We start from the raw sequence: 287,027 nt of genomic DNA on the forward strand, positions 1-287,027 counted from the left end.
TAACTTTTTTTCTGGCTGAGAAAACACAGCGAGATAAATTTTCTCAATCAGTCAAACTCTGCCTTTAACGCACTTCATAGTTTTAGCGAATGTTTGTGCAAGAGTCTCAGTTTTTATTCCAGAAGCAATTTTGTTGATTGGCTGTCAGGCTCTGCTTGGCTGCGGCTGTGTGGTGAAGCTGTTGTCTGTAAACACAGCCCTGAGGGCACATGACTGGGCCAGCTACACACACACACAGCTCATCGGATCACACGCTTGTCAAGGTCTGGCGGTTGTGGGACGGAAGCACCTCCTGGCCTCTCAGATTCAGATAGACATCGCTCTCTCTGTCAGTCAGGTGACTCAGTCAGGTGTGCAATTACCCCCACCCCCTCAAATCACTGCCTCTCGCTGTCACCCGCCCCCCCTACCCCAGAGTCAGAGCTCCAGGATGCCAGACTCTGATAGCACTCGGTAACAATATCTGCACTTTCAACATAATGGCTGTGCTTAAAGGTAGCCTCTGTTCGAAAAGTTCAGAGCCGGGGGCAGTCCGGGCCCTGAGAGGCCCTCAGGTAATGCCCTGGGACACCTGATACAGGTAACCACTCACATACTTCCCCTTCATTGTCTTTATCTCTTCCCTTTCCTCTCTTTCTGTCTCCAGATGCCAATGGCATGTGAGGAAAAAAGTCAGCCAGGTTGGAAAGACACTTCATGTTCTTAAGAAACTACATTTACTGTGGAAAAGTACAGGATATTTCTTCTGTATTCAGCCCTGCAGTCCAAAGTGGAGTCCAGCTGTGTGCAGAGATAATCTCCACCAAATTCTCCCACAGCACACGTCCAGAGTGACTCCGCACCCTCCTGTCTCCACTTTGGGAAAATATGTAAATATTTCTGCATATCTCAAAACTAAATGAAGAGATCAGCTCGCTCTCTATAAAGCTGCAAAAGCTGCTTTCCCTTTAATCTCTTCACGTGGAAAAATGTTTTTTGTAACTGCTGCAGCTCTTTAATCTGAAAAAGTCAATCTTCTGTCTTAATTTTTCGGGTCATCATGCTGAAGGAAAGCAGCCGGAGAGGGAGGAATGACACAGAGAGCGTGAGAGACACACATACTTGTTTTGTCTCGTTGTGGGTTTTTTCCCCTTTTACCACGTCTGGGAACCTTGATAACAAATGGACCCTCAGATTACTTCTTGAAACGTCTTCTCTCTGATAGCTCACTACTGACCGACATTCTCGTCTTGGGGAAGAGCTTGAAAAAGTGCTTCCTGTCGATCAAGTTGTGAGTGTAGTGACAGACTTGTGATTAGGACCCAGGGCAGCATGGAGAGCACAGGGCTTTAAGTGAAAAGCAGGGCGTTTTGACTCACCGACCCATAGAGCTCTCCTTTCTCATTCATGCCGAGGTAGAGTCCAGCGTCCACCCCTCTGATGCTGACCAGTCCCACCGCCAGACTGATGAACTCCAGGATACCTGAGGTCAGACACGCACAACACAAAGCGGGTCAGGGAAGCCCCACAAACACAGTTTAGCTGGTTCCTACCTGGTGTTGGCAGGTACAGTAACTGCAGTTATTTTGGCTTTTACTGCTGAATTTGCTCTGCAAATTCTTGTCTTTTTTTTTTTTTTTTACTTTTTATTGTTTCTAACCTGTTCAAGGGCAACCCAACATCTTTTGTAATCAAAACATGGACGGAGCAAGAGAAACTGGGTCCCTGGGCACAGGCGTGTAAAAGGCCCCTAACCTCCTGCATTTGTAGGAGCAACCACGTGAATTGTCATCAGTTTGTGTGTTCTTGTGGTTCTTCTGTCTTTTTGTAGTTTGTTGTGCCCATTTTGACTCACTTATTATCTCTTCATAATCAATTTACACCTATATTTACTTCTTTTGTGTCTATTTTTAAGGTTTTTCATCTTTTGGTCATCACCTTGCAGCATTTGGACTTGTTCTCACCCTCTTTTTAGTCACTGACTTAGTGTTTTAGTGGTTTAGTATATCTTTGTAGCTATTTTTGCATCAGTTTTTCTTTTTTGTTGTTGTTGGTGTATTTTCCAATGTAGAGGTTAACAGTCCTTTAACAGTTCTCCCCCTGACCCTTTGTGACCTTGGACCTGTGCCCCATAGGGCCCAGTCAGCCACAAAAATCCCATTTTAAGGACATTAAATCTTTTTTTTTTTTTGTCTTGAGAATACACATGTAGAAACCAGATGAGAAGTGCATACACATTTCTTTGATTTCCTTTGTTTTCCTTTTTGATCTGCTCTGAGTCACATACATCAGTCTGGTCTATCATAATGAGCTTTGGGGGGTCTATAAATGTGTTCTTCCAACCAGCTAGCAATACTACTGACTGAGGAGTCACTTTTATGAAGCTGAAGATGTGGGTAAAGTTGCTCGGTGAGCTGCTGACTCACAGGAAGTTTCAGTGAAGTGAACATTCGTTACATCAAAGACGCGGAAACAGCCGGTAAAATTAAAAGCCATCGGCGGTATTGTGCAGAAGTTAGTCAGAAAGGATCCAGCTGGCTGCGCTGACCGACAGAGACCAGCTTACAGCCACCTGGTCCCCATCTCCTTCGACCTCATGATGCCAGAGGATGTCAGACAAGATCCCTCTAATTTTTGTGAGGCGAAGAGTGTGTTTCATATCCCTCTAATCAAAACCATCTCCTCCTTGCAGCTCAGACAAAAAAAAAAAAAAAAAAAAAAAAACTTGAATTTTAAAGTGAAGCCAGGAACAATCGCGCGGACCACCCATCCCTGTAAACCGGCTTGTTTTGGCTGAAGTCTGAACATTAAACTATCCCTGAATTCCGCAGTGGTCATGCTTTAATTTCGAGTTATTCCGCGAGCCGGCCCGCACCTGTGACACGACTGCACGGGCATGAGGCGCGAGACATGTGCGCGTCTTGCCCTCTGACCTCATTTATTTATCCTTCTCCCTCCGAGCCGCACCTCGCTCCGTTTACATTAATGGTACCAAATCTTCAGAGCTTGCGGCCGCGTGCGTCGCCCGTTGCTGTGCCGCGAGACGCGCACGCGCTGCTTGTTTTGCGGCTGAGCTGAGAGACACCTGCGCCCCACGCGCAGCGGGGATTGCCAGAAACAGTAGTGTGGCTGTGCGCTCCTGCGTGCCAGGTGACGGTGACGCACGAATGAGTTTTCACTGGAGACTTGGAGGAGAAAAAACAAAACAAAACAAAACAAAACAAAAAAACTCCCAATTAAACTGATTTCACTTGTTTTAGACTGACAGCGGAGAAAATGATCTAAATTCATAGACAGGACAGGAGATACACGACAGCATCAGTATTTCGTTTCGTAATATTGATGGTTAATTTGCTTCCTTTGTCATTTAGACCTCTCTTGGCTAAACAACAGGCCTATCAACTGAGAGACAAATTATATAACACGAGACTATCTTCATATTTTCCACTCTTCACTTGTCCACACCAAAATCAAAAAAAAAAAAAAAAGTTAAATGCTTAAGAAGTGTCCTCACCAAATCTACTGTGGTCCTGTCTGGTCCCATACACAGTCCCATTGGGGAATATCTCCAGCTGGAAGCCGGTCCTGCAATAGAGCTGCCGCCGCCTCAGGATCCCCTTCAGGTGCCCGAAATCTGTCGGCGACCCCCGCTGCAGCCTCCCTTCAATCTGGCCCAGCCGCTCATTCAGCCCCACTGGAGTCTCCGGTAGAGGCATATTCCCGAGCGCAGGAAAGCTTTGTAAATCCAAGTCCGTTGTCCCCAGAAGACTCCCAACCTCTGTCATTGTGTGCACAGCTGTCAAATTAAGCGAAGGCATTTGAAATGTTGTGTCGGTGACTCGAACAGGGAGAAAAGTTTGCACAAGTCCGGTCCATGCACGCACAAAGCGAACCCAGCGCGCCGTGCTCTCTCAGGATCAGAGTCCGCAGATTATTTGCTCGACCTTCGCTTTAATCGTCAGTTTGATATCTCAGTTTATCAGATAGAAAGACTCTATTATATACATACTCCCCACGCATTCTCACATTGGATATTCAAACATAAGCCACGCCTGGCTGGCATCCTTTTATACGCGCGCAAGTTTCCTTTAGTCTGTTGGACGTGTAGCCCACTTTCAGTCCAACTTGTGCTGCTGGTGATGCCGCGGTCCTGTCAGAAAGCTGGATCTACCTTCCCGAGCACACAAATCCAGAAGCGTCTTCTCATTGCTCCTGCGCTTCTCTTTACGTTCCGAGGCTTTCTGATAGGAACGCATGGCCAATCCAGGGTTCAGGAAACTTTGGCAACAATTTGTGGTGGATTAAAACGCGATGCAGATACAGAAGCAAAAATCATTAAAAAAAAAAAAAAAAGATACATTTATTCTAAAACTGTAACAACAACCTCACCACAGCAGCAATCCATAACTTACAGTGACTGCTTTGGGTCATAGTCCCTCCTGGAAACAACAACAAAAAAGGGGAAAACTAAAGTATCAGGCAAACGTTTTCCCCAAAACTGATCAAAATAACCTGTGCATAATCTCAGAGCAACCCGAACCTCCTGCACAAGCCTCAGTGCCAACCAGTGCAGTTGGACGTTTTCATGCGAGCATTTTCTCCACCTCCTTGTTGGAAGCAGGTGCTTCCTCGCCCCTCTGCACAACGTTTGCAATGAGCTCCAGCAAACCAGCAGCTCTACCACTTGTACTACTGGCAAGGAAGAAAAAAAAAAAAAGAAGAAAAAAAGAAAAATCCAAATGCTGATGACGTGTAGTATAAAAATCTCACTGCTGCAGATTCAGTGGAGCTTTTTTAACCTCTCAAACATTAATCTTCCAAAAATGCTCCCCCCCCACCCCAACACACACACACACACACACACACACACACACACACACACACAGTTTTTGTGCAATGTCTCAAACTCCCTGCTTCACCTCTAAATATTACTGTAAATATTACAGTATCATACATTATGGTATTATTAATGATGCATTTATGTGCACAGTCAGTAGCATTTAAAAAACAGTTTCCTGTGAAATATTGTGAAGTACATGAATGAAGTAGTGTAACACATGAATGCTTTTTAATGCATGTACTATCAAATAAGTATTTCAGTAAATGTTTCCACCATGAACACTTTCTGTCAGCTGAAGCACTGCACCAACACTGATGTGACACATTTTTGCTCAGGTGCCGTCATGCACATGAAAGTGAACACATCAAACGCCACAACAGGAATAATGAATAATAGGTGTAATTCATGATCGAACGGGGATTTTGCGTCTCCTCTGTGCACAATGGGGCAACAGGTCCCAGCTTGCATCTTGGCAGGAAAACAGAAAATAAAAAATGCAGCTGTTTAGTGAAGACTTTATTTCTGTGTGAGGATCGAAATCAAAACAAACTGCAGGAGTGCTTTAATTAGTTCACTGTTCTTGAGTTATTAGTGACAGTGGGACAGGGTGGGAGGGGAGGGCATGATTACATCAATAACACAGTTTAACTATTAGGCGTGTTATTTTAGACCTCCTTCACGCTGTTTTTGGAAACCCCCGTCCTGAGGGGGAGTTTTCACCTCAGAGCTGCTCATCACAAGCAGCAGCAGCAGCAGCAGCAGCTTCACTGCAGAGAAATGGATTTATGTCTGTGTCTAACAGTCCAATGAATGGTGACAAATAGTGTTGAAATTACCCAAAATGTGCATGACTGTTTTGATGTCACTCTCAGGATTTGATGAATTTCTTGGCTTCTTGTTTTTTGGCCAGTTTCTCGGCTTTTGTGGTGGCGGTGCAATCTATTTTTCAAGCAGATGTGACTGGCTTTGAGAACTCCTCTGAGTGGGCTACAGTATGATTGACCCTCCTAAGCATGCAGGCCTTTTTCGCTGCTACTAATTATGCCACTATAAATCTTACGGGCGTGTCATGGCTGCATTGAAGTCAGAGGAGGGACAGTGGCTTTGAGCTGATGTAGGATATGAAAGGTGGTGGGGGTGATGAATGCCCGTGGGCCTCAGCTTGATGAATTGGGCAAGGGGTTGACGAGGAGTCAGGGATGGTCAGGCTTTGTGCGAACAGACACCAGGGCCCTCGCTGCAGAAGAGAATGAAAGGAGGATTCGTTTCAGCTAAAGGGTGGAAGGAGAGGGATTAAAGAGAAGAGGAGAAAGAAAGAAAGAAAGAAAGAAATTGAGCAAGTGAAACAGAGTAATAGCAAATTTAAAGGAAACACCCAACCCCCTTTTCCTCCCTCCTCATGAGCATGTTCTGACTTTTGTTCACTGTCCATGTCCTCTACACAAAACTGAAATCAATCTTAATGGTTATTAACTGTTAGAATAAAAACCTAGAGGTGGTAAATTTTGATTTCATTTTTTTTTGGTAGCTATTAGAGCTACATCTGTTGCTGGTCAGCCATATTTTATAGTTGACATGGCAGATTTATGGCTGCAGACACACACACACACACACGCACGCACGCACGCACGCACGCACACACACACACACACACACACACACACACACACACACACACACACACACACACACACAAATCCAGTTAAAATGTTCCCATATGCTGAGGACCTGCAGAGGACATAGAAACGAAGATAATGAGGTGAAGTGCATGGCTGCAGCTTTGAAGTCGCTCTCCCGTGAGTCACAGCGAAAGAGTCGAAATTGAAAATGAAGCTACACTTGAAGTGGGAACTGGGGGCTAATAAGTGCCTCACCTGTTTATTTGGATTACACAAACTTCATACGGGTCTAGTGAAGTGAGCACTTTTATTTTGTTACCTGTGGACAGATCCAGACTAGCTGTTTCCCCCTGCTTCCTGCCTTTATAAAAGCTAAGATCACCAGACATCTGCCATAGCTTCAGACAAACATTAGAGGGATATTTATTTTCTCATCTAACTCTTGGCAAGAAAATTAATAAATCTATTTCCCCAAATGTCAAAAAATGTAGCCCTGTTCTGTGATGTTGCATATTATTTGTCTAAAACTTTCAACAAGATGACCAAACTTTTTCTTCCCTTTCTGCATGTAAAGAATGTCTTCAAACAGAGGTTCCTGCCTCCTTTCACACTGGTTATAGTGGAGGCAGAAGCAGCCTCCGTCTCCAGTGATGGATGCTCAGTTTAGAAAAAGGCCTCCCGCTGCTCCTGATAGCTCATATATAATCATCAGATCTGGGATCAGGTTCCTCGAACCCCTCTTAACCTCAGCCAAGTGAAGGCATGAAAAAATGGCTGACTCAATGTCAGCAGCTATTAGGAATGAGGGTTTGTATCTCATACCGCCCGGTTAACAAGGCTACTAAAGGGGTCAAACCCCTGTGTCTGCCTGCTAACAAAGCAGCACAACAATGTGTAAGGACTGCAGAGCAGAACTACAAACTCCCAGAGAGACAGGAGAGAAAAGATATCATCTGTTCTTATTTTACCTTTTGTCAAGCAGCATGTGGAAAATGATCTTAACTGTGAGTTATTTGCAGAGCTGGATTCCGTGTTATTTCATTCCCTAGCAGAGACATAACAGAGAGGGTCTCCTCTTTCACGCAGGTGGTCCTTCGGCCTTGTTCAAGGGCACCGTGTGCGCTGGGGCAGGGGTGGGAGGGGACACACAGACAGATGCATGCGAATTTAGGTAATGGTGTAACATTTCAGTGCCTGCTTTCTTTGGCCACCCCATGTAAAGATAGTGTTAATTAATTTGTTTGCTTTGCTTTCAAGCACTAACGAATGGAGCCTTCCAGGTTTTGAGAAGCCACTAGAATGCAAGGAACACAGTCTAAAACCAACATTTGTTGTACAAATTGCTTGCATATGTTCTTGGGAGAGGAAAAAAGATCCTTGTCATGACACACCAAGAGAGATGTCCCACTATTTTTTTTAATTTTTTTTTTTTATACTCCATGGGAAAACCTTGGTAGGAATATTTTAACTTTGTCTCCAACATTTTGGTTTAGCAGTTAATTATCCATACTCCAACTTGTGGTTTTGGTTTTCATCAGACAGTTTTCTCAAACATTAACTGGAACACAGCGCTAACTTCCTAGTTATCCATGATATAAGTACGATTTTAAGACTTTTTTTTTTTCTCCCCTTAATTGTCCCAGTCACTGATTTGTCAGCTTGTCTTTAGGACTGTACAGGCAGTGCTGCTGGCTAATGAGTCTAATTTATTACAACCTCACATTGCTGTGGCTACGTGAATGGAGCCCTCTCTATCAGAGCGACGTTCCACCTGTCCCGGCTGAGGTGCAGTAACACTTTGGTTTGTGTTTCTCAGCTCTGCAGGGCTGTGGTCTTATGTCGGAGAGGATATATGCATGATCATGATCCTGTCTGATGAGGGAACAGGCCCTCAGAGCGTGACTATTATTCTTACTACAACACAGAGCAGGAATCTACCCTCAAACAGATGTTAGGAGCCCTTTGTAGTGCCTTTGGCACCGAGCCCAAGCCTACCTATCTGCACAGCTATTTACATGGCAATCCAGCTGCTCAGGATCTCTCCTTTTCTTCTTCTCTTTTCTTTCACCCCTCTCTTGCTTTTGCCCTCTCACTCTGCCTCTTCCTGTGCACTCCCCATGTTTCTCTCCCACCCCCCACCCCTTCTCTCCCCTCACTGTTTGAAATTAAATACTTGCTCTCATATAAACTTTGATCAATCAAACATACTAATTTGTTTAGCTGAGGAGACAGTGACATACTGTTGCAGGTTTAGTTACACAGAGATGAAAAAGGCCAGGCGGCCCATATCTCGGAATATCTCAGTGCTGACGCAAACCTTTACCCTGCACTTTATATTTAGTCATTTTCTTTCACATAAAAGCCAAATATATCCCCAAAATTTCTACCTGCTACGCTGACTTATTGTCCCTTCTAGTCCAAGCAGATGTGGGAGGGAATGATTTATAATGATAACCATTCCTGGAATCAGAGTATAAATTTGCTTTCTCACTAATCTTGTGACTTGATAGAAAATGGTTTGCACTTCCATTTTAGCAATTGATGGCCTTTGATTTGTGCATAGCAAGAGTAACGTAATTTATAAAGTTAATTTTATTTAACTAATCTATCAAATCTAGAGTATTTAAATGACTATACAAAATGATGGAAATGTGAGAGGGGCTGAACTGCATGCTTCCCTTGATGAAAAATACAGGCCCTTCCCAGCGTGAGTGCATTATTCTTTGCACCCACTCCTTAGGCATGAGAAAAACTGTACCATAATATCAAAAAATAACACTGCATCCTCATTTTCATCATGGATAGCTAAAAGTAGATTAGGAATTTAAGGTGCTGTAGCCCAATTAAACCTCAACATTCCAGGTAGCCATCAAAAATATGCTAGGATTGCTGTTACATGGCCAGAAACACCTTCAAAGCTGTGGCACACAAAAACTATTTTTATGTGTCTTAGAAAATGCAATAAATCTCACCAGGGAAGAATAAGACAAAAGAATAAATTCTGGGATGAGAAACACTTCCAAGAATGTCCAAATTCCCAAAAAATCAGGTTATCATACTTCCACCAAAAGAAAGAAAGACAGAAAGAAAGAAAGAAAATCCAATACTTAACCATCGCTTTCTTCCCTCTATTAGATTTTGTGCAGTCCATAACAGCAGGAGATAAGTTGTGATTGCTAGAAGCTTTTAAAGAGTTAAAGATGTGTAACTAGATGCTACTGATTCACTTATTTAAGACCAAGCCAACGAATGTCTGATACTTAATTGCATTATTGTGATTTTCATAACCCTGGAGGTTTATTAACGGCCACAGTGACTTAAATGATGCAAAGCAGCGTGGAGTTGTCCAGCTCAGAGGAGGAATCTGGTCCTCATTAGCAGGCAGCTCAGTGGAAGCATTATCACAGGATGATAATTAGACAGGCAACCTTCATGGAAATGAAAGGAAGTGGAATCCAAGTCCGCTGAGGCCCTGAAGCTGGTCGGCCTGTCAGTAGAGGGTGCTGATGTTTTCCTCTTTCAGAGCCGGGCCAACATTTCAGAATCATGCAATGTCACGCTATGACAAATGGAGATACATTAGTTAATTAAAGTGGGGAGTTCAGTGTGGGGTGATGCAGGTTGTCCTTTGTTTTTTTACTTTATTCTTAGACATTCTGTGTCACGAGTCCAACTCCCCGGCTCTCCTGGCGTGAGTGGATGAGTTCTTTCTCAATTTCTGCAATCAAGGCCGCTTCAGTTTCTGACGTAGTTTTGCTGTTATTCTCCCCTCTGTTGTTGACTTAAGTGAACACTCAGATCTGGCATATTAGTGGAGGTAATTTACTGTCAAGAGTGATTTACAGTTTGCAGTGATTGTGTGGACCTGTGCATGAGAATGCCTGAAGTTTGTATACCAGATAGGATTAACAGAAAGCATGTCTTTCGTGTGCTCGGTGACATTGAACAGTTCCTCCGCCAAGGATGTTTTAATTGACTTTAAGTGATTTTTGGCAAATGAGAAAGCGACAAATTAACTAATGGGGGCAGCGGGTTCATTGTTGATGGTTTGTATTGGAGACTAAAAAGGAACAGAAAGCACAGAAAACCCACTGTTTTCATCTGAAGTCTTCACCGTCTCGTCTTTGATGTTCCGAGGGGTGAATAGTTGTTAGGTTGAGACAGCCTCCCCGCTGCCAGAAACTAGGCTGGGGGCTGAGGCAGGTGCACTGCGTTCATCACATCCTGATGGAGGAGACTGAGGGCCAAGATGTTGTTCTCTACATATTGGAAGTGTTTGTGAACAGATGGAGACGTGTGTTGGCAGTTGTTGCCTCACAGAGAGAAAACGGATGGGGTCGGAAGCAGCATTTTGCTTCCAGTGACATGAAGGACATCGGGATAGAAAGAGAGCAATGAGAACAATCAATCAAGATTTCATTTTTACTTTTGCCTACCCGACCGCTATAAGTACAAATAATATGTAGTAGTAATACAAAGCAAAAAAAAAAAAAAAAAAATTCTTTATGTGTCAATCTAGTCTAAGAAAATAGCTGAGGCTTTGTTTATTCCCAGGTTCTGACTATGATATCCAGCTGCAAATTGTGCAAAACCACAAGCAGGTTAAGGATTTTACCTCAGGAAATCTTTTTTTATCCGACGTCTGTCATACTTTTCAGCCACATATGTTCCTCCCCGTTCCACTCCTCTATCTGTGTTTGTATCACAGCTTTTTTTCTCTTGTAAGGTCATGCAGCTACAGCTGGCATCAATATGGTGGGATTTTTTTTTTTTTTTTTTTTTTCTGTCCGAGTCCAGCACTGGAAAGTTATATTCATAGGGCTAATCAGTTTAAAAGATAATGAAAACAGAGATTGTTTACAGAGATTAGGCTCTTGGAAATGGAGTAATCAGTGCTTTGAAAGGGCACTGACAGCAGTGGGCTGGATTACTGTCTGTAGAAACTGAACAAACGCCGCTCTAACTCTCCATCTCTAACAAGCTCTCAGAGCCCTGATGTCATCGCAGATAGAAGATAGAGTGCATTATCCTGCACTCCTCTCCATTTGCTCTTCTCTGCTGGAATGAAATTACTCAAACTTTAACGGCCGGGGCACCTGTCAGCCAGATGTGTTTGAGTAATGAACAAAACGTAGGATGAAGTAAGCGGTTTGACAAAAATGCCCAGAGAAAAATTAATCATGAGCTTAATTTTGTTTAATATGCTGTATGATTTATGTGGCAATGGATTGACTTGTTTCAGAGGAAGAATGTGGGATCGGCTCAGGAAAGTCACCAGTACAAGGCTCAGCTCAAGTTCTTGGAATACTTATAACATTTCATGCTTTCAAACATATAAGTATATATGTATTTACCTATTCTGACATAAACTATATTACCCACAGGCCAGTGATTGTTTTTTGTTCTTCTTAAGGTGAACTTTTAATTTGTGAGGCTTACATAGTGTTGTTTATTGGCCGAGATATTTGAGACGGTCCCTATTTTATTGATTGGGGAGACACATGGGGCCACAGCTTAATTGGGGGGGGGGGGGGGCTCCCTCATAAGAGCTCACCCAAAATGCCATGAAAGTTATTATCAGTATCTCAGATCTCATCTAGCATGGAGGGGTGGGGGGACATATGTTTAGGATTTGGACTTATAAGAGGTTGCCCCCTTCACCAGCCAAACACAATGTGTATCCTTTTGGTAACTGGGTGCACAGTATTAGTTTCTATGTAGAAACATGTCTAATGACAGAAAAAAAGATCTGGGAGAATGATAGATGGAGGGGTTGTGTCCAAAAGCAAGAAGATAGTGGGAATACGCCAAGACAAGAGTTTCATGAGCTCCAGAGCTCTTTTTGGCTCAAGATTTAACACAATTTCTGAATCTTTTTTCTTTTTTGTTAAGCAAAGAAGAGCAGGACACTAGAACCAAATTATGACCTTCCATCCTATTGTTTTACTCCAGTATATGTAATACGTTGCTGTAAATATAAAAATGTACAATATAATCTATGAAGAGGCAGAATACAGACATAAACCAAAAATGCCTTTTGACTTTGTTTTCCCTGTGACTGATGAGGAAGATTTTGGGGAAAGCGATCTTTCTGGAGAGGAGAGGATGGGTGTGAGTCCTTTGTCTCAGGCTGAGTCCACTCTTGGCCAGGACACACTGTCAGTTGAGCAGCCCGGCGAGGCTAACCCCCAGCTCTCCGCCTCTGACCAATGGCTCTGGCATCCTAGGCTCTGGCACTGCGATGTCCTGTGGGAATCTTTATTCTGATCAGAATACAAGGCCGAAACCTCCTATAAAGTCCCACAATAAAGTGAAACAGAGGAACCGCGGACTGCACTGGAGGGTCGAAGGGGACAGATCACCATAAAAATGTCTTTTTTTTTTTTTTTTGTTGGAGGATTTGACTTTTACTGATCACACTGTCCTATTTTTCCTACAAGATACCTTTCTGTACTTCAATAAAGAGCAGGGAATTAACTTTTTTCAGTCAGTGCTATTGCTGTTGAACCATTTTGAGAAAACCGATGTAAGGGTTTGTAAAGCACTGCAGGTATTCCAGTGGTATCCATTAGAGTAATGCCGGCTGTTTGACTGTGAAGGAGACTGTGACAGTGTTCTTGACAAACAGTCGGCTGATCCGTTTCCTTCCCAAAGGAGAGCGACAGGGGGCTGCCTTTGCTGTGAGCGGCCCCACTGTTCGCCTGTAAGAGCTGAGAGTTGGGTGGTCTGTCCATCAACGGCAGATTTGGGGTTAGGCCTGAGAAAAGCAGCTCACCCATATCACTTTCAAAGAGTGAAACCCTAAGCGCCGGCCGCTGTCTTCCCTCTGCAGCCTCGTATGAACAAAGACACCTGTTGTTTGATTCTCATACAAAGACCTAATCAGTCTAGGTGTTTGCCGCCAAACAAACACAAATGCCATCTTGTATTCAGTTTGTTACGTTTTATGTGATTTAAAAAAAAAAAAAAAAAGTACAAGTTTTCTGTTTTACAGTTGGCTGGTTGAAGTGACTGGATGCCAAAACTCTGATTACACACAGGCTTCGAAATGTTACGAAGCTATTTGAACCAGATATGATTTTATATTCGCTGTCAGCCTGCAAAATGAATAAGACGTTAATGCAGTACTGAGATGTAGGTGCTTGTAGCGGGGTGATAAATTCAGCCCTGCAGGACACCAGGATGTGATCTCTGTCTTTAAACACACACGAACTTTGTGCAACTCCCAAAGAAACAGACTCTTCCAACACTCCGTCCCTGTGGTCCGTGCAGAACAAGCCGAGCATGTGTCAAGTTATGAGTGATAGCAACTTTAAAATGCAGCCATTGCAGGCATGTTATTTCATGCTGAAAAGACCTCTTTGACCCCATATTCATCGAAAACGATTTTGATCCAACCTAGTTTTTTTTTTTTCTCTTTTTCTGGTAACAAAGTGAGAAATTTATTTCTGAGTCAGTAAGCCAGCTGAGATGATGTTTGCTTATTGCTAGGTGGTGAGAGAGCTTAGGTTCTGGCTTCTTTAAAAAAAAATCTAGTTGCACATGTCAGATGTCTTCTGAAGATACAAATCTATAATAGTTTGGTCAAATAGCCTGTTTGGAAACACTGTTATTAAGTTTGCATTAGCAGTTTCTTTCTACCTGCTTCAGACTCATTAAGTGGCACATTATCAGTTGTTACTGGAACATAGTTATGGCTCAGCAGGATCCTATTCAACTAGTAGGACGTTTAGTATGTTATCATCACATAATACACACAGAGCATACCAGCTTTATATACATGTTTATGTTAAGGAACTAAAACCATATTTATAGATTTTGGAAAAGACTGGGTTGAAAAATATCATGGGAACAAAACACCACATTTCACACTAGAATCCAACATCTCTCTGCTTTGGGAAAATTTCCCGACTTTCTCCTCCGTAGACTGGGTCACCGAATTCACTCCATGTCACCTACATCCCACTGGTGCACATCTGCACATGACTGATCACAACAACCTCTTGAGAGAGACAAAAGGTCCTCCTGAACCACGTTTATGGTCATGATAAGGACTGACAGTGGCCACTGAATGATGTGACAACACTTGAATCAAGGTCTTCTACTTCCATCGAGACGTTTGTCTCAGGGAGTAGGGGGGTTGTAAGACCCAAATCTGTTTTCTCCCCATTCTGACAAACAAAACTCCACCCAGCACAACTGAAAAATGTATAGAGAGATTAAGACAAAGAGACAAAATGTATACAAAGGTTTTTACATGATCTTTTAGAGAGAAGTAAAAAGAAAAATAACTGAGGCTTTAGCATGTTTGTATTATTTACATAGGAGTTAGTTTATATTAACAAAACCTAATCTCACTCCTTCTGGCTGTATATCTGATGCCATTTAATCTAGCAGATAAACAGTGGACAATTAAGAGAGACTGAAGCGTGTTGAGGAAACATGGGTTTGGTTTCTACCTAAATTTTTCCAGTACAGGGGAGGCAGATATGAATAGCTGTGGTAATTTGATGAGGTGCTGGCCCTCTTTGGGATCACACACTGAGAGGAGGCTTTGTTTACGTGCCAAATGGATTTATGGAATCAAATAGAAGTTTTCATTTCCTTGTTTGAGTCGATGAGCAGGGGATTAGATGAGGAAAAAAATGTGGGCAAAGATAAAAAAGTAGTTATCAGAGACACGGTGGTGGAACAAAAGCTCTTTGCTTTACCTGGTCATGTTCTGATTTTCCATTTTGCTTTGAACAAGGTTTTTATGGTGCACCTGATAGTTCAGTTAGACTTGTCATGGAATTTAGGCTCAAACTATGAGAAGTAGAAATGATGATTTTTCTACATTTTCAAATTAAAACATTAGTCTATTTATAGACTGAAAAAAAAGAGAAATAGGCTTTTATTTTTTTTTATTAGGATTATGAAAGGTTAAGCAAACAAGTAAAACATAGACTGTGACATTGTTATAAAGGCAGAAAGTAATTGAGGACATATTTTCTTGTTGTAACTTTAAATGTTATGAGTCTTCCCAGAAGTTAGATAAGCAGATTGTTACCACTTTAATATTTACCTATTAAATATGAACCTACAGCCAAGAGTCCAGTCTCTAAGTCTACTAAGCTAATCATTTGCTGACTGTACAGGCATGAGACTGGTAATAAACTTATCATCTTAGTCTTGACAAAAAAGCAAATAATTGTATTTCCCATTCGCTACTGTTTGACAGAGGTGGTCTGAGCCTTTTCTCCAACTGTCAGTAAAATGTATTTATTTCCCAAATATAACATTTTTGAAGTGTGACCTGATGTGATTCCAGCAGGCAAGTATCTAAGACTGTAAAATACTGAATAGCTGTTTTAAACAGCACTTTTGCCCCCCCCCCCCCCCTCCTGTGGTTAAATGGCTCTTGTTCACATCTTAAGTCTGTTGTACAATCCAGAGTTGGACTCAGACCCTCATTCTGGCTGCCCTGTGGTTTCAGGATACACAGGCTCAGAGATGTCAGTGGGAAAAGACAGCAGCCTGTTTCTTTGAACAGCACTCTTTGAACAACACTGTAATTTAAGGCTTAGCGATGAGGTACATGTGTATGGTTTTTGCTCTTTGTGTTTGTGTGTGTGTGCAAATTTGTTTTCCAATGTTCAAAAGGACACTCAGGTCCACAAGTGGTTTAGTCTCTCTCCACCCTTTTCATGTTATGAAAGTCTGACAACATACCTCTGAAATCATCCTCTGATATCATCGACTTTATTTTACGTTCCCAAAAACTCAGTATTGCAGTGTACACAACATCAGCTCACTGCCAGCCACACCAGATTGGACTCTGCTGGCCATCACAGACCAAAACAGTAACTTCATGGATGAAATATGGACGTATTTGTCATGCTGTTTTGTGTATTTTGACTTTAAACATGCTGTTATTGGCTTTTGCGTGTGAGCCACAAGTGAGGTTATTAATTATCATGGTCTCTGAGCTCTAGTAAAGACAACAGCTGCATTTCATAGAGGATTTGCAGGCAGTTTTGTATATAAAGCAAAGGACAGAAATAGCCCGTTGTGCTTTAGAGTGATGTGTTATTTACAAAAAGCCATTTCGTCACCGAACAGAAGTGACTGAAATAAAAGAGCGAAACGAATGTTGACACACCTGTTTCACTAACATTTACTGTACTCATCTCTCACACTTTGGCTGCTTAGCTTAAAAACTTCTTTTATCTAAAAAAGTAGGTACAGTTTTGAGATATTTCTACTTTAATACCTTTAACAGCTGCAACGCTAAAGTGATGAACACAGTAATGCATCATTCGGCATGATCCAATAATATAACATACATTAATGTGAAATCTGCCAAGTCTATTTCCTTGCTAATACTTTTGTGCATTTACTTAAAAGTAAAATTTGAGTACACTGTGGTATTTATACTGTCATGTAAAAGATCTCAGTACTTCTGCCACCGCTGGTTGGTGATTAGTTATCTCGGTTAACATTTAGCCTTTAAATGTCCCCAAACCCAATTAAGAGATTAAGACATTTGCCTAAACTCTGATAGCATTCAGGATCAGCTTCCACACAGCGTGGGCACACCGCACTGTGGATGTGTTGGCTGTGACCGGGGCACTTCTCTAACATAACCTCTAAACCCACAAAATGTCACTAGTAAATGATGTAGGCCTACTCCATAGCCTCGGAAATAATCATTTGTAGCATTTGTAAGACCGTAGTAATCCAGTTAGCTGGACATGTGAATGATTACATTCATGGAGATAAACACACCTGAATTAAATTCTTGGACTTCTTGCTCTGGAAGTGTTTGCTTTGGAATGACACCAAATTGCTTGTATTACAAATGTTTACATATTAGTTATGGGAACTGCTGGAAATGGGCCTAGTGGTTTCTCTTGGTGGTAACAAGTAAATTTCCTTTTGTTGAATTCAGTATTAGGATGATGGAGACAGAACACACACAGAGGCAACTTCTTTGGAAGATTTGAGCATAAACTTTGAAGTGACTTATGACACTAGTTCGTATATCTGCTGAAGGTTTTGTCAGGTGGACGGCTGTCCATAAACACATTCCAGAGGGCCAGACATGAGCCATTTTCCAGAGGAGGTGGAGAGCAGCAGTGTTGAAGTTATAGGCTTGTTTGGGTTTTGCAGCGTGATCACTGCATTATGAAACTTCACATCTCTGACCCCAGGGTCGGGAAATGCCCACGTGGACGCATGGATTTTTCATTGTCCTCACAAAGCTCGTCTACTGTCTGAATTCTCTCTCTGTGTGTCTCAATCAGAGACTCTGACGCTGCTGTGCGGATGCACCTGGCCCATAATGTTTCACTCACATGTCCTCCGCCTTGGAATATTAAAACAGTTAAACTGAGCGGTGCTGTTGTCTTTTAGTGGATTTCTCTGTGGTCTAATATTTAAGCGCTGCTGTCCAGACAGGATGACAAGTGAGAAAGATTTAAGTAGTGTGGTCTTTATTTGGGTTGGGGGGGGGGGGGGGGGGGGGGGTGTGTGTGTGTCATATTCTGTGGAGATAAATGCAGGATCATTTGTTAGTGGATGAGCTGGGATGAAGGGATGAAGTGTGGTAGAAGTTCTGACTTTTGCTTTTAGTCTTTGCTCCTGTGTAAGGGCACAGACTCAGAGTGGATCAGCCCAGTCATGAGCCTAACAGATGTGGCCTTCTCTCTGTTCCTTGTCCAGGCTGCCATGGCAGTTGTTCAGTTAATTTCTGTCAGGAGTTTCAGCCCAGGGAGTACAGGTTCGGGCCTTGCGTGAGCCCTCCCCAGTGTTTACTCTTCATCATGTCAGCATGGTTGGATACTGGCTAAAAACAGCCAGCAGCTGATGATGTCCAGGACTGATAGAGGTCTCTGCTTTCATTAAGGAAGACTCTATTAGCCAGTGGTGTGAATTTAACGTTTGGTCTTCGAGGCCAAGCCGCAAATAAATCGGTGGTTATCTATAGCTCTCTAATTGGAACCACCTTGACTCTTGTTTCTCTCTCTCTCTCTCCTCTCTCCCTCCCCACCTCTCTAGTGAGTGATTTCATGACTTTTGTCCGTTGCTGCCACAAGAAACAGATGTGAGCGAGATTCCTGCTGGTTTCTGTTTTTGATCGAAAAGCTGGTAGATGGTCAGACTGATGACATTTTGTTTGCCTGTGAACATGTTCTTCATTGGCTTTATGGAGTGTTTCTCATCTTTCAAAACACCTGCTGCACTGGGGTGAACGTCTTATCTAAGCCGATACTCTCACCTCTCCAACACCGCCACACAAAGGAGAGTCAATCTGAATAATAATGTGAAAGCACGAAAAAATGTTTTAGCTGACGTGTAATTTGTACAGTTTGTGAGTATGTTGTAAGGCTCATAAAACAGATTGTGTGCTACAGAGGCTACACTGTACCTGAAGAAGGAGCCGCATCCATCATTACTTTATGCCTTATAAGGAGCATTATCTTGACAAATTATGCTGTTTTGACCAGAGTGTACTCAAACATGAAATATCACTGACATATTTTGTTGCTTTATTATTGCAGCCTTATCCAAGAATGTTGCACTTTTATCTCCTTATGATTTAGCACTTCAAGTGTTAAAACTGCACAAAAAACATTTCAGGCTATACATTACAGACAAAAATGATTTGTTTTCACGTCGTAATTTTTATGACATAACTGCTATATTAGTATACAATAACGAAATGAGCAACGCCGTTCAAACGGTTGCAGTTGAACTCGTCAAAGTGGAAAAACAATTAATGTTGGGTTTAAGTGTTTTCTCTGATTTGTGTTTAACCTGTGTTTAACCTGATAACTCTCAGAGTGCTAAAGAAAGGAGAATGATCCTCTATTCTTTCCCCTGGCCTCAGATGCCCTGTCACTTTACATTAACGCTAACAGTCAGCTGCACCCTGGCCTGCTCTCTCTCTCTCTCTCTGGCAATCAGGCTTGAGAGTCTGAAACACCTGCTCATGTTAGGCAGTTTCCATGGAATAATGCAGTAATTTCATCAGGAATTGATTGGGATTGGGGGGAAAAAAAAAGAGGAGGGAAAGTGAAAACAAATATGCGCCTGCATATACAGTAGAGTCGATTGGAAAGAATGCCACTGTTAGTTTTTTCAAGCTAAGGAAAAACCTCTCCTCTTTTTACCATAGGACATCAGAAAGGTTTTGTGATATGAGAAAAAGTTATTCTCTGTTTTGCCATGTTTATCTGTCTGTGTGTATGTAAAATAAATAAAATCGTACGTTTTAGCTCTATATTTAGATGAAATGACACTTACTGCTTGAGATTCTGTACGTATCCAAGAACTTTAAATCAAAAGTTTAACATCAATAAGCTGAGCAAATTATACATGAAGGTTCTCAGCTCCTCACACAACTTTATGTCTTTGCGGTATTTGCTGGATCATAGTGTGAGCTGTTTTTGGAGAACATGATTCCCCTTTAATTCCTCCCAAAGAACGCCCTCCTTCTTTAGACACTTTTACAATCCATCTGGATTTGTTCTGACTTTTCACCAGACATAACTGTTTTTGGTATCTTTATTGACACACATGCCCAAACAGTTCAGTCATCCGCTCTGGTTTTAGCTGTTGCAGGAGTGTTTCATCAAGGTTGCACCTCAGATCTGTGGGAATCATTCTCTCTCTCTGGCTTCCATGTTTCCACCATTTTGACAAATACAAGTATTCCCACTCCTTCCAGAGGGGAGGATCCGTGTTGGTGTTCTTGCCAGGGTGGAACATGCTGCAGAGAAGACATGATATCAAAGGGCTGGGGAGGATATGGATAGTGAGGAAGCACACAGTCCTTCATACATCCATCATCCCACAAGAGGACCATTCTTCACCCAGTGAAGCAAAGAGCATCTTGCTCAAGCTTGTCTTTGCTCTGTGAACCTCCAGTCTGAATTCCTTCCTAACTTTTGGAGCATCTTTCTCATAACATCTTCCTTTGGCGTGTTATTTACATTCACAAATTTTACTTCAGAGCAAACTATGACCTCTGGTGGTTAACAGAAAACACACTTAGATATGTGATTGAAAAGATTAAACATTGCATTCAATTTGCTGCTGATTTTCCCAAGCTATGAGTTTTATATATCAAGTGTTGTGGTAATGATGAAAATGTGACTTTTTTTTTTAAGCAAAATGTAGCTCAAGAGTTGCAAAATGCTGTGTGTGTGTGGAAGAGGTTGTCTTGTTCTTGCTGTTCTCACTCACTGTTTACTTTTACCCCTCAACCTGCTAAGACATGAGATATTGTCTTTCTACTCACAGGTATTCTACAAGCTGACTGTCTTCAGCCTGCACACACACACACAAACACACACACGCACACACACACACACACACACACACACACAAAATCCTTCAGGGCACCTCCACCTCCTGACTGAGGAATGCATTTCTCACTCACCCATCAATATAAGGGGAAATTGTTTGTGCACGTGTGTGTGTGCGTGAGTGTGTGTGTGTGTGTGTGTGTGTGTATGTGTGTGTGTGTATGTGTGTATGAGAGAGGAGAAAAAGACAAAGGTGTCATTTCACAATACTTTCACACCGACAAGACAGTGGATGCAGTCAGCTGTATACCCTCCTGTTGCAGTGTGTATGGATGCATACACACACTTTCAGTGGCAGAAATAAGAAGACTGTTCTTCACACACACACGAATAGCAGAGACACGCTCGTGCTGCAGAGTGAGGCCAGCTGGATTACATCAGAAGTTGGGTATTACTTCAGGTGATGCCTTGTCATCTGCAGGGTGTTGCTGTTGTATATGGACTTATGCGGTGCAGGCATTTTGTCGAGGCAAAGGCAAAGAGCCAGGAAATAAACATGTTTTCAAGGGAATATCAAGCATGTTCCCTCACGCCTGCGACTGGCAGCGGGAGTATTTCCTAAGCCTTGCCGTGTTTCTGTATTTAAACACCTGTGACACATGATATGAGCAAAGCCTGGGAAAAGCATGGTGTGGGTACCTTGGGGATTTTCGGGGGACCAGGCTGGGCATGTGTGTGCGGCCTGAAGAAGTGTGTGCTCCTGGGGTGCCAGTGTGTGGAGCTGAGAGCTGCTGGGGACCCTAGTGTGTGTTCAGCTGGACCTGCAGGATGTTTTTATAAGGGAGGCGATCCCCTCCTGTAAAATGCACACTCACACACACGGGTGCTTACAGGCTTTAGCTCTGACGACACAGGGTTACATGGTCAGTGCACCGTGCGTCACTGAACAATATGTTCGGTATGCGGTGCAGAGGTCGGGCTCAGTGCAGTTGCAGGGCCTCTCCTCTGTCTGATGTCTGTTTCATGGCAGCCAGGCTTGTGCACCTTCCCCTCTTTGCTGTCAGTCTCACAGGAGGTTAGGTCTGCCCTGCCAGGCCTCAGAGGGACCTCCAGTCAAACGTTTCCCACAGGCAGCTGCGGGAAGAGGAGGAGGCCTGACACTCGCAGCCGGTTTTGTGTAGTTACAGTAACTGTCTGGCGATTCCCCCGCCAGGAGGAACAAATAAATAAATAAAGGGAACTCCACTTCATAACATTTTAATTGGCTTTGGAGGCTTAGCTGTGGCTCGCCTGTGGTTACTGCGGTCAGGCAAGTATTGAGTGCAGCAGCCACTGGATGTTTTAGGCTCTCAAAGAACGACACACACACTCAGCAGCTACTCTCTCTCTGCCTCTCACTCCCTGAAGACGAGGAGTGTGGTACCACAGAGGTTGGCATTTGCTTTGGAACCATCTGTCTAAATTCAACTCCTTCATTACACCGTGTTAGAATTACTGCAGGCTGCAGTGAAACATCCCTGCGAACCCACCAATAGCCCAAACTCATTTTCAAGTCAAATCCGACTGTAAACACACCAAGCTTGTTTTCTGTTCGACCTTTTGTTGCGCTGCCTGTGTGTGTGTGTGTGTGTGTGTGTGTGTGTGCTGAGTGTTTTGAATTGAGGCTTTTGCAGTGTGTGTGGTTCCCAAACCATTTGAAGCTGCACTGGATGGGATCCTGTCAGCGTGAAGCCTCACGGTGATGAAGCCTGCAAGTGGCATTGAGCTTAAGAGATGAGTGTTGGCGTGTTTTTGCGTACGGTATGTGCATGTGAATGTGTGCTTCTCATATATGGTTACAACAGAGAATAAACCGTATTTAACAGTAGCCGCTCAGTTCAGATGAGCTGATATGAATGGGGTCTATGTTTGTCCTGAATGTTAACTGGTCCCATGTACTTCTCAGTGGCAAAAATGTCCCCAATTAGAAACTGGGCCTATGTCACACATCTGCTGATCCCATCCACCCTGCTCTAGGATCTTTCTACCTATTCATGAGAAAGCCATCCATCCGCCTTCACGCCTTCTAATCCCCCAGCCTCCATTATTGCTGGGAAGGACACTGTCACCATAGAAATCAAGAGTGAGAAACAGAAAAACAAAACAACAGAGAGTAAGGAGAAAAAAAACTCTAATGGGGGGAAAATGTAGAGGAAGAAAACAGGGAGTGAGGCAGGAAACAATTGTGAAAAATCTCCAAAGGTCAAACCATTGGTAAAAAAAAAAAATCGTGAGAGAAAAATGAAGAGAAAAAAGAATCAGCCATGAAAGTGTCAATGTGGAGTTTGTGACGCATTGTCGGTGCGGGGTTTGCTTCGGCGAATGAGTCTCAGGGGCTCTTTATTTTTGAAGCTTGACTGCAATTTGGACAAGCGAGCCAGAGGTCCCAGGGAAAGAGCCGCCAACCCTGACAAGCTGCTGGAGGAGCCATGCACAGGGTCACCGAGCAAACCCATCTTCTACAACTGTGGAAGACAATAGAGGCATGCAACTTATGCACGTGCATGCACTCGCGCGTGCATTTTGGTGCAGATTATCACATGTACATCGCTCATCTTGTGCCATGGCTAATCACTGTGCTATTGTTTACCATGTCCTTTTTCCATCTTTGCTGCCAGCCTCTCCGCTTCTTTCTGTCTTTTTTCCCTCCTCCTTTACAGTAAAAGAAACCAATAAACTCACTGATATCCTTAATACTCCGACAAGAAGTGTTTCAAATAATCTGTGGCCATAGAAACAAACAAACAAAAAAAAAAATAGCACATGCAAAATGATGTGAGCAACTTGAGCCATGCAAGACAAAATCAAAAGCGATTTCCCAACTATTATCCTGTTCAGATAGACACATAAATGGTTCTTCACATGCTGGTCTATGCATGTGCTAATTTGTCAGACTGCTCTGCTTGATGTAATGTAATAAGGGCACTGAGTGTGAAAGGAGTGTGAGCAGAAGAGAGGAACCTGACATGTTTCTGTTTTGATCAGAAGATTCCATTATAGCTACAAAGGTTAAGCCTCCACAAGGCTGGCTGCTGACTGGTTGATGGGATTAGAGAATACATAATTGTTCACCAGTCACATGTGTCATAAAAAAGAGACGCCCAAACCCTTTGTAATGAGGATTATGTGTCTTTTCCATGGATTCATTTCTCCGCTCCGTGACATTATGGGGTGTTTGAGCATCTGTATCTCTCCCGTCCTGACAGTCTTTGTCTGGTTGCACACATGGGCCAACTACCTTGACTTTCCAGTGCGCACGCTGAGCTTTTTTACTGGTCAGTGTGGATATAGAACACCATTAGCCAAAACCCGTAAAGCTAGCACAAGCATGTTTCATTGCACCACAAGGTGTGAACTAATAGAGTCTTTGTATCTGGCAGCAGAAAAAAAACTGGAAGTGAATCCTTGGACCTTGACTAACCTCAGCAGAAATTTATTATTTTGAGTTGTTTATGAAACCTTCTATTCAGGTGTTTTATGTGCTGGACTGATGAAGGCCACTGGCGTTGTCCTCTTTTAAATGCCTGTGTGGAGCTGTTTATTGTTCAGTATATTAATTTACTTTAAGTGCCCCCACGGGCCCCGTAAAGTCAAACGAAGTAGCCACAGTTGTATAAATTCTCCATGGTAAGGTGAACACAGGGACAATAAGACACCGCAGATTCATGCGGTTTGCTTTTTGAATTTTGTGTGGGAAAAATGTGATAGAGAGAAAGAAAGACAGAGGAAGACAGAAAGTATTAGCGTCTGCCTATGAAAAGCTTTTATATGTTTACACTCACTTTCGTTTTATCAGAGATAGTTAAAAAAATAGTTTTTGACTAGTTCAAAGGCCTAGACTTCTAAGGGTTAAAATGCTTTGGTAGATACACAGCTACTTTTGGTACCACTTACTAATAAGAAACCCTTAATTTAATGACTTTATTAATGGTTATTAATTTGTTTATCATTAATGCTTTTAATGCTTCATATATTAGTTTTAAGTGATTATCAAGTTCAACATTTGGGTTGCCAGGTTGTGGAAAATCTTCCTCGAGCACCATGTTTTGATTTTTCAGCTAATTCTTCAAGTCCCCAGAAATCAAATCTATTATTTAACCACCAAATTTATTTACTAACCTATTCACACTGAACTATTTGGTTATTAAGTGAAATTAATATTTCTACTACCAGGATTTTCAGTCACGTTAAACATTAGCAATATTTTGAGCAAAAGACAGAACATCAGACAGAAAGACATGCAACACATTCAAAGAGCACTGAAAAATGCCAAACACAGTGAAGTAGAAGCAGAGATGTACTGGACCCCTGGGGGCCAGTCAGCAACTCTCTGCTGCTCTAACCTGGGCCCTTTTGTTTGAGGTTACTGTTAATTGATTTTCCCATTTCACTGCTTTCTTCCCTCTCTAAATTCACATTGTCAGTCTCCATCTGCTCACAAAATCACTCATGACACAGATGATTCTGAACGTGTCTGTGTTTGGAGCAAAGCACTGCTTAGATAAATGCAAAGTGATCAGTGGAGCATGCACTGAAATAAGGCTTGGCTGTGGGGAAAGGAAACATTAAGTCTTGCTCTGCACCAGCAGACATCAGAAACTGCGTTAAACATTAAAGTCACATTGTAATTTTACAGCCTGTTTTAGTATTGCTCCTGACTCCAACATATGAGTGAGGCAATCAGTGTGTGTGAGGCTCAGGAATCCAAATGAACTTTGAAGTGCACATTCAAGTAATGAGTTTTCTTGTACGCCAGGCAGTTAAACTGTGGGAACCAGTGGACGGAGTGAGTCCACGTGGCCTATCAAGCTGCCTGAGGTGTGAGCAGGCTGAGCTGTTAGAGGCCTGCTGCTGCTGCTTTGGAGCTACAGACACCAAAGAATGTCGTTGATCCCTCAACAGTGATGACAGTCAAAACATTTGGGTCCCTGAGTACGTCGTTCCTTATTGTTAACTGCAGCTTGATAAAATGTGTGGTTCATGTTATTTTTGACAGGATGACATAGAGAATTATCTGACTTTACAGTTCCCTCTTAGCTCTACACAGTGTTTCAGAATCTTTCACCTTGTTACTTTTGGTTTGGTCTTTGTATATAATAGGAAAGGAGTTAGTCCGGCTGACCTGGCTAGCCAGACACATGACTATAGATGAATCCTAAAGTAATCCTACAATATCTTTGTATAAATAGACAATTGTTTGCTGAAATGATCATATCAAATTGCATTTGTGTGAGAATCAAACAGAAAACCCTGTGTGTGTGTGTGTGTGTGTGTGTGTGTGTGTGTGCGGTCCTGTTAGTATACTTCTTCAACACCCTGAAAAGTATAAAATGGCCCTCTGTGGAGTGAGCCTCAACACTGCCTATCACTCCATTACCAGTCACGCTGCCTGACTCAGGCCAATGTGCAAAACAGCTGTGGAAAAGGCCTCATGCCTTTTTTTAATAGAGTGTCCCCTTAGAAATGTTTTTCCTGTTCTCCCCATTTTTATCAGAAGTATAGAAATACCCACCCACTTCTGTCATGTAATATTGGTTCCCCTCCAAGTATGACATGATGGAGCTCATCTGGATTGAGTTAGGGTGGGGCACCCTGTGGAGATAGAGTGGACGGGAATGTCGTTACTGAATCGATAAAGCCTCGTTAGCATGTTTGGGCTCACGGTGTGCGACAAACACTCGACTCTTAGGCCCAGTAGGACGCAGTGCCCGTGTTCAGGGAGCACCCCTGTACCATGACGGTGCACCATTTTGCTTTTAGTAAGCGCCCGTCTCCCCCCCTCCAGCCCACCCTGCTCCTGTTTCTGGTATGTTACTTGTGAACCACATGTTGCACAAATTTCAGCACCATTAAAGTGCTCTCTGGTGACGCTCAGGCTGTAAAGCACAGATCATTTTGGCAGGATGTAGCCGATTTGGTCATCTCCCATATTTACATAGATGTTGGATGAAAAAGACACACATGCATATAAATTAACATATGAAAATGTAAAAAAAAAGTCCCCCAAAAAATACATCTTTTATGCCTGTCCTTGAATATTTGGAGTTACTCTTCCCCTTCATACAGTCCCCCCTACGTTCACACACCAAACATGCTCCCCAATCTCCTTCAGCAAAGCCAGTAGAAACAGTTCATGAGCAGCTTGTGTGCTAAGGTAATTCGATTTAATTGGTTGCACATTACAGAAGCAAAATGTCTTATGAGAGTCTCTGTGAAGTTGTATCAGGTAATGGGAAGCAACAGAGATCAGTAAACAAAACATGAGCAGTGGAGAAACAAATAGAAGTGATCAAAAGAGAAAAAAAAAACTATCTGGTCGCAACATAACAGGTGACAGTGAGATTGAAATGCACTTTTCCATAAAATGTGACAAATATAATCATGTCAGAGTAGAAAAGATTTGGTAACCCTAAACCTAACTGAATTAGATGAAAAGCTGAAGATCAAGATAAGCACTCTGTATTTAGATATGTTTTTTGTTAACCTGCTAGAGATCAGGGTCAGATTTGTCCAGATTTTGCTCATAAAAATTAGAGATGTTTGATACATTCACGAAAGCTCCCATTGATCTGAAGCTCAGTCATGAGCCAAGAAGTTTGAATGCAAAACACCTGAGAAAGACTACAAGACAAAAGTCCACATCTGACCATTACCTGCCCTTTTTCCATAGTTACTGCACTTATATTGATTGAATGATGGCAGGCTGCCCACATCTATACTGACCAGAACTGGAATTGTGCTGACTTTGTTCAAGTGAGTTGAGGTATTTAACTCGACATTGGGGAATAAAAGCACAAAATCAGTTGGATTGATAATATGCCAAATCATGTGGAGTCTGTCTTGCCAGATTTTGTAATATTGTTTTTATAACATTCATGTTCGTGAATCATTTTGAACTGTAATAGGAAAATGTTGCATGGAGGAGAAGGTGTACCTGTATCAGGTGTCCTGAGGCACAGCCGGTGGCTCAGTACAATTTGAAAGCTGTAGGTGTTTGAGTGTTTCCATTTGTCCTTTTGGTGCTGCATCTGAAAATCCCCTGTTAAATGACATTTGCGTTTTGAATGCCATTTCCTCATGAGTGATTGAATTATGAAAAGATATGAAGATCCATTTTCCATTTAATCGCTCCAGCTATGTGATAATGTCTGCCAATCAATCACGGTACATTTGAATTTGCGTCACAAAGGGTGACTTGTGAGGACACCTGCATTAACAGTCCTCTCATTCCTCTACTTCTGCACCTCTGCATCATAGAGATCACTCATATCGCAACCCCCCTGGTGGGTTTAGTGCTTGTAACCATTTGTGCAAGCAGACGTAAAGGCATAGCTGAAATAGCTGAAATTTTCCCTAACTCTGGTTTGATTACATGAGAATGATTCTAATGAGAGACATCAGGCTTGTTTTCCAGTTCTTCTTGTGCATGTTGAACACTCAGCCTAAGACTGATCAGGCCCGTTTTCCCAGCCAGTCTTTGATGCCAGCGCAGAGCAATCAGACTAATTAGCCATGGCAACACTGATGAAACATTTCAGAAGGAGAGGAGGAGAAAAACACAGGCTTGGAAAACTGAATCAATATCATTAATCACAGGCAGGAATCTGCTATTAATGGTGTCTGTTTTCTATTAGGGGCCGAACACAACATGGGGATGGGGATAGTCTGACCGGAGCTGTGACCCCAGTTGCCCTCTGCATGAACAGACACAAAAGTTCACTGCTGAGTGTGAAGCAGAAAAAAAACAACAACAAAAAAAAAAAAAAACAGCCTCATCTCTACTTCCCAAGGTCTCGGTGGTTGGTACACGACATACCTGCAGGTGCAACCGCAAAACTCTGGCATATAAGATACAATTTATTTGCTGTATTGTACTGTATATATATCAAAAGGATGTGTGTGTATGTACATATCTTGCTATTATTTAGACACAGCAGAAGTGCTGTCTTTGAAGGGCAGACGATATGAATGTCTAGCACATCCAAAACATACGTAGTCATTGTTCCTTTGGGCAAGGCTGTCTGGACAGCTGCAAGTGTTGTTCTTTCTTTTTCGTCTTCCTTTTTTGCTTCATCAGTGTAATTAAAACTACTGATGTTACAGTTTGTAAAATGCCCCTGCATGGACTGTTTTTTGTCCGAAACACTGGAAAAAACGGATCAAAATGTATCACAAGAAGAGATTTCAAACTCCTTAATACACAAGTATTTTCCTAATTTAAATCACTGTCACTGAAATAATGTGTTCTGTTCAAGACCCGGACTGAGCATTGGGTTAATTTTCTCATAATCTCACCCACACTGCTGATTTTCATGCTTCTTACAACACATTTGTACTCTATTTGCTGGAAATTAGTAAAATCCTTAAAGAGCAAGTCCTCCATGCTGCTCCCACCATTACTGGCAGAAATGAGTCAACGGGTATTACACAATGACATCACTGATGCTTTTCAAAATGATTTCATTGCATCATGTGATATATTTGATAACATATCCATCTAATCACAAAATTACCCACATCCTTTCACATAATCAGAGGTTTATTATAAAGTCTCCTGGTGATAGACAATTGTGAGTCATATATGCTTTAGTTTCAGTGCTCCTGTTATTAGTGCATCACCTGTAGACATTTAACTTTGGGTAAAGTCAAAATGAAACACTGTTTAAGTGCTTCAGTTGCATAAAAAGTACATTTCGGCAGAGCAGTAAGCCTTTAGATTTGCTCATAGTGCAGTAAATGCTGCAGCTTCTGTTGTGGAAGACATTTTTAACTCACTTGATACTGTGCTTGTAGAGCCGTCCAAGACAGTGTCAGTGTCGATCACAACATTTTGTTAAACAAGCTGTTTTATGTGGGCTCTGACTTCTGCTTACAATTGGCTTAAATCATATTTTCTGTTAGACTTCAATTTGTTGTTGCCAACAGTTTGAAACGAAAGCCAACCGCACCTGAGTGAGAAAGGTGTTTGTACTCTTTGGATACATATTTATTTTCCAACACAGTAAAGTAATGTGCATTTTTATGCCAGTTATACAATCTTCCGTGGCATCAGACCCATCACAAATCAGTCCTTCCTCTGTTTATTGGTTATTTTCAGTGTCCTCTGTTTAATTTAAAACTAAACTTCAAAAAGAAAAAGGAGAGTTCAAACCATCCGTGTTTCCGATCCCATCCAGGCTCTAAACTGAGATGTAACTGATACATCATCATACCCATGTCTTTATTTATAAGGCCCTGCAATCTAGGCTGCAGATATATTTAACATCTGTAGTTGACTTTATGGCTTGTAATCATGACCTAATTATATATTTAATAATTATAAAAAATATTGATTGTGATGTATCATTTTACCAATGAAGAAAGCAAGAATCGTGCACGTGTAAGATTCACCTAGCGCTGCTCTGATCTTGGTAACATGAAAGGCCCTTTCACAAGGAGTTGGTACTTTATGAGTGCTCTCCAGACCAGAACGGCAGCCGGGCCTCTGGTGACACATACAGAGCGGCAGTCCCATCAGTGGCCATTCATCCACCAGAAAACAGACATTCCTCCTAGACCCTGTTTAACCAGAGAAAATGATGAGAGAACTACTTCAAGTGGAAAGTTTGTTATGCTAATGTGTTGAGGGACTGCAGGGAGAAGTGTCAAGCGTGACGGGTGTACGGCCATGGTGGATAAATAGTTAGGCGGCCGTCCCAGCTCAGAGCTTCAGCATTGGTTCGTTGAGGCAGTGCGTGCCTGCTACTTGCCAGAGGGCAGGAAGAGGGAGTGGGGTACACAGGAGCAATACGAACCGTACCCCTTCTCCTTCTCAATCACTTTCTCTTTCCTTCTCCTCCCTTTGCTTTCCCCGACTTTGATGTAGCACTGCTGGTTATGCCATATTTTTCTTGGCTGTTGAACCCAAATGGAAAATACAATGCAACAAAGTTCTCGTTGCTGCCCAAGTGCATAGATTTTACTTTTTATGTGACTTTAAAAGATGGAGGAACTATTTGAGGGTGACACTGGCACTCTAATTCCCCCCTAATCCCTAACTCAACACAGAGCTCTTTTGAGAATGAGAAGTCTCTTCCACACTGTATTTAACTCTCCTTTGTACGGAGCTAGTGACATCATCATTACAGGACGTGTCCATTATCAACCACCTGATGACATGTGGGCAAGTTGAATTTGTCGTCATGGAGACGGAAACACTGCAGTATATATAATGCATATTTTTGTCTGTGGAGCAATAATATGTGCTGGCAATGTGAGTTTACATTCGCACAAGTGTTTCAGTGTGTTTTTTTTTTTTTTTTTACAAATGCTTGTATTCTACAGCAGGTAGCTTCACTCTAACACTTTGACTCATGGCAAAGAGCAGGTGAACATTAGCTGAAGTTAAACAATATTTCCATTCATTTTAGCCTGAATTTAGTGCAAGACGTACAACAGTCGTTCATAATGTCGACCTTACATGACTATCCAAGAGAAACATGTTTCTACCAGTTTCCCATCAATGAATCACACACATATTAGTAAGTATTTGTGTTTGCACTTTCTCGACAGTGATTACTTACGTTGTCAAATTATTAATAGTCTCTGGAATGGCGTGCCGCAGTGGGCTCTGAGGTCACTGTAGAGGTGTAATCTGTGGGAGTGAGTGTATCTGTGTGTACTACGAACATTTGGGTTATCACAGACTGGATGAGGATTTACAGTCATAGACCCAAAGGATCCCAACTAAGGTTGTATTTGGACCCATGAGAACGTCTTTCCAGGCAGCTGTCGGTCTGGCTGGTGGGTCCTGACAGCAATGGGACTGTAACTCTGGATCCATTGCAGGAGAGACAAAGTCAGCTGCCAGGGTTTACATGACACTGCCAATGGAAAGATGGAGTGTTTAAAATACATCAGTGGAAAGACCTTTAATGAAACCAGCTTTCTCCTACTGATAAAAGGAGCTGTTGTCAAAAAAATGCACTTACTGACAAAAAATGGGATAAACTGACTTACTGTAATTTATAACATTTCTGGGGCCAATTAGAGACAAGTGGTATAGGCTTTTATTTCATAATATCATTATTTCTAAAAATAACAGTCATTAATGCTTTTTGTCTTCGTACATTTTAGCCATATAGCAGCATGTTTAAGTATTATATGCCTCTGTGTGCTTAGATGCACCTTTTTTTTTTTACAAAGTTCCAAAATTCACATATATATTCAGCTATATTAGCAACAGACAGGTTGTTCTTCACATTAATTTCTATCACAGCTGATTACACAGTATGAATCCTCAGGCGTGAGGATGAAATTTCTTTCAAATATGAGTAACAGCTTGCAAGACACATGGTTTATGTATTCTTTTCTATTTTTAAAAGCAGTGTCAGCTAATGAAGTGTTGCTACTGGCAGAGGATTTGAAATGATACATGTGGCCAGTTTGTACATTTGCCTGTCTGTCATTCTGTCAGCCTGCCCTTCAATGGCATGTGTGTATCAGGTACTGCGAAGGATCCAGGTTTCTTGGGGGTGCAGACAAGGTCAACAAAATGTGCTATGACTACCAACCAACACCCTGCATCTGTTACGATCCTTGCAAAAGAGAATAAAACACAGTGTCTCCGTTTGTTTTGGAAACCTGAAGCATGAAGACACATCAGTGCCTATGTCAGACGGCTTCAAATGCAAAGGTTGGCGTTCCTTCATGTGGTTTACCGTACAACTCTGATTGCGCCACCTTTGGCTGCCTTCTGTCACAGAGCTGTGTGACTGTATTACTAACACTGTGAGCTAGTTTGCACTCTCACACGCTATATGAGCCATATTCATATATCTTCTTAATCTCTTTTACCTATGCTTTGTTTACCCTCCTGTCTGCTCCTCGTTCTCATTAGTCTTCTACCATCTTTTCCTCCATTTCTCTTGCCCCCACATTCATCTCTTGCTGTTCTATTTATCCCACTCTCCCAGTCTCCCTGCCCCTGTGTTTTAATTCGCAGCGTGGAAATAGATTCCCTGAAGTACCTGCTCTGGAATCTCCTCCACAATGATAACTGCAGACGCTTTCCATGCAGAACCAGGAAAGCACTCAACTCAGAGATTCAGATGGGATAGAAAAAAACAAGAAATTATAAGTGTTTTTGCAACCTTTGAAATGTAAATGAGCATTGTAAACTTGGAAAGCATTCATTTGTGTATGGTTCAATTGGGTTGCTCAGAAATTACTGTAAGCCACACAAGCAGCAGACAGATGAGCTGTTGTCACCCTGATTTTCTTTATGCCGCATTACTGCTCTGTCAGGACTTGGGTCTTTGCATATTCTGGCTCTGATAGATTTGTGCACATCTGGTACCAGAGTGCTGACACTTGAGTTAACCTCTGTCCTCTCACCAACCAGAACTACATTCTCGTGTGAGTGCAAACTATGCCACATGGCAAGCAAGGGACAACCATCGAATTCAAGGACAGGCAGAAAATGATGAATATTTATTATGCTTAGATGCATTAAATGATTAATTCTGAGTGTGACTGACTGATGTGTAGAGGTCATTCTGTGTGTGTCTGTGTGTGTGTGTGTGTGTGTGTGTGTGTGTGTGTGTGTATAGGCACAGTAGTGTGTATTTGTAAGGTTGAGTGTTACCGATGCTGGAACAAAACTGATTTGGTCCCATGTGAAGCTGATGTTGTTACGTCGGTAGGCCTGGCTCATCAGAACCTAATGAGGCCTTCCACTGTCTACCTCAGTGTATTCCCTGCTGCACTATCAGTGAGTAATTTGTTTTCAGAGGCAATATGGGAAAAAAGGGATGTTCACATTTTCATATTCTCGCTATTGCTGTTACGTGTTTTCACTGCCTGCTCTGTCTTGACAGATTTTGATATAAGTAGGAGAAAATATATAAATATAATTTTCCTTCACCTACTTAAGTTCATATCCTGCAGCAAAACATCCAAAGAGGGGGTTGCTCTCTAGTAGTGCATTTTCCTTGGATATGGTATTGCACATGTTGTGACTGTGTCTGAGTTTGATGGAAAGAGTTCAAGCCACAGATAAGTGTCCTTGGAGGACACTGAGTCTGGCGTACAATACTAGACAAACAGCATCTAAACCTGTGAGATGATAGACTTTCCAGCTGCCATCTGTGTCCAGTGCAGAACTCTTTCTTTTCTCCAGCCTCTGTTTGTATCTCACCAGTGGCACTTAACAACCACTTCCCTTTCACTCACTAACACACAGTGATTCGACCAATTGTATTCGTGGAAAGTTAACGTGAGGTGATGAAATTGAGTTTAAGCTAGAGGATGCCTTTTGTTCTCATTATCTCCGAGAAGAAAAGGGTTATCTCCAGATCAGCTTTTCCATAAGATCGTTTCAGTGGCAATGAGGTGGTTAAGTTTAGACAGAGCACAGACTGTGTTTCAGTTTTCAAAAGGGCTCTTGAAAGCGACAGGGCTGCTAAAATTGCCCTTTGATGTTCTGCGCCAAATATTATCATGTGCTTAGACACAATGTAATATTATTTCACTTGGCAAAATGCAATTAATCAGTTTGATGACAAGCACAGAGATGAAGAACAATGATAGTGATGAAATACACTGAAAAGGATGAATGAAAAGAGCTCCATGCAGGATTTCAAGGCAACGTGTGATACAGAAATCGCCCACGACTGCAGGACACGCACGCGGCGTAATGAAATGCCTTCATTAAAACACATGTAGTCCTCCTTAGTGGCGTGGCCATTGAAATTTCCATGATTGTTGAAGACACACAGGTCTCCACCCTTGAGCAGATTTATTTTCACACATGCTGGGTGAGGTGTCTGCAGTTCCTCCCCACCCTGTCATTGTTTGTTCTGCTGTTATGTGTGAATATGAGCAGAGACCAGGCAGCCCTGTTTAAGGGCTTCTCCTGCTCTGCTGAGTGCTGTTTGCTGATGTCACACTAACCCAACGGCTTTCCAGACGTCTGTAGTTCGAAGTGTCCATCAGAGCAGTGAGAACCAGACCTTGAGGCTCTGCAGTGGTTGTCAGAATCAGAGCATTTGGCAGCATGATTTAAAAATGCAGAAATGACATAGATTATTCTCCAACATGACTGTTTTATACATGCATAATGCACTAAACCGAGTTTCTAGACATTTCTGAATGCATTGCTTTGGTATTAACAAGTTAATGGTAGAATGGATTAAGTTGTTTTCTGTGTTGTGTTAAGCTAAATTGCAAATGACGTGTGAGACTATGTTCTGTGAAGTCATAGTTGTATTTTCATGTACTGGTCTGTCTCTCTAATTACTCCTGTGCTCATGTCTGATTTTCTCACACATACCTTTTGTGTAAATGCAGGCAACTCAAAACAGCAGTTCTTTGATCACCTGGACACACACCAATGACAATATGTTAGGATGAATGCAAACTTTCCAATATGTGCTCCACTTTGACTTCAAACAGATGCACACATGATGAATTCCCTGTCCAGACACTGAAGCATGCAGAGAATGAAATGGAAATCCTATCAAACTCAATATTGCATTATTCTTCAAGGTGGCAAAAAATAGAGACAGACATACTGTCTGCAAACACACAAAACAAATAATACCTCCATTCCTCAAACACATCCATACAAGGGCCCAGTTGCTGGGAAATGCACACATGCACATGCACACAGACACACACACACACACACACACACACACACACACACACACACACACACACTCACACACACACACACTCACACACCACCCAAAATCAATCACCCTCCAAAGTGCTTAGCATCATCAGCGTTTTCTGAATCAGCCCTGACTGCAGAGCACAACTGAGAGTCATAAGAGTCTCAGGGGTCAAATGAAATACACACTCTAAGTGCCACTTCATCTTCAAGGCATAACAGTGAGCAGCAGCTCAAGAGCAAATTCAAATAACAGAGGATTGTGTCGCCCATTGTGCTCCTCTCCCCAGTTGTTAAGCCTACATGGTGGTACATTGTAAACCCAGGTCCTTTTGCACTTTTCTGCAGCCATGCTTGACTTCTCCCCAAATGGGCTCTCATCCAGCACCTACTGTCTGTTTATGTAGACTACCACCAGGGCGGCATGGAATGCACCTCCAACACGCTCTGCTCACACACATCTCCGAGACGAGGAGTCTGCCTCAACCTGCTGATAAGAGCTGTTTGTATTTTACACAGGGGTAAATGTTTTGATTAAAAGGCCGTTACTATTTTGCTAGTCACAATGGCTTTGTAGTGGAGGGGTTTGCTGCCGTGCTGATGGATGGACGGCCGCTCCCTGCCTCCAGTGAGCGGTTGAATGAGAGAGAAGCTGTCATCACCCGGCTGCCGACACTGTTGCCTGAAGAGAGGAAAGCAGAGGATGTCGGGGTCAAAGAGAGAAGGAACTGGTTGGAGAGCCAGCAACAGATGATGTGTTGAAGTGGGAGAATATGTCAGAGAGGGGAGAACATGTGTGATGGAAGAGAGTACTGGGTGCAGCTCACCTCATACTCCTATCCCTAAAGACACTGCAGGGAGGGAGTCAGCATTACGTAAAGAGGGAAGAGCAGGTGGTGCTGTGAAGCCTGTAATCAACAGTCTTGCTGGGCTGTTCAATTCTATGGTTAAATGCTCGAGTGACTCTGGGGTCCCATGACATGGTGAAAAGTTTCACAGCATTTAGTAATGGGGAGACTATTACGCTCACTGCTACGCATTGTGTTGGATCTCCACACAAGAGGATGATGGCATACTATAAATCTTCAAAACAAAAGGAGCAATCAGATGAAGCTATAATATCTTCCTAAGATCAGTTTGTTTCTATAAGGCTTTCTTGTTGCTATCCAGACTTGCACAGTGTGAAGAACTTGTCGATATTTTGAAACATGAAACACTTCAGTTTAACCACGATTTAGTTTGAGAGCAATCAGTAAAAAGATGATTGCAAACTACTCAGATGATGTGTGCGGCAGAGAGGCAGCAGCTCATGGGGCCTAAAGCAGTCTCACAGCGCCTCCCACTGGGGACTCCTGCAGAGTGCATTTGGTGTTAATGAATTTTGTTCTGTGTTAAAAGATCATTTAATGTGAACGCAATAATAATTCAAAGTAATTATAAAGACACTTGAGTATTAGCAGTTTTCCTTTCGAATGTGCAAAAATGGTTGAATAAAACACCTAAACTGACCCTGTGTTTGTCACGACATGGTACATATAAAATGCTAGAATGCAAATGCTAAAATGAGAGGAAAAAATCAAAAACAAAGGTGCAACATTAGAGCTGTTTTCTTAAACTATCTAGAACATGTTTACATCTTAAAGGTATTATTTTATCACTACATACCAGGCATTTTGTATGTATGTGTTTAGCTGTTCGTGGACTACTTAACACATCTTGCTTGTTAGATTCAGCCAAAAACAGTGTGCTGTATGTTTTGTAATAGTAGTGTGATAGCGCTGTGTGTGTGGGATGACAGTGACCCATCACTGAGACAAGATGACCTAATGGATTGGCTGTGTTTTTTTGGCTCCAGAGCACTGTAGATGCTGTTGAATTTCAATGAAATGCAGCTCAGCGTCGGAAAGAGGACATAGCTATAAATTTCCAATAGAGGGAGAGAACTGTCGTAAGCAGCTGGAAACACAACACTCCTGAACCTCATATACACAGCTAATCCCGATTATCCCTGTGTGATTAGCTGGTGAATTAAGCACCTAGAGAGGCTCCACCTCTTACCTCCACAGTGTGATGGAAAACCAATGTGCAAATATCAGCAGCCTCTAGTACTTTCTGATCAAACTATTGATGCAAACCTAGCAACATATGTTTTAGACTATACTACAGGAAAATATACTGTGAGTATAATGCAGACTGTACATGGCATCTTGTCACCAATGAATGTACAAAGTAATCAGGAGGACTTTTTATAGTATGTGCTGCACAGATTTCTTCTTCATTGATGTAAAATCATTTTTATTTGCTGGGCAAGTGCCACATACGATACTGTGCATAGGCCTAACATGTACGTTGCCAGTTGTGTAATAATTTTTTATATTTCTTTAATATATCTGGTTACTCTTTGTCTCTGCTATGCACATAACGACCCCATAGTATGATTTAATTTAATTCACTTAAGGTTTAGCGGGCTAGTTGTCTGAAATGAGGAGGACAGGGATGAAAGTAACTAAATACAAAATTATCACATTAAATTTAAATTTAAAACAAGCCAAGATGATGTAATTTACTGAGCATGTCGTGACGAGGCTGAACATTATTCTTTGTGTCTGAGGAATCAAACAGTCTAATTAACTGCAGCAGCATTCACAGCTTACACTCAAACAAAGCTAATCCAATTTAGCTCTTGGGAGGTCAAAACAGTTAGGTGATGTGTTGTTTGCATGTGTGTGGCCTGTTGTGATTTTGGCAGAAGTCCGTCAGGTTGTGTAACCCTCCAGTGAAGTACACAGACCTAAACTAGAGCGCATAATTGAAAAAACATTGCTAAAGTTTAATCACTGGTTCAGGTCCAGCTGGCGACCTACAGTATGTTGCTTGTCGCCCTCCCATCATTCCTTGCCAGCTCTCTACTGCCCTCTGTCTAATCATCACAGTCACACTAAAGTTATGCTTCTGGCATAGATGGTCCACCACAATAGGTCAGATACCACCCAAGCTGAGTAATACAAATACTGGGCAAATGTACTAGTGTAAGTGTAGTGACTCTAAGTGTAGTCTAAGTGTAAGTGTAGTCTACAGAAAATGAACCAATGCGACACTGTCCTTGCTTTATGGGCTGTTTTGTTGGCAAAAACACTTTTAAAAATAAAATTAAAGAAAAAAACAGTTAATTTATTAACAGTATATTGGCCTCCAAAATGTGTTGGTCCACAAGGAAAGTGTAGGGTATGCCAAGCTGACAGTCTACCTGGCTGTTTCACAGGAGCAACCATAGCATCGTGTGCCAAAGCATTAATAACGCGTGGGAATGAGATAGTATCTCGTGGATTGATGTAGGCCACAACTAAATGCACCATTTTTAATTTAATTTAATTTTTAAAATAACACATGTTTCCCTCACATCACGATATTCAAATGGGAGCAGCTAAATGGAAATGAACCATCCATCCATTGTCCACCGCGAGAGGGCGACAGTCGGGGGGTTCACCGTGGGCAGATCGCCAGTCTTGCAGGGCTGAGACAAAGAGACAGACACTCACACCCACAGCCTAAACCTCAGTCTGCGTGATTTTGGACCGTGGTCGACACAGAAAGGCCACTGGATCGAGTCTGAAGCCTAATCTTCTTGCTGTCAGGCCAAAGCATCATTGTTTAGCTGCACATGTGATTTCCCTCCTGTGTCAAAATATAACACGTGGGAAAGCCACATATTGTCACATAATTATTAATTTTAATAAATGTATCACCTTTTTTTTTCAATAAACCAAACTGATTTTTTTTTTTGGCTTACTAAACGTAAACATAATGTTATATTGTTTCTATTCCCATAAAAAGCTTTTAGCCAATCACTGTGCAGGACAGTGGGCTGGTTGTACCTCGTGCAGGGCAGCCAGTCGCTCCCCGATGTCACCGATGGATAGAGGCCAGGACCGGCAGCCGAGCACCGATACAGCAGGGGGTAACATTAGCTGGACTATGGCTCTGTCCAGAGGTTTGAGATGCTGTCAGAGGGTTTTTTCTTGGATACCGGTGCTTATCATAACCTCCGTGGTGTTGTGGTCGTATTATGCCTACGTGTTTGAGCTGTGTCTGTGTAAGTATGGCTGGTTGTGGTTGTGGCAGCAGTGTTGACAAAAATAACGTTACAGGATCCGGAGCTAGCAAAGTAGGCGGAAGTGGTTTGGGGAGTGTTTGCTTTTACTTGGTTAACGTAAGATTCAGCTTTAAAAATAAGACGCAAATTAAGTTAAAATCACCGATTAAAGAGCAGTGTTTGCTGTGTGCTCTGACCACAGCTGACTATTGTTGTACCCAGCCTGTCAGCGCGGCTAACTACTTCTGTTAGCCGGTAAATAGTTAAGTTTTCCTGAATAATCAGTGCAGTTTTAACAGAAACAGCTACTTCTAGTCTCGTTGTGTGTTTATTGTGCCCTGTTCTTGTTGCTTTACAGTTACACTCACCAACACATTGGAAAAAGGTGAGTTACCCACTCATGTTTCTGCTTTAACTGTCGTGTTGCCAAATAAGTTCAGGTCATTGTTTTTTTTTTTTTTTTTTTTTTTTTAACGCTGATGTGCCTGATGTTTTGTGCTTTCAGTGGTCTATCTACTAGTATTTCATGTTTGCTTTGTGATGTTTTCCTGGACCTATTGGAAATCCATCTTCACCCCTCCTGCATCACCGTGCAAAAAGGTGACAGACTTTACATGCGTTTGCTGATTTACTGTAGCACCAGTGGCATCAAATGTGGTGCTGATCGTTATGCTTGTTGCTCTAGTTTCAGCTGTCATACTCGGACAAGCAAAGATACGAGATGGAAGAGAGGCCAGATGCTCAGAAACAAATCCTGGTTGAGATTGCAAAGAAACTGCCCATATTCACTCGAGCTCAGTCAGGAGGTATATTGTACTTTCTAGTAATGTATGCTTTTTTCCTGCAAGGACAGAATTTGAGATACCATTACTCACTTATTTGATGTATGTTCAAACCACCGGGGTAACAAGACAGGTGCATTAGCCACAGTCCACTGTCTGTGTGCGTTGAAAGTAAATAGGCACGGGGCACTTACCTTTGTCTGTGTGTGCTCCTGAGCATCCCCATCTAGATTAATCAGCCAGTGTAACTCATTCATTAGTGTTGATTGCTAAGACTAAGTTTGAAGCTGCAGGAAGTAAGTGAAGGGTAAGCTGAGCTCAAATGTCATTCATTCTACTGGCTGTCTTCTTGTCTGCAGCTATCAGGTTCTGCGATCGCTGCCAGGTATTGAAGCCTGACCGCTGTCACCACTGCTCAGTTTGTGAAACGTAAGTCACCCTTTCCTCCTCAATCCATTCGTTTAGAGAGGTTGCCCTAGGCATGGAGATATTTGTTGGTCCAGGTCTGTTGTGATAATTAGATTGTGTTTGCTTTGTTGGCAAACTAGCTCTTAGAAGGAATAGCCTAATGATCTATTCAAACTGTGGTTTACTACAAAAGATAAGCAAACCATTTATCATTTTACAGAATGCATGTAAAAATGGATGTATTAAAAGCTGGAAGTCAACTAAATTACAAATTTTATGATATGAGAAATTGTATGAATGTATTTACTGCTTCAAAATAGCTGCCACACTATCACATTGATAAGTTATAGAACTAATTTTAATGTTTTTTTTTTTTTTAAAGATGTGTCTTGAAGATGGACCATCACTGTCCCTGGTAAGTTTAATTAAATCTAGACTTGATCTTGTTGTTAGAATGAATGAAGGTGTTTATTTTTGTGCTGACAGTAGATTTTCTTTTTTAGGGTGAACAACTGTGTGGGCTTTTCCAACTACAAGTTTTTCCTGCTTTTCCTCTCGTACTCCATGCTTTACTGTATATTCATTGCAGCTACAGTTTTTCAATATTTTCTCAAATTCTGGTCGGTGAGTATCATGGGTCTAAATTGTGACTCATGCTCAACGTCTGACAATGCAGCCATACCACAAGTTTGAATTGATATCAGAAGTGCTGCAAATTCACAACACCAGAGATCTTAGCGTCCTGTCCTGAGTTAAGAGCCCGTCATTTTTCTCAAGTTTCTAGTTCTCCTGTTTCTCTCTCCCAGGGGGACTTGCCAAATAGGCCTGCAAAGTTTCATGTCCTCTTCCTCATGTTTGTGGCGCTCATGTTCTTCGTCAGTCTCATGTTCCTCTTCGGCTATCACTGTTGGTTGGTGGCCAAGAACAGGTCCACTTTAGGTGAGGGTTTACATATTTTTTTGGAAAAATAGTTTAGGTTCTGTTCATTAAACTTCTCTCTCATAGCCTTTAATGACAAACATTATTTTCTGGAGGTTTCTTGTGAAACAATATAGAGGTTCGTTTTTTAAAGGTATATATGGAGAATTGATGAAAATGTATAAAAATCTATTTTGACACACAGCTGTTTTTCCATTTCTAGAGGCTTTCTCAGCTCCAGTTTTTCTTAGTGGACCAGACAGAAATGGTTTCAATGTTGGCATACGCAAAAACCTGCAGCAGGTATTTGGAGAGGAACGGCGACTGTGGTTCATCCCAGTCTTCACAAGGTTAGTTTTGATGCACAATTAACGGATTCTTCTCATCTTGCTGATGTTGCTTTTGTTGTGCACAAGAACACTCATATTTTAAAGTTACACCTCTAAAAGACATTCGATTTATAGTAGACACAGAATTACAAAACTGAACAATAATACCACATGGCATATATATAATCAAATGAAGGTGATATGGTTAAAGCTGACACTCTACTACCATTTTCTTTTGTCTAATGTACATGTCAGCCAAGGGAACGGCCACTATTTCCCCTTGAAGAATCGGAGTTCTGAGTCACAGAACCCCTTACTAGCTAATGAGGACATGTGGGAGGAGTCAGATGATGGCTCTGAGGAAGGAAGCTTGGGTGAGTTGTTTTAATTTCATTTCCCTGTAGAATACAAATAAAAAGAATACAAAGTAATACAAATGCTTTTGAGTTTTAGAAAACTAAGATCAATAACTTTGTGAATTTGCTAGAATCATGTATTTTTTTAAATTTCAGTCTAACAATTGGAATCCAGAGCTATAACAATTTTGGCAAATGAAAATTAATTAGCAACAATATAGATGTGTACATTTATAAAACCATTTAACAAGGAAAACATACCAAACATCCTGTGGTTGTAAGATTTGCCACTTTTCTTTGTTTATGTAAATGTAAATTACACGCTGTAGGGGTTTAGACTTGTTAATCAGAATATGTTAACTAAAGATGTGACCAGTCAACACTGGAAGTTGTGATGTGAGGTTTCCACTAACATCATAATCGTTATCTGCAGCCATACATGAATGTCAAATTGTCTGACACAAAATCCTTTAGTTCAAACATTAAATTAGAGAAAATAACACAATATGCACTTAGTGAATTTCAAGTAATTACAGTAAATTCTAAATATGTGCAAATTGTTAAAAGTCTTTTGAGTAGCATAATGACCAACCAAAATCTCTATAATGTTAACAGCATAACCACTCCTGCTGATGAGGTTAGACTTTAGGTATCTAGTTAACGCAGTTTTAAAAATTCACAATCACTTGCTTTATTGCAATATTAATTCCTTAGTTTTGTTACAGTAAAATGTTTTTTGAAATGTTTTCATTTCAGTTGAAGACCAGGACCCCTCTGTTACCATAGAGATGGAGGAATAATCATTTAAAAGGTACAGATGATGTAGATTAATATCATACACTGTGTACAACGATACAGATGCATTCCAAATCATATGGATGTTCCGACAAACTGAAAAAAAAAAAAAAAATTCTGAAGGAGGCCAAACGTGCGGATTAAAACCTGCATTTGGATCGTCATTGCCATTTTCTGTGGTGTTTAATGTAATGATGAATAGTGGAACTCACTGGATGACTGGCAGCAGCATTACCTCTCCTCTTGTGGACTGATAAACAACAGTATCAGTTTGATTTAGAAAATTTTACCTCACATACAAAAAGGCAATTTTGATTTACCCATGGGTGGTGTGTTTGCGTCTGATTGTTCATCTCAAGACACAGGCCTGTTTGGGATTATAAATTGTTGTCGATTGGAAAGCTTTTGTCTGGCACTGTGCTGTTTTGTATGCCTCGATTTCAGTGTTGGGCTGAATTTAGCGATGCACCTTAGAGCTTTTTCCTGTGCCGGGTGGTATCTTAAATTAACCTCACACCTGTAATGCTCCAGAGGTCTCATGTAGTGGTTCAGTTGTCTTGCATCAACCAGTTTGGGTCTTGCAGCATATTAGCATATTATTTTATTTCTCAGTGAACCTAAGCATATTAGAATACCTGACTTAACCTGCGCCTTATAAATATATTTATTCCTGTGTTTTGGGAGTTCATGCTCCCAAGAATGTATCTATTATCTTGCTTGTAGACTATACCAACGTTTTGGGCACCCAAAAGAATCTATTATATGTAGTCACCATAAAAAATGAGTTAAATGCCATTACCAAGGTCAGTGACAGTAATAAGAACTAAACTTGCATACATTTGTAGCTTTGGTTCATAGCTATAGCTCATTTAAAAATGAATGCTGACGTCAAGCAGAGTATTAAGGCAATATAATGTTGGGATTGTGCTGAAAATACTGTATCATACTCTCAATGACTTCAACGCTATTATCTATATTGCTGGATCAACACAAACATGCAGTTTTGACTATTAAGTATAGGATGAGCAAACAAGACATACTGTGATCTTTTTTTGTTGTTTTTTTTTTTTATATAAATATCACAATGTTTTACCACATCAGCCGTCCCCAGTCAGGTAACACTGCTGTCTGGATGCAAGTTGAAAAGAAAGTGAAGAAAAAATAGCTTTTAACATAGGCACAAAATCATGCATAGGAGAGGACATAAATTCTTCTATGTTAGTTTGTCATTTTTGATCTTTTTTAAACATGCAGTTAACTGTACAGAAATATATCTATCTATCTATCTATATATATATATATATCTATATATCTCTCTCTCTCTATATATGTATATATATATATATATGATGACTGATCCTCATCCACTGGTTGGTAGAGGCCAGGAGTCTTCTGCAATATAATGTTTTCAGATTTTTTTTTTTCTACCTGTGTTTATGTATTTTGAAATTTTTAATATCGGTGAAACAGATTTACTTGTCAAAGTTTATAGACTACATATGTATCAGAACTTTTCAGTAATTAAGCCTGCTCATTAATCCAGTATGAGGAAAAGGTTCGGCCTTTATCCAACCTTAATGATGTTTGGTCTTGACGCTTTAACCTGCTTCATCAGACCTGTTTTTCTACTACATTGGATAAGCCAAATAAAATGCTGCTCATGTTTGAGAAATCATTTAATCAAAAAAAGTATGTTGTTTTTATCAGAGGTGTTATAAGCTGTTTGGAACCATGTGTAAAACATTAGGAGACATGGATGTTGAATGTTTCATGTAGTCTTGTCTATTTATTGTTATAATGTTCAGCTTTTTTCTTGTGAGATTACCAATTCATAACTGCTGCAGGCGGTGTCTGTATATGTTGCTCCATCAAGTGACACTTAAAATAATAAAGCAGTGTGCTTTTATCAGACAGTAGAATATTTATAACATGAGAAGATGACAAATTATACCCAGTTTGCAGACAGGAGTTCAGTATAGCTAGAGCACATATTGGTCCCTTTTGAATTGTCTTTGGAGTATGTGATTGTGGTGCTTCCCTTTTTCAACACCAGAGGTGACCAAAACACTGACGCTGTTTCATTTGATGTTTTGTCCTTTAACAAATATAAATTCTTTATTGCTCCATTAGTTGTAACATGCATAATAAAATGATCCAAATTTTCAGTGTTTTCTTTCCATAGCATGAGTATACACAGCAAAGTAAAACAAAAAAACACAATCAGATGAATCATTTTGTAATCGTTTAGGAACTTTGGAGATAGTAGCAATATTTGGCACAACAGCAGGACCATAAGATACATTTTAATAAGAAAAAACATACTCAAAACAAATTGCAGATCATGTTCCTCAGGTTGGTTTAGTCAGTGCCAAAGTATCTCTGTCCGAAATGTGTCGGAGCCACTGGGTGAACCTCTGTGGTCAGAATGGTGATATCTGGAAATTCCTGGATTATAGATTTAGCTCCTAAGAGAAAACGAAAAAGGTGTTAACATACTGAATTAAGATTGCAAGGCATACGGATTATTAATGTTTCACAACTGGTGAAAACCAGCTGATCCTAAAATGCAGCTCTATTAATACAAATTCTCATAATGGACAGTGTGCTAATTCCTTATTAATTCCTTATTATTCTCTTGATATGCTGATGCTGCAGCAGCCACTAGGAGGGTTTAAATAGAAAAAGAAAAAAAAATTCAACATTTTCTGAGGAAAAATGTTTAATTATTAGAAATCAACAAGCCTCAAGGCTTAGAACATTTTATGGTAACATGCCCTTCAGATTTCAGTATTTCAGGTGTTAAAGTGGAAACGTACCCAGTGATGGCACTAGAAAGGGCACTGAGATTGAAAAAAGATGAAATCCTTCTCTGGATAATCATGAATATCCATATTAAATGTCAAGACAATCTGAATATAAGTTGGTGGAGGAAAGCCTCCAGTTACTAGTTGACACATTATTCCAAAACATCCAAAATTACATTTAAATCCAGGAAGTCCTGCTGGACGAGGCTAATCATCAGCAGTGGCACTGAGCAGAATTGTGATTACCAGCTGTAAATCGCATGAACACAATGATACAAGATCAGAAATGCAGAAATGATGAAATGTGTGATCAGATGAGTAAAAAAAAAAAAAAACTGGTGACGAGCTGCAGTTGCAGTGAACTGGCTGTGTTGGTTTACCATGAGGTGTGGAGAAGAGGCTGAGGAGGATAATATGTTTGGGCTGGACTCTGTGCTCTATCAGCACCCTCACTGCCTCAATCACGGTGTTCCCTGTACCTGCAGACACAGAAGATTTAGGGTTAGACCTTGAATTTGTGTCCTAGTGTTTACAATGTCACTTTATTTTACTGATATAAAAATAATGTGTTAAGTGAAAAGTTTTTGGCTTGACTTTTCAGTGGATTGGTTACATAAAATATATCATTAAATGCAAAACATTTTAAATTACAGTTTAACTGGTTGCATATCACTAATGCATTATGTTTGTATTGGATAAAGGTTACGGGCTGTGTGCTGAGTCTGACCATGAGAATGGGCACTTGGCAGGCTTTAATTTCTGACCCTGTTAGCATGCATCAGTGTTCCATCAATCGAACAAAACGAAACATACCTTTAACCTGGCTTGGTTGCCATCACGTATTTTTTCAAAATCTGAGAGCAGAAAAATGCTGCTTTGTGACATTGGGAAACCAGGGCTATTAAGATTCTATTTTTGTTAGCCCTCATTATGCTATTCAGCCGCTTGGTGGCTATCTCTCAGGCACTGTATAATTTCCCCCATGAGAGCTATAATTATCAGAACAGTGTGAATGAGCCTGTATGATGTGGAAATGCAGACTTGGTGGGGAAGGTCAAGTCAAGAGAGATTTCTCAGAATGAATAAATGGATGAAACTGTTTCCACATTTGCACCAAAATGGACATCTCTTAACATTACTGTGCTGCTGAAGGTGGTAAACTGGAGTCATCAGTGGGATAAACTGTTACCTCTGTTACTTACTAAGAATAGGGTACATGAGCAGCACTTTTCTTCTGTACACGTCTGGGGGGAACTTGGCGTAGTAGACCTTGGCTTTCTGTGTCTCCTCATCGCTTTGGATCAGGATCTTGCCTATGCGGATGGAGCGGCAGCAGTCCCGGAGACCCTGCTCCATAGCCTCACCTGTGAGATGCATAACACAACTGGGATTGAATTATTGTACATTTAAAGAAGTTTGTGGTTTGGAACGGAGTGTTCATTAGTGGTGAAATCACCCACCACAGGGCCTGTAATATATTTACACACCACTTCAGAGGTACACTTTATCACGATCCCATAATGGCTTGTAGCATATTGAGTATGATAACATGTTTTGCAATTTTTAACTTTTTTGCCTTTGATAAAACTGTTATGTCCAAATTTATTTTATACAACTTTATATAACTAACTAGTACTGCAGATTTCACTCTACTCCTTTCACCTCTGCAAACGTGATTGTTATGCATTCAGAATAAACATTCATGCCTCTGAGCGCAAAGTCTACACAACCCACCACTCTACAAACATGCACAGTGCAATGGACAACTTTACAATTGCCCTGGGAAACTTCTTCTGGGAGTTGAAGGGTAAATTCCTGAACATCAACCCCTGAGGACGTGTGTCAAGATGCTGCTGTTGTTTGGACTTGCATAGAAAACAATGCATGCAGGTGTTTTGATTATACTAGGATTATACTGGATTTGCATATGACTGCAATAACTTATTAAAGAGCAAGCTGAAGAACATGATCTGCAAAGTACAGAACTGAACATAACTTAGTATTCAAATGATCAATCAATTTCACTGAGAGGAAAAAACTGACTGCTGATAAAAAGGGCACAAAATAACCTGAGCTGATGAATAAGGGCAGATCACAATGTACAGCGTAAATGCACAGTCAGCACAAGTCACATATGCACAGAAGACATAATTCATACCCTTACAAAGCAGAGAGTCTAATTTGGTGGGTGAGCTCTCAGAGGTTTAACTTACCACTCCTCATAATGCTGACTCCACAGTTGCCTCTTTCAAACTTGACACCTTCGTACTTGTAACCTGAGGGAGAAAAAATGAAGCAGGAACATTCACAAATGCAGCTTTTCTGGAAAAGTCTACTGGAAAAGTCAGATATGTTATAGAAGTAAAATACAAAAAGATGGGGGCCTTGCATCTGTTTATATTTATTTGTAGATTGTAGCTAGTCTAGGAGTATTTTACATGCTGGTGTGCTGATTCTGCGTCTAAGCTTTAAATCTAAAGACTGTAATCAGAGGGAGATTCTCACCTGTTGGTGTGGTCACAGTGCACTCTGAATAGGGAAGCTGATTCAAACCCTCTTCAACTACTAGTCTGATCTGTTGTTGGACCAAAAAGGTGATTTGCATTTTAGAAATGTACATACACATGTTTACAGTATGTAAGCTAGTAATAAAGTCATAATCTTACCAGTCGGTCAGCACAAAACACAAAATCTCCTCTGCTGGTTGTCCTGAAAATATAAATATTGGCTTGATTAGATCAGTTTAGGGTATTGGTCAATACTTATCATTCATATTTGTGTATGTTATGGTAACCGGAGGTTTTAATAACACAAAACTTCTTTATAAGCAGCTCTGTTAATACAATAAAGGTGCAATGGAGGGTATGGTGCATGTCAAATGTTGTTTCCCTGTCTAGAACCAGTGTTTGGCTTGCCTGTTCTGGGCTACTGTAGAAACATGGCAGTGCAACATGGCTGCCTCCATGGAAGGAGACCCGCTCCCTATGTAGATTTAAAAGGCTCATTCTCAGGTTAAGAAATCACTGTTTTTTTCTAGTGATTACACAATAATGACAACATATTTCTGAACACTATGTTCCATTTCTGCTGATAGATCACTGTAAATATTGCACATTACACCTTTAAGATTATTTTGTGGCTTGTGCAAAATTATATTCAGTTATTTGTTAATTAGCAATAAATATATAATAATATAATATAATATTATAATATTAAGTGACCCCTCAGCATCCAGCAGGTAGCATCCCAGTAGCCTGCGATGCTACCTGCTGGATGCTGAAGGGTCACTTAATATTATAATATTATATTAAAACAACATAAACAACATTTCTCAAGAATTCAGCCTGATGTATTTAGAAACTAAATACAGTTTGTGGGTGAGCAGCATGAAGAGGGCAGTGTGACTGAAGAAGTCAGTGGATCAGTCATATATCCTCTATGACCAACACACATCATTCATTAGGTCATATGTCAAACATATGACAAGACACACTGATTATTTGAATATAGGTGTAGAAGCCCTACTAGTATACAGTATTTTACAAAGTTAAATGACATTTCATGGTACATTAGTTATGCTAATATTCTCTCAAATTCTCTGTTCTAGTTGAATCAATGAATCTTTTCTGTGGCCATCAAATTACTAATGACATTTTCCCACCATACCATTACACTAAAGGTTTAGATTTAGTACTCAATGACAGCACCTAAATGTCTGCCTTAAAACTGGAGATAATGATTCATAAAAATATATACTAGTCTAGTCTGTACCACAGCAATCAGGTCTGCTGCTGAGATTTATTGTAGCTATGTGCAGTGTGGGGACTCACTTGTCTCTGATTATAGTCTGTAATTCACGGATCTGGTCGTTCAGAGGGAGCAGTTTGAGCTGAGGTCCCAGGTGGTCCTGATCTGCAGGCTGGATGGAGGCATCACCTGGCTCAGGGTTGGACACCACCGCAGGGACACTGCTGCTGTTTGCGAACCGCACCTGCTTCATTGGGTGCTCCTGGCCACTGCTGACAGTGTTCAGTTGCTGATTGTGGCAGGGCATCCTGAATAGGCGAACAAGGGGATTTTTTTCTAAATCTGTGCCAAAGCCAGAGAGCCTTTCCTAACCGAGAGACCCCTTTACTGACGGTTTACCCGCCGCCTGACAAAGACAACGTGCTCTTCCTTTAGCCTCCACCCTAGTTTTAAACTGTAATTATCCGATTCAAGCAGCTGTCCCATAAAACCTACTCTTTAGGGCCACATTCAAAAGCATCTGGCTGCCCAACCCCGTCGTGTTGAAATGCGCCGATATTTCTTCAAAGTTGTGATAGTGTCAAGTGAAGCTGCTCGGTCGGTTAGCTTTGACACTGTCAGCGTAGACGAAGGCCGGATATGACGTAACCGGCGTGTCGACTAACCGCCTTCCTCCTTCGTAAACATGGCGCCGATGTTGGCACCGCTGAAATGCGGATTTCACTTTCAAAGACGAAAACTGGCGCTACTCCTTCGCCAGACAAGCTCGTATCACATCTGGAATAAAGGTCGCGGTGACAGCGGGACCGGCCATAAGCGCCAAAGTACATTCCTGGTGGGTAGAGAGGCGGGAGAGGACACGGTTGGTGGTGTGGCAGCCTCCAGGCAAGGACAGGGACCAAAAGTCTTTCTGACTAACTTCAGGGAAGTTCGCTTTGATATGCTCGTCCTCTTTTCTTGTTTGTTTGCAACAGTGCTGGTTGTCGTGTGAATATAAATTAACGCTCGTGATGATTCGGTGTTGAACGACACCTAGTTAGCTAACTGGCTGTTTTGTTAGTTAACTAGTTAGCTGCGTTATTTGCTACCGTCATGTCGTAATACTAGAGAGTTGTTATAATAAGTCTAAATTACGTTCTTACTTTTGACCGCATGACAAGTCCACAGATAATAAAATCATACCAAGCCCGACTATCTAGTTAACAATAAAGTCACAGTTTGACTGAGTGTTGTCAGTCAGTTGTCTGAGTCACGTGTTGTAGGTACAGACAGTCTGACAGTACATGTTAGATAAGACTTAATGTTTCTGCTAATGCAGCTGTCATTGCGTGTAAACGGCCTGTTTTAGTGATTATTGACAAACAAACAAGAACCAAAACTCAGTTTTTAAGTACATATTGTTAAAACTGAGGGGATCTAATTGAACAGTCAAGCCAAAAAAAAAGCTTAACTTAACCTTTCCTAAGATTATAATGTTCAGATTCTGCCAAATCTGTTTTATTGATGTGTTTGTTTACCTATAAGGTCATTTTGGATGTTGTAGTGTTCTGGGTGGCATTTAGAAATCCAATATTGTCAATATTGGTTTCCCCTTTTTTATCAATGTGATTATGAATTAGTTATAGCTAGGTGTATCTATCTATCTGGCAGATAAATTCTTTGCATCACTAGAATCTAGTTTAAATTTAGTGTCAGTTTTTTTTTACAAACAAACCTACACATTTGAAGGTAATGTTTGATGTAGCTTGTATGGCACTGGTACATAAATGAAATTATTGTCTCAAAACAGTTGATACTTGATGATTCTTTACTCAAAATGTGTTGTTTCTGCTGTATTTGTTTTTATAATATCAAAGCATGCTAAAAGGATAGATTTCTTATGGGTTGCTCACTTATATAGTGCCTTGATGGACATCACAGTATTAGTCCACTAATATCACCAGTGAAGACACTATATGTAAGAGTTTTGTAGAAATATATCTACAACACACGTTACTCTTAAGCTCAGTATGCTTATCTTAAACCACACCCAGTGTATCTTGGTGTTATCGACAAGCACTCAGCAAATGTAGACATGTTAGTTTTCATCTTTCATAAACAGAAACTGCTTGTTTGTTGAATCTGTTTCACAGTCTCCTAAAAGGTTATGTACTACTAGATGCTTTGAAAGGATTTCTGCAAATCCTTTTATCATCTCAGAAAAATCTGGAGTTGTATTGCTTTATTGATTTCATGTTGGTTAAAACAACTCAATTAGTGACAAATATTTATGAAAAAAAACAGTTGTCGCTAACCCACCAGCTATTACCAGCGTCTCCTCTGTCAATATCTTTGTTCAATATGTCCCCAACCATTGCATAATGTTGCATGAGTTTGACTTTGGTCACTTTGTACTGATCTTTCTTATTGAGCTTCAGTGTCTCTAAATAATAGTGTCTTTGCAGGAACATCATCAAATAAGTCATATCATGTGTTTCAGTTGAGTTCCCCCACACACTTAAGGACAACTACATGGAGCACAAACAAGAGCGAAAACAGTCGTCAGATTTTGGAAGCAGTAAAAGTAAGTGTTTTTGAGAATTGATTGTGAAACAGTGTCTGTGATCAAAATAAACATAGAATAACATTATTCACTGTTTCCTCAGTATTTGCAGGTGACAGACAAACGGACATGCTGGCATGGACATGCGGGAGGTGGACTAAGTGCAGATCCAAAGAATGTGGTGAGTACAGTACAGCCTTGGGTTACTGAAGATATTTGTGCTGCTTTTTTAAGACATCAATCTTGCATGTGTACACAAAACAAAGAGCACTTGTAACCTGCCAACATTGTGCCCTTCAGTATTGATTCACCAAACAGTTAAAAAAAAAAACAACTTAGAAATGTCATTCGAGTTACCAGAGCTAACCGATCTGTCTTTTCTGACAACTGTGTTGATCAAACCCAGTGTTTTTTAGTTTATGTTTTGGGATTCAGTCTGGGTTTTTGTGCTGATGGAATCATATAAAACAAACAATCTGCCATAAAGTTATTTTGACATTAATTATACATTAACAGATCTCCTTCACATTTTTACAGAGTAGTCTCTTCAACTATTTTTGTTAATCCTCTTTTCACACTGTCACATAAAGCCTGATTGTATTTGATTAAAGGCAGGTGTTGGGCACAGTTTCACTGTAATTTGCTTGGAGGTGCTGTAACATGGTGCCACCATATTGAGTGGATTAGAGGAATTACTGCATATTGTTTGGCCTGCAGAGAGTCCCTGTGGCAGGTGTGTGGTGGAGCGTGGGTAAACAGCCATGCTGGCACCAGTGGGCTCTCAGCTTCAACTGGGATGACAGCCCAGGGGTCTCCTGGGACTTGTAGTGTCAGGTGGGATCCCTAGGTCCACCTGGAAGCTCTGCTGTTGTTGCTTCTCCCAGGGCTCCCTTGGCATTTGATGTTCCATGTCTGTGCCCAGAGAGCCATCTTTAGGTTATCCTGATTGTCACACTGAATGTACAGTGCAAGTTAGTTGTCAGTATTGTTAGGTTAGAGAATTAGTCTTGTAGTAAATATTGTTATATCCATTTAGCCTCTGCTGTAGAGGTCAGACTTTTATTTATTAAACTATATGTAATGTGATCTAAACAGAAGCGTTGTTTTTGTTTTGTTCTTCTCCACAGCTGAAGGAGGTGAATACAGCCAAGATTCTGTCTGCTATGCTGTCTTATGTATGGCCAAAGGACAGACCAGACCTGCGGGCCCGTGTTGCTATCTCTCTGGGCCTGCTCGCTGGTGCCAAGGTATGTTTACAGACAGTGTCATGGCTATCACGGAGGTTTCCATTCATATATTGCTTCTTTGTAAATGTTTGTCATAAAAGCTGATTTAATCTGTTTGATCAGTGCTAAGCAGTGTTAATAAAGCATACTGCACAACCAAAGATATTTTCAGCTATTTAATGAGGCTTCTGTTTACATTTATCCTTTGTAGAGGGTCTTCCTTCTGCAAATTGATATTATGTGCGCTATTACTGGCTTAGTGATAATTTAAATACCATGCTCTGCAGACTTGTTCTTGCATGCTTCTGCATTTATAATCTGACATTGTCAGGGTGTTAAATAATCAACATAGACAATCAAAATAATAATAATAATACATCATGTGAGTGGCTTCTGAGACTCATAACCTCTCTCTGCTGGGCTTTACAGGAAAGACAGCAGCCCTACATTTTATGGTAAAGCCATTAAATGCAGTAAAAAAGACATGTAATATGTCAAGGTTGCCAGTGATGCCGATTAAACTCTCAATGTTTTGGTGTCTTTTTAAATTCATTGTTTGAAAATAAAAAATTCGAGAAAGAATGCCAATGTTCAGCCAAGACTTGTTTTACAGCAAAATGGTACACAGATAAAAGAGACAAGTGTAATTTCTGGTCATTTAATTAGTTTATCTTATTTCCTCTCTATATAAATTATTCTTTTTAGAAAGCAGAATGATCCACATTTGACAGTGTAATTCCTGTACCTACCCTTTTAATAAACTTTAGTCGGGGGTACTATTATATTCAGGACAAACACCACTGTTGCAATATTTGTGTTTATATCACCGTACAATATACCACATTTAAGGTTTTCTGTTGCCGTCTTCTTGATCTACTTGCCATCTGTTGATGGATGCTCTAATCACCTTGCTACACTTTGCTTATGTCAGCTTAGATGATAATTTTGAAAACTGCCGTTAAACATCGTGTTTTAAAAGTATAACTGTCTCAGTACAGTGTAGTAGTTTTCATGAAGATCATTTCTAAAAAACAATAAAATCTTGGGTATATATAGTTAAAATATTTTAATTGAAAATACACCACCTTTTTGTTCAGTATAAAAGAGTGGGCATTTAAAACAGTGTTTCTTTTTAATAATTATTTGGAAGCATCAATCAGTGTATTCTTTATTTGATCTTCCTTTGTTGTTGGTCTCTAATTTATACCCTGGAAAACAATCACAAATTCTCAGCTCCTAAATAAGGATGCCCTGCTGCTGCTTAGCATGGCTCCCTCTAGTGTGTGCCAAGGAGGAGAGAAAACACACGTACAATCTAGTCCCCTCCTCCTATTTTCCTGCTTGGCTGGAGTTAGCCTCAATTTCTCCTGTTTGTCTGTTTAAACTGAAACCACCAGCAGCGTGGAGGCAATTTTTAAATCAACTAAATAATTGTGTGGTTACAGTGCACCACACCTCTGCACTCCACACGATCGGTGACATTTCCATTCCAAATAACAAATTATATAGAAGCTGTTGTTTTTGTTGGCCTAAAATGAATCCCTCTGTCAGTGCGCCACTCTATGTGTCATGCTATTATATTAAGCTAATTCTTGATAGCATGGAGCCTCCACTACTTGACAAAATATCTTTATTATGAGGTGACATATCACCAGGTACAGATTGACATGGTGCCGTTTTATCTCCAGTGTTGGCCGTTAATGGATTAAAAGAACACATCCCACCTTATCAAGTATTAGTGGTGAAATTGAAGACATGTTCTTGCCCTGTGATAATAGGCTCAGACTATTTCTGTGTCATGTTCTGTTGTCTTGGTAGCAAAGTGGCAGATATTGTTTTTCCTTGAGGGTCTCAGAGGACGTCTATTGTCTGAGTATAATACCCAAGTGTATAAAGTGAGAACCCTGGAGATGTAGCTTTTGCACTATAAATGGTGCATTATTAGATGCCCTTTTGTATTAGCAGAGACTCCATGTGTTTTTATTTTTATTTTTATGTGTTTTTATATAATTGTTACTATTATTAATCAAAATGATATCATGCAAAATTTGAAACAAAGAGAAAAATAAAAAACAGCTATCGTCGGTTTTAGGGGTTGAGAGGTTGAAATGAAATGGGTTTCAAATGAAAAAGCTTTGCTGGGTGCTGCTGTGTTCTCTGGCTGTCCTAATGTGCCGTGGACCGCCTAGCCTGAGTCACACAGCTGTCCCTGTGCTTTTAATTAGCCGTAATAACCATTTCAATTCCATTAGCAGGAAGCACTAGCACCAGCACAGCCAGTCAAGAAGAATACACACATGCATGGCATGCACACTCACACAGCATACCATACATACACATCCTTGAATGCACCTGAACATGTTATTTTTGATTTCCTGCCTAACAGTGAAAATCCATGTTTTCAAGCACATTGGGTGCAAATATGTAGACAGTATAAAAAGACACTATAGAGGACTAGAAAAATGGCACTGATCTATACTGAGCATATGTCTGTCTAATAGGCCATTTGAAACTATTTCCCTTCTCTTTTTTTCTCTTCCTCTCTGAATGCTTCCTCCCTCCCTCTCTGCCTTCCCAGATCACCAATGTGATGGTGCCCTTCATGTTTAAGTATGCAGTGGACGAGCTTAACCAGATGTCGGGACACATGCTGAACCTGAATGACGCGCCAAGCACAGTGGCTACCATGGCAACGGCCGTGCTGATTGGCTGTGAGTCCCAGACTTGTATTGCACTGGCAGGTGCCGCGCTCATTGGAGGGGACTGTGGGACTGCCTATTATCTACAGGCTGACCTTTCCCAACACGTTCATATCAATGCCGCTTAGCATCCCCTGGCTCTCCCTCACGTTATTTACATTATGTGCTCCACACCGTATTGGAGTTCACTTCTATTAATCCACATGGCCCTCTCGTGAGTGCTGATGACTTTCCAGTATGATACCTGTGTGATGCCAAACAGTGCTGTATACATTTTTAAAGCAGCTTGGAAGAAAATGCTAATGTGCTTTGAAAGTAGTTGGGTATTTTTTTAAATGTTACAGAGGCCAGGCATGTTTCTTTCACTTCAGCCCTGGAGGTCGCCTTTCTTTTTTTTCTCCTTTTCATCCAAATGTGCCCTGTGAATACAAGAGGGGTCAGGGGTGAGATGTAGCGTGAATGCGAAGTTCTTCTTTATCAGAATACCTGCCTCCCAAGCTGCTGACAAAAAACAAAAATGAATAAATATTGTAAACCTGACACCCACTACAAGTCATTCTGGCTTCAAGTGAGATCAACTTGGATGAAATGTACACTTAGCCTTGTAGCCACTTATTTTAATGAGCCCACTTAGGTCTTCACACTAATGCTGCCTGTTGAGTAATGAACAGGACTCCAGACAAGATGATTTAGGATGACGAGGAAGAATGAAGGGCAAGCTCTTAAAGAAAAGAATTGTATTTTTTTCCCCTCTTTGCGACACTCTGGGGCCCGGTACTTGGAGCCAGTGATGACAGGTGTAATTTGTCTGAAAAGGTTGCGCAGTGCTCATCCTACCTTGTCAGATGTGGACACATTGTTCATTAGATGAGCATTCCTATTTAACGCCACATTACAGCCCCATGAAGACCAGCAGACAGAGCGATTATTGCCCTGACTTTGGTCTCAGCAGACGAATGATGTTCACACAACTCGGTGAAATCGCCACAGGAAGGCCACGTGTCATTCAAACACAGACTTATTAATTTGACAGTCATGCTAACCAACTGCTTGTATAATAGTTTCTGATAAGTGTAAGGGATCCAAAAACTGCTTTTCTTGGATTTAGAGAGATGAAACTCTAGGACATTGGTGCATATCAGGCAGATTCCTTCAAAAAAAAACTATGCAACAATAAAAATATCTGAAAGAAAACTATGTTGCTTGCATCCACCATGTCTTACAGAGCAGCAGAAAGTTTCCATTTAACAGGGGTGTTATTAACTCTTCATTGACATCTCCTAGTCATAGCTTTCCGTGGCTTCCATTTTTCTAGTATTCTGCTCACACATATTCCTCTCCACACCATACTCAAACTCAACACACTTGTGTACACTCAGGCACCCTCCCCTTCGTCAGTCTGCAGTGTGCTGGCCTGCCATAGTAGTGAGGCTTCAGACAGCATCCTGCTCTATAATTACAGAGGCTCATGGAGGCTGCTGCTGTAGCACTGCAGGACTTGCAGACCACAGATGATGTGAAAAACCTGCCCCCATCCTCTGATACATGCCTGTACTTTAGAACATTTGACAAGCATCAACCCTGTCTAGTCTCACCTGTCTAAATATACTGTATTCAGCTACATTTTGTAGGACAGAAAGGTATGGGTCAGATTCTTGTTTTGCTGCTTCATAACAATGCTGAGGCATGCTAAGTTGAGGAAAGATTCTCACTTGCCCAGCCCTGCTTTTCACAGCAGGTGTGCTAAACTCTCCATCTCCTCCGCTATCACAGATGGCGGGTCACGGGCTTGTGCAGCCTTCTTCAACGAGCTGAGGAACACTGTGTTCGGCAAGGTGGCCCAAAGCTCCATACGACGCATCGCCAAGAACGTCTTTCTCCACTTGCACAATCTGGATCTGGGTTTCCATCTCAGCCGCCAGACAGGAGCACTGTCCAAAGCCATCGACCGCGGCACACGGGGCATCTCCTTTGTCCTCAGTGCACTTGTCTTCAATTTAGGACCCACAGTCTTTGAGATGGGCCTCGTCAGTGCCATTTTGGTAGGTTTCTGTGTCAAATAAACGCATAAATGAGTAGCCGTTATCTTTGGCCATTAAGTTATTATAGGATACTACTAGAAACACTGCTTACAATTTTCTGGCTCTTATTTCTTGTTGCTGTTACCGTTACAGTTCTTAATGATAGTTCAGGATCTTCAATCACCTTGACACTCTTCACAGCAGATTGTCCGGAAATTAATTTCGGGGTTATTGTCTCATTTACATTCTAAATGGAATATGAATCCCCATGAACTTTTGGTGGCAACACAGAGACCATTAGTGTCAGTGATGAATCCCAAAGCTTTGTAGCTGCTTAATGTCCTCCTGCAGAGTGTGCCCTAACAGATGCCCCCCTCCTTGGCCACCACTGAAAGAATGGCTTGTCTATAGCTCAGTGCTATTATTCCACTATGGACGTAATGTCAGCTTGCCTGTAATGAGGGCAGACTCCATTGCCCAGATAGCTAAAGCATTAGCACGATTACTTCTTGTAGTTTCTCCACCATTTGTAACACACAATTTCATAGTGGAATGGTCAAAAGCAGTGCACTCTCTACACACCTTGTGACGCCAACGCTGGGGCCCAATGGTCTGATGATGTCTCTTGATTTATTTATTTTTTTATAGAAACCTGTTGAGCCACTGCTTTTAACAGATGCTTTGTCTTGACTGCTTTTCTCTTCTGCAGTATTACAAGTGTGGTGGACAGTTTGCAGCAGTGGCCTTGGGTACTTTATCAGCATACACCTTTTTTACCATTGCCGTCACTCAGTGGAGGTAACAGCAAAGATGTCTGTACTTTCTCTGTATTTATCTGCACTTCAGTTTTAGTGTTTAAGACTTGACTAATAATTCAGTGAATACATCTGCCACTGTCTGTGCTGCCAGTAAGTAGTCATAGGCTGGAATATGTACTTAAAAAGTGCTTGCATCATTGTGCATATGTCTTGTCAGGACTCGTTTCCGGATCGAAATGAACAGAGCAGATAATGAAGCAGGCAACGCAGCTATTGACTCCCTTCTTAACTATGAAACTGTTAAGGTGAGATCCAACCTCATGAACAACCACACATATCCAGACATACCCACATCTCCCATCCACCCTTTTTCAGCTTCTTTTCATCCCATCCTACATCAACCATTCCCTTTCTTTCTACTCTATTTCTTCTGTTCACTTAATCCAGGCACATTGATGTGAACAAATATTGACTTGTCTGTGATAATAGTGTTTCACTGGCATGATTACCACTGTCAGAATTTTCCTTTTAATCAAAGAAAAGCTCTGTCTCTCAACAGTTTCACACACAAACTCTGTCAAAACAAGTGCAAGATACATTTTAAAGTCAGTTTAAAACAACTTTTAGACAATTTAAATTTATGCCTGAAAGGATAGAAAGTCGCAGTCAGTCTCAGTTCACCTACACTGCAACTAATAAACTTACGAGCATTGAATCCTTATTTCCTCATCTTGTTTTAATAACCTACTATGCAAAAGCAGATTGAATAAGATTAAGAATATTTGTATATTCTTTTCAAATCCTTAAATTGATCATATTATATGCACATCAAACTAAATTAATCTTAAAGACATTTGTAGGACTTTTTTTTTTTTTTTTTTTTTTTTTAAAGACCACAAAGCAACAACTGTGTTTAATGACATTAATGTATTATTCCACATAGGTGGTCATATGCCCCACTAGTTATCACAGAGTAGCATTACACCAATGTAAGCACACATACTTGGATTGATAGTGTTGTTATGGAACCTGTTAAAATACAATGATTTAGTTATTGAGTCAATAAATATGTCTTACTAAGACCAGTAAAATGTTTGCAAACGTATCCCTTCTGCATACATGATTTCTATACAGGATCAATAATACCCCTGTAGTATCAAGCAAAATTACCTTTGGGAAGCAGTTCAGTGTTCTCTCTGTCGGTCTATTGTTATGAAAGTTCTCATTTCCAAATATGGTGGTTTGCAGTTGTCAGGTATAAAGACATGACGCATTTTATTTATGACACAAAAAGAATGAGATTTTAAACCTTTAGGAAAAATTAAAAGACATTGGATTGAACATGTGTTAGTGTTTTACATCATGATACTTGAATAGATTATTCTCACTTAACATGGAGATAATATCATGGTCATTATTGTGATAGTAATTTTGTATACATTGATGTCAGACCTCGACTAATGATTATTTTCAGGCCAACTGATTGATTTGTTGATCTCTAAAATGTCAAACAATACTGAAAAACATTCATTATAATTTTCTAAAGGCCAGGGGGACATATTCAAAGAGCTTCTTTTGTTGACTTGCACTCCAGAACCTAGTACCTACAGATATTGAGATTATCATGTCAGACAATGTAGGTGAACAAATAATCAAAACGAAGATGGAATTTGGGATTTCTTCTATAAAAATAAATCTCTGGACATACATTGGATAAAAAACACATTATTGCCTGGATTTGTGCATTGCTTGTGTATATTTTTCTTTCTCTCTCTTCCCCTCAATGTCTGTCCTGCTCTTCTTCTTTCTCAGTGTGAAATTGTCCAAAATGTCATTCCAGTCAGTACAAACGAGACATTTATCACTGGCCTCTCAGGACTATTTTAGTCAATGACCCAAATTGTGTCTCAATAATAGTTTTGGACTGAAAGTGTCTGCCACTGGAGGTTTTGTTTTGAATAGAAATGTCTGCTCAGGACCAGGGTGGATTATCAGTGAAAACCTGACTGTGATGTAGTGTGAATGTAAACATTATTTTATGCTTTCCTCACTGGCATTGTAATCCTAAATCTTCTTTTTTTTTTTTTTTTTTTTTGTAGTTTTAAGCCTTTTCCTAGGTACCCTCATTGTGCACAGCACACATACAAACATAATCACTATCCAGTTTCTGCTGCTTTCTTGGCTGTTCCAAATATATTTTGGTACCCATGTTATTTTCTTCGCTGTATTGTTTTGCGTCCTGTTTTTCTTAATGTTTTGTTCTGTGTTATTTTGTGTCATCTGTGTCAATGCGGCCGGATTTAGCATCACTCTGAGCTGTGAGTGTGCATATGTAATTAGATCTCCGCCCACTCAGAAATCCGTTCCACTTTCATAAAGGGCTGGATGAGAACCTGAACACAGTGCTGTGCTTTGGTTTGTCCTCTGTGCACTACTTTCCTCTCTCTGATTCCTTGCATTTCCCTATATGCAAATCAATAGCCAGTCGGTAGCTGCACAGCACCACTGCCGTTAGCTAGAGAAGCAAATCGCCCACTTAACCAGAGCAGAAAAACAGTAGTGCAAACTAAACAAACAGCAATATTAGGTAATTGGCAACAGAGTTGTGGAGGGTTGTTGTTATGATTATGCTGTAGTGTGCTTGTGGCTGATTCATTAGACTTTTTTTTTTCCTCTAAATGATAGCTGTATGTCTTAATCAAAATTAGTGCTGCTTGCGTGGCGTAACACTTAAGAGAGCTATTTGTGCTATGTTGGTAGGTGTGTATGTAAGCTGCTACAGATGTAAATACAGAGGCTGACGACATCTCCAATGATGAATACTCTGCAGCAATTCTTGTTTAACTTTCAAGTGTGGTTTAGGCTGCCTAATATAACTGCTTAATATATTCTTCACTGCGCCATAACCACTATCCTCTGCCAAAGGTTCAGATCAGATCCACAGCCTGCTCAGCCAAGCAGGGTCTGGATTCTGTTCTATTGCTTTCAACATCCTTAAAGATCAGTGGGGAGGATGTGAAGATGCAAAGACATGAAAAAGTGCTTTAGAAACCAACTGAGACTCAGACTACACCCAGATCGGTCACTGAGAACAAATGCAGCCTTGAGGCAGGCTGCACTAAAGTGTCTCTCTGCCTGACACTGCTCTCCATGCTTCCTTAACCTTTAACCTTAACCATATTTTGTGTCTCTCCCACTTTCTCTCTCAACTTACATTTTCTTTCCTTTTGTGAATCCTTTCTCCTCGTGCCCTGTGCCCTTCTCTTATCCTTCTCTTTTTTTCTTTTTTTTTTTTTTCTCATCTTGGCTCCAGTACTTCAACAATGAGAAGTACGAGGCTGAAAGGTATGATGGATTCCTAAAGATCTATGAGTCATCCTCTTTAAAAACCACATCCACGCTCGCCATGCTCAACTTTGGCCAGAGTACCATCTTCAGCTTCGGCCTCACTGCCATCATGTTGCTGGCCAGTAAGGGCATTGCAGCAGGTGAGTGATGGAGGAGTTTTGGGTTGTGGTTTGCAAGTGTGCGATTAGGTTACGGGTGTTTTCCAGCTTTTCAGAAAACAGTCAAGTTAGGTAAACCATGAAGAAATGTGAGAACATCCACCTGTAAAGGTGAAAAAAAAAAAAAAATCATCTGACCAGAATTTACCTCTTTGTGCTCGCAGTCTGTGCCCACAGCCCAGTGGAGAACAGTGTGCATTTAGAAATATAAAAGCTTAAAAAACATCACAGAACAAAATCAAATGGACAGATGAAAATGACAAGTGAAACCCTGACTGAACTGGATAATAGAAACTAAATGAGAACAAAGCACAGCAAGCATGAAAAAAGAGGCATGAATGGGAAATAAAGTAGACTTGATGCAGAAAATGAAATCACAGGGGGTGGAGATGGATTCAGACTGTAACAGGCTTTGTCTGTTTTCACAACTTGAAAGAAGAAATGGTTTGTGTGTTGCTTTTTTAAATTTTGTATCCAAAGATACATCCATGATACAATAGTACTGGATAATGTGTAGCTCTTTAAGTTGTTCTGTTACCGTCATGCAGGTACAATGACCGTGGGAGACCTGGTGATGGTGAACGGCCTACTCTTCCAGCTTTCCCTCCCTCTCAATTTCCTGGGCACAGTGTACAGAGAAACCAGACAGGCACTAATAGATATGAACACTCTTTTCACCCTGCTCAGCGTTGACACCAAGATCAAGGTAACTTATTGACCTAAGATGCACTTCTCTACACTGTAGCAGTATATCACAGAATCTTTTGTTCTTTTTTTTTTTTCTTCCTCTAACAAAAGGCAAGTAGAGATGAACTTGTACACAATAGAACAGAGTATAGAGTTCAGTAGAAAGCGGCGGATCCTGCGGATGCCCGATACCGTCAGATCTTGGAAGCTAGAGAGGGCTAGGCCAGGTTAGTACTTGGATGGCAGAGCACCTTGGAAGACCAGGGGTCATTAGCCTCAGCCACTAAGGCTGCAAAAGCTATTGCGCTCTCAGTGTCTGTCCTAAGCCTGAGTAAATGAGAGAGTTGCATCCAGAAGGGCAGCCGGTGTAAAACTGCCAAGTTAATTATGCGGATCAATTGATCCACTGTGGCGATCCCTAACGGGAACAGGTAAAAGAAAAAAAGTAAGAAAAGTAAGAGTTCAATGGAAAAATTGAAAACAAAGGTTAACTTGCCTTTAAACCAGACTTTTTGTCAAACAGCTGCACTTAATCAAGACAAGTAGACTTCTCTCCAAAGCCACTCTTCCAGAACACATGAACATGTTGCCCCGCCGTTAATTCTGGTTTTAGCTATTTCAGCCAACTTCTTTTTAGTTGTAGCTTTCTCAAATAAAGTCTTCTGTTGATGAATGAAAGCTGCTGTGGGTACCTTTTGTACCGCAACTGACTAGCTGTAGCTACAAAAACAGAAGTATAACATGTCTACCTGCAGTGCCTTATGGGAGACTCTTTACCCACACGTTGAGAGGAAGGGGAGAGTGAAAGTACGAAGTAGGTTGACAGGCAGGTCAGCCATCCAATGGTTTTGTTTGGATCGAATTAAATGATTGCTCAAACTTTTTTGAGCCCTTGTGCTCCCACAGACGATCATTCCTGTTGACAGTTCATGAATTATTCATTGGCATTGGGATGAAAAGATAAATTGAAGAAATGTAACAAAAATTATTCTGAACAAGTGTGTACATGTCCTCTAAAAACCTGACAGGTTGTAGTCAGTCATTACATGTGACACATGTCCTTCCTTTTTTGCTTCATTATATAAACAGCAGAAGACAAGCATGTTGGTATTTTTTGTTTTCTAGATTTACAATTGGTTAAAATTGTATATGTGATATGTTTTTTTTGTTGTTGTTTTGCTTGTGGGTTTGGTACAGATCATCAGCTCAATCAGCAATAGCTCCTCTAAACAATGACCATGATGTTTACTGTCAAAATGTGAAAAGAAGAGAGAAACAAGAACAAATGTTCCAAGTTGTTTTTGTTAACCTGTCTGTTTTTTTTTTTTTTTTGTTCATTTTTTTAGAATATGTGTCACCATGTTTTTTGCATGGTCTCCTGTCTACTGTGCTGCTTTTTCCCCTAAAGTTTTCCAGTGCCAGTAGGCTTGCATCTGAGGATTATTTCATTATTGATTAATCTGCCAATTTTTTCTTCACTTAATCATTTAATCGTTTCGTCTACAAAATGCCCAAGGTGACATATGCAGATTCATTTTTTCTAAACATCAGATCCTTACATTTTACCTGCTAAAAAATTGATAATTATAATAAATGCTGATCAGTGAATATGGCAACAAAGAAAATGATTATAATTGAATAATGATTTTAGCCCATGTACTGCAATTTATATGGTTTATAAGGGGTGACGGTTCTGTATAGTGTTGTTAGCGTTAAACTGTCTGTAAATTCACCTTATAAACACACTGAAATAGGGAGTCATATTCAAATATTTAAAACTAGAAACTGTTTTGCTAAAACCTGAACCATCAAAAATTGCTCTAATAGACTCTAAAATGTAAGCCTGTGTGTTTCATCAGCGTGAGACATTTCATTGCATTCATTTTTTTTTAAACAGCCCATCTTGCGTCAAAAGAGCACACTTAAGTGCAAATGTGCGCCTGCCATCTAACATTATGAATGCCATTCTCGTCTCCAGCCTGTAATTACAGTAGGAGACATGAATCTGTCCAGTTATTTTTCACTCATCAGTAACACTCCTCTCCATTGTGATTCCCTGTGGAATGGCACTCCCCAGCAACCCATTACTGTCTGAATGCATCTTTTTTTTTTTTTTGTGAAACACATCGGCCTATTATGTAGAAAAAAAATTATTGAAGTAGCTCCCCCTTACTTGAAACTGTTACACAAAATAAAAAATAAATGATTTTGGCTTTTTGTTTTGAGGGTGGTGTTGGAGGTGAAATTATCATCTGTTTATACTAATGGACTGTGAGTTATTTGTATTAATTGGCTGAGGTGGATTGTGGGTGATTATGTTGCTATTAGTTTGTATAGACATGAAGCAGAGCAGGCTTTTACTCTGAGGATAAGGACAGTGCTTCATTCACTGCTGACCTTGGCTGTGGCTCGGCTCAGTATGTACTGAAAGTTTTCACGCCTATTGATCCTTCAGTCACCATGAAGGGCAGCTTGTGAAAATTCAGAGTGTCTTTTGAAACGACCCGTTGAATTTGCTCTGAATGTCTCTGCTTAATGTGGTCCGTGTAAGCTCTGTGCTCGAGCATTATCCCTTTTTACAAGGTGCTGGAGTAACATTGCATCATGCCGGGCCTTTTCTGCCGGTGGGTGTTCTGTCTTCATCTCCTCTGTTTCTGTTTCGTCAGTTTCAACCGTCTAATGGTTTTTTATAGGAGAGGGATCTCGCCCCGCCATTAGCCATCACACCACAGGAGGCCACCATCCGTTTCGAGGATGTGTATTTTGAATACCTGGAGGGCCAGAAAGTCTTAAATGGAGTGTCCTTCGAAGTTCCTGCTGGGAAGAAGGTGGCTATCGTTGGTGGCAGTGGGTCAGGGTAGGTCAACTTTCACAGAAATATACTGAGTGTCAAACCTTTAGCTAGGAGTATGCAAACTCATTTGTATGTGCAGCCAGTCTTATCATCAGATATCATCAGTAGACAGTGGGGTTGCGGCTCACAGACAGAGTGATGCTGACGATTGGTTCCACGTCTGGTTGCAGGAAGAGCACCATTGTGCGGCTGTTGTTTCGCTTCTATGAGCCCCAGCGGGGGAACATCTTCATAGCAGGGCAGAATATCCGAGACGTCAGCCTTGACAGCCTGAGGAAGGCTTTGGGGGTTGTACCTCAGGTCTGAGACACACTAACACAAAAAAATAAGCAGAGAAAGAGAGAAAAAGTCATTTTATCAACACAATGTATATTCATTTTTTGTATTTGGAGCTTCTTCATCACAAATGTAATGTACATGTTGTTTATGTATTATATGTCTTCTTAATACAATAGGTAATATATTTGGTAATTATTGGTAGTTACATACAACAAGGGGGCAGCATAGAACAGTGCAACATTAATAGTTAACCACAGCCTTAGAAATAAGCTGAATTCAGTCGGGTTTTTACTGCAGTGAGCTCAGAGGCTGATCTGAACAGATGGTACATGAACAGTGTTTTGTCATTTGCGTTCTTTCTCTTTCTCCCTCCGTCCCTTCCTTTTGCATCTGCAGTCCTCTGTCTGTCTCTGCTACAGTAAAAACATTCTCTAAAGCCTAATTTTTTTTTTTCTAACTGTGTTGCTGTCAGGATGCCGTTCTGTTCCACAACACCATCTTCTACAACGTGCAGTACGGGAACATCCACGCTACACCGGAGGAGGTGTACAAAGTAGCGCGTTTAGCAGGCATCCATGATGCTATCCTCAAGATGCCCCATGGCTATGATACCCAAGTTGGGGAGCGGGGCCTCAAGCTGTCAGGTTTGCTGCACCATTATGACTACTGTTTAAATATGGTCTCTCTGCACAAGAAAGTGAATGAGCTGTGCTTTCTGTTGGTTCCCTGGATGGTATGCATACACAGAAAAAAAGATAAATGCCGCTATTACCTCAATAACTGGCTGCTAATAGGTTAATTTTTTGTTTTATTATCATAAAAGTAATGGCAAACAAATATTAATAGCTTTAAGCTATAATCAGTTTTTTTTTTTACTTCAAACAATATATATATATTATATATATACACACACACGTGTGTGTATATATATATATATATATATATACACACACGTGTGTGTGTTTGTGCTAATAATTATAGTGCTCTGAGAAAGGACTGCAAGTGAAGCATAATAAATTGTCTGCAAAAATGTAGCATTTTAAGTAGTTAAATATGTAAAATTGTGATTATGAGTTGTAGTCGTGAAAAGTAGGTAATGATTCAAATTCATTTATTAATTAAGATCTGACCTTATTTTATGTCATTAATTCATGATGGAACTTGAACTCTAGCTGCACCATGATTATTTTATCTTTTTCTACTGTGTTGCGGATGAACTTATTTAATAGCATGTTGACTAACAGTTCAAGTTGTCCTCATTTGATCTGCAGTGATAGCACAAGACTCTGTAGTATTTGGCTCCTAGCATCACTCTGCAATTCATTAGCCCACGTAAACAGTGTGTGAGCACTTTCACTCAACATTCAAAATGCAATTACTGGCAGCAATGATTTCTTTATGTGGAGCGACTGAGTGACTGAGAGAATGGACAAAATAGAGACTTGACTAACTTCTCATTAATTTCACTGCTGCTGTATGTGACAGCTGCCACTGAGTTTGTGGTAGTTGTGTTCTGGGCCTCTAACTTCATTGCTGTTTTCCACTGCCAGCAATGTTTTTATCTGCAAAACGCTGCTTGCCTTCTAGAGGTCACACACAGTGCATTAGTCTTAAAGGCCGAGTCAGACACGGTGGGACAAATCTTTGCATTCTGCTCATACTTCTTCACAAATGAAAGTCAGTTTTAACAGTCCGAAGCCTGTAGTATTAGTATTAATTATCTAATGAAAAGTGCCAGACAGAGAAAAACAGAGACCTGCTGTATCTTTGCTTATTTCAAACCTTTTAGCTTGTACCTGGTTTGCTTCATTTATGACGTCTGTTGTTTTGTTTCAGGGGGGGAGAAGCAACGTGTCGCCATTGCCCGTGCAATATTAAAGAACCCACCCATCCTCCTGTATGACGAGGCCACATCTTCTCTTGACTCCATCACAGAAGAGGTGAGTCTGACAGCGCATGAAGCCATGCATGCTGACGGGCACAGGCACGCGTACATAACATACCCATGAGTGGCCATTCTCTGCTGCAAGGAGGGGTTGACACCTCACCGTGCCTGCACACACATTTAGCAGAGCAAACACCCACTCAGTCACCTGCTGTAGGTTCACAATAATTCAGCTCACTCCTGCGTCACATACCTGCTGTGACATACACCCCCTCGCCCCCCCACACACACATACACACCACCCTCATGTTCTCCATTGCCACCTGCCACTGTCTTCTCCTACTTAATCTCCAGCTCAGCTTAAACCCCACAGTCTTTGTAAATGTTACATTTAATGAGAAAGTTCAGCAGAGGACTCTGTGAACTCCGGGAAAATGAGTGGGGCAGTCGACGTGGTTGGTAATTAAGGTTTTCTGTTGCTTCTCATCACTATAGTGTTTTTATATTATCATATGTAAACATTGGAAGGAAAAGCATATGAAGGTGGATGTTGCTGAGCAACATTGTGTTGACTTAGCTTCTTCTTCAAATCAAAGTTTGGCAGTACATTTCATATATATCCTGTCATTCAGGCACTTTTTTTTTCTTATTATTTTTGCAGACCCCCATTATTACAAACCTGGGGAACTATTTTTCTTTGGATTAGTGATCAGGGGGTACTTTTGTGAAGCTTAACAGTGTGATAATGTCATTTTCCTTTGTGTGCTTCCAGAACATCCTGAGTTCGATGAAAGAGATGGTGAAGGACAGGACATCAGTGTTCATCGCCCACAGGCTTTCAACAATCGTAGATGCAGACGAGATTATAGTGCTCAGTGAGGTAAAAACTCATCCATTTATTTTTTTTTACTTGATTTCATAACTTCCCTGATTAACATTTCCAGTTGTAAAACAAGTTTCATAAAAAGCTAATTATATGACGGCTCAGCGTTTCCTAATATAAACATGCGCCGTGTTAATTGCCAGTCCAGTTGGATGATTTTGCGTTGAAGGGAAGTATGATGACCTGCACTCTGCGTGACCTTCAGTGCACTGTCTGCCAGCAGCAAGAATTTAGCAAGTATGCTCTGTGTTTGCAGCTCATTTATTTTCAGTTACCTTTCTTTAATGTACATGATGAAAACATACTTTGTTTAGCTTTTCTCATTAACTTCAACAACAACAGGACACTGTTAGTAGAAGTGAATGTATTATTTTCTCCATAAGGGCTCATTAAAGCAGTCAGACTCGACTGGCTGTTTTGGTCAGATGGCGTGTCTTGTTTGTCTCGGTGACTAATAATGTATGGGCCAGCTTCCCAGACACTGATGAGGCCTTATCCAGGGCTAAACATGTCTTTCAGTGCAGCTCGCCTTTCAAACAGTTTATCCATGAGGTTCTTGGTCAGCCCAGAGGTGCCATGGAGACAAAGACAAGATTTTTTTTATGAGTAAATGTGAATCTTTTTGGTGCAGTGTCACTGTGTTGTGCATCAGAGACATATTCAAGTGTAGAGCAAAATGCTGCAGTGTGTAATGGGTTGGGCTTGGTGGGACTGTAAAGCACAAAAGGAGACAGAGTGCAGTCAGTTACTGTCTGTAAAGCAAGAGTTAATATCAAACGCAGCACACAGGTGAAGTGTCATTTTCCACCAGTGCTCGAGACAGATATGATAAAATGAGAAGAGGTTCTTTGAACTGCGGCGAATAAGAAAGTGTTGTTCCATGTTTCCAGAGTCAGATGGCAGGGATCAGAGGGTCGTGGTGAGGAGGCATGTTTGCGTGTGATGTCGCCATGGCGTTTGCTGGTGTCACCAGCAGAGGACTGCCTGGGGTGCTCATTAAAATAACGAGCGGATGCAGTCACGTGCTCATCTGCATGCTCCTGGGAGGTGGGGGGAAAGGGGGGGTGTGCCTTCATTTGTGTTTGACTGTGTGGGAGGTATGTGTGTTTGTTATGTGTGGATGCGCGTGTGTGTCTGTGAGTCCATGTTTTTGTGAGAGGAATGCAACAGTTGTTGGGGAGGCGGCAGGGATTCTAGGGGGGAGCTGACTCTCCGCAGAGAGTGTGGTCAGCATTGTGTGGTCATGAAGAGATGCTAACTATAGGACTCTGTTTGCGTGGACCCTTCATTTCAACTTCATGTGTGTTGCAGCCATTTTTTTTACCTTTTTGCTAATTTATTTTTCCTTTTCCTTTAATTTTCTCTCTCAGGGCAAAGTGGCCGAACGTGGCAACCACTACACCCTCCTTAATACCCCAGGCAGCCTCTATGCAGACCTGTGGAACACCCAGAACAGTAAAATCCTGAACAACAGCAAGAGCTTTCCTGAGCTGCCAGCTGAGCGCTTGTCCCAGAAGGAGGAGGAGAGGAGAAAATTGCAGGAGGAGATCCTTAACAGTGTGAAGGGCTGTGGGAACTGCTCCTGTTGAGAGAAGCTGCCACCTCCATGTCTTTTCATCCCTCACAGATGGCCTACGCTGGAATCCCTGGTCTGTTCGGTACTTGGGTTGGTGGGGGGGAGCAGGGTACATTCCCCCTCCCCAGTCCAACCAAACCCCCACCCATGTGACTATCCCTCCTCCTCTTCATGTGAGTAAAGGCCAATGTTCGCCAAAGTGAAGTAGGAGGAGCAGAACAGGGAGCAAATGTGTTTAGCACTGGCTGGTGTCCAGAGATATAGCTTCTATGCCAGTTGCTTCAGCTGAAGCCAAGCATAAGAGACCTTGTATATCACATACTTGTGTGGAAGACATCTGTTAGTCAACATGGTTGCCCCCCTCCTCGTCATTTCTGACATCAGGTTTATTGACATCTTCCGTTGCACTGGAAACAGATGAGAGTACACATAATGACATATATATGCCTTGGTTCTGACAAAATTTGTATTGATTTAATTTTTTAAATTATTTTATTAATAAATGGAACCTATAGCTTGCTTTTTTATACTAAGGATGTGTACATATTGCAGTTTATTCTGCGATTAGGTTATCACACCAACTGGAATAACTAAGATTGTTTTACAGCATGTGTTCATTTGAGAAACACTATTTCATAAAGCAGGATACTTCAGAGGAATTCAGTCATGATGCACACTGGCCATGACAGCTCTGTGGTGAATTTGCAGCATGTCACATTCACACATGTAAATATAACACTGAGAATGACAACAAGTAACTCTAATAAATAATGAATGGTTTTCTCCACCGTTGGAGCCACATTAAGAGTCAACAACTTGAAAGTCTCCTCTGGGAACGTTTTGCAGTCATATCATTTAGCCTTGGTTGACGGGCCTTTTATTACTGCTAAGACAGCTTTTTGGATCGTATAGGCAAACTATGTCGACTTCTTTCTGAAGGTCATATTTAAATGTGATAATGTTACAGATTGACAGTATATGTACATCCTCATTTTCAGAGGGCTTTTTTGCTGTGGTATTTTGACACTGCTGGCAACTTGAATTGTATTTGTAATTGAAAAATATTAATTGGATGTCTCGTACTATACACACCATGTAAACCCTGTTTCATAGTAGTGTGTAATATTTTGATCATGTGAGTACTCTGCAGACAGAGTAATAAATGCTGGCTTTTGTCTAAATGGCAAGGTTTCCAGAAGCTGGTGTTCTGATTTCAGCTGGGCGATATGACAATACATATCATATAACAGCATACATTTGTTACCCAAAAATTCAGAACGTGTTTGTGGGGCCATGAAATGAGTATGATTGGTCACAAGGTGGTTAACAAGCCAGAAAGACAGAACTTTTTTTTTTTTTTAAGCTGAGGATTATTTCACATTTATGAAAATGTGCTTTTTCACTTTCTTGCTAAGAGTTAGATAAGAGTCTACAATCAGCTTCTGTTTTTTTTTTTTTTTAAACTGAAATTATACCTTTGCAATGTGTTTTTTCAAGGATTTTTCAGGAAGCTGAGGAGAACAAAGGAGTAGTTTGATATTTTGGGAGTTGCACTCATTTCTAGCAGAGAGTCAGATAAGAAGACTGACACCATGTTTAAAAATACAGCTACAGCCAGCAATCAGCTAATGTTTTTTAGTGTAAAGACTGTTAATAGGAAAGGCGCTATTTTGAATCTTATCTGAAAGTAACAAAATCCAAATACCAGTACATATAAAACTTGCTAATTAACATGTTATATCTTGTTTGTTTAATCTGTAAGAAAACCTAAGAATAGAAATGACAATTTACCGTTTTCTGTGCTGGATTATTGGTCGGCTCTGAGCAGTTGCCAGGAAACTAGAAAGTTAATGGTTCCAGCCAAGAAAGTCATGCACATAAACCCCTGTAAAATAGCAAAGTGTAATTTTTACGCTTTGGTTGTGTATTAAACAAACAAAGATGTAACTTGTTAATTAACTTTATAGGTGCTGGTAGGCGTATTTTGTTACTTTTGAACAGAGGCAGGCTAGCTAATCTGAGACAACTGGCCGCTGGCCGTAGCTTCGTATGTTACACAGAGACTGGTATTGGTTTTCTCCTATAATACAAATCTCAACCTATACCTTTAAATACCACATCATTCTATTAAGATATTCTAGTCAAATAATCAGAGATTATAAAACTCACTGCCTAAAAAGCTAACAACTCATAAAAGTATGTAAAATTTGATATGGACCAAGAGTGAGTTAAAACACTAAGTCAGTATTGGATTTACAGAACATCTGCGCAGAAATACACTCTTTTCATTTTCATACATTTAATTAATAACCAAAAATGGGCATTCTGATATGATTATAGTGCCATCATTAAATTGGCAGAAATATTACTATACTATGATATACAGTATGTACTGCATATCAGTGCAGCAATATGCAATTACATATACCATTTATTTATTTGTTCTTAGATTTACAATTAAATCTATTCTTGAAGTAAATAGTTTTTTTTGTAAGTTACAAATTTAAAATTTTGAAAGTTTATACACCATAAATTTCATTTTGATTTTTTTTTTTATTGTATTTTGTTAGTTAACAAATTACAGATTTGTCTTGAACTGAAATAGTGATTCCAACTTTCACTGCGTTCATTAGCTGCTGCGACCAGACACATTAGCCAGCACTTTCTGTGAGACCTTTGAGCAAGATTATAATTGAAACAGACAATAACAAAAATATTCATATAACGTGTCAGACCAAACCCTGCTGTGCCGCATAGTGAAGCCTCCACCACCTCCTAAGGAAGTCACACATTGTAGATGAAAGTAGACTTTGATAGAGCCCTGCTTTAAAGGAAACCAACTGCATGATTACTGGTTGGATGGGTCTTCTTTCATGTGTCAGATGTCCAGGCAGATGAGTTGATGTTAATGGCGTCCTTCTAATCTAACCTAGGAAAAGATTATGAGGCTATTCATTAGCGACTCCCAACAACGTTCTGCTGCTGCCCCTAACAGGTTATTCACTAATTATTCAGTGAACATAATTCACTATGATCAGCTCGGGTTCTGTGAGAGAGCCTTAGATATTACACAGAGCAGAGAATTTGATGCTTTTTCTCTTCTTTGCTGAGGCAAGGCTTTGTATGTGCGTTTGATATGGTCAAGGACGTAACACTCTCAAGTATTGAAGTTACTGAGCAACCCGAGATGCTTTCTGGCTATTTATGGTTTAAAAAAAAAACTGAATCACAAAATCTGATTTTCAGTGACCCCTAATTGTTCTGTGTGGTGTGCATGTGATTAGTGCTGTTGTGAGCTGTTTGTCTGCATGTCTTCAGGAGGTAATGAGGAAGCCGTCTCCCTGTTTACCAAGCAGCAATCTGCAGGCACAAAGGAAGACAGGAACCCAAAGGCCTCTAATAACGTCCTTAATATGGACCGCAGCAGGAGAGTCAGCCCCTAATGCAAACCACGACCTTCTGCTGAAGGAGAGAGTTTCAAAGAACATGTTGCTGATGTGCAGATTGGAAGATATCTTCTTTTTACATCCCCTATTTCTATCTGTATGTAGCTATCCTGAATAGTGATTCAGTGATGGGTTTTAAGTGTAGAACCTCTTAAGGAAGACCTTTATTTCTGTCCCAGGAAATCTGTTCAGAATGATGAGGTGATAAGAGGGGTTCAGACACACATGTCAAATCCCCGCTGACCCTTCTGTGGCCTGTTGCTGAGGTCCACCGTGCTCTTTTTCATTATGATAACAGGCAGAGCAGGCTGAGACTCAGGGCGATCCCTCTTCACCAGTCAGCTCGCTCCCATCCCACTACAATGGAACTAGTGTGTGGCCAAGGGCGTTTACGCCTTGATAAATATGCATCGATGCCTCAGAGAAGATGTAGTTATTTCCACCGTTTTGTGTGGGAGTGTAAATTTATGTGCGTAATCCCTCCGTACTATATCAGTGCTTCTGGTCAAACTGCAAATGAATATTCACTGATGCATGCACTTGCACTCACACGACTGATCTTTTAAAAAAGTCAACAAAAACAGATACAGTTGATTTTTACCTTCTTTGTACGTTCAACATAATGCTGCAGCCTCAGAGCAGAGCCTGAATGATCTGTGCTGCACGTTTGTAATATGTATACCCGATGCAGATATCACTCTGTTTTATACTCACAGGAAAAAAGTATTTTCTTACTGTAGAACAGTGAAAACAACAGAATCTTTTCAACATCTGATCATCAAAGGTTAAATGGTTTCTCTTTTTTGAAGGTAACTGTACTGTCGTTTCTATAGAAAGGTTAGGTCTCTGTGGGTTCACAAAATTGGTGAACTCTGTTCTCTAGCTCAGTTATTTCATTTTAAAACTTGTATAAGGTTCCACAGGCATGTAATAGACTTAGAAAGAAAGCTGTAGAACTTTAGTAAGTGGCTAGGAAATCCACTTCATAAACAGAAACCCTGCAGAGTTTAAGGTGTGACTTTGGACAGCAAAGCCACAGTGTTTCCATCTAAACTCCAAATCCAGAGGATCAACACTTGAACTGAAGATGTCATCACACAGCTCGAGTGATGCTGAATAATTAACTGGACATTTTTGAATATACCTCTCCTTGCTGGGAATCATAAAATGTCTCCGTGCCCGAGTAAAAATGACTGTGGCTGCTGTCAAAGAGTCCCACAGGAGTTGTTTCATTATTCAGTGTCTGGGTTTGGGCCGAGATGGCATCATCACCACCACTGCCATTCTCTCTGTTATACGTTACTTGATCCAATTCCCACATTTAAACTGAGAAGTGTTAAAGAAATGTGCATGTTTGCCACCTAAAACCCCAAAGTTTAAGGAGAATTTGGTGATGACAAGGCTTTGAACATGGATCAAGTTGGTGCAGGGGATTTCTGTGCTTGTTCTGGTCGTGCCCTGTCGTTCAGTGGTCTTTAAGACTTTTAGATGGATTCACATAACTCAGTGTGAACCTATGCATCAGCACTAGTTTCTGAATCAGGCTCACCACATCTTATACAAATGGCACCTTCTTAGACTGTTTGGTCAGGCACAGTGATGCTAATACAAAGACGAGTGCATGCAGGTTACAACTGTCATAATCTTATTAGAGATTTCACACCGACTGTCAGACCCAGTGAGCGTCAAAGCCTGCAAATTCAACATTTACATTCTGCTCTCAACTCCTCACTGCCATTAATTTTACATGGCCTTGAAAGCCAGAGTCACCTCATGTAGATATTTTTTTCAACTTTAAACTGCGTTACAGAGAATCTTCCCATTTCCCCCTCACAATTCAGATTAACTCTCCAGCTCCTCAGCCTGGAAAACCCACCTTAGTATAATGTAAATAATTTTATTACTGTTCCAAATCTGTCAGTAAATGCTCTTGCAATGATATACTGACTTGTAATAGCTTACGGCACAAATCCTTACCTTGACCAAAAAAAAAAAAAAAAAAAAATCTATTCACATTTTAATGAATTTCATGCAGAATTACTTTTGTCATTACTGTTCACAGAGATCATTCAAGACACAGTATTTTACAAACCTCTGTCTCAAAACATTTGACTGCAACTTTGACTAAAGACAGTACATCAACCAACTAGTAAATGCCCAGTGGAGTATTTCATTAAGTACAGTAATACACTTAAAGGCCTCGTTTTAAGACTGGACTTACTATCATAAGGCTTTTAAACAAACATCAACAAACAGTATGTACAGTGTAGGCCTATAACTTCAATTCCTCATACACTACATAACCTTACAAAGCCAACCAAACAGTAAATTCATAAACACATGCACAGTATGATGAATTCACCACACATATGTGGAAAAACAATTCGAATCTGTAAATCTTCCAGCTGTGATGGACAGCTGTTTGGGCGTTGCATTAGGAGGGCTTGTTAGTGAAGCTGTTTCTCTGCAATACAGAAGTGCAAACAAAATGTCAGTCTTTGTTTCTGCTCCCTGCATACCCAGCTTTTGAATTTTACATTATCTTCTGCTTTTTCCATTCTATGACTATAACTCTAAACTCCTGCCAACTTTGAGTTTATAGGTTACATTTTTAAAACTTAATTGGTTTTGGGTAGCAGCTTGTAGGTTGGTGATTGTTTTTTCTGTTATTTTAATAAATTATATTCCTGTATTTCATATCAAAGCAACTGTCAAATCCATTTTGGATCATATAGCGCTATAAGTTGATTAAAAGGGTAATTTTAAAATAAAAATAGTTATATTGCTCTTTGAAAACCAAATGTTTCTTATATAATATTTGTACTATAGCCATATACATTCATAAGGATAATACCAATATCCTTAATATTAAATATATTATTTCATATGCATGATATTTAGAGGCAAAACTATTAGAGGGAGATGATATTTCTTTATGTTTACAGTTGATATATTTAGTCAGCTGGATATGAAACTTTGTATATGTTTGCTGCAACAAATATTATGATGACCTTTATGATAATTACATTATCTTCTGTGATCATCGCTTTATATTACACAGATTATAAATGTCTGCCATCCCCACAGATAGACAAATCCTTTAAATCCTTCATTTAAACTTTTCAACACAAATCTTCATTGTTTTTGTGTGTGACTTTTAAATGTATGTGCTAATTTGCATAGTTGCGCTTGTTATTTCACATTACGTTGATCAGGCCTGCCTCTGTTTACAATAAAGACATGAAGTAACTCAGTAATTACAGTATAGCAAGATGAAAACGTTCTACTCGTGTCAGCTTTGACTTTTATCAACTTGCAGTGATTGGGAGAAGCTGTAGCCTCAGCCAATTTGTAAAACATCTGTAATGGTGACTACATTTGAAAAGGTATTTTAGGAAACCTGGACATAATTTCTGTTACTATGGAGTCACTATGGAGATCATTAGCATAAGTCTTTTACTTTATGTGGAAAATGAAAACATACCTAATAAAATAAATGCTACTCAGCTATTTCCAAGGTAATTTGCAGTGTGTGTGTGTGTGTGTGTGTGAGCCTCTGTGTGTATTTTAGGGAGTGATAGATAGATAAGGTAGCTGAAGTCATGATTCTGTGCATGTACAGTGTGAAGAACATGTTCAATATACCAGTAAGTCTTTCTATGTGATCCTAATAACTGTCTGTGGAGACACTGCAGTGGACGTACATTTTTATTCTCTGTTTTATTGGAGGCCTATTACAGCTCAGTCAAGTGTCCGCACAACAGGAAATAAGCTGTTTCATTTGAATAAATTGTGGAGTGTAGTAGTTGTGTTTCATTTGGCTTTACTACACATTTAGACTGCACAGACTTTCACAGCAGTGATGATGGAACTGAAGACGTCCGAATATTTATGTCGTAATACAGAGGACAACTGGGACAAAACAAAAAATAAAAACAAAGTGGATCAACAAAGAATCAGCAACCATTCAGAAAACTGAACTATCAAATGTGAATATTTTCACATATTTTCTTCTGATTTATATTTTTTATGTCAATCTGAGTTTTAGGTAATTGCAATAGGAAGGTTTTACTATTTTCTGGCATGTTTAGACACGTTTTTACATGAGAAAATAATTGTCAGGTCAGTCAGTGATGAAAATAAGCCATCATGTATACCTTGTGGCCTGTATTATTTGTAAAATATCAGAAAATAGATAAAAACCTGAATTTTAAATTCTCAGCACCTGAGCCGAGGTAATGTCACTGTCTGACCAGAGTGCAGAACTCAAAGATCTTCAATGTTCATTGACACAATAGAGGGAAAAATAGCAAAAGATCACATTTTACAAGAACATGTTTTCTAATTTTGCTTGACATTATAAGATTTTGTCAACAAATCATTGAACTCACTTATTGTTTTAGACTCTATATTCTATTTCCACAGCCAATTGACAATGTAATAAATGTATTCTGTAATAATTTTAATAATTGATTAATCCTCTCTGGGCAGCACTGTGACTGAGTGTGCCACTGTTGCCTCACAGCAAGAAGGTTCCTGGTTTGAAACCCATCAGGGACCTTTCTTTGTGGAGTTTACATGTTCTCCCTGTGCTGGTGTGGGTTTTCTCCAGGTACTCTGGTTTCCTCCCACAGTCCAAAAACATGTATGTCAGGTTGATTGGTGACTCTAAATTGCCCATAGGAGTGAGTGTGAGTGTGTGAGGTTGTTTGTCTCTATGTGGCCCTGTGATGGACTGGTGACCTGTCCAGGGTGGACCCCTGCCTTTCACCCAAAGAGAGCTGGGATAGGCTCCAGCAGATCCCTGGGACCCTGGTTAGGAATAAATAGGTATAGATGATGGATGGATGGCACAATTTACTTTTATAAAAATATAATAATTTTAATTGATGAAAATAGTCAGTTGCTGATAATAAATCCTGCTCAGTGAAAGTAGCATATAAATAGAAACTTAAAAAAAGAATATTATGTGTACATCTACCCAAAGCATATTTAGAAATGCCCTGCTCTCTGTAATATTTCCACCCATTCAGCGCTGTGAGCTTTGACCCAACAGTGCACTGTAACTTCACAAATGTGACAAGATCAACTGTTTATTCACATCCGTGAAGTCACTCTACTTGCTTATTCGCTGATTTCTCATCTATTTCTCATTTTGCAGCTCGCAGATCGAATTCATGGAGAGAGAGAGAGAGAGAGAGAGAGAGAGAGCGAGAGAGAGAGAGAGAGAGAGAGAGAGAGAGAGAGAGCTTCAAGTCTATCCAAATGCTGCTTCCAGTCCGGTAGGCTAAGTGTTATGAGTGGGCCTATCATCCAGCATAGGCGCACATGAGTAGCCTATTCATTATTCATGTCATTGCAGTTGCCCTGTTATGATACAGTCATATTTGGAGTGGGCTGCCTGATTTGCTCAGCGCGTCCGTCAAAGCAGTGCGTGGCCCTGCGTCGGCTTGGCTGTGCGCGCTCATAGGTCGGACCGAGAGAAGAATCGGAGGGGGAGCAGGCAGAGTGCGCGCCTACGGGACTGCGCGCAGCAAGGAGGGGGAGAGGTCCAGCTGCAAAAAAAAAAAAAAAAAAAAAAAAAAAAAGAAAAAAAAAAGAAAGAAAGAAACCCAAGAAAAAAGGAAGGAAAAAAAAAACAGCGTGACAATGGCAACATCAAGGATCTCGTAAAAAGGGAGACACCAGGAGAGGGGGCGCCGTGAACCGGGGAGTTTAAGAGGCAACGGCTCCTGTTTGTCCTGAGAAAAGCGGCGATATTAGGACATGCTGGCTGCCTTATAGCGCGTTTCCTGGAATACGAATTCTTCCGTAATTGAAAATGGAGCGGCGGGGGAGAGGAGAGTCGCGCTGTCTCCATCACTGAGAGGCGCGTCCACCTGCTATAACTGGAGGCCCGGGCTGCTGCTGCTGCTGCTGCTGCTGGTGGTGGTGGTAGTGGTGGTGCTGGTGGTGGCGGCGGCGGCGGCGGTGGTGGTGGTGGTGGTAGTGGCGGCAGCGGCGGGGAGGGTGGGTGGGTGGGGGGGGGGACATGCAGGGGAAGTGTTTCCATTTCGGGGGGAAAGACGCATCTCTGATACTGTCCAAAGCAGCTGAGAAGGATCCCATTGCGACGGGGGAAAAACGCAGTTTGGGCGCAGACGCTCTGGAGGTAGGCAGTGAAAACCTTATTATGCTGCTATTCAGCGTGCCGTGTGTGTCTGAATAGGAAGCGAGCTGTGTTAGGTATGCACATGACAGCTTGATTTACGCACACACTGATTTATACCCCAGCTTTTGCCTGATTTGATGTAATCGGACATTTTTATTAAGGGAGAGCGCACCAAGCATGCGGTGTAGTAGCAGCCCTACCTCCTTGGGACAGCTGTCGTAGCCTACATTCATTCGTCTCTGCTCCATCGATTCCCCTTCTTTCCCCCTGCGAAAAATACCCCCACATATTTAAAGCGCAGGTTGTGTCCTGTTCGCTTTGGCCTCGGATATACAGCGCAAAAACAGATGCCACGTGTGGTTGTTCATATTGAAAGCCAGTTACCCTGCACTGTTTGTATGTTTTGGAGACAAGCAGTGGCCTGTGGACGTCATTTTGAATCAACGCTATGCATCCCGAGCAGTGCTGCCCCAGAATGATTAAGAAAATGAATAAACGGGAATAATCTGTAGTCCAAACTAATGAATGATTCATGAATGGGCTATTGAAACCCAATGGGATAACATATCCTCTTAGAGCTAGGCCCCTCCAGTGTGATGTGGTGAATAAATGATTCATAAAGGGTTTATAAGCACCGTTTCTTTAAACTGGCCTAAACATCAGGATAGCAGAGCGCACACAGGTGCACCAGGGCACGTGTGAATGCCTGCACTGTCGGGTCACTAGATCAGTAGCTTACTGTGTCTGTGCTCCCCTTTAAGGATGCCTCATGACAGATGTTTACTGAATATCCCAGTCAGCCACACTGCGAGCCAGACAAGCCATGCTAGAAAATAATGAGCTGCAGCCCATAATAACAGCCTCTGTGCTGTGGTTTTGTGGAGGTGTTAGAATTAGTTGTTAACTTTGTTTTAAATAGGATTTTAATTGGATTAAATTTTAACGAGCTACATATTTGCCTGACTGATGTGTATTGGAATGCTTTGTAAAATTGGGATTTTGAAGTAAGAAATTGGTAAATTTATTGCCACAATTAATGATCTTGCACAGCACAGCACACAGTTATTGACTTGACATCACTTAGTTTCATTTGTGGATTTGTGTTTTTTTTTTTTTTTTTGCTTTTTGGCTCCTGCAGCATATTTGACGGGTTGTTTTTGACTTTTCAGCACGCACTGGGTACTGCTTTAGAAATAAAATGTGATGGTAACCTGCGGGGGTCCATAGGGCAGTCATAGTGAGCTGTTAGTAAAATGCCTGTCACTGTCTTCTCCCTCTCTAATGTGAAGACAGCAGAGGAAACCAGATGGAAGGCCATTCATTGATTGAGTCAAAGAGACCCTATAAGAGGGCAAAATTGAGTTGACACGTTGATGTGGGTGTCATTATCATGTGTGACGGCACAGTGTGCCATTGGGGCCTGAGGCTACGTGACGTGTGGAGGGGAGAGGATCTCCTGGCTCTGGCTGCTTGGCCTTGTTTGAAGATCATAGATGCGGAAACTAACAGGAGGGATCATGTCAAACTGTGTCTTCATTCTGTGATGTGCCACCAAGCTGGACATGAAGGTCTGTCTTTACAGAATTTACTATTTACATCTCCTCCCAGTCAGTCCCATTGCTTTCACCATAGTGTCATTCTCTGTTCACTTTAAATTGGGTGAGAAATTGAGCCCAATGACACATTTCAGCACCATGGCTCTGTTCCACCGGAGCATTGACAGCGCTGGAAGCTTTTTTGAAAATGTGTTTAAAATGCTATCCGAGTGTTATGTTGCAGCAATAAAGCCAGCAGCTTGTGTACATAGTCTCTTATCTTCCCATGCCCATGTGTGCTCTGTGGCTTCTCCTCTGCTTTAGCCTAAGGCACGTGTGTTGGGCCTCCACTACCACATCTGTCGAATATGAGAGAGAGTTTCAATTATACAGAATGAACTGATCCTCAATTTAATACCAGTGGACACATTATTCATATGTGAGGAAATGATTTCTAATAAATATTTTACACCTTGCGTGATCAAAGTAAAGCTGAATTAGAAAAGAAACGACTGGCAGGGTACAATACTAATGTATGCTTCATTTAGATTTTCCAAAATACTTCATATTACATTTTCTGTCTTAACAAATGGCAGAAACACAAGTGAGAACATCTTGTTAAGCGTACAGAAAAGGCTTTCCTTACCTATGTGCGGCCCTGCTGTGTTTTATGTGTGGAGTGCTGCCGTTTTCTCTGCACATTGTATTGCTACAATAACATGCTGAGCCCATCAGGACCAGCTATATGTAGAAGCACACTATATTTTTGTCAGGCCACTGTGTTCAGAGGCCTGCTGTGTCGACCCCATCCCCTGAGTTTGGGCTGTGACACGCTGGCTGTGGCCCAGCGGAGGCAGTCTTTCTCTGTGCTGCTGCTGAGTTCTGTAATTAAAGGCAGAGGTAAGTCCAGGGGAGAAGGCTGGGCTCTGATTGCTTTTCATGGCCGCGAGGAGAGAGCTGCAGCATGTCCTGAGGGACTGAGGCGCTGCTGAGCTCTTTGCTGCCTGCTCTGTCTCCCCCCCGCGACGGGAGCTGTTCCAGGAAGAGAAACACACATTTGTACTCACACGCTACTGGCATACTCATGCGCACGCACATAAACACACTCGAACACATCCGTGCTGCACACACAAACATACACAGTGGCTGAGAGAGGCAAAAAAATTACATCTGTAGCTAACAGGCAAACTGTGCTAATCTACTTTAAAGAATGCCCCGTTTTAGAAAATATGTGTCAGTACGAGGCGTGAGGTGCTGAGGCAAAACTGTTACAGCTCAGTCATGGAATGAATTAAAAACAGCGCAATCAGAAAGACATTAAGGATCTCTCCCTCAATTGGCTGCTGGTCGGCATTGACAGAGCAGCTGATGTGTGATTGGGCTGAGTGTAGATGTAAGCAGAGGCTGCCTGTGGTTTTCTTGGACCAGTGCTCTGCAGGGGGAGCTGTGCCTTCCCCCCTCTCTCTCTTTCTCTCTGTCTCTCTCTCTCCCTCCCTCCCTCCCCCTCCCTAACAGCAGCCAAACCGAGGAGGACTGCTCTGCACTCTGAAGGCCTGGTAAACATAGACTTGTTCACATATAGGATCTGGGTGGGCTCCAGTGTTTTTAAGGCAAAAATGGCCTCGACTCTCTCCTCTCCTCTTTCTGTGGTTTCTTTCATGACAGCTGGCTGGTTAAACTACGCTCAGGGTTTAAACCATCACATGCCTTACAAGTCCTATCAGAGAGATTCCCTGGGAAGGCAGGAGTGAGAGCACTTTAAAGATATGAGGTTTGAAAAAGAGAGACAGGAATGCAGTTAGATGCTATTTGAATGCCAAGTCCGGTCACGTTTTTGCACCCTGATCATGAATTAGTTCTGCCAGGATAATTAAAGTAATGCATCAGGATTTCTGCCATTAACAAATAAAAGTCCAATTAAACTGGGGTCTATTAAACCACTTTCCGCGTTGCCTACTTGATCTCAATATGTAGGCTGGTGGCCACTGGGACCATGAGTATGCAGGCTTGACGTTCATAGCTCATTTCCTGCTTCCACATCAGACCCTTATATTGCAGATGGATAGATAATGTGAAATTTCCCCTGTTCTGCTCACACTCTCCTGGGCCTCCTTGTATTTCATGGGATTCTTGAAACAGACAGTGAGATATGATGCTGGGAAATTTGAGAAGGAGCTGAAAGAGGTGGGGATTTAATGCAGTGGACACAGGTGCACTGACATGAATGGTGTGAAAGCAGCATATTCACAACATGACTTAGGAGGTAGGAAGCTATATGACGGGGATGGATTTTAATTGGTTTCACACAGTGTGCTCCCATGTATTGTTCCCTTTGTAATGGCACACACAGTGGCAATAACAGCTCTGTTTTTTTGTTATATAATAACACTAATAGATTCATTGCCCCTTGTCTAATTTGACCAGTTTTTTTTTTTTTTCCTTTAATTCCTGATGTTGGAGCTGCAGGAGCTGCATATCCATGTTAGCTTGGACGTGTGTACTCTCAGAGTCCTGAAAGCTGGAATAAAAAGCCACCTTCATTAGCCTTATCTTTGATTCGGTGGATGGAAAAGCAGGGCTGGGGGGGGGGGCTCAGATGAAAAAAAAAAGGGGTTGCTGATGAGAAAGGGAGGAAAACATAGAGTAGGTTATACTGTGAGAAAGGAAAAAACAGAGGAGGTGCAGCGAAGGGGTGGGGTGAGGGGGATGGACATGGTGGGAAGATTAGAGGAAGGGCTGGACAGACAGAGGGAGAAGGGACAGAAAAAAGAGAGAGACGTAGTTACTGTTGTTTGGTGGGGGTTCAGGGTGCATCCTCCCAGCACAGCCAGTTGGAACAAACAAACGGTCGTGAGACAGACAGTGTTATTTCTAATGGGAGAGAAGCTCACTGTGCCCTGGATGTTTCCCTGCATCTTTCATTTTCTAAATGCTGTTTTGTCTGTTCACCACTTAACAAGCCACCAGTGCCTCAGAAAGGAACCACGCTTTATTTGCTGCTGTACATAATTACCAGCCATTCAAGACAGGCTTGTTTGCTACTCTAAACGATGTTGTGAATTTATGTACAAATAAGAGACAGGCTATATTTTGCTGTAAATCTATTCACAGCGTACGTAAGTTGAGTATTTCACATTTATGGCATTTCTAAATTTGTTGTAATTCATTTCACTTTAATTGTGGTACTGTCTGTGGAGACTGCGTCGTTTGTGCCCTGATCAAACATTACTGAAAACTGAATTGGAAAGCGGTTTTGTCATACACTGTGGCAGATGTAGAAAGCAGAATGACAAAAACCTGTGGAGTCAGATACAGTCAGCTGACAGATAACACTTTATTTGCCATTTACCATAGTACACCAGAGGCAAAACATAATCCAACACATCTGAGCAGAAATGAAATGAGAAATGCTTTTGAATATCTTAACACAGAGAATGTGAATTAAATTGCATACATGAATTTCAAGTTGGATTTGACCCTGATCTGTTGGATGATGTTGCTGATGATACAACAGCATGACTGCTATTCTACTATGGGTAATAATTATAATCATTCACAGCTAGTGGTCCTTGTCACAGGAGTGGGGCACAATGGAAATAATAATTAGGACTTCTCATTTGAGATGCATCGCAGAAGAGTGTATGAAGTGTGTACTGTGGCTCTTTGACTTCTAGGATGTACAGCTGTGTGTATACTTGCTTGTTTCCCTGCATGTGTTAGCTTCACACGCCACAGTAAGAATTTCTGCTGGCTCTGGGTTTTCTTCAGCTTTGTGACTCCTGTTAGTTCTCACCCACACACACACACACACACACGATATACTTCTATTTTACATTGTGACAGTAACCCAGGCTTTGCTGTCATAAACAAGTAGCTAATTGTAGCATAAAGAGACATGAAGGGCCAAGATGCCGGCTCTGCATTTATTCTGGGCTTGCCCCTGACAGCGACGATCAGTGACGTGCTGAAGCCCTGTCATGCGCAAACTGACATTTTTCGACTCACTATCTCTCAGTGCTCTTCTAACCCATTTCCCCAAGTCATCATTCAGAGACACTGTCAGAATGCAGCCCACATACATCACAGTTGAGCCAGTAAAATGCTCTCCAGAAGGAATCAAATATGCACCTCAGCGTAGCTGCTGCTGATAAAAGAGCTAATTCATCATTTAGTCTCACAAAGCCTCAGAGATGTTGTACACTGCTGGAATTCAGAAGGTATGGACTTGCTGAATAATGTCCATGCTGGGTAATGCCAGTGGTCAGTTAGAGAATTTAGATATTTCTTATGTGGTGTTGTGGTATGTATATAGCATTATATTGTATTATTTATTTGAAAATGACATTTTTTCTGTAGTGACACTGTAGGCATCATGACTATTATGGTTAGTGTTAAGTATTGAGTATTATGTTTTAAAGGCTGCTCTAAAGGCAGCACACGCCAATAAAACATACTACATGAATCTCCAATATGTGTAGGTATTTCAATGCCTTACTGATTTTTGAAAATAATAAATCAATATTATTATATTTTCACAAATAATGTCAATCAATAAGTCAATCAACCACACTTTATTAAACATTATGGCAAGTTAATATGAAATAACAAAAAGTAAACAAAGTTGTGTCACACAGCTGCAACTCTTAATCTTTGTTATGAATGCCTCACACTAGTGACTACAAAGACCAGTATGACCAGAAAGTTTGCGCTCCAGAGACTTCCACCATGAAGTGACTGGTGCTTCAGATTGGCCTGTGTGTGTGTGTGTGTGTGTGTGTGTGTGTGTGTGTGTGCGTAATGCCTGTGGGTCATTTATTTTTCAATCTAAACAATGGGTTTTCTTCATCCAGTGTAATTAGCCGATACAAAGACAAGAAAAAAGGGCAATCCTAAGTGCCAGAACAATAGCCCGAGAGCGAAAGTGAGCCAGTGTGTGTTGCCCTTTGGTGTTTACTTAATTCCTAATCATGTATTTTACGATTAGAATCAAACTTTCTTTTCTTCTCTTTTTTGACGTTTTATTGAAAGAAACTCCTGCTTTTGATTGTTTTGATTTAAGACTATGGCTGATAGAATTAATTGAAAACAGAAAATAAAAATAATCAACGCTACGATTTCGATAGTTGTTTTTAATTTAAGGAATTTCAGTTATTTCAAGCAAAAATATTCCACCTTATTCAGGAGACTATTCCATGTAGCTACTACATTGAGGGTGTGCTGCTTCTCTTTGTCTTATTTGATAAGCTCGACATTTTTAAGTGTTAGACTCTCGTCACCACAGAATTTGTGTTTTTTGTCACTGTTTTTTTTTTTTACATTTAATAGACCAAACTGAAAATGTGTCCCCTCATATCAAGTCAGTGTCCTGTAAACTTGAAAGTATTTTTTTCCCTGTTCTCTTTTACTGCTGTGATATATAATACGGTAGTGTTTCTGTCACTGTGGACTAAATAGTTTGGAAGCATTGACACCAGTTTTTTTTTTTTTTCTTTTTGTATTCAAATCATTTTGTGTATACCCTGCTCCTTTGAGGTTTGTCTCTGAGGTGTGTCTATATGCTTGTATGACTTTTGTTTGCCTTTTGTGTGCACTATTTTCTTATGGTTTATTTATGCAGGTAATTCCATTGAGAGAAGCCCGCTGTCAGGGGAGAGCTAGTGTACAGTCTGTATGCATACTTCATAGCCATATGATCTAATAGGGTTAAAACTCACTATCAAAGATGTATGCTGCTGCAGCGTTTTGGCTCCAGTGATGAGGCCTCAGGAGAGGTGGAGTACGGTATTAATGTGCATAGTGTATGTGTTACGGTTTGTGTGTTTGTGCATATGAATGATCTGCTTTAAGGGCAGCCGGTGCACACAGGAGCCCTCCGTTCTGACTGTTAAGCCTGAATCTATCTGGACTTAGTGACCCAGCAGAAACTTATCAATAACAAACATCCATCTGTCTGTCTGTCTTGTAGGCTTATAAATCTCCCCAAACCTGTTGAGTCTCCATAGTGAATAGAGCAAGACCCTGACAAGTACTTGTAAATATCAGCGTGTATGTATGTATGTGCCCATGCTTATTTGGGCCCCTTGAGCTATAGTGTGGGCGTGAAAGTTTTTATTTTTTTTATTTTGTGTATGCAAGACCGTCCACATTCATGTTGTAATAAAAGTGTTTTTATGTGTTTTTCATCTTATACTGTACAAAAATAATCGAATGAGCAAACACTGTTATTTGGATAACACTGAGTACCTATGAGGAACACACATTCAGAGGACAAAAGGCTCCATTGTCGGGAGAATAGTAAAAAATTTTGTAACAATTTACACTTTGACTCCATCTCTGGGGGCTTCAGGAAATGTTAATTTAAGTTCCCATTATAAAATGTATTTAAGTCAGACTAAAAATTAATTCCATTATTCTTGGAGGCAGCTGGGGCTTCTGTATCCGTCGAGACAGTTTGCTGCTCCCTCCTGAGACCTGTGGGTTTTCCCATCACTTTTAAAATCAATTATCTTTCTACCTCCCTCGCCTCTCCAACTCTCTCTAAGTACTCTCCTCATATTCTTCATTAGAAAACCCACCACTTCACCTATAGCTGACTATGAACACCTCAACTGGAACTCTGTGTGTTTTTAAGTGTGCATGGCATATTTGAGTGCCTCTCTGATTTGTTAATGTCTTACACAGTGGTGTGTAGCTGTTGGACTGCACAGATTGCTCCCAGGCAGATTTTTCGCAGTATCCAGACGATGTCATTGCCTTCTAAGTCGGAAGACAATCTGTGACTGGGCAGGACCTGTTACCTGTTGTGCTACTAAAACCACAACAAAGACGCTGCTGTAAAGCTGCTGGGGAGCGGCTACAACCCTTGGGAGAGATCATGTTATTCTCCCTTGTGCGCCAGCTCACAAACATCTCACCGCACTAACTGAGGGGTATAAGCATGGATGGGCTTGACGGCTGCTTCCTATTTTAGTCATCGGCAGGTAGGCGGATGAGTTGAACTGCGGAGGATCTCTGTGCAGCGAAGTCTTCGTCTAATTAGTTTGTCTAATTATGTCTTTGTGCTGGAAATTTCTCAAATTAGTGGTATCGTGCAGAATGTGAGCATGCTCATTATGGTTGTCATGAGAATTGTTGCGGTGGTTGGAGAAGAGAAGAGATAGAGAGAGAAAGAGTGTCATTGGAACCAAAAGCTTTCCATGGTCCAAATCCCTTTACCAAATACAAATATCCCATATTGGAAGATGCGGCGCCCAGCTTCATCCAAGGAATTCACAGGGAAAGTCTTACTTTTGCCTCTGGTACACTTTGCACCCTCTGCTTGCTCACTGTGCAGCAGGGACCACCTATTTGTGGCAAACCACAAAAAGGTCTCCTTTGATTAGTTAAAGAGTGTCACAGCATCAGGAATGCAAGTGTAGCGAGTTTTTTTTTTTTATTTTCCCTCCTTGCAAGGTGCTACAGCTTTAGGAAAGAAGGTCGGCCCTCCTCATCCTCACCAGCAGTCTTGACTTTGAGCTGTTCTCCTGGCCACCAAGTGAGGACAAGCATCTTGGAATTGCCGGCCAGCGACCCAGCATTTCCCTCCCCCCTCTCCACAGCATCTCCTCTTCCTTTCCCTTCTTCCTTCTCTCCTTCATTTTCCTCATGTCTCTCCTAAGACTCCTCTTGCTCTCTCTCATTCTCCCTTTCCCTCTATCTCTCTCCCTCTCCTTCCCCCACTCCTGGGCCTACAGTAATTGGTATTCCGAGTGGCAGCTGGGATCCATACAAACACAGCAGACAGAGGGAGAGAGTGAGCAAGGCAGAGTGTGTGTGTGTGTGTGTGAGAGAGAGAGAGAGAGAGAGTGAGAGAGAGAGAGAGAGAGAGAGAGAAAGAGAGCTATGGAGGCAGAGAGAAAGAGAAAGCCAGCAAGTCAATACGCTGGTTCATTAGAGCACTGAGTCACAGTGGCCGCTGCCTCGTTTGTTTGTGTTTGTCCAATACTCTGTCTTAAGCAGAGCCCACCGCCTCTGTCCGTTCACACTGGCAAACCTGACAGCAACACACCCCAGGCTGCCTGGTCGCCTGTGATATGGGCTTTTCTGCGCCTGTGAGTATTTGGACATACCAGCTTATGAAATAATTACCAAATCAATAGCTCTGAATTAAGCGAAGCGGGACCTTTTCTCATGATTCTCATGATTCAAGTGCAACTTTATGCCTAGACTGGGGCCAGTGTGAAAATTCTCATGCTATATATTTACCCCCCTGTATGTTGTTCCACAATCGTGTAGTGATTAAGTTCTATTTTCCATGACTGATTATGTGTCAGCAATATGTGATATTTTTTACTGGATTAACTGTGGTGTTGATGAGACATGCAATGACAAAAAATAGCACGTCTGATTATGCCAGTGGATGTAAAGATGGCAGGCCAGTTCTCTGAAATGGAATTTAGAGACAAGAAAAAAGAGAGAGGCTCCATTAGGAAACAAAAATAGGATTCTGCAGTTATTGAAAATATGAAAGTGGAAAAAAAAACCCAAGAGGGAGGAGTGTTTTCTGGTCACAGCAAGCTGAGAGCAGACCACTTGTCAGGATATTGAAAGAGAGAGGCAGGTTGGAAGAAAAGGCTGGAATGACCTGTTCCTGTCTTCAAGGCCTGTTTATTTTGGAGGAAATAGTAATATGATGGAGGCTGTATGGTCGTCTGGCTGGGGCCGCTGGCTCCCAGGGCCCTCATGGAGCACAGTGACCTCTCATTACCACTGCTTGAGGGAGCGTGAAACGGAAGAGATCACTCTAAAGGGCAGCAGTGTAGATACGCCCAACCTTTTAAACAATCAGAATACATCAACCATACAAATAACTCATTAACCTTATCCATTTAAATGAAAAGCGCCTACTTTTATCCCACCCCCTCTTCTTCTCTAGAGTATTAGATTTGTTTAATTGGCCATTGCACATGATCAAAATGGCAACTTGCAGTGTGGTGTGCCCTGCTGTACAAACCGTACAGCAGGGCAATGGGGATTTGGCCCCCCTTACGCCCCGAGACTCAGGGAAACTGGTTTAACATTTGGGGAGAGGGAGAAGAGAAATGTTGGATTTTGGATGTGATAGCATGTTAACATGGGTGTGGGTCTGTTGTTTTGGAAGTGGCCTCTGGCTCTGCCTGGTAGCACAGGAGGGCATTGATTGGAGGAGCTCAATAGCTTGGGCCTTTTAATCACCTCGCTCAGAGGCTGCATTGTCCCACAGGCCCAGGGAATAAGTGCTGCTAATACCACTGTGCATATACACACAGCCAATGGCTCCCAGGCTTCTGCAGCCCCTCACAGACCCACACAGCCACTAATCAATAGGCCTGATTACCAACAGGGAGGAAGACTGGGCTTTGTTCTCATTTTTCCGCAGAAAAGCTTGTCCTCCTTACCCAAACACCTTGCCAACGTCTACGTTCGTTTAGACACAAGTGGTCACGGCTTAAACATGAACTGCTGGACCTCGTCTTGGATCTGCCAGTGTCAAACGACTCGATGCTTGTTCTGTGAGTGTAAATGATGTGCTGTTCTGACCCAGTTGTAAAGAAAACATTTAGACTTACACATCAGGCTTCTAAAAATGGCATTTCTCTCACTCTCACTCTCTTTGCACTCTGTCTCTATCTCTTCTCTCTCTCTCTCTCTCTCTCAAACTGTCTCTCTGCCTGCTTGGCTGTCATATCTCTTTATACTGTTTAGAAATGCTGTACATTGTGTTACAGGGTTGTGACTGATAGTCTGCCAATTTCAGCTGTGGCACATCAGAGAGCCTAACCCCCTTCTGAACACAGAGAGAGAGAGACACATTAAAGCCGTGACAGTGTGCTCCTTTTACTGCTCTCACTGATTCCATACTGCCTGATTAAGTGTTTCACAGGAAAGCTGGGCTTTTGCTTATTACTGGTAAAGGTCCCTGGAAGCACAGTGGCCAAAACTGCAGCCTTACAGGAGCATCTCGACGCAGGAAAACACAGAAACTCCCTCCTGTCACGGTTTGTGTGTTGTGGATGTGCTACAGCTTCACACAAGCAAGAGACAAGAATTATTGCTCTCTCTCATCAGAGATTCTGAGGCCATTTATATTTCCATCTGCGCAGCCTATCAATAAGCCTCTAAGCCGGGTTTCAAAAACTAATAACATCAATGACTTTAAAAGGGAAAACAAATATCAGAGAAAGGCAGTGTATTAGCAAGCAGAGATGGTGTGTGAATATTGAGATTTGAGTTAGTAGACGGTCTGAAGAGCAGAGTAGGGCTGTTGTTCCGTCCCATGCCCTCTTCATTATTAGCCCCCAGCACATACAAACACATCGTACACACACTTACTCTGACTGACACCCTTCGCTGTGTTTTTCTATCTTGTCTCTCTGGCTTTTCTTTCCTCTGCCCTCCCTTTCCCTTCCCCTCTCTCTCTCTCTCTCTCTCTCTCTCTCTCTCTTTTCGCTGTGCATCTCTATTCTTCTCCTTCTGTCCTCTACTACTCCCCTCCATCCACCCCGCCTGCCCCTGTCCTTTGGTTTTGAAGCCAAGTAAAGGAGTCGCCTTCTGAAGCGTCGGGGAAATAATTTGTGGCTCAGAGAACAAAGGGAAATCTTTACTGTGAGAGTAATGGAATGGATTTTGTGATGTGGATGAACACTGTCTTTATTTTAGAGTCTCATTTTGAAAAACAAAATGCTGATAAAAGACTGTGATTTAAAGAGAAAAATAACAAAAGTGTAGTAGCTGATGGATAAAATATATCCCCCTTTCAGGATCGTTATTAAATTTATAGAAATAACTAAAAGAGAACTATACAAAAAAATCACTAGCTTGTATTAACTTTATTAGGTGCTTATGATTTATATCTGTATTATGTCTTTATCACTGTTATTGTAGTTTGGTGGAAATAATAGTGTTGTAGTGGGATGGAGAATCCAAAATTGCACCTACTGCAATTTCGGGAGTAAAATACAGTTTTGAAAGCGTCATGTGAAATCCATTGTGGTCACATATTGACTGGAAATTCCTCAAAGCCCTTGACAGACCTCCAGGCTAACTTATTGAGCCACTATCAGTGAGCTGCTTTTGTCTTGGCTCAAGAGACGGTGGCCATATTAGCAGGACATTTATTGTGCTAGAAACCAATGAATTGGGGAGTCAAAGATGCAGCAGATAATAACGGCTGGCTTGTTTTTCATTAAAGAGATAGATAAAGAAATGTTTCTGGACACTCAGGAAACAACGGGACATGCAGACTGATCAGTGACTTCAGCTTTAACCAACAGTCATTCAGATGTTTTCCTGACAACCCTGTACAGGACAGGGATGAATGGCTGATTTATATTTTTTAGGGTACTGATGGTGTAACTGAACTGTAATGTTAGCTTATCATGTGCCAAAATGTGTATGCTGTGTTTGAAGCATTTATCCATCCATCATCTATACCTGCTTATTCCTTAACCAGGGTCCCAGGGATCTGCTGGAGCCTATCCCAGCTCTCTTTGGGTGAAAGGCAGGGGTACACCCTGGACAGGTCACCAGTCCATCACAGGGCCACATAGAGACAAACAACCTCACACACTCACACTCACTCCTATGGGCAATTTAGAGTCACCAATCAACCTGACATACATGTTTTTGGACTGTGGGAGGAAACCAGAGTACCTGGAGAAAACCCACACCAGCACAGGGAGAACATGCAAACTCCACACAGAAAGGCGCCTGATGGGTTTTCGAACCAGGAACCTTCTTGCTGTGAGGCAACAGTGCTAACCACTGAACCAGTGCGCTGCTCTCATCAGAGGTTTTAATCGAAAGAATCAGTCTGCCAGGAGTGTTACTCAGTATTTGTCAAGTTGTAAAACAAAACAAAACAACAACAAAAAAACCCCCCAAAACACAATGACCTCATTCTTGTGACTGACACATTATGAATGGCCATTTTCATTATTCAGGGAGTGGTTTCATGTAGTGTCAACATTAAAATATTCACTAATGCCACCCACATCACTGATTTAAAAATGAATTTTTATTCATGTAGGTCTTTTGCACCGTGGCCCAGCTGTTTCCACCTGCTTCAGTCTTTATGCTAAGCTAAGCTAATTGCCTCCTAGCTCATTGGAGCGTTGTATCTGGCTTTTGGAAGCAAACTAAATTTCCCCTAATATTTAATATTTTCTAAGTCATGTTTTTATTCCCTGTGAGTATGTGGATATATCAGAAAATATGATGTGAACTAAAAGGACTTATTCCAAGATGGTTATACAGACTGAAAATGTTTTAAGGATGTGTCACTCATACAGTCTACCCAAGAAAGGATTTATTAAAAATTTGTTACAGTATATATACCTAAATATTAACAATTATAAGTGTAATTATGTATCTGTTCCATTATTTTGTATTTAGTTGTGTTACTTGTCCTTAACACCCTGTGATGGACTAGTGACCTGCCACTGGGATCTGCTCCAGCAGATCCCAGTGACCCTAAATAAGTGGGTATAGATAATGGATGGATGTGCTTAACACTGACCTTCTATTTTGAGTAGCAGAAAATGAAATCCCCTGCAAAACAAAATGTAGAGTCCAACTAAAGTGAGTAAAGTTTCACTTATTGCATCTAGTAGTGAAATGCTTATCAGAACCTGGATGCAGCTAACTTCAGGCCACAGAGAGGAGGACTGTGTAATCCGTGCAACAGCATACAAAGAGTCCTGCGTCACTCCTGCAGCCTCCTTCCCCCTCAACAATGGCTTTCATAAAGTTGACTTCCTCTGCTAGCTGCTAGAGTCACAGCATTAGTCATCTGTGATTCTCATCCATCCCCACACAGTCAGCAGGGGGAAATCGCCCTTACAACTTTACTGTCCCTTTGTCACGAGTGATTAGAGTGGTATTTTTTTAATGCATTGTTTACAAGTAAACAAATGTTATCATCGTTATTTATTGTGTTTAACGCTGACATGCTGCCAGTCATTGTTTTAAAAAGCTTAGACAATTACATTAAGCCTGAAAATATCTTCAGAATAATTAAGACATGATTTCAAATCAATTAGTGAGACAGCTGCACAGCATGTTTACGCATTCAGTTTGGTTTTAAATATTCACTGCAGTGTTAAAGTGAAAACATGTTTCAACTATTATTCCTCATTTTTCTTTGTGGACTCAATGAGAAACCATAATTGCATTAGCGTATAGCATTCGATAGGCGCCATGGCTCACAGCTCTGCAGTAGTAAAGGTATTCTGTGTATATTTCAGCTGCTTCTTTTTTTTTTTTCTGCATACCTGTGTTTTGTTGCACACACACCTCTCTGTAAAGCTTATCATTTAATGCCCGCTGTTAGATTTTTCTTGGCAGAGCGAGACTGTTAATGAATTGGTGTTCAAGTGACAAAGCTCTCTAGCTGCTCTAGTAATTATGATGGGAGTGAAGGTGATAAATGGATGGGTCAACTAAACATCCAACTTTAATACAGAATACTTCTGATTTCACAATGTCAGCCACCACTTCTACACCTAATCATTTTTGTGACCAAATCTATTCAAACATCAAACACTGTCACATGATAAAATGGGCAAATCACACCGTCCTGTCGTTAGGGGGTCAGAAAACATTGGTATGTGTCGTTCTGGGGTAGACTATGTATTTTACATATTTATTAGTTTAATTTTGAGGATGTGCAAATTGAGATATTTAAATATGTCTCCAAAAAGCAGCATTTTGATTTTTTAAATTTCATGTATTTCCTGTTCAGTGATGCTGGTAAATGATAGTTTGGGACTATATTGGGGAGTGGAAGGGTGATTTAAGGATATACATTTTAAGAAATTTCAGTAGTGGACCATGTTAACAATCAAGAGGTGGTTACTTGTTTGTTAATAATTGATTACATACATTGATGTTTTTCCATAATAAAGTTTTGTTTTGACCACTTATGTGAAATTGTAGGAAACTATGAATTTAAAGAACAGATTAAGTAAACACCAAGTTACATTCATTATAAATGAAACAACACAAAATGATTTCATGAACACTAAAGAAAATGGTTGTTCAGTGGTTAGCACTGTTGCACACAGCAAGAAGGTGCTGGGTTTGAACCCTGTGGAGTTTCTGTGTGGTGTTTTGCATGTTCACTTTGGGGTTTCTCCGGGTACCCTGGTACGTAGGTGTGTATGTGAGTGTTTGTGTCAGCCCTTACAGAACTGTGGCACAGGACTATAGACGTTTATATCGTGGCCTTGGTTTCAGGGTCGTTACCTTTCTCATAGGGCAAGTAGGTGTGTTTGTTTTCAATCTGTGTGGTCAGGAAACGTGAGCGGCACAGCCTGTAAGCAGCTACTACAGAAAAGTTTTGCACCGCAAATTTGGTGATTTTTGATTTTTATGATAAGCTGAAGGACTAAGTTCTCTGAGATGAAAACCTCTTCCTATCAAATAAACTATTTGAAAAATGTATTGGCACTGAAAGCAGGCTTTAGCAGGATCCTACAGGAGCATTCAGAAGGATATTCCGTCCCCGCTGTCATTTTCTCCACGCCTCTTTCACCATCTCTGAGCATGATGACAGAGGATGTGAAATAGGAGGTAACCTGTGCATACATCCATTAATCACAGGAGGTGGTAAACACTCTTTGATGGTCATTAGAAAACAGTTCTATTACAGAGGTTACAGTGTCTAGCGGTTAACCTTTTCCTCTTTGATGTATAGCACCGTGGATTTTTAGAGCAGGAGGAGAAGGAGGAGAAGGAGGAGGAGGATGGGGGGAGCATCCTCACCTAGGCTGGAATGTTCCCCTTTAGCAGCTTCAATCATCATTGTGCAATCATTGTGCAACCTTTTGTTTCTCTCCTCCAGTGCTCCTCCTGCTAACCTCCCCCCTCCCCATCGTTCCCTTCCTCCCCTTTTTCTCCCTCCCTCCCTCCTGTCATCTGAAATGTGCCCTGCATAAGTGGAGGCAGCTGCTTAAGTGCTGAGAGAGAGAGTAGAAGGGGAGAGTGGAAGTGGAAGGAGGGAGGTAAGGGCCGAAGAGAGAAAAAGAGAGAGTCTGACTCACAATTAGCTTTGCTTTCCCTCCCTGAATGCTGCAGCATCTACTCCTCCCATTGCACTCAAGGTCTCTCTTTTTCTTTCTCTCTTACACACATTCATGCGCTCACATACGCACGCACACACACACACACACACACACACACACACACACACACACACACACACACACACACTTTTGCAAGCATAAATAAGCTGGGTTCAGTGTTTTACTTGAGGTTTCTGGGTTGTTGAAAATAATTTTGTATTGTGCCGCGTTGGTGCATTATTGACTTGAGAGGCTTTATTGTCATCTGGTTTTTTGTTATGAAATTTTAATGCAGACCCTCGTAATTAGGGTGGCTGTGTTTGATGCAGCCACCAGCCTTATCTTTTGCTGTTGTGCTTTAGTGTTGGTGGTTGTATATGCAGGCCTACTGATGCAATACGATAAATAAGACACGGTTAGAATAGTGACAATCGTCTCTGTCAATAAAATGTCAGATGAAATGTCTCTGGAGCTTAAGGGCAATTTGGCGAGGGTTTGTGCCTGTGTGTTTAGTGCTCTTGTGGCAGTGGGCTTCATAGCTAAAAGCACACTCCCCTGCAGTGGAATTACATAGCAAAAGCCCAGGGCTTTTATCAGCTGTCATTCACACAGGAGACGCTGGATACAGGCAGCAAGGCCACCGCAGCATGGCACAGGACAAAAGTCTAATACAGGGCTGTAATTGTCAGGAAAAAAATGGCATCTAACAAGGTCAGAGAGGTGCTGTAGTGAAGTTGATGCACTGTTCCAATGACAAAACTGTACTGTAGCCTTGATTTGGATCAGCAGATGCATTTTTAAAGAAAATGCTGAAAATATTCCCACATCTGCCACATCAGATGGTTGATAATGTGTGGATTTATCTCAAATGTTGTTTAATATATTGGCTTTATCTTGAGATATATGAATGAAGTAGGTACCAAATTATATTGTGACAATATTGTATATGTTTTTAAGCATTAGATATACATAACATGACAAAGAAGCAGCATTATGCCCCTTTAATGTATTTTCTGTTTGTACAACACTTTCTTGTGAAATCATGATTCTCTAAATTTAGTGATTTTGAGTTTTTTTTTTACATAAACCCAAGGACTAAATGTTCTTTTTTGTGCTCTGAGGAGATTCTCCTCACAAGATGGACTATTTGAAAACAGGTTTGGAAATACAAGGTTTTTACTGATGTTTTTCAGGATTTGTATTAATCAGAGCAGCTTGAGTTAACCAACACACATACTAGGAATAAATGTAATGATAGTGTGAGCACATAAAATCAGTATAATAAAAATACTTTTAATAATAAAATAAAATACTTCTTTATCACAGTTCAGTGCCATATTTGCTCAAGGCCATAGTATTAATTATTGTATTTGTACAAATTATTATTCTTTTGATTGATCGCAGACCAGCTTTACCGAAGAAACAATTAAATTGGACCTGTACGGTCGATTCAAGAGAGGGTTTTTAATGTTATCCTCATCTGATGACTTATTTTCAGTAAGTAGGCAAAAAGGTGTTATAGCATTGAAAATTTCCAAATACATTCAGTATGTGTGGATACAGCAGCATGGGCCTAGAGGTGTAGTAAAGCCAGCTTCTGACTAGAAAACGTCCAGCTAAAAATGTGGTCAGGCAAAGTGAGTGTTTGTCTCTCCTCGCTCATAGCACAGAAACCCCATGTTTATCACAAGATAATGAACACATGCTCCACCTGCATTTGACCTCTTCAGCCTGCTGTTATCTCTGGTCGCCACTATTCACAGGTTTGCAGCTGTAGCTCCATAAATACCACAAGTAAACTTGATAATTACACCATCCTTTTGAATAAGCTAATCCGAACTGTCAACTTTTGCTTCATTAAAAGTTGTTGCTGTAAAACGCAGACTGCGAATTCAATAAGATTGTGTGGACTAAGTTTGTAGAATTTATAATTTTTTTCTGTTACACAAAGAAAAATGTCAATCTAAACATACATCAGTCTAAAACTGTGCTGACATAGATTGAGAAGAGGAGACTTTATGGTTTAGAACATCCAAGGTCACCATCAGTATTAATTCTTGTGTAATTATATAAAAACCAAGTGTTTATTTTAGTTGTGGAAATGCACTTTGGGAACATGCATGTTGAGCCATTTGGACCAATGTCGACCCAAAGCACACGTGGATGTTGTGCATGAATGTGAAGTTGATTTCCTTACTGTGAATACATGCCAAAGCCAGCCTACTACTGTAAATGTAGTTTAGTTGACTGATTAGTAATTTTGCTGCTGTTTTATTAAGCTCATGCTTTTTTTTTTAGGCTGGGGGTGAATTAAATTGACATGCTGACATTAACATTAATGTTTTGACCCGAGATGATTAGGGTCAAGGTTTCTGACTTTGCAACACACACATTCAAAGTCTGTTTGATATTATTACGGATGTCTTTTCTTTCTTAGTTTTCTCATAAATATTCATTTTTTGGGGGGGGGGGGGCTATAGGTCAGTGTAGGCTGTGAGGTTCTTCTGTCAGATTGCTTAGGAAGAAAATCTATGAAGCAGATGGAGAAAACTGTAAATATTCATTCATTGTTATCATTTTACATGCCGAGCAAAGTGACATGCAGCAGACATCTCTACAGTACAAACTGAACTATTTTTTAATTCACTGGATAATTGTAGGTACTGAGATTCAGTTTTAAAAGACTCCAGAATTACTCCTGGTAATTCTTTCTTTCTAAACATTATGTACAAACTCCAGGTTGTGCCCCAAATATATTATAAATATTGGTGACCAGAGATCAGTGCACTGAAGCTTAGAAGAGAGCTTGCAACAGAATGAAGACATTGTTAGTTAGGAATAAATTAAGGGCAGCTTCGATAATGGCCAATCAAATCAGCTCCTCTCATCCAATTCAAAAGCAGATAGTTTACTGATGAGCCCCAAAGACAGTCCAGGTTGGTTTCTAATCTAAAGAATATTCAGTTTCCTAAATATACTTTCAAGGACAGATAATGATATGATGATGACGATGGTGATGATGCACACTTAGACATTTTACAAGGGAAAGACGCCTGTACGGTTTTTTGCCTATGTTTTTTTATTATTATTATTAATAATATTATTATTATTATTATTATTATTATTATTATTACAATTAAAATCATTAATAGAGAGTCTGCATTCAGTTAGTCATATCACATTTAATTAGCGATATGTTTGTATATTTAGATTTTCCTCGAGCAGCTATTGTTCCAGGGGGTTTGTATTGCGTATAGATAGTGGCAATACAAATCAACACCACTTACCCTCAAATACATAATGACACTGATAACACAACACCCAACAGCTACACCCATATTCTGTGTGAAAGCAATTACCAGTTTTGCTGTAGCAGTTTGCATAATTGCATTTCTACTGTTCCTATAACAGTTGTATTTCTCATGATGAGAAGTATAATTTCTGTTATCCATAAGAAATTATGTTTGCACTTTTGATTGGAAAAAACTGGGAATTCTGGGACATATCCAATACTGGCTTCACAAACTCTGCCATAGACAGACATAAAATAGTATATTGTTAAGCAAGTTTAAAACTTACTATTTACTACTATTCACTCTGATGACTCAATATTCATAAATGGTATTTTGTGAGTTTTGTAAATGTGCATCTAATATGCCAGGTAAAATGTTCTTTAGCCTGATGTTAACTGTAGTAAAACAGTAGAGCAAGCAGAAACAGAGATAGATATTCATGTAAAAACAGTGACCATTGCACAACTTTAGCTGTATAGCTTTGCCCATTAGTGTACTTGTCTGTTCTGAAATGACATTACAGAAAAACTGTCTAGTTGGTGTTCACCTGTGATGTTATCAGTCAGTAAATAGTAAGTCTGACGGGAACAGCCAGTTTCTAAGTGCTTCTGGAAATACTCTTTTTTTCTGATTTCTTTTGATTGAGCATACAGCTCTCCTTTTCTTCTGTTATATTTTTGGTGGCCCTTGATATGCACACAAACACGAGAACACTCACTGACACACCCCCTTCTAAACACAGTGTCATGCCCCGTCGTGCATTTACATGTGTAATGATTCAATTAAATACTTAAGGTCAAATAACTCCAAAACTAAAGTTGATTTGGTAGATTCTCCTTTTAATTTGGTAAGTAAAGTTACAATTTACATCCTGTATTTTTCAAGTTTGTGCTGGTTAGTTTTCTAATTTAAGAAGAAGTTTTTGTTTCAGGCCTTGGATTGGGCACCTAAGTTGATTGTCTTGAGTTAAAATGTGTGTTATAGTTAGTATAAAATGCAGCTCAGGTCTTGATCTCTGTAGGTTCAAGTAAAGAATTAGATCTGGATAATGAGTTTAGAGGTTTTCCACTCTCTTTGTGATGTTGGTTTGTGAGCCAATAGAATAGCTGAGCTTTTTATTTTCAGATTTTTCTCAGCCAAATTACAAACAAAATGAAAGAGAACAGAAGGTTAAAAAATAAGGAAATTAACAAACTGCTTAACATATGTCATTTGCAAAACCATTCAACGACAGCAGTGTTTTCACATGATATATTTTGATATATTACTACTGCTATTACTGTCGCCCTTAGAAAAGTGTGTGCAGATTTTGTATGTTGTATGTGCACAGTACTGTCACATTGACATTAGCAGCAGTGAAATTTTTGTACCTTGCTTTCTGACATTGCAGCAACATCAGCACTTACTGAATGCACTTGAAATGCTAACAATAGCGAGGCACTCTTTATTTACATGCACCCTATAGCCCAATTAATGTGGAAAACAAGATCAAGCTATTTGTTCAATTAAAGCTTTCACATGACTAATTGTACTGTTCCACAGTAGCTTGAGTTTACATCATACACGATCAGGTTTGGAGTCGGTATGGGTTTTTTTTTTTTTTGTAGCTTTTTAGTCCCACAGATTAAGAAAAAGAAATAGGAGGTTCATTGTTGTCTTTTGCTTTTGCCTGGAGGATATTTTGCTCACTCAAAAACTGCTACAAGTCATATTACAAATGCCTACACCAATGTTCATGTGCAGGAACATACTGCTTTTCATGGATCATGAGCAGAATCAGAACATCGATGTTAGACTAAGCTCTATACATATGCCAGTGATTCACAAGATTGATAAGTAATCCAGGTTAATTGGGTTATTTCTATCTTAATTTGACTAACATGAGCCCTGATGTTTACATGACGGTTGAGATAATTGTAGTATCGCCGTAATCTGGGTATAATGATAATGGAAGGAGGCTAAGGAGGAGCAATTACCTACTGCCCTACATTTTAACATTAGAAATAATAGTAATATGTTACAACAGAACAGAAAGAGCCAGCTGGAAATGCATTCAGTTCAGCCCGCTGCTAATGACAAATAACGTCGCAGTGAAGAAAAATGTGAGCCTTCTCTTCCCTGTTTTTTCTTTTTTCTTTTTTTTTTTTTTTTTTTTTTTGAGGGCTCATCAACAACGGCGCTGTTATGTTGGAGGAACTCTGTTATTTGGGATATGAGAGTCTGTCTGTGCTGCTGCTGGGGGAGCGTCTCTGAATGGCTGCCCTGGGCATTGAGCAGAACAAGGCACAGAGTGAGCTGCAGCAAGCAGCTCTGGAGAAACAGCAACACTCTTGGCCTATGCTCCAGAACATTGTGTATACATCTGTAATCTTACCTACCCCCTGGGCTCACAGAGACCCCCTCCCCTCCCAAACACCCCCACTTTCTCTCACTCTTTCTCTGACTCTAGCATCACCACCATGTTCTCTCTGTCTCTCATTCGCTCTCAGCCTTCATGTCCATATTCTTTCTCTCCTTCTCGCTCAGTCACTCTGATCATTGCATCATTCCCTTTTTCTCTTACACAAAGATATAGTCAAGCAAATACACCCACACGCGTTCTCACATTGACACCCATACACAAACACACCAAGGGCCTTGAAGATACACCCATGTGTGAAGATCACACAGTCTTAATGTGTCAGAACCACTACAGCCTGCTCAATCTTTTTATTAATTAAAAAGAAACACTGACTGTAAGAGAAATCTTTCCGTTTTTGGGGTCGTCCTCTCCTTCGTCTTTCCATCTCGCCGCTACACGAGGCTCGCCCTGATATTTCATATGTATTTATATTTGTGTGTTGAAAAAGCAAACGTTTTAGGCTGAAATTGAACTGGAGCTGCCAGTGTTTAAATATACATGAAGGAGAGGGCTACATGAATACGATCCTGTCCTGGATGGTGAGCAGTTATGAGCTGTGTCATGTGTCGGCGCTTTCGACTGCTCTGTGCAGGGCTTTCATCAGCCTCTGCCTCTGTCACTGAGACGTTCCCCTCTCCCTCGCTGCCCCCAGCTCCACTTCACACGCTGTAATAAGGCATTCATACGCTCTCTCTCTCTCTCTCTCTGTTGCCTCGGCTGTTTTGCCGCACCACTACATTGCAGTCCAAGTGTAAAAGCCTGCTGTTGTGTCAGTGGACGTGTGCAGCTCTTTGATGTGCACTGATGTTATTTTACCCCGTAGATATATATGTTAACCAGCTGCGTTTAAGCATTTTTAAGGCACATTCAGTTCCTTTTACCTTTAAGTGCTTTGTCTTTTCTCTGACACTGCAGCTATACAAGGTGATCGGCTTGTAGCAACAAGGATATCTTGTGCATTGACATGTTGTGATAATCCATGTGATATATTGTCATCATCCTCTGGTTAATATGTACTGCTGTTTCCTTGGGGATTAGATGTGGCTGTCATGCTCCAGTTTGAAGATCTCATGATATCACGCTGCTGTCTGCACTTTAATGAATCATTATTGTATTCATTGCATTACCAATCAATCATCATTTGACGCAATTACTGTAGCATTGATTTATTTCAGTATATACCAAGTGTACTGTTAACTATTTTTCTGGGGCTTGTGTGTTTATTTCTAATGGGAGGCATTATAAAACACGTCTTTTAAGCTCCCACTGAGTTCAAAACAACAGGAATGTATTTTTCTATTGCATCTTTTTCTTTTCTCAGACAGGAGCGGCTTTCACAATTGAATTTGAATGCCATGCTTTTAGCGCCAGGGTTGTTTGATTATCCACAGACAGGGAGCTGTGCTGGATTCCATTCCTTTCATCATGCTTTAACCAGTGTGAGCTGGCTCCCCTGTCGTATTTTATGAGAGGTGATTTTAGTGCCTCTCCTTTATGCAGATCATTTTGGCTGCCTCTCCCCAGTCTAGTCTTCAAGAGGTGGATATTGGTTTTGACAAGAGAGCTCACCCTGCTACCTTCGCTCTAACCAGGCTGTCTTCCTGACTGCTTCACCAGGCTGGATATTCTGGGCCATATGCTAATGCGAATTACTCTTAGTGAAAAGGAGGATGCCGGCTGCATCTACAGGTGTTTTCAGAATGAAGCTCAGCGACAGGAATATTACACCGAGCTGGAAACCTCATTGACCCTTCACACTCCCACAGGGATGTGAGTGGCTTTATATACTGTCACTGAGCCATATATGCGCTTTATATGCAGTGATACCCACAGTTAATATCCAGCCCTGATGACAAGGGTTCACATGTGCACAGGTTGGCGCAAAACCTATGATATGAAATCGTGTGCTGTCATATAGAGGATTTTTTTTCTTCCACTGATACATGTTCATGCTTTTTTTTTATCAAAGCCACCTGAATGTGTGCACATGCACTTTGCAGGGTGTGCTCCTACTAGATGTAGCATCCTTCATATCTTTACATAGGAGTCACTGATGTTCACGTGTAAATTTAGTTGATAGGGAATTTGTGGTCCAGGTTCAGCTCTGCCAAAGCTCCAGCATGCATAACTTCACACATTACAACTCTGACAGTGCATTAAATGTGCTCTGGAGCTCTTTGTTACAGTAACTGAACTTAAGGTTGCTTTTGCATTCATGCACTCCCAGTTCAGACAGCACTGTTGAAGAGTGACAGCATTTTTGCAGGAGGGTAATCCCATCTCTGCGTTTATGACGAAGCTTGAACTATGAAGTCAGTCATACGGAGTGTGATAATCATGACGCTTCTCCCTCTTTGCTGTTTCACTGACTAAGGAGAGGGGTTTGCATGATTGCTTGGATGAATATTTCCATGAGCCCTGCATTGCTATTGGCCACGTGTCCCTTCTTCGTCTTTGTAATTGTATGCATGAAGTTTCAACTGTAAATCCCAGCTGTTGGCAGGTTGTCTGCTTCTGCAGTGCTGGGTTTTCTGGTAAGTCACTGGCTGAGGGCTATTGGTTTTTCTTAAGCTGACAAACATCATGAGAGATAACACAAAGAGGCGCTGGGTAGGTTGGTTTTTTTTTCCCCCTGCTTCTCCAGTCGAATAGATTGGGGGGAAAAAAAAGCAGGCGACATTTGTCTCTCCTCTCTCCCCACTGAAACAGATAGAGTAGCAGTGTGGAATAAAGGAGATGCTTCTCTCCCTATCACACTCCATCAGCATTATTTACCAGACCTGCCAGTTGCTTTGTACAGCACCTCTCCCTGCCAAGTAGGCGACTGGCGCACGACCAGGGGCTAGTGACAACAGGCTACAGTGGAAAGCAAGGAGAGCTGTGTGGATGAGCCAAGTCTGTTCATTCCCCTAGGCCGCCGAGTGAAGCACAAAACTCTATCTGCTCTCACTGAGGAGAACATAGCATTTTATGGATTTTTTTTTTATTGTATGCTGTGCTAGAAATGATCATAAACCCGGCCGATCGTTTTGAATCAAAGGAGAACTGCTGCGGAGTGCAGTGCTGCAACATTAGGTATATAACAGTTGAGCATAACTGTATTTGTTAACCATGAGCTGAGGTTAAAAGGCTTAGAACAGGCTGCAAGGCTAAGTGTACTGTATGTACTGTACTGCAGGTGAATCACACGTGTCAGAGTAACTGTAATAAATGCATGTTTTGTTTGTCGTCCCCAGCCACACTCCCATCAGCCCTCCTCACCAAACCTATGGAAACATCAGCACTCAGGGCTTGGAAACAGAAAAGTGATTTTTTTTTTTTTTCTACTGTGTGTCACAGATGGTGGGAAAGCCTTTGTAATGCTAATATAATATCACACTGTGTCGGCCTAGCTCTGCAGTTCACTCTGTGTACCAAGCAGCCTGGCTGTGGAGTGATTTACCAGTATGGAGAGAAAAAGACCTCCCTTGGTTCACACTGAAAAGGCTGTGTGGTTGGCGGGTCCTGTCGGTCGGCCTGCTGCGACTGGGCCCGCCTTGACTTTATTGATTCCGTGGTCCGTCCAGTGCTGTGTACTGTTAATTAACTCTGCCTCTGAGTGTTTGTCACATTGTGTGTGCTTATGAAAAAGGATATTACTAAGAGCGACCAGGCATTAAAAACAGCAGGAAGGATATAGTGGGAGATTTTCAAAAACCAATCTGCGTATTTAGGCCAGTTATTTTAGACATAAAAGAAAAAAAAATCTGCACGTTGTGTCTTAACATAAATATAATAATGTTGTAACAAAATGTTTTCTCTCTCTTATGAAAGGCAGGTGTTTGCAATGAAAGGCCAATGACTGTCTAATATTGTGCCTCTTACTATCAATGTTTTGCCACCTCCCAACAAACGAGCCAATGGCCTGCCACTTCCTTCAGCGTGAACCAATGACTTTCTGCCTCCTGCCGTGGCAGCGAGTCAGGAGGAGGAGATGGAGACATTGATGTCTTTCTCTAGCTGTGCCACGTCACATTGTTGTCTATTTGATTTCTAGCCCTCATCACTTGTATTTGAATCACAAGGGGGAGCGTTTCATATCCTTGCTGGGAGAAGAAGGGGGATCTTGTCTATCTGAAAGAGCATGCTGGATTAAGGGGGTTATTTCCCCAGAGGGGGGGATATGAGAGTGAGTGTCACTCAGACAGCGCTCACTCTCACACTGACTCTGCCTCTGCATGTTGCCAGGGAGCCCCAGCTTTGACTTCTTCCCCTCATCTCCCCTTCCTCTCCTTTATCATGTAATTCTTAGCATTTTGCTTTCCATCCCTCACCTCTTCCTCCGACTCGTTCATATCCTCTTCCTCATCGTCGCTACCATCTCGTCACGCTCCCTTCCTTCTTCCCCTGCTGGTTCATTGCTGCCCTACAGGGAATGGAGAATTGCGTGGTTCGGAGGATGGTTGTTATTCCAATCACACCTCAGATGCAGCGAGGGTCCAGTAAAGTACAGAATAATTGGCAGGTTCCAGCAGCTACAGACAGCTATTCTATTCTGGTATGTGTGTGTGACTGTGTGTGTAGCTGTGATGTGAGGGGGCTGCTGTAGGTGCAGCATTCAGAGGTCATTTCATTAATTACTAGCTCTTGTGTTACGTGCTTGTTCTCACATTCTGTTTGTCGATCTTTGTAGTGATGACATGTACGTGCTGACAAAAGAGCTTTCGGCTGGCAAAAAAGAAATAACAACCAAAGGACAAATGACCACTGGTGTAAAAATGAATCCCACATTTTTACAGGTTTTGTTAAACCAGCCAATGGTGTAACATATTGGGTAGCTGAAATTTGGCTGCAGTTTTTGTTGTCTGTTATCTTGCTCAATATTTAGCCCACCTCTGCATCATAACTCACTAATACTATTTGTGACTGTGTAGTCAATGTGAATCTATATTTCAGACAGTAGAGTAATGATGCAAGTGGAACAGATGTTTGGTAAACACACACACCTAATTAACTCAGGGTCATTGCGGGTCAGAGGGTAGAGAGCAGAGGTCAGAGGTCGCATGTGCTCACCCCATGCTTTCTGAGAGTCACTGACTGATAGGACTCCAGCGGTGACCACTGATGCACATCAGTGGAGCCAGGCAGGGCAGCTAATCAGACATGTTGGGTATAGTGCTGGGGACAAGTGTCAGAAAATAAACCAGTGCTATCTGCTGGAAAACACATTGACCCACAGACTTAATGGAACATGTCTCCCATAGGTGCAATGCTCTATTGATTAGCCATTGATGGCAGTTGTAGCCAACACTGATATTGAATGTGATTTTGATTTTTTTCACTATCTCTGCTGTGGGCAGGTCTGCTCTTGCAGAGGTTGAATTAAAATGGATACTGTATAGCTCTGTGTTGCTACATGTGCAGTTTTTTTCTCAGCTGTGATTGGCTACCATGGAGGCCAGCGCCATAGCGACCAATATCATTTCTTGTTCTGACGCCCTTTCCTGTGATCCAGCCTCACCTTTAAGGGCTTCTCATTACGAGAGACTCTCATTTTAAGTTGAACAGACATGCACGGCACGCGCACACAATGTACACACGATATCGAACACAATAACACAAGCACACGGATCAGCACACAAACACACTCCTACAGTCAGATGCATAACTGTCTAATACATAATGAGAGCCAAATGCTGCCACATGTTCATTTATAGTAAGGAACACACACTCATGCACAAACACACATATGTTCACTTGTGAAGAAAAGAAAGGCATTGGCCCTGAAAATTGCATAAATGTCAATTATTCTGGAGCTTACGCGAGAGAGGTAGAACAAAGTGGTGGTAATAAAAAATATTGATCACTTCAACCCATAATGTGTCTGACAGGCATTGTTGTAGGAGAAACAGGCATTGACAGAGTGCCTTTGCAGGCATGTAAACCTGCAGGACATTATGTCGCTGTATTAGCAGTGTTCACTGTGGTGTAATGGCCCCCAATCCTCCCAGCCTGATTTAGATTCACCAAAGCAAACGAAGCGTATCTCTAATAAATGCACCTGTTGGAAATATGATAATTGCATCTCTGATGGCTGACCTTTTTTCGCTGTTGCAGTAAAGATTATTTGATGCATGCAATCCAAGCGTGTGTGTGGCTTTGTGTGTATCAGTCAGGAGTTCGAGAGGTTGGTCATGATCAGTGGTTTTGGTGCTGTGTTTCTGGGGGGTGGATGCATTTTCTGTATTTATCAGCAGTTACTCATACATCAGCATCTTTTTAACTGTACTGAGTGGGAGTACCGTGTATGTAATGAGTGTGTATGGGATTATATGTGTGTGTGTGTGAGAATGCGTGTGAGCCCGTGTGCAGAGCTGCTTGTATACAGAGCCTCATTAAATACGCAATAGTTTCATAAGACTGACCCTTAAAGAGCAGTGGGCGGACCAAACATAGATTTGTTCAAATGAGCAAAGGAGTCTGTAATGTGAAAGTTTACAGTGTGTTGGCGCCATGCGTGTGTTCTGTGTGTATAAGCATGTTTAAAACCTACAGTGCGTTTCCAATTTCTCTGATAGAATAATTTAGTGTTACATGCCTCAACCAGTCCTGCTCTGTGTTATTGTGCGTGGTGTGTTAAAGCAACCTCAGGCTAGTGGAGATGTGTTTTTGTTAATGTCATCACATTAACTGGGTACTGGTGTGCACCCTCATGTACCATGAGATGATTGCTGTACATGGAAGCAGGATATAGCCATATGTTAGTGAGGATGCCATTGCTTCTGTCTCATTAGTGGCAGTGCTGAGGCCCTGAGCTGCTTCTTATGCTCCACTGGGACAGCTGATGAGGCCTGACTATGTGACCTTTAACAACCTAATCAACTTTTAACACCTCGCCTACTGCCTGCCTTTTTGCCATTCTTCTCTCTGTCAGTCAGTGCCCTATCCCCATTTAGACTACATCACCTTTTTTGTTTTAAGCAGGAGCCTTGCTTTAACTGAACATCTGTGCATGTATGCATGCGTCAGAACTGTAAAAACAAGCAGAAACGGTGTCAGGAGACATACAGTATGTAATCAGTTGCCATCACGCATCTTTTCTTTCGTCTCCTTAGCACTGTCTGTCCTCTTCTCATCATTGTGGAAGAGCCCAGGTTGCGCAAAAGGTAAAGAAGAACAGAAAGAGTTAAAATTGACCAATTAAATGATATATACATCATGCAGTATGTGCTAGTTTCTGCGCTGTACACAAACGAAACTTTCAGAATTTTTATCCTGTTAGAAAGTGTGTTTTTCCATCATAATTTTTCCTTTATAACAAATACCAATGCAGAGGACTAAGTAGAAGACCTTTTTCTCAGTGTGAACAGCATAATTTTGTTTATTTTAAATATATAAAATTACTGTGACCACAATTTTATATGAACTTCAGTTATTTTAAATAAGGTTTCTCAAGTTTAAAGCAAAGAGCAACTGAATTTTTAAAAAAGATCACTGTGTTAAATGACATGACAGCCACCAAATATACAGACCTGAATCAAAAGATTAACTGTATTTATTGACACAATAGCACAAAAACCTTTAAAATGTAGTGCAGTTTAAGGCAATAGTTACTGTATACCATAGATAATGCACCTGTGAAGACACATAACAATAAAGCTTCCAATGGATTGCAATACAATACAGTTCAAGAATAAGTCATTAATGTTACTGTTCAGGGTGGATGGAACAGAATAAACACCATACTATATAATACAATCCAGTCCACTGTCATCAAAATAATAATAATAAAAACATAACATTATGCCTGTTGTAAAGCTACTATTTTATTATATCCCATTTAACAGATGCATTTGGTTTTGGTTTTTGTTACTTGTTACTGCTTTGATTGGGTTGTACCAAAATAAAATTAAGGTGATTTCAAAACTTTAAAAGTTGTCTGCATTTGAAAACATGAGGTTTTTCTGTTTTATCCATATGCCAGTAGCTGTATACGTTTTCCAAATGTCAACTGAAGCTAACAAACCAATGTCCATTGGGCCTCTAGTAGCAGTAATTGCTGCTGTTCACAGCTGGATGCTTGTGTGTGCGTTATTTTTATTATTATATTTATTTTCCAAAAGGGGAAGGAACCTCATGTTGTATATCATATGGTGCCATCCTGTATATTCTCGTTGCATCAACCAAGACCCAGAAATAAACAATCAAACCTAAATGTAACAAAAATAATGCATAAAATATTAGCCTACCTTAAAACCCTCACCAGCTGTACCTATAGTGCAAAATACAGAAAAGCCATCTGAATTGGACTTTGCTTTACATGCAGTTCTATTAAAGTCTTGAGGTTAAAGGTTTCTTGTTGACCTCTCACACTGCCAACCAAATCATCTCATAGTATCGTTGTGCATTATAAACAGTGTCCATACAACTGAATGAACTCCCATAAATAGGGCGGGGAAAATGTTATTAAATATCGAAGTGAGAAATCTGAAACAAAATTCAGCTAAAAGGTAGATAAGTGAGCTTAAATCCACTTGTCTCTGAAGCCACATGCTGAGCTAGGATTAAAAATCCTGACATACATTCAGAGGTCTGCACCTTTATTCTGAGGCAGACAGGGGCCTTATATGAAACTGTGTTTACAATTGTCGTGATCTGGCTCTGATGCTTGTGCTGATACAGATCTAGCTCTATAATCCTGATTCATACTGAATCTCTACCTATCAGATGCTTCCTGGGCTCTTCAGCCGCCTGTGATTGACAGTGATTATCTCAAGGGGATACCATATCTCTTCCATCACCACGGCCATGTCAGGGATTTTAGGTAAAGATGTTTGATCAAATACGGCACCAAACAGCAGACAGGAAGGCATGGAGTAGCAGAACCACATACAGACGGTACCATTGAATTAAGATATACAGATAGAGAATGATTTCTCTCCGTCACTTCATGTGGCAGGTAGAAAATCATTGAGATTTGTCTTCAGCTGCAGCACAGACATTACCTGACAAGCAATCTTGATGATTTAGTAAACACCTACATACAGTAAATCTGTTAAAGCCCTCAAACACTAAACACCCAATTCAGTCTGACACTTCTGTGTTGAGCATGTGTGATTTGTAAAATAGTTCAAATTTCTGTAATATGTATAATTTGTATGAGCAAACTGTAATTACAAATTTAAAGCTATACATTTATATTTTAAATATAGGACAGTGACACTTATCACGACCTAATTGTAATGAGACCTAATTGTAATGAGAAAATACTCACCTAAAGCTGCTATAATTCATTTTTTTAATTTAAATATTGGTTAAAAATAATTACATGTAATGAGAAATTGATGAACCACAGAGAATTATCAGCCAGCTCTGCAGTGCCCCTCAGGTCCTCGAAGCTGTATAGTGTCACTTAATCTGATCGATGTAAAACAGAGCAACTATTTTCATGCGACATGTTCACCAAATCAACACTATAAGGTGATAGACAATTGAAGATTGTTGTGCTGTGCCCAAGTGGCAAAAAAACCCCAAAACGTTTCTGTTCGTGTTTCACATATGTTAAAAGTTTTGTTTGATGCATTTGTCAAGTTTGTTGTGATATAATGTAATGATACAGGAATAAAAACATCTTATTAATATTGTGATACTGATCTAAGTCCTAATTACAATCACTAATAACGCACTTGTTACTGTACCGTTATTGTGCAGTGTGTTCAAATGAAGCATTTAACAGAAGACGTAAAGCGCGGTGAGGGGGTGCAAAGTGTTTAACCCGTCATCCGTTGACGAAGATTCTTTTCTGACCTTGGCTTTGGTGTGTTAGAGTCCTCAGAAGAGGAGAGCTCTGATACACAGTATCAGTTGTGAGAAGAACTGTTGACCTTCGAGAGAACAATGCTTGTATTTGTGTGAGAGAGAAAGAGAGGGAGGGAGAGAACCTGAGAGTTAGTTTCTTGCAGCATAGAAGGAACAGACACTGATAGGAAAGGAGTATGCAAAAGGTCTGTAGTCCTTCTATCAGTTAAAAAAATATATCAATAATTTGTTGATTGCAGTTTGCGTATTCTGCCTATTTTGAAGTACTGTTTTTAGATCTCTATCTGGTCTCTATGTGTTTGTACTCTTCATATTTGTAGAACAGGGTAAACTCAGGGGTCGAACCTGGAAGTGACTCTACTGCTATTAAAAGAAGCCCAGACCCTCGCTATCATTCCCAGTGTAGTTGTGAGTGAAGGTTTTCCTCCCAGATTTAGAAATTCTGGCCTTTAAGATGAAAGACGAGTTGATACCTCCTAATATGTGTCTGTGAATGCAGTGGGCATGTGTTATTTTTAAAATATTATAGGGCAGCTGTGTCTGTGTTGGATTTGTGTTTCTCTGTACTCCTACCACGTATTGCTGCGAGCTCATGAGCTCAAGAGTATTGCCGTGAGTTGCGTATAAGGCAGGTTACTCAGCCTGTCTGCAGCCAGCCAGTGAACCTGCTCTGAAACTGTATACCTGTGCTGAAAAGAAGAGTCGCCATTTCAGAGCTGTCTGTTTGGATCAGTGTTCCCTGTGGCGCTTTGCCCTCTTTGAGAGCTCCTCTGTTGGGGATCTATTCCTTGGCCCCTGACTCATTCTGTCTCTCTCTGTTGACACAGTGAGCCCTTTGTACCTTCATATACTGCTGCTGTGGGACTTTGCTTCGTATTTTCAGCAATTATACACGATCCAACTCTAGCCAGCCCTCTTGTTGCCGCTTCATTGGAGAGAAATGCAGTCGAATCGAGGAGAAATGCAGTGAAACGGGGACCCGGGGAAAGGCTTGTAGGAATTAGATTGTGGTGCTGATAAGTTCCATATAGAGCAAGTAAACATGTTCTTATCTTGTTATCCAGCTCGCACATTAACACATGGTGTGTGGAGGAGGTGGAGGAGGGTTTAAAAGGATAAATCAAATCCTAATCATTCTGTTTGGCTTTACCCACTCTCTGCTCTTTGTCTCTATTTCTGTTTTGCATCGTGGAAAGAACCCCATCACGCACACAAGAACAGCGTAGGGGTCAGAAGTACCAGCTATTTTCCTACACCTGCTGAAGCCTCCAGAAACGAGTGTACCGTGATTACGTGCCCTAATGTGTGGTGTTTAAAGAGCAGTTTCCTGCAGCAGAGTTAAATGCTGGTGCCCTCCGTGAAGTATTAATGATGTGGATGGATGAATCAGGTCAGCACAAACCTGTTGACGGCAGTTGCGGCCCTCTCTTAAAGCTGCACCCAGACATCAGGCTTAACCGCTTGGCAAATTGGACATGCTTGTTGGCTGTAGCTTCAATTTATGTGCACTCTCTATTGCAGTTAGTCCATCTTCATTATTGAAATGGCCTCTCATCAGGTCTTGACAGAGTGGTGGAGATGGTACAGGGTGGGAGAGAGGGGGAGCCTACAGGAGAATCATGAATAATGTGGAAAATAAACACATTTGAGGCATTGGAGCTGGCTGGCAGGAGGAGTGCAGCGAGCGTTGTGAAATGCCCGGCTTTCGTTCTCTCTCTCTCTCTCTCTCTCTGCTTCTCTCTCTGTCTCTCTCTTCATGTGATTATATGTGCGGCTTCTGCCAGTGGATGCTGATGCTGTGGATCCTCAACCTTGGGGCTTTGTCTAACACACACGAAACTGGGCATAAACACACACACACTTGCAGGGACCTCGCTGCACATCAACAAGCAGCTCTAGGCGCTGAGCTCTGGCAGGACCTTTGTAGCCTGACCAGCGTCCCAACAGTTTGTTGTGTCACTGCCACTCTGGAGACAGGCTGCTCTGTGGTTACAGCCACAGCCTGTTTTTAATAGGGTACTGCTGCAAATTCACTTTTTCTGAGTTCTCGGTATTGTTGCATTGATAAGCTGGAGCTTAGCTCATCTGGGTCAGCCAGTTCAAGGAGGGTATCCAGTTCCAATTCATGCTTTGTCAAAGAAGATGTGTTTATTGCCAGATGTACAATTTCAATTTCTCAGTGGACTGAATTGGTACAACATGACCTCAAACCATCTTTTAGCTCTATAAATGTAAGGTGCACTCTAACTTCAGCTTTAGGAGTAATAGCCCTTCCCTATGAAGAGAAGGACGAGATCTGTCTGGCTCTACCTACAGGGTCCCTGTACCTGCTGCACACATGAGCAGATGTGATGGCTCATGAGGTAATTACCCACTGAGCCGGTGCGTCTGCAAGTGTAAGCTGAAGCAGGGGTTCCCTTCAGGTAGCTCTCTCGCTCAGGTCAGTGAACAGCTAATGACATTTAGAAGCAATAGGATGAAAGAGATGGCAGTTGTTTGTAGTCAGCCGCACACTACCTTTGTCTTATTGTCTGCCGTCTGTCTTAATCTCCCAGCCACCCTTTTCACACCACAAGGAGATCATGTTATTAGATCCCCTCCCCTGGCTCATTTGTCATCCTGCAGCACCACTCCTCCAGAGAAGGACTGCAGCAACTGAAAAAAAAAAAAAAAAAGAAAACAATATGAGCAAGCAGGAGGCCACAACATCGCACGTTCATCATTTACTGGCCCATAGTCTTTTGTATCATCATTATTCTATCAGGAATCACACTAGATTAATATGCTTTTTCTTCTCTGTTCCACCCTACCCGATTTCAAGAGGCTGCCAAACTTCAACCTGTCTTCTCTCTCTCTCTCTCTCTCTTTCTCTCTCTCCCTTAGCGTATTGTTTTGTATTACATTGTACCCAGTGCACTGCATCCTGCTACACAAGCACTCAATCATCCCCACCCCCACCTTCACCATCACTTGCTAAAGTAAAAAGTACTGTCAGCGTTCACGGTTTACTGTCACCGCCACAGTCACATCTCTTTAATCTCTCCTCTTTGAGCCAGGTTGGCTTTCTTGCTGCCAAGCCACACAGAAGGGAGCAAGTCAGCTAATTACAATAAACAAATATGCTCAGAGCTGCCTATGTAAGGTTCGCATAGGTTAACAACTTTGCTATAAATGTTAAATGAAGCTTAAAATAGGATAGCATGGCATACAGTTGCCATAGTGATCTCAGCTGTGATTCTTTGTGTACTTTCCTGGTTGGCAAAGTTTAAATTAATCTTAGACACGAATCAGTGCTACAGAGAAGAAATGAGTGATTGTTTGGTGCCCCAAGGGCCTCTTTGATGTCTCTATCATGTTTGGAGCTTTACCTTCAATTCCTGCAACTTTGTGTTTGCCTGTGTGTGTTGTGTCAGTCTTTGTTGTCATGAAATCTAATGTAGCGCCGTGGATGTTATTCTGCATTAGACACATGGTAGTCAGCCTTTAACAGTTCCCTTCATACCTTTGTCTCTTCCTATTCCCCCTTCCTCTCCGTTCCTCTCTGGCTCTCTCTTTCAACAGGTGGGACAGTCAAAATGATGCGTAGGAGGTGCAGCGTTGAGCCGTATTGATGGATGTGTTAACAGACAGCAGTCTCACATTGATGGTGAAGACTTCAGAACCAGAGAATGCAAATGTAGTGGAGAACACAGGTGAAAACTTTTCACTTTTTTTCCCCAACAACTCATAAACATAAAACATATCCATTAAATATACAGTGACTGTTTTTTTAAATGAGAAATGCACATTAAGATGTTAATTTTGACTTAATTCTTTGAAAACATCTAACTCTGAACATTGAGATACTTCGTTGTTGACCTGAAAGAAGAAAATTAAATTTTCCCAAGAATAATCAAGGATTCGTTAGAATAAATGAAAGCTTAATGATTTGAGCTTTTCTCACAACAGTTTAAAACTTTGAAAAGACAATTGGTATTACCACACATCGTGGAACTAACTTTCCTGAATTAGCTTTTTCAACTTCAGTTTTAAGCTCTTTGACAAGATATGGGGAATGTGAAACACATCCCGTCTTTAAATGAAAAGTGGAAAAGAAACATTAAATGAAGGTTTCTAAGCTATTGTAATCCCCTCCACTGATGCTTCCACGACGCAGAAATGTGACATCTACCTTTTCACATAAAAAGGTGCAAATGCAAAAGATAATTCATTCAGATGTATTAGCACACGCCAAAGAGAGTATGTGTGTCTGCTGTTTATTTGGATTTATTTCTTTATTTATTACATTTTTATTTTAGGTTGCACCTGCTATCTCAGTGACTTCTCAGCAACATAGATGACTGCATCATAATCTCAGCATCATAATGACATTTCCATGGTGTAAGAACTTGCTCATTTAAATTACTCAAGATACATTTGCAGTACAATCAATTCCCTTTACTGGAGTATAAGCTTCATTTCCTCTGATTTATTCAGTCACTACCTGCTGCCCCCCATAGTTTACCTTTACCAAGAACCACGGATCCTTAGATGAGGTTTATCTTGTTGTTCGGCTCTGGTCAGGCTCAGGGGGGGCTGACCAGTTCCCACTGTGAGAATCAAACAGATTATCACCAGCACTAGTCTGTTCCTTGAGAGGCACTGAGAGTAAAAAAAAAAAAAGAGAGCAAGAGAGAGAGAGAGAGAGATGATGATGATGGTGAGTAAGAGTAGGAAAAAGAGCGGTAGAAGAAAGGGTGAGAGCAGCTCCATTGAGCAGGAATAGGGCAGCTCTCTGAGGAGGATGGCCATGAATCATGCTGCAGTTACTCACCACTTATTATGAACATCCCGTACTGGCTGGATTGATTTCCCCCCACCATTCACAAAATGTCATAGTGAAGATAGAGCAATAGGTAGCAAGTGGCTTCTGTGGCTGCCACACCAGCTGGATGAGTGAACGCCCCAGGTGGCGGTAACTGCAGAACGGCTAGCTTGGCATTTTATGAATGTAAAAGGCTCCATGTAACAGGGATAAGGAGCATGGCCGTTGGAAGGGAGGGAGATAGCAAGCGGAAAAGGTAGGTAGATAGGATGGGAAAGGGAATGGAAATGAGGAATGATTTCAAAAAGCCATTAAAAGGAGGAAAAGGCCATGTCAGCTGTTTTCATTTGCATTGTACTTTGTATTGTAATATTTGAGCTATTTTATTCCTTTGGCTATATCAAATGGCTGTATGACTTTATTCATGCTAATATCAAGGATTTCATATAGACATTTTCTTAATTTTTCAGTTTTTGTCCTATTTATAAAGTGTATCTAAACGAGTGACAGAAAAAGTAAGGTGGAACGTGTGTACTGTATGTGCCCGTGTGGCATGTGACACAGTAATAGATGAGGCCACAGACGCCAACTTCTCTCTTCCCTCATGTCCATGACAATGTCCCTCTGCATGGGACTGTCTCCCTGCAGAGCCGCCTGGCACAGGGTAGTTCGGGTTTACCTCAGGGTGATGAAGCTCTGACTGGTGTGGCTAACAAGATAGGTGAGCTCTGAGTGCTAACTGGTCTGGTCTAGTTTGGCGGTGGTCGGGCTGTCTAGCATGCCTGCGCTTGGCAGGGCTGGGGATCAGAAGATCACCACCACCTGCCAGCAGCCGGGGTCCTTCCATATGTTCAGTGGTGAATGTCCATGCCAGCTTGCATGAGCTGTGTGTCACATCCAACCTCCATTTCCATTCAAGAAGCACTTCTCCCTGAATCTCAAATCTCACAATGTATGAAACTTGTTTTTTTTTTTTTTAAGTTGTAAATGATCTACTCTTTCGGTAAGCTAGATATTGAATTCTGGCAGCAGTGAACATTTTGGATGTTTATCTTGTTTACATTTGCCAGCTCAGATGCAGTAGTAACATTACACTGTACTATATCAGTCAATATGAGGCTGCCGATCCCCCTTTGACCTCTAATGTCAAACTCGATTTGTCAGCTACAGTCATTGCAGAAAGACCCAGTATGTGTGTGTTTGTGTACCTGTCTGACTGACTGATCTGTGGCACATTCTGAACAGCTGAAGAGCTAATGGTCCAGCTGGAGACAGATGGCCTCTCGATAACACTATACCCCCAAGCCAATACTCACGCTCTATCACTCTCTCTCTCATACACACACACACACACACACACACACTCATGGATCCATGCTCTCTCTCTCTCTCTCTCTCTCTCTCACTCACTCACACACATACACACCAGAAAATCACATGCACACACACATTGGATAGGATAGATTGTTAATCCATTATAAACCCTGAGGAAACACATTTCTCAATATGAGTTTAATGTTTCACAGCAATTTTGAACAATCTTTTGGCAATATTAGGTGGCAGCTTAGGTTTCACGGGAGCACAGGGGGATAAAGAAAGTTAATTTCTCCCATTTTTTGTCATTTCGCTCTTTTTGTGGCTTTTCTTCTTTGTAAGGCTAATGAAAGAGATAAGTAATAATTTCTTTATATTTGTCTTGTCTATGAGTGCTGGAAAATGACAGTAGATTTCAAGTTCTGGCACTGTTTACATGTAATTCCAAATAAATGCAAATGAACTGTATCCATGCCTGGACAAAATTTTCATTATGGTCTTCCCATGCTGCTCTCCTCACAGAAAAAAAAAAAGCCCTACAATGCAGTGTGCTGAAGATGTAATAGTAAATGTGGCAGTAACATGCTTTTGCTCTGAGGTCATTCTGGCTCACAGATTGAACTGATGGCTAACGCCTTGCTGTGATGCTTCTGCAGCCTCTGACAAGCTGCTGTTACAAAGGTTTTCTGACTGCGAGAGAAAGAGAGAAGATGCATATTTCTCCTGAGATTTTCTTCATTAAGGACAAAAGTAGCACAGTTGTATGCTTTAAGTAGGCGTTCTGGTAGCACCAATGTGTCTGCAAGCCACAGACCCAGAGAGAACAACGCTCAGAAATTTCATTACCTCATTAAATCACTCTCCAATCATATCCATATTCAAAGATTTACTCACCACCAATACATGCATGTTGAATACTGTTTCCTAAGCAGCCATTCCCTTAAGCATTTATCACTACCTCAATAATGATTAGGCACATCTATTCTAAAATGGGGGGACACTGTTAGTTAACCTCTGCGAACACATTAATTCCTGTGGCTTGTTTTTCAATTTCATTTTTTTTTTTTTGGCATGTTTTTAAAGAATATGTGTGAGACTGCAGCTTAGGATTGTAGAGGGAAGCAGGTGTAGATGATATTGGTTATACAGTCTCCAACATATGGGCCTGTCGTGTCCCATGTGTATGTACCTGCCTCCGCTGCTGTCATCTAATTATGCAGAGCAAACAAAGCTATCTGCCTGCTGCTACAAGCCTGCTTCGGTAGATTTTGATTGTTACTCATCAGATGGATGTCTTCGACTGATTAAGACATTGTCACAATTGACCTGTAGAAAATCACCAAAACCTACTTTCAATTTAGTCATTACTGCTATTGTTGCTGCCAATCTATGTAATCTTGTGGCGTCTTGTTACTTAAAAGCTGAGTTGGATCCGTGTCTATAGAGATGAAATGGTAAAAAAAAAAAAAAAAGGGAGGGAGGTAATGCAGATGACTGCATTAACTTGATCTCATATATTACACTTGGGTTGGTAAACAAAGGCATATAATACCATAGTATAGTTGTTGTCTACTATTTCCATAAAGTAGGTGTTTTCTGAAATAACATTATTTGTAGTAAGCCAATTAGTAACATTTTGGAATGACATCGCAATCTTAATGCATATGAATGAAAGCTTTACTTACACAATATTCAAACCATATAGTAACTGTTTTTTCATTGCATAATTGTAAAAGTCAGTACGTCGATGACTAACAGCCACTTTCAGGACACTTTTTGTTTCTGAGAACTAAATATTTCTATTAGCTCCATTTGACCGCAGGCGATTTGATTCTTGAATCACCTTCCTTGCGTTTTATGTGCTCTGAGAATTTAGTATGAATTTTGTAGGGATGTGTTACTTCTTAGTTAGTCTAGACTTTTGTATTTGAACATCAGCCAGTAATGGTTAGAAAGTTGTCATTACCTAACTTGACATTGCTGATATGTCTTGCTGAATCTAGTACCAAACTGAATTATTAATGTTTAAAGCTCGTATCACAAAATGACATTTTGAGCTCTAGGGGGTTAATTGACACTAATTGCGTTTCAGCAGCCAAGAAGAAATGTCAGTGTAACTATAGGACAAAAACATGTAATTTAACTTCAGATTTACAGTTCAAAGAGTTGAGAAAGCTGAAATCTTTTCTTTCCCCCTTGCAGGGCTATGTGAGCAGAGTGGCGATCTGAGTCTGTGTGGGCTCGTTGATGCTGCTCTCCCTCCATCCTTATCTCCTGTCGCAGAGACTTCACAGCAGGCCTGCCCAACACACCAGAGGACCATAGTCCCCGTGCCCCTTGCCACTGACCCCTCTCTGGGCTTGACTGAGGTCCCCTGCCCACCCTCTGATGATGCTCCAACTGTAGTTCCCCACCTTAACCACACTCCCACTCCCACATCGCTTCACACCCCTGCTGTAAACTCGTGGGGTCCAACAGGCGACACCCAGAAGACTTCCCTCCCACTGCCTGTTGCCCTCCCTCTGTCTGCTACAATGATGGAGCCCGGCACTGTGTCTGTCCTGACAGAAGAGTGTCTTCTTCAGCCCACTCGCACCTGCCTCGGCTGCTACATTGAGACCCGTGATGCTACTGACCCTAATTCCATCCAGAACCCGCCTCATGACCCTAACGCCAACCCTGATGCAGAGACTGGGCTAAATGTAAGGATAGGGGATGTGAGTCGAGAGGACTTTTCTGACATCAACAACATCAGCATCCAGTGCCTGAGCCATGCGGGGGAGGCAGTGAGTCACTATGGAGAACAGCTCCTCTCTGACCAGCTACTTAGCTTTCCTCTGCCGAAAGCCCCAGGTGAGGGCAAGAGAGTGGATGGAAACAAAACAACAGAGGACTGTGATGACCCAGAGGATGATGCAACAGCTAAAAACTTGTATGAGGGACTGTTACTGGACAAAGTAAGTGGGGAGGAGGTTCTGCTGGCTAACGCTGGCCAGGATTGGGGCTACTTTGAGTCCTTCATCAGTGAGAGTAAGATGGAACTGCTAGACCTTTGTTCTAAAAATGAACTTTCAGTCAACCTCTTCTCTGAGGAAGATGTGGACAATCTATTTGATGATGAAGATGATGATTCAACTTTAAGCAGTGATGTCTGTTCGCTGAAGATTCGTTATGAGTCTTTCCAGGACAACATGAGGGAAAAAACAAATGTGCTCCAGGAGGAGACACAATTCAATTTCTTCCCTAGTGTCCTGGCCAACTGTGCCAAGAAAGACGAAGGCACAGGAGTCTTGAGGAGGAGTGCAGAGGAGCTCCAGCCCAAAACTGATGAGCTCATCATGGAGACAGGACAGGAAGGAAAAGCCGGGGATTGTAGTGGCAGGAGCCCCCTTGATGGTTCCCAAGGCTCACCAATGTCCACTCCCAAAGTCAACTACCTAATGGACTTCAATTCCACAGAGGAGTCAGGTGAATTCAGTGATGATAGCTCCTGTACTGGCTCCTCCTCAGACACCCTGCAGGAGGGCAAATTTAAAAAGGGCCACTCAAAAAGATTCCTGAGCCCCTCCAACCCTCTCAACTATGGCTTGCGTTCCAAGAGAAAGGTTCGATACAGTGATGATTACTTGTATGATGTTGACTCACTTGAGAGTGAGAAGAATGCAGAGAAAAAAGAGAAAGTTCCTGCTGGTCAGAAAGAGGAGGAGGATGTAGACTGGTGCCCCAAAAAACGTCGGAAATCCTGTCGTAAAGAGCCACCTGTGGTCATCAAGTACATCATCATTAACAGGTTTAAAGGAGAAAGACTTATGTCAGTGAAACTGGGAAAGTTAGACCCTGTGGATGCTACTGTGAGCTTAAACGCCGACACAGTAAGCAAATATGAGACACTGGCTCCTCTGAAGGATTTCTGGCAAGAGAGGCAAAGAGAGAGACAGGAACAGCTTAAGCTGGCTGCCAGAGATAAACAACAACGCGGTTTTCATCTAAACGGACGCCATCATCGCCCTTTTAATTCTAGTCATTCCAAAAGGAAATACAAGATTGCAAACAGGCTTAATGTTCAGAGAATTCATGCTGTGGAGCAATCAGTAACCGCACAGGGCTCCCCTCTCTCTGATCAGGGCCAGGGAGGTGTCACTATAGAGGAGGCCACCCCCATGGTAGGGGGAATAATAGCAGCCCCAGGCCTCCCAGTCACATTAGACACAAACTCCATCATGCACATAGTCACAGCCAAGAGCCGCTCCCAGGAGAGGGAGGAGAGGGAGGGGAGGAGACTGGGAGGAAATAAAACAGTCAGGATAAGGAAATTCAAAAGCGAAGCCAGGCTGAGGAGCAAGAAAATGAAAGAGGCAGAAGGAGAGGAGGGGAGGAGCGTGACAAATGAAACAGATGCCTGTGTCGCTGTGGCACAGATTGAGGACCCTACTGCTGGGTTAGAAGAGGCAGGCATTAGCTCAACTACAGTCAAACCTGATTTTGCTGACAATACCACCACTGCTCACACATCTGAGGAGAAATTCCCCTTTGTTTCATCCACCTGCTCTTCTGACAAAGCTCCCTCCTCAGAGGAGGTGGAAGCGGGTGTCCCTGTCATCCCGGGGGGCTACCTGCAGACCCTGTTAGATGCTACAGACTCCTCAGGTGGAGCAGCTATCTCTTATTTCCCCCAGCAGCCCTCTAGGCATCAATATCCTCTGGGGCTGTCCTTAGAGGAGAAACAGTTTTCTTCTCTACAGCTTGCACAGAGCTGTGTCCTGTCTCCTCCCTCTGAGTCGGAGCTGCAGCAGTCTCCCCAGAACGGTCCCAGCTTCCCCCAGATGTGGCACCCACAGCTCTGTGCAAGTCACAGCCAGAGCTTCGGGCCTGAGACCCCTGAGACTCCCATCTTACCCAACAACTTCCCAGCTGCGGTTCCCCTGAATGACAGTCTGCCAGTGTCTAACTACAGCCAACTGAGCCCTGAGGCCGACAGGCTGCTTTATGAGAAGAGCTACCTGACTGAGGCTGGGTTGCAGCCTGGGGCAGATCTGCAAGTGTGTCAGTCTACCTGTGTGGAGGGCCAGGTGCAATACCAGAGAGGGTCCCTGTGCTCAGACAATGGCAGGCTCATCAGCTATGACTCAGTGGGTTCTCTGTCAGCCTCCTCCAGCAATTACAGCTCCCTCAGCCTCAAGTCCTGTGAGCGAGAGGGTGAGGAGGAGGGCCGAGACAGTTTCTTAGCACATTGCAGTCCTAAAGTGGTGATTCAGCAGAGTGTGGATGCCCTTACTCCTCTCAGGGAGTCCTCAGACCTGCTGGATATCTCCAACTTCACTCCTGACAAGTTTAGACACTCATCATTGTCAGAGCTTTCCCCTCCTGAGACCCCTAACCTGTCCCCCCAGGTGGTGGGGCGTGAGATGAAGATGGCAGGGAATGTTGGAGAATATCAGGATGTGAATGATATGACTATAGAGTGCAATAGGGAGGTAAAGTGGAACTGTGACGTCATGCAGCAGCAAGAGCACACAGCAAATGCATACATGGTGGAAGATAGTCAGTTTCCATTGCACACCTTCAATAGTCAGGACGTATTATGTTTAGATAAAAAGGAGCTGGGAGTTACTGAATTTGATGAGCAGACTAATGAAATGTTGGCTGGTGCAAAAAGCATAAAGTCAAAGCGGAAAGGTAGTTGCAAACAAACAGCTGCAGGACAGAGTCCAAAGAAAGTCCGGGCTCCTAGAGCTCCCAAGTCAGAAAAGGTCAAGACCCCCAAACAAAACTCACGTTCGACTAAAAAGATAAAGGCCATGTTAGAGGGTAAGGCAGCAAAGAACCAGGCAGGCAGTTGCGGCACAGGCCTGACTGACAGTAGCAGCACTGGGGACTGGTCTGCCACTGGCTGGTCAGAGAGCAACAGTCTAGTAGGAGACGACCAGAGAGAATTTGAGGAGCCCTCCAATATTCTGTCCAACATTGTCTCTGGCATGGCTGAGGTCCAGAGGTTTATGATGGCCTCCATTGAGCCATTGTGGAATCCCATGTCAGAGGCCTGCATGCCCTCTGAGGCCAATAGCCTCAACCTAAAGACTCTCAAAATCTTGGCAGGCACAGAGGCTGACCTGAAGAAAAAAGGAGCTGTGCTAACAGGGGCTGGGAGAGGCAGAAAGGCTGGGGGGAAGGGAGGGAAAAACCAAGCAAAATTCAATCCCTCTCATCCTTTATTCCCTCAACTAGCTCTGGGCTGTAACATGTTTGATAAACCCAGCTTTATTAACCCTGGGCCTGCACACAAAAAGCTGTATCGCCACAAGACCAGTGCAAAGTTCCCTCGGATTGAGACACTGAAGGGAAAGCGAGCTGAGAGAGACCCAAATAAGGACATAGCACTGATGACCTCTTTTGAGAAACTGAGGTAATATTTTGTTATCAGCTGCTGTTGCACCCTTTTCTCACTTCCCCCAACTACCTGTCCAGCCCCCCACTCCTCCCCTTCCCCCCCAAGCATACCTACACTGACGCTATGCCAGAGCTGCATGAGTACTACGTTTCCCCGACTACTCCCACTTCCTTTTAACCCCCCGAAGAGGAAATTAATATCTGCATGAAAAAACTTCTTGTACTTTGCAAACTACCTATTGAGTGATTGTGTCAAGCTTGATTGAGATTTGAAATGACCATGGCTGCATTTTTTCTTGCTTTTGTTGTTTCTGCTTTGTTTGTTCTTCTTACTGTCGTTTTTGTTTTGTTTTTTTTTTTTGTCTGAAAAAAAAAAAGAATAAGCCTTGAAAACAGTTCTATCGCCTTTTTGAGGAACTTTTTTTTTTTTTGTATTTTCTCAGCAGAATGAGCTCCCCTGAATTATGTATTTATTCCATTTCCTTAAAGATGTAGCTATATACACAAATGCATTGAGTGACATCTACGTACCCCTCCTCCTCATCTGTTTTTGTATGCAGAATATGGATGTCCTGTTGTTGCTGTCCTTCATACACTGCCTGGCTCATTTCAAGAGGGAAACCTACAATTAATGAGCCGTATTTAAGCCCAAGACATCTTGAAAACACAAGATGGGACCATTTTGTATTGATGACATATCAGACATTGTCTTTTTTTCCCCCTCAAAGTTGGAATGACTCCTCATTTTCTTTTATCAAGCTTGTTTTTTTTTTCTTCTGGAGTTTAGAGGAACTGGTTATCTAAATTTACATTTTTACGCCTTGCAGATTCATAAACGCTCCACCCTCAGAGTATTTTTGTCAATGTTGTTGTACAGGGACATGCAATATTTGCAAAAAAGATAATTATAATAATCTTAAAATCAATGTGCCAAAAGTAACAATGCTGTGTAAATGACCTCTTATATATGTGTGAATATTGGCTGTTCCTCTTTTCTATCCATTGGAATATTGGCTGCTCGGGTTGGAGACTCCTTACAGAGACTTGCCACTACAGGAATTCTTTATTTGGGACTTTTCTCTCTTCTCTGATGAAAGGCACCAACAGCTGGCAGTGGTACACCACCACTCACAAAACCAAATCAGAAAGACTCTGAATTCTCCTCGTTTCCCCCACTTTGTTTGCCAAATTCAATTTACCTCAACATTGCCTGGCACAGAGAAGCAACAAAAAAGAGGCAAAGGGGAGATCTGCTCTGAAGGCTACTGTAGAGGAAGAAGATGAAAAAGAGACGTTCAAACGAGCTTTCTCTGGACCAAGGAGAGCGTAGTGCAGATGTTTGAGGGTAAGCAAGGAAATTATTTGTCAGTCGGGGCTGTGCCTCACTGAATAGCTGTTTTGTAGTGGAAATTCATGGCAGATTATTACTCATAGAGATTCAGATGCACACATCAGTCGTGAATGGACATTACATTTTTGCAGTTAGATTCAATGTAAATGTGAAAGCAGTTTTCAGTACAAATGGAATCAGTACTATTGTAAATGAAAGAAAGCATGTTTTTGCATAAGCTCCACATGGGAATCTTACTTGGATCTTACCTGAAATGGTAATTTAAAGTCATTTTTATTGACATTCTGATGTTCATGTTCATGTTCATTTTTTTTTTTTTTTTTTGCCATACCTTCTGAGTTAAACCGCTGGTGTGTTCGGTCTGATTATTTTGGTCTTTGATTCACATAATGTTTAAATTTAAATTCTTTCTTTTGTACTTTGTATTTTCTTTTATATAAGTGTTGTCTTTAAATGTCAATTCAGTTGTTTTTGGGTCAATATTTTGGCAGAAAATCAAGGCCAAATAAGGGAACCAATTGAATAACAACATATTTGTACTATCTGATCCAGTGTATTTCCAGACCATTTCTATTAATTATTTTGGGCTCATTCACTGCCTCACAGCTCTGAAATAAATCCATCTTAAACGGACTTTACAATCATGTTTATAAAATCATTTCATTTCATAAATGAAATGGATGTCAAAATATATACAGAACCCCTTCAACTGGTTACAAGCGTATATATGACAAATATCCTGCATATTAAACATCAGTCTTTTATTTTTTCCTCTTTTTCAACATTAAATATTTTTAAACACATCAGTAATTACGAGACTGCATGGAGAGGTTTGGACCAATTGAAGCTTGATTTTAAAAACAGGCCTTGTCACACTGGATATGGTAATTCTGATGAACAGGTGATAGTAATTGATTGCTTGCATACAGCGAGAATCATAATCAATCTTTTCCCATCTCCTTTTTTTTTCTCTTCTCCCCCATGATCCTTTGTTTCTTTTCTCCAGTGTATCAGGGTTAGGACCAAGACAAGCTGCTGATGGGAAGCTCCACATGGGCTGCAAGCCCGTTTAGTCTGCCTTCTCTCATTTCTGCCTATTGTCAAATTGAATGTACTTCTCTGAGTTCAGTTTTTGTTTTCTTCTTTTTGTTTTTAAAAATGTGCCACTGTTGAGCTGCCTCATGTTAATGGTGCTAAGAAAGCTGACAATTCTTTTCTTCTGTTTTTTTTTCCCAGAGTTAAAAAAAAGAAATGCAAAATAGATTAGGTACCTAACCCTCTTTATGAATGTATATTATGATGTTATGTTTGATGTATTCACTTCATGATTCTTTGACATTGATTGAAATTACTTTTGCTCTTTTCATTAAAAGATTACCGAGCTTTATATATACTGTCTAGAGTTGTTACCAGAAGGAATCTTAATGAACTCTTGACACTACAAAATCTTGTATATTTTTTGTGTGCCAATTTGTAACATATTTTGTAAGTGTATATTTTTCTTAGAAAGTGCTGTGAAGTATTTGTGTGTGTGAGTAACCTTTTATGCGCCTCTATGGGCAGTGGAAAGGATATACAATGACAAGTTTCTGGTTTTAAAAACCAAAATAAGAAAGTATCAACAGAAAACTAGAAATATTTACATTTTGTTGGGAGTTTTGTAATAAGACCATGATCTTGTTGTGGGAGTGTTGTGTTACTGTGCAAAACACAAATAAGCAAAGAAAAAAAAATGAAAACTTAAAAAATATAATTTGTGAACAATTTGCTGTTTTATAGATTTTCTTGTAAATTATTTGAGTATTATTTAGTTTTTTGTTTTGTTGTAACTGTTGCAAAGGTTTTAAATATTTGTGATCAAGCCTGTATGGTGATAATGTAATATTGGTAACTTGCTGAGTTTTGTAATAATGTTTATGGAGTAAATATACAAATTAAAATAAGATTTTGAATGCTGCTTTCTGAAGAGAGTTGGGTTCTGTTTTTTACGGCATATGTAGGCAATAAGTACAGTGTAAACATAAAATCTCCACACTATTGTCTTCTCATAAACTAATTAATTCAATCCAAAAAGCAATTACAAAATGGTTATGGCAAGTGTTTTGTGAAAACACTTAATATTACAAACAGCTCAAAGAGATGTCAGGAGTGAAGTGCAAGTAGCATATCACTTAAGTAAAAATGTACCCTACTGGTACTTTTACAATAATATTAACAGGGAATAATATAATCTGTTAAATTCAGGCTTGTTCTTGCTGCAAAATGTGTAAGTGTAAATACAACCTTAATAATTCCAATTAGTCTGTCCCCGTTTGTTATATTGAAAGGTTCTTAGATGAAAGGCATTTTAATTTCTGCACAACTCTAGCTTGGCTCATGTTATTTTAATGTCATATCTAATTAGCACTCAGGGTCAGGCATTGCTAGAGTGACTGCTCATCCATAACTCTGAGCTGGGCTGCTGTGGTCCACACTGCAACTCATTCTGGCATGCTTAATTGGAACTGGAGATACTGTCTCAGACCATAAACAGATCCTGTGATGTATGCCTCCAAAATTGTCAGGTAGTATTAGCACTGTTTTTTGTTCTTTAGTCACCCATAGCAGATACAGGAGCAAGCAAATTATAAGATGGATTGTCTAATGCAATGGATCAGGTACACCTGTGGTTATTAAATGAAATACTAGTTATTTTGTCAGCGCGAGCTTATATTGCATAAGCGAGTCTCTCATTAAGACACGTGTTTGTGTGTTTGTTTTTTAACATTACTGAGGAGACTATAGTTTAATCAGCATGTCTATTTTCGCAGTGTTTTCTGATGTAGGTGTATACTTATTGAGTCAAACCACAAGAACCTACGAACAGTATAAATACTCAAACGCATTTATTTATTTTTTGGTTGGATGGTAAATTTGCTCTTTAAATACAAACCTTAACAGACCAACATGAAGTGTAAAATTCACTTAAATGGCATCGTACTAGACCTAGGTAATGCCTTACCGCCTGACTTTGCTGTTGGTTTATTCAACAGAATTTGCTGTATGTCTAGATACACGCTCAGGTGCGGGACCTATTTTTATATTTTTACTGCATTGTAAGTTTGTATAAAAGTGTCACTGCAATGACTTTTAGGGTTTTATGGAAATCTTTTTACTTTGCATCATGAAACAGAACTATATGGGGTACTGTTAATTAATATTAATTACTCTGTTTAGTTCATTTGAACACCATGCCTAATTACAAATAATCTGTTCTCTATGGTATTATTATAGCATATTTTGGAGCTGCAGTAACTTTGTACTGCCTCGGTTAAATGTTAAAACAATATTAGGTTGAATTGCAGTGATAATACATGATTTTGCTTAAATGTATTTTAAACTAATGGCTAATAATTATTGACAGAAGTTGCAGGCAAAATTCAACATCAAGCAGATATGACAGTAAGTTAATAACATCATAACTAGCTTAGCAAATATAAAATTTCCTCATACTTTCAGTACTGAAACTTAAAGAGGACATTAAGCGATTTGATATTTTAGAAAAACTATAAATTGCAATATAGATTTACACACTAAATGGTCATTTCACGTGAATAAATGGTATTACCGCTTTGATTTGATAACACTGAGGTTTGCAGATATGCCATTTTTGATACATTTTATGATAATCTCTCAGACTTTTGTCAAACATTTTGGAGGTTTTGGTTAATGTACACTGTTTTTTTTCTTTTGATGCTTTAATAATTGCTTATTTCTGTCAGTATGTTAAAAACAGTAATATATAATACCATGAGTATAGTGTGCACCTAGATATCGACTTTATTAGTACTAAATATGGTAATTAAAAATAGAAACAATTTTCATTACCTATTTAAAACCACATCACACACTCTTTAACAATAGACACTAATAAAGTGGATACTAGTTTTCGAAATACACTGAACTATAAGTGGCCCGAATAGAATATTGTTTCTATGATAATGAAATAAAACACCAGTAACTAGAAAATATATTCGTTTCTAAAATAAAAGATAAAGACAAAGGTGGTTGGATGATACTGGCTAGAAGTCGTGCACGGTTACATAAGACATACGCTTCTGCTGAAAGCCTCCAAATAATGTTAAATGCTGCATTCAGGCACAGCAGGCTGCCAATACATCACAGGTCTTCGTCCTCCAGTCCTTCTTCTGCAGAAGGTAAAACGAGTACTTGCGTTTACAACCGCATCGTGACGCTGCAGCTGAACCTTCTCCAAAACAAACACCATTTTTTTTCTAACATGGTGCTCTATTGTTGCCCTCAGTTTAGGCTTTCAGACAGCTCCACTTACCGGACTGCGTACTACTACAGCTTAGCCCGCCTCCTGCGCTACGATTGGTCGACGCACACTCAAACCATTTATGTTGCAGTCGCAGCATGTGCCTTGGAGCTTTAACTCGGGGAAAAGCGTCTTTTTGTCTCCATTTCAGGAAGATCAGTGTAGCCTTCCTGAAAGAAACAAGACAGCATCCTGATGTCCGTGCTTAAGGTATCAAAGAAGTGTTTTTGTTAGATCGCATTATAAATTACAACACAACGCTAAACCCTCATATTTAGGACTCGTTGTTGGAATTCCCCGGTCCACCTTAAATCATTTATCCTACAGCCTGTAGAGGGCGATGTTCAGTCATTTAACGGACAAATATTAAAGGGAACTAGACGTTAATACTTTAGTGTGAAATACCCTAATTAATTTACAGTCTTGAAGTTAAACCATATTCAAATATTGACCCTCTGAGCAAGGTAAAGTGATATGAAATGCTTAAGTGCATATTGTTATTTCTGCACACTCACTATGCTTTTACTTTCTCAGTATTAAACCATTTCAATCGTCAAATATGACAGAGATTATTACAAAGTATCATGATACTGAATATTAAGGGCATGCACAGCAGTGTTTTTCTTATTGCACATATTGAATATACAGTGGCATGACATAGGAAGGCACTTTGAAGCCTTAACATGTATTTCTGCTGATTTTTGTTCTGCTTCAACTTTTGTTACATTACAAAGTCTTGAGAAAACAAATCAAATCTTGAGTTTTAATCATTCTTACTGTAGCATTTTTGTTGTTGCCACAACTCTGCAGTGACTTTTATATTTGGGATTATGATATTTTGTTTTTGCTCGGTACAGAGGGTATAAATTATTGTTGTCATTTGTTTCAGTTCAGGGTAAACTTGAACATGACTGAACAACGCCATCTACGGGCTTTACGGTGCATTTAAGGTCGACCGGGAAATTCCAATTGGAAGCCGAGAAAAGAAGCCAGGTTCGGCGTTGTTAAGTGGATAGAAAGACTACGGTGCTACTAACATCATTGGACAGGTAATGTATCCGTGGTTTGATTACAAATAGTATATTCTTCCGATTACTTTAATTTTTATTAGCTAGCTATTTTTAGCTTGTTTGTTAGGTTAGGTGCTGGTTGTGAACGTCATTGGTTGACGTCGTCTGCTTAGTTAGCTTGTGCTGGAGCTAACACGGCGTCAGTGTATCTTAATGAAATCCTCGTGAGTTTCGTTAATGTTCGTAACAATAAACAGGAGAAATGTCCATTTTAAGCCGCGTTTCCTGATATAAGCAGCATTTGTAAGTACACGTTCTAACGGAGAACGCTCAGCGAGTAGTTACTGGCTAAGTTAGCGTCGGCTAATGTTAGCTACACCGTTTGTAAGTAGCCAGTCGGCTAACTAGTTAACATGGAAGCGAACTAGCTTTAGCGTATTGAAAGCTCAGTATAACCGGCGCTGTTTGCTCATGTAAGACGATTGTTTAGGGATGACGATATAAATTGTATCAAACGCGCATCAAAACACTCGCTCATCATCTGCTTTAGTTAGATTTTTGTTCCAAATTCAGTGACTCCTCCTTTAAAGTGCTCGAAGTTGATAGCGTTAGCGACCCCATACAAGCTAAGGCTAGCTAGCGAACATAAGCTAGCTAAGCTAGATGATGCCATTTTGTTTTTATCTCGACTTTGACCAACATACGCCTTTCCTATGGGATTTAACACACAACTCGGAAATCATTCACACGACCTACAGCTCTTAAACAATCAAATGTAACGTGGTGATGAAAAGTACGTTGTCAGTCACGGTAAAAACAGCGGCTCCGGTAGCTAGTGTTTCGTTTATACTGTCAACATATGCTGCTTTGCTTTAGTTATAACCAACGGGCATAAATCGCGCTAACATTAGCTAATCTTATCCATTCAGCAAGCTGATGTTCTCCTCAAATATCGAAGGGCTTATTGTGATGCTGTCAAATGAGATTTCACTTGATGACAGTTTACTTGGTTGATAATACACTGCTTCGGCCATTATATCACTGCTGTATACCTGTCTCAGCTAACAGAGTGGGAATACCAAAAGGTGTGAAATAAGACATTGTTATATGCCTTTGGTAGGAGTAATCTGGGAATATCCACCATCCATTCCATCTAATGTATATAAATACATAAATGTATGTATTTCCTGCTGCAGCAGGTGGATCTTGCTGAAGATTGGAGAACATCCCTTGACCTCCCTCCCTTCCTTCTGAATCAATGGAAGGGTCAGACAGTTTAGAGCAGAATGGCAGTGACCAGCCAGAGTCACAGCGCAGAAGGCAGCTGGACCGCCTGGGCAGGGAGGAGGCCTTCTACCAGTTTGTCAACAATCTCAGTGATGAGGACTATCGTCTCATGAGAGACAACAATCTTTTGGGCACCCCAGGTAATACACCCTTTGTTTTAGTTACACCAGCCTTTAATCTTGTTTTTTAAAAAAAAAAAATCATGTGTGTAAAATTTATATTTCTATTATTTAAAGGGACTCAAAAGGTCATTAGTGTATTCTAGGAGATGGTTTCACTTGTAGTTACGTTTTAAATTGTTAAATTAAAAGATATCAATCAAATTGATGTCTTTACTTTTATCTACTCTTCTCTTTTTATGCTCAGTCTGAGCTACATTGGGGTCCATTCCTCCTTTTTCAAAGTGCTGTTGATTTAGAGGAAATTTAAATTCTGACATTACTAATAACATGTCAATACCCTGTAGCTTACGCAAAGGTTTTATATACAGTGTGCCAAATATTTTGCATCAAAAGTCCTGTAGTGAGGTAATACGTGGACTACCTTCTCCTCTTGAATAAATTATATATCAACTACAGGCATGTCTCCTCCAGAAAGTGAATGTGGTATTGGTAACGTCATTGTGTTGTGATACAAAGTAAACTATAGTGCAACCCACATGCGACCAGTGTTAGACATTTTTAAATTAAGAAGTTCTACAAATAAGTTCTTGCTCCAAGACAGTTTACAGCCTTGCCTTTGCAGACCTTTCAATCACAACTTAATTAATTGTATTCTTTTATGAACTATTGATAAAGTATTTGTCTTCTGTCATTACACATTTCATGAATACACATTAGAAAGAGGGGTTCTAATATAAAGTTAAGCTTAGGTATCTCTAGTTCTGGATTTGTCACCAACATGCAACAGCCTGCGGACTACTGAAGACGCCCAATCCATTTCTGTCCCAGGACAGTGGGAGGGGAGAAAGTAAGTTTGGAGCATCCTTTAGTGGAGCATCCTGCAAGGAGAGGGCATTGAATGGAGAGTGCCATGCCCTGGTAAGTCTGGAGGTTTTCAGTACTGTCCTATTGCTGTGTTTAAAGAAACCCAAGCAGCTTTATGGACCTATACACTACAGACATTGAACATCAGTTATTTTCTTTTTATTGAACCATGTACTGCCCTTCTGAAATACAGCACAAGGTTTGCTTTTTACTTTAGACTCTATTGGCTAGACATGGGGCTGTTTGTGTCCCTCTACTGACCTTTCCTTTGTGTGCATTAAATCAGAAAATGTCATATCTTCTTATAGGACGTTAAGTTGGGAGTGTTTTTTTTTTTTTTAGCCAACTTTTCTTTTTTTCTTGCGGCTTATGTTGGTGGTCATACTAGTGAAGAAGAAATGAACTACACGCTTAACATCCCAGAAAGTGAATTGCCAATTTTTCTTTTTAATCGGACTATTGTTCTGTTTTGTAATGTTTCTTTCAGGAGAGGTGACAGAGGCGGAGTTAATTAATAGACTTCAGCAAATCAAAGATGGTCCAGAACAACAGAATAACAGTCCTAGTACTGAAAGTGGAGAAAATCCAGTTGGTAAGTTCTGTAATTTTTCATTAAATTGTGGTATTTACTGTCACATTAAGGTATGATTTGTCACTTGTTAGCTTTTCTATTTTTCAGAGCAACCGCAAAGCTCAGAGGATCCAGCCAGTGGGGATAGTTTGCTGGACTGGTTGAACACAGTGAGGCGTACAGGAAACACAACCAGAACTGGTCATCGTGGAAACCAGTCATGGCGGGCAGTAAGCCAGACCAATCCAAACAGTGGCGATTTTCGCTTTAGCCTGGAAATCAGTGTGAACCGCAACCTGGCTGAACAGCAGGCAGCTGCTGAAGGGGAGCAGGAGTCAGCAGAGGGTCAAGAAGTCGTGACAAATGCTGAATCACAAATCCCAATGGAAACCGAAGTGGTGGAAGAACCAGTTGTAGAGGAGTTAGCTGTCATAGTGGAACCAGAACCTGAACTAGAAGAGGCTGTTTCACAAGAGATTTTAGGAGAACCTCCCAGCTCGCCTGCTGCCCTGCCAACACAGCCCTCACTTTCTCCTTCTCCACGCAGAGGACTAAGGAGAGCCCGCAGCCGCAGTCCAGAACAACGCAGGACCAGGGCTCGAACGGCAAGGAGCCGTTCCCCTCTTAACTTGGATCAGCTGGATGGTCTTCCTCATCCACGTCACGCCCACATCTCTCAAGAGCCCACCTCTGCCATCAATGCTCCTCCTGTACCTCAAATGGAGGGCAGTTCTCGGACTCGACAACATGTTCTTTCCAGGCAAAGCACCGTTGACAGTGATGTTCAGCCACCTAGGGCTGCTTCAGAATCCCCACCAGAGGCCCAAAATGTCGGCTCTCAGGAAGGAGAAGCTGCTGGAGGGGAAGGGGGAGCAGCAGGGCGCCGTCCTCCGACCATTATGCTTGATCTTCAGGTGCGTCGTGTGCGTCCAGGTGAATATCGGCAAAGAGACAGCATTGCCAGTCGTACTCGCTCGCGTTCCCAGAACTCAAATAACACATTTCTTTATGAAAGTGAGCATGGTGGTTTTCGTAGGACTTTCTCACGCTCTGAGCGTGCTGGTGTGAGAACCTATGTCAGTACAATTCGCATCCCTATCCGAAGAATCTCTGATGCAGGTTTGGGAGAGGCAACCTCAGTGGCTCTCCAATCTATGATTAGACAGATTATGACTGGTTTTGGTGAACTTGGCTACCTCATGGATTCAGACTCTGATTCTTCAGATTCAAACCGTGGAGCCAGTGCACCTACAGATCTGGCTGAAGCCCTCAACAACCCAGATGCCAGCGCTACTGCTGCTTCTCCTGCTGCTGATGTTGATGAACCACCTGTGGCTGCTGGAGTCCGAGCAAGGACAGTTGAGACTGATGTGGGTGAGGGCCTTGCCTCTGGCCCACCTGGCTCTGGTGGCAGGTCCCGATCTAGACCACCTATCAGTTTAGAGGAGCCCAGCTCACTGCCTTTCCTGCGGCTTGCCCACTTCTTCCTCCTAAATGATGATGATGAGGACCAGCCCCAAGGACTGACTAAAGAGCAGATTGACAACCTGTCCATGCGCAACTTTGGTGAGAGTGATGCCTTGAAGACTTGCAGTGTCTGTATAACAGAATATGCAGAAGGTAACAAGCTACGTAAGCTGCCCTGCTCACATGAATACCATGTCCACTGTATTGATCGCTGGCTGTCCGAAAACTCCACATGCCCAATATGCCGCAGGGCTGTCCTGGTGTCAGCCAACCGAGAGAGTGTGGTGTGATGGTCTGCAGATATTTTGTCTCAATTTAAGTAATGTAATATCCCAAGTCCGTGAGAGGCTTTGAAGAAATGTCTCCACTATTGAAATGTATTTCCTTCATACCATTTGTGAGTTTGATCATAATGCAGTCACAGGTTTGATTTGGGGTGTTCCCTACAGTGACATTTTGACATATTCAGTCTCTAGTATGACATTTCTTAATGCAGTCCAAAGTTAGACACAAGCAATGCATGCTGTTTCAATCAACCTGTAAGGACCAAGCAGTTTTTTAAAATTGCATCATGCCATGCACTTGATCAGACCTATATCTCTAAAAACCCCCTGGTTATAAATGCTGCACACTTACAGGTAGTTCAGGCACTTCAACTCCAATGTTTTGTATTAGCACCTAAATGGTGCCTTACATAGCATAAGTTGGGTATTGGGACAGTTCCTAGTTACACCAGTTAAAAGTATTAGCTGTAAATAAGCAAATATAATTATAATAAAATCATTTTGAATTATACTTTGTATCATTGGATGGGTCTGGACGTAAATGATCGCCTAATCATTAGAGTTGTGTTGGCCACAATTACTCTCTATGATAGCATCCCTAAATTTGGTATTAAAAAAATAGGTGCCATCAGTGCACACAGTGGAATTATTTAGAGATTGTACTGTCCAAAGAATGTAGGACATTAATTGGTTTGCCATTTACTGTGTTACTTGTACTTTTTTTTTTTAATTTTTTTTTATTATTTTTCCTCTCTCCGTTCACCTGAACCAAACTGCTATACCATGAAAATTCCCAGTGTATGGAGTTATTTTAAAAAAAAAAAAAAAAAAAGAATGTTGTACAGGCATAGGGGAAAGAAAAAATAAACTAGGTTACTTTTGCAGTGTGTCAATTTGTTTTGGAATCCTATACCATCTGTATTTTCTTGATCATTAAAAATGATTTACTATTTATACCAGAAATTATAAATGTCTTAATATTGGTAGTAGATATTGAGCTGATTTCAAAATGCCACCATTTGAATTTTTCCACCTTGAAAATGTTACATACACAGACAAGACATTTAAGAAATTTAAATTGCTATTGCCTTTACCCCACAAGTTAAAGGTCATTTACTTGAATGTCCTGTAATCCATGAGCTACTGGTCTGATTCTCTTTTCCACTAATACAATGTGTGATCTTTTAATCACTGACTGATTGATGCCTTCTCAACTCAAGCCAGGATAGGTCATTTTTTTTTACGTGATGGTCCACCTCAATGTACAAGTGACAGGTTACCAACTCAAAGGTTTGGGTGTCGAACATTTACCAGCTCTGGAAAGGAAAGCACACCATTGTCCTTCAGTCTTTCTAAGATTCTAGGAAACATTGGGATTCTCTTGCGTCTTGAACAGATGCTCCATATCAGTGTGCAATACATGCGAAAGTGTAAGTAGGGAAATACAAACCATGATGTATGCTGTTGTTAAAAGCTTAATGGCTCAAACCTTAAATGAAGACTTATTACCTTCTTAAATTGTGTTGAAGTTCATTTTATTTTATTTAGTATTTCTGTAGATTGCAATAGCACTGTTTGTGAACAGAAACACTGACTAAAGGAAGAAAATGGCATTGCTGTTAATGCCACCCTGTCGTGTTTCTTGTTTCACTGTTTGGTGTCCTGGCCACACTTATCACGTGCCCTTGTGGGACAAAGTCTGAATGCAAGTCATTGTCATTGTTCAATAACGTAAACATGTAAATGAAATGTATGTTCCCTCTTAGGCTGTGCTTTAGTTTTGGCCTTGTTCTGTGACCCACCCAGGGCAGTATGTTAGCTGGGTGTTAAACCGCTGAATTAAACAACTTGTTATGCTATAAAATGAATTGCGGTCATGCATTCTGTACACTCACTGTGCTGTTTGATGATTGTATGCTGCATCCAGATGCACACATGAATTACTTCAAATATTTTAACACTCTAAATATATTTAGTAGATATTTCCTTTTTTTTTTTGCTTTGATCTGACTGTACATTTTAACACACCCTAACTTATAATAATGAGCATGATGATGGTTTGAAGAGCAGGTTGAGGATGTTCACTTCCCACCAGTGTCATTTAAAATTACACCACTTTTGCTCTGTAACTAAAAAATACATTTACTGCCCATTGGACACAACTGTACAATGGAATTCAGTACAACAGCTGCTTTAGATTTTCCATTAATGCATTTTATAATGTTCATTTTTTGTTGGCTTTTTTTGGAAATGTGTAAATATAGGTATGTTCATTAGTGAGGACATAATGCTGGCTAATTAAAGGTGGACTATGAAAGGACTTTATTATATTGAGAGGTGTTTGTTTTTTTGTCCATCTCTTACATCAGCTGGGCAGAATTTGACAAAGACCTCTGAATGTGCAGCCTAGTACACATTCAGTCACCAACCTTGAACTCTGCTAAAACATACTTTAACAATTAACTACGGCTTTTTTTAAAAACTGAATTGTGTAGAAACTTTTAAAGAACAGGAAGTTTCGATGGGTAATAACAAATACCGCTAAACAACAACCTGTTCAGCCTCCCAGGGAAAACACAAGAAAGCGATTCTACTGTTAACGAGCCTTGCTGTATAGTTCAATTTGACTGGAAAATAACAAAATGCAGTCACTGTAATACTGGTGTTGACGTTGCAGCGCCAGGTAAACACAGCCCATTACGGCGCTGAGCTTTAAGATAACCTTGGAGCTGCGGCTCTTTCACAGTCCACAGTGGGAACAAACAAGGAAGTAAGTTTCAGACCACGCCAAGGATGGCGCTGCGGGTAGCTGGGCGCCGCTTGTCGCTTTTTCAGAGGAGCTGTTTCAAGGTAATTTAAGTGTCATTGTGTCTTTATGTGACTAAGTGCTAACTAACGCTTTCATCACTGTCTTATCACTCGTGTCCAACGCTGTGAGGGTGGGAGTAGCTCCAATGTAGCTCTGCTGTTTGGACTTTCACTTTCCAGAAACCGCAGGTCAATAAAATATTTACCGACTTCAGACACGGACTCCGGCTACACCGACCTGAGCTTTTACCGGTATAACTAAGTTAACTAGACTATAATTCCGCGACGACCTCTCTGACGCTTACATCCACCACACAGCGGTGCTGTTCATTGCATTGTTCTTTCTCTGGATTTCATTGGTATCAATTCATCTTAAAATCCACCATTCTCACCTCTTTCAGACCGCCTTCATCCAAACACCGCGAGATGTCAAATTGAAAGGAACGTGTCCATTTGAGGTGAGCCACCTGGACCATTTGGTTCTTACAGTGAAGAGTATACCAGACACCGTCAACTTCTACACCTCAGTCCTTGGCATGGAGGTCATCACTTTCAAGGTATGGCATGTGATTATTTATTTTTTATTATTGTTTCATTTTACATCAAATTATTAAATAATATATTGTATTAGCTAAATAATCTAAATATTGCCTTCCTGTCTGTAGGAAAGTCAAGTAGAAAGTCAGGGTGCTTGCCAACTGTGCTCTCCTAATGCCCCATGAGCAGAAAATGAAACGGTTAACAGTCAAGTAAAATACTCTTGCACTTTTGATGTTTGAGAAAATCCACTAGGTGGCAGGCTTTGATTACATGTCAGCTGATAGCAATCCTCTGTATTCAGTCAGTTTATAAGCTTTCAGACATTTCCCGCCCATGCACACATGCCAACTCTGCAATTTCAAGGGAGACCGTAAAGCTCTGGGATTTGGGCAACAGAAGTTTAACCTTCACCAGCTGGGCCAAGAGTTTGAGCCGAAAGCCCAGCACCCAACCTCAGGCTCTGTAGATCTGTGCCTCATCACTACAACCCCTCTGGCTACAGTAGCTGAACATCTGAAGGTACCTCACCCAATACACAGACTGCCCTGAGTTGCCATGATCAATCTTAGTCTTGTAAGGTGGTTGCTCTTTTAAAACCATTTTACTTTATCTCATATTAGGTTCAGGATTGAGCTGGAACTGAAATTCTCAGTCAGTTTCTGTTGCTTCCTCTCTGCAGGCTTGTGGAGTCAAGATCGAAGAGGGTCCAGTGCAGAGGAGTGGAGCACTGGGGACCATCACCTCTCTCTACTTCAGGGATCCAGACCACAATCTAATCGAAGTGTCAAACTATAACCAGTCAGAAGAATCATCCTAAGACTATTTTTTAACATCTCTGTCTATGGGGCCTACTTTACAGAATCACTGTTTCAGCTATAAAGTTTTATGACCAAAATTACTGCAGTTCAAACAACACATGCATTTAGACTGGGCTGGATAACATCAGTTGGCTGTGCAGGGTCACATTTCCTGTGTAAGTCTGCTGACCAGTTGCTTCTATTTAACCATGTGTGAATAGTGTTGTTTTCTTTTTTACACGAAAGTGCTGAACTTAGCATATAAAGTGAAATAAACACCTACAGTTATAGTGGGTACTTTTATTTTATGAAAGTAAAATACTATGAGAAACATGGCTTTTTCACCCAGAAATAAAAACCTTTTGCAAGACGTAAAAACAGTTTGGCACTTTATTTGCTAAAAGGTGAGTTTGAGACTTGAAGTATACTCACAATTTTTACTGAATTGTAGTATGTTGTATTTTGTCATATATGTGTGTTTTTAAACATTTTATCTTCAAATATGTGTTTGAATAGTTGTGTTTAAGCAATCAGAAAGGGTTGTGAATATTTTTTCTGAGCCACAGTGAAGACATTTACATTTTGATCTTTTATGAAAAAATTCTCAGACCATGGTTTCAAGGAGCTTTATTAGAAAAAAATCTTACAAACAGAAATTAAATAAATGTAAAATGTTTGAAAGGTAGAGGAAATACTGCGGTATTTGCATATTTACAATCATGAAGGTTTTAGACTATATTATTTAAATTAACAGTTTAACAATCCATTATTTGGAACTGATAAAGTGTAAAATACAGTACATTGAAAGAAGTATATATGTAAATCTTCATTTTACCTTTGTCATTCAACTAGATAATGTTCTCTGAAAAGCTTCTGAAGTAATGTAATGAAATAATTTAGCCCAATGTAGGTTAGATTAATAAGAGTTACATGGAGAAATAATTGTGTACTTTGTGGTAGCCTATGAAATAGGTGAATTTTTCTCATTTGGACAGGTGATATTCTACAGGCTTGATTTGGACAAATGCGGCATTTTATTATCAGTTGGATATGTTTTGTACTATTATGGGCAATTATTTCTGTTTTGGGGCAGCACGATGGATTAGTGGTCAACACTGTTGCCTAAGATGCCGGTTTGAAACCCATCAGGGGCCTTTCTGTGTGGAGTTTGCATGTTCTCCCTGTGCTTGTGTGGGTTTTCTCCAGGTACTCTGGTTTCCTCCCACAGTCCAAAAACATGTATGTCAGGTTGATTGGTGACTCTAAATTGCCCATAGGAGTGAGTGTGAGTGTGTGAGGTTGTTTGTCTCTATGTGGCCCTGTGATGGACTGGTGACCTGTCCAGGGTGTACCCCTGCCTTTCACCCAAAGAGAGCTGGGATAGGCTCCAGCAGATCCATATGACCCTAAATAGGAATAAGCAGGTATAGATGATGGATGAATGAATTTCAGTTTTTCTGTTATTGTGTATTCTGCAAATGTTCATTGCAGCTGTGAGAGAAGGGTTCTGCAGTCTCCCAGTCTGTCCAGCTCCTCCACCACATCAATCACTCGCTCAACCTTCTCAGGGGGAAGCACCACACCTGCGTTGTTTCTGAACTTCTTCACCAGGCTCTCAGTGGTCAGTGGGTTTCTCCAGTGACCATAGAAGGTGTCACAGCGTCCCTTCAAAATGTCGCCTCCAACAAGTGTCACCTGGACTTCTGCATACATGCGGTTGAAATTGGCTGGGTTGTCTTGGGGATGCTCCACCCGAACACGGCTCAGCAGAGCGAGCAGGTCAGGGCGGCTCATGGCAGCGGGAGTGAAGGACTGCACGGTCACCTCGCCATCCAGGAGAGCGCTGCAGGCATTGAACTGGAATGAGTGGCGTGCCTCATGCTCAGACTCAGGGAAGGGCCTGTTGATGTATTTAGATTTGGGGACTCTGAGCAGGATGTCCTGAACCTGAGCTGGGGAGACAGTGCCGGTCCCAGCTCCAACAAGGAGCTTATGGACCGAGGCTGCAGCATCTGCCACCCAGTGCATCCCCAGATGGGCAGGGAAGCGCTTGAAGCCCATGTCCTGCTCCTCTAGCAGGAAAATGTGGCCACCATCACTGGGTGATTCCAAAGGCTGTGGCACATAGTCTTCATAAAATGCACTGAAGCCAGCCACCCCTGCAACAGCATCCAGGACCAGAGGACTTGCCTCTAGGCCTCGAGAGGCCAGCAAAGCAGCCTCTAGCCCCAAACGTGAAGCATTACCAATGTGGAGGGGTTTAGACTGAGTGGCAGCATTGGCCATTGGGGCTCCAGATAGAGAAGCAGCTATGGCCAAGGCATGACTGCACTGGGAGGGATCCAAGGACAGGAAATGAGCACATGCAGCTGCACTTCCCATGGTCCCTACCACACTGGGAGGATGAAACCTGTTGATGAGGAAAACAGAAAGACACAAAGAGACTTTGGTCACATGGCTTGTTAATGTTCACATGTTTAAATGGGTACTCTTTTAGTTAGAGCAAAACCTCTGTTGTCTAGGATTTTCCACATGCAGAGACACCAGAAATGCATGTTTAGTCATTGCAGTATTTTCTACATGTGGTGGGTCATTTGCCAAATTGAGTCCTGTCTCCACATGGCCAATTATGCTAACACTACCCACAGAGCCTCTGCTGTCCCTGAGATTAACATAAAAACACACCCTTCACACCTCATTAACATCACTAAGAGGCTGCACATTCACTGCACAGGCCTTTGTGTAAATCACACTACTAAAATCAGTCACTTATGGATTTCTTTTGACTTTGTAGATATTCTCCATATAAACTATAAATAATTATGTACAAAACCCTCTTCTACAAGTCTATCAATTACAGAATGTGTGTCCACTTTGACTCTGAAGCGCTCACCTCTTGGGGATGTTGTGGGCCTCATTAGAGAACCTCATCAGCCGGCCCTGGATCTCAATGCCGACATTGAAAGCCAGCAGGAAGTCTAGGCCAGTAGTTTTACTGTTAGCAGGCATCATGTCACTGAGTGCTAAGACGGCAGGAAGAACCGCTCCTGAGGGATGAGTGGCAGGGTGCCATGTGTCATCAAAGTCCATGGAGTGAGTCTACAGCAAAAAAAAATACTATGAAATACTATTGAAAATATTCTTACAACTAACCAAGAACACGATGCTGCCTTGCTTCTGTAAATACGGTGTATAAATAATGCCATTTTACTCTACACCCACTTCCTTCTCAGGAACATCCACCCTAACTGTTTTCTATGACGAGTACATTTTAAAAGCTGTAATTGTCAAAAACAGCCATAAACCACTGAGGCCAAATGCAGGCTGTAAAATGGGCTGGGCAGGCTGATGGTTTCCTTAGAGATAAAGTCCAACTGATGTTTGCAGACATAGTGATGGAAATGTCTGAGGTTTCCTGTGTATTTTCATCACCCCACCTGCAGCTGACTGTCCAGACAGAATATAAATAAACTATAGTTTGGTTGTGGTCAGAAATTTAGTTCACCTGAAACTGTGTAGTGTACTGGCAGCAATGGTGAGACATTTGTTCCACCTACAGTATTTAAACTCACCGCAACTCCATTGACAAAGGCTGCCAGTGTCGGGGAGAGCCTGGTGCCCCTGCGTCCGTACACAAAGCTGATGTCATCAGGAGCGTACATGTGCTGAGGGGAAATGACAGAGGCAGGTAAACAGGGAATCTTTTCAAGGGTATTTATGTTAAAAACTAAAGTTACAGAGTCTGTCATCACTCATATACACACACAAACACAAGTGAAATTTAAGTTAAGTTAAATCTAATTTCAGTGTAAATGTTTTTTAATCATCTCATCCATCATTTGATTGTAATTGATTTACAGCTCTTGTATGTATGAGCCAGTTTTTGCTTTTATCTGCTCTACTTTCTTATCAGATTCTATATGTCTCACCTGGCAATGCTGCAGGGCCAGTTCAAACACGTCTGTCGTGCTGCCAATCAGACCAACTCCAATGCTGTCCAGCACCATCCTTTTACTGCGGTGGAGCACAACAGAGGACAGATGCTGGGGCTTTATCTCACTGATGAACTTCCCAAAACTGTCAGTGACTGTGTCCTCGGGTGCTGGTCGCTTCAAAACTGCAGGAGTAAAGATGTGATGTAGAGAGAAATTAGATGAAAAATTGTGAAGGTCAAGTATATTCGTTTTTAAAGTGATGTAGTTTTCACAATAAAGTTATTATTATTGTTTTGTTATAGCCTGTACCAGTGGAATAATATTTCTCCAGTATTCATACAACCAGTAACTGGCTAAAGTTAAAAAAGATTTGCCAAAAATTTGACAGAATATTAACTCAAGCTTCTTGAATTGTAATGGGGGGAAAAACTAGAAAGTTGACTTTTACAAAACTCTGTCAAGAATGACCTGTCAGCCTCACATATCAGTGGCTGAGTTTACCTTGCAGTGCAGAATTGTGCAATCCTTTAACAGCCCATACTGGTCTTATGGTTTTCTGTGGAGCACAGCAGAGTAAGTTAAATACACCTGTAAACTATAAATCAGAACTGCATTACATGAGCTCAGTTATAAATCAGTATATGTTAATACTTGACTTCAAAAGTTTGATCATCATTGTAGCTGACAGTGGCATCATTACAATATGTACTCACAAAAATCCTACACTCTAGATGCTATTGAATTATTAACAAAAAATAAAATAAAGCCATTATTTTGCTCATCCAAGCAAACATAAGATTTAAAACCTTCATTACAGTCTGTGTGTCTATTCATCTATTTAGAAAGCAAAAATATCTTAAATATTTACCTGCAGCTTGTGCATCATGGTTTCACTGTGGTGTTTTGTCACTTCGTCTCAATAAACTTGTTTTCTCTTCCCTTTGTGGGTTGATGCTGTAGTTTTGCAGTCAGTGATGTGTTTCGGGGTTGGTAAGTGCCTACCTTATATAGCCCAGATGACCACCAAACTTGACTTAAAGGAACAAGGAAGGGCAGGCTTACGTTTCAAGGAAGGAATTTCTATTGCACTCATCACTGACACAATCAGCATCATCAGAAGAGAATAATGACAAAGAAGGGAAGTTTATTTTTAGAGACATAACTTCTCATAGTACTGAACATGGGTCAGGGATATTTAATTCAACTCCTCCTACAAGCCTTATTTATGACAAACCTGCATCCCGGTTTCAGAACAGCTCAACACCTCACCTATGCAAACACCTTGAACAAGTAAGGCTTTATTTCCACATCTGACAAAATTCAACAGTTTGACAGTAATAGCAATAAGAGACAATGTTTTTCATCAAAGTTATTTATGAAGTTACCATAGATATAACAAGTAGCAAGAGACAACTTAAAAAAACTCATTAACTCTGTTTGGTTTGTCTTTGGTCCTGATATCAGTGTTAGAGCTAAGACACCAATGATTATTTATACACACAGCTGCATTTTTTTTTCCTTTACTAATATTAATAGGACAATGGATACAGCCATGTCTCTGCATCTGCTGTCTCACTACAACACTGGCTCATCGTACTAACTATAGTAGTATAGTTACTACTATGTAGTTACGCACTCCTGTAATGCTGACACAGTTTCATAATGAGAATAACATTGCAAGGATGGGCATAAATCAATTATCTGTGCACAAGGAACAGGAACCAGAGGCAAAGTCACCACATGCTGCCATGGTGAACTGCGACTGATGAAAAACACACAAACAAAAAAAACTAAACGAAGCTTTTTGTTGTAATTATGAGTTTTTAAAAATTTTCAAGAAAAGATCTTATTGTTGGATTGTATAATGATGAAAACTGATCTGAAAATTAGGAAAAATTGTCTCAAACCAGAGACAAGATGTTGAGGAGTTCATTATCTTTTTTTAATATGTTCTTGTCATATTTTCACTCACATGGTTCTTTAGTGTAGCTGATTTTTACTAATGTTCATGAAATAGTGATGTGTCGGTCGTGAACGAAACGGCTCTGAGAGCCGGCTCTTTCACGTGAACGACAGGAGCCGGCTCCTGATTTGGGATCCGCTTTGTTTCTCTCTCTCTCTCTCTCTTTTCTCTTCAAGCCGCATTTGATTGGTCAATATGTGTGGCGTCTCTGTCTGCGCTGAGTGGGGGGGGTTACACACACAGCACACAGTAAGCACACGAACAGGAGGGAGGGAGACGAGAGAAAGAGCAGGGAACACAACACAAACGGACTGGAAAGGTAAAAAAAACTTGAGAAAATGAGTGACAACAGGAAACGCAGCAAAATCTGGACACATTTCAATTACATTGACCAAACTAAGGCAGAATGTAGAGTCTGCAAGCCTAAAATCTCATATAGAGCTAGCATATAAAGTTAGTTAAGGTCATTTGTAAATAGTTAAACGTTTGTTTTTGCACTTTCTAATTTATTTTTTTATCACTCTATAGAGTGTATAAATAAAGGTGTCATAAAATAAAGGAGCCAAAAGAGAGGGTTCTCTAAAAAGAGCCGAAATTTCCATCACTATTCCAGAGAAACTTTCATTTTTATTAAAAACACCTAGCTCAGGCCAGATCTTTTCTTTTTAAAATCTTTTCTTTTAGTATACAGCTCACACAACTATGTAAGCCTTTTCTAGTAGTGGCAATTAAACAATGTAAAAAAGACACATGATGTCATGTCAGGGCAGCATGGTGGCTGAGTGGTTAGCACTGTTGCCTCACAGCAAGAAGGTCGTGGGTTCGCATCCCGGCCTTTCTGTGTGGAGTTTGCATGTTCTCCCTGTGCTTGCGTGGGTTTACTCCGGGTACTCTGGTTTCCTCCCACAGTCCAAAAAACATGCATGTTAGGTTGATTGGTGACTCTAAAAATTGCCCGTAGGAGTGAGTGTGAGTGTGTGAGGTTGTCTGTCTTTGGGTGTCTATATGTGGCCCTGCGACAGACTGGTGACCTGTCCAGGGTGTACCCCTGCCTTCCACCCGAGAGAGAGCTGGGATAGGCTCCAGCAGATCCCCGTGACCCTGAACCAGGAAAAAGCGGGTATAGAAGATGGATGGATGGATGTCATGTCATGTTTGCTGTGATTTGCTTTGCTGGTGATTAATTGGTTTCTGAGAAACCTCTGCTGAGATTTTCTTTCTACCACAAGTATTAACTTCTCTTTGCATGTCATTTGACTGATATGTTATTATCTTGTAACATGTAATACAATTTGATTATCACATTTTTATATTCTTTTCCAGTTGATTCAATAAAACTACAGTTTGACAACAAAGACATTATGGCAGCATCAGATGGGTTTCCAGCCAGTTTCTATGGAGAACCAGGAGTGTTGGGCATGTTAGCCAATGGGATCAGTGCATTCCTTGTACTTCTCCAAAACTTCAATACAGCACGTACTGGCAACACACCAGTTGGCGTGGAGAACATCCTTGCAGGTAAAACCCGTAATATATGTTCTAGAAAACAGATGCAAGATAAAACTGGTTTATACAAATGTACATCAATTTTACAGGTGTTCATCTTATCCTGATTGGTGGTATATGCCAACTGGTGGCCGGACTACTTTCCTTCAGAAAATATGACCATTTGAGTGGCACAGCCTTCATTGGCTATGCTGCTCTTTGGGGCAGTTATGGTGCCACCCGAATCTACTTTGGTGCCCTACCTGAAACTCAAACCACAGTGTTGGTACCAAATCAAACAATGAACAACATGACTCTGTCTGCTAACATGACGAGCAGCATGTGTCTGAACGCCACCTCAGGGGTATTTTGTCATTTATTTCTGTCCATTAAAGAGTCAGCGATTGCTGGCCTGGTCCCCTATATCCTTCTGTCCTTCCTCCTCGCCTTTTGTTCTGCCACAGTCAACTACATCATGCCTTTTGTTTTTGGGGCCATCACAGCCACTTTAGTATTTGAAGCAGTGGGTGTGGTAGGGGGTCCCTGGGCTCTTGTGGTCTCTGGGGTATTGGAGTTGCTCATTCTGATCTTTGCCATCTATGGTTCAGCTGCACTGCTGGTCAAAGGTCTGAGTCAGCGCCTAGCCCTTAAAGGCTTCGGTACCCCCCTCTTTAATGTTCTCCTTCTGGGGGCCGCCAACTCAGCAAGTGCTCAGAGCATTGGCCAAGAGAAGAAGAAAAACACAAAATACGCAGAGCCCATGGCCTTGGGTTTCTTCTGTGACACGGTTGCCCCCTTCATCTTTGCTTTCTACAGCTTTGGGTACATGAAGTCATTCGGTTTAGGAGCTGCATGGATCTCCATCATCGCAGCTGCTCAGCTGTTGTCCAGTTACTATGCCCACTTGCGTCAAGACTGTTACCACACCACAAAGTTTGGTCTTCATGCTTCATACTGGCTGATCAAAGCTTGGGATGAGTTTGTGGTATCTGCTGTGATTGTGGAAGAGACCAAAGTGGCCTCAGGGAGGGAAGCAATGGTGGGAAACTGGTTCTTTGTGGTGGCAGGCTTGGTGGTGTGTGTGGGAAGCCTGAACATGGATGTCCTGGAACTGGTCCACAACTTGCTCTTTGTCCTGGTCACCGTCTCCACAATTTCCCAGATCCCTCTCCAGGGTTACTACATCTTCTTTGGTATAGCTTGTTCCCTGTTTACTGCAGCCTCCCTCTACGGAACCTTCTCACGTCTCATCAACACCATAGCAGAGAAGTCTCTCATCCCTGTAGGCCCACAACCTGTGTCCAGTGACAAGCTGAAGAGAGTTTTGATGTGTAGCAGGTCTAGAGACCAGGGGGCACTGCCCCAGACTGACCAGGCTACAGATGCCCTGTTCTACCTTTCAAATGGGGTTGCTGCTCTCTCAGCCCTCCATGCAAGTACAACCAGCACAAATGCAGCCTTCCTGCATCTGACTGTCCCTTGGGTCCTCATCTCTGGAGCGATCATTCAGGCCTATGTGAGCCGGCTGCAGGTTACAGGAGGTGGCCGGTTTGGATCCATCATCTCGTCCATCTATGTGGCCGTATGGGCAACCTGGACCTGGTTTAGGTTTGCAGGTATGTTAGTATTTACTTACGATTAGATTCATTCCACAAAATAATTACATGAAGCTCTAATCAGAAATCTTTTTTCTAGGCATCTTGCTGCACTTTTCTACAGAGGCAGCATATGGTTTTGCAGCAGGAGCCATTGCTTTGCTGGTTATTAATGTTTTCCTCATGCTGATTGGTAAGGACAACAGCAGTGTTCTTAAATAAAAAATAACATTTTATTGTGTATCTGTTTTATGAGTCAATTGTAATTCCTTCCATGGTTTGATTCAGCTGCCTACAGGAACCTGGTTTTGCTGCTTCTAACAACAGTCATGGAGGTTGTTCTGGTCTGTTTCCTGCTCTCGACTCTGCAGAGACTGCCATATAAACTGGAAAGTTAGTCTAAACAAAGCCTCATTCTAAACACATTTGTTAGAGTTCACACCTTGTTATATACTTAAATTGAGAATTTATCTTCAGTATTGAAATACTGTGAACCTTTTCTTCCCAGTTGCCATGCTTGCATTGCTTTCAATAATCTCTATATATGGAGCTTTGGCATCACTGGTCAACTGCATCTTCTCTCAGAGAGTTCTGCCTATGGGCCCTGCTTTGCTAAAGGTAACAAATCAGAAGACTCCTGTTGTAGCGCTCCTCTGTTTCTATAGTGGTCTGCCATGAAATATACAATTCATTTTATAATGGACGTGTCCTGCCCTGTGTAGGAGAAACCAAAGTCTGCTCCAGAGCTACTGTGTCCTGTTGCTAATTCTCGACTCACTGGTGGTCTCCTGAAGATCGCTGGCCTTCTGGAGGGAGGGGGTGTATGTGGTATTCCCACAGACACAGTGTATGCCTTGGCCGCCTCCTGCAAGAACCCTGAGGCTATTGAGAAAATCTATAACATTAAGGTAAGAATGAAAACTAAGCTGTTAGTTGAAGTGTAAAATGGGACAGATCATTAACTCATCAGCCTGTTGTCCTTGACCTGCTCCAGGACAGGCCTGCAGAGAAACCCATCTGTATTTGCATCTCTAGTGTGGAGCAGCTGGAAGCAGCTGAGCCGCCCTTCAGTCCTCTGCTCTGGGAGTTTATGAGGAACGTGTATCCTGGAGGCATCAGCTGCATCGTCAGCAAAGGAGACTGGCTGTTCAAACTAGGTAACCTGAATATGGCAGCTACAGTCTTTGACTCAGCTCAGCTTAGTTTAAGAAAATGTTAGTTATCAGTCTTCACCTCACCTTTCAACTCACCTTGTGTAGGAGTGGGAGCAGCTTATGACCGTGTTGGTACCAGAGACAGCATCATGATCCGTGTTCCTGACCACACGGTCACTGCCCACCTATGTGACATCACTGGACCTCTTGCCATTACGTCAGCCAATCCCAGTGGAGAACCAGACAGCACCCACCACAGCATGGTCATCAAGTAAGAGTCTTTTCACAGAATTTTGCTGCACTTCAGGTGAGAAATGACAGGACAGATTAGAAATCACTGCACCATCTTCCATTACGCTACATGTCTGATAGTCTTGCAGTCTGATAGAAGTTTTCCTTTGTATGTTCCAAGTCACTGGAACAGTCTACATCAAGAGTTGATCTTTACACACTACTAGTACTTCTTTGGCCTGACTTTTATTGTTTTTGATCAGATTTTTTGTTAATCAATATGTTTATAATTATTTACATTTTAATCTTTAATCTCTATATTACTGTATATACTTTTCGTTAATGTGTGTATTGAGCTACAGTTGTTTTTCTGTCTTATGACTAGTTTGTCAGTAATCCATAAAGCATTTTGAATTTCACTAATCTGTAACAAATTTGTCACACATAGAAAGTTTTATATTATTTATTCTGCCACAGTCGACTTGGGCACAAGATCCAAGGTGTTCTGTGTGACGGGAACTCAAATGAAGTTGTTGCTTCCACTGTGGTCAATTGCTTGAAGATTGATGACGGTAAAAATCTTAATGCTTACCCAAAAAATGATCATAGTTTATGTCTTTAAACTGAGACATTCTCACTCACACTTGTCTCACTCCACAGGAATCATCACCATTGTGAGAGAAGGCTGTGTTCCTGCAGTGAAAGTCCAACAAATCTTTGACAGAGTGAAAAGCAGTATGGTGTGACTGAACTTTTAGTAAAGCCCATTTCTTATGTTTTCTGATAAACCATGTTTCTTCACTGTCTGGATTTCCCAAGGCTACTTTATGAAATCTGGGAGCAAAGGAGAGTGAAATGTATTGTAGCGATGATAATAATATTTATTGCTGTGGGTGTTAATTGTTGAAATGAAGTCAAATAACTATATTTCAGAATGCTTGTATAAAACTGAGATCTAAAGAAATAGAAAATTCTCTTATTTTTGTGTTTAAGTTTATTGTGGATTCTTTTGATTTGGTTATTGCCAATAAACAACATTTGCACAATATGCATTTGGTTTTGTAAAAAAAAAAAAAGACAAGGAACCATTTTTTGTAAGAGATCAAGAGACATCAACTGCCGATTAATTTCACAAACTTTCTCAACATTTGTGGTATCAAAATGCATCAAATATGCCTTATTATACATAAAGTTACAAATAAAGTCATGCACAGTTTAATCAAAGCATTATACCTGAGCATTTCATATCCTACTTTAAAACTAATTCAGAAGTTGCATCAGTACTTGTCAAAATCAAGATGTTCATCTGCCAAAATGTGTCAAATCCTGAGCCCAGTTTTGTCTAAGATATAGAGGCTGTAAAATATGGATAAAAATTTCTCATCTTGTTAATAAGAACACAAATGTTCAACAAATGTTTAAGAGATTTTTTGGTTAAATCACACACATTTTGTATATATATGTCTATATTACACAAACGGCTCTTTATACAAACAAACATAAAACAAAAACTAATCTCCATCCATCCATTATCTATACCCACTTATTCCTTAACCAGGGTCATGGGGATCAGCTGGAGCCTATCCCAGCTCTCTTTGGGTGAAAGGCAGGGGTACACCTGGACAGGTCCCCAGTCCATCACAGGGCCACATAGAGACAAACAACCTCACACACTCACACTCACTCCTATGGGCAATTTAGAGTCACCAATCAACCTGACATACATGTTTTTGGACTGTGGGAGGAAACCAGAGTACCTGGAGAAAACCCACACAAGCACGGGGACAACATGCAAACTCCACAGTACTAACCACCAAGCCACCTTGCTGCCCTAGTTTTGTAAATTGTTTTTGTAATTTTAATATGTGCAAAATAAAATAAAGATAAAAAGAGTAAAGAGAGATCTTTCTGGATCACTCAGTCGTATTGAAAATTTTTAACCAATTCACCGTAGATTCAATGGACATCTGAAAGGTGACTGAAGGAGGAGTGCTGACAGTGAGATAAAGAGATGAATGCAACAGTGATAACAATAACCCAGGTGACTGCTGCATTTCAGGAAATACAGTGAACCACTGAAAGGTGAAGGAACATGATTAATGTCAGAATTGAGTAACCATCAGGAAACAGAGGAATTTGTTCCTTCAGTGCAGAACAACTATCTTTGGGTTTTTCCTTGTCTAAACAATGTCGTTGTATAAACAATGCAAATTGCCTCATAATAGTGAACAAAGTGAGGTTTTGCTGTGTGTGAATAATACATAAACCTAAGTCACATCATTTGTAAAGTAAGGCATGAATTTACTGTTGCTGTCCTCAATAATCACCTCCAAAGCATAAAACCAGATTGCATAAGAAATAGGAGGTACCTGTGGTTTTTTCTTAATTGGTGTAATAATTTTCCCCCTGATGTGTCACTTTGAAACAATCAGGAAAGACATGTAGACAAAATTCTTTTTGGCATTTTCATTGTTTAAAACACAAAAAACTACACCCACAAAAGCAGTCATCAAAGAAAGGTGCTAAACAAGAAAAGCAACTGATTTACAAGAAGAGAAAAAGATACATCTTTGTTTCCCTCATCCATGGAGATTAAGTTAGGCCAACACTGAATCACAGTCAAAGAATTGGGAATTTTCAGTCATTTTCAGAACAACAAAGACTTAACTGATTTACTGATACAACTTTCTGTATATATCTAACACACACTATGGCACTAAGCATTTTACATAGACTTGTATTAAGCAAAATTCACTGCAAATTCACACTCAAAAAAACCAGAAACTTGAGATTTTCTTATTATTGATCTGTTAGCAGCATTTGAATAAATATATACATACAACGTATATGTACCATGAGTTCTTAGTTGGGTTTTCTGCTAAAGATTTTTATATGACAATATTTTTGCCTGTCTTTGAAATAAGTTGTCACCTATGGTCGTGAGCTCTGGGTCATGACCGAAAGAACAAGATCGCGGATACAAGCGGCTAAAATGAGCTTCCTCCGCAGGGTGGCCGGGCGCTCCCTTACAGATAGGGTGAGGAGCTCGGTCACCCAGGAGGAGCTCGGAGTAGAGCCGCTGCTCCTCCACATCGAGAGGAGTCAGTTGAGGTGGCTCGGGCATCTGTTTCGGATGCCTCCTGGGCGCCTTGCAGGGGAGGTGTTCCGGGCATGTCCCACCGGGAGGAGGCGCCGGGGAAGACCCAGGACGCGCTGGTGGGACTATGTCTCCCGGCTGGCCTGGGAACGCCTCGGTGTCCCCCCGGAAGAGCTGCAGGAAGTGTCCAGGGAGAAGGAAGTCTGGGTATCCCTGATTCGGCTACTGCCCCCGCGACCCGGCCCCGGATAAGCGGAAGAAGATGGATGGATGGATGAAATAAGTTGTTACATTGAATAATATTGGTAATTTTGAAAGCATAGATTATGGGTCTGGAACTTAATATAGTAGCAGTGGTTGTCAAACTTTTTCCAAAGGTAAATGCTTTTTGACATCTCAATATTAAGCCTGAATATCGGGTTTTTCTGTAAATTTGAACTCCACAGTCTGGAATCTGGAATAAATTTCAGTCAGCACCTGTACACCATAAAAATGACATTGAGTGTATACTGAGGTTTTAAGGGGTCAGTCACAAACTGCATTTCACTAACAAGCCAACAAAGGGAATATTCCAATAAAACTTGCTTGTGCTCAATCCAAGGGGGAATTAAACAAGGGGAAGACAATAACTATTAACTATAACTATTAACTTTTTAAAAAATGTTATATATATATTTGAGTTCAAAGAATGAAATCAGCAGATTTGACAGATTTGATTTGTCTCCACTGTCCTGCTTTGTGCCATTTTTAAACTGCAAAATTAGTAAAATTCCACCAAACACAATGAACCAAAACTCAGTTGGGTTACAGGTAGAACTATCTGGGCTTCTAACTTGCACTTCTGCAACATTACAAAAGATACTTGTAAAGAAAGTGTGTTTTTTGTTGTGTATAAATAATACATAATCTTAAATCACATTATTTGTAAATGAAACCATGGATTACTGTTACATATTAGGAATTATTGTCCTCAAACATCACCTCGAAAGTGTAAAACCAAAAGATTATATGACAACAAGGATGTACGTGAGTCTTCAGTGTAATACATATTTCCTGATGTGTCACTTGCAAACATGAATCAAAGACACATGGATGGAAATATTTTATTACTGCTTAGGAGAGGCCATCACACAGAACACCATTCACTTAATCAAGCAAAATGCACATTTTTTTAACCTTGAAGCCAAAGTAAGTGACTCTTGTATTTAAAAACAAAACTACAGTCATTCTATAATCGGTATTGGAATACCCCAAGGGAAAAGGCTGCATGAAAGCAGGTGAACAGCACAATGGCCAGGGTCCCTAGGCTGACGGCACTACTTTAGAAGTCAATTTAAATCAGTTGGGTCTAATCCATCCACAGTCTGATAACTGGTCACAGGATATCAGGGTATTCATAAGGAGAAGAAATGTTTTGTTGATATAACAGTTTATGTCAATCTGCCTTCACAGTGTAGAAGGTAAGACTGTCTTAAGTGTAGTGGCACAGCGGTTGTCAAACTATTCACGAAGGAGTAAGCTTTTTGACACATCAATATAATTCCAGAAGATCAGAAGATCAGGTTTTTCTGGAAGTCTGTGAAACCAATGATTTGTATACCAATAAGGAAGGGCCTGAATTTGTTTCCTTAGTGTAATAATTTTTCTCCACTATGATGTGTCACTTTGAAACTAAAAGCAAATGCATGAGGAAACGATTATTTTTGGCATTTTTCTTTTTTAAAACACAAAAGTCAGCACCCACAAAAGCACAACTGTGTTTTTTCAGTGCAGTTAATTTTACATCATGATAATCAAAGACACTGAGACATTTTTTATGCCCCCTTCATCTTTGCTTTCTACAGCTTTGGGTACATGAAGTCATTCGGTTTAGGAGCTGCATGGATCTCCATCATCGCAGCTGCTCAGCTGTTGTCCAGTTACTATGCCCACTTGCGTCAAGACTGTTACCACACCACAAAGTTTGGTCTTCATGCTTCATACTGGCTGATCAAAGCTTGGGATGAGTTTGTGGTATCTGCTGTGATTGTGGAAGAGACCAAAGTGGCCTCAGGGAGGGAAGCAATGGTGGGAAACTGGTTCTTTGTGGTGGCAGGCTTGGTGGTGTGTGTGGGAAGCCTGAACATGGATGTCCTGGAACTGGTCCACAACTTGCTCTTTGTCCTGGTCACCGTCTCCACAATTTCCCAGATCCCTCTCCAGGGTTACTACATCTTCTTTGGTATAGCTTGTTCCCTGTTTACTGCAGCCTCCCTCTACGGAACCTTCTCACGTCTCATCAACACCATAGCAGAGAAGTCTCTCATCCCTGTAGGCCCACAACCTGTGTCCAGTGACAAGCTGAAGAGAGTTTTGATGTGTAGCAGGTCTAGAGACCAGGGGGCACTGCCCCAGACTGACCAGGCTTCAGATGCCCTGTTCTACCTTTCAAATGGGGTTGCTGCTCTCTCAGCCCTCCATGCAAGTACAACCAGCACAAATGCAGCCTTCCTGCATCTGACTGTCCCTTGGGTCCTCATCTCTGGAGCGATCATTCAGGCCTATGTGAGCCGGCTGCAGGTTACAGGAGGTGGCCGGTTTGGATCCATCATCTCGTCCATCTATGTGGCCGTATGGGCAACCTGGACCTGGTTTAGGTTTGCAGGTATGTTAGTATTTACTTACGATTAGATTCATTCCACAAAATAATTACATGAAGCTCTAATCAGAAATCTTTTTTCTAGGCATCTTGCTGCACTTTTCTACAGAGGCAGCATATGGTTTTGCAGCAGGAGCCATTGCTTTGCTGGTTATTAATGTTTTCCTCATGCTGATTGGTAAGGACAACAGCAGTGTTCTTAAATAAAAAATAACATTTTATTGTGTATCTGTTTTATGAGTCAATTGTAATTCCTTCCATGGTTTGATTCAGCTGCCTACAGGAACCTGGTTTTGCTGCTTCTAACAACAGTCATGGAGGTTGTTCTGGTCTGTTTCCTGCTCTCGACTCTGCAGAGACTGCCATATAAACTGGAAAGTTAGTCTAAACAAAGCCTCATTCTAAACACATTTGTTAGAGTTCACACCTTGTTATATACTTAAATTGAGAATTTATCTTCAGTATTGAAATACTGTGAACCTTTTCTTCCCAGTTGCCATGCTTGCATTGCTTTCAATAATCTCTATATATGGAGCTTTGGCATCACTGGTCAACTGCATCTTCTCTCAGAGAGTTCTGCCTATGGGCCCTGCTTTGCTAAAGGTAACAAATCAGAAGACTCCTGTTGTAGCGCTCCTCTGTTTCTATAGTGGTCTGCCATGAAATATACAATTCATTTTATAATGGACGTGTCCTGCCCTGTGTAGGAGAAACCAAAGTCTGCTCCAGAGCTACTGTGTCCTGTTGCTAATTCTCGACTCACTGGTGGTCTCCTGAAGATCGCTGGCCTTCTGGAGGGAGGGGGTGTATGTGGTATTCCCACAGACACAGTGTATGCCTTGGCCGCCTCCTGCAAGAACCCTGAGGCTATTGAGAAAATCTATAACATTAAGGTAAGAATGAAAACTAAGCTGTTAGTTGAAGTGTAAAATGGGACAGATCATTAACTCATCAGCCTGTTGTCCTTGACCTGCTCCAGGACAGGCCTGCAGAGAAACCCATCTGTATTTGCATCTCTAGTGTGGAGCAGCTGGAAGCAGCTGAGCCGCCCTTCAGTCCTCTGCTCTGGGAGTTTATGAGGAACGTGTATCCTGGAGGCATCAGCTGCATCGTCAGCAAAGGAGACTGGCTGTTCAAACTAGGTAACCTGAATATGGCAGCTACAGTCTTTGACTCAGCTCAGCTTAGTTTAAGAAAATGTTAGTTATCAGTCTTCACCTCACCTTTCAACTCACCTTGTGTAGGAGTGGGAGCAGCTTATGACCGTGTTGGTACCAGAGACAGCATCATGATCCGTGTTCCTGACCACACGGTCACTGCCCACCTATGTGACATCACTGGACCTCTTGCCATTACGTCAGCCAATCCCAGTGGAGAACCAGACAGCACCCACCACAGCATGGTCATCAAGTAAGAGTCTTTTCACAGAATTTTGCTGCACTTCAGGTGAGAAATGACAGGACAGATTAGAAATCACTGCACCATCTTCCATTACGCTACATGTCTGATAGTCTTGCAGTCTGATAGAAGTTTTCCTTTGTATGTTCCAAGTCACTGGAACAGTCTACATCAAGAGTTGATCTTTACACACTACTAGTACTTCTTTGGCCTGACTTTTATTGTTTTTGATCAGATTTTTTGTTAATCAATATGTTTATAATTATTTACATTTTAATCTTTAATCTCTATATTACTGTATATACTTTTCGTTAATGTGTGTATTGAGCTACAGTTGTTTTTCTGTCTTATGACTAGTTTGTCAGTAATCCATAAAGCATTTTGAATTTCACTAATCTGTAACAAATTTGTCACACATAGAAAGTTTTATATTATTTATTCTGCCACAGTCGACTTGGGCACAAGATCCAAGGTGTTCTGTGTGACGGGAACTCAAATGAAGTTGTTGCTTCCACTGTGGTCAATTGCTTGAAGATTGATGACGGTAAAAATCTTAATGCTTACCCAAAAAATGATCATAGTTTATGTCTTTAAACTGAGACATTCTCACTCACACTTGTCTCACTCCACAGGAATCATCACCATTGTGAGAGAAGGCTGTGTTCCTGCAGTGAAAGTCCAACAAATCTTTGACAGAGTGAAAAGCAGTATGGTGTGACTGAACTTTTAGTAAAGCCCATTTCTTATGTTTTCTGATAAACCATGTTTCTTCACTGTCTGGATTTCCCAAGGCTACTTTATGAAATCTGGGAGCAAAGGAGAGTGAAATGTATTGTAGCGATGATAATAATATTTATTGCTGTGGGTGTTAATTGTTGAAATGAAGTCAAATAACTATATTTCAGAATGCTTGTATAAAACTGAGATCTAAAGAAATAGAAAATTCTCTTATTTTTGTGTTTAAGTTTATTGTGGATTCTTTTGATTTGGTTATTGCCAATAAACAACATTTGCACAATATGCATTTGGTTTTGTAAAAAAAAAAAAAGACAAGGAACCATTTTTTGTAAGAGATCAAGAGACATCAACTGCCGATTAATTTCACAAACTTTCTCAACATTTGTGGTATCAAAATGCATCAAATATGCCTTATTATACATAAAGTTACAAATAAAGTCATGCACAGTTTAATCAAAGCATTATACCTGAGCATTTCATATCCTACTTTAAAACTAATTCAGAAGTTGCATCAGTACTTGTCAAAATCAAGATGTTCATCTGCCAAAATGTGTCAAATCCTGAGCCCAGTTTTGTCTAAGATATAGAGGCTGTAAAATATGGATAAAATTTCTCATCTTGTTAATAAGAACACAAATGTTCAACAAATGTTTAAGAGATTTTTTGGTTAAATCACACACATTTTGTATATATATGTCTATATTACACAAACGGCTCTTTATACAAACAAACATAAAACAAAAACTAATCTCCATCCATCCATTATCTATACCCACTTATTCCTTAACCAGGGTCATGGGGATCAGCTGGAGCCTATCCCAGCTCTCTTTGGGTGAAAGGCAGGGGTACACCTGGACAGGTCCCCAGTCCATCACAGGGCCACATAGAGACAAACAACCTCACACACTCACACTCACTCCTATGGGCAATTTAGAGTCACCAATCAACCTGACATACATGTTTTTGGACTGTGGGAGGAAACCAGAGTACCTGGAGAAAACCCACACAAGCACGGGGACAACATGCAAACTCCACAGTACTAACCACCAAGCCACCTTGCTGCCCTAGTTTTGTAAATTGTTTTTGTAATTTTAATATGTGCAAAATAAAATAAAGATAAAAAGAGTAAAGAGAGATCTTTCTGGATCACTCAGTCGTATTGAAAATTTTTAACCAATTCACCGTAGATTCAATGGACATCTGAAAGGTGACTGAAGGAGGAGTGCTGACAGTGAGATAAAGAGATGAATGCAACAGTGATAACAATAACCCAGGTGACTGCTGCATTTCAGGAAATACAGTGAACCACTGAAAGGTGAAGGAACATGATTAATGTCAGAATTGAGTAACCATCAGGAAACAGAGGAATTTGTTCCTTCAGTGCAGAACAACTATCTTTGGGTTTTTCCTTGTCTAAACAATGTCGTTGTATAAACAATGCAAATTGCCTCATAATAGTGAACAAAGTGAGGTTTTGCTGTGTGTGAATAATACATAAACCTAAGTCACATCATTTGTAAAGTAAGGCATGAATTTACTGTTGCTGTCCTCAATAATCACCTCCAAAGCATAAAACCAGATTGCATAAGAAATAGGAGGTACCTGTGGTTTTTTCTTAATTGGTGTAATAATTTTCCCCCTGATGTGTCACTTTGAAACAATCAGGAAAGACATGTAGACAAAATTCTTTTTGGCATTTTCATTGTTTAAAACACAAAAAACTACACCCACAAAAGCAGTCATCAAAGAAAGGTGCTAAACAAGAAAAGCAACTGATTTACAAGAAGAGAAAAAGATACATCTTTGTTTCCCTCATCCATGGAGATTAAGTTAGGCCAACACTGAATCACAGTCAAAGAATTGGGAATTTTCAGTCATTTTCAGAACAACAAAGACTTAACTGATTTACTGATACAACTTTCTGTATATATCTAACACACACTATGGCACTAAGCATTTTACATAGACTTGTATTAAGCAAAATTCACTGCAAATTCACACTCAAAAAAACCAGAAACTTGAGATTTTCTTATTATTGATCTGTTAGCAGCATTTGAATAAATATATACATACAACGTATATGTACCATGAGTTCTTAGTTGGGTTTTCTGCTAAAGATTTTTATATGACAATATTTTTGCCTGTCTTTGAAATAAGTTGTCACCTATGGTCGTGAGCTCTGGGTCATGACCGAAAGAACAAGATCGCGGATACAAGCGGCTAAAATGAGCTTCCTCCGCAGGGTGGCCGGGCGCTCCCTTACAGATAGGGTGAGGAGCTCGGTCACCCAGGAGGAGCTCGGAGTAGAGCCGCTGCTCCTCCACATCGAGAGGAGTCAGTTGAGGTGGCTCGGGCATCTGTTTCGGATGCCTCCTGGGCGCCTTGCAGGGGAGGTGTTCCGGGCATGTCCCACCGGGAGGAGGCGCCGGGGAAGACCCAGGACGCGCTGGTGGGACTATGTCTCCCGGCTGGCCTGGGAACGCCTCGGTGTCCCCCCGGAAGAGCTGCAGGAAGTGTCCAGGGAGAAGGAAGTCTGGGTATCCCTGATTCGGCTACTGCCCCCGCGACCCGGCCCCGGATAAGCGGAAGAAGATGGATGGATGGATGAAATAAGTTGTTACATTGAATAATATTGGTAATTTTGAAAGCATAGATTATGGGTCTGGAACTTAATATAGTAGCAGTGGTTGTCAAACTTTTTCCAAAGGTAAATGCTTTTTGACATCTCAATATTAAGCCTGAATATCGGGTTTTTCTGTAAATTTGAACTCCACAGTCTGGAATCTGGAATAAATTTCAGTCAGCACCTGTACACCATAAAAATGACATTGAGTGTATACTGAGGTTTTAAGGGGTCAGTCACAAACTGCATTTCACTAACAAGCCAACAAAGGGAATATTCCAATAAAACTTGCTTGTGCTCAATCCAAGGGGGAATTAAACAAGGGGAAGACAATAACTATTAACTATAACTATTAACTTTTTAAAAAATGTTATATATATATTTGAGTTCAAAGAATGAAATCAGCAGATTTGACAGATTTGATTTGTCTCCACTGTCCTGCTTTGTGCCATTTTTAAACTGCAAAATTAGTAAAATTCCACCAAACACAATGAACCAAAACTCAGTTGGGTTACAGGTAGAACTATCTGGGCTTCTAACTTGCACTTCTGCAACATTACAAAAGATACTTGTAAAGAAAGTGTGTTTTTTGTTGTGTATAAATAATACATAATCTTAAATCACATTATTTGTAAATGAAACCATGGATTACTGTTACATATTAGGAATTATTGTCCTCAAACATCACCTCGAAAGTGTAAAACCAAAAGATTATATGACAACAAGGATGTACGTGAGTCTTCAGTGTAATACATATTTCCTGATGTGTCACTTGCAAACATGAATCAAAGACACATGGATGGAAATATTTTATTACTGCTTAGGAGAGGCCATCACACAGAACACCATTCACTTAATCAAGCAAAATGCACATTTTTTTTAACCTTGAAGCCAAAGTAAGTGACTCTTGTATTTAAAAACAAAACTACAGTCATTCTATAATCGGTATTGGAATACCCCAAGGGAAAAGGCTGCATGAAAGCAGGTGAACAGCACAATGGCCAGGGTCCCTAGGCTGACGGCACTACTTTAGAAGTCAATTTAAATCAGTTGGGTCTAATCCATCCACAGTCTGATAACTGGTCACAGGATATCAGGGTATTCATAAGGAGAAGAAATGTTTTGTTGATATAACAGTTTATGTCAATCTGCCTTCACAGTGTAGAAGGTAAGACTGTCTTAAGTGTAGTGGCACAGCGGTTGTCAAACTATTCACGAAGGAGTAAGCTTTTTGACACATCAATATAATTCCAGAAGATCAGAAGATCAGGTTTTTCTGGAAGTCTGTGAAACCAATGATTTGTATACCAATAAGGAAGGGCCTGAATTTGTTTCCTTAGTGTAATAATTTTTCTCCACTATGATGTGTCACTTTGAAACTAAAAGCAAATGCATGAGGACACGATTATTTTTGGCATTTTTCTTTTTTAAAACACAAAAGTCAGCACCCACAAAAGCACAACTGTGTTTTTTCAGTGCAGTTAATTTTACATCATGATAATCAAAGACACTGAGACATTTTTTATGCCATTTTCCTTGTTTAAGCACTAACTAAAGACTCCTATCGAACAAACCATGCTGCAAATACAATGAACCAAAACTCAGTTGGGTTACAGGTAGAACTATCTGGGCTTCAAACTTGCACTTCTGCAACATTACAAAAGATACTTGTAAAGAAAGTGTGTTTTTTGTTGTGTATAAATAATACATAATCTTAAATCACATTATTTGTAAATGAAACCATGGATTACTGTTACATATTAGGAATTATTGTCCTCAAACATCACCTCGAAAGTGTAAAACCAAAAGATTATATGACAACAAGGATGTACGTGAGTCTTCAGTGTAATACATATTTCCTGATGTGTCACTTGCAAACATGAATCAAAGACACATGGATGGAAATATTTTTATTACTGCTTAAAACACAAAAGTCAGCATCATCAAAAGGTGTATTCATTTCAAGTAAAAGGCTGTGTGGCACTTCCCAAATAAAGTGACTAATTGACTGACAGGAGGAGAACAAGAAACTTCTTCATTTCCCATATTGCTGGAGCTTCTGTAATGCTGACAGTTTCACAATGAGAATAACATTGCAGGGATGGGCATACAGTGGGTACGGAAAGTATTCAGACCCCTTTAAATTTTTCACTCTTTGTGATGTGATATTTCCATGTGATATTTCAGTTTTTCTTTTGTAATAAATTTGCAAAAATTTCTACATTTCTGTTTTTTTCTGTCAAGATGGGGTGCTGAGTGTACATTAATGAGAAATAAAATGAACTTTTTTGATTTTGGCAAAAGGCTGCAATGACACAGGGTGAAAAATGTAAAGGGGTCTGAATACTTTCTGTACCCACTGTAAATCAATTATCCGTGCACAAGGAAGAGGAACCAGAGGCAAAGTCACCACATGCTGCCATGGTGAACTGCGACTGATGAAAAACACACAAACAAAAAAAACTAAACGAAGCTTTTTGTTGTAATTATGAGATTTTAAAAATTTTCAAGAAAAGATCTTATTGTTGGATTGTATAATGATGAAAACTGATCTGAAAATTAGGAAAAATTGTCTCAAACCAGAGACAAGATGTTGAGGAGTTCATTATCTTTTTTTAATATGTTCTTGTCATATTTTCACTCACATGGTTCTTTAGTGTAGCTGATTTTTACTAATGTTCATGAAATAGTGATGTGTCGGTCGTGAACGAAACGGCTCTGAGAGCCGGCTCTTTCACGTGAACGACAGGAGCCGGCTCCTGATTTGGGATCCGCTTTGTTTCTCTCTCTCTCTCTCTCTTTTCTCTTCAAGCCGCATTTGATTGGTCAATATGTGTGGCGTCTCTGTCTGCGCTGAGTGGGGGGGGTTACACACACAGCACACAGTAAGCACACGAACAGGAGGGAGGGAGACGAGAGAAAGAGCAGGGAACACAACACAAACGGACTGGAAAGGTAAAAAAAACTTGAGAAAATGAGTGACAACAGGAAACGCAGCAAAATCTGGACACATTTCAATTACATTGACCAAACTAAGGCAGAATGTAGAGTCTGCAAGCCTAAAATCTCATATAGAGCTAGCATATAAAGTTAGTTAAGGTCATTTGTAAATAGTTAAACGTTTGTTTTTGCACTTTCTAATTTATTTTTTTATCACTCTATAGAGTGTATAAATAAAGGTGTCATAAAATAAAGGAGCCAAAAGAGAGGGTTCTCTAAAAAGAGCCGAAATTTCCATCACTATTCCAGAGAAACTTTCATTTTTATTAAAAACACCTAGCTCAGGCCAGATCTTTTCTTTTTAAAATCTTTTCTTTTAGTATACAGCTCACACAACTATGTAAGCCTTTTCTAGTAGTGGCAATTAAACAATGTAAAAAAGACACATGATGTCATGTCAGGGCAGCATGGTGGCTGAGTGGTTAGCACTGTTGCCTCACAGCAAGAAGGTCGTGGGTTCGCATCCCGGCCTTTCTGTGTGGAGTTTGCATGTTCTCCCTGTGCTTGCGTGGGTTTACTCCGGGTACTCTGGTTTCCTCCCACAGTCCAAAAAACATGCATGTTAGGTTGATTGGTGACTCTAAAAATTGCCCGTAGGAGTGAGTGTGAGTGTGTGAGGTTGTCTGTCTTTGGGTGTCTATATGTGGCCCTGCGACAGACTGGTGACCTGTCCAGGGTGTACCCCTGCCTTCCACCCGAGAGAGAGCTGGGATAGGCTCCAGCAGATCCCCGTGACCCTGAACCAGGAAAAAGCGGGTATAGAAGATGGATGGATGGATGGATGTCATGTCATGTTTGCTGTGATTTGCTTTGCTGGTGATTAATTGGTTTCTGAGAAACCTCTGCTGAGATTTTTTTTCTACCACAAGTATTAACTTCTCTTTGCATGTCATTTGACTGATATGTTATTATCTTGTAACATGTAATACAATTTGATTATCACATTTTTATATTCTTTTCCAGTTGATTCAATAAAACTACAGTTTGACAACAAAGACATTATGGCAGCATCAGATGGGTTTCCAGCCAGTTTCTATGGAGAACCAGGAGTGTTGGGCATGTTAGCCAATGGGATCAGTGCATTCCTTGTACTTCTCCAAAACTTCAATACAGCACGTACTGGCAACACACCAGTTGGCGTGGAGAACATCCTTGCAGGTAAAACCCGTAATATATGTTCTAGAAAACAGATGCAAGATAAAACTGGTTTATACAAATGTACATCAATTTTACAGGTGTTCATCTTATCCTGATTGGTGGTATATGCCAACTGGTGGCCGGACTACTTTCCTTCAGAAAATATGACCATTTGAGTGGCACAGCCTTCATTGGCTATGCTGCTCTTTGGGGCAGTTATGGTGCCACCCGAATCTACTTTGGTGCCCTACCTGAAACTCAAACCACAGTGTTGGTACCAAATCAAACAATGAACAACATGACTCTGTCTGCTAACATGACGAGCAGCATGTGTCTGAACGCCACCTCAGGGGTATTTTGTCATTTATTTCTGTCCATTAAAGAGTCAGCGATTGCTGGCCTGGTCCCCTATATCCTTCTGTCCTTCCTCCTCGCCTTTTGTTCTGCCACAGTCAACTACATCATGCCTTTTGTTTTTGGGGCCATCACAGCCACTTTAGTATTTGAAGCAGTGGGTGTGGTAGGGGGTCCCTGGGCTCTTGTGGTCTCTGGGGTATTGGAGTTGCTCATTCTGATCTTTGCCATCTATGGTTCAGCTGCACTGCTGGTCAAAGGTCTGAGTCAGCGCCTAGCCCTTAAAGGCTTCGGTACCCCCCTCTTTAATGTTCTCCTTCTGGGGGCCGCCAACTCAGCAAGTGCTCAGAGCATTGGCCAAGAGAAGAAGAAAAACACAAAATACGCAGAGCCCATGGCCTTGGGTTTCTTCTGTGACACGGTTGCCCCCTTCATCTTTGCTTTCTACAGCTTTGGGTACATGAAGTCATTCGGTTTAGGAGCTGCATGGATCTCCATCATCGCAGCTGCTCAGCTGTTGTCCAGTTACTATGCCCACTTGCGTCAAGACTGTTACCACACCACAAAGTTTGGTCTTCATGCTTCATACTGGCTGATCAAAGCTTGGGATGAGTTTGTGGTATCTGCTGTGATTGTGGAAGAGACCAAAGTGGCCTCAGGGAGGGAAGCAATGGTGGGAAACTGGTTCTTTGTGGTGGCAGGCTTGGTGGTGTGTGTGGGAAGCCTGAACATGGATGTCCTGGAACTGGTCCACAACTTGCTCTTTGTCCTGGTCACCGTCTCCACAATTTCCCAGATCCCTCTCCAGGGTTACTACATCTTCTTTGGTATAGCTTGTTCCCTGTTTACTGCAGCCTCCCTCTACGGAACCTTCTCACGTCTCATCAACACCATAGCAGAGAAGTCTCTCATCCCTGTAGGCCCACAACCTGTGTCCAGTGACAAGCTGAAGAGAGTTTTGATGTGTAGCAGGTCTAGAGACCAGGGGGCACTGCCCCAGACTGACCAGGCTACAGATGCCCTGTTCTACCTTTCAAATGGGGTTGCTGCTCTCTCAGCCCTCCATGCAAGTACAACCAGCACAAATGCAGCCTTCCTGCATCTGACTGTCCCTTGGGTCCTCATCTCTGGAGCGATCATTCAGGCCTATGTGAGCCGGCTGCAGGTTACAGGAGGTGGCCGGTTTGGATCCATCATCTCGTCCATCTATGTGGCCGTATGGGCAACCTGGACCTGGTTTAGGTTTGCAGGTATGTTAGTATTTACTTACGATTAGATTCATTCCACAAAATAATTACATGAAGCTCTAATCAGAAATCTTTTTTCTAGGCATCTTGCTGCACTTTTCTACAGAGGCAGCATATGGTTTTGCAGCAGGAGCCATTGCTTTGCTGGTTATTAATGTTTTCCTCATGCTGATTGGTAAGGACAACAGCAGTGTTCTTAAATAAAAAATAACATTTTATTGTGTATCTGTTTTATGAGTCAATTGTAATTCCTTCCATGGTTTGATTCAGCTGCCTACAGGAACCTGGTTTTGCTGCTTCTAACAACAGTCATGGAGGTTGTTCTGGTCTGTTTCCTGCTCTCGACTCTGCAGAGACTGCCATATAAACTGGAAAGTTAGTCTAAACAAAGCCTCATTCTAAACACATTTGTTAGAGTTCACACCTTGTTATATACTTAAATTGAGAATTTATCTTCAGTATTGTAGCGATGATAATAATATTTATTGCTGTGGGTGTTAATTGTTGAAATGAAGTCAAATAACTATATTTCAGAATGCTTGTATAAAACTGAGATCTAAAGAAATAGAAAATTCTCTTATTTTTGTGTTTAAGTTTATTGTGGATTCTTTTGATTTGGTTATTGCCAATAAACAACATTTGCACAATATGCATTTGGTTTTGTAAAAAAAAAAAAGACAAGGAACCATTTTTTGTAAGAGATCAAGAGACATCAACTGCCGATTAATTTCACAAACTTTCTCAACATTTGTGGTATCAAAATGCATCAAATATGCCTTATTATACATAAAGTTACAAATAAAGTCATGCACAGTTTAATCAAAGCATTATACCTGAGCATTTCATATCCTACTTTAAAACTAATTCAGAAGTTGCATCAGTACTTGTCAAAATCAAGATGTTCATCTGCCAAAATGTGTCAAATCCTGAGCCCAGTTTTGTCTAAGATATAGAGGCTGTAAAATATGGATAAAAATTTCTCATCTTGTTAATAAGAACACAAATGTTCAACAAATGTTTAAGAGATTTTTTGGTTAAATCACACACATTTTGTATATATATGTCTATATTACACAAACGGCTCTTTATACAAACAAACATAAAACAAAAACTAATCTCCATCCATCCATTATCTATACCCACTTATTCCTTAACCAGGGTCATGGGGATCAGCTGGAGCCTATCCCAGCTCTCTTTGGGTGAAAGGCAGGGGTACACCTGGACAGGTCCCCAGTCCATCACAGGGCCACATAGAGACAAACAACCTCACACACTCACACTCACTCCTATGGGCAATTTAGAGTCACCAATCAACCTGACATACATGTTTTTGGACTGTGGGAGGAAACCAGAGTACCTGGAGAAAACCCACACAAGCACGGGGACAACATGCAAACTCCACAGTACTAACCACCAAGCCACCTTGCTGCCCTAGTTTTGTAAATTGTTTTTGTAATTTTAATATGTGCAAAATAAAATAAAGATAAAAAGAGTAAAGAGAGATCTTTCTGGATCACTCAGTCGTATTGAAAATTTTTAACCAATTCACCGTAGATTCAATGGACATCTGAAAGGTGACTGAAGGAGGAGTGCTGACAGTGAGATAAAGAGATGAATGCAACAGTGATAACAATAACCCAGGTGACTGCTGCATTTCAGGAAATACAGTGAACCACTGAAAGGTGAAGGAACATGATTAATGTCAGAATTGAGTAACCATCAGGAAACAGAGGAATTTGTTCCTTCAGTGCAGAACAACTATCTTTGGGTTTTTCCTTGTCTAAACAATGTCGTTGTATAAACAATGCAAATTGCCTCATAATAGTGAACAAAGTGAGGTTTTGCTGTGTGTGAATAATACATAAACCTAAGTCACATCATTTGTAAAGTAAGGCATGAATTTACTGTTGCTGTCCTCAATAATCACCTCCAAAGCATAAAACCAGATTGCATAAGAAATAGGAGGTACCTGTGGTTTTTTCTTAATTGGTGTAATAATTTTCCCCCTGATGTGTCACTTTGAAACAATCAGGAAAGACATGTAGACAAAATTCTTTTTGGCATTTTCATTGTTTAAAACACAAAAAACTACACCCACAAAAGCAGTCATCAAAGAAAGGTGCTAAACAAGAAAAGCAACTGATTTACAAGAAGAGAAAAAGATACATTTTTGTTTCCCTCATCCATGGAGATTAAGTTAGGCCAACACTGAATCACAGTCAAAGAATTGGGAATTTTCAGTCATTTTCAGAACAACAAAGACTTAACTGATTTACTGATACAACTTTCTGTATATATCTAACACACACTATGGCACTAAGCATTTTACATAGACTTGTATTAAGCAAAATTCACTGCAAATTCACACTCAAAAAAACCAGAAACTTGAGATTTTCTTATTATTGATCTGTTAGCAGCATTTGAATAAATATATACATACAACGTATATGTACCATGAGTTCTTAGTTGGGTTTTCTGCTAAAGATTTTTATATGACAATATTTTTGCCTGTCTTTGAAATAAGTTGTCACCTATGGTCGTGAGCTCTGGGTCATGACCGAAAGAACAAGATCGCGGATACAAGCGGCTAAAATGAGCTTCCTCCGCAGGGTGGCCGGGCGCTCCCTTACAGATAGGGTGAGGAGCTCGGTCACCCAGGAGGAGCTCGGAGTAGAGCCGCTGCTCCTCCACATCGAGAGGAGTCAGTTGAGGTGGCTCGGGCATCTGTTTCGGATGCCTCCTGGGCGCCTTGCAGGGGAGGTGTTCCGGGCATGTGCCACCGGGAGGAGGCGCCGGGGAAGACCCAGGACGCGCTGGTGGGACTATGTCTCCCGGCTGGCCTGGGAACGCCTCGGTGTCCCCCCGGAAGAGCTGCAGGAAGTGTCCAGGGAGAAGGAAGTCTGGGTATCCCTGATTCGGCTACTGCCCCCGCGACCCGGCCCCGGATAAGCGGAAGAAGATGGATGGATGGATGAAATAAGTTGTTACATTGAATAATATTGGTAATTTTGAAAGCATAGATTATGGGTCTGGAACTTAATATAGTAGCAGTGGTTGTCAAACTTTTTCCAAAGGTAAATGCTTTTTGACATCTCAATATTAAGCCTGAATATCGGGTTTTTCTGTAAATTTGAACTCCACAGTCTGGAATCTGGAATAAATTTCAGTCAGCACCTGTACACCATAAAAATGAAATTGAGTGTATACTGAGGTTTTAAGGGGTCAGTCACAAACTGCATTTCACTAACAAGCCAACAAAGGGAATATTCCAATAAAACTTGCTTGTGCTCAATCCAAGGGGGAATTAAACAAGGGGAAGACAATAACTATTAACTATAACTATTAACTTTTTAAAAAATGTTATATATATATTTGAGTTCAAAGAATGAAATCAGCAGATTTGACAGATTTGATTTGTCTCCACTGTCCTGCTTTGTGCCATTTTTAAACTGCAAAATTAGTAAAATTCCACCAAACACAATGAACCAAAACTCAGTTGGGTTACAGGTAGAACTATCTGGGCTTCTAACTTGCACTTCTGCAACATTACAAAAGATACTTGTAAAGAAAGTGTGTTTTTTGTTGTGTATAAATAATACATAATCTTAAATCACATTATTTGTAAATGAAACCATGGATTACTGTTACATATTAGGAATTATTGTCCTCAAACATCACCTCGAAAGTGTAAAACCAAAAGATTATATGACAACAAGGATGTACGTGAGTCTTCAGTGTAATACATATTTCCTGATGTGTCACTTGCAAACATGAATCAAAGACACATGGATGGAAATATTTTATTACTGCTTAGGAGAGGCCATCACACAGAACACCATTCACTTAATCAAGCAAAATGCACATTTTTTTTAACCTTGAAGCCAAAGTAAGTGACTCTTGTATTTAAAAACAAAACTACAGTCATTCTATAATCGGTATTGGAATACCCCAAGGGAAAAGGCTGCATGAAAGCAGGTGAACAGCACAATGGCCAGGGTCCCTAGGCTGACGGCACTACTTTAGAAGTCAATTTAAATCAGTTGGGTCTAATCCATCCACAGTCTGATAACTGGTCACAGGATATCAGGGTATTCATAAGGAGAAGAAATGTTTTGTTGATATAACAGTTTATGTCAATCTGCCTTCACAGTGTAGAAGGTAAGACTGTCTTAAGTGTAGTGGCACAGCGGTTGTCAAACTATTCACGAAGGAGTAAGCTTTTTGACACATCAATATAATTCCAGAAGATCAGAAGATCAGGTTTTTCTGGAAGTCTGTGAAACCAATGATTTGTATACCAATAAGGAAGGGCCTGAATTTGTTTCCTTAGTGTAATAATTTTTCTCCACTATGATGTGTCACTTTGAAACTAAAAGCAAATGCATGAGGAAACGATTATTTTTGGCATTTTTCTTTTTTAAAACACAAAAGTCAGCACCCACAAAAGCACAACTGTGTTTTTTCAGTGCAGTTAATTTTACATCATGATAATCAAAGACACTGAGACATTTTTTATGCCCCCTTCATCTTTGCTTTCTACAGCTTTGGGTACATGAAGTCATTCGGTTTAGGAGCTGCATGGATCTCCATCATCGCAGCTGCTCAGCTGTTGTCCAGTTACTATGCCCACTTGCGTCAAGACTGTTACCACACCACAAAGTTTGGTCTTCATGCTTCATACTGGCTGATCAAAGCTTGGGATGAGTTTGTGGTATCTGCTGTGATTGTGGAAGAGACCAAAGTGGCCTCAGGGAGGGAAGCAATGGTGGGAAACTGGTTCTTTGTGGTGGCAGGCTTGGTGGTGTGTGTGGGAAGCCTGAACATGGATGTCCTGGAACTGGTCCACAACTTGCTCTTTGTCCTGGTCACCGTCTCCACAATTTCCCAGATCCCTCTCCAGGGTTACTACATCTTCTTTGGTATAGCTTGTTCCCTGTTTACTGCAGCCTCCCTCTACGGAACCTTCTCACGTCTCATCAACACCATAGCAGAGAAGTCTCTCATCCCTGTAGGCCCACAACCTGTGTCCAGTGACAAGCTGAAGAGAGTTTTGATGTGTAGCAGGTCTAGAGACCAGGGGGCACTGCCCCAGACTGACCAGGCTTCAGATGCCCTGTTCTACCTTTCAAATGGGGTTGCTGCTCTCTCAGCCCTCCATGCAAGTACAACCAGCACAAATGCAGCCTTCCTGCATCTGACTGTCCCTTGGGTCCTCATCTCTGGAGCGATCATTCAGGCCTATGTGAGCCGGCTGCAGGTTACAGGAGGTGGCCGGTTTGGATCCATCATCTCGTCCATCTATGTGGCCGTATGGGCAACCTGGACCTGGTTTAGGTTTGCAGGTATGTTAGTATTTACTTACGATTAGATTCATTCCACAAAATAATTACATGAAGCTCTAATCAGAAATCTTTTTTCTAGGCATCTTGCTGCACTTTTCTACAGAGGCAGCATATGGTTTTGCAGCAGGAGCCATTGCTTTGCTGGTTATTAATGTTTTCCTCATGCTGATTGGTAAGGACAACAGCAGTGTTCTTAAATAAAAAATAACATTTTATTGTGTATCTGTTTTATGAGTCAATTGTAATTCCTTCCATGGTTTGATTCAGCTGCCTACAGGAACCTGGTTTTGCTGCTTCTAACAACAGTCATGGAGGTTGTTCTGGTCTGTTTCCTGCTCTCGACTCTGCAGAGACTGCCATATAAACTGGAAAGTTAGTCTAAACAAAGCCTCATTCTAAACACATTTGTTAGAGTTCACACCTTGTTATATACTTAAATTGAGAATTTATCTTCAGTATTGAAATACTGTGAACCTTTTCTTCCCAGTTGCCATGCTTGCATTGCTTTCAATAATCTCTATATATGGAGCTTTGGCATCACTGGTCAACTGCATCTTCTCTCAGAGAGTTCTGCCTATGGGCCCTGCTTTGCTAAAGGTAACAAATCAGAAGACTCCTGTTGTAGCGCTCCTCTGTTTCTATAGTGGTCTGCCATGAAATATACAATTCATTTTATAATGGACGTGTCCTGCCCTGTGTAGGAGAAACCAAAGTCTGCTCCAGAGCTACTGTGTCCTGTTGCTAATTCTCGACTCACTGGTGGTCTCCTGAAGATCGCTGGCCTTCTGGAGGGAGGGGGTGTATGTGGTATTCCCACAGACACAGTGTATGCCTTGGCCGCCTCCTGCAAGAACCCTGAGGCTATTGAGAAAATCTATAACATTAAGGTAAGAATGAAAACTAAGCTGTTAGTTGAAGTGTAAAATGGGACAGATCATTAACTCATCAGCCTGTTGTCCTTGACCTGCTCCAGGACAGGCCTGCAGAGAAACCCATCTGTATTTGCATCTCTAGTGTGGAGCAGCTGGAAGCAGCTGAGCCGCCCTTCAGTCCTCTGCTCTGGGAGTTTATGAGGAACGTGTATCCTGGAGGCATCAGCTGCATCGTCAGCAAAGGAGACTGGCTGTTCAAACTAGGTAACCTGAATATGGCAGCTACAGTCTTTGACTCAGCTCAGCTTAGTTTAAGAAAATGTTAGTTATCAGTCTTCACCTCACCTTTCAACTCACCTTGTGTAGGAGTGGGAGCAGCTTATGACCGTGTTGGTACCAGAGACAGCATCATGATCCGTGTTCCTGACCACACGGTCACTGCCCACCTATGTGACATCACTGGACCTCTTGCCATTACGTCAGCCAATCCCAGTGGAGAACCAGACAGCACCCACCACAGCATGGTCATCAAGTAAGAGTCTTTTCACAGAATTTTGCTGCACTTCAGGTGAGAAATGACAGGACAGATTAGAAATCACTGCACCATCTTCCATTACGCTACATGTCTGATAGTCTTGCAGTCTGATAGAAGTTTTCCTTTGTATGTTCCAAGTCACTGGAACAGTCTACATCAAGAGTTGATCTTTACACACTACTAGTACTTCTTTGGCCTGACTTTTATTGTTTTTGATCAGATTTTTTGTTAATCAATATGTTTATAATTATTTACATTTTAATCTTTAATCTCTATATTACTGTATATACTTTTCGTTAATGTGTGTATTGAGCTACAGTTGTTTTTCTGTCTTATGACTAGTTTGTCAGTAATCCATAAAGCATTTTGAATTTCACTAATCTGTAACAAATTTGTCACACATAGAAAGTTTTATATTATTTATTCTGCCACAGTCGACTTGGGCACAAGATCCAAGGTGTTCTGTGTGACGGGAACTCAAATGAAGTTGTTGCTTCCACTGTGGTCAATTGCTTGAAGATTGATGACGGTAAAAATCTTAATGCTTACCCAAAAAATGATCATAGTTTATGTCTTTAAACTGAGACATTCTCACTCACACTTGTCTCACTCCACAGGAATCATCACCATTGTGAGAGAAGGCTGTGTTCCTGCAGTGAAAGTCCAACAAATCTTTGACAGAGTGAAAAGCAGTATGGTGTGACTGAACTTTTAGTAAAGCCCATTTCTTATGTTTTCTGATAAACCATGTTTCTTCACTGTCTGGATTTCCCAAGGCTACTTTATGAAATCTGGGAGCAAAGGAGAGTGAAATGTATTGTAGCGATGATAATAATATTTATTGCTGTGGGTGTTAATTGTTGAAATGAAGTCAAATAACTATATTTCAGAATGCTTGTATAAAACTGAGATCTAAAGAAATAGAAAATTCTCTTATTTTTGTGTTTAAGTTTATTGTGGATTCTTTTGATTTGGTTATTGCCAATAAACAACATTTGCACAATATGCATTTGGTTTTGTAAAAAAAAAAAAAGACAAGGAACCATTTTTTGTAAGAGATCAAGAGACATCAACTGCCGATTAATTTCACAAACTTTCTCAACATTTGTGGTATCAAAATGCATCAAATATGCCTTATTATACATAAAGTTACAAATAAAGTCATGCACAGTTTAATCAAAGCATTATACCTGAGCATTTCATATCCTACTTTAAAACTAATTCAGAAGTTGCATCAGTACTTGTCAAAATCAAGATGTTCATCTGCCAAAATGTGTCAAATCCTGAGCCCAGTTTTGTCTAAGATATAGAGGCTGTAAAATATGGATAAAAATTTCTCATCTTGTTAATAAGAACACAAATGTTCAACAAATGTTTAAGAGATTTTTTGGTTAAATCACACACATTTTGTATATATATGTCTATATTACACAAACGGCTCTTTATACAAACAAACATAAAACAAAAACTAATCTCCATCCATCCATTATCTATACCCACTTATTCCTTAACCAGGGTCATGGGGATCAGCTGGAGCCTATCCCAGCTCTCTTTGGGTGAAAGGCAGGGGTACACCTGGACAGGTCCCCAGTCCATCACAGGGCCACATAGAGACAAACAACCTCACACAATCACACTCACTCCTATGGGCAATTTAGAGTCACCAATCAACCTGACATACATGTTTTTGGACTGTGGGAGGAAACCAGAGTACCTGGAGAAAACCCACACAAGCACGGGGACAACATGCAAACTCCACAGTACTAACCACCAAGCCACCTTGCTGCCCTAGTTTTGTAAATTGTTTTTGTAATTTTAATATGTGCAAAATAAAATAAAGATAAAAAGAGTAAAGAGAGATCTTTCTGGATCACTCAGTCGTATTGAAAATTTTTAACCAATTCACCGTAGATTCAATGGACATCTGAAAGGTGACTGAAGGAGGAGTGCTGACAGTGAGATAAAGAGATGAATGCAACAGTGATAACAATAACCCAGGTGACTGCTGCATTTCAGGAAATACAGTGAACCACTGAAAGGTGAAGGAACATGATTAATGTCAGAATTGAGTAACCATCAGGAAACAGAGGAATTTGTTCCTTCAGTGCAGAACAACTATCTTTGGGTTTTTCCTTGTCTAAACAATGTCGTTGTATAAACAATGCAAATTGCCTCATAATAGTGAACAAAGTGAGGTTTTGCTGTGTGTGAATAATACATAAACCTAAGTCACATCATTTGTAAAGTAAGGCATGAATTTACTGTTGCTGTCCTCAATAATCACCTCCAAAGCATAAAACCAGATTGCATAAGAAATAGGAGGTACCTGTGGTTTTTTCTTAATTGGTGTAATAATTTTCCCCCTGATGTGTCACTTTGAAACAATCAGGAAAGACATGTAGACAAAATTCTTTTTGGCATTTTCATTGTTTAAAACACAAAAAACTACACCCACAAAAGCAGTCATCAAAGAAAGGTGCTAAACAAGAAAAGCAACTGATTTACAAGAAGAGAAAAAGATACATCTTTGTTTCCCTCATCCATGGAGATTAAGTTAGGCCAACACTGAATCACAGTCAAAGAATTGGGAATTTTCAGTCATTTTCAGAACAACAAAGACTTAACTGATTTACTGATACAACTTTCTGTATATATCTAACACACACTATGGCACTAAGCATTTTACATAGACTTGTATTAAGCAAAATTCACTGCAAATTCACACTCAAAAAAACCAGAAACTTGAGATTTTCTTATTATTGATCTGTTAGCAGCATTTGAATAAATATATACATACAACGTATATGTACCATGAGTTCTTAGTTGGGTTTTCTGCTAAAGATTTTTATATGACAATATTTTTGCCTGTCTTTGAAATAAGTTGTCACCTATGGTCGTGAGCTCTGGGTCATGACCGAAAGAACAAGATCGCGGATACAAGCGGCTAAAATGAGCTTCCTCCGCAGGGTGGCCGGGCGCTCCCTTACAGATAGGGTGAGGAGCTCGGTCACCCAGGAGGAGCTCGGAGTAGAGCCGCTGCTCCTCCACATCGAGAGGAGTCAGTTGAGGTGGCTCGGGCATCTGTTTCGGATGCCTCCTGGGCGCCTTGCAGGGGAGGTGTTCCGGGCATGTCCCACCGGGAGGAGGCGCCGGGGAAGACCCAGGACGCGCTGGTGGGACTATGTCTCCCGGCTGGCCTGGGAACGCCTCGGTGTCCCCCCGGAAGAGCTGCAGGAAGTGTCCAGGGAGAAGGAAGTCTGGGTATCCCTGATTCGGCTACTGCCCCCGCGACCCGGCCCCGGATAAGCGGAAGAAGATGGATGGATGGATGAAATAAGTTGTTACATTGAATAATATTGGTAATTTTGAAAGCATAGATTATGGGTCTGGAACTTAATATAGTAGCAGTGGTTGTCAAACTTTTTCCAAAGGTAAATGCTTTTTGACATCTCAATATTAAGCCTGAATATCGGGTTTTTCTGTAAATTTGAACTCCACAGTCTGGAATCTGGAATAAATTTCAGTCAGCACCTGTACACCATAAAAATGACATTGAGTGTATACTGAGGTTTTAAGGGGTCAGTCACAAACTGCATTTCACTAACAAGCCAACAAAGGGAATATTCCAATAAAACTTGCTTGTGCTCAATCCAAGGGGGAATTAAACAAGGGGAAGACAATAACTATTAACTATAACTATTAACTTTTTAAAAAATGTTATATATATATTTGAGTTCAAAGAATGAAATCAGCAGATTTGACAGATTTGATTTGTCTCCACTGTCCTGCTTTGTGCCATTTTTAAACTGCAAAATTAGTAAAATTCCACCAAACACAATGAACCAAAACTCAGTTGGGTTACAGGTAGAACTATCTGGGCTTCTAACTTGCACTTCTGCAACATTACAAAAGATACTTGTAAAGAAAGTGTGTTTTTTGTTGTGTATAAATAATACATAATCTTAAATCACATTATTTGTAAATGAAACCATGGATTACTGTTACATATTAGGAATTATTGTCCTCAAACATCACCTCGAAAGTGTAAAACCAAAAGATTATATGACAACAAGGATGTACGTGAGTCTTCAGTGTAATACATATTTCCTGATGTGTCACTTGCAAACATGAATCAAAGACACATGGATGGAAATATTTTATTACTGCTTAGGAGAGGCCATCACACAGAACACCATTCACTTAATCAAGCAAAATGCACATTTTTTTAACCTTGAAGCCAAAGTAAGTGACTCTTGTATTTAAAAACAAAACTACAGTCATTCTATAATCGGTATTGGAATACCCCAAGGGAAAAGGCTGCATGAAAGCAGGTGAACAGCACAATGGCCAGGGTCCCTAGGCTGACGGCACTACTTTAGAAGTCAATTTAAATCAGTTGGGTCTAATCCATCCACAGTCTGATAACTGGTCACAGGATATCAGGGTATTCATAAGGAGAAGAAATGTTTTGTTGATATAACAGTTTATGTCAATCTGCCTTCACAGTGTAGAAGGTAAGACTGTCTTAAGTGTAGTGGCACAGCGGTTGTCAAACTATTCACGAAGGAGTAAGCTTTTTGACACATCAATATAATTCCAGAAGATCAGAAGATCAGGTTTTTCTGGAAGTCTGTGAAACCAATGATTTGTATACCAATAAGGAAGGGCCTGAATTTGTTTCCTTAGTGTAATAATTTTTCTCCACTATGATGTGTCACTTTGAAACTAAAAGCAAATGCATGAGGACACGATTATTTTTGGCATTTTTCTTTTTTAAAACACAAAAGTCAGCACCCACAAAAGCACAACTGTGTTTTTTCAGTGCAGTTAATTTTACATCATGATAATCAAAGACACTGAGACATTTTTTATGCCATTTTCCTTGTTTAAGCACTAACTAAAGACTCCTATCGAACAAACCATGCTGCAAATACAATGAACCAAAACTCAGTTGGGTTACAGGTAGAACTATCTGGGCTTCAAACTTGCACTTCTGCAACATTACAAAAGATACTTGTAAAGAAAGTGTGTTTTTTGTTGTGTATAAATAATACATAATCTTAAATCACATTATTTGTAAATGAAACCATGGATTACTGTTACATATTAGGAATTATTGTCCTCAAACATCACCTCGAAAGTGTAAAACCAAAAGATTATATGACAACAAGGATGTACGTGAGTCTTCAGTGTAATACATATTTCCTGATGTGTCACTTGCAAACATGAATCAAAGACACATGGATGGAAATATTTTTATTACTGCTTAAAACACAAAAGTCAGCATCATCAAAAGGTGTATTCATTTCAAGTAAAAGGCTGTGTGGCACTTCCCAAATAAGTGACTAATTGACTGACAGGAGGAGAACAAGAAACTTCTTCATTTCCCATATTGCTGGAGCTTCTGTAATGCTGACAGTTTCACAATGAGAATAACATTGCAGGGATGGGCATACAGTGGGTACGGAAAGTATTCAGACCCCTTTAAATTTTTCACTCTTTGTGATGTGATATTTCCATGTGATATTTCAGTTTTTCTTTTGTAATAAATTTGCAAAAATTTCTACATTTCTGTTTTTTTCTGTCAAGATGGGGTGCTGAGTGTACATTAATGAGAAATAAAATGAACTTTTTTGATTTTGGCAAAAGGCTGCAATGACACAGGGTGAAAAATGTAAAGGGGTCTGAATACTTTCTGTACCCACTGTAAATCAATTATCCGTGCACAAGGAAGAGGAACCAGAGGCAAAGTCACCACATGCTGCCATGGTGAACTGCGACTGATGAAAAACACACAAACAAAAAAAACTAAACGAAGCTTTTTGTTGTAATTATGAGATTTTAAAAATTTTCAAGAAAAGATCTTATTGTTGGATTGTATAATGATGAAAACTGATCTGAAAATTAGGAAAAATTGTCTCAAACCAGAGACAAGATGTTGAGGAGTTCATTATCTTTTTTTAATATGTTCTTGTCATATTTTCACTCACATGGTTCTTTAGTGTAGCTGATTTTTACTAATGTTCATGAAATAGTGATGTGTCGGTCGTGAACGAAACGGCTCTGAGAGCCGGCTCTTTCACGTGAACGACAGGAGCCGGCTCCTGATTTGGGATCCGCTTTGTTTCTCTCTCTCTCTCTCTCTTTTCTCTTCAAGCCGCATTTGATTGGTCAATATGTGTGGCGTCTCTGTCTGCGCTGAGTGGGGGGGGTTACACACACAGCACACAGTAAGCACACGAACAGGAGGGAGGGAGACGAGAGAAAGAGCAGGGAACACAACACAAACGGACTGGAAAGGTAAAAAAAACTTGAGAAAATGAGTGACAACAGGAAACGCAGCAAAATCTGGACACATTTCAATTACATTGACCAAACTAAGGCAGAATGTAGAGTCACAATTATCTTTGGCATTTTTCTTGTTTAAAACACAATAGTCAGCACCCACAAAAGCACAACTGTGTTTTTTCAGTGCAGTTAATTTTACATCATGATAATCAAAGACACTGAAACATTTTTTATGCCATTTTCCTTGTTTAAGCACTAACTAAAGACTCCTATCGAACAAACCATGCTGCAAATACACAAACAGAAACTAAGTTGGGTTTCAGGCAGACCTGGGCTTCTAACTTGCACTTCTGCAACATTACAAAAGTTACTTGTAAAGAAGCAGGTGAACAGCACAATGGCCAGGGTCCCTAGGCTGACGGCACTACTTTAGAAGTCAATTTAAATCAGTTGGGTCTAATCCATCCACAGTCTGATAACTGGTCACAGGATATCAGGGTATTCATAAGGAGAAGAAATGTTTTGTTGATATAACAGTTTATGTCAATCTGCCTTCACAGTGTAGAAGGTAAGACTGTCTTAAGTGTAGTGGCACAGCGGTTGTCAAACTATTCACGAAGGAGTAAGCTTTTTGACACATCAATATAATTCCAGAAGATCAGAAGATCAGGTTTTTCTGGAAGTCTGTGAAACCAATGATTTGTATACCAATAAGGAAGGGCCTGAATTTGTTTCCTTAGTGTAATAATTTTTCTCCACTATGATGTGTCACTTTGAAACTAAAAGCAAATGCATGAGGACACGATTATTTTTGGCATTTTTCTTTTTTAAAACACAAAAGTCAGCACCCACAAAAGCACAACTGTGTTTTTTCAGTGCAGTTAATTTTACATCATGATAATCAAAGACACTGAGACATTTTTTATGCCATTTTCCTTGTTTAAGCACTAACTAAAGACTTGTATCGAACAAACCATGCTGCAAATACACAAACAGAAACTAAGTTGGGTTTCAGGCAGACCTGGGCTTCTAACTTGCACTTCTGCAACATTACAAAAGTTACTTGTAAATTCAATTCAATTCAATTCAATTTTATTTGTATAGTGCCAAATCACAATACAAATCATCTCAAGGCACTTTACAAAAACTAAAACTAAAAACCCAACAATTCCCTTATGAGCAAGCACTTGGCGACAGTGGAGAGGGAAAACTCCCTTTAACGGAAGAAAAAACCTCCAGCAGAACCGGGCTCAGTTTGGGCGGCCATCTGCCTCGACCGGTTGGGGTGAGTGGATAGAGCAGAGAGAAAAGAACAGCAACAATAAACAACAAATAGACACTGCAGGTTGGTGGGGCCAGTAACTGCACATCAGCGATATACAGCTCCAGGACCAGGGACACCTGCAGAAGGTACAGAGAGAATAGAGAGAGAGGGAGAGAGCACAAACTAGGGGAGAGAGAGAACACAAGGTTAGTAACATTCAATGGTGGAATATACATGAGGTGGGAGGAGAGAAGAGAGGGGAGGGGAAGGGAAAGGGGGGGGTTAGGGTAGGGGAGCTCAGTGCACCGATGGTCCTCGGGCAGTCCAGGCCTGTAGCAGCATAACTAAGGGATGGTTCAGGGTTGCCTGAAACCAGCCCTAACTATACTCTTTGTCAAAGAGGAAGGTTTTAAGTCTAGCCTTAAAAATATAGAGAGTGTCTGCCTCCTGAACCCAGACTGGGAGCTGGTTCCATAGGAGAGGAGCTTGATAGCTAAAGGCTCTGCTTCCCATTCTGCTTTTGGAAACTCTGGGAACCACAAGTAGACCTGCACTCTGAGAGCGAAGTGGTCGATTGGGATAATATGGTACTATGAGGTCTTTAAGGTATGAAGGAGCTTGATTATGAAGGGATTTGTATGTGAGAAGAAGGATTTTAAATTCTATTCTATATTTTACAGGGAGCCAATGAAGAGAAGCCAATATAGGAGAAATATGATCTCTCCTGCTAGTTCCTGTCAGGACTCTGGCTGCGGCATTCTGGATTAATTGGAGGCTTTTTATTAAGATATTAGGACATCCAGATAGTAATGAGTTACAGTAATCTAGCCTTGAGGTAACAAATGCATGGACTAGTTTTTCTGCATCATTTTGAGACAGGATGTTCCTAATTTTGGAAATGTTGCGCAGGTGAAAGAATGCAGTTCTAGAGATTTGTTTTATGTGTGAGTTAAAGGACATGTCCTGGTCAAAAATAACTCCAAGGTTTTTTACAGTAGTGCTAGAGGCCAGGGTTATGCTATCTAGAGTAGCTATTATTTGAGAAAAGTTATTTCTGAGATTTTTTGGCCCAAATATAATGACTTCTGTTTTCTCCGAGTTTAAAAGTAAAAAGTTACTGGTCATCCAGGCCTTTATGTCAGTTAGACAGGCTTGAAGTCTGGTTAACTGGTTTGTGTTAACAGGTTTAATAGATAGATATAACTGAGTGTCATCTGCATAGCAGTGGTAATTAATAGAGTGCTTCCTAATGACATATCCTAAAGGAAGCATGTACAGGGTGAACAGAATCGGTCCTAGAACGGAGCCTCGTGGAACTCCATAACTAACTTTTGTTCGTGTGGAAGGTTCATCATGGACATGAACAAACTGGAATCTGTCCGATAAATAGGATTGGAACCACTTTAACGCTGTTCCTCTGATACCAATCACATGCTCCAGAAAGTGAAGAAAGTAAAGAAAGTGCGTTTTTTGTTGTGCATAAATAATACATAATCTTAAATCACATTATTTGTAAATGAAACCAGGGATTTACTGAAAGTGTGTTTTTTTAATAAAACAAACAAAACAGAGGCTTTTTTGTAATTATCCATTCATACATCCATTATCTATACCTATGTCAATACTATTCCTATTTAGAGTCATCCCAGCTCTCTTTGGGTGAAAGACAGGGGTACACCCTGGACAGGTCACCAGTCAATCACAGGGCCACAATTTTTAAGCAGTGCTTTGATACTATGATCCATTTCTGAGGACTTGACTATGTTCAGGTGAAAATCTAGATGGTGTTGCAGTTAGTGCAGTCGCCCACCAATGCTCTGCTTTGAGTGAAAGTGACTTATATGGCCAAGTATGGTGACCCATACTTGGAATTTGTGCTCTGCATTTAACCCATCCCAAAGTGCACACACACACCGTGAACACACACCTGGAGCAGTGGGCAGCCAATTCAGTTGGGGGTCTGGTGCCTTGCTCAAGGGCCTCACCTCAGTCATGGTATTGAAGGTAGACAGGGCGCTGGCTATTCACTCCATCCCACCGACAATTCCTGCTGGACCTGAGACTTGAATCTGCAATTTTTAGGTTTCCCTATCCATTAGGCCACATCTGCCCCTTTCCCCTTTACTGAACCGTTTTCAAACAGACTGCTGTAAAGTTTTGACAGAAATAATAAAACATCTTAAATTGTTCATGTTGAATATCTCAACTATTACAGAAAATGTCTATTAATACAATTGCACCAAATACAATGGACCAAAACTCAGTTGGTTTACAGGCAGAACTATATGGGCTTCAATCCTGAATTCCTTTACCCTCTTCTTTAGGCTCTCTAGAGTATCAAGCTCACCTAAACATACTTAAATTATGAAATGATGGCACCTGTTTCATGTGTATGAATAAATGCACTGAGAAATCCCTTTGATACACCACTAAAAATATGGCGAACGTGCTTTGCAGTGTAATCCAGTGAAATGTTGAATATGATATTGAGGTGTTATCAGGACTCATTATTTAATGATTTACAGTTTTTTTGCATAAAATGAAAATGTGTGTAAATATGTTTGAACTTCAATAATTGTGCTTTCATTACTGTTGATTATAGAGTGTATCAGGAGTTATACAAACATTTTAAAATATTAAAAAATATTTTACATTTTACATATATAGTTTATGAGTATGGATCTGGCGTAATTTATTCCTAAAAGTATACACGGTCAATAAAAACTTTATTTAACAACATATACATTATACACCTTAATCATGAATACAAATGTGTCTTGGAGAGGAAGATTAGAGGTATTCAATAGTCAATAGCACTTAAAATTTAACATTACACAGGTAAACTCACTTGATAAACTATGATCCATTTCTGAGAACTGGACTATGCTCAGGTGAAAATCTAGATGGTGTTGAGCTTCCAGTTCCTCTTCCTGACTCTGTTGAGCTGGTGTCTCCTGAGCTCAGGTCCCTTTGTGTGTCTGGTAGATGCAGATCGTACTCAAAAGATGGATTTGTCCGTCCCTGTCTGTGTCTCCTCTGAACCTCCTCAAAGATTTGAAGAACCTTCACAGCAGGTAAACAAAGGCAGACAGCATTAGTGTGAGCAGAAAACAAACTAAGACTGTGCACTCAGACTGAACACAACAGTATCTTTATTACCTTGGATTTAGGAATGAGACCCACTCTGAAGAAACCAATGTGTCCTGTTTCAATCTTAGTGCAGTCGACCACTGTAGAAGCGATGTTCTCTGGGGAGGGGCCATCACACAGAACACCATCCACCTAATCAAGCAAAATGCAGATACTGCTTACTGCAAAACATGAAAAAGTGCCTCCTGCTTATTATAATGAAACTATTCCCATTACCTTGTCTCCCAGCTTTGCATAAACTTGGTTATGGTGAGTTGTGTCTGCTTCCCCTGTAGGGTTGGCTGAGGTTACTGCAATAGGCCCAACCTGCAAAGAAAAACATGAATTAGACTGCTGCCTACAATTCTCACTTATATTGCAATCCAGAATTAAGGACCCTACCAGATTAATGAGGTGTGTGGCCACAGAACAGTCTGGGTTTCTGATAGCGATGCTTTGTGGAGTCCCTATGTGTTTGGCAGCTTCTCCCAAACCAAAGATGTCCATCCATGGACCTGTTTGAGACAAGAAACCACTACAATACTCAAAACATACCCAGCATGCAACATGACGAGCACACACAGTGTTACATATATAAATATACATGTGTCCAAAAACACACACACCCACCTCTGCTTATAACCATACTAATGGAGGATGGCCAAGCAGCTTCCATGAAGTCCAGCAGCAGAGGGCTCAGCAGGTGTCGCACCGGCTCCAATTGTTTGATGGAGGAGATCCACAGGGACATAGGTCGGTCCTCCGCCTGCTTCTTCACCCTGAAGTCAAACACAACAATCAAAGTTTAGGTAAACTCAATCAGTAAATGACTGCAGGCCACACATAAAAACAGAAACTCACTTGTAAGCTTTGACCACTGCATCAGGCCTGTTGCAAGCTGCCACCAGCACATAGACTGTGTCAGTAGGCATTCCACATATGCCACCATTCTTCATGATTTCTACAGAAATGAAGAGAAGAAACAAATCTCATATTGACAAGAGAAACAACACTTCATTGTAGAAACAGACACTGATGTCTTTAGTAGCTCACCTGCTATCTGCTGAACAGATGTGGCCTTGCGGGCTGGTACATGTGGACAGACACCTGCGCCTCCCCCAACCCCACTCAGCTTGACCAAAGGTTTTCCTAAAGGGATCTGGGGGGACTGGAAGGTGCTGTTGAAAATGTGAGCCAGGAAACAATAGAAACTGACAAGGCCAAAGATGATAGTGACTCCAATGTCATAACCATAAGGCAGGTTACCCACTGCATCGAGCAAGAAGCTAATGAGAATGAGCTGGAAGGTGAAGGTGTAGGCAAACCAGGCGACATTTAGAAACAGTGCAGCAGCTGTCACTAAACAGTTAAACAGCATGAAGCTAATGATCCCGACTGCCACATTAAAGCCTCTGGTTTCACCGTACAGGCCACCGTATCGCGTCAATCCCCACACAGTCCACATCACCCCATAGAGAATAAAAACTGTGCTCTCAAAAGTCTTACCCCGAGCGAAGGCTACTGAGCCGCAGAGCAGCTGTAGAGCCCCACCAGCCACCACCACCCAGGGCAGAATCAGCACAGACAGGGGATTTCTGCCACCAACTGTGGCCGTGATGGCAAAAGCAGCCAACACGCTGCAGGCGTGACCTAACACCTCTGCATCTGCATATTTAGAATAACCCAGGTGAGGCGCGTGTAGCTCTTTATCATGTGCTCGGAGAGTAAGACACTGCATCCTATTTACTAAAGCCTTGAAACAGCCCTGCCCTGTGGGGATCATGGTAGTGGACACCATATTGAATGTGGTAATTAAAAGCATGATGGCAGAAACTACAAATATAGCTGCCTGTACACCCTCAGTGCCCCCTTGGAAGAAGCCTTGAGGCTGGGCAGCAATGGCGATACAGTAGGCTACAAAGAATAATTGGTAGAGCCCCTCCAGCAAGTTCTTCTGACAGCTGAACAGGGCCAGGATGAAGAAAAGCACAGAGAAGACGACAGGGAAGGGAACGGGGGAGAAAGGCTGAATGGAGTAAAAGGAGAGGAGAGCACTGTAGCCCTCTGCAAATTTCAGCAGAGCAGTGAAGCCATAAAAAGTGGCAGCTAGTGTGTCCATGGCTCGGTAAAAAAGGATGCACATGCCAAGCTGGAAGACTCCAGCTGTCCATAGCCAGGGGACATGACCTGTGGAGAGCTTGGGGACCACACCTAACAGAGGACAAGCCAGCACAGAGGCAGACAGTAAGTTCATCACCAAACCCACAGACACCGCATCACTACACCCCTGGTTCTGCTCTGTTTTGACTTCAGCTTTTTTCTTCAGGCCTGTTCCTGGAGGTTCCACTTTACCCTGAGTGATAGTTGACAGTAGACGTCCAAAACCAAAGTAAACACCCACCAGACAGACAAGGAGGTAGTTAGCAGCTGTGGCAGACTGACCAAAACCTGCAGCCGACAGGCTGGCGATTTGATGGGCACATGCCAAGCTAATACCAACAGCTATGAGACAAATAACTGCTTTTTTTACTAGGACTGCAACTACGCCTATGATGAGCAGAGCCAAGGTAAATGCTGCCAGACCAGGGACCAGAGAGGATCTTAACTCTGTGGGCTGCAGCACCCCCTGGCCCACCAGGATGTACACCAGACCTGAGCCACACCACAGGGCAGAGACAGTCAGACACAGAACAGAAAACAGCTGGGCGTGGGACAGACTGCGCCGGACACCTAAAAGACAAAACATAAACAGAGCAGAGGTGGGAGTATTGCGATTTAAACACAAATCAACCAATTAGTAGAAATTAACAAAATAAATCCAGTAATATGTTTTTATCAATTCCAACCTGCATAAGCTAAGAGGGCTGCAATGATGAGGAGCAGAATCCCAAGAGCAGTAAAGGGGATGAGGTTATTTTCAGGAGAGCTGGCATAGCTGTTCACCAAAAGGAGGAGAGAACCTGATAGTTTAAACAAAATCAATTAATTTAACATTATGATGGAAAAGAAAAGCGTTATTTATTTTTAATAATGTTGTTTTATAAATACAACACCCGCCATAGAAATGTAGATTGCTAATCAACATGAGATATATAGGATAAGATGAAAGTTGATCTTTTTAGTATAAATATATTACATTTGTTCACTTGATAATAAAACGCATATGTCCAAAACAATAAGCTTTCTGTCACCTAAATGAGCTCATTACCATACAACGTGAAGCCTTGGTCACAACATGGCATCTCATTAATATCTCACGTTATCAATCCTTGCCCATGCATTCACCGAATCGTTCATACGTGTTTATTAATGCCTGACCACGTTGTTCCCACGGGCTAAATTATGGCTACGGAATAGGACTATGATAATTTCTCATTTATTCTTATTCTTAGGTTTTCCTAATAAAAGGAGGTGATCTTGTGTATTGCAGATTCTTAAATTTAAAAGATAACAAATAATAATAATAATAATCATAATAATAATAATAATAAAAACGCCCTCGTAACTAAAGTATGTGAATAAAATCTCACCGCCAGCGATGCCCAATATGCCAACGGACACATGCAGCGAAGGTTTATGAGCCATGGTAGGAGTGGATTTCCAGACGGAAGGTTGCATTTTATACAGTTGCGTGTGACGTCAGCACGCAGAAGGAAGCAGAAGCTGCAGGTACCAGCTCCGGGAAGAGAAAGCTGGGATAGCGCTGCACCTGTATAACCTGCAGACACATGTAGATTTTTTTTTCTCTGCCTATCTTATGTGGGCAGCGTTGCCAAGTCACCTTGTCTTAGGTAAACACTACAAAAAGAAAAATATTGCGTGTTATTCTTCTAAACAAATGTTAAACCGTAAAATGTAAATAAGCTTTAAGACCTATTTTTTTTCCTAAAGTCTAAATAAAGTTAATAGAATAAATCATGAATATATTCACATGCATCCAAAAATTACTCTTACTAGAATTTGAATCGACAGGCTCTGAATATTATCATTTTAAAAGCTGATTTAAAAGCTATTAGGGGGAATGATTCAGCATTTTAGCTTTATGAAACAAGTTCCTGGTTTCATTTGAGCTGCATGATGTCAGCCTCTTGGACAGCAGGGTGTGGGAGGAGACAGGAGCGGCAGGCAAGACCATACAGGACTATAAAGAGCCTGCTTCAGTGCTCAGACTGCACACCTCTACGCAACAGCTCCATTACACGCAGCAGAAACAAGACCTACACATACAAGGTGAGATCTACAGCTACTACATCTACAGTCTCTTGCTATCTGAACTTAACCTCAGCTAAATGTAATTTAGGGAAAATATTCTGAGTTACAGTAGTAGAAGTGTGAGGAGCTGAGAAGTAGCACTGTAAAATTCACGAGGGAAGCAGTGAAACACTGAGTAAGTGTATGATATGCATTTGAATCTGAAACTGAACAATTAGTCATTAAAAGCAGAGTCACCATGAGGTCACATGTTTGTCGGTAAGTTGTTCTCACTGGTGTCCGTGTTACCTGGCAGCAGCAGCAGCACCAGGGAGTCCTATCTCTCACCGGGCTCGATAAATATTTTATGTAAACAAGTGCAACAGGTGTCTGAGCAGAAATGGTCACTCATTCAAATAGGTTTAGTCATAACTGATAGGGGAGCATTATTCTGTTCTGTCAGTGTGTCAATATGGAGTCAATGCAGTGTAAACAGACTTCAGATGAAATACATTGGCTGTGTTTGTGCGTTTTATAGGAATCATGGCAAAACGTGTTGCAGTTATTCTCTCAGGCTGTGGAGTTTATGACGGAACAGAGATCCATGAGGCATCTGCTGTCCTCATCCACCTGAGTCGTGCTGGAGCAAAAGTAAGAGGAGAAAACCATGTTGTTATGTTGTGACAAAGATTTTCTCTTTTGTGTGACAGTCTTTGTCCACAGGTTCCACAACTTTTATTCTGGTGTTTATTTCCTCCTTTTGAATCATTGCAAAAGTGACAACCCTGACCCACTGAGTGACTCACTAACAGACCCTACAATAGTTAGATCAATACAGAAAGTGTTACATACTAGAGTTTGATCTTCCAGGTGGAGATGTTTGCTCCGGACACAGATCAGATGCATGTTGTAAACCACTGTGAGGGGAAACCTACAAATGAGAAAAGAAACATCTTGCAAGAAAGCGCACGTATTGCCAGGGGTGACGTGACTGACCTGGCCAAGTTACAGGTTTCAGCATTTGATGCTGTTATCATCCCAGGTATGACTGAATCACTCCATGTAGAGTATGCAGTTATGCATTTCTTTGTGTTACTCTAACAATGTTTTCACCTTCGCTTTTTGTTTTCTTGTTCAGGTGGTTTTGGTGTGGCTAAGAACCTGAGCGACTGGGCAGTGAAGAATAAGGACTGCACCATCCAACCACTTCTGGAGAAGTTCATCAAAGCCTTTCACAAAGCTGGGAAGCCACTGGGCATGTGCTGCATCTCTCCCATCCTCGCTGCCAAAATCATACCTGGCTGTGAGGTCACGGTGGGGCAGGACAAACAGTGTGAAAAGTGAGTGAAATGGTCTGTCATCTTCAGATGTTTAGCGTTATAAAGAAATCAATATACAGTTCTGATGGTCCGTGTGTTGTCTTCCACAGGTGGCCGTATGCCCAGACTGCATGCGCTTTGAAGGAGCTGGGCTGCAACCACATTAACAAGGACGTGGGGGAAGTGCATGTTGATGTCAAAAATAAGCTGGTCACCACCTGTGCCTTCATGTGCAATGCTCCCATTCATCAAGTGTTTGATGGAATAGGTGTCATGGTTACAGAGACACTGAAACTTGCTTAGCACATTTGTCTGCATACTTCTTATTTGTGTTTAATTACTACAAAACCATGTGATGCTACTTTATAAAATATAGCTATTGGATTAAGTTCCAGCATTTTGCATCTATAGCATTTTCATTTTGCTATCACAAAACATTTCAATGAAGTTTTATTGTCAGCTTTTTGGAATTCTCAATAAAGTCTGAGTTAATGAGCATTACTGTGTTTATATTTTTTTTACAAAAATAAAAATGGAAATTTGTGACATAAATTCTGTAAAGGTCCAGAAACCGACATATGGAAGACTAATCTATTACAGTCCTCCCTCCTCATTGTGTTTTTGCAATTCAGACATCCAGATATACTGCGTTTTTAAACATGACCCAACATAGAAACACCTTAACCACCAAGCAAGAAGATATTGAGATTTTCTAACATAATACTATGGTTAATCATTTTGTTACCCAAACATTTGACTACCGAATAATATGAGCACCACAAAAAGGTGGTCTTCAACTGCTAAAACGTAACATATTTATGATTATGTTATAGGCCTGAAGCTTTAGAGAAATAGGATCTTGCATTATTACCTTATGTTTTACTGCATCAATACACATGATGGAAAACAACAGAAAGTTACAAATGTCAATATGCAGTTTTGATCAACTCAGACCCATTAAACACATCATTAACGCACGTCTGTGTGTGACTGCAGGTGACAATTTTCACCTATTTTTGAGCTATATGAGAGTTTTTCCTTTTTCAGACAAGCCATCGTCCTACTGGCTGATGAGAATTAAAGTTAACCCTTTATATGTTAAAGTATAATATAACCTGATAAAATGATGGGCTTGCAATTTACTCATCTAGTGACATAGACAGAGAGTGACTGATCGATCAGGACACTGTTCCTGTGGCCCTAATCAGAGTAGCAGATACAAGCAGCAGGTCCATGTTACATCAGTGATCTAGATCAAAGATTTATGTTAAATCAGATGCAATGTTTCATTTCTTTAATCACATTGTAATCGAATTCCATAGTAGACCTCAATATGTTAAGTAGCATCTGTAGACTTAAACCAGTTCCTTTCCCCTTTATTTTTTGTTTTTATGGTTACAATAGGACTCTTTCCTTAAGATGAAACACAGCAATGCACTATGGCCTGCATTTACATTAACCGTCCTCATAATTATCACTAAATAAACATGTTATTTCTTATTAGTTATATTCTCATTATTCCTATAATTTGTTTATTGCTTATATCCTTTGTTCTTTATTTAATTATCTCCCAGTATTATATCCATCCAATATGTAACTGTTGTGATTATTATGTAGGTCAAATCATCTGAAGGATAGCCCTGTATTGTCTGTAGTGTATAGTATTACAGCGGTTCACTGTGCCAATGTTTCCTTATTGCTCTAGGGAATTTTCTTTCCATCAGAGAGGAAGTCCTCCTTCTAAAGTCCAAAAGTCACGTTTTCCACTACATCATCATATCATCATTCAGCAACAAGAGCAGCAGCATCCGAAGTCTGTCTTTGTTTTTTGTTGTTGTTTACCACTGTTAAAAGAGGTGATGATGTGCGTATTTGTTACATATTAAGGATATTAAGTTGGAAGCTGAGTAAAAATCTCTCTGAAAATTTACTTATAGGAAAGGAGAAAACATCTGAAAGGAAAAGGTTAAGCAGATAAGGCATTGCAGTTAAAGTGTCTATTGAACTAAACTGAGGCTTTAAGTTCAAGTTTAAAATATACTGAAAACCTTTCACTGCTTTGTGCAGACCACAAGACATAACAGCGAACACAGCTATATTTGTCTGAGCTTGTGTGCAGATTGTTAGGCTGTGCCTTGCATGTGGAGACCATCGTCCAGAAAGTCATAAGTATAAAAACTGGTCAGAACAATATTCAGACTTAGACTAGTGAGGATACTAGGGGAGTCCATACCTCTGCTCCCTCCCACTCCCCTTCCTTCATAGCCTCCCCCATGAGGATAGGCTACATAGGGGTCACAGGGCAACCAGTCAGGTCATAGAAGCTAGTTGCTAGCCTTGGCCATAAACCTGAGAGTGCCTGGTTTTCAGCGCTTTCTGTTATTATCTTGGGTAACAAGTGGACTTGAAAGAAGTTCTAATCTACCGAAAGAAGGATTATAGTAAATACTCCAGGTCCTTCCTTCCTGCTGGTGTGAGACTGTACAACCAACACTGCAGTAGACCCCCCAGGTAAAATAAATAATAATAATAATAATAAAGGTGATCCTGTCTTATCATATCTTATCTCTTTTCATTTCAGTGTTTGTTTCCTTGTATAAAGTAGCTGAGTGATGAATATACTTGCTGGAAATACTGTGGGATTTGTTGGTATGGTAATCGCATATCACCCACACATTACACACGTGTTGATCCCCCTCTGTTTAATCTGTCCTGACGCCTATTCTGCACAACGGTTTGCAGATTTATTACCACATATTAACTTTAGGACCACAGACTGGAATGAGGAAAACAGCTCTATTTTTCTAGCACTCTTGCAAAACGCAGCCACCTCTTTTTGTTTGCACTTCAAATCTTGTCACGTAAAATAGAAAACCACAGTAATGGGAGTGTAGCTTTGTTATCTATAGATAGTTGCTTTTTGTTCTTTTTGTTGACTTTTCTTGGTCTGTACATTTGCAGATTCTTTCAAGGAAACAAAAGTTTCTGATTAGAATGTTTTATTACATCACATGTGGCCTCAAAGTGGAAAAAAAAGTTATATTTGCACATTTACAAGCATCAACTATTCACATTAAGTTATTGTCAAGATAAGTTAAGATAAGATAAGAAAAAGATTATTTGTCCCGAAGTGGGGAAATTGGGTTGTTGCAACAGAAAGTACAGTACACAGCAGAGTGCCAGAAGTAGCAAGACGTGAGATAAATTAGAAATTCAAAATATTAAAAAATACTAAGTGGAATAAAACTATGAAGCTACAAAAAACTATAAGTGTGTACATATGTGCCTATGGGTATGTCCAGTATATGGACATCTATGGATAAATAAATAAATACCAGGTAAAGTGACTACAGTATATTGCACTGATAGTCACCTTATAATACAGTATGTAGTAGTATAATACATGATTACAGGAGATGGATGACAAATGTCAAATGTCAAAGGTTCACTGAAAAATCAGTTCATACTACACAAACACTATTAACACCTTAGTTGTTTTGTGTTGAAGCCATTGAGGTTATTGTTTCTTAGTACTTTCTGCACTACACAGACTACACAGTCAGTACAAACTTCAAATAAATATAAATAAATATAATATCTAGAATTTAAATTGCACATCAAATGTAGGTTTCACTTCAGTACTGTGAATATGCAGTATATTATGTGCTTGTGTGGAGTAGTCTGCATGTGAAACTTGTGTGACCTGAACAGACTGACCGAATGTGTGTGTGTAAATATACAAGTTTTGAGTGTTTTTCAGTTATTCATTTTTTATGTTTCTTAAAGGGCAGCACAGTGGTTTGGTGGTTAGCACTGTTGCCTCACAGTAAGAAGGTTCCTGGTTTGAAACCCATCAGGGGCCTTTCTGTGTGGAGTTTGCATGTTCTCCTTGTGCTTGTGTGGGTTTTCTCCAGGTACTCTGGTTTCCTCCCACAGTCCAAAAACATGTATGTCAGGTTGATTGGTGACTCTAAATTGCCCATAGGAGTGAGTGTGAGTGTGTGAGGTTGTTTGTCTCTATGTGGCCCTGTGATGGACTGGTGACCTGTCCAGGGTGTACCCCTGCCTTTCACCCAAAGAGAGCTGGGATAGGCTCCAGCAGATCCATGTGACCCTAAATAGGAATAAGTGGGTATAGATGATGGATGTTACCTGAAATTATGCTGCTGGGACACATCATGTTCAGTGCAGTGTTACAAAGACTAATTAAGCCGCATCCACTTACACAGTATATCACAGCCTATGTACATGATCAGTACATGAGTTATTTTTTCCCCCAAAAGATATTGTTTCAGTACGTCTCATCGTCTTTTATGAATTCTCACCCACTCATCATTATAGCTCAGTTATGCCTTTGTGATCGGTTCATATTACAGCGACAAAATGACATCAATATTGGCCTGGGTGTTACATGTACCCACAGTGATACCTGAATTAGGTCTGTACAGTCAATCAGAAACTGGAAGATAACATTTCAGATGAGGGTGGAGTGAAGGAAGATAAACTAAGTGAATTGTATCTTCCAACTTATGATTGACTGAACACACCTGATCCACTTAATCAGCAGTTGGCAGGGCAGGGATGGTTGGAAAACAATCAGGGCAGTGGCTCCGGTGGAACATGGGTTACCCAGCCCTGCTCTAGGGAATTTTTAATTAAGTGACAACAGTTCCTCATCCTAAAGTTTACAACACTAACGTGTCCTTATAACCTTTTCCATTAAGTATTTCATGATTAGTAAAAATGAGACTTTGCCTTTGTTTACCACATATAGAAAGAGAGCAAAGTTCAAACAGAAGTGAAATCCAAATACAGGAATGTATTCAAATGTTTTATGTTTTTGCCTCTAAACAAAAACTAGACAGCGTATCCAGGTCAAATGATCTTACCTTTTGATATATTAATATGCATTTTTCTCTTTCCCTCGCTCTCTTTCTTTATATATAGAGAAATAATTGAAGAGAAAGAACATATGTCTGTGTTAGAATGACCGACAGAGTAATTTAGTAATAATCTAACTACTAACTGCTACTTTATTAACAATAACAAGAATTTGCAAAACACTTTTTGTGAGTTGATCTATCCCAACACACACGGGCCTGTTGAGCTGGGCAAGACGGGATTTGCCCTTGTACTACAAGGACTGAGGTTGACAGGTGCGTGACACACACATCAGTTTCTTTCTGCAGATTTTCTCTGACATATTAAGCTTAGGACCCCAGACTGGAATGAGGAAAACAGTCTTGTTTTACCAGCACTCATGTTGTAAAACAGCCACTTGTTTTTGTTTGCACTCCATATGTGCTCGCGTGTAAAAGCACCATGATTGAAGTGCAGCTTTGTTATCTATAGAGAGATGCTTTTTGTTAAGTTTTTCTTACTATTTCCTGCTTCTTTCAAAGAAACAACACTGAATGATTTACTGGCAATACTTGGTGTTGGGTTAACACATTAACAGGTTCATTTGCTGTAATTTCTGACCTCATTAGTCACAAACGTCCTTGAAAGAATCAGCCTTTGTGTTGCTTTCATTTTAAGACATGTATTTAAATGTGTTTGGGTATTCACAGAGCCTTGTGATGGACTGGTGACCTGTCCAAGGTGTACCCCTGCCTTTCACCCAAAGAGAGCTGGGATAGGCTCCAGCTGATCCCTGTGACCCTAAATAGGAATAAGTGGATATAGATGATAGATGGATGGGTGAATATACACAGAAAGAGATGCACATTATCATTTCAAAGCCAAATGAAGTTATTCAAGTTTTCTCAAATCAGATTATATTATTTTCAGACCATGATTGTGGGTCATTAAAACACATTTACAATGTTTAAATGAACATTAAATCTTGTCATAATATCTTTATGTTGTTATCAGTGTGATTGCTCAAGCATAGAGATATAGTTTCACACAGATGATCCACATACTGCAAACATCTGTTTCATGGATATACTTATATATAAGATTTACATATTTGAATAGAGAAAATCCCCTTTGTCCTTGGTCATAAGGTTTATACTGAGTTTGAGGGAAGGAAGTTCACTGAATAATCAGTTTATACTACACAAACACTATTAATACCTTAGTTGAGGTTATTGTTTCCGAGTACTTTCTGCAGTACACAAATTACAAAGTCAGTACAAAGTTCAAATATAAAATAGAATATCTAAAATTTAGTTTAGCTCACGTTCCCACTAATAGGGAACGTGAGCTGGGCTTAGACCATCGTGAGACAGGTTAGTTTTACCCTACTGATGATGTGTTGTTGCAATAGTAATCCTGCTATATAAGTTTCACTTCACCTATTTACATCAAACAGTATGTGATCAATGAGGCATTTTTTCCAAACCAGGTATTACTCATTGTCATACATCTCATTGTCTTTTATGAATTCTCATCCACTCACCACCATAGTGCAGTTACACCTTAGTGATTGGTTCATATAACAGTGACAAAATGACACCATTGTTGGCCTGGGTGTCACGTCTACCCACAGTGATACCTATGTACACAAAGCAGAATGGATTGTCTGTGATCACAATAGTCAGGAAAAAGACCATCAATTCTTCATTTACTGACCGAAAACCTTTGAACTTACTTTCAACATGTTGAGTCACTGTTGTGTGGAAACTCCATCTAGCTATAGATACAGAGAGTCTGTTGTCTCTAGACATCTGAGATTATTGTATTGCCACATTTGCTCTGTGTGGAGAAATGCATAAATATTATATAGTTGAATTCCTCCCTTGCTTTTAAATGTGCCCAAGTACTTTGTTATTTTAGACTTCAGCATACAAGAAGTAACCAATGGCTTTTTCTTCATTTCTGTATTCAGGGTAGGACTCCTTTTTTTTCTGATGAAATACAGTAATGTTCTCAGATTAACTGACAATAGTATGGATTTACATAAATAGTCCTCACAATTATCTAAAAAAAAAATGTTTTTTTTCTCTTCTCATTCACTAACAACTCATAATTCATGTGATGTGTTCAGTCTTCAGGGCTAATCTCCTTTGAGCTGTTATATTATTTTTGGTTAAAATAATATTTGTCATATGAATGTACATGTTTTACTTGTGCACTAGGTCATCTCCCTCTCTCTCTTTCTCTCCATATAGATATATAATATAAGACAAAGAACCTAATAGTCTGAGTTAATAAATCCTTTTAGTAATAAACTTAATTGTGCAGTCTGCTTTAATATATTATTAACAATTATTAACAATTTGCAAAGCACCCTTTTTTTTTTTTTTTGGGTTGAGTTGTCCCAACACACATAGACTTTTTGAAGACCCGAATTCCCCTTTCACTATAAGGACTGAGGTGGGTGGGTGTGTCTTTCTGTGCAGATTTACTGCCAAATATTAACTCAGCACTCATCTTGTGAAGCATAGCAACTTGCTTTTGTTTGCATTCCAAAGGTGCCCACCTGAAAAGTGTTACAGAGGTGTAACTGTTGTCTAGCGACTTGAATTTCTCTGTAAATCTCTTGCTTGTATCTGTGTACTCACAGGAGGTGAGCTCAGTGTTTTTTTTTCTGAGCCAAATAACACTTATAAATAAAGTTACTGAAATAATTTTGAACTGATATCAAACAATTCTTAAACCATGGTTGTAGTTTACTTTATTAAAATGAAAACACACAAATGACAGGTGACAAATGACAAATACATGTGAAACTACATGTTTGAATATCAGAGGAAATACTTTTTCATACATTTCAAAAGGATCAAGTATTTACAGTGTTTAAATGACCATTTCAAATAATCATTATTGAATATATTTATACAATATTAAGTACAATGAAAAAAGAGAATTGTTGGAACATAATGTTAATTAATGAAGGTTTTTATCACCTGATTTAATTCATTTAAGACATTACTTCAGCTACTTCTCAGAAACACTTTTTCAGTGTACTGTACTGTACTGTACTGTGCAAACATTATATGTATAATGGTCAAAAATGAAATAATTGAATATTAAAACTTCCTCCATTTTTCATTCATAGTGTAACTAGATCACATTCTGCAAAAAGGCTTCTAAAATACATTTTTATATATATAAAAAAAACAACTTTCAGACACAATGCAGATTTGGTAAATATGCTCTGACATGCTCAGCAGCTGTTTCCATGTTGTTTATTGCTCGTATAAGAGCCATATGGTGAAAAAAACTGTAGGATATTGTGTGAGTGGGGTTATTGTGTAACACCCTTATCCAGTGTGATAAACAGAATCTAATGTTAGGCTTTTTCTGATTGGGACAGTGATATTCTACAGGTTTGATTTGGACAAGTCTGTAGTTTTGCTGCCAGTTGTTGGATATGTTTTGACTATTATGGGCAATTAGTTCAGTTTTTCTGTTATTGTGTATTCTGCAAATGTTCATTGCAGCTGTGAGAGAAGGGCTCTGCAGTCTCCCAGTCTGTCCAGCTCCTCCACCACATCAATCACTCGCTCAACCTTCTCAGGGGGAAGCACCACACCTGCGTTGTTTCTGAACTTCTTCACCAGGCTCTCAGTGGTCAGTGGGTTTCTCCAGTGACCATAGAAGGTGTCACAGCGTCCCTTCAAAATGTCGCCTCCAACAAGTGTCACCTGGACTTCTGCATACATGCGGTTGAAATTGGCTGGGTTGTCTTGGGGATGCTCCACCCGAACACGGCTCAGCAGAGCGAGCAGGTCAGGTCGGCTCATGGCAGCGGGAGTGAAGGACTGCACGGTCACCTCACCATCCAGGAGAGCGCTGCAGGCATTGAACTGGAATGAGTGGCGAGCCTCATGCTCAGACTCAGGGAAGGGCCTGTTGATGTATTTAGATTTGGGGACTCTGAGCAGGATGTCCTGAACCTGAGCTGGGGAGACAGTGCCGGTCCCAGCTCCAACAAGGAGCTTATGGACCGAGGCTGCAGCATCTGCCACCCAGTGCATCCCCAGATGGGCAGGGAAGCGCTTGAAGCCCATGTCCTGCTCCTCTAGCAGGAAAATGTGGCCACCATCACTGGGTGATTCCAAAGGCTGTGGCACATAGTCTTCATAAAATGCACTGAAGCCAGCCACCCCTGCAACAGCATCCAGGACCAGAGGACTTGCCTCTAGGCCTCGAGAGGCCAGCAAAGCAGCCTCTAGCCCCAAACGTGAAGCATTACCAATGTGGAGGGGTTTAGACTGAGTGGCAGCATTGGCCATTGGGGCTCCAGATAGAGAAGCAGCTATGGCCAAGGCATGACTGCACTGGGAGGGATCCAAGGACAGGAAATGAGCACATGCAGCTGCACTTCCCATGGTCCCTACCACACTGGGAGGATGAAACCTGTTGATGAGGAAAACAGAAAGACACAAAGAGACTTAAGTGTTTGGCAACAATGTACTAAATAAACTAAATAGTTGCTCCCTATATGTAGAGCACCTAGTCTTAAATAAATTAGAGCTTATGTGTGTAAAGGTGTCTGCTTGTATAAACATCTTCTCTCTGACGTGACTTTTCACATGCAGAGAAAGTGTATTTAGCTGGGTTCATGTAAGCAGAAAAAAATTAAAAATAAAAAAAAAAAAAAATGTGGTGGTCCATTTGACTTGGTGTAAACACTTTCCAAATGGAGTTCTGTATGATATTCTTCTCCACATGGAGAATTGTGCTAACACTACCCACAGAGCCTCTGCTGTCTCTGAGATTGACACACCCTTCACACCTCATTAACATCACTAAGAGGCTGCACATTCACTGCACAGGCCTTTGTGTAAATCACACTACTAAAATCAGTCACATATGGATTTCTTTTGACTTTGTAGATATTCTCCATATAAACTATAAATAATTATGTACAAAACCCTCTTCTACAAGTCTATCAATTACAGAATGTGTGTCCACTTTGACTCTGAAGCGCTCACCTCTTGGGGATGTTGTGGGCCTCATTAGAGAACCTCATCAGCCGGCCCTGGATCTCAATGCCGACATTGAAAGCCAGCAGGAAGTCTAGGCCAGTAGTTTTACTGTTAGCAGGCATCATGTCACTGAGTGCTAAGACGGCAGGAAGAACCGCTCCTGAGGGATGAGTGGCAGGGTGCCATGTGTCATCAAAGTCCATGGAGTGAGTCTACAGCAAAAAAAAAAAAAAAAATACTATGAAATACTATTGAAAATATTCTTACAACTAACCAAGAACACGATGCTGCCTTGCTTCTGTAAATACGGTGTATAAATAATGCCATTTTACTCTACACCCACTTCCTTCTCAGGAACATCCACCCTAACTGTTTTCTATGACGAGTACATTTTAAAAGCTGTAATTGTCAAAAACAGCCATAAACCACTGAGGCCAAATGCAGGCTGTAAAATGGGCTGGGCAGGCTGATGGTTTCCTTAGAGATAAAGTCCAACTGATGTTTGCAGACATAATGATGGAAATGTCTGAGGTTTCCTGTGTATTTTCATCACCCCACCTGCAGCTGACTGTCCAGACAGAATATAAATAAACTATAGTTTGGTTGTGGTCAGAAATTTAGTTCACCTGAAACTGTGTAGTGTACTGGCAGCAATGGTGAGACATTTGTTCCACCTACAGTATTTAAACTCACCGCAACTCCATTGACAAAGGCTGCCAGTGTCGGGGAGAGCCTGGTGCCCCTGCGTCCGTACACAAAGCTGATGTCATCAGGAGCGTACATGTGCTGAGGGGAAATGACAGAGGCAGGTAAACAGGGAATCTTTTCAAGGGTATTTATGTTAAAAACTAAAGTTACAGAGTCTGTCATCACTCATATACACACACAAACACAAGTGAAATAAGTTAAGTTAAAGTGATAAAAAAATCTAATTTCAGTGTAAATGTTTTTTAATCATCTCATCCACCATTTAATTGTATTTGATTTACAGCTCTTGTATGTATGAGGCAGTTTTTGCTTTTATCTGCTCCACTTTCTTATCAGATTCTATATGTCTCACCTGGCAATGCTGCAGGGCCAGTTCAAACACGTCTGTCGTGCTGCCAATCAGACCAACTCCAATGCTGTCCAGCACCATCCTTTTACTGCGGTGGAGCACAACAGAGGACAGATGCTGGGGCTTTATCTCACTGATGAACTTCCCAAAACTGTCAGTGACTGTTTCCTCGGGTGCTGGTTGCCTCAATACTGCAGAGATAAAGGAGTGAACCATGTAAAGTAAAAAGAAAAGGAATGCGGTCTGAAATATGTAAAGAAGAAAATGTAATTTTATTTGTTTAGTTGAATTTTTCTGTTTCTAAGAAAAGAACCAAGTAAAAAAAAAAAATACCATCAACTGCAGATTTATGCATTCCTCTGACAGCCCACAGTGGTCTAATGGTTTTCTGAAACATACAGAATACAGGATAAATTTATTGACACCTGTAAACCACTAAGGTACTCTACCCAATATTGGTGTCACATGTAACTGCCTGTTTTTCTCTATAGACAGTGGTGTCTTGTACCCTTCCACACTGCTTCTTTTTATTCTGTTAGTGTAAAGCATCAGCTGCAGTTCATATGACTCCAATATTTCCAAGACTGTTTATGTTTAATTTTTTTTAAATCTATTATTAGATACACAAAAGATATCATCTGCCATGTGCACAGCTTTCATTGTACTACAGTGGAGTCAGAGTTCAAGCACCATACAGTGGTCAGCTTGAGTTTAATTACGCTCCTGCAGCCATTTTCTTCTATGATTAGCACACTATGACTAATACACTCACAACCACTGGATAGATACTAACAATAGATGTTTATATTATCTTCAAAAGCACACTTCACTCATATGATAAGATTGTAGTTTTTTCTATGATTGTCCTTACATTTACACGAGTGGTGAGGTTACATATTGGATAACTATTCCACACTTGTCCAACCTGCTCAGCATTAAACCCTAATTCTGTTAAAACCTCTTCTAATTTGTACATTTAAAAACACTTGCCTAGTACAGTGTGTACTATGGGGTTAGAATTTCATACTAAGTACGACACAATTTAAGCTCACACAACATAGTTTACTCACTCATGAATGAAACTTAATATGGCCAGATTTTCAGTATTTATAAAAATAATAGAAAAGGCTTGAATAATAAAAAAAAATAATTGCACCTGTAGTGTGGTGATCATGGCTTCAGTCAGTTGTTTCTCACACAGTGTTCTTCTTTCTTCTTTCTTTCGTGTTGCAGTAGTTTTGCAGTCAACAGGGTGTTGAGGATGCTGATGCTTTTGGACTGAGAGTGCAACTGCCTTATATAGTCCAGGGCTCACAATAGCTAGTGATACAGGACTGGGAGGAACAGGGAAGCATACCTGTTTTGTTAAAAAAACCAGTTGAGATTGAAGAATGGAATTTCCTTGATGGTCATTACGGCCATGACCAGCATCACCATCGTCAGAAACAGAGGAGGAAGGCGTGGTGCCTTATCGTCAAAGGTGAGTGGCAGTGATGTCACCTCTCAGGTTGCACGTTGCAGAATAGTGCAGGGGAATTTTCATGAACTCCTCCTACAAACAGGGAAGCTGTATTTATGCCTAAAATTCATTCCTGCTTCAGTACAACTCAACACTTCATCTGTCTTAGCAGCTTCACCAGGTAAGACTTTCATTCATTTCATTTGTTTTATTTCATTGATATTTCATTGATTTTTTTAACACAACACTTTAACATATGTGACATTTACAAATCTACACAATGAACTGATGGTGATACCATGTTTTTCACATGGACTAAATATTACCAGTAGGTTTAAAATGCTATATGGCATTACAATTTGAAGTTGCTATTTATGAGATTAACAAATAATCCAACACTGAAAAAGTGAGAGAAGAAAAGAGAGAACCGACCTAACCATTGCAAACCATGTTGTGCAAGTCAGTTAGTTACTTATGGACAAACTACTTATTTGAAAACCAGCCTCTTCCAGGTCATTAAAGTAGGAAAATGTGTTGTGTCTCTTGCTGCTGTCACACTACAATCAAGCCACACAGGACTGGGCAGGGCCAGAGAGTCTCATGTTGCGTGTTTAGGGAAATAAGGTTATAGAATATTCCTGCTTGCCTTTCATTTTATTAGCCCTATAGTTTATTCATAATATATAAATGAGTTAACCATTTGTCATTTGTCCTTCATTAGAAGATGAAAGTAATATAATATGCTTCTGAAACAAATTTTTTATTATTTTGATTCAATGCTCTACAAATAGACATCACTGTGGTTGTTTTTCTCTTTGTGGTCAACTTTTCCTCAGACTATTTTTCAGTCCCAAAAAGAAGTTGTTCTTCCATCCAAAAACAACAGTGTTTTCTCTCCGTGTTTGAAAGATTTATTTATTTTTCAGCAACACAGTGAACCTAGAAGTATGATTCTGCTTTTACAAATAAATTACAACCACAGTTATTACAGTTATTACATTTCAGATGATTTGTACTGGACTTTATCTTTTTATTGAAAATGTAAAGAAAACTGTATGTACGATCATGGAAATGTTGTCTGTCATTTGTCAATAAAACTACAGTTTGACAACAAAGACATTATGGCAGTATCAGATGGGTTTCCAGCCAGTTTCTATGGAGAACCAGGAGTGTTGGGCCTGATAGCCAATGGGATCAGTGCATTCCTTGTACTTCTCCAAAACTTCAATACAGCACGTACTGGCAACACACCAGTTGGCGTGGAGAACATCCTTGCAGGTAAAACCCGTAATATATGTTCTAGAAAACAGATGCAAGATAAAAATGGTTTATACAAATGTACATCAATTTTACAGGTGTTCATCTTATCCTGATTGGTGGTATATGCCAACTGGTGGCCGGACTACTTTCCTTCAGAAAATATGACCATTTGAGTGGCACTGCCTTCATTGGCTATGCTGCTCTTTGGGGCAGTTATGGTGCCACCCGAATCTACTTTGGTGCCCTACCTGAAACTCAAACCACAGTGTTGGTACCAAATCAAACAATGAACAACATGACTCTGTCTGCTAACATGACGAGCAGCATGTGTCTGAACGCCACCTCAGGGGTATTTTGTCATTTATTTCTGTCCATTAAAGAGTCAGCGATTGCTGGCCTGGTCCCCTATATCCTTCTGTCCTTCCTCCTCGCCTTTTGTTCTGCCACAGTCAACTACATCATGCCTTTTGTTTTTGGGGCCATCACAGCCACTTTAGTATTTGAAGCAGTGGGTGTGGTAGGGGGTCCCTGGGCTCTTGTGGTCTCTGGGGTATTGGAGTTGCTCATTCTGATCTTTGCCATCTATGGTTCAGCTGCACTGCTGGTCAAAGGTCTGAGTCAGCGCCTAGCCCTTAAAGGCTTCGGTACCCCCCTCTTTAATGTTCTCCTTCTGGGGGCTGCCAGCTCAGCAAGTGCTCAGAGCATTGGCCAAGAGAAGAAGAAAAACACAAAATACGCAGAGCCCATGGCCTTGGGGTTCTTCTGTGACACGGTTGCCCCCTTCATCTTTGCTTTCTACAGCTTTGGGTACATGAAGTCATTCGGTTTAGGAGCTGCATGGATCTCCATCATCGCAGCTGCTCAGCTGTTGTCCAGTTACTATGCCCACTTGCGTCAAGACTGTTACCACACCACAAAGTTTGGTCTTCATGCTTCATACTGGCTGATCAAGGCTTGGGATGAGTTTGTGGTATCTGCTGTGATTGTGGAAGAGACCAAAGTGGCCTCAGGGAGGGAAGCAATGGTGGGAAACTGGTTCTTTGTGGTGGCAGGCTTGGTGATGTGTGTGGGAAGCCTGAACATGGATGTCCTGGAACTGGTCCACAACTTGCTCTTTGTCCTGGTCACCGTCTCCACAATTTCCCAGATCCCTCTCCAGGGTTACTACATCTTCTTTGGTATAGCTTGTTCCCTGTTTACTGCAGCCTCCCTCTACGGAACCTTCTCACGTCTCATCAACACCATAGCAGAGAAGTCTCTCATCCCTGTAGGCCCACAACCTGTGTCCAGTGACAAGCTGAAGAGAGTTTTGATGTGTAGCAGGTCTAGAGACCAGGGGGCACTGCCCCAGACTGACCAGGCTTCAGATGCCCTGTTCTACCTTTCAAATGGGGTTGCTGCTCTCTCAGCCCTCCATGCAAGTACAACCAGCACAAATGCAGCCTTCCTGCATCTGACTGTCCCTTGGGTCCTCATCTCTGGAGCGATCATTCAGGCCTATGTGAGCCGGCTGCAGGTTACAGGAGGTGGCCGGTTTGGATCCATCATCTCGTCCATCTATGTGGCCGTATGGGCAACCTGGACCTGGTTTAGGTTTGCAGGTATGTTAGTATTTACTTACGATTAGATTCATTCCACAAAATAATTACATGAAGCTCTAATCAGAAATCTTTTTTCTAGGCATCTTGCTGCACTTTTCTACAGAGGCAGCATATGGTTTTGCAGCAGGAGCCATTGCTTTGCTGGTTATTAATGTTTTCCTCATGCTGATTGGTAAGGACAACAGCAGTGTTCTTAAATAAAAAATAACATTTTATTGTGTATCTGTTTTATGAGTCAATTGTAATTCCTTCCATGGTTTGATTCAGCTGCCTACAGGAACCTGGTTTTGCTGCTTCTAACAACAGTCATGGAGGTTGTTCTGGTCTGTTTCCTGCTCTCGACTCTGCAGAGACTGCCATATAAACTGGAAAGTTAGTCTAAACAAAACCTCATTCTAAACACATTTGTTAGAGTTCACACCTTGTTATATACTTAAATTGAGAATTTATCTTCAGTATTGAAATACTGTGAACCTTTTCTTCACAGTTGCCATGCTTGCATTGCTTTCAATAATCTCTATTTATGGAGCTTTGGCATCACTGGTCAACTGCATCTTCTCTCAGAGAGTTCTGCCTATGGGCCCTGCTTTGCTAAAGGTAACAAATCAGAAGACTCCTGTTGTAGCGCTCCTCTGTTTCTATAGTGGTCTGCCATGAAATATACAATTCATTTTATAATGGACGTGTCCTGCCCTGTGTAGGAGAAACCAAAGTCCGCTCCAGAGCTACTGTGTCCTGTTGCTAATTCTCGACTCACTGGTGGTCTCCTGAAGATCGCTGGCCTTCTGGAGGGAGGGGGTGTATGTGGTATTCCCACAGACACAGTGTATGCCTTGGCCGCCTCCTGCAAGAACCCTGAGGCTATTGAGAAAATCTATAACATTAAGGTAAGAATGAAAACTAAGCTGTTAGTTGAAGTGTAAAATGGGACAGATCATTAACTCATCAGCCTTTTGTCCTTGACCTGCTCCAGGACAGGCCTGCAGAGAAACCCATCTGTATTTGCATCTCTAGTGTGGAGCAGCTGGAAGCAGCTGAGCCGCCCTTCAGTCCTCTGCTCTGGGAGTTTATGAGGAACGTGTATCCTGGAGGCATCAGCTGCATCGTCAGCAAAGGAGACTGGCTGTTCAAACTAGGTAACCTGAATATGGCAGCTACAGTCTTTGACTCAGCTCAGCTTAGTTTAAGAAAATGTTAGTTATCAGTCTTCACCTCACCTTTCAACTCACCTTGTGTAGGAGTGGGAGCAGCTTATGACCGTGTTGGTACCAGAGACAGCATCATGATCCGTGTTCCTGACCACACGGTCACTGCCCACCTATGTGACATCACTGGACCTCTTGCCATTACGTCAGCCAATCCCAGTGGAGAACCAGACAGCACCCACCACAGAATGGTCATCAAGTAAGGATCGCTACATAATAATTTAAGTATTTTACATATATGGAATATTATATAGGATACTGTAGGATATTCATCCTACCCCTCTGCTACCATTTCTTCACAGTCGACTGGGCCACAAGATCCAAGGAGTTCTATGCGATGGGGATTCTAATGAAGTTGTTGCTTCCACTGTGATAAACTGCCTGAGAATCAATGAAGGTACAGTTAAAAAAAAATCTAAATAAACGATATTTTGTGATTTAACACACACTTTCTTACTTAAATCTGTTTTACTCTTTCCAAAGGAATCATCACCATTGTGAGGGAAGGCTGTGTTCCTGCAGTAAAAGTCCTACAAATCTTTGACAGAGTGAAAAGCAGTATGGTGTGATGGTCACATACCTCATTTCTCTCCTTTCAGACAGCCTCCTCAAACCCTGTTTGCTATGAGATCTGCTTCTTCAGCTCGCCCATTTCCATTCAACAATGTCAGGGACATGTTAATAAAAACATAAGAATGAGTGAAAAAACAGCAGCGGTATCGATGTGTAACTATATATGTTTTGGTAAGGGTTACAATACAATCACCAATCATAAATATATATGTCTTTGGTAGCAACTTATCATTCTTTGCAATACATTTTATTTTATTATTACATGGAAAGTCTCAGAAGACAAACCAAAACTTAGTATGTCTGTATGAGTATGTCTGCCAGCAGTATCAATCTGGTAATAGCTGTAAGCACTTTGACATTTTTGTTAGATAAAGAATATCAAAAATGGCTGTTGTAAATGGTAAATCATTTTGGGTATTTATTTATACATTTAAATTACACTGTATGTTGACATGGATTTTTTGCACATCAGTATGTTTTAACAGAAAATGTATCTTATGTGACTGTATATATATATTTAAGCATGTTTATAATGAACAATTCTGTGAAAATAAACAGTGAATTTGACTGATGTTGTCCAACATTTGCTTGACACATTCAATGTCCAAAATGAAAATACACAATCTGCAACGTCTTTACACAACTAGCTGCACCTTTGCCAATCGCACAACAATGAACTGTTCTCATCAGTGAAATCTTTGTGCAAATGGCACTTTAGATGAGTTAAAAATGTAAACTGACATGATATGCACACACCACGTAAATTTAATAATAATAATCACATTTAATAAAATACCTACATATAGTGCTGTGAAAGGTATTTGCCCCCTTCCTGATTTTTTTTATTTTTTGTGTGTTTGTCACACTTAAATGAAATGATGATTTCATTTATTAAGGGATAAAATCTGTCCAAACCTGCCTGGCCCTATGTGAAAAAGCAATTGCCCCCTAAACGTAAAAACTGGTTGTCCCTTAGTGGCAATAACTGCAATCAAGTGTTTGGGATACCTGGAAGTGAGTCTTTCACGTTGCTGTGGAGGAATTTTGGCCCAATCTTATTTGCAGGACTAATTAACTTAATTCAGCCACTTTGGAGACTTTTTGAGCATGAGTTTAAGGTCATGCCACAGCATCTCAATTGGATTTAAGTCCAAACGTTGACTAGGACACTCCAAAATCTTAATTTTTATTTACTGTTTCTTTGAGCCATTCAGAGGTGGACTTTCTGGTCAGATCAGTGCCCTGCTGCATAACCCAAATGAGCTTGAGCTTGAGGTCACAAACTGATGGCTGGATATTCTCATCAGGCCACATAATATTTGCCCAAGATTATCAAGATGTTTTTTGTTAAATGTGAGAAGAGCCTCTGTGTTTTTTTGGTCAGCAGTGGCTTTCGGCTTGGAACTCTTCCATGGGTGCCATTTTTGCCCAGTCTATTTCTTATTGTTGAATCATGTACACTGGCCTTGACTGAAGCAAGGGAGGCCTGGGGTTTTTTAGCTGCTGCTCTCTTCTATGAGCTCCTGGATGAGTTGTTGTTGTGCTCTGGGAGTAATTGAGTAATTGGGGGTGGCTTGCCTGGGTCTTTTTCACATAGTGCCAGTCAGGTTTGTACTGCGTTTTTTGTGAAATGATCATTTAAAAACTGCATTTTGTATTTACTCAGGTTATCTTTGTGTAATATTGAAATTAATTTGATGATCAAAAAAAAAAAAAAAAAATCACAAAGGTTGCAAATATTTTTCACAACTGTATTTTTGTTCACTTCCATTGTGTTATATTATGTTATGTTATGTGATACATTAAAAACAAAAACAAAATCCAACCTTTGACTCTCAATTCTTGTTTTCTCAACAGATGGATAAAGAACCTGGAAATGTGTGAACATACATAATAAGGAAGTATCATTGGAAGTTATCCTCTTTAAAAATAATCAAACCTGGCGTTAATTATTGTCCTGATATGCTACTAACAGTAAGGGACTGGAATTTCAAACCATGAGGAAAGTAATTAGTCATCTTGTTCCCAGAAGGTCATTTTCCTTATACGTCGCCCTAAAGTATCTTAAACACACGCTTAAAAACAAATCTATAAATCTTTGGGATTTCACCTTTTCAAAGATTAAATTACGATGAAACAAAGGAACTGCTGCTACCAGGAAACACCTTTAATAGCAGTTCAGGATTAAAGGTTTTACTGCCCAATGATAAATAACCTCTAAAAAGCAACATAATAAACGTGTCATTGCAAGGGCTGTTTTTCATGCCCTTCCTGAAGGATTAAGGAAGGATAATGCCGACAAGTATAATATTGAGGTTGTAGAGTTCAATATACTGAGTCAGATGATGTGTTTTCAGTGAAAAACATCAGCACATAGTCTGAAAAGGTACAAGACAGGACAGTCAACAAACATATTTACACAAGGCTCGCACACATCCCCAGAAATTACAGGCCATTTTTGACAAACTCACTACTGCAAGAGTTTACAGAGTACGGTCCTGGGTGGGGATGTCCTGTCACACAGGTGGTTAGTCACTGTGGTTAACAGTGCGCAAATATTCCTAGAGGACACACCCGACACTTGCGTGTAAAACTTTTAGTTCCTTATGTTCAGCTTCTGGTAAAAGGTGATTAAAGCTGCCTTCTGAGCATTACAGACAGGGCTATGATCAGTTTATCATCAGTCTCACCTTCACATAGCTTAAAAAATAACATCAGTACCCATCAAATACATTAATTCAGTTGATATTCCCAGACTTGAATTAAGGAAATCTCCACAGCTGAACTAAAGTCTGCTTTGTGGAAAGAATGTTAGAACAGAAACTCCTGCCATGTTCTTAAAAACTGTAACCTATTAATTACAGCTGTCATTATTGTGAGATCACTTGAATACAAGACAGAGTACTCAGTATGCTGAATGATTTTGCTTGGGTTTCACTTTGACTAGATGAAAGACAAGGTAGCATGTGTTAAAATGTGTTTAAAAAAAAAATCTACATTCGTCCATCATCTATACCCAGGGACCTGCTGGAGCCTATCCCAGCTCTCTTTAGGTGAAAGAGAGGGGTACACCCTGGGCAGGTCACCAGTCCATCACAGGGCCACATTACAGTCAACAAAACCATCGATATATTGTACAAACTTGGATGAAATAAGATGATAAGATGATGAAGATGATAAGGTGCCCAACAAAAGAATGACATTTTATTATGTGGTTTCTAATGGAGAATGATTGTCATACTGATAAGTTATGTGATTTCAGGTGCTGGGTCATGTCACATTACACCTTTATAACTATCAAACGCTTGTGAATAAGATTATTGATAACCTTTGTGGTATGAGCATGGGCAGTTTCTGTCTTCTTGTGGTTGTTTTGTATATCTTTGTAGTTTTCTGGAGCTTTGCCATTTTGTATCTTTTCAGAATCAGTTTATCATTTATCATTTTCCTTGTTTCATATAACTTAATGCAAGCACTGTTAAACAATGACTGTGATGTAACTGTTTTACCTATCAGGTGTTAACAGATAAGTCAAGATATCAATCAAACACCTTCAGCACATGATGACATAATGTTGAGAAACAGTCTAACCAGTCAAGATGAACAAAAGACACCTGTGTCAAGGGTTTAAAAAATACTATGAAATTCAAAGTTTCAAAACAGTGTGTTTCCATAAATGCATTAACCTCAGTAATTGCAGTCATTGTTGCTGCTGATCACAGATTGTAGTGAATCTTTTTGCTTTATTGAGAAAGATGCATTGCAAATGAGGGGCATTATTTCAAAACACCTTTTAATCCATATTAAGAAGCCTACTTGATATCAGCCTTAATCAAATATTCAATAAGCATAGGATTATAGGATTCTTTAACCCAACATTTAACCATGCTGATGTTTTTTACTTGTTTTACTTAAGTAAAAGTAGCAACATCACAGTATAGAAATAGTTTGTTACAGTGACAAAATGTTTATTAATGAAAGTACAAAAATATTATCATCATAGTACATCAAACAAAAGTAAAGTAATACATATTATATTATAGAATTACAATTCTTGATACATTAAATGTAAATCAACTTAATGTTACAGCTGGTAAAGATGGAGAAAATTTAAATGATTTTACATACTGCTGGGTAAATTTTAAATGTTCACCAGGGACCAAAAAATCTTATCTATCCTATAATAATATAATTTATTTCTTGATAGTATTTATATTTTTATTTCAGGTATGGAAAACAACTATACTGTTTTCGCTCTACAATGTAGTTGTGTAAAAAAATGTATTTATAAAATGGAAAAACTCAAGTAAAGCAAAGCCAAATTGTACTCTAGTACAGGACTTGACTAAAAGTATTTAGTTAGTTTCCACCACTGTTCTTGCTCTTGTGACTCAAAGACCTAAAGATGCTAAAAAATATGACATTGTTCATTCCAGTATGGAATAATTTGTGTTCTTGTGTTACTTTCTAAAACATATCTCATAATTATGTAACACATACAATACCTGGTCATATTTGCTTATTGCAAACAAGTTTTTAAATAATGAGAAATATCAGTTCAGTGAGGTAAACCTCATACTGGGAGGTGATGTGTAGATGGTACTGTGAATATGTTTCAGAGAAAAAAATAAACACATGATATATTAGTGTTCTGCATTTGATTGCAGTTACATGTTAAATTGTAAAGTGTAATTTTTTATCATAAAACTGGATGATTTGATTTAATAGGATTATTTTTATTTGATTTATTTACAATATTATTTTTATTTGATTTATTTACAATATATTACAGTTGGCTGGAATTTTAAGCAGTGCGTTGATACTATGATCCATTTCTGAGAACTGGACTATGCTCAGGTGAAAATCTAGATGGTGTTGAGCTTCCAGTTCCTCTTCCTGACTCTGTTGAGCTGGTGTCTCCTGAGCTCAGGTCCCTTTGTGTGTCTGGTAGATGCAGATCGTACTCAAAAGATGGATTTGTCCGTCCCTGTCTGTGTCTCCTCTGAACCTCCTCAAAGATTTGAAGAACCTTCACAGCAGGTAAACAAAGGCAGACAGCATTAGTGTGAGCAGAAAACAAACTAAGACTGTGCACTCAGACTGAACACAACAGTATCTTTATTACCTTGGATTTAGGAATGAGACCCACTCTGAAGAAACCAATGTGTCCTGTTTCAATCTTAGTGCAGTCGACCACTGTAGAAGCGATGTTCTCTGGGGAGGGGCCATCACACAGAACACCATCCACCTAATCAAGCAAAATGCAGATACTGCTTACTGCAAAACATGAAAAAGTGCCTCCTGTGCTTATTATAACGAAACTATTCCCATTACCTTGTCTCCCAGCTTTGCATAAACTTGGTTATGGTGAGTTGTGTCTGCTTCCCCTGTAGGGTTGGCTGAGGTTACTGCAATAGGCCCAACCTGCAAAGAAAAACATGAATTAGACTGCTGCCTACAATTCTCACTTATTTGCAATCCAGAATTAAGGACCCTACCAGATTAATGAGGTGTGTGGCCACAGAACAGTCTGGGTTTCTGATAGCGATGCTTTGTGGAGTCCCTATGTGTTTGGCAGCTTCTCCCAAACCAAAGATGTCCATCCATGGACCTGTTTGAGACAAGAAACCACTACAATACTCAAAACATACCCAGCATGCAACATGACGAGCACACACAGTGTTACATATATAAATATACATGTGTCCAAAAACACACACACCCACCTCTGCTTATAACCATACTAATGGAGGATGGCCAAGCAGCTTCCATGAAGTCCAGCAGCAGAGGGCTCAGCAGGTGTCGCACCGGCTCCAATTGTTTGATGGAGGAGATCCACAGGGACATAGGTCGGTCCTCCGCCTGCTTCTTCACCCTGAAGTCAAACACAACAATCAAAGTTTAGGTAAACTCAATCAGTAAATGACTGCAGGCCCACACATAAAAACAGAAACTCACTTGTAAGCTTTGACCACTGCATCAGGCCTGTTGCAAGCTGCCACCAGCACATAGACTGTGTCAGTAGGCATTCCACATATGCCACCATTCTTCATGATTTCTACAGAAATGAAGAGAAGACAAAAATCTCATATTGACAACAGAAACAACACTTCATTGTAGAAACAGACCCTGATGTCTTTAGTAGCTCACCTGCTATCTGCTGAACAGATGTGGCCTTGCGGGCTGGTACATGTGGACAGACACCTGCGCCTCCCCCAACCCCACTCAGCTTGACCAAAGGTTTTCCTAAAGGGATCTGGGGGGACTGGAAGGTGCTGTTGAAAATGTGAGCCAGGAAACAATAGAAACTGACAAGGCCAAAGATGATAGTGACTCCAATGTCATAACCATAAGGCAGGTTACCCACTGCATCGAGCAAGAAGCTAATGAGAATGAGCTGGAAGGTGAAGGTGTAGGCAAACCAGGCGACATTTAGAAACAGTGCAGCAGCTGTCACTAAACAGTTAAACAGCATGAAGCTAATGATCCCGACTGCCACATTAAAGCCTCTGGTTTCACCGTACAGGCCACCGTATCGCGTCAATCCCCACACAGTCCACATCACCCCATAGAGAATAAAAACTGTGCTCTCAAAAGTCTTACCCCGAGCGAAGGCTACTGAGCCGCAGAGCAGCTGTAGAGCCCCACCAGCCACCACCACCCAGGGCAGAATCAGCACAGACAGGGGATTTCTGCCACCAACTGTGGCCGTGATGGCAAAAGCAGCCAACACGCTGCAGGCGTGACCTAACACCTCTGCATCTGCATATTTAGAATAACCCAGGTGAGGCGCGTGTAGCTCTTTATCATGTGCTCGGAGAGTAAGACACTGCATCCTATTTACTAAAGCCTTGAAACAGCCCTGCCCTGTGGGGATCATGGTAGTGGACACCATATTGAATGTGGTAATTAAAAGCATGATGGCAGAAACTACAAATATAGCTGCCTGTACACCCTCAGTGCCCCCTTGGAAGAAGCCTTGAGGCTGGGCAGCAATGGCGATACAATAGGCTACAAAGAATAATTGGTAGAGCCCCTCCAGCAAGTTCTTCTGACAGCTGAACAGGGCCAGGATGAAGAAAAGCACAGAGAAGACGACAGGGAAGGGAACGGGGGAGAAAGGCTGAATGGAGTAAAAGGAGAGGAGAGCACTGTAGCCCTCTGCAAATTTCAGCAGAGCAGTGAAGCCATAAAAAGTGGCAGCTAGTGTGTCCATGGCTCGGTAAAAAAGGATGCACATGCCAAGCTGGAAGACTCCAGCTGTCCATAGCCAGGGGACATGACCTGTGGAGAGCTTGGGGACCACACCTAACAGAGGACAAGCCAGCACAGAGGCAGACAGTAAGTTCATCACCAAACCCACAGACACAGCATCACTACACCCCTGGTTCTGCTCTGTTTTGACTTCAGCTTTTTTCTTCAGGCCTGTTCCTGGAGGTTCCACTTTACCCTGAGTGATAGTTGACAGCAGACGTCCAAAACCAAAGTAAACACCCACCAGACAGACAAGGAGGTAGTTAGCAGCTGTGGCAGACTGACCAAAACCTGCAGCCGACAGGCTGGCGATTTGATGGGCACATGCCAAGCTAATACCAACAGCTATGAGACAAATAACGGCTTTTTTTACTAGGACTGCAACTACGCCTATGATGAGCAGAGCCAAGGTAAATGCTGCCAGACCAGGGACCAGAGAGGATCTTAACTCTGTGGGCTGCAGCACCCCCTGGCCCACCAGGATGTACACCAGACCTGAGCCACACCACAGGGCAGAGACAGTCAGACACAGAACAGAAAACAGCTGGGCGTGGGACAGACTGCGCCGGACACCTAAAAGACAAAACATAAACAGAGCAGAGGTGGGAGGATTATGATTTAAACACAAATCAACCAATTAGTAGAAATTAACTAAATAAATCCAGTAATATGTTTTCATCAATTCCAACCTGCATAAGCTAAGAGGGCTGCAATGATGAGGAGCAGAATCCCCAGAGCAGTAAAGGGGATGAGGTTTTTTTCAGGAGAGCTGGCATAGCTGTTCACCAAAAGGAGGAGAGAACCTGAAAATCAGAATAAAACTCATCATCTAGAGCCACCTGCTGCTGACTGAAAAACAATAAAATCCAAATAGCTTAACTGTCTGCCTTAAAGTATGACTGTGACATTTCCCTGTTTTAATTTACTCTCATGATTTTTAAATATTTACTATTATAAAGTATAATGTAATTTCATTTTTACCATATATCACACGATACTTTATATTTTATATATGAAATAAATTCCATTTAGGATATATTTAGATTTCAAAAACTAGGCAAGGCAGTCTGCGTTTTCCTATCAAGATACTGGGTGTCACATTGAAATATTGAAAGTAGGCGACATGATAAATTCAAAGTAAATAAAATCTTACCGCCAGAGATGCCAAGAATACCCACGGACACATGCAGCGACTGAACTTGAGCCATCGCAAAACTGACTCTGAAGGCTCCGGTGCTCCGCTTTAAAGAGGTGCGTGTGACGTCATCACGCAGGGAAAACCCCCAAAGCCGTATCTATGGGGAATGATAGATATAGATCCGTGGAAAACTATCCTATCAACTCCTAAAGTGACTATTGTGTCTCTAACGTCACATTACAGATCATGGTATCGTGATACAGCAGCTAATATAATAGCAGCAATAGTTATTTATACCATTGTTACATTGGTTGAAAAATAAATTCACAAAATATGAAGAGCTTACCTCACATCTGGAACATGAATGATGTTATTACTCACAATATAAATGAATGGCCCCAATATAGTATCTCATATATGTGTATTTATATATATATATATATATATATATAATAATATTATATATATATATATATATATATATATAATAATAATAATAATATTTTTATTATTAATAATATATATATATATATATATATATATATATATATATATATATATATTATTAATCTGTGATCTTTTATTGCACTGAATGTGCACAATGACATTAACTGGGTCATGTTTTTGTGGCACCTTTCAGGTGCATGATGTCATCATTTTAGACAGCAGGGTGTACAAGGAAGCAGGACAGGTAGACTGGACTAGAACAAGTCTGCTTTAGAGCTGAGACAACACACCTATACTGAACAACTCCATTACACAGACTTAAATACACTGTGACAACAGCTAAATCTACACTCCCTACTTACTTCATCAGTTCTTTCTAATAACATATTAGGAGCAAATACATTGATATTAGACAATGAATTGCCCTTTAAAATACATGAGGGATGTAGTGAAATGATCAATATCCATATTCTATTGCATTTGTTCATTCAAGCATGGTCTTCCACATCAAGCTTAAACATCTTTTTATAAATTGTCCCTTATGGTTCTGGTGTTGGCAGCAGCAGCCCTCCTACCTCACCTGGCTCTCTAAATATCTTAGTTAAACATGTATGACAGGAATCCAAGGAACAGTTAGTCCAGTGTTCTTCATATCTCATAGAGGACTTTATAATGTTATGACTGTTATGTTAGCTGAAATGGTGCTCATCAAGTGTTTTATTGGAATAGGCGTTATGGTGAAACAGAGAAATTGACTTAGGAAGTCCCTGTTTCCATTCTGATTGTTTGTTTTTATTTAGTCTTAAACAAATTCTCACCTTGGCATATCACACTTATATTAACCTGATATGATATCTCTTTAACGTTCAGATCAGTCATTTGGTAGAGCACAGTCTTGTTGAGAAATGTTGATGAACACAGGAACAATATACCCCACAAAAACTGTGGGCTATAAAAAAACGAAATAAATAACTAAAACAGTGATTATTTGTAGTTTTTACTGAGTTATTATTGCCCTATGGAGATTAAAAGAAACATTGTTTTTCTTAGTGGTGATGTTAAAGGGATATTGACAACGTATTTAACATTTTTAGTAATTATACTCCACACAGTACAATCACAAGTGTTAAATTGACACTAAAGTGTTTTTATGTGAACACTGGACACATATAAACAATGGAAATGTACAATTGAAATGTGTGTGTGTGTGTGTGTTTGTGTGTGTGTGTGTGTGTGTGAGGGTGTGTGTGTGTGTGTGTGTGTGTGTGAGAAATGTAGAAATGTGCATGAAGGACTACTCCATTCATGGTTCAACGTTTACTGATTCACTTGGTTCATGATGCAGTGGTTTGCACTTTGGGACTGGAACAACAGTTAATGATTTAACTGAGGTGTAAGGAACATTTGCTCAAACCTGTGAACGTATGCCTAGTAAGACTTAGCTTCTGGTGTTATTTTTAACGCTTTATTTTGTAAATAGAATGGAGGGTTGGTACATTTGCAGGAGGAAACACTAATCTGAAAACCTCTTTTATCGTTGATTCATCATTCATTTATTGTGATTTTATTATCACAGCACAATGTGTTACATCTTAACAACGTTTTTATGTTTTAAATAAAGAACAAAACAAACTTCTATGGAACAGAGCTTTGTGTACTAAATAATATACAGTATTTATTAAGCTTTAAAGAGTCTGAGATCCATAAATCTAAAGCCCAGAAAGAAAAATCTGTTGTAAAAGTTGTATATGCCGCAGCAATAAAACAACATTTTATTATTATTAGTTTGAAATCTTTTCACAGTTAATAGATGGTCATTACTAAATGCCATAGTGTAAACTATAGAAATCTGCAATCATTTTCAATAAGTTATATTAATCATAAACAGAAACAGGGACAGACATTTGCAGTAAATAAGAAATATTGCTATAATGTATAGAAGCAATGGATCTTGCAAGAGGAAGTATTTCAGTCGCTGTTGGAGAAATGATCGAACTTGTCTGTTCCACAGGCCAAAACCGTAGCATGAAATTTCCTGGGACGGTTGGGATCCTAACAGGAACAGAGAGAGGATAATTACAAATACCAAGTGTAAGACTATGAAATTAAAACCTGCTCAGATATATATATGACAAAAATCTCCATTTAATCTTGGCTCACCTGTATTGGATATGCACAGGTGGGAACATAACGTATGACAAACCCACAGCGTCTCTTTTGTGACGTGTTGGCATCACTGGCATGGACAAGGAATCCATCATGAATCTATGAAGCAAATTCAAAATCCAGTTTAATTCGCCTTGTAATGTACTCTAACGTATTGATAACAGACCTTTAAGCAATAGAAAAATGCACTCACAGACATCTGTCCAGCTAACAGAGGGCAAAACACTGTTTCCTCCACCTGCACCAGCTCCTCTGGGATCTCCTGGTTGACTGACAGCATGTTTCCAGGGCGAATGGCTTGGCGATGGGGCAACATGCCTGAGCAGTGGCTGCCTGCAAGGACACACACAAACAAAAGTTCAAATCTGACGAAGTAAGGTCTTGATTTCAGAACATACATTTTATCTTTAGTTGCAATCAAAGCATAAATTGAAAACCTTAGTTTAGAATTGATGGGAGATGGGAGAAACTTTTCATGGCTTTTCAACTCTACATTTATTTAGTTAAGGCCCAACCAGGACAATGGGGCTAAAGCCATCAGCTTCCATTAGAAACATATTTGTAGAGTAAATGAGGTACCTGGGATAACCTGAAGGGCGCCGTTCTCTTTCAGTGAGTCATCTAAAGCGAGCCACACAGAGAGAACAGGGCCACCAGCCACACCCCAATATCTGCAAACACAATTACAGTTAAACACAAGAAAACAAAATACTTTCTCTGAATCCAATAAACTGTGTTTCTTCGCTATGTAAAGTTTACCTCATGTCCTGATGCCAGGCCACGTATGGAAGCACATCCTCACCAATACCCCCATCAGGCTTGGTTTCTTCTTCTTCACTCCCCTGAACGTTGCCTGGTTTGAGTGTTGGGTATTTACAGATAAAACGGGAGTCCAGCAGGATGACATCAGGGCCCAGGATGGCTTTGACCACTTCTAAGACTTGCGGATGTTTGGTCAGACCCATCACCCACGGATACTGGAGGTGAACATTGTGGAGGCTGTACTGGGTATAATTTTCACCTGGAAATACACACAAAGACATACTGCTCACACTATCTGAACAACACTGCAGCCTCATCATATCTCTCTTATAGTGTTTTATGCTAAACAATAAGATGGACATCCTAATATTAGAAACTGCATTATGGTACTGTGTTGTTAATGAGATAAATTAGACTCCCTAATTTACACAGTTGTAATGAATTTAGCTCATATCTGTTGTTAGTTTGTCTCCACACTCCTTTCTCCCAGACCCCTATGGTACTTACCAAATTCCTTCTCCAGCTCAGAAAATGCATATCTGGCCTCCCTCAGCTCCATTTCATCCAGTACAGGCAGCCCTGAAAGGAAACCCTGCTCATTGTAGATCTCCTGCAGTTTAGCTGTAGATGTAGTCATCTCTTCTGGACTATCTCGCTGCTGATGCCTCAGGCTTTCTGCTTCCAAAATTTAGAAGGTAGAGACTGTTGGTGCAGGTTGGGAGGGAGAAGAGAAAGGCAAGTAGGTTGAGTATGGCTAAATTCAGTGCAAGAAATGAATATTTATCTTGTTTTTTCGTCTGCTTTTCCAGTTGGTCTAAACTTTAGCTGTTTGTGGAGACATAAAAAGAAAGCACTGACCAACAGCTCAGATGGGAAAACCTGTGACCACATTTAGGTGGGTCACAGTAAGCCCCAAGATGGTCTTCTTCTGCTTCAAGACCAATATAACTATCGTGACTACACCTCAGGACCCATCTGAACCACGTTTACTGTCCATGTTGAAAGTGTCTTTGTTAAATTATAATTATCTGCTGGCTTAACACAGGTCCAGAAAAGAATGTGACATTTGTTACAGAAAAAGCCAAGGATCTGATGATGCTGTGAGTGATGTGTCAGTGCCTTACTTGCTGACCTAGTCTTTTTATTAAGTAAAGTGGCAAACACACAGGTGCTCAATTTTAGAGTGCTAAATGATTGAAAATTATTACATCAACATAACATCAGCAGTATTTCGGCATTTTATCCTGTTCAGGTAGATTACATATAATTACTTTATAAACAGCATAACCTGTTGGCATTTTACTCTAAGAAAAAATGCACAGTTTGCATTTTGTCATGTATTAACTGGCAAGTACTACTGCAGTAAGCATTATGTAGTGTCCATACCTTTCTGCTGATCAGTCTTCTCTTGTTCTCTTCTGAGTCTAGAAGCTGGATACTGCCAAGGCTTCTGTGGCCAAGATTATATATTAGCCACAGACCATCATAGGGAAACTCCACTTGCGTTACCAGTGCCTTCATCTGTCTGCATGCTATACATTACGTCACAGAATTGTTCCAAGAACCAAGTGAAAGAGTAAAACATATAACACATAGTTTGTCTATGCCTTATTGTGTAGTCGAGGTGTGGTGTTACATCAAGACATTTTTTACCTAAAGTAACATGAAACCTGTTTTTCTTTGCAGGAATTATGTGTCAGGCACTCAAGAACCTTGTCATGTTTTACAGGCAGGAAGCAAATACAGAAGCTATTTTTAGTCTAAAATTAACATGCCTTTTTTAGTTCCCAGTGACCTATAAAATCAGACAATCCTTTTCCAGTTATCACATCCTTATATTTAACATTTTCATTTCCTTTTCAGGTGGTTAATGAAGGGATGGTGACTGATCACAGGACAAAGGTGTATTTTATATTCATAGGGAATGTGTGGACAGGGTTGGTTGAAAAACTAAATAAATGAAAGGAGAAATCTTGCACATTAATGTACAACATTCTAGCCATCTTCTTTTTTGTTATATAGGATTATCATGATTTTTACAGTTCCATTTTTCTTTTTATTTCACAATTCACAATTCACATCAAGATATTAGTGTACTCATTTTTACATTTCTGATTTATTACAAATGTTAAGTTAAGGAAATGTTTTAAAGGAGGTTTTGTGAGAAACTTTACAGAAGAAAAGTCGTAACCCTGTGTGGCAGCAGTTTCAGTTGAGCTACAGACCAGTGACCAATAAGACCAAATGACTAAGACTGTAACTATATCAGCTTCCTTCAGTCACAGCATGGACATGAGTTATGCAGCAAACTGCTGAGGGTGATCTATTACCCAATAACAACTGTTCTAATGACCACTTACAATAAATGCAACTTCCCTGTCTTTTTCTGACATCATTTCACACATATTTTTATCATGTACTATGCTGTGATAATGAGAAAAGAAAGTGAAAAAAAAAAATTCACAAACTTTAACATAATCCAGTAAAGAATTAAACAAATACAAAAAAAGCTGATAAAGTGGATATTTTCATCCTGTTGAAATAAACCAGCAAAACACTTAGATATGTTTTTCTTATTCATTTTATTATTTATACAGATTTAAAATTTAAGAACTTACTATCCAGGTCAGAGTATACTAAAAACCTTTAATTTTAGAGATGAAATATATTAGAAAAATATGTTAGATATATTGAATATCCTAGGTACCAAAATTAATAACTCTTGGCGTTACATGATCTCTTATAGACTGTAAACTACATTTAAAAGTTAACATTTCATTATTCATGTGAAGCTTCAGAAAAAAAACACCTTAAATGTATCTGACCCTCAGATGTCTTCATGCTGCCCCTATATTACTCTACATTTATCATTTGTCAGCATAAATCAGATTGTGTTTCCATTAAAAAGGTAGATGGACAACGGAAAATAGACAACAAAAGCAGTTAACATTTCGACTCTCTACAGTGGCTGTGTCTTCAAGGTGAGACTTAGAACAAATTATATTATTTGATTTTCCTGAGTTGAAACTTCATGTCCCATGTGTGCATGATCACGGTGTCTCCCTTGGAGCCTCTGTTTTACTCTTTGTCCTTGTTTGGGTGCTTGGGGCAGAGAGGGTGGTGTTGCTTTCTTTTTTCTCCACTTTGTGTTCTCTTGTCTCCTCCTAGTGGCTGCTGCTCGTTATTGCAGCGGTGAACAAGCACAGGCTCCTTGTTTTGAGGTGTTTTCCTCAACAACAGCCGCTGCAGCATCTGTTTGTCAGACCGCTCCCGTCTGAAGTCATCTTCATAAACTTTGAGCTGTAGTAATGTTACAACAGAAGAAAAGTTTTAAAAAGAATTACTGTGATTTATGTCCGTGATTTATGAAACTAGACAGCACATAGGTTTAATTACTTAGATTGAAGTATGAATGTATTTATGTGTCACATACATTTGTATATGTGTTTGTGTGCATGTGTACCGACAATTAAAAGACTACCTGCTCTTGCAGTAGTGCCACCTGTTGGTGCGTTTCCTCCCTCTTCTTCCTCAGCCTCCAGTTCTCCTGCAGTGTGTGTTTGTGGTTGTTATGCTCTGTCTGATATTCTGCTTCGTAAATCTGAGTCTGCTGACACAACACATCAATATGGCAGTGAACCAATATCAAAGCAATATCTTGTGTTCTGCAGATATTTTATTATGAGAAAATCTAAGGAAAGCATAGTGCCACCACTTGGTGGTGCAGTTTCACTGTCAAAGTCACGTCTGTGTTTAGACAAACAAATCTTCCCCTGGCAACAGTGAGTTGACATCAGTTCTGTTTTCATAACATCAGAAACGGGAACATTTTTGATGCTGCCCTGAAGACAGAAGCCCACCTGACATCTTAGTGCCTCCAGCTGCTCTTTTAAATTCTGCACTTCTTGCTGGGTGTCTCCCGGTGCTCCCAGCGGGGTGCTGCTGCTTTGGCTTTTTCCTTGGTGCCCTGCCTGTGAGCTGGAAGAGGCTGAGATAAAGGAGGATGCGGGGCTGTATCCTGAGACTTGCCCGGGCGTCAGGTCAGGACCTCCAACTGGATTTCTGGTGGGGCACGAAACAGGACCACGTACCATAGCACTACAGCTGCCCTTCAGTGAAAACATAAGCCAGCTTGATGATCGGCATTCAAGAGAACACTGACAGAAAAAAATAGAATAAACTGAGCATGTGTCTACAGACACACTGACAGGTGTAATACCTGGGTGGCAGATGTGTAGTCTCTGTCAGGCTGGTGCATTCTGTTCTCTAACAGTCTGATGTATTCTTGCAGCTCCTGGTTTTTCTTCAACTCCTGCATCAACGCTTGCTCATAATACTCGTTTGCACTCTGCAGCCCCATGTGGAATGGTAAACATGATACATATGTGTTATCTACCACAATCAGAATCTGCTAGAGGCCAATCCATGGCTTAGGAATTCCCCTGATACAGTATCTACACCTAATTCTGAGTATCTACAAAATATCAATGCACTGATTTTGTGGCTTTGTGAGTGTTTATTGTATAGTTGTGCATTTACCTGCTGTTGCTCCATTTTGAGCAGCAGTCTGCTGTTGAGGTGTTTGATGGCGTTGTTCTCCAGCTCCAAACTCTCCAGTCTGTGCTGTAGTCCCAGAGTTGCACTGCGATACACCTGGTCCCAGTCCTCATTCAGCTTCATCAGCTGTAATACACCGCCACCATCACCTTCATCATCATTATTGACACATAATCAAAACTGCCATTGCCTCCATCACTGCCACTGATAGCATCATTCATTGTATAGTGTAGTGTCAGTCATTGTCAGTGTGTCCGCTCAGCAACATCAGGATCAGGAAGTGAATTTAGGTTCGTGAGATTAGGCACCCTATATTTGTGCATTGATAAAGTATTTGACAGTTTATAGCAGTTGGTTGGGAAAATCGTTTTTCCTTCGCTCTTTTTTTAAGGCAGCGTCTAATTAAAATTAGGAAGCAAAGGTTGTATAATTGAGAAAAATGTAACGAATTCTTCACAGCTTAGAAGCAGCTTTCACACAACGCCCACAGCCCTCTACTGGTTGTCAGAGAGAAATAGATGTAGCTGCCAACATCAGCTGTAGACCTGTAGAGAATCTGCACTAGTTTAAGGTGATATACCTCTTTGTTGACTCTGCGGAGCTCAGTGTTCTTGTTAAGCAGCAGCAGTTTCTCCTGGTCAGTGGACGTGACTGTCATACTCTCAGTGATCAGAGTGACCTGCTCCTCTGTGGAAAGCAACCTGTCACCCGCAGGACTGACTTCCTCTGTCCTGCACACACACATGCATACACACATACAGTTCATGCATGGATGCATACTCAAAGGGTATGTCCCTTAAATAAAATCATAATGAAGAACACAGAGGATTTCCAGTAATAAGCAAACACATGTACACACACACACACACACACACACACAAAATGTCAGGGTACTTTTGAACACCCACTCACACAAAGTGCACTTACAATTGTATCAGAGCTATTATGCACACCCACCCACCCACACACACGTGTAGTCACATTACACACTCAAGACACACACACAGACACACACACACACGTGTACTCACATTACACACTCAAGACACACACACACACACGTGTACTCACATTACACACTCAAGACACACACACACACACACACACACACACACACACACGCACACACACACACAGCAGTGTATTCTTCTGCATCTGCTCAATCAAAATCTGTGTTAGGATGTATATATTGATAGCCTCTGGAAACAATGTGGGTAATGATCTCTAAAAATGTTGATTTCTGTTGAACCTCTAAGAGAACAGAATCATTTTTTGCAGATTAATTAGTCAAACTAGCTTACTTTCCTACCTGTTGTGAGGTCTTTTTCTAAAATGAATAGCTGACAGGGATGCTGCAGAGATCTAAAGCCCAAGGGGAAGCTGCTCAGGCAAGAGCATACAACTCTGCTTGTAGCCCCCAGGGCTTCTTCACACAAACATACTGTTGGATGGCTGTAACCTCAAAGAGCTAAGTACTACAAAAAATCAATATGCGATCATCTCTCATCCTCCTTACGGCTAAACTCCCCCACAACCACATATTTTCATCCACTTATGTACAGTGTGCTACGTGAAAACTGTTACACAATTTCAGTGATTGTTGTGTTGTTAGGTCAAGACAGTACAAATGGAAAAATGCAGGTTTATTATTGTATTGTATTACTGTAATGCCAAAATGGCATATACTGTAAAAATACTGTATTCCTGACAAGATCCCTGTACCTTTGAGAACTTAGCTTAGCACAATAACAGGAAACAATGGGAAACAGCTAAACTGGTCCTGTCCAACGCACACACACACACACACACACACACACACACACACACACACAACCACTTCAGAGGTACTGTACCCTTTTACGGGGGATTATTTTTTTTGTGGGACTATTTCACAACTGAGACTAGTGATTTTTCTGGACTTTCCGCTGCTTACACTACAGCAATGACTGTAAAACCACAAGTTCTTAATTTTGTCTTGGATTTTTGCTTAACAAGATATAGTACACAGATAACACAGCTGCTATCTATAGCCTCATATTTTAGGTACTGGTATGAATGGCATCAATCCTCTCATCTAACTAATTAGTGCATTTTATAAAATGAAGAGTTGTGCCTTTAATAAAACTAATAAAACCCCTGGACTACATTGAAATGTAGCTTAAAACATGGGCAGTTTACCTGCTTTCTAAAAGTTGTTATCCTAGAGCGTGGATGTACTCCCTACAAGATGTATTTCTAGTTTCCTCATCAGATAATCAGAAAGGGCTATTATAGAAAAGAAAGGCTTACCCAGAATCAAAACTTGTGTCTGAATCTACATACTAAACCATCTGTCATCTCTCTGGGTTCAGTAAGGCAGAAAAGGGCTTTAGGTCTATTGTTGCTAATAAGGGAATCGTCCACACAGAACAAATAGATCTGCAATTTGGGAAGTGTAGGATAAAGGCAAAAGCTGCAATGAAGCAAAATGAAATAAAACAGAGCCTAAATTGGCTAGTATGACCACAAAGTGCTAACACAGCCATGTTGAAACCGTGTCTTATACCACAACATACTCCATATCACCTGATTCAGAGACTTTTGCCTTCCAGCTTCCTCGATGGCAAATATATTCACGTGTGCACACCCAATTTCACAAGTATTTCAATCATATACTGCGTTGGAAAGACACTATGCTGATTCACTGTCACACCATAGGATAGTGAGGGGGATATCTTTCCTTCTTGCTGTGGAAACTCTGACAAATATCACTTTAAAGCTGTCCCTGTGTGTAGCTGGTCAATGGTCACAGTCAGATCCCCATAGGTTGAGGAGGAGAGAAGTGTTAAGTTTCACTATTTCAACATGGTTATTTTAAGGGTGACTAATCATTTGTGTAGGCACTGTAGTCATGGCATTTATAAAGTGGACCCACATTAAACAGCATAACTATTAGTCACTTAATCTTAAAATGATATAATAGATACAATGAAATTTTATTTGATCTTTTTACACAACAGCATATGAGAGAATGAACTGAAGCCTGTGTCTTTATGAATTTATGGGGAACTTCACACTTTTATAGGTTACAAATAAGGATCAAATAGCTGATCATACTAATCAAGTTTGGTAAAAGCATGTGCTGGTCTCAATTACATGAACAGTGTAGTACAGTGTGTACCACATAGTACAACATGTCTACAATAAGTACTAGAATAACAAAAACACAAAAATGGTTAAAATTTGTTAACAGGTGCCGACTGAACTTTAAGGTAGTATTAAGACTGTTTAAGGCTCTGGGTGAGGCAAGACACAAGTTTTATTAAATTAGTATTTCACTTTTTGGTGTTCCTGTTTTTGTGTCTACCTTGTATATATATATATATATATATATATATATACTATATACCAGCTATATAATGCTAACATACATACCATAATTCATCAGTTGATTTGTGTTCCTGTTGGCTCTGAGGAAGGCTGTTGTCACTGTTAGGTGAAGTATCTTTCTGTGTGCCTGCAGCTGCTGATGATGAGGATGATAATGATAGAGAAGATGACAAAGACAGCACGTCTCCATCCATGACTGATCAATTCTTCAAATTGGGTGAAATCTGAAACAAAATGTAGATGCTGCTATGATCAGGGCGAAATTTCTGTTCATAAATCCTCCACAAAGCATGTGGTGGAAAGTAAATAGTGTCATCAGTATTGATACGTAGCAAAAAGAGGAAGTAGCCGAGACCAAGAGCCACATGATGCAGAGTTTAGAGAAAAGGAAGTGACGGCCAAACTTTTTCAGCTTTATGTTAAAGAGGGCCTGTCCCACTGTGGTTAGCAGTTTAAATGTGACGTACCTCACGCAGTGTGACCGAGTTGACATGCTGTTTTGTTTTGACATAACTGGGAGAATCTGGGAAACTCCACTCAGGGGTAGGATGTTTGTGTGTGTGTTGATGCTTGCATCTTTGTGTGCTTGTTGCTTGTTAGCTGAGCTGTCTTATGTTTTTGAATGAACATTTCAGGAAAGCTCTACAGGAGCTGAATAGATATGCATAATTTCTCCATGATTTTAGATTGCAGAATATGTAATTGATAATGATGGTATGATAATGCATACATTTATTCATGACAAATAATAATAGGGTCAGGCTGAATGCTTTTGCAAGTCTGCTCATTACTAGGAAAGTGGGCTGCAACAGGTTAATTAGGAAATCACATGTTCATCCAAGGGGCAATCAAGTAAATGAAAGGATTTTCTGTTAATTATCCTCTTAGTTCAGTTAAGCTGTCTTTTATTAAAACTAAAAGAATTAATTTGCCATCCTGTTTCCTACATGTTCTCCACAGAGAGTCCAAAAGATTCAAGGCCACCTGTGGTAAAGAAGTTGTGAGAAACAGGTACCCATGACAAATATAAGAGCTGCAGTGTAAAAAAAAAAAAGTCCTATTCTGAAGCTGATATCAGATATCTGTTTATGTTGAGAGGTCAAAAATAGGTGTTCTGAAACTTTACCAGTAAAGGTAAATGTCAGCATCATTGTTTTCTTGCACATTATATTATGTTTAGTATGGTAGAAATAAAAGATTTCAAGGTCTCAACTATGTAAACCTGCAATGATCAATTTTTCGGCCACATGGAGGCAGCAGACAGGTTTTGAACACAACACTGACATGTCACCTTTAATGTTGATAGCAAACCTTTAGCAAAGTGTTGCTTAATTAAACATCCAGCAGTTACAGAGCATCATTTTGATTACAGCATACCTAAACTTAATATTTTTTAGCTCTGTTGTTAGTCTCCACCAACACCTGAGGGAAATATCTTGCTCTTTATCTGCTCAGTGGTCCATTATCCAGCTAGTCTCTACCTGTGTCTGTCTGCTAATTTTTTTTTTTAACCTTAGCTGATATAGAAAAACTGAGTTCGCTTTAAAAGGCTGGGGGTGGTGAGTGGGTGGGCAGTGGAGGTGTGTGGTTGAGAAAGGGATGTATTTTTGTGTTATAGCATTTCCTTTTCTTCTCCTATTCAGTGAATAGAGATGTCACTTATGTTTTTTTATAAAGATAGATTTCTGTAATACTGTATACCAAAAAATTGTGTCATGACATCAATAATAATAATTTAAAATCACTGACTTTACAATAAACTGTTTCCATTAAACTACTTGAGCTCAGTATACCTCATGCAGGAGATCAATGAGAGATGTTCATTGCAAACAACTTTTAGCCTGCCCTTTAGTGAAATGAGTAAAAACGAACCAAGATTTTAAAAATGGAATGATTTCCAAAGGGCTGAGTCAAAGTCATTTTGACATAAATGTGGTAGAGGCAGCAAAAGGTGTCACTGCAGGCCAGTGGCTCTGAATTGCTACAATTATTTTCATGGGTTTTTGCTATCTATAGTGGATGCTAGAGTATTGCTGCAACAAGCAGAGGCTTTGCTGGAAGGCCCAATGAGGGAGAAGCAATGCAGTACCTTTATTGACCCAAGCCTCTGTCAAAGCCAAGGACAAATGGGCTGCCTCTCCATGGAGGGATTGATTTTTAGGAGATCGTGGAGAGGAATAGAGAGTGTCCCATGGAGTGAAGACAAGTAAGAGGTGGACAGTCTTCCTGAGTTACTGCTGCTCTGTATGTGCCAGAACTGAATCAGCTGTGTCTTTGAACCAGATTGGACCAAACAAGGCTTTTGAGCAATTGGTCTCACATACACTCAAACAGTTGCTTCACTTGTTTCGTCTCCAGTTGCAATAGTTCAACGAACTCAACCAGGGTCAATAATTGAATGTGAAGAACTTCCCAAGGTTCACTGACTGAGTGCATTTTTGTATGAGCACAACTATGTACAGCAAGTGGATTACATGACTGCATGAGTGGTGCGATGCACGATGCATTAACTTGTGTTCTCCTGGTTTACCACAAAGGGAAGTGACACAAATTCAGGCCAGCATACATGCAAGCTTGCATTCACTTACTCACACACACATGCATATACACAAATGTGCATAGATCAGAAAATGCAAGAAGCAAATGAACAAAAGAGGGAGAGATGACGCATAAATAATCTGTGTTTCCAAAGGACATGTTAGCATGCATACTGAAGTAACTAAAGGTCATTTTAAATGCAGAAGCTGTCAATAATATAAAAGGCCTTTTTATTTAAGCATCTTGTGGCATGCTCTGCCTTCCTGTTGATAATATTACCATGCATAGAAGAGCCTAAGAATGGAAAGATGCTGTTTTTTAAATGCACAAGACAAAATGTTCCAGCATTAAAATTCTGCGCTGGGTAGCATCAACTACAGCAAAACAAATAGGGAACAAACAAAGAAACTACTAAATAGGAAGTGGTTTTGGAACAAAGAAGACAGTTATGGTGATCACAAAAACAATAATTTGAAGTTGATCACATGTAATGATGCACCACTCTTTTCTGTAGCACAACGAAAGGCACAGAGAAGATTCATACAGACCTTTGTAAATTTATAGGCATGAAAAGATTGCTGCAGTGTCAGAGACAAAAAAGACGGCAAATTATGTTATTGGTAGAAATGAAACCGTAAGTGCTGAAGGCAGACAGGCAAGGACTGACAGAAGGATCATTTATTGTCTCATGTACTGTTCACAACAATGAAGCTTGATTTTTACAAATCTGCACCATAACTGATCAGCCCCCTCCAGAGACCAGAGACATGAGGAGCCTAAAAGGGAAACTCCATTGATTTCACACATGAAACATGTGCGCGCGTACACACACACACACACACACACACACACGCACACACACACACACATACAGTACATACTGTATTTAGAATCAACACATATAGCAGCCTGCTGCTGTAAATACTCACAAAATCAGTAAATATGCCTTCATCCTCATCCTTTTATTATTATTTACTTTTGTTTAAGTAGATTACCAAAAACTAGGCTTTTTCAAAAACCTATGCAGTAAGGCTTGGGGCCAGATAGCCACAGAGATGTTTTGATAGACTCACTAATGAAAAGTTTTTTTTGTGTGTTTCCATGTGATTTTTTAAAACAATAACAAAAAATATAAAGATGATAGCCAAGACCTTTCATTTGTATTTTTGTTTCATTATGGAATAATTTATGCTGTTATTTCTCAGTCTGTGTTAAGACTAAAGTGATCGTAGCTGAAAAGCCCCGTGTAGCGCGAGGCCAGGCAGACTGAATTCAGAAAAGTTGTAATGTGACACTTTCTACTAATTTGGCCAGTTAATCACAAATGCCCACTATTCTCCATTAACTAAGCTTTTAATGCCCCCATTAAGAATTAATGTCACCCTACTGTTCTTTACACTTCAACATGGGTGAGCTCATTAGAGACAATCTCTGAACATGACTCTTCCCTGCCCGGCCATGACACTCTACATCAATGCCTCAATTTACTATCTAGTCTAGTCTAGTCTAGTTTACATTGTTGGGGAGTAAATGTAATCTGTTCAGTTCAAATAGCCTCTTCCAGGTCCATCGTATCCTTGTGTAATCTTGATCTCTATTTAAGGCTCCATCTACATGAACTCCATTTCTTTTTTCTAAGCTGCTTTAGTTTTGCCTATCACACAGACTAGCGGAGGGAGAGGAAGGCAGCCCCTGGCTACAGAAGCATCTGTCGAGTGTGTGCATTTAGTAAATATTCCCCCTATAAAAGGGCGTGTGTAGGGTGGAAGGGCAGTCAGCGTTTGTAATATCACAGCAGGCTGCATCCGAAAGATTTCATTTTCCACATCTCCCTGTACCCTAATCTGTGTATCATCTTAGCGCTTAAGAATTCAGTTGAGGAAGAGAGGCAAATGTTGTGTGGAACATGCAAATCACCAGAGCACCTGGAAAGATGTCAGAATCAAACACAAATAGACTCTTGGCAATGTAGAATTTCAGCACCACAGGGTACCATTTCACTTTTCACTTACTGCAGCATTCTACTTCATTTGCAGCAAAATGTGGCTCAATCATGATAATCATTGGCTAATCACATACATGCTCTGTAATTTGAGCTTTTAGTGTATATAAGTTCATTTTGGGTACAAAAATTAGAGCTGTAATCTGACAGTAACAGTTTGAACCTTAACGTTAGGGGATAATGAGCCATGAGACAGTCTGTTAATGTCAATCTCATGCTGAATGCTAGACCACGATGTGACATTAGTTACAGTGGACCATGATGTTACACTGCATTATCTGCAAACCTCCCACAGCCCGTGACAAGAAGCACTATTATAACCCTAGTCTTCTGCATCGCCACTGTGATGGTACAATATAGGACAGATCATATTTACTGCATTGCATTACACGTGAACGAATGGTAGAACAGTGCCTTTGCTGAGACAACAAAAATTCCCAGAACAGCCATTTCAGAACAATGTGTGGTCATTATAAGGAAGGAATAAAATAAATAGGAGTCACATCCTCCGTGAAATACTGCAAGTATTTGTATGCCACACTATACATTGGTGAAGGAGTGTGTATTTGTAAATCTGTACACATTATAGATTATAAACTGAGGTCTGTGGGGGGCGGGGGTGCAGGGTGGCTTCAAACCTGAAGACTGTGGATCAGCCCGACAGAATCAATGGAATCAATTAACACATGGCTGACTGAAAGCAAACACTATATCAAATCCGTTTGTAATCCACTATGTGTGTTTGGACATGGGACTACTTTGAGGATCAGCATACAGCATGCAGTGGATGAAAATGTGAGATGGCAATTTCCCCTCAAAGGGCAAAGACTAGTCCAAGCTGGTGAAGTATGACAGAGAAAGGAAGAAATGCATGAATGTTGACTTCTTAAATTCAGATAGGTCACTAAATTAAACAATGTGACAAGTTTGTGCAGTTCATAATTAATGTCTCAATATATCTAAAACAAATACACATTGATCAATCCACTTGGAAAAGGAAACACTGAACAACAATTACACTTCTGACAAGACAACCATTATAAGTTTTTCTAAAGGCAACAAGAGATTATTCTAGTTTCTTCTACTCTGTATTAGAAAGGTACTCAAATGGTTTAGTTTTATACTTTAGGTTTGGGTCTCTTATGATTGATAGGTTAAAAATGAAACTGCACAGATATTGTTATGGGGATGGATTTTCAGTTCCGGTTTTGGACATTTTGTTTTGGTTAGTTTCCTGTTTCCTCCTGTGTTAATCATGGGTGGCTTTATGTTCATCAGTTGAGATTAGTTTCACCTGTGTTAATTAGTTATCTGTCCTGAAGGTATTTATACCTCCTGGTTTTCTTTGTTCTTTGTTGGAGCATTAACGTTTGTGGACTTATGTTCGAGGAGTGTGTTTTGTTTAGTTTTTGTTTTGTGTCCGGCCCGCCGAGTGGCAGAGATATTTGTTACCTGCCTGCCCTCCGAGTGGCAGAGATATTATGTATCTTGCCCGAGCCTGGTCGATCCAGGCTTAATAAGGTTTGTGTCCTGCACTTGGGTTCTCTCCTCCTTCACCACCACCACATCATAACAGATATATCATGACTTCTAAGCTGAATTTATATTTGAAGTTAACAGTAGTCTTCTCTGTGGTACCCATGGTGTACTATTTATCAACTATCTTCTGAAACATGTAGGAGAAAACAGGAGCAGCCAAAGCATAGTATCACCACAGCTGCCCTAGCCCTGACCTGTAGGCATATTGCTGATGAGATCCACATTAGTTACAGCGACTGCCTGCTCATACATCATAAACCCTTAAAATGTTGATATAAATGCCCCTTTACTCCACACTATCGGATCAGCTTCAAGAACAGTGAGCCCTACACTTTCTTTCTTTAGGACACCCATGTCTGGTAAATGCCCACATTCTATCCAAGCTCAACTTATAAGCTTTTCTTATAAAATGGTAGTCTCCAATACCAATCTGCTGTAACCCTGAAGAACTCCATCCATCCACCCATTATCTATACCCGCTTATTCCTATTTAGGCTGGAGCCTATGCCAGATCTTTTCAGGCGAAAGGCAGGTGTACACCCTGGAGGTCATCCTGATGAACTAATTAAAGGTTATTTTCTCAAACCTCCTGAAGAAGACAATATGCTTGTTTTCACCAGCTGAGCAGTGCTCTCTATGATGATTACATTGATTTTGACTTTGTAAAATCGGTTGAGTGGCCCATTAAATGAAACTCGGTGGTCTGAATGCATATTACTTTTTAAACGTGAGCACATGTGTTGATGTTACAACGCCGTTCAATCAGTCATGTGTGCAAGGAAATGTGAAAACAGCCATTTAGTATATAGATACCATGTGTCTCAGATCGACATTTATTGGCGAAACTCACCTTATTTTTTGCAGAGATTCAGATAATGATACTGAGAGACAAATACCTGCTCAGGGTTATACTATATGAGGGTATTATCCCTCCCAGTTTCTAGGCAGTTAGTTTCAGCCTTCGCCTGCTTCTCATTTACTCAAAGCCAATATGACTGTTTGTGTGGGGAGCTGGGAAATGATAAATGATGGTGTGCTGCCTAATAAATATGAAATCCCTGGATCATTAGCTGGATTAGATTGGAGGGAAAAGTGCATAATCAGCCCATGGATGCACTGTAGTCAGGAAGTCATCGATATCACATCAACTCCCTCTCAGAGAGACACAGATAGTTAGAGAGACAGAGGGAGAGACACAAAGTCTGAAACGACTAATTCAGCAATGGACAGAGAACAGGCTGATGCAATTACAGAACATGACTGTCTATTTAGCATTCAAATAGGACTTCTACTGGCATGGACAGTGAGGGTGTTTTAAAGAGAAGGGGGAAAAAAATATGTTTCCTGTCAATAAAATCGAATATAGGCGAGAAGAAGGAAAACAGCGGAGATGACTACATGCTTTCAGTATGTTGTCAGATTTATTATGCTGACATCATCTTACATCCAGTGTTGCTGTTCCCTTTTAGCCTCCAGCTAAGGGAGCGAGACATGGTGGAGAAATGGTGCCATGGAGTGTTGCAGTGAGCCATCCCTCCAGCCCACTGACAGGCCAGTCGATGTGTTTAATCAACCCAAGACAAGCTATAGGGAAACAGGCTCTGCATCAAAGAAGTGCTGATACGTTGATTCATCTCACCTCCAGCCATAACAGCCTATCTGCTCAGCCTCTTGCGGGAGATACATGCACACATACAGTCATCATGACTGAGAGAGAGGGAACAATAACCTGAAAGAAAAGATATTGAGCGGGGAGTGGAGGATGGGACGATGTGTGCAGCTATAGGATCAATATTGTGTTTGAGCACTGCTGTGTTATAACATCGGAATAGGATAGAATTGATGCAGACCTCCTGTTCAAGCTGATGGCTCCAAATTTGAGAGAACTATCTTGTTTGAAATTGTAGTCATTATGAAAAATGTAGGGGTGTTGTCACCAAAGTGCCACAGCTATGCTGCAATGCAATGTAATGCTCCCCTCATCAACTAATGCCCATCAGGATTTGAAAGCTTTTTGCCAAATCATAAAGATGAGGTATTATCTCTTCAGTACTTGGGGTCTGTCTCATTTCCACTGTATCCTTTTGGGGCCATAAAAATGAGCAATAGAAGATGTCACAGTTTTTCATGGGACAGTAACTTCTCCAAAGCAGTTTTCTTTAAGCAATAAAATTCTTGAAATCTATCCAATTTGTGGACAGATGAGATTTTACAATATAGAGATAAAACACTGCACTACAGACATTGTCCCACATACACATCCGCATGACCATCATGTCAGCACTGTGCTTTCCAAATATGTCACTTTGCTATTGTCTCTGAAAAGGTATTATTTCTGGTGCACATTTCAGTGTCAGAGTGGGAAATTGTTTTTCTGTAATTCCGACTCAAGCTTTCTCTCAAATAAATATTCCACAGATGATAAACTCTGCTTAATTTTTCTCTCAAACACTCAAGAACCATAGCTGCTTAAACAGATTTCTTTGAGGATATGTCTTGTAAGATTACATTTCCTCTTACATCATCCTTTTCCATCTGCTCTGCGTCATCCCACTCCGGGAAAAAGGGCTAGGGGGATGGAAGCACTGTTGCAACCCTCTAGGTTTCCATATTCATCCCACTGCCCCTCACCCCAGCCCAGCATCGTTAGCTCACTGCAGGCCTAATTGGGCTGTGTCTAATAACTGCAGTCCCTAGGGTGTGCTCTAATGAATAGAGAATATAATTAATGCCACGGTGACGGATATTGGCTTAGAGGCCTCAGGCAGGACCTGCTCAGCATTCAACTTGTTCGCCAACTTATCTCCCTCTGTCTCTGCCTCGCTCTCCATCGACTCCACTGAGGGACCAGAGCATGATTAGCATTGTGTATTCACCCAAAATTTTACCCACTGGGCTGCTCTCCAGAGTGACTGCTGTTCTGAAAAGGCACCAGATGTGTCAACTTTTATTTTAGATAGCTGATCAAGTGAAGCCCTAAAATTGCCTGGAAATGTCAATGGGATATTAATCCCATTGTAAACAATGCAGTGGCTTCTCTTTGTGCTCACCTACTGTGAATTTTAACCATGTTTTTGACTAGCTGTGGGTGGATGTGTGAGTGTGTGTGTGTAGTACCCGTGCTGTGTCAGCATTATGTGTCAAAGGCCCATCCAGGTGAATCCAGCAAAAGACTGAGAAGTGAACAACCAGCTGCTCTGCCCCTCAGTTTGCACACCTACAGGCATCCATCAGGTTGTCCAGTTCTCTGTGACGGCTCACAGGAAAACTCTGATGGATTTACCCTCAATCTTGCCCTTTCTCTCTCTTCCTACGTGTCTCGTCTCTGTCCTCCTGTCTCCATCTGTCTGCCATCTGCTCCCACTTGCTCCTTCCCATGTTACCTCATGCACTGTTTAATTTCACAGTTCTCAATATATTTCACTTTTGCACTTTGCTACGTCTGTTTGGGTTTGTTGGTACAGGAGTTTGACTGTAAGGATACATCTCTGTAAGGTAGAACAATAAGATACGCTTGCCTATATTGATATGCCCACTCCTGAAACATAAAAAGGCATTCTGATCTTGGGATGAATGCTTAAGAAAGAAATTAAAGGCTTGGAAAGGAAATACTTTGTTGCAAACTGCTGTCCCCCAGTGGTAACTAGCTGCAACTACACTTCACAGGTAAGATTCCCCTCCAGTTTGACTGGCAGCTTCTCCTGCAGCGTCTGCAGGGTATGCTATTAATGAGCCTCCAGCAGGGAACAAATTGGGAGAGGAGAGCAGTATGGGATAAGAAGAGCTGGAAGGAGAGAGAGAATGAGACAGAAACAATGTTGGCAGGCCTAGAGATGCAGTAAGTGGGGGTAAAAAAAAAGAAGTTATAACGAGGTGTTGCTATGTTGTTTCATTTGGCTAGGTGTCAGCTAGGTTGATGTGTTACGCTTTGGCAGGATTAGACAGTGAATCAGCATCTGCACACTCAGAGGCACATTGCTAATGATCAAGCAAGAGATGGATGAACAAATGACTGCACAGATGCCGTTGTTTGCATGTATATCTGCATGCATGCGTGTGTCTGTGTAGGAGATTGCATGTCTTTGTACATGTATGTCATGTTTTCTGGGTGTTTGTGTCTGTGGCTGCCGTGGCACAGCTTCAACTCGACTGACAGATTAATGAACATGTAATCCCACATATCATGCTGACAGAGTAAAGCCAAACCATTATATCAAAGCCATTAAGCAGGAGGCTGAATTTATCCTTCCATGCCAATTGAATGATATAGCTCTAAATGGATTAAAATTAGTACTGTATACAAACAGTCTGACTGACAGAAAAAAATGTTGTATTATATGTATGATTTCACAGAAGGTTTTGGCCTCTGAAATGTAGTCCTGCATGAATATAGCAATGTCTTTGAATAATATGAAGATTGATTTTGCCTTTGCCATTTTGTGTGCATACTAGTGTGCATGTGTGTTTGTGTGTGTGTGTGTGCATGACAGAATAGTGATACCGAAAAAGCTTCCATTCAACAACTTAACATCATAGCACACTACACTCCATTGCACTGACCTTGGCTGTAATTGCAGTAGGACCTTTTCTTTTATGCACTCGTCACCGGGATAGAGAAATTAAATGTCAACCCAGCCTGAGGGGGGAGTAGCAAGGTATTGCACTGTATCGGATTGGATCCTATCCAAAATGTCCGACATTCAGTCCCTCTGTTCTTTCTGCTTCCCTTACGAGACAGCCCTGGTCTCACTGTGTACACACACACACACACACACACACCCTCACACACAACAACAACAACAACAAGTACTTGGCAAGATGTCAGAAACCATAAAGCTCTCCAGTGAAATGGATACTATTGGAATTCTGTGAGAGTGTACTTAATTGCACAGCAAATAGAGAAACCATGGGATATACACACACAACCTTGTATTCATGCAGACAAGCACCGATCATATACACATATACACAAACTGTACGCACACTCTCGCGGACACACAAAAGCTTGTCACTAAGCAGTACGGAAGACAGAGGGATTGAGTGTATTCACATTTGGAGGGGAAATAGAGCATGTGGTGACAGCAGAGTGGTGGTAGCGTCCAGAGGGAGTCGGTGATGTGCAGCAGAGAGGAACAGCTTTGAGTCAAGGTTTCTCAGAGTCACTGGGGGAGGAACACACCAGGCGTTTTTAAAAGGGTTTTCTGATTCAAAAAGGGTCCAGGACTTTTGTTTGTAGCTGTGTGCTACAGTACAATCCTGCCACTGTATCTAATGAATGTTCAGGCACTTGAAATCAATTCTTTAGAGCAAGTATATTTAATATGCCAAGACTTACTCACAGGTGTTGATATGAAATATAAAATAACACAACATTAAACTTATATTAAAATTGACCTTTTATAGTGGATGTTAAGGAAAGACTGATGTTCTTACATAATGAGTTGTCAAGTGATGTTACCATCTCATCTGACACAGTAGGAGTATTTTTCTTTCATGTTGTTAATATGTCATAGCAGATTTTTCTCCTTCCTTTCATTTTTTCATTGGTGGAGCACTAACACTGAAAAGGCCTGATCAGCTGTCAAAAGAAAACACATTGCTCTTTGAATGTTGTGGTATTTGATCATTAAAAAGGAAATAGTTGGAAGTCTAAACACTTATCTCATTTGAAGTTCACAGTGTTTTTCAGATTTGGAAGAAAGGCAAAATAACTTTTAATCATGCACTGTGTTTACCAGGATGTATGAACTTGTTTTTATATCAGTGACTAAATATATTGGCCCTAAGAAACTAAAAACAGGATCTATCACCTGTGTTGTCTCAAAAAAAAAAAAAGTTGCCTTCATCCCAGAAATGTATTTTCCGCAAGTCTCACCACTAATCTGTCTCAGTGGATTTTAGTGGATTCACTGCCAGTAGCTTCTTCTTCTTCTTCTGGGGCTCGTGCAAGTTTTTTTTTTTCTTGGACATAAAATGTTTTATAATCCTGGAGACAGAAATGAGAGCAGCTGTACTGAAGAAACAACATTGGAGATGAATTTCTGTCTAATCATGAATGAAGGTTGGGCTCACTATTGTCATATGTCTCAACTAGGGGAAGAAAAAAAAATCATTAGGCGCAAACACCCTCAACCTTGTGGAGAAATGCCCTAATACGTCTAATACATCATGGCAGTCACCAGCACACATTAGGAGGGCAAGGATAATTTTCTGCAGCACTTCTTTTTTCAGCCTTTCGGAGGCTCTGCAAAGTTGAATAAAATGAACTGATCCTCTGCACTTGATCAAAATCTCTGTACAGATATCTGAAAATAATGTTCAAGGAGTTCTTCTAGTCGATAAATTTACTGTCATCTAGCGAGACATGATTTATATATGAAGCTCTGCAGATAAGGCGGCTTCTTCAAGGCCCCTCAACACCTGTGCAACCCCCGTGTTATATGATGCATCTTGCAATTCTGATGTGGGAAAATAAAAATGCCCTCAGAGTATTTTTCCTTGAGTAGAAACTTAAATAGGCTTTTAGTTTTAAGAGAAATGAATTCCACTGAAAATAGGTCTGCCTGCTCTTTCATATTTCCAACATGAAAAATATTTTAAAAGAGGCGGGCATTCATCAGCCCATTAAACTGTTCAAGCGAGTGGCTTGTTTTAGTTTTAGTTGCTATTATTCACCAGCCCACCTCTCCAACCTCTTGAAAATTCAACAAACCCAAACAGATTTTTAAATGTGTGTGTGTGTGTGTGTGTGAGAAACTAACCTACTTAAATTTCAATGTATTATGATGAACTCAGATCACATGTAACTCAACACAGCACATATGAATATCCCTAAATTGACATGATGCCCAGTATCAGAATCAGGTATCTAAATGTTTATTTTATTAACTCTGAATCCAGTGATATCATGTAATATGACACTGTTACTAGTATTGCTAATTCCACTGAGAATCAACACATCGAGTCTAGAGCTGTTTGCAACTTTCAGGTGTTTTAATGTTCTGATCACCTGCTGGTATGGTATATAATAAACTATACTACTACTATAATAATTATGTTTATGTATATAGATTAAGACCTAGCGTTTCCCTTAGGAACTGATGAATAGATGTCTAGTTTCAAAAAATCAAAGACACATGAAACTGTGGGATTGAAAACACACTGACTTAAGTGATGTAAAACCATAAGTTTGCATCCTTAATCAAACCTGATTTATAACTAAAACACTGTCATTACCAAACTGCACATTACAAGTCTACATAGCCCAACAAACACTTAACTTCATATTGATCAGCAAAGCACTGATCGTAAAATCTGACAAACAGTTGCACTTCTCATTAAACCGGCCATAAACAGTGCATGTTTATGGCCGGTGATATTAAGCTAGTTTTGCAGTTTAATAACATGGCAGATTACTGCAGCTATATGAAACTAGGTAATTCTGTACGCTCAGCTGAAAGTGAAATCTCTCTCTTGGGTTGTTAAAGATTTTCTAACCATCCCGTTCAGCTGGAATATGCTCATCATGTTGGTGTCGGTCATTCTAGGTGAGTTTATTGTTGTTTGCAAATTGCATAAAACAGCAGGTAATCACCTCATACTTAAATGTGTTTGTATACGATTTCAAAATACTACCCATAAAGTGTATCTATGTATTCACTGTAAAACATAGGTGTTATAAAAGAGATGACTGTGAAAAACATTACAGTCTCACCATTTTTATATCTGTCCCGGGGCCGAACATCACACTGGGAAGACATTGTGATATGGCTTGCAATTCATTTGTATAGGTATGATTTTGTCTCCAGTAAATGTTTATGTTTCTGGGCCAGTAGAAAATACTAGTTACTCATGCACATACATTCTTTCTATGTGTTGTTCCTTTCAGCTCATGGAAACCTTGCAACTTTTGATCAAACTGAATAGCCTTTGGTAAAAACAGAACAAAACGAAAACAGAAAATTATCTGTTTTAATGTGAATAAACTCAGTATTCTACATGCATTTCTGTCACTGTTCACACTTTAAATGCAAGTATTACACTGATATCATCAGGCTGCAGAGTTTACTCTGCTTGTCCTGAGCTTTTGCAATAATTGCATCACAACGTTTTGGGAATTACACGTAGATGCAAAGATTGAAGGTATAGTTCTATTTATAAACACCATGACATTAGCATCATAACATAATCCTCTATCTCTACCTTGCTGAGACTGCATTACAACAGGATGTGATAGACAGTAGAGAGAGAGGCAGGCAGAGGGAGAAGTTTTTGGAAGAAGTCAGACAAGGTGGAAAAGTGGTGAGGAGATAAGACTTAGGGAGATATAGCTGCAAAAATCAGCTCCGCGTTGACGCTGTGACACTGGGGAACTACAGCCTTCAGAAAAAGAATTAATGAAAAATTAGCACATATTATCATAATCATTTCCTTTCTTCACATTTTTATCATTTCTGTCTGGACTGCTGTGTTCTCATTTCGTTAGAGTCCTTACTACATCAATCCAGTGTCAGCGTGAATCTTTGCTTCCACAGTGATTTACAGCTAAAGCAGTTGCAAATCCGCTGAATTGATTTTGCTGCATAGACTGATAACAGCTATACTGCAATAGTGATTTGAGAGATTAAAAAAAAAAACTATGTGTGATATATATATACACACAAGATTTATTAAAGTGAGAGGAAGCCAATAAGGAATTGGAGGATTACAGACAAGTGACTGAGTCCATTGCTGCGCTCAGACGTGAGTCACAGACACTGACAGTCCCAATATAGTTATAAACTGCACTGATAAACACTGCATATCTGAAAACAAGGCTGGATTAGTGATGAGGAGATATGCATAGTGTGAGGACACCTACATCCATGTGTGTACCCACATAGGCTGATGTTGACCTGTACTATAAAGAAGTGCTTGCTTGAAATTTTTAATAGTGATGCCAGCATTACTATGATTGTCACTGTGAGCAATGCTGACATTAGTGTTTGGCAATATATACAGTGATATATATATATATATATATATAGTCGCTCGCTTAATTGGATGGAATTGTTTTATTACATTTATTACACTTGTGTTAGAAGTACACAGGTTCCCAGACCAGTCCTCTATCTAGGGATGTAGTCCAGTTCATCATCAACATGTCCTTAAATAAGAATATTTTACTTGCTGCATATCACCATTACTCTTTCACTTCCACCCTGAAATCGATATTCATTTCTAGAAATGGAATACAAGGGGGATTGAAGTGCTAATTAAAACTTATGATACCAGCCTCCTACATCTTAGCCTCAACATTTAGAAATAATGCACAAATACCTTGAGGTTCTGCAACCCTCTCATACAGAGAACATGCCCTGAATCCCACAGTCGAAGAACTATACATTCACAGATCCACAAACACATATACTCTCTGCATCCTTCCCTCCCTGCATCCCGCCCCTCCCAGCTACCACTGGCAGGTAACAACATCGTGCTCCTGCTGCCTGGCAACGCCTCTTCACTGGAGGACGAAAAGTGCTTCATTGTTTTTCTGCCATTCACAGCAGCTGTCTCAAGGTCTCTGCTTCTAAGGGAGATGAGGACATCTTTCTTTTTTCCTCTCTGTGTGTATCTGTTCCTGTGCGATTGTGTGTGCATGGAAGGTAACATGGTGTGTAATGAATGGAACAAACATGGGCGACCCTTGGGCACAGGATGGAGAGTATCCAAGGTCCCCATTAGAGTGCACAGTGGCTCCACAGCTCACTTTTCTCTTCTGCATCTCTTGGATTACTTGTTTGTTTGGAGTTTTTGAGACATTCATTTTAATTCATGTGAAAAAGAAAGACAAGTAGAGAAAGAAAATCAGAGAAAAAAAGACAGATATATGGGGAAATGAAGACCCGCTGGGAAAGAGTCCATCTCTGTCACAATTTAAGAGTCCAATCACTTAACGCTGCCTCACTCATGTCCTGCTTGGCTCCAGCTTGGCTGCAGATCAATAAAATGTCACCTATCACCAGAAGCGTGGTTACTCATACTAACCCTGAAGACACTGTGTTTTTAGCTCAACCACCAAGAGAATTTATCACACCCACTCTCTCTCACACTCTCTAACTTTCTTTCCTCCCAAAGGTATTAGCTGTTTGAAAGCAATGTTCTCATCCTCCTTCTGCTCTTGACACTTCAGTGGCTGCTCTGAAGAAAGTCTCCCAGATGACCCTGTATTCTTACAGTAAAGACTGTCATATTAAATCTTAAGAAAGGGCAGTCTGATTAAACGACACAAATAGTTTACCTACACATTTGCTCATATTATATAGACACACACACACACACACACACACACGCACGCACACACACGCACACACACACACACACACACACACACACCAGAGGGTAAAGATGCCAAGAAGTATGGACACACACATAATTGGAAAAAGCAAGGCTGTGGAATGAGTGCAGGGACACTTTTGTACTTGAAACCAATTGCTCCATCAGGATCTGATAAAATGAGGTCTGGGGAGAAAAAGTAAAAATGCCACTCCATTTTAAAACCTCTAGTACAACAGCTAGAAGAAGCCTCTTTTTGAATCTCAAGGCCTGTAAATTGGAGAGATGCTCCAAATGCACCTTATCTTCTCTCAGCACCCTGTCACTCTTTGTGCTCGTTTTAGTTGGCTTCAGAAAGAAACTGGTGTCTCTGATAATGGTGCTCAGTGTCACTCTTTCACCTCTGTTTAAAGGAGCATTATTATTTATTCATAGGAAGTGGAGGAACGAAGAACTGTGTGGCACGTGGAGCTCACAGCGAACTGCAGCCATGTGTCAAAATAACATGAAAATGTTTTAACGCTGTCTGTCATCTTCATGTTCAGCTTGTTTGGACTATGCTCTGACATTTAACATCTGTTCTTAATGGCAACATATTTATTATAACCAAGCTGTCCAAATAAAAGCAGCAACCTCATAGGCCTACTGACAAGCAGAGATTTTCTACGTGTTTTGCAAACCACAGGACCTATAAATAGTTACCACACGCTGTGTAATAATTAAAGGTCACTGTTTTTGCTCTTGTAATCTGAGTTAATTGACTGTAGTTTTCTACCAGAAAAATTTTGGTGCTCAAAGAGCTGGTTTCAAATGGGAAAGAAAACAAAACCCTTAGCCACAAAAGTTATTAAAATGATATGTAATTATATTTTTCTCAACACAAATCTGAATCCGTTTTATGTAAAATTAAAGCCATGTAGTGCTTGTTTGCTTCACTTACCTAAAGTACAGTATATGACAGAACTAAATTATGCTCTAAGGGCTTGTCAGATCTATAATATCAGTGAAGTTAAGAAGTAATTTTAGCCTTAATGGAGTTCTGGGCTTGGGTGATTAAGGGTTTAAACAAATGATTGATGGTGTTTTCCGCTGCCTTTGATATCTTAGAAAAGAGGCACTTTTACTGGAAACTCTCCATGGAAGAACAGGATTTTTGAACACACTCTGTTGTACCCGGGGAGATAAAGATCAAAGTAAAATGAAAACCCTGGCAGAGAGTCAGAGGGTAGCTTTAAAACCTCCAGCAAAGTTCAAGCTCTAATAGTGAAATAAACATTTATTTTGCCCTGTTGACAGGCCTGATTTTATATATGGGCTAAAGGATCCAATTAGTGCAACTATACCCCTCAGATCTGATTAAGATGAGATCAGACCACCTGGGGATAGCTTTTATTCTGGTTTGAAGCATTAGCACAGTGATACATCGCTGCATACAGAAAGGGAATTATTGGTCGTCTGTTCTTGATAGCGACTGAAACAAAAACACAATAAATGTTTGAGCTACAGAGAAAATGCATTCACCAAATTGGAAGGAAAGATTATACAGTTCAGTATTTTTATTATCGCTACTACTAACCCTCCCCAGTGATACATTACTATTTCTGTCAAAAGACCATTTAACCCTGTAAATCTTCCCCCTTATAAACATGCAGAATCACACCTGAACTCAGTAAAACAATGGATAATGCCTCCCTCCCATTATGAAACATAAAAGCTTTTCTCTGATTTATTGGAGGAGTTAGAGGCAAAAGCAACTTTTTTAGGCTGTCATCAGAAATTAATGTTCTGAATAATGATACATGCTGCTGGCCTTAAGCTTTAAGTTCTGCTATATACAGTACATCTGAAAATTAAGAATCAAATTACCCAGATCAAGACCATCACAGTTTTTTGCATACTTGGGCCGGAGGGCTCAAAACTCTGCACACTAATTTACTGACTTACTGTTTGTGTTTTTAAACCTTCTAACCGGTCTGGTGTCAGCAGCCTGATATCGGCAGAAGGCTAACGATTAACTACTGCAACTACAGACGCGTCCTTTAAATTCCAATTGAGACAATCACCTGGAGGTCAGGGGACACTTTGTTTACGACAGCTAGTGTATATGTGGGTTACTTCTGGACTCATTTTTCTGCAAAATTGTAATAGTGTGATGTTCACAAATTCAGCATTTTATACTGTATATAAAAAAGTCACATTCAAATTAATCTCCTTAATTTGAATTGTTGTCTAAATAGGTTCAACCCTATTGGAGGAATAATGACTATTAATTTCTGGATGCTATGTTAAAGCAAAATAGGTACTGTATTTATTCATCTGTACATTAGCAGACAAATATATATGTAACACTATGTAGACAATTTCAGATGTGATGGAATAGACACATACTTTATGTCAGCCTATTACTACAACAAATTGCAATACAGAAATGTAAAATAATCATTTTATGTAATTTGTCTCCATTACATTGTTTCCCCACCAGGGATCATTGATTTATTTTTGACAATGTGCAATGCTCACATCAGTAGATACCTTTATAAACATTTCTTTAGTGGGTCCTTTATGGCATCTTAAATTGTGGTGGAAACAATGGTATACAATGTGTGGACATGGCAGTATTGGCCTGGCACACTCCAGTAACCACGTACACACACACAGAGTTGGAAAACACAACAGCAGCAGCATTAAATCCACAGGCAGTTACAGACACATCTATCTTTCCATTTTTATACCTGCTTTCCCTTTCAGGGTTGCAGAGTCTGTGTCATAAATTCTGATTGCATCCATTAAGTCTCCATTAAAAAATATGCACAATAATTGGCATTGTAGGAGAAAACAAATTAAAATAGCTAGCTTTTGATTATTATAGAATATTGACATTACAGTGCAATTATTCAGTTTTCTTTCAATTAAGTTGGACCAGTGTTCAGTCCCTGCCACCACTGATGCCCTGATGCCCCTTCATATCCAACTTACAGCTGGGAAGAGTCTTTCCACAGCTCAGCTTGTCACAGATGGGGTGATGAGGGCATTAAGTGAAGCTACATCTTGGGAACTATCTCACAGGGGCAATTGTTGAGTGCTTCATCAAGTGATGGAAAGTCTCTCTATTCTGTTGTGCCAACAATGAATGTTGTGTCCTCCACACTGATAGAAAAGTGCTAACAAGGGAAAATAGCAGAATACTGGCTTAACTTAAACTGTTTTCATATCTTTTATGAAAATAATATGAGGATATTTAGGAATTCATGCTTCATTGGTGTGTCCCTGTTATTTATGATTGATTTGATCAAATTAGGGCTTGAACAGTAAGATCTAAGTGATTCTAGATCATCTATTTTGGGATTTAATGGCTGAACAGGATCTAACAATTGTTTTTTAAACAGTTAATGCTCTAAAATACTTAAAGCCATCTGTAACAAAAAAGGGTTATTATTATATTAATAACTTATCAAGTTAGTGCTTTAAACATTTACTTCTTAATTGTAGTGTAGAATGTTTGAACATAAACAGATTATATAACGCAATCCAATCAACTGCAATCCAGCAGCCTTGCAAAGAAAACAATACACTTTTATAAAGCATGTCACATTATATTTTTATTGAAACTCAGATATTGGAGAAACAAACAACACAAACATGACTGCAGTCATTTATTTACAGTATTTGTACAAATAAAAAGAACCTCTGTTGTTTTTGTGGAACTATGCTGCACTTCTTATTGAGAGAAAATGTTCAGCTGGATTTTGTTGTGATGTATGTTTAAAAGTACCTAAGGGGTGAACGTGAGTGCAAGTGTGCGTTTGCCAACATCACCCTCTGTTTCAGGAAATGCTCGGGGCTCCGGGCAAAAGGATGACTGAGAGTGTGGGTGTGCAGAGACTCTATCTCCGAGTGTCTCCAATTTTGATATGAGATGAGTTTGAATGCCTTTTTTTTTTTTTTTTTTTATTACTGGGACTGAGTCACTTGCCACAGGGATGTTTGGTCGCCCGGTTGGAGCTGTCTGAAAAAAAACTTTGCACTACCAAAGCCTTCAGACTGAAGTCTGATAGAATTGTAATTCTCTTGTGTGGATTTTTGTGTGGTGCTCCCCTTACATACTAATGCATTTGGACTTCTACTCATCAGCCGGTGGGTTCCCCACTGCTATTGAGCTGGCGCGGCACACACACAGCTCACAGCCTTGTTCATACTGACAACAGCACTGTATCAAAAGCACAAGGCCTCATTTCACTGGGGTGGCTGCATTGATACAGAAAGACTTGATCAGCAAGAGTTCAGCCCTTGCACTTGTCTCAGCTTCTGCCAAAATACAAGGGAAATTTATATGACAAAGAACGATGCTTGAAAATCAAATACAGGCAGAAGTCAAGCACACATAATTCTAGTCTAGTTCCAGAGCTATGAATCACTGAATCAAAACAATTCTGTTGATGTGTCCACTAACAGCAGCTTCTTCTGTTTAGAAAAACAAATGACCAACCAGAGCTTTGTAGGCAGAATTAATAGTTGATATGTCATCCTCCTACATAGTGAGCTCTCTCATAGATACAGTCATAAAAAGTAGTGACAGATAAATGAGGACAAAATACACAGTTTGGTCTTTTCAATAAATATAGAGCTACAGCCAGCAGGTTGTTAGCTTAGCTTAACACCAAGGCTGGAGATGGGGCAATAGGTACAGGCTGATTAAATGGTAACAAGATTCGACTACCTATGCTTCCAAACTCACTAATTATGTGATCACTAATCATTTATGTCATTCACACAACCACAGTGTAAAAACAACAATTCACCAATTCACCAGTGGTTATGTGCCACGCTGTTTCCTGGATTTTCTGGGAGTGCACACTGGTTGCCTTCAGTCAGAAATGTCAAACTCCCAAAATGTAAAATCAACTGCTTCTGTTTAGCCCAGCTTTGGGCTAAACAGGAAATGTGCTAACAGAACACAATGTAATAATGAGTGAAGTGAAATGACATGGAAATGCACTCCAATTACCAAGCTTCAAAGTGATCTGTTATGAGATTAGCAGTGTGCATGGCAAACGTGTGCTGTTTACCAAGCAATCATCAAAATAGAGGATAAATTGGCTGCTGCATTGGAGAGTTGTAAAATAATAGGATAATAGTATACTAATAGTATACTAATAATAGCATAACCTGAACTAATAAGCTTTTAAACTCGCGAATTGTATAATTAAAGCTGGACTTCCTGGATCATAGAACATGGTGCTATTTTTGGTTATGAACCCAAAGGAAGATGAATTTGTGCTACGATTTTGGAGCACTACTATTATTATTGGCATTGTTCATGTTACACAGTCTGACCTCTACTGACCATAGCCTCACCTGTAAATTATGAATTTGATCATAAAAATGTCATGAGCCACTCCCTGGATCCCATGGCGAACAGTGCATTAAACGTCAATCAACTCTATCAGCCATTTTTCCATTCTTCCACCTTTCAACACCAATAATAAGGCTAATTCCTCTGGGGCCCTGGCATATATTTGGCTGGCATTTAATTAAATACTGTGGCCCTGATGTCATGGCTGTAAGGATGTCAATAATAATACTCCATTGCATAAGGCATGGCCAGACTATAAAGGCTTTGGTTATGTATGAGTCCTTCAGGCCTCGATGTGTTCCTGACTCAGTCAGCTCAAACTAGAACATCTCTGCAGCACCAGTGTACCTGATATTGCTTCTGATTTAGTTTCCTCCCTGCCATTCCTTCCATACGATCTCTGCATATTAAAACAGGTGGCTCAGAGCCATGGCTGTGTTGGAAATGAGCTCAAGCTGTAAGAAAAAATGTATTTTATATCATTTATTTTGTTACTTCAGACTCTGAACTCAGTGTCAGACTCCATATTGTATCACTGGAAAAAAAAAACTGCTTAAATACTCTACACAGACATGGAACTCTTCAGTCTTTTGGTCTTAGGTACAGAAATGTAGCTAGAGAACAAAGCATATATTCATCATGATGTCTTCTTTTAAATAGACAAAGACAACCAACCATTTCTTGCTGAGGACTAAATATATAAATGTTTATCCACCCACAGAGATTCTTTCATGGTAACCTGACATGCAGCAAGTGCTCTGTGGCATTTTCTTCCTGCCTCTGACAGACAGAGGGCCGGTGGAAGTGCGCAATTAAAGCAGCACTTTTGGGGGAAAAAAAAAGTACAATATTTAGTATGAAAATGAACTGCATTAAAATGTCACAGAGAGAGCAACAGTGGGAGAAAGAAGAGGAGAGGGCAGCTCAAGTTATTTAGCGCCGCCCACTCACTGACTAAGTGAGAACACCATCAATTCTCTCCATCCAATTAAACGGGACTTTAAATCCATCAGCACACTTGAATCTGGCAGGGTGCTCTGTGCCGAACATACATTTATACACATTTGTTCCATTTAGAGAGGAAAGAAAATTCAATCAAGGAAAACATCCTTTTCAGGTACAGTGTTTGCACAGAAATATTTAATTGCTAGATACTCGCTCGCTCTCTCTGCAAGCCAGTGCACTGTGATTTAGGTGCCGTGCCGCGAACAGGAAATACTTAACGTAACAGCTCCCATATTCTGCAAACTTCCTCGCTGACATCTACAAGAGAGTTTATCTAGGCGTACCAAACACCAAGCGTCAGCATGTTTGCATAATGAATTACTTTGCATTTCAAATTCCATTTGAAAAGTAAACATTTCATTTAGACAAGACACCCTGAGGCTATTGATCATAAAATATTGCAGAAGCAGTTTGTGCATATTACACCATTTCTGTGTCCTGATTTCAAGGTCTTTTAACACTCTGCTAAGCAATGTTGTAAAACAATACAAAACCATTACAATTCTGCTCTAACTATTGCCAGCTGTGAAGTTGTAGAGTATTAATCCACAGTGCAGCAGCACCAATATGAGTTTTGTCACAATTCTGTGCCCAGCTGGGAGTCTAGACAGAGCTAAACAGAGAGTTCACTCTGTTGCCCCTGATGGTTTAAAAGGCACATCAGGGCATATGCATCCGTGAGTGCTAGGAAATGAAGCTGTAAATGACACCTCTGCATAGTAATGTAATGCAATTAGTCAGTTGGAGTGCCAGGACCCCTTTGGGAAAGATAAACCAGCACAAGCTCTTTTTGTCTGCCAGCCTGCTTTATTTAAATATCGATGCCCTCAGAGCTGTCTCAGTCCATTGTTTTGGCTGACTGTAATGTTGCTATAGTCAGGTTACACCACTGTGGCCAGAGCTTTGTAAACAGGCCATCCCTGGTGTGTTGGCTAACCTATGTTGATTTGTCAGTGGGTCTAATCACAGCCTTTTTGCTCTCCATCACACTGAGGCAACAGCTGATGGAGCGTGTTGTTTGATTGCTGAGGGTTTAATGCACTTGTCAATCACAAAATGTGTAGGTGTGCACAACTGAAAGTCAGGCTGTCTACTTTCATTTGTTCAGTTTCATCAGGCTTTGACCTGTGCCTAGAAAGATGCGTTTTCATATTTCACAGTGCTGCACAGTTCCCACTGTACTAAACTAAGGACCGAATCCACTATTTCCTGCCATCGATCAAACCATCGGTTCAAGTAAAAAACTGCCCCAAAAGTTCCACTCATTTGACAAATTATCCAGCGATCTGTCTGAATGCAGTCAGCATGTCATTCGTTCGAACACCAGAAGTGCACAATGATTTCCATTTACAAAGTTATATACATATATATATATATATATATATATGTAGTTTGATATTTCCCTTCAAGACATTTTATTTGGAAAGACATTTTTCCAAAAGTGATCATTTTCTTAAGTTTCAAGTGATTAAACATCATTTCTGCTGCATCATACCAGCTGAGACAAGCTGGAACGAAACAGATTGTGTAACTGTGCAGTGAACTTTTTCAACTTCCCAGTCAATAGCACTCGAGATGCAGCAGCGAGTGGTCGATGATTTCCTGTGGACTCATTGTGAAAAAAAACAAAAAAAACAAAAAACACTCAGCTTTACCCCCAGTCTGGTCTTTTGTTCTGTTAATCTGGATGGGAATGAGTAAAGGTTGTTCACTTTGAATGATGAGGTCATTAGCAGAGATAATAAGACTTCACTGTAACAATCTTTAAACTGGGATAACACATCACATTTTAAAAAGTGATCTACACAGCCATAGGTCACAGACCTCATTTTCCTTGTCAGATATCCCTCATCATCATTGTAATTCTCATACAGGTACTAAATGTCACATTCCCACCACAACACCCATCTGAACTCCAAGCAGTGACAGGATGAATAATCTCTGTACCTTGACAAAACCCCTGACAGTAATTATTTCTGCACTGAAGTAATGGCAAGGTTGGTCATGTACACTGGAAGCTGTGATCTGTCAATAGAAATGGGCTTCTGCTCTCTTTCTCTGAGTGTCTGTGTTGGGGTTGAAAAAAAAAAACGGTGGAGTTGAACAAAGTGAACAGGTCAGCGGTGCTTCTGCGTGTGAATGTAAAAGGTGTGATGGCAGAGATCATCACGAAATGAGACAGGTGTGAAAGTAAGGACAACCTCCGTGATCGACATGACTTAACTGAATAAATAGACAGCAAAGAGAGCTGTGCGGTTCAGTGAAGTTGTGCACAGAGACCGCATGCCCTTATGACATGTACTGTGCATGTGCACATACTGCCCAAGTAGGAACAACTATAAATTATTCTGACTATGTACAGAGTAAATTGAGTTATACATGGTATAACCTTCACGTCATACTGTATTTTCAAAAAAACACCACATATGTAATATCAAGCCATGTACGGTAAAGAGCTTTATTTTTTAAACATCTGTCTTAATACAGTGAAAATGAGTGAAACTCTGACTGTGGTGGTCAAAAAAATGTGCAGCATCTCTGCCGGTTGCCTGGCAACCTCATCGTGACATCAAAGCTCCAGGACAACATTAAAACCTCTCTCAGTACAACATAATACCTTATACAGTAACACAGAGAACATCAAGTTCAAAGTGATTTGTAGGAGTTTGAAATTGGCATGTCCAATTCAGGCCAGGCAGATACAGTGTGATCAGTCCGTAATTTGAACAGCGGTTTTCTTTCTGGCACCAGGAACTCAGCAGGGCTTTGACAATTAAGCTTGCCGTGTAACAAAATAACCTCAACTCAAGAGTCTGCTGACAGGAATTTTGGGGAAATCGTTTTTCATAGTTAGCAGAAGAATAGAAGACGATAAAATCCCATCTTGATTTTTAACACAATCAGTCTTCAAGAAAAATACAAGATATGGCACTTACCTCTGCTCTTCAACCTCTTTCTCTTGTTTTTCTCTCGTGTGAAAGTTCAGTGACATGGTGTTCTGAAGTGGGAATGGAAGAGATGTCATTTTTATGCTGAGCACAGACCCATATTGTAGATGAGAGGTGAGATTTCCGACTGCCAATTACTTCAGACTTTTGGCAGGTCAAGCACAGGAAACAGGCTCCTTCAGCTCGGCCAGCTCCGTGTGAACGACCCTTGGGAATGTCAGCGGACTTAGCTGAACCTCAAACCTAAGGAGAGGTCCGGACCACTGGACTGTGGCCTTGTTCATGCTGGACAAGAATTACCTGGGGACTCCATGTGAATCCTGAAGTTTTACCTAGTGTGCTTATAAAGCTCTCATTAACAGCAGACTACAGCGAATGTGTCCACACGTTATATACTGTAACAAGCAGGCCTCTTTTCTGTCTGTGCCTGAGAGGATGACTTTCACAAGATACATGGGAAAGATACACTTTTCACTATGTAAGTGACAAGCTAGAAATATAAAACTCTGTACCGCTATAATATTCCAATAACTATTTAAATCAACAAGTGAGAGAAAATCAATAGGGAAAATAAAAAACAAATTAGTTAACAGAGGTGAAAATTACCTCTGATCTCTCAATCTACAATCAAAGAAAGGGTGTGACTCTACTCCTTCACCTATCAGCTGGGCCTGTGAAGGTGGCAGCCAAGTGTTGCGTTGTGGCAAACAACAAAACAAAAGCCTTTCAGAAAGGGGAGGGCATGCCCTTGAGGTATGTGGATTCAGCTTCAGATGTAACGTGTTGGATCTCTAATTACTCTGTGCTTCCTTGTTGTGCCCTGAGGACATATTCACACTGGTCATGTCTGCAGCAGTTCAGTCACACTGTGAGGTATTTATGTCGCTACGTTGGTTCACTTTGACAGGCGAGAACAACGCCATTTGAACTTGGCCACAGAGCAAATAAGCACCTGCCTGAAAAATGTACTTCATCCAAGCAAAAAGACTTGAAACTGATTGTGAACACGATATTTTTAGGTATTTATGAAGAGTTAACCCTCAAACTAAGAAAAAGTTCAGCAACTTTAACCTAGAGGTTAACTTAAATCAACCCATGCTGTTTCTTTGTGTGTTCTTAGATAACAGGAAATAATATTTATAACATGTTTTTAGCTTTTTCTAGCTAGAGTTGTGAAGTAGTCAGTGTCCAGATAAGAAAGGTGTAACCATTAACGAAAAGGTGAGCAGTTCTGGGTAGTTTAGTCAGCAGACACGGTTCATCAGGCCCATTCATCTTGTCATTGCTACTGGTCATCCTGAGCCATATGATGGATGATGTGACAGAAGAGGACACAACAGGACTTACAAGCTACCATTAATTACCAGGTTGGTATTTAGACGCCAGGAGAACTGTTAACAAAGACAGAGGAGAAGGGTGGCTATGGGTAACAAGAGCATTTCAGAGTATTTTCTTACATCTGAACGTGGCCTTCATACATGCATATGATGATGAATGTTAATTTGTAATTACTGGATACTGTGCAGAGCATGGAGAGGGACACCTGTTCTATTCTGGTTAAAATATACAACCATGCACACACAATCACACACACCATCTGGCCATGACACTCAATCCCACTAACAGACCACAGGGACATAGGGAAATATGGATCTCAAAAGAGTGAAGTCTTGATATCTGTTCTGAACAGAGCACCACCATCAACCTCAGCGCTCTTTGGAACACTAATAAAGTTGTCACTTCACTGTCAAGCACATCACCATATAAATAAGATTTGCCTTTGATGCAGATGGTTTGTCAATTACTAGGCATCTGTTGTGGTATATTATATTTTCCAGCGTATGGCAAGAAATACAAGCTGCATGGACCTCCTTTATATTGTCAGAGCTGTTTGACAATTTGACTTTTGTAAGCCAATGACAGTAGCCATTTGGGGTTTTCTTTATGGATCCAAACATTCCCTCTGTCCCTGAGGCCAAATTTAAATAAATGTCAATGGATAAATGTCAGTGCCTGTATCTTAGTGTGTGTGACAGTTGCCTGTCCAGATCAAAGTTTGGGGATAATAGAGGCAGATGTTTATGTGTCCACAACACAAAACATAGATGTACATACAGTATTTTCTGTAGATGCAATTTTCTGTAGAGGTGATTGGTTAAACATGGTCATATATGGAGTTTACCTGTAAACAAATAAAAGTGAAGTTCACCGTAGTGCACTGAATTCTTCTCGAGGTCTGCATATCCATTTCCTTCTTTGTAAAACATTCAAACAATCAAAAAGGATTATTTAAAATATCTTAACTTGTCCAGTGTTTACATCAATGCTTGGGATCATGCAGGCAGTCTTCTTCTTCCCTGCTTTTGGTGGTGTATTGTTGCATTTCTTAGCTTTCTTCAGCTATTAAAGCTTGATCAGTAGAAAAGATTAAAACCTGTGACAGAAATGTGTGTCAGGTCAGCCATGTGTTCATGCACAAGCCTAAACGGGAATCCACTTGAGAAAACATTCCTCCACTGTGCTAGCAGTGGTCAAAAACTCCCAGGGTACCAAAGGTTTAAGCCCAATAAAAATGTTTTATAACATTTTTACAGTTTGGTTTTTACAATCAGTGACTAGAAGTGTTATCTGTACAATTTTCTACTCTTGTAGAGAACTGATGAGGGGAAGATTAAAGAGATTAAGGAGAAGCTATATTTGCTAAAGGTGAGTCACTTTCAATCACTGTTTCTTCTGCCAACTTAAATTTGCAAGGCATCAATGAGACGGATGTGCAGTTATTTTTGAACGCAATAGATTATGAGAGTTTAACTACTAATATATTTGCAGAACTCAAAGCCAGCTCTGACATGACGTGGAAGAAAAAAAACAATGAACAATTAGAGGGCACTCCATCTGTGGTCTCAAAAACCAGTCAGGTCCCGTGAGTTAATCATACTGTGACAAACATCTGGTCTTCCTCCTGGACAGCAGGTTCAGAGGCAAGTCTGACTGCAAGATAGATGGCTGATTCCCGATCCGGGGGGCTAATTAAAGGAGGTGACATTCAGCGAACAATAGACAGGATGGAGTATGGCAGCGGTGTTGATAAATACCCTCTCTCAATCAAAGTTCAGAGGTGTTAATGCCTTGGGTTAGGAAGTTACAATAACCACACTGAGGGTACAGAGAGTAAAATGAAAAGATACGTCTTTTCCATCAGTTGCTGTCATGGTGAGCAGACTCACCAATGTTCAAGTCAGTTTATTATTGTGTTGCTCAGTTTGACTGATTTTATTATTTCATTGCTATACAGGAAATGTCAGAATAAACATGTTGAAGAGTATTAAGCGTATTGAAATGAAAATATCCTATTACGCTATATAGGAAATCAGGGTTCCAGATCGCCAGCTTGATATATGAGCTCATTTTTTACCAACAAGAAATTCACTTGGAAAATCACAAAATCAAAATCCTACAATATGTTGATACACATGACACATTTGTTATTGAATTTTATTCCCCATTTTTCCACTCTGCTTTAAAAGAGCTGCTCAAGCAGTATGAACTGTTGAGAAATAGAAAAGTAATTTTAAACTGAAACTGCAGGGCAGAACAGCCTCTGGTGGAGCAGTAATTTAAGGCTATAAACTAGTCTCCACAGATAATTAATGTCAGCATTTTGGACATGTGACATGTCAAACAGGATCTTAGAAAAAGAAAGTCATCCTCTTTATTGGCAGTATTAGCACACTGAAAGGATGTAAGTGTTATCTACACTTACATCTTAAGCAACTATTACAGTTTAAGCCAAATCTCAATTAAATGAATGATGCAGTGTGCTCTGGGCTTATGTCAGAACTAAAACAAATCATCATGTCTCACAGTGCTGAGTGTTGTTTTTACATTGGCCAGGTGAACCTGAAATAATGATCAGTCCCAAAGAACTTGGAAAGAAACCAAACAAGGATCTGAGTGTTGTTATCCACTGCTTTAATTTCATTACCCTAAGAAACAATGCAGCAATGCATACTGTAACTAAATTTTGCACATTTTGCTAAAGTGCAGATAGTCATGAATATAAATATGTATAATATGATTGCTAAGGAGTGATAGCAAAAAGGAGCTGGTCATTTGAAAATATGAGGGATTGGTTTTAGAACAGAATGGAGATAATGACAAAAGGATTTTTACAGGACAGATGGAAACAAATGGGCTTTTCTTTTTTTATGGTTTATGCAGGATACGTTAATGTCTTTTAAATTGTTCTATGTGCATTCCAAATGATCCCTTTCCTGCTGCATTACTACGTTATAATATGGCATACCTGAGATCTAGCATGTATTTAAGGCAAATTGCAGCTAAATTATTAAAACTTTGACACACACCTCCATTCAGACACAGCTGTTGCAAACCGCAACACCAGAGGAAGCCAGTGGTCATCCGTATTTTGCACCACAGAAAGATTGCACAGGTTCCCAGGGGCCTCACCATGTTTGGGGTGTCTTTGCCCGGAATTCAGCCATAACCAGAACTTGTTCTGTCTTTGTTTTTGGATTTTACCATCTGGATTTCTTGCTTCGTGACTGCTTCATTGCAACTCCACAACTTCACTCTCTAGCATGGAGGGGCAAACCCCCATATGGTCTTTACAGAGCATTATGTTTTACCCTCACAGTACTGACCAACAGATCTGCAGATCTCGGCTACCTGGAGAGAACAGTTAGTGCTCAAAACAGGACACATCAGATCAATACTGTCATCAAACAACATTAGCTCAAACAACATTAGCTCACCATGAAATGCCATACTTGTCTAAAGGAATTAAAATCAAACGCCGACCCCCAAACCAAACACAAACACACACACACACTTTGATTTCCATGATTCAGGAGGAGACCAGTCATACTCTGAGCACTATGAATTCTGACCCACTCATTTATTTCTGGGTTCACTGCATGTGGTTGCTTTTAAAACAACTCTGGCCACTCTTCACATCAGTCACTGTCACAGCAGACAGGACATGGTCAACACCAAAGATAAAGGGTCACATCAGAGATGTTCCGCTGCTGAGGCGAGATGCATCGCTTGAATTAGACTCCATTCCTCAAACTTCTGCCAAACTTGTCAGTGCGTTTAGGAATAGTTATGAAAAAAAGTTAGGCTTGTTCGTTCATGTCAAATTTTCCAATTACCGAAGAGAGACGACAACTTTATTGCTGGTGTCTATGGCTCTCTCCCTATTTGTCTCATCTGTCTCTTTGTCTCTGTCTCTGCCTTTCACTCCTTTTCTCTCTCTGACTTTCCCTCTTTCTCTCTTTCTCTGTCTTTCCTACAAAATCAATAACTCCTAATAGATTCAGGACATGATTGAGTATAGGCGTCAGTTTTCCACGGGCTGGAGGAGAAGCGTATTAATCACTGAAAATGTCTTTTTATTATTTTGCACCATAAAGCTCTGCAAGCCTCCGGCATAAGCAAATTTAAGTGTGCGTGTATGTGTATCTTTCTAGGGTTGTGTGGACAAGTTTTAGTTTAAAACCAAGATTGTGAAGACATTTTGACCAGTCCACAGAAAATCACATGACTGTTTGAGAGTCAAGAGTTGCTTTTAGTTTTATGGTTAGATTTGGGCTCAGGTTAGGGTTCGGTTTAGGCTAAAAATAAACATGTCTTTTTAGTAAAAAAATCATGGCCTAAATACGATAAATTAAATATTAAAGACCCTGTCACATTAAATGCACATTTTATTTGAAAACTGCACTTCAGGGTGAACAGAGTTTTGTGTAAAAGATCAATATTACTGTACATAAGAGTACTTTTAGCTTTCAAGCCCAGGGTCTCGATTACTTTAGCAGCGTAACTGTGTCCTTCTTTAGTGAGTGGACAATAACTTGTGTGGCAGTTCTTTGATAACATCTGTCGCCTTTCTCAACTCGGTTTTACTCAGGCATACAAGACACACTCAGGCCAACACTTCCTAGTAAACATGGACCTGAAAGCTGCCAGCTCTCTGGTTTATCTTTAACCTTTACAGTGCAATGTTTGGCCCAGTCATTCAGTGGGGAGAATCTTTGTACTCTCAGTTTTTCTAATATGTCCATGTTTACCAAGCATAGACCACTTTTCTTTTTTTTTTTTTGCTGAATCTATGAGCTGCTATTCTGTAGGGGTTGGCATTGCAGCTGAAATCAATATCATGATATCAGGAAGAATATTGTTCCAATATCAATAAATAGACAAGTGACAAATTAAAGGCAAAAAAATGAATGGGTGAGGAGAGTTCCACTAGAGTGGGTACAAATCTTTACCAAGAAACCTCATATATATATATATATATATATATATATATATATATATATATATAATATTATATATATATATATGTCCTCCATCGTTCTACTCTACCTCTCTCTATACTTACTGCACAAGGCTTTCTGTCAAGACAGATGTCCCTGCCCTTTAAATAACCCACAGCACACAGGAACAGAAATTGTCATTTCAAAGGGAGATTTTGTCCACAGTGATACTATGGATCTCATTTTCAAACCAGTCAGCCAAAGAAATCAAAAAGTCAGCCACAGACTTCCCCTCAGGGATTACGAATTCAGTGTCTTACTCAAGGACCCAACAGCAGCTTGAGTGTGGGCCCTTTGATTAAACAACAGTCTCTCGCTGGTCCTGTTGCCACCCCGCTATGACCCTGCTGCTGTTCTGAAAAGTACATTGTGATCCTGTTAAAACTGCAACACAGCTGAAGCAAACAAGAATCTAGACATCAACCAACATGTGTGTTGACTTGCAATGTATTGAAATAGAGATATGTAAGTGTGAATTAAATCAGTCTGAATGTGCGTTAGCTTCCCTCTTCAGAAACTGGCAGCATGCATGGCCAGACCACATGACAGATGCAAAGTCAGAGGATACTAACTGGCTCCTGCCAACAGTGCCCATTATCTGCTGGGCATGCATGCAGGGCACAAGGTTAAACTAACAGGCTGCTTGTCCCAGATCAAGCCTTGCTGACACACACACAAACACAGGCACAAATGGTTGATGCTATATTAGAGTGCAGTGCAGTGTAGAAAGCTTGATTTTCATGAATTCCAATGTGTGGGGAGGTTGTACTGGTGACTGGTCTACATCACAGTACAAATTGTATGTATAAATGTTTTAAACCCATGTTTGTGTGTGTGTGTATAAGAGAGAGAGAGTAAGACAGAGAAAGAGCTGTGGCTGGCATGTAAACAACTCTATTAGCGAGCTGTCCTTGGATGATAGAGGGACTTATGGCTTCCATGCCATGTATTTATCCTGTGCTTTAAATTCTAATACCAGTCACTTCACAGTGCATGAATGACTTCTAGCTCTCATAAAGTGTTGCTAGCCATGTGTTCAGATGACCATTTGACATTTTGCATTCCCTTCCATTATTTTAATATGCAATCCCCACCTTATAATCCCATTACTGTCAAAAGCCTGCTTTCTGTCTCCCAGTGTCTCATGTTCTCATTTTTCTCTCTGACAGTGAAATGAGCCTCATTCTGGATTCAGAAGGGAAGGCTGAAGATGAAGAGTAGTGGGGAGAGAAGACATGGATGGAACAAAAGAAGAAAGAGGAGAGAGGCAGAACTGAAGAGAAAGCGAGGAGAAAGCAGTATTGAAAGATGAGGGTTTGCTTTGAAAGAAAAGGTGAAGAAAATAAAAGGAAGGCAGAGGAACTGGAAATTCAACTTAAAGGAAAATAGATGACTAACAAGAGAGTGGAGCGGTTCAGATGTCCCTTGTCATGCTGCAGGATAAATATGTGTCTGTGCTCATTCATTATCCACTTTTCTTTTTCTGTGAAATCATTAATTTCTCTTCAGCCTATTGCAAAGGTTTATAGAGCCTCAAATGTGCCAACGCTCCATATTTCTCTAAACATATTGTTGGCTTAGAGGTCCACCTTCACGTACTCTAAAAGGAGTTGACATACTCATAGTCCCCTGCAGCTTGTACATATTCAGCAGTACTTCATCAGCATCCAAAGGACTAATGCTGTAGGAAATCTCCTCTTCTCATCAGCAGAACTATAACTTGTGAGATCACTTAGGGAAGTGAACATCTGACCTTGGTGTCGTCTTTATCTAACATATTGCATCATTACCACTTCTCTTGGCAGCACATTGAAAGGTGGATAACTGGGGAGAGTGTTGTGGTTGTGGTACGTGTGGTTGACCAAATTTCAAACCGTTCTTGTGGGTGAAAACATTAAACAACCTTGATAATTATTAATAAAAGAAATCCACCATAACAAAAATAAAGTGATGAGCAATCAATAAGACATGTATCTCTTCTTGTACTGTTGCACACTCTACTAAGCTAGATCAACTCATGTAGCTGACACATGTGGGGTCAGAATTATGAAAAAAATGCATGCATGTGACAAAATGAGACTGAGGAGAATCCAAACAGCTGCACAGGATGATGAAACACTGGCAGAATATCAGGTCACAGAATATAATTGACCTGGAAATGGTTCTGACTTCTAAAGCTGGATAAACAGCAAAGAGCTGTTTATTGCAAAATATGAGAAAAGGGTAGAGACTAAACTTTTTCCACTTTCTGCAAAGGTAATGTCACCATCCCACCATCTCTGCATACAGAAAGCTGAAGACTGTACTGCAAAACTGCAGCACTAGCGTCCAGAGTTGTAAACAAGCCTCCTGTGGCAACATTAGTTGAAACCTCACTTCTCCATGGGGTATGAGAAAGATGCATGACTAAGTGCAATTTCATATTTTAGACCAAAGACAGGATGCCAGTTAGACCAATGGAGGACCAAGCAGGTTAAAAAACTAATGAAAGTGAATCACTGTGGGTGTAAAATCCCAGAATGAAAAGTGTTTTCCAAAAACAGAAGAAAACTTTGCCACCAGTACTTCACTGTACTCACTCACAGCAGAGCCCAATAAGCATAGATGTTATACTGCACCAAATTACTAATTAAAAATTAAAAACCATAACATATCTTGTTATTAATATAAGATTCAATCATAAACTAAAAATACCCTTTAAAATTCATATTAAAAGGCACCCTCTGGATTTTACAATCAATAACTGATATCGATCAATATCAAAAAAATGTCTGTGATAATATTTTGGACATGTTACCCAATACTAATGTCGTACCTGACAGTAATGCCTCACTGCTATCAGATTGCATGTTGAAAACATACTTTACAGAGGAAAGTATGTGCATTATTAACCCAGCAGCTGCAGCTCTGTTATATGTAGCATTACCTCTGAGACACTGCCTTAACGTACATCCAACCAAAATAAACAGAGCACGTTCATACACCCAGATGCACAGCCTACGGCAGAGGCAGGGAATCGGACAGAAGCGTGCTCTCATGAGAAACGAGCTATGTTATCGCTGTTATCCTCTTCCCCAGCTGGGCCTGGCGAGACACAATAACGTTGTCACAACGATCGATGCATTTCCACAATTCACAGAGCTGATGGAGTGGGTGTCAAAGTGTGTAACTTACTTTGTACATCCTACTTCTTCATTTACGCACACAACACACACACACACACACACACAAGCACCTACCTGCACATTCCCAGAACTACTCAGTCAAAAGCCATGAGTTATGAGGAAGGTCAAAAACATCAAAGGTCAAAGTTGGCAGTGGATGTCTAGGGAGGAAACTTTATTATGTCATTACGCTGCTCGGCTGCTTTTAGTTGCCAGTGATGAAGCTTGTGTTCTGTTACAAAAACGTAGGGAGGAAGAATGATGGTCTAAGCAGGTCAGGTGTGTCTTGCATACTGAGTATGTCATATACTGCACTCGGGCAATTTCTAAATGTTGCTGTGTAGGCCTGAATAGTTGATTAATTCATTCACTGGATGACTGACAGAAAACTGTTTTAACTATCAATTATTATATAAGACTATTTTTATATACAAATCCAGTTTTCTAAAATGCACTTGTGAAGAGTTGTTGTTAGTCTTATATTGTGGTAAACTAAAGAGCTTTGGGTTTTTGACTGTTGTTTGGACAAACAAACTACTGTGAGTTGTAGTGTGCATTTTTTTTAATGATTTTTACACATTTTATTTCGATTTAAAACAACAAAGTTACTTTCACAGGCTCCAAAATGACTCTTATTTACTTGCACTCTACAAGTATAACATGCATAAAGTGTATTATTTTGGCATCAGGTCTACTTTAGTCCATGTTTCACACGTAACTACTGCTTACTCACACAAATTTTACCAATGGATGACTGAACTGCTCTGTTGTGCTAATGTGTTGCTTTTTCCTCACAGTCTGTGTTAGCCAACCCTATTAATAATAGTAAACACACACACAAAAAAAGTTTTAAAATTTTAATGCAAATTGCAATTTCCTGTTTCAACTTAGACCTGTCAGTGTTTGATCTATTTCCTGGTGCAATGAGGAACTATTAGCAACAATTTGTGTGCAGTGACCTGTGGATTTACCACCAAATAAAGTGTTTTAAAATAAAGTGTGTTGCTTCAACCTTGTATTTACAACCCGTATATCTGTATTTTTTTTTTGCACTATAAAACTTGGAGTATTGTTGCTGTTTTCCTAGATTTCAGCTGGTGAGCACCATCTTAGAAAATAGGACCAAAAGTGTGATGAACTGCAATAATCCTTTAACAGCTAATTTCAGTAAATAATGGCCAGTGCGGATAATAAAAATCTAAATGATTGCACATGAATAAACACTTTATGTAATTAAAATGCAGCATCACCTATGGCATACAGTACCCTTATATAAATAATTATTTATGGAATATTTGTGTTCCAAGGAAAAAACAAAACATTGCTGCAAATCACATAATGTACATGGTTTCAGAACCACAAAAAGTACTAACAGTATTTTCCTTATCTTTAGTATAGATTCACAGAAGAATATACATGTCTTTTTACCACTCTTGTAATGCCAAAGCGAAAAGCCTCCAGGATAATCTACAACAGCCGATCTCATATTTGGTTTGCAGGTTTCACTGTGGGCATACCTGTGTTTATGGGTACATGGTGTTTTAGGCCATCAACATGAGTCTGTGCTTGGATATACTGTATGTGCGTGGGGGCTGGGTGTGTGATGTGGAACTAAATGGTGTAGAATCACTGAACTCTCCTGTTTCCTGCTCTTTATGAGGTTGATGATTAAAGGCCTGTGGCAGGCTTTTTGTCTGTTTGGCTCTTGATGATTTTCTGTAGAGATTCGTCTCTGCTTTGTCCAGCGAGAGCCTGGACAAAAGCTTCTTTCAAACTGCCGAACTTGGCATCCGGCTCCATTACAAACGACAACATCTTTGCAACCTGCAATTTCCGAGGCAAACACAATGAGAAGTATTGTATTATCTATGCATCCATCCATTATCCATATCACTTATCCTGTAGCCAATCCCAGCTGAGATTGGGCGAGAGACAGATTGCCAGTCTATCACAGGGATGTCGCATAAAAAGAGACATTTACACACACATCCACACCTACAGGCAGTATAGCGTCACCAAAAAACATAAACTGCATGTGTTTGGCCTGTGTGAGTACCTGATGTGGAGAAGCCCATGTAAAAACAGGGAGTGAAAGTGAAGTGACTATTGTTTTGGCCAAGTATGACCCATACTCAAAATTGTGCTTTGCATTTAACCCACCCAAACACACACACCACAAGCAGTGGGCAGTCTTTGCTGCCCAGGGAGCTCAGGCTCACCTCAGTTGTGTTATTGAAAGTGGAGAGACTACCCACTAACAATGCCTGTTGATTCTGAGACTCAAACCCACAACTTACAGGTTACAAGTCCAACTCTATCCATTAGGCCACAACTGCACCCTAGAACATGTAAACTCCTCATAGACAGGTCCCATGTTGGCTGTGGGCTCAAACTCAAAACCTTATTGCTTTGAGGCAACTTCCAGTTACATGTTGCCCATTTTGACTGTTGTTGGGTCTCATGCTTGTTTTTGGCCTTTACCCTTGCCTTCTGCTTTTGAATATCACCTGTCTGTCTGATTATCTGCCTGCATGTTACTGACCAATGTCCGGTCCCTGACTTCGCCTCCTGTTTATCCCTGCCCTGCTCTGTTTGTCTGCCTGTAGTTTCATAATTTGCTTCCTGGAGTCCTTAAGTCTGTCATGATTTCATTGTTACTGCATCGACCTGCCTTGTGTCTGCATGTGGGTCCTTCTTTCCTGTTGGTTTTACCCTTCATGACAACCCCCATAGTTAAAGAACAGTATCTTCTACTTAGATAATTTAATTTCCCGGAAACACTCTCTGTTTCCAGTGGAGAATAAAAGAGAAACCTGTGATTAAGTTGAAGGTGAGTGTGGAAGAATGGAAAATAAATTCTGTAATTAGCTAGCACATTAGATTTAATTTGAATGGTGTTGCACAGTATTCCCATGTTTCCTTAAGCAAAGCTGTGGGTTAATTGAGCCAAGCATCTGTCATTATTGCCATGGAAGCATCTGGCTTTCCTTAAAATGAAGGACTCAATCCTTAAATTGTAAAATCTTGTCTCCCTTTTCAAATCCCTGTCACTTCCATGCAGTAAATGGTGAATACAAATAAAAAGTGCAATATGAAATAAGAATGTAAGAAGTTGTCGAGTTCTGGCACTCCACCATAAAATGCACTCAAACAAGATCAAGCGGCACATTGATCCATTAGTTGATACATGATTGATTTTAAGCCCTGAGATAGACTAGCCAGGGTGTATCCCACCTACTGCCCAGTGTCAGTTGGGATCAGCTCCAGTCCCACCACGGCCTTCTACAGGATAACCGGTATAGATAATGGTTGGCTGGATGATTCATTTTATGCTACCTTAAAGAAAAACAGAGAGCAGCCCATTTGAATCTGTTGCTCAGTGCCAGCAGAACACTGAGAAAGTCTTGGCAGAAAAAGTGTGTGTGAGTGTATTCCTGAGTGTAAATATCAATGTTCTCATTGTCCACATCAGCAGGAGAACAGGAGAACATCAATTATTAATGCTGAGGCAAAATGACTCTTATTTACTCACTTATATTACTTATTTATTCTTATTCTCAATTTGTTATTTGATGTAAAGCACCACTGGATTTACCTTTTTTGCCATTGTGCCTTTGAGTTCCTACAGTGTATGTCTCTGGTAGGGATGTCAGAGATGTAGTGTTTTAATGGCCGGCTGTACCAACACACATTCTTCTCCTGATGCCATTAAAAAGAACATAACACCCACCAAGGCTGCTGCACAGGAGAGCAGCTCTGTAGCACTGGATAAAAACAAAATATATCAGCATAAACCTTGGCTTTATTTAAAACTCCATTAAAATAAAATAAACCATTCCTGAAACTGGATTGATACATAAATACATAAAATAAGCGAAAAATGAAAGTAAAACAACTTTTTGGTTTTACTCAAATGCAAAATTAAAACTCTTCGATTTCATAGTGATCAAGACTCAACTCCTACAATATGAATATTGTAAGTTTACAAAAGCCTTATAATAAATAAATAACAGACGAAATGATTCAGTGATCTCTTTATGGCTCATTCATTTGAATGGGACACTAGCAAACTCTGATCTGAGTGACAAACACAACAAACAATACACATGGACAGAAGCATGATAGTTAATTTTCAGTATTGGAGCTATTGATAAAACATGTTGGTTGACAGTGAGACAGGCCAGTCGGATCAGGTGCAAGCCTCAAAACTGATAACAAGATATATCTGTGTGATTGACTGCGCTGTATGGTAAATCTAAATCACCAATATTGACCAACTGTCTACCAACAAGAGTCTTCCATATACAAGTAATACATGGTTTGGTGCTCCGGTCAAACCACTACCCACCTCCCCCTGAGAGTCTTTCATCTCTCTAATGTTGAAACATGATACATCTTTTTTTTATATGAGTCACAAAGTTCTGGTTATTTTCATTTTTTCAAGTCAGACACAACAGTTAGAAGTAAGGCAAAGCCTGAGCTGTCTGTTCCCGCCTGCACATTTCTAAACCCACCATGGACTTTCTGTCTTTGATTAAGCTGCCAAGACGCTGAAAGTAAAGCCACTGGGTATGTCTGTGGAGAGCTGGAGAGAGTAGAACAGAGATTATTTGATAGGTATTGGTCTCTGATGTGTTCTGGCTTCTCAGTGTTTCTCTGTGTTTCAGAAACAAATAAGTATTTCTATCTTCACCCCATTACAAGATGATAGCTTTCTGAATCCCAGATGCTGCTTCGATGGCAAACAAAACAAAAATGTGTGTTTTTTTGCATGTAGAAGAATTCAGAATTTTTGGAAATTTGTCCCCTATTTGCAATACACTGCTAACAAGCATAGTCTGATCCAATTACCAGCACAGCAATGTAAACATCTACAACATGTTGACAGGAAGAAAATAGCAGCTGCAAAACCTCTTCCTGTCTATCACACACACACACACACTTACTGAGGCACACACAAGCAGAAACACACACACGTTACATAGAAACTGTTTAACACTAGAGCAGTCTGTGTCTTTTTTACCATTGTGCTAAATCCTAAAGAGGTTTGAAACCTGCTGTTTGCTTATATTGTTCCAAATTAACAGCTTCACTGTCTTAGTTGCAATATTGAACCTGTACACACTGCAATATGTGTATTTCTAAGCAAAATAAATTCTGCACGCGTTTGCCATATGCAATTAAATTTTTGGTTGTCAGAATTTTTTAGGAGTCTATGATTTTCTACCACAACAAAGAGATGATGTGGAAAAAAACAACAAAACTGATCTGTGGCATATGACAAATCAAACTAAATGGAGCATATAGGCATCAACTTTGAGTCTGCATCATTGCTTTTGTTTTCACTTTTTGATTTCTGTTTACTTGCACAGCATTTAAATTAAATGTGAATCATGATCATCACAATCATCACTGCAGCTAAACAATGTGTAGAGAATAGAGAAGAGGAAACGTGATGCATACAGTACAGTATACAGTAATGAGTTACCATTTTGTTCTTAAATTAATCAACCTGTGTGCCAGATATGCTACATATGAATTATCAAACCAAAAGAACAATCTGAAAAACCTCAGTGTGATCACAGACCATAGAAACCCTTTCACTTTACTGGCAGTCATTAAATTCAGTACCAACATTACAAAAGTGATACACTGTGGTTTATGTCAGAGTTCAACTGTTCACATTTCAGAGAGTTTGCTGGAAAGTGTGATAACATCATCATCGTCTTTCTAAATGTAACAGTTTTCATGTCTATGGCTGCAAGTATATCCTACTTTATACTGTCTTTTCTTTCATTTCAGTTATTACCTTCATCAATGATTTATCATTTAGTGTTTTCCTTGAGTTGTGTTTAGAACTGGACCAAGTCCACTACTGGCCAACTGAAACATACATAGTTTAGAAACAATTGACATAGCAGATGTCCAGGGAACTCTCTGTAGACCTCTGTGATAAAATTGTGGTGGCAATGGTATGAAACCATTTCTAAAGCTCTGAGTGTTCCTGGGAGCACAGTGACCTCAGTAATTGTGAAATGGAAGACGTTTGAAACCACCAGGACTCTTCGTAGAACGAGTAACTGGGCAGGAAGGGCCATAGGGCCGAAGAACCCGAAGGTGACTAACAGGCTCAGAAGCCCTTTGCAGAGATAGAAAACCCTACAGGATGAACGACCACTTTAACAGATGTGACAAAAACTGAACTCTTTGGACACAACTCCAGATTTTACAAAGTATTGAGTTAAGGCTCTGCTGTTACAGCCTCATACGAAATTATCAATCATTGAGTGTAGATTGATGGGAAATTTTTCTCATTCTGAAAACTTTCTGAGCAACTGCAGATTTTCAGCAGCAAATTTTAGTCTGTTTTTGAATTTCTCTTCCTGCTCGTGCTGTTCGACATCTGTGTAATGTCAATAGTAGTCAGCATATCCAAGGTACTAACAAGTATTGAAAAGTGTGTAATTCTAAATAGGGAGTCTAAGCTGTGTCAAGTATTGGTTCATTTAGACAATGACTACCAAGATCATCTCTGAGAGATGAGGGAAACAAACACCAAAGGAATGTGGTTTAAATCCATATCACAGCTGGGCAGTAGTGGGCAAGAAATGGGTAGTTTTGCCATTCAGTTAAAAAGCAAGCTTTAAAATGGACACCTTTGCCGGCTTAAAATGCTTCTTGGCATTCTCTAACATAGCCATATAAACAAGAACAGGCAGATGACTACTTTCACAGCTGAGCCACTCACTTAGCTGTCATTTGGTTTTTTCTCTGCTCTATTCACATAAATGAGCTGTCAGCTGGCATCTCTACAGGCTGACAGGGATGAGTATGTATGACACTGGTATTTGCTGGATTATAATTCTGTCTCTGAATCAAGTATAGTGCTTTGCAACACAGCCACTATTGCCCTTACTAAAATACACTGGCACCACACGAGCCCAGCATAATCTAGTGCCTTTATCCACCATTCAACACACCAGTTATTTCTCATTATAAGCATTTTTTTACCATCCTGTGAGGCATACTGCTCGGGTCGCAGCACGAACATGAATTACTCCAAAATAACTGGACTAGGAACAGCTGGTGAAGTATTAAGGAGTGAGACACCAGCCAAAAAGCAGCATCAAGCCAACTGTGACTTGTCCATCACTCCTATTTGTATTGTTTAAACTGTAGGATTCAGTCATTTCATGCTACAGCAGTAAATAGACAATGATGGTCAAACACAAGGCAGTTGGAACAAAGCAACCGGGATGCCTGATAAGGAGGAAACCAGGAAAACTGAAAACAATGCACATCTGCTGTATAATTTGAATGCACTAAAGCATATGCTGTGGTGCTGCTGAGGGATACTACTGAGGGGCATCAGTCAGGAGAGATTCAGAAATGAATAAATAAACTTTTTGACAGTGTTAACTTATTAATGCTGACTTATTCAGTCGCTGAAAATAAACACTGGCTTTCACATGCCACTGAGAATCCTTGAAAGCCAAAAGTGCAAATCAAATAACTAAAAAATAAAAAATTAATCCGTGTCTCTCTCTCTCCGCCTTCCAAGAATAAAATAGTTAATGTCTGTTGTCCAATTCAACATTCAGCTATAAAATTATTTTTTGGCTACCTTCAAATTCATGAAATCGATAATAATGTATTCTAACGAAGCATTAAACATCATTAAGCATGGTGAAACACATGCAAAGCCTTTTTTTCACCCAGTACACTCCTGCTACACGCTTTAAACAGGCAGTGTTTATAATGTCATGCATTTCACTTCAGTGATTTCCATAAAATAAAAACAAGCACATTAGACTAAGCCTGAGGAAACTATTCTCATGTTAGTCATATTGTGGGAGGCACTTAATCACAGTTGCACACAAGATCCATTAAAAAGAACAAGGAGAAATTACCATCAGAATCTTTAAATTGGTTAAGCTGATATCTGACAGTCTCACACTAGAGCTATTGAATCAAATGAAGAAAATATTCCTTGTTTTTTTTTCCTTGCAGAGTGACCAGCTTTCTGCTAAAGCAATCGGTTCTTTCCTACCACAGCGTTTCTGTCAGACCTATAGCTTGGTTGCACTCAGTTATCTATATGAGAAACGAATCTTAATGTGTGTGTCCCTGCACTTTGTTCACCAGGGAAAAATGTAACCACAAGGTCAGCGATGAAATTTGAGGAGCGGTTAAGCAAAGACTGCACAAACATAAGCAAAATACAAAGAATGCAAATAAAAAGAATTGATGGAGGACATGAATGTGAACGACATTACCGGCATCATTTACATCATCACAGTCAATGTGGGACAACATAAAAAACACCATAAACAGCTACTCTGCATCACCAGAGGCAAGATGAGAAGGAGAGTCAGGGCCTCAGAGGATGCTGATACTACACAGCTACACATGCAATATAAAATATAAAGAAGCTGGAGACGCACCCTTACACACAGCAGTTGCTCCTACTCAAAACAAACAGACACACACAATTATGAAAAAAAAAACATAAACTGGAAGAACACAAAGTAAATTTCTGGCTAGAAAAATCCAGCAGTTTTCCTCTCTTTTCACAACAGGGAGTTCATTCCAAAGGGAGGAAAAATGTCTGCTTCCAGCCGTTTTAATTTCAGTCAGAATTCTGAAATTAGAGTGAAGTGATGAATAAAATACAGGTTAATGTAACGTTTCAGTAGGCAGAAGCACCTTTAGGCCACATTTGGCAGGAACTCAGAGTTAATCTGAGTGTGAATAATTAGTATTTTTGTTTCAGCAATAAAAGTACATGAACAAAAGCTTTCACATCTGCCAGTTTTAATATACTAACCATCATTTTGGTGAGAAGTTTTGGCTATATTTGTTTATGCAAAACTCATCAATATGATCAAAAAATGTATTTTTTTATTAAGTAGAGGGTTGATGTATATTCATTATTTGCTGATTGATGATTGTGTCTGGGGCAACAATTTGCTTTATCCTATTTTAAACATACAGATGATACACTGAAAGAACATCCAGCAATGTAAGAGGCCCAGAACAGAGCCTTGTTGTACACTAGCCTTCGTATTTAAACACACATCGGTTATACAGAAAACAATCAGTCTTCTCTACAACAAGACATAAAGATACAGCATCTGTATCAGAGGTGCCCAACCCATGTTCCTCAAGGGCCACTGCCCTTCTTCTTCTCCAAGAAGACTGAGGGCTAGGGAGTAATGGCGAGGGAGTCGAACTTCTTCTACAAGAAAAAGGAGGGCTAGGGAGTCGGACTTGTAACCCAAAAAGTCGTGGGTTCGAGTCTCAGGTTTGGCTGGAATTGTCGGTGGGCAGAGTGAACAACCAGTGCCCTGTCCACCCTCAATACCATGACTGAGGTGAGACCCTTGAGCAAGTGTTGTGGAAATTTCTTAAAGTTTGAGAGTTGATAATTCTCAGAAACAAACACAAGTGTGATGAATCATCTCAGGTTTAATCACGGACCCGGAGAGGACGTCCTTGCAGAAATCCTCTGACTCTGTGTTACAACACAAGGTTTATATACACTTTATCACCAGGGGTGGACTCATCTGAGCAGACCCTACATGTTTGTTCAGGTGTCCTCTATCTATAGGCCTCTACCAGCACTAACCAAATTGTTGGCAGTTATTTACAACCCTCTACGACCATAAAACACTAACCCAATAAAACAAACAGAACCACATACCATCAAACGGTCAAGCAAACATTCAAGTCACCCCTTGACATCTTGGAAAACCCCCACACAAGGCACCAGACCCCCAACTGCTCCCCGGGCGCCGCAGCACTGGCTGCCTACTGCTCTGGGTGTGTGTGCACGGTGTGTTTGTGTGTGCACTTTGGGTGGTAATAGAATTTCCCCATTGTGGGACTAGTAAGGGAATTAAGTTTTAAGTTTATACCTGCCCTACCCACAGTTATACCTGGATCAGGTGTTGCCAGGAGTGTGTTCAGGAGAGGGGAAAGACAAAATGAATGTTGGATTCTTCCAACACACCTGATCCAGGTAATTGGAAGTGGGTAGGGCAGTGATAGCTGGAAAACAATTAGGGCCATGGGCCTTCAGGACCAAGGTTGGACACCCCTGATCTAAGAATATATAGCTTAATAATTGTGTTAAGCTAGTTCTGAAGGACTTGGATGGTTCTGCATTAGTTTACTTATTGTTTTATTTTTAATTAGACAAAACTAGTAGAAGGTTTATTGATGGTGCTAGTGTAACTGTCATATAAATTGGTTTCAAATTGGGGCACCAAATTTAACATTCACAAAAAGCTCACGGTTGCTATGAAGATTACTTCAACTGCAGCAAAATCAAAGACACAGTCTGAATACAGCAATGTTTACCACAGCTCTCTCTTTTTTATTTCACAGGGAATAAAAACAAATTTTGCAAACAACTGGCCCTGCAATATTCAGCCAGAAATTAAACAGCAGCACTAAAACTCTCGACTGCCATTTTGTACATCTCGTGGGCAATCACAGAAGAAGAAGGCGCCACATTTTGCCGCTATTTACAAAGAGCACATTATAAAAAAGCTCCAGCAGTCAGCGTATTCTGATGATCAGAGAAGCGCACTACCACTGATGTGAATGTTAAGAGAAGCCTTACAAAGCTTGCGTATGCATATGAGACTGTAGTTTAGGATGGTTGGGGAAGGATAATTAATAGGCTAGCTAACCAGAGCAACTCATTGCTGGCCCTCTCGTTCTGCTCCATTAGAGGGAGAGAGCATCATTTGTGTAATGTGCCCAGAACCAGCTGTAGAAGAAGAAAAAGCTGTCTGGAGTCCAAGTAGGCACACTAATGAGCTGCTTTTAAAGACACTGCCCTGCTACTGGCCAGCAGGCTGAGGCTTGAGGGAATAACACACACATACACACAAGTAAACAGAAATACACACACATATGAGCACTTACACACAAAATGGTCAACTTGTTACCATAAACTAAGGCTGTCTGTTGAGCTAATGAGAGGAGAAGAGGGAATGGGATGTGAGGAGACAGGAGGATAATTGTGTGTGGAGTAAAAAACAAAAGAAACGGCAGGGAAAATAAAAGGAGGATAATGGCTGCCGGATTGGAACAGATGCCAATACACTCTCCCACCTCCCCACCTCCCAAAATATATATCAGGGTGATGGCACAACAGACTACAAGGCTCCGTGATACACTGCACGTTTGTCTCCCCCTGTGACTGACTTACATTATTCTGCCGAGAGCCACTCACAAAAATCAAGGACACTTACAGAGAGGCACCTGCAAACAAACATGTCCCTCAAACATGCACTGACATAGACACTAACACATTCAAGGGTGAAGTAATTCAATGTAAATGACATTGCTTTTCAACCCAGACCTCCACGGTCTCAACAATCCCTTTAAACTGTTTTCTCGGTGGAAAAGCAAAATTTTCTACTGTTAGCAGCAAGGGGTCATTTTCAATTCATGCTTGTCTCTAACAAACTCTTCTTTAGTATTTCAATATTATTTGCATCTGTTTGTCTATTGTGCTACTGAAAGTATTTTATTCCAAATGCATAATATACAGTGGGTACGGAAAGTATTCAGACCCCATTAAATTTTTCACTCTTTGTGTCATTGCAGCCATTTGCCAAAATCAAAAAAGTTCATTTGATTTCTCATTAATGTACACTCAGCACCCCATCTTGACAGAAAAAAACAGAAATGTAGAAATTTTTGCAAATTTATTAAAAAAGAAAATCTGAAATATCACATGGTCATAAGTATTCAGACCCTGTGCTCAGTATTGAGTAGAAGCACCCTTTTGAGCTAGTACAGCCATGAGTCTTCTTGGGAATGGTGCAACAAGTTTTTCACACCTGGATTTGGGGATCCTCTGCCATTCTTCCTTGCAGATCCTCTCCAGTTCTGTCAGGTTGGATGGTGAACGTTGGTGGACAGCCATTTTCAGGTCTCTCCAGAGATGCTCAATTGGGTTTAGGTCAGGGCTCTGGCTGGGCCAGTCAAGAACGGTCACAGAGTTGTTCCGAAGCCACTCCTTTGTTATTTTAGCTGTGTGCTTAGGGTCATTGTCCTGTTGAAAGGTGAACCTTCGGCCCAGTCTGAGGTCCTGAGCACTCTGGAAGAGGTTTTCTTCCAGGATATCGCTGTACTTGGCCACATTCATCTTTCCTTCAGTTGCAACCAGTCGTCCTGTCCCTGCAGCTGAAAAACACCCCCACAACATGATGCTCCCACCACCATGTTTCACTGTAAGGATTGTATTGGGCAGGTGATGAGCAGTGCCTGGTTTTCTCCACACATAGCGCTTAGGATTAATGCCAAAAAGTTCAATCTTGGTCTCATCAGACCAGAGAATCTTATTTCTCATAGTCTGGGAGTCCTTCATGTGTTTTTTGGCAAACTCTATGCGGGCTTTCATGTGTCTTGCACTGAGGAAAGGCTTCCGTCAGGCCACTCTGCCATAAATCCCCGACTGGTGGAGGGCTGCAGTGATAGTTGACTTTGTGGAACTTTCTCCCATCTCCCTACTGCATCTCTGGAGCTCAGCCACAGTGATCTTTGGGTTCTTCTTTACCTCTCTCACCAAGGCTCTTCTCCCACGATTGCTCAGTTTGGCTGGACGGCCAGGTCTAGGAAGAGTTCTGGTCGTCCCAAACTTTTTCCATTTGAGGATTATGGAGGCCACTGTGCTCTTAGGAACCTTGAGTGCTGCAGAAATTCTTTTGTAACCTTGGCCAGATCTGTGCCTTGCCACAATTCTGTCTCTGAGCTCCTTGGGCAGTTCCTTCGACCTCATGATTCTCATTTGCTCTGACATGCACTGTGAGCTGTAAAGTCTTATATAGACAGGTGTGTGCCTTTCCTAATCAAGTCCAATCAGTTTAATTAAACACAGCTGGACTCCAATGAAGGACCAGAACCATCTCAAGGAGGATCAGAAGAAATGGACAGCATGTGAGTTAAATATGAGTGTCACTGTAAAGGGTCTGAATACTTATGACCATGTGATATTTCAGTTTTTCTTTTTTAATAAATTTGCAAAAATTTCTACATTTCTGTTTTTTTCTGTCAAGATGGGGTGCTGAGTGTACATTAATGAGAAATAAAATGAACTTTTTTGATTTTGGCAAATGGCTGCAATGACACAAAGAGTGAAAAATTTAATGGGGTCTGAATACTTTCCGTACCCACTGTAGATTGTAGATTGCAGTCAGTGTGTAGTAGGGAAGGGCAATGTGATAATATATGCGGTGTGGTGTACATTTTTTTACCATCAGGGATTTAACAGCTTTTGCATTAATATCTGAATGTATATGGATGTGTGGGCAGGGGAGTAAATCTGTGATGTAATAATTAACGTGATGTAATAATTTTGGTTTAATGGGTATTTCATTTACAGAATTATGAAAAATAGTCAAGTTATTTTATAAATTAATTTCCTGACTAGTTTTCCAGTGTTGTTACTAAATCACTATATGCTTTATTTCTTTTTATTAGCTGCTAATATAATGAAAGGATAATATTATCCCTGCCCTACCCTCTGCTGATTACCTGGATCAGGTGTGTTCAGTCAATCAGAATCTGGAAAATACCAATTCACTTTGTCTTCCCTCACTTCCACCCTCATCTGAGATGGTATCTTCCAGCTTCTGACTGGCTGAACACACTTGATCCAGGTAATCAGTAGTGGGTAGGGCAGGTAATGGTATGGTAATGGTAATGGATGGATGAATGGATATCACAGGTGAAGCAACACAGGTATAAAAAATAAAACACTTGTCCTGGTCTTGTGCTTGCTTATAATGACAAGTTACAATATCTGCTCTGAAAAACCTGTAGAAAGTAAATGACTCAAAGTGCATTCAACTTTTTGTGTTTTTTTTAAATTTTTTCTTATTCTTCTATGTTCCTGTAAATTAAACATCTTAAAAACATGATGTATTATGTTACTATTCACTGAAGCGTCTGTCCATATAGTCTTTCAAAATAGGAGACAACAACGAACTCCGAGATAATCACAGAGTAAATGATGTATAGGATTAAAAAATAAAATTTAAATAAGATAAAACATCTTACTATAAAATGAAAGCAGTCACTGTTTTAGCAACTGTATTTATTTTTGTTTTTTTTATCTTACCAGAACAAAAACCTCATCATTCACTTTCTGACTTTTGCCTTCTCTATAAATTACACTGAATATAAATCATTTCAGATTCTTGGCATTCACCTTGTGCTCAGTGCAACTCAGAAAATGCTAATTTTAAATGCTTTAAAGGACTTTCAGTTTCAGTTCTAAAAAAAAATAAATAAACCTAACTTCCCCACATCACTAGTCATTTTACAGCAACTATACACCATGCAAACACTCACTCATTTCTGACTATTGTTGTGACAAGCCACCCTCTGAATTATCATCATCATTTGTCCATAAAGGACTAGAATTGTACGTCAGAACAGCTCAGTGACTATGGATTAATGCTGCCATACTGCAACGTTGGCCTCAGGGGAAATTCCAGGAGCGTACTAACTAATTCAAGAATTGAAACACAATAATAAAGGTCAAGTGACATCACCGTCTTGATGTGAGAGGAAATACAAGCAGCGCCCTGCGGTAAACAGTGTTTGCCCCGGTAGCTGGCTCAAACAGATGGTTCAAGTCAGAGGGATTTAGATCGGCTCAGGCCAGTGGATCTACATGTTTCTTTTTTTTTTTAACTGTTTTTTAATTTAATTTAATTTTGTTTTATTTTATTTTGTTTTAACTCGAACACCACAGAAAAGCATGAATATCAGGAATTTAGTTACAAGTTTAAAGGTGACAGTGAAGATGAACTCTCACAAAGAGCTTCATAAGACAGCAAAAGTGTTTTCAAGTATCACCAGCCAATCAACTCAACGGAAACGGATGTTCATTGACTGTTGGGTGACTGATAAGCAAATGTTTTATCACTACTCCACTCTTTGCTCTGTGTGCTGATTATTTAGAAATTTGCCCTTAATAAACTTGATTTTTCATGAAAGCCATAGATAAAAGATGCTAATTGAGATTACACATGATGATCAGGTTCTGCAGAGATTTCTTGGCTATGTGAAAAGCTGAACATTAAACACACTATTAGCAGACAGTGAAGTCTCATTTCAGCCACATATCTGTGACCTCAGCAGTCCTGTGCACAGACATTGTTCCACGCACTTTTAATCCTCTAATCTCAAGATCCTGACTTAATTATCTTGTTATCTATAGATTTAAAAAAAAAAAGGAATAATGGTTTTTCAAGGTCACAACATCAGTCTAATTGTTGTTTCCGTCATGAAAGGCAGGTGTAGTCGGCCTGAGAGTGGAGTCACACTGTAGACATATTTAAGGGACAGTGACAGACAATCAGAGAGGTCACACTGTTTTCATAGTAATCAGTATTTGACATTAAGATTGCAATCACAGTTAGTTTTAAATTATGATCTCAAGAAAAACACTTTATACATTAAAGTAATGAGACATGACTTACTTATACTTTATTCTCAGATCATAAAGTTTAACTTTGGAAAACAAATAAGTCACATGCAGACTTTCAACAACTGAAACTCTTTTAAATTGTGAGGTTTAGACAACAGGAGTAAAAATAATAAAAAAAATAATAATAATAACATTTGGCACCCTGGCTTAGTGTTAAATAAAATATTAGTGCACAAGAGACTTTGCCAGCCGAGCTCAGAGTTTTATGATTTGTTTAATGGTTATTTACTTTGTGAGTCATGCCTTTCTAAGTGTGCAAGCTGCTTTATCTCAAAAGACAGCAATTTTCTAAAACTAACATTAGTTTGCTGCATGCTATCGTAACTAATGACCTGATGAATGAGTGAATGTTGGAAGTAATGATCTGATAAGTGTTCATCTAATCTGTAATTAGAGGTTATTTAAAGGGTTAAGGCGAAATAATGAAACACCTGCATTAGAGTTTAATAAAAAGAATTTTAAAAATTCTTAATATGTATTGAGTCATATGTAGCTGTAGAGCTAATAGTAAAAGGGATAAAACTATGAGTAACCTTGGCTGCTTTGAGCCCAACATACTGCAAATACCAAAAATGTCAAAAAAAAGTCTTTGTAAACAGACATTGCATATCATCAACTTGGAGGCCTATCACATAATCTGGCTGGCTGGTTTGTTTTAGGGGCAAACACCCTATGTAGCCACTCAGACTATGCTGTTACACATGCATCTGTAAATATTTGTCAGACTCCTTCAGCTGATTCATCCTCTGATGGGAAGTTTAGCCTGCATTTGTCATGAGGAGAATTCATCTCTGCAAGACTGCCAATTGTAATCAGTAATAACCAGACTGCCTGTTGTTCTCAGCAGGAGAGCTGGGTGTTGGGGGTGGGGGGGTGTAACATTGGTTTGTGAATGTTCAAGAAGACATTCAAATTGATCTGGGACCAAGGATCCCAAGGTTTTGTACTAACATGCCTGCTTTGTGTCTCTGTCTAATATGCTGCTTGTTGACTGGATTGAGTCCCAGAAGCTATTTTTAGATCCATTCCCATGATAATAACAGCCAAGTCCTCGATATCCCCGGGCAAAGACCTACAGGGAGAGGTATCTTCTCTGGTCTGTTAATATGGACAGCAAAGGTTAAGCTTTTTCAAAGGACAGTGGCTTTAGATATATGCTTTTGTCGTTTTAGTGCAACACAATTGGATTTAGCCAAAATAGAAACACACTATCACACACAACAATTGTAATTGTTCTTTCTGACTTGCTGGGATTTGGTGGATAACTGTAAGGGCTTGGAAATCCAAACGCAAAACCCAGTAGGAAACATCTTGTTTCAACAAAACACTTTTTTTTTTCTAGGCTGCTTCTGTCTGTGCTCTCACCATAAACAACAAAAGCAGTCTGGAGATCGTGGTGAGAATACCCTGTGAGATTACAGGTGTGGACCATGCAAAATCCATGAGCCGAGGAAGGCAAATAACGTTTACAGCTTTCCAGGTTGTCTCCTCTGTTTTTCAAAATTAACTGTCCAAAAAACATATACAGTATATCCAAACGGCAGGCTATATGTTGCATACATGTTACATTTTTACAGTATGTATGTTTTGTTGTGCCTTTAATCAATGTAGTTGGAATTTTTGTCTGTGAACCAGATTTCAGTCACTAAATTATGAAATAATAAGGTAATTTGAATGCAACTGATTTGAACCAATCTAATTTGTTTAATTAAAACTAAACACAGCTGCACTGCAAAAAATAACAAATGAGCCAGCCAAGTTAGTGTTTTTCAGCACAGAGGATATGAATCAAATCCCTGAGTATTGTATATACAGTGTGTCTTTATGACAGCAATATTATATTATTATTATTGTATTGATCAGTTTATCAAGTTTAATATGCCACATTTACTGTATGTATTGGACCATTTGCAGCAAAAATCTACTTCAGAATACTTAATAATGAACTGATTACCCTACTATTGGCATTACTGCAGTTACTAATAATTTTTATGGACTGTTTCTCTTGTGGGCAGCACATCAGATTAGCGGTTAGCACTGTTGCCTCACAGCAAGAAGTTCCCTGGTTCATAACCTTTCTGGGGCCTTTCTGTGTGGAGTTTGCATGTTCTCCCTGTGCTTGTGTGGGTTTTCTCCAGGTACTCTGGTTTCCTCCCACAGTCCAAAAACATGTATGTCAGGTTGATTGGTGACTCTAAATTGCCCATAGGAGTGAGTGTGAGTGTGTGAGGTTGTTTGTCTTTATGTGGCCCTGTGATGGACTGGTGACCTGTCCAGGGTGTACCCCTGCCTTTCACCCAAAGAGCGCTGGGATAGGCTCCAGCTGATCCCTGTGACCCTAAATAGGAATAAGCAGGTATAGACAATGAATGAATGAATGTTTCTCTCGCACATAAAAGTTCAGGTGTACGAGAACTCCAGCTTATGATTTAATAAAGAAAGTACAAAATTTCCATTGGAAATTAGAGAAAGAAAATGGGCTTTGTGAAGAATATTTCTCTCACAAATGCTCTCATTCATAAACAATGATAAATGTGTTGTTTTATTGAGTACCTACATTTACTCTTTGGGCTTTCTCTTCACATAATCAAAACAGTCAGTCAATACATCATTAGTACAGGTGGGTGTCACATCAGTTTAGCCTAAGGTCAGTTTGGATATTAGCTGTCCTATTTCTCATTCTGTTTTCATTCACTGATGCACTGAGCTACCAACACCGGGCTGTGTAACAACTGACACCTGAAAATGAGAAGAAGGATGTGGAAAATTGACTTGTGTACATAAATTCACAATGCATACTTGACGGATGAGGGAGATGACTAGATTTTATGTTATCTTGCAGCAAGGTAAGCACTGTATACTGTATATGGGCTATACAGTGTTGTAAACCAAAGGGAATAGAAGAGATCATATGGTTAATTGACTGTTAAGCCTTCATCAAAGACTTTCATGTCCTATGATCATAATGAGATCCAGCGGTTTCCATGCAAGCTGCGGCTAGAGGTCACCACTGACTGACCTTTTAATTGTTAGGATTTTTTGCATGTATCTCAGTGCCTCAGATAAGACTCTGTGATTTGTTGTGTGTAAAGGCAGACTGGTGACAGCAAAGTCCTTTTTTGTTATGGTGGAGCCCTGGGAAAATGTTAATTAAGAAAATAAAATGTGTTTTACATTTTGGTGGCTTTTGTATCACATCAGAATTTATAGCCTACCAATTTGTACACTAAAATTAGCTTGTATCTGTGGAGTATCAGTGAAATGCTTATTATAACCTGGTACAGAAACACAGAAACACAAAAAACACATTTGTGTTTATGAAGACAAAATAAATGACTTTGTTTTTTTTGCCTTAGCTTGCAAAGTGTCCACTTCAGCAAACTCTCTCAACTACTCAAACTTGTTGCTTGATAAATTCCACCTGTAGATGTGCAGGTGTGGTTTGTATTATTTGATAATTAGCCTAATCAGCACATCCAAATTGCTTATATCAGGCTCGTTCTGCTCCATTTTCAATAAGCTTCATTTAAAAAAAGAAAAAAACCCAAGCATGATATGAACTTTGCGGTGGACCTTGTTCTGCTATTGGAAATTGTCAGACCAAAGCAGAACAAATTTATCCATGTCAGCAGCAGAAAAAATCTGAAATATTGCTACAGCTGTCAATGCTAAATTATCACAGTGCTGTACTGTGACAGAAATACAGGAAACCCTATTTGACATGAAGTGGAAAAAAAGCAACAAAAAACACCCACTGATGTAGTGTGTAGTACAGTATATAAATTGTAGTACATTAAACAATGGTGAAGAAAGACCAAGATTCTGGTTCTGTGGTTAACCCTGTTGCCTCACAGTGAGAAGGATCCCACTCGACCCTGCCTGGGACCAGTTTGTGTGTTCTCCTTGTGTCTGAGTGGGTTCTCTCTGGGCACACCAGATAAAATACTCCAGAGACATGCAGGTTAGGTTAATTGGTGACTTAAAATTGCACTTAGGTGTAAATGTGAGTGTAAGTGTTTGTCTCTGGAGTATGTTCTCAGCCCTGTGATAGACTGATCATCTGTTCAGGGACAGATAGTGACCCTCAGTGGGATAAATGATATAGATAATGGATAGATTAAAGTACTGAAATGTAGAGGTTACAATGGCAAAATAGACTACTCTGTCCACCTCTTCCTTTTTTAGAAACTGGTAAAGCTTCTGGTTTGTTTTGGAAGAGCTTGAAGAATCCCTATGGTATCTTATGTACTTACAATTTCAAACAGCTGGGCCAGCAACAGCAGCCATTCATTGCGAATGAGATCTAACTTTACAACCCTGAGCCTCTACAGAGCTCAACAGATACAAAAAGCTCCTAGCTACACTAGTGGAAAAAGTTGAGGAACACTCAGCTTGATGTAAATACCCTCTGACAGAGTCTGAGTGACAGCAAGGTGAGATCAGCTCATCTTGATTCCAACAGAAACTGAAGCACAGAGTTGTTTACTGCCCAACTACGTGAAGGAACTTTAAACAAAATGGAAAGAAAAGCATATTGTCAGGGCCTCTGGCTTCACAGTTCTTTACGATGTGTCTTTCAAGAGTTCCTGGGATATAAAAAAGAAGAACGACATGAGAAAACAAACTGCAAACAACTGTCTAGTCAGAGAGGAGTATGTAAATTATGTGCTTTTTCTCTCCACCAGAACTTTAGACGACGTTTACAGAAGCTGTAACTATATGTGAGAAGGACAAGTATCAAATATTTCACAGCAGGCTGGAGAGTAGCCTATAGATTCTTCTCTGACAGGGAAGTCATTTTCTGTGTATGTTTTCTCGGAAAACACAGCCAGCAAAAAGTTCAGGCATTTAATGGCTCTACTTCCTCCTCCTGTAATACACCAAAATGTACTTTGAGTCACATTCGGTGAGTAGAAGGCCAAAGGTTGGAACAGCAACGTTTTCCAGTTAATTTTTTCCTGCAGCTGTACTCGCTCTGAGGAGGCTGTGAGTTTTGTGTAACAGTGAATCTTTTTTATCAATTACCAAATGTATAAATCTGTCATTTTGTCGTCTGTGCTCCAGTTCACACCTCTTACCCCCACGGTCAAACATGCTGGAGTTATTGGTTCCATGTGTGCGTTTAAACACTGAGTCATATTTTTAAGTTATTTTGTCATTTAGAAGGTGCCTTCAGGTGAACTCCAGATGTTTAGTTTCAGTGGTGGCAGTTGTGTTCTTTTTATTGCTGATAGTATATATTTGCTGTGGTGTTAACATGGTCATGCCAATGATTTAAGGGAGGCTTTGACTACCTCGGTGCAGTGCAAGAATAGCAGGGAGACTCTCGACAATACATGTTCAACCATCTGACTGCAGCCTCTGTTGGGTACTACTGGCCTTCAGAGGACTGTTGACATGTTAACAGAGGAGATGTACTTCACGAGGATGAGATGAAGGAAAAGTATTAGCAGAGACGCAGAGACTGAGGACCTAAAAAGAGGCACATAGACTCCACTCACTCTGGTCAGGACACTGTGGCTGAAACTGCATTGAGATGAGAGACCACTCTACTCATCAGGGGCCATTTCCATCTCAAATGGGCTTATGTGGCTGCCATCAAGACTTCTAGGGCACTTGAACAGCCAACGAATGAACCCTGATGGGTTCAGCAAGGATGTGCATACCTTACAGCACAACACTTGGTCCTAACCATCCCCAATCATGGACCCTGTTTGAATTATGCAAGTGCAACAACAAATGCAAAGTGGTAGGTCTCGGGCATGCCGTCTGTGGGCTGTCTCAGCACACACAGGATAGTAGGTTCCAGCCTTAAAGAGTATAACATGGGTGGGTGAAGTGGATCAGAGGTAGTGGTAGTTCTGAGATATCCCTGCTCAATTTTCAAGTCTAAGACCCATCTTCTACCAAAATACCGATAACAACCCTTCTCTACTTCAAGTGTGTAGTACATGGCACTAATATAGCCAACAGAGAGGCAAAGCAAAGGCACTGATGTCCCCGTATTAGTGGTCTCAGGGGCCTCTGTGTCATTGATCAGACTTCTGAATATAAGTGCACAAGACATGGTGACAAATGTGAGAAACCATTCAGCCTTTATTAATGACTTTATTAGCATTGTAAGAGTAGGCTTATTAGAAAGTAAGACCTATTACCCTTTACTAACAACTTATTGACTTTTCTTTTCTCGTTTATTAAAAAGTGAGAAACCCATGGGTATTTATTGACACAGTGTGAGGTTGGAGAAAGCGTACACACAAAAGCAACTTGGTATCCCAACAGTCTTTGTGTTTTTCATGATACTGCTTAGTGTCCCTGAATTTTGCGGCTTCCATTTCATTTAGAGCAGAAATGTAGCATTAATGCAAAACGCACTTCGAGACTAGACTTCTATGCGAGAGAAGGTTTGGAGTTTATTTGGAATTCAGAGGTGTGCCAGGAGTGCATGAAGGAGAGGGAATTACCATCTGTTAGTCCTCTGCCAACATCTAACACAGTTATAACCATCTTCCTCATGCATAATTACCCTCATACAAACTCTATGAGGCCGATTCTTGTCCAAGAGATTGCTTCAGTCACTGCCTCGACTCCCTCCTAAAGCCTGATTTAGCAGCAGATTAGAGTTAGATTAATGCTGCAAAGCACCAGAGTCACTTTCAAAAGCAGACCCCAGGTCAGTGCAGAACTGTTTCCCCTGAAGAATCAGGTCTGGATTCAGTAAAGCTAAACTAATCTGATCAGAAAGTAGCTGTGGTGAGTTGTGGTGAATTTCAATCTTTTTAGAGTGTCCTGTCAGGCCAGTCACATACTTTTGGAAGCATGGCTCTCTGCAGGCTCGAGCATCCTGCCAGGAGAGAGTCTTTCTGGCTGTCTAGACATTTTCAGTTTGCAGAGGTATTGGTAGATTGTTGATTGTTTTTTTAGTCAGTTTGACTGAGGTAACCGCTGTTGTTTTTCTGCTGCTTTTATATGAATCCTGTATTGAAGCTGGATGTGTGGTGAAGATTTATCTGAAAAAAAAAAAAAAAAAAAAAACATAAGATGAAGAGGTTGTTTAGCATGCTTCTTATTTGCTTTGTAAATGTTCCTGCTTTTTATCAGATGGGAAAATGCCTGTATTTCTTGCTTGATTTCCCTGTCTTTATATTTTTCTGTCAATTTCACAAGCCTTTCTTCCTATCTCCAGATCTTCATGCTTCTCTATTTTATCCCTTTCTGCCTCTCTCTTTAATTCTTGAGGCAGTCAAAGCAGAACTGACAGCATGCTCAGAGAACAAAACAGAACAAACTCTCAGTGAAACTCAACCTCAACATTTCACCTATTGTCTTTTTCATTTTTCTTCCTCTGTTCCTGTTTTGTCTCTCTCTTAATAATCAAATGGCCCACCTGTCATTCATTTCCTTTTGAAGGAGTGTCTCAGCACAAGGGCTTTCATTTTGACTCATCTCTCCTCTCCTCACCAGAGGTTGCTCTGCAGTGTTGAGGTGTGATTTACATGCATACATACATAAACACTTTAAGGAAATATTACTTTAAAATATTGAGTTTGATTGAATTACTTAACCAGTCTTGGTACATTGCACTGTTATGAGGGAACAATTCTTTTTATCGGTGCCTAAAACAGTCTCATATATATCATTTTTTCATCATGGACCATGCTCTCTCATCACCACTGCAGCAATTTGCTGGCTTCTGATTGGCTGGACCATTTTGACCACTGACAGCAAGTTAAGAGTACTGTACCATTTTCTTCTTTCATCTTTTTTCATGAATATTTGGTAAGTTCACTCATAGTGGACAAATTATTTCAGTTACCTAAGATTGAGTTCAAGTAAACTATAAACTTCTGTAAATGTTAACGTGACAAAATGGTATTTTATGATTGATGTCAACATATTTCATGGATGTAATGAATGTGTTTTTGTCCAAGCTTGATTTCACTGCTCACTGGTTTAACTACTTACTATGACAGATAAAAGTGGGTGCAATTTTCTTGTTGTTGTTGGGGGGGGGGGGTGGGGGGTAGCAGTCAGTAGTGTGCAAAGATATAGATAAACAGGCAAATGTAGTACATCCATTTATTTCAATGACAAAGGAGGCAGGCTAAAATAAAGTCCAGGCTACCACAACCTGGCAGGAACAACATAAGGTAAAGTCAGGACAAGCAGAGGCAGAAACCAGGTAATCAATCAGAACTGAGGGTTACCGAAAAAAGGCAGTCTGTAAAAAAGGAAGACGGTTCAAAACCAGGCAGACAAAAAACAGGTGGATAGAAAGCACAGACATTTTAGCAGAGAACAACAACAAAAAAAATGGTTGGCTATACTGAGGAAAGAATGAGGGAATGAGAAGCAGGTGTGCAGGGCTGAGTCAAATCCAGGACATCTAGTGGCTGGAGGTAAAATGACAGGAGAGAGACCAAAAACACCCAAGGGTGGGAGAGGAACTATAAAAAACTATTTTGGATTAATGTGTGGGATATTCTGTATTCTGTCCTTTGCCAGCACATTCAATATATTACTGGGCCAACAGAAATCAGCTGTCCTGCCACTTTTTGGGAAGGGTTCTTTATTTTATTTTAAATTACATCTTAAGCTATTAATGCACAGTAATTCCAGACACACTGTGCAAACACATCATGGTTTGCCAGTTAAAAGACTACTTAACAGATATTAACTGGCAATTTTATGGTCTCATTTCTCACACTCTGTTTCGATATTAATGATGACTGTCTTAAGAGATGTTTTCTCCCTTTGCCTCCAAGAACATGAAGCCCAAACTTCCTTCTCCTCACCTGAACCCATTAAAAGCAGGGAACATCCTGGGAGGCAGTGTTGTCATGGATGAACCCAAAATACCCACCACAATGTGTATCTTGTCTCTCTTAACTACAGCTGGAGTATCTCTAGTGCATTAAAAACATTTTAATTATTAGCCTGTTAACATTGTCTGCAATGTTTCCAGGGGGCACTGAAAACTGACAGACATGGAGATATAAAGATTTATATTGAGTTGTTTCCAGAAACATTTCTGTTGTCATCTGTGCTGTTTGCACCAAATTTCTGTATTTGGTTGTCTTTTCTGTTTTTGCATCATGTTTGTGCATTCGGTTGTTTTCTTTTTTTTTTTCAGTGCATTTCTGCATTTGGTTGTGTGTCTTTTTACGCCAATGATAGCAAATGTTGCACCTGTGTTGTCAAATTGGTGAAGTTGTTTTCTTAATTTACTTTTTTGCAAGTGTTTTCTTAAGTTGCAGTGCATTCAGCTGCCTGGTCCACCATACTGAGGAGACATGCTGTGTATGTTTGGATACGTGTTTATGCACTTGTGTATATGTGTCACTTCAAGCGTGCTCATTGGTCTACAGACAACTTTCAGGAATGGCTTTACACATGCAAAGCACAAACAGGTGACATGCACGCTCTCATCAGTTTGTCTCTCTCTCTCTCTCTCTCTCTCTCTCACACACACACATACACACACACAAACAGTGACATGCATATGATTCATTAACTCACTCATTGCCTCCCATCCCTGATTGATTGATGCCGATAGATGGAGCAGGAGGGAAAACAACCTCTCTTTCATTTACTTTCCCATTCTCCCTCCCCCACTCCCACACACACTCACAGCCCTCGGTCTCTTGCTCTCTTCCTCTCTCACACTGCCTCAGCATCTCAGAGCTACCAGCAGCAATACCACTGAGGGAAGAGACTCTTCTCACACATAGAGTGGACCCAGCACTGACGCGCACAAAACACACACAGATGCACTGGGAGAAAACGGGAGTTGGACGGAGACTCCACCTGCAGCATGTCCACTGGCTGCAGTCAGACATGTAGGAGGA

The 287,027-nt window shown here is 40.4% G+C and overlaps 17 protein-coding genes across 19 annotated transcripts in view; 9 read left to right on the forward strand and 8 right to left on the reverse strand.

Annotated features, from left to right (window-relative positions):
- fgf16 (fibroblast growth factor 16) overlaps nt 1-4,281 on the reverse strand; it is a 6,415-nt gene extending 2,134 nt beyond the window's left edge. The window contains exons 1-2 of the mRNA XM_026330749.1: nt 3,494-4,281; nt 1,359-1,462 (exon numbers count right to left, since the gene is read on the reverse strand). Of these exons, the coding sequence (XP_026186534.1) occupies nt 1,359-1,462; nt 3,494-3,797 (408 nt within the window). The 5' untranslated portion in view covers nt 3,798-4,281. The remainder of the gene's footprint in view (nt 1-1,358; nt 1,463-3,493) is intronic.
- Nucleotides 4,282-39,302: 35,021 nt separating this feature from the next.
- zdhhc15b (zDHHC palmitoyltransferase 15b) lies at nt 39,303-45,011 on the forward strand. Its single transcript, XM_026330742.2, has 11 exons — nt 39,303-39,514; nt 39,873-39,899; nt 40,020-40,114; nt 40,200-40,320; nt 40,656-40,725; nt 41,087-41,119; nt 41,208-41,328; nt 41,511-41,643; nt 41,846-41,972; nt 42,207-42,325; nt 43,064-45,011. The coding sequence occupies exons 1-11, from the start codon at nt 39,325-39,327 to the stop codon at nt 43,105-43,107; spliced, it is 1,080 nt and encodes a 359-aa protein (XP_026186527.1). The 5' UTR covers nt 39,303-39,324; the 3' UTR covers nt 43,108-45,011.
- A 172-nt stretch (nt 45,012-45,183) lies between these two features.
- uprt (uracil phosphoribosyltransferase (FUR1) homolog (S. cerevisiae)) lies at nt 45,184-50,328 on the reverse strand. Its single transcript, XM_026330746.2, has 7 exons — nt 49,737-50,328; nt 48,573-48,615; nt 48,412-48,481; nt 48,120-48,182; nt 47,109-47,270; nt 46,287-46,385; nt 45,184-45,567 (listed from the first exon to the last, which is right to left on the reverse strand). Exons 1-7 carry the CDS (start codon nt 49,958-49,960, stop codon nt 45,461-45,463), a joined length of 768 nt encoding a protein of 255 aa, XP_026186531.1. The 5' UTR covers nt 49,961-50,328; the 3' UTR covers nt 45,184-45,460.
- Nucleotides 50,296-71,767, forward strand: abcb7 (ATP-binding cassette, sub-family B (MDR/TAP), member 7). Its single transcript, XM_026330734.2, has 16 exons — nt 50,296-50,488; nt 52,133-52,216; nt 52,299-52,376; nt 53,323-53,442; nt 56,000-56,132; nt 57,894-58,162; nt 58,851-58,939; nt 59,117-59,204; nt 62,213-62,387; nt 62,954-63,111; nt 65,786-65,949; nt 66,117-66,246; nt 66,698-66,869; nt 68,062-68,165; nt 68,883-68,990; nt 70,364-71,767. The coding sequence occupies exons 1-16, from the start codon at nt 50,339-50,341 to the stop codon at nt 70,580-70,582; spliced, it is 2,241 nt and encodes a 746-aa protein (XP_026186519.1). The 5' UTR covers nt 50,296-50,338; the 3' UTR covers nt 70,583-71,767.
- A 44,116-nt stretch (nt 71,768-115,883) lies between these two features.
- nexmifb (neurite extension and migration factor b) lies at nt 115,884-124,798 on the forward strand. The gene is made up of 2 exons (XM_026330726.1): nt 115,884-115,965; nt 120,594-124,798. The coding sequence occupies exons 1-2, from the start codon at nt 115,884-115,886 to the stop codon at nt 124,796-124,798; spliced, it is 4,287 nt and encodes a 1,428-aa protein (XP_026186511.1).
- Nucleotides 124,799-130,508: 5,710 nt separating this feature from the next.
- Nucleotides 130,509-137,920, forward strand: rlim (ring finger protein, LIM domain interacting). Of its 2 annotated transcripts, none has more exons than XM_026330738.1 (5): nt 130,509-130,657; nt 131,337-131,496; nt 132,657-132,884; nt 134,218-134,322; nt 134,410-137,920. In XM_026330738.1, exons 3-5 carry the CDS (start codon nt 132,716-132,718, stop codon nt 136,056-136,058), a joined length of 1,923 nt encoding a protein of 640 aa, XP_026186523.1. In that variant the 5' UTR covers nt 130,509-130,657; nt 131,337-131,496; nt 132,657-132,715; the 3' UTR covers nt 136,059-137,920. The 2 variants fall into 2 exon arrangements, with proteins under 2 accessions (XP_026186523.1, XP_026186522.1); XM_026330737.1 differs by having other exon boundaries at nt 130,510-130,657; nt 132,654-132,884.
- An 831-nt stretch (nt 137,921-138,751) lies between these two features.
- Nucleotides 138,752-140,567, forward strand: glod5 (glyoxalase domain containing 5). Its single transcript, XM_026330751.1, has 4 exons — nt 138,752-138,902; nt 139,262-139,417; nt 139,764-139,919; nt 140,080-140,567. Exons 1-4 carry the CDS (start codon nt 138,846-138,848, stop codon nt 140,215-140,217), a joined length of 507 nt encoding a protein of 168 aa, XP_026186536.1. The 5' UTR covers nt 138,752-138,845; the 3' UTR covers nt 140,218-140,567.
- Nucleotides 140,568-141,679: 1,112 nt separating this feature from the next.
- LOC113144778 (cis-aconitate decarboxylase-like) lies at nt 141,680-145,018 on the reverse strand. Its single transcript, XM_026331003.1, has 6 exons — nt 145,001-145,018; nt 144,634-144,688; nt 144,127-144,314; nt 143,770-143,862; nt 143,091-143,296; nt 141,680-142,607 (listed from the first exon to the last, which is right to left on the reverse strand). Exons 1-6 carry the CDS (start codon nt 145,016-145,018, stop codon nt 141,680-141,682), a joined length of 1,488 nt encoding a protein of 495 aa, XP_026186788.1.
- A 2,890-nt stretch (nt 145,019-147,908) lies between these two features.
- On the forward strand, nt 147,909-151,306 carry LOC113144779 (uncharacterized). The gene is made up of 9 exons (XM_026331004.1): nt 147,909-149,196; nt 149,276-149,368; nt 149,464-149,568; nt 149,684-149,793; nt 149,898-150,083; nt 150,170-150,332; nt 150,435-150,600; nt 151,038-151,132; nt 151,221-151,306. Exons 1-9 carry the CDS (start codon nt 147,909-147,911, stop codon nt 151,304-151,306), a joined length of 2,292 nt encoding a protein of 763 aa, XP_026186789.1.
- A 4,205-nt stretch (nt 151,307-155,511) lies between these two features.
- Nucleotides 155,512-158,411, forward strand: LOC113144780 (uncharacterized). Its single transcript, XM_026331005.1, has 9 exons — nt 155,512-156,301; nt 156,381-156,473; nt 156,569-156,673; nt 156,789-156,898; nt 157,003-157,188; nt 157,275-157,437; nt 157,540-157,705; nt 158,143-158,237; nt 158,326-158,411. The coding sequence occupies exons 1-9, from the start codon at nt 155,512-155,514 to the stop codon at nt 158,409-158,411; spliced, it is 1,794 nt and encodes a 597-aa protein (XP_026186790.1).
- Nucleotides 158,412-183,949: 25,538 nt separating this feature from the next.
- On the reverse strand, nt 183,950-187,807 carry LOC113144781 (uncharacterized). Its single transcript, XM_026331006.1, has 9 exons — nt 187,753-187,807; nt 187,069-187,182; nt 185,276-186,952; nt 185,084-185,183; nt 184,853-185,001; nt 184,625-184,737; nt 184,460-184,549; nt 184,253-184,375; nt 183,950-184,156 (listed from the first exon to the last, which is right to left on the reverse strand). Exons 1-9 carry the CDS (start codon nt 187,805-187,807, stop codon nt 183,950-183,952), a joined length of 2,628 nt encoding a protein of 875 aa, XP_026186791.1.
- A 525-nt stretch (nt 187,808-188,332) lies between these two features.
- On the forward strand, nt 188,333-190,233 carry LOC113144584 (glutamine amidotransferase-like class 1 domain-containing protein 3A, mitochondrial). Its single transcript, XM_026330747.1, has 5 exons — nt 188,333-188,452; nt 188,952-189,064; nt 189,284-189,455; nt 189,552-189,753; nt 189,843-190,233. Exons 2-5 carry the CDS (start codon nt 188,957-188,959, stop codon nt 190,033-190,035), a joined length of 675 nt encoding a protein of 224 aa, XP_026186532.1. The 5' UTR covers nt 188,333-188,452; nt 188,952-188,956; the 3' UTR covers nt 190,036-190,233.
- Nucleotides 190,234-197,385: 7,152 nt separating this feature from the next.
- Nucleotides 197,386-201,933, reverse strand: LOC113144578 (cis-aconitate decarboxylase-like). Its single transcript, XM_026330739.1, has 6 exons — nt 201,827-201,933; nt 201,004-201,058; nt 200,674-200,861; nt 200,307-200,399; nt 199,620-199,825; nt 197,386-199,041 (listed from the first exon to the last, which is right to left on the reverse strand). Exons 1-6 carry the CDS (start codon nt 201,842-201,844, stop codon nt 198,114-198,116), a joined length of 1,488 nt encoding a protein of 495 aa, XP_026186524.1. The 5' UTR covers nt 201,845-201,933; the 3' UTR covers nt 197,386-198,113.
- A 345-nt stretch (nt 201,934-202,278) lies between these two features.
- Nucleotides 202,279-207,177, forward strand: LOC113144570 (uncharacterized). The gene is made up of 11 exons (XM_026330727.1): nt 202,279-202,310; nt 203,233-203,407; nt 203,485-204,990; nt 205,070-205,162; nt 205,258-205,362; nt 205,478-205,587; nt 205,692-205,877; nt 205,964-206,126; nt 206,229-206,394; nt 206,498-206,592; nt 206,679-207,177. Exons 2-11 carry the CDS (start codon nt 203,251-203,253, stop codon nt 206,762-206,764), a joined length of 2,667 nt encoding a protein of 888 aa, XP_026186512.1. The 5' UTR covers nt 202,279-202,310; nt 203,233-203,250; the 3' UTR covers nt 206,765-207,177.
- Nucleotides 207,178-210,908: 3,731 nt separating this feature from the next.
- LOC113144571 (uncharacterized) lies at nt 210,909-215,230 on the reverse strand. Its single transcript, XM_026330728.1, has 9 exons — nt 215,176-215,230; nt 214,712-214,825; nt 212,919-214,595; nt 212,727-212,826; nt 212,495-212,643; nt 212,267-212,379; nt 212,103-212,192; nt 211,894-212,016; nt 210,909-211,797 (listed from the first exon to the last, which is right to left on the reverse strand). The coding sequence occupies exons 1-9, from the start codon at nt 215,228-215,230 to the stop codon at nt 211,591-211,593; spliced, it is 2,628 nt and encodes an 875-aa protein (XP_026186513.1). The 3' UTR covers nt 210,909-211,590.
- A 1,874-nt stretch (nt 215,231-217,104) lies between these two features.
- Nucleotides 217,105-220,023, reverse strand: LOC113144582 (phytanoyl-CoA dioxygenase domain-containing protein 1). Of its 2 annotated transcripts, none has more exons than XM_026330744.1 (7): nt 219,922-220,023; nt 219,043-219,210; nt 218,533-218,794; nt 218,353-218,444; nt 217,967-218,106; nt 217,768-217,872; nt 217,105-217,659 (listed from the first exon to the last, which is right to left on the reverse strand). In XM_026330744.1, the coding sequence occupies exons 2-7, from the start codon at nt 219,170-219,172 to the stop codon at nt 217,576-217,578; spliced, it is 813 nt and encodes a 270-aa protein (XP_026186529.1). In that variant the 5' UTR covers nt 219,173-219,210; nt 219,922-220,023; the 3' UTR covers nt 217,105-217,575. The 2 variants fall into 2 exon arrangements, with proteins under 2 accessions (XP_026186529.1, XP_026186528.1); XM_026330743.1 differs by having other exon boundaries at nt 217,106-217,659; nt 219,043-219,237; nt 219,922-220,007.
- Nucleotides 220,024-221,098: 1,075 nt separating this feature from the next.
- Nucleotides 221,099-226,852, reverse strand: LOC113144580 (uncharacterized). The gene is made up of 7 exons (XM_026330741.1): nt 226,507-226,852; nt 223,673-223,823; nt 223,075-223,218; nt 222,755-222,883; nt 222,396-222,644; nt 222,017-222,142; nt 221,099-221,835 (listed from the first exon to the last, which is right to left on the reverse strand). Exons 1-7 carry the CDS (start codon nt 226,653-226,655, stop codon nt 221,614-221,616), a joined length of 1,170 nt encoding a protein of 389 aa, XP_026186526.1. The 5' UTR covers nt 226,656-226,852; the 3' UTR covers nt 221,099-221,613.
- Between the last annotated feature and the right edge of the window lie 60,175 nt (nt 226,853-287,027).

This window comes from Mastacembelus armatus, chromosome 10, assembly GCF_900324485.2.
Source record: "Mastacembelus armatus chromosome 10, fMasArm1.2, whole genome shotgun sequence".
NCBI classification, from domain to species: domain Eukaryota; kingdom Metazoa; phylum Chordata; class Actinopteri; order Synbranchiformes; family Mastacembelidae; genus Mastacembelus; species Mastacembelus armatus.

What these genes read in the sequence shown, in the direction of transcription:
- uprt (XM_026330746.2), bottom strand. Translation starts at nt 49,960, where the DNA reads ATGCCCTGCCACAATCAGCAACTGAACACTGTCAGCAGTGGCCAGGAG. An exon ending in TGTTTTGTGCTGACCGACTG is followed by an intron (nt 48,482 to 48,572) that starts GTAAGATTATGA and finishes GTCCAACAACAG; the next exon opens with ATCAGACTAGTAGTTGAAGA. An exon ending in AGTCAGCATTATGAGGAGTG is followed by an intron (nt 47,271 to 48,119) that starts GTAAGTTAAACC and finishes TGCATCTCACAG; the next exon opens with GTGAGGCTATGGAGCAGGGT.
- LOC113144779 (XM_026331004.1), top strand. Translation starts at nt 147,909, where the DNA reads ATGACGAGCAGCATGTGTCTGAACGCCACCTCAGGGGTATTTTGTCAT. An exon ending in GACCTGGTTTAGGTTTGCAG is followed by an intron (nt 149,197 to 149,275) that starts GTATGTTAGTAT and finishes TCTTTTTTCTAG; the next exon opens with GCATCTTGCTGCACTTTTCT. An exon ending in AGAAAATCTATAACATTAAG is followed by an intron (nt 150,084 to 150,169) that starts GTAAGAATGAAA and finishes GACCTGCTCCAG; the next exon opens with GACAGGCCTGCAGAGAAACC.
- zdhhc15b (XM_026330742.2), top strand. Translation starts at nt 39,325, where the DNA reads ATGTCACCGATGGATAGAGGCCAGGACCGGCAGCCGAGCACCGATACA. An exon ending in CACTCGAGCTCAGTCAGGAG is followed by an intron (nt 40,321 to 40,655) that starts GTATATTGTACT and finishes TCTTGTCTGCAG; the next exon opens with CTATCAGGTTCTGCGATCGC. An exon ending in ATGGACCATCACTGTCCCTG is followed by an intron (nt 41,120 to 41,207) that starts GTAAGTTTAATT and finishes TTTCTTTTTTAG; the next exon opens with GGTGAACAACTGTGTGGGCT.
- rlim (XM_026330738.1), top strand. Translation starts at nt 132,716, where the DNA reads ATGGAAGGGTCAGACAGTTTAGAGCAGAATGGCAGTGACCAGCCAGAG. An exon ending in CAATCTTTTGGGCACCCCAG is followed by an intron (nt 132,885 to 134,217) that starts GTAATACACCCT and finishes TGTTTCTTTCAG; the next exon opens with GAGAGGTGACAGAGGCGGAG. An exon ending in AAGTGGAGAAAATCCAGTTG is followed by an intron (nt 134,323 to 134,409) that starts GTAAGTTCTGTA and finishes TCTATTTTTCAG; the next exon opens with AGCAACCGCAAAGCTCAGAG.
- LOC113144781 (XM_026331006.1), bottom strand. Translation starts at nt 187,807, where the DNA reads ATGGCTCATAAACCTTCGCTGCATGTGTCCGTTGGCATATTGGGCATC. An exon ending in AGCCCTCTTAGCTTATGCAG is followed by an intron (nt 186,953 to 187,068) that starts GTTGGAATTGAT and finishes TTTGTCTTTTAG; the next exon opens with GTGTCCGGCGCAGTCTGTCC. An exon ending in GTCTCATTCCTAAATCCAAG is followed by an intron (nt 184,157 to 184,252) that starts GTAATAAAGATA and finishes CCTGCTGTGAAG; the next exon opens with GTTCTTCAAATCTTTGAGGA.
- nexmifb (XM_026330726.1), top strand. Translation starts at nt 115,884, where the DNA reads ATGGATGTGTTAACAGACAGCAGTCTCACATTGATGGTGAAGACTTCA. An exon ending in AAATGTAGTGGAGAACACAG is followed by an intron (nt 115,966 to 120,593) that starts GTGAAAACTTTT and finishes TCCCCCTTGCAG; the next exon opens with GGCTATGTGAGCAGAGTGGC.
- LOC113144580 (XM_026330741.1), bottom strand. Translation starts at nt 226,655, where the DNA reads ATGGATGGAGACGTGCTGTCTTTGTCATCTTCTCTATCATTATCATCC. An exon ending in AAATCAACTGATGAATTATG is followed by an intron (nt 223,824 to 226,506) that starts GTATGTATGTTA and finishes GTGTGTGTGCAG; the next exon opens with GACAGAGGAAGTCAGTCCTG. An exon ending in TCCGCAGAGTCAACAAAGAG is followed by an intron (nt 223,219 to 223,672) that starts GTATATCACCTT and finishes GGTGTATTACAG; the next exon opens with CTGATGAAGCTGAATGAGGA.
- abcb7 (XM_026330734.2), top strand. Translation starts at nt 50,339, where the DNA reads ATGGCGCCGATGTTGGCACCGCTGAAATGCGGATTTCACTTTCAAAGA. An exon ending in ATTGCCGTCACTCAGTGGAG is followed by an intron (nt 58,940 to 59,116) that starts GTAACAGCAAAG and finishes ATGTCTTGTCAG; the next exon opens with GACTCGTTTCCGGATCGAAA. An exon ending in TTGACTCCATCACAGAAGAG is followed by an intron (nt 68,166 to 68,882) that starts GTGAGTCTGACA and finishes GTGTGCTTCCAG; the next exon opens with AACATCCTGAGTTCGATGAA.
- LOC113144778 (XM_026331003.1), bottom strand. An exon ending in CCTTTGTCAATGGAGTTGCG is followed by an intron (nt 143,297 to 143,769) that starts GTGAGTTTAAAT and finishes TTTTTGCTGTAG; the next exon opens with ACTCACTCCATGGACTTTGA. An exon ending in GCCCACAACATCCCCAAGAG is followed by an intron (nt 142,608 to 143,090) that starts GTGAGCGCTTCA and finishes CCTCATCAACAG; the next exon opens with GTTTCATCCTCCCAGTGTGG.
- LOC113144584 (XM_026330747.1), top strand. Translation starts at nt 188,957, where the DNA reads ATGGCAAAACGTGTTGCAGTTATTCTCTCAGGCTGTGGAGTTTATGAC. An exon ending in TGAGTCGTGCTGGAGCAAAA is followed by an intron (nt 189,065 to 189,283) that starts GTAAGAGGAGAA and finishes TTGATCTTCCAG; the next exon opens with GTGGAGATGTTTGCTCCGGA. An exon ending in TGATGCTGTTATCATCCCAG is followed by an intron (nt 189,456 to 189,551) that starts GTATGACTGAAT and finishes TTTCTTGTTCAG; the next exon opens with GTGGTTTTGGTGTGGCTAAG.
- LOC113144578 (XM_026330739.1), bottom strand. An exon ending in GCATAAATCTGCAGTTGATG is followed by an intron (nt 200,862 to 201,003) that starts GTATTTTTTTTT and finishes TTATCTCTGCAG; the next exon opens with TATTGAGGCAACCAGCACCC. An exon ending in GCCCACAACATCCCCAAGAG is followed by an intron (nt 199,042 to 199,619) that starts GTGAGCGCTTCA and finishes CCTCATCAACAG; the next exon opens with GTTTCATCCTCCCAGTGTGG.
- LOC113144582 (XM_026330744.1), bottom strand. Translation starts at nt 219,172, where the DNA reads ATGACTACATCTACAGCTAAACTGCAGGAGATCTACAATGAGCAGGGT. An exon ending in TGTTAGCTGGACAGATGTCT is followed by an intron (nt 217,873 to 217,966) that starts GTGAGTGCATTT and finishes TTTGCTTCATAG; the next exon opens with ATTCATGATGGATTCCTTGT. An exon ending in CCTGTGCATATCCAATACAG is followed by an intron (nt 217,660 to 217,767) that starts GTGAGCCAAGAT and finishes TGTTCCTGTTAG; the next exon opens with GATCCCAACCGTCCCAGGAA.
- LOC113144780 (XM_026331005.1), top strand. Translation starts at nt 155,512, where the DNA reads ATGAAGTCATTCGGTTTAGGAGCTGCATGGATCTCCATCATCGCAGCT. An exon ending in GACCTGGTTTAGGTTTGCAG is followed by an intron (nt 156,302 to 156,380) that starts GTATGTTAGTAT and finishes TCTTTTTTCTAG; the next exon opens with GCATCTTGCTGCACTTTTCT. An exon ending in AGAAAATCTATAACATTAAG is followed by an intron (nt 157,189 to 157,274) that starts GTAAGAATGAAA and finishes GACCTGCTCCAG; the next exon opens with GACAGGCCTGCAGAGAAACC.
- LOC113144571 (XM_026330728.1), bottom strand. Translation starts at nt 215,230, where the DNA reads ATGGCTCAAGTTCAGTCGCTGCATGTGTCCGTGGGTATTCTTGGCATC. An exon ending in AGCCCTCTTAGCTTATGCAG is followed by an intron (nt 214,596 to 214,711) that starts GTTGGAATTGAT and finishes TTTGTCTTTTAG; the next exon opens with GTGTCCGGCGCAGTCTGTCC. An exon ending in CCACACACCTCATTAATCTG is followed by an intron (nt 212,193 to 212,266) that starts GTAGGGTCCTTA and finishes TTTTCTTTGCAG; the next exon opens with GTTGGGCCTATTGCAGTAAC.
- glod5 (XM_026330751.1), top strand. Translation starts at nt 138,846, where the DNA reads ATGGCGCTGCGGGTAGCTGGGCGCCGCTTGTCGCTTTTTCAGAGGAGC. An exon ending in TTCAGAGGAGCTGTTTCAAG is followed by an intron (nt 138,903 to 139,261) that starts GTAATTTAAGTG and finishes CACCTCTTTCAG; the next exon opens with ACCGCCTTCATCCAAACACC. An exon ending in TGGAGGTCATCACTTTCAAG is followed by an intron (nt 139,418 to 139,763) that starts GTATGGCATGTG and finishes TGCAATTTCAAG; the next exon opens with GGAGACCGTAAAGCTCTGGG.
- LOC113144570 (XM_026330727.1), top strand. Translation starts at nt 203,251, where the DNA reads ATGGCAGTATCAGATGGGTTTCCAGCCAGTTTCTATGGAGAACCAGGA. An exon ending in CGTGGAGAACATCCTTGCAG is followed by an intron (nt 203,408 to 203,484) that starts GTAAAACCCGTA and finishes TCAATTTTACAG; the next exon opens with GTGTTCATCTTATCCTGATT. An exon ending in AGAAAATCTATAACATTAAG is followed by an intron (nt 205,878 to 205,963) that starts GTAAGAATGAAA and finishes GACCTGCTCCAG; the next exon opens with GACAGGCCTGCAGAGAAACC.